This window comes from Plectropomus leopardus, chromosome 16, assembly GCF_026936395.1.
Source record: "Plectropomus leopardus strain MGB_pleo_1.0 chromosome 16, ASM2693639v1, whole genome shotgun sequence".
Taxonomy (NCBI): domain Eukaryota; kingdom Metazoa; phylum Chordata; class Actinopteri; order Perciformes; family Serranidae; genus Plectropomus; species Plectropomus leopardus.
In genome coordinates, this window is record NC_142191.1 from 13,950,001 (window position 1) to 14,197,570 (window position 247,570).

The 247,570-nt window shown below is 40.1% G+C and overlaps 6 protein-coding genes across 12 annotated transcripts in view; 2 read left to right on the top strand and 4 right to left on the bottom strand.

Moving 5' to 3' along the window:
- stxbp5a (syntaxin binding protein 5a (tomosyn)) overlaps nucleotides 1-73,339 on the bottom strand; it is a 129,192-nt gene extending 55,853 nt beyond the window's left edge. For 2 of the 4 annotated variants that reach the window (XM_088089126.1, XM_042503038.2), the window contains exons 1-5: nucleotides 69,198-69,650; nucleotides 66,125-66,222; nucleotides 20,332-20,413; nucleotides 18,509-18,609; nucleotides 4,714-4,848 (exon numbers count right to left, since the gene is read on the bottom strand). In XM_088089126.1, coding sequence (XP_087945252.1) covers nucleotides 4,714-4,848; nucleotides 18,509-18,609; nucleotides 20,332-20,413; nucleotides 66,125-66,222; nucleotides 69,198-69,335 — 554 coding nt within the window. In that variant the 5' untranslated portion in view covers nucleotides 69,336-69,650. Of the gene's footprint in view, nucleotides 1-4,713; nucleotides 4,849-18,508; nucleotides 18,610-20,331; nucleotides 20,414-66,124; nucleotides 66,223-69,197; nucleotides 69,651-73,230 lie in introns of those variants that run through there. The other 2 variants (XM_042503040.2, XM_042503039.2) reach the window with 2 other exon arrangements.
- A 23,845-nt stretch (nucleotides 73,340-97,184) lies between these two features.
- On the bottom strand, nucleotides 97,185-156,056 carry adgb (androglobin). The gene is made up of 35 exons (XM_088089125.1): nucleotides 155,861-156,056; nucleotides 155,258-155,417; nucleotides 154,986-155,078; nucleotides 153,402-153,473; nucleotides 152,975-153,151; nucleotides 149,505-149,644; nucleotides 146,257-146,343; nucleotides 144,232-144,404; nucleotides 142,033-142,109; nucleotides 139,323-139,497; nucleotides 138,796-138,889; nucleotides 137,465-137,618; nucleotides 133,035-133,080; nucleotides 131,693-131,804; nucleotides 131,536-131,599; nucleotides 131,292-131,393; nucleotides 129,321-129,429; nucleotides 128,893-129,031; nucleotides 124,313-124,427; nucleotides 123,940-124,107; nucleotides 121,888-122,011; nucleotides 121,635-121,769; nucleotides 119,295-119,388; nucleotides 117,349-117,480; nucleotides 116,920-117,073; nucleotides 116,547-116,731; nucleotides 115,735-115,901; nucleotides 110,714-110,871; nucleotides 108,528-108,639; nucleotides 105,458-105,615; nucleotides 104,073-104,228; nucleotides 103,817-103,919; nucleotides 103,553-103,655; nucleotides 97,942-98,125; nucleotides 97,185-97,764 (listed from the first exon to the last, which is right to left on the bottom strand). Exons 1-35 carry the CDS (start codon nucleotides 155,929-155,931, stop codon nucleotides 97,558-97,560), a joined length of 4,500 nt encoding a protein of 1,499 aa, XP_087945251.1. The 5' UTR covers nucleotides 155,932-156,056; the 3' UTR covers nucleotides 97,185-97,557.
- Nucleotides 156,057-158,716: 2,660 nt separating this feature from the next.
- rab32a (RAB32a, member RAS oncogene family) lies at nucleotides 158,717-183,248 on the bottom strand. Its single transcript, XM_042503703.2, has 3 exons — nucleotides 182,798-183,248; nucleotides 165,251-165,528; nucleotides 158,717-161,442 (listed from the first exon to the last, which is right to left on the bottom strand). The coding sequence occupies exons 1-3, from the start codon at nucleotides 183,009-183,011 to the stop codon at nucleotides 161,290-161,292; spliced, it is 645 nt and encodes a 214-aa protein (XP_042359637.1). The 5' UTR covers nucleotides 183,012-183,248; the 3' UTR covers nucleotides 158,717-161,289.
- A 720-nt stretch (nucleotides 183,249-183,968) lies between these two features.
- Nucleotides 183,969-229,610, bottom strand: grm1a (glutamate receptor, metabotropic 1a). Of its 2 annotated transcripts, none has more exons than XM_088089867.1 (9): nucleotides 229,536-229,610; nucleotides 227,828-228,671; nucleotides 221,409-221,658; nucleotides 200,377-200,612; nucleotides 197,801-198,047; nucleotides 197,064-197,232; nucleotides 192,797-192,923; nucleotides 188,663-189,596; nucleotides 183,969-186,312 (listed from the first exon to the last, which is right to left on the bottom strand). In XM_088089867.1, exons 2-9 carry the CDS (start codon nucleotides 228,555-228,557, stop codon nucleotides 185,517-185,519), a joined length of 3,489 nt encoding a protein of 1,162 aa, XP_087945993.1. In that variant the 5' UTR covers nucleotides 228,558-228,671; nucleotides 229,536-229,610; the 3' UTR covers nucleotides 183,969-185,516. The 2 variants fall into 2 exon arrangements, with proteins under 2 accessions (XP_087945993.1, XP_087945994.1); XM_088089868.1 differs by having other exon boundaries at nucleotides 186,038-186,277.
- A 7,667-nt stretch (nucleotides 229,611-237,277) lies between these two features.
- Nucleotides 237,278-243,111, top strand: fbxo30b (F-box protein 30b). 2 transcript variants are annotated; one of them, XM_042503701.2, is made up of 3 exons: nucleotides 237,278-237,462; nucleotides 239,754-241,853; nucleotides 242,301-243,111. In XM_042503701.2, exons 2-3 carry the CDS (start codon nucleotides 239,808-239,810, stop codon nucleotides 242,493-242,495), a joined length of 2,241 nt encoding a protein of 746 aa, XP_042359635.2. In that variant the 5' UTR covers nucleotides 237,278-237,462; nucleotides 239,754-239,807; the 3' UTR covers nucleotides 242,496-243,111. The 2 variants fall into 2 exon arrangements, with proteins under 2 accessions (XP_042359635.2, XP_042359636.2); XM_042503702.2 differs by lacking the exon at nucleotides 237,278-237,462 and adding an exon at nucleotides 237,703-238,018.
- Nucleotides 243,112-244,820: 1,709 nt separating this feature from the next.
- Nucleotides 244,821-247,570, top strand: part of LOC121955231 (hydroperoxide isomerase ALOXE3-like) — an 8,117-nt gene continuing 5,367 nt past the window's right edge. For both annotated transcript variants that reach the window (XM_088089871.1, XM_042503087.2), the window contains exons 1-4: nucleotides 244,821-245,064; nucleotides 246,936-247,140; nucleotides 247,287-247,368; nucleotides 247,457-247,570. The exon at nucleotides 247,457-247,570 is cut by the window's right edge and continues 9 nt beyond it. In XM_088089871.1, coding sequence (XP_087945997.1) covers nucleotides 244,915-245,064; nucleotides 246,936-247,140; nucleotides 247,287-247,368; nucleotides 247,457-247,570 — 551 coding nt within the window. In that variant the 5' untranslated portion in view covers nucleotides 244,821-244,914. The remainder of the gene's footprint in view (nucleotides 245,065-246,935; nucleotides 247,141-247,286; nucleotides 247,369-247,456) is intronic.

Consider the following 247,570-nt stretch of genomic DNA (forward strand, 5'->3'; position numbering starts at 1 on the left):
GAATCACCATGGCAACAGAGGCAGGATGGGCAGAGCGCAGACAAGCTCCCAAAAATCATCCACAAACACACAAACCCACCCACACACACACAAACAACGCCTGCCTCACTACTTCAGCACGCTCCTGTAAGCACACATTTCTGCCTGCGTACTGCTAATGACTCTGCATTTTGCATACAGAGTATACAAAAAAAAGGTCTTCGGGGACAAGAACATTTAGATATGTGTGTATATAGTAAGTGCATGTGTGTTTCTGATGCTTTAGTGAGCATGCATACTACTCTATTAATTCCTACATAGTTGTTTAGCTGTGAGCCTGCCTTAATTCTCTGCTGAAACTTCATTCACAGTTATGGGTATGACATTCTTGTCTTAAGCTAGTCAGGGTCTTTTATGTCACACTCTCTCTTTCTCTCTCTCTCTCTCTCACACACACACACACACACACACACACACCCCTTGGCAGCCTCAGCTCAAAAAAGTTGTCTGTTATCAACCTCAATTGCACCAAATTCTTCTTTGTATATCAAATATTCATCCCACCCAATGATGCCTTCAGTACATTAAAGAAAATGGACCATTACGTATGTGTTGCACACACACACACACACCATGTCTGTGGGTGTATAGATGACGCAGGAGGGATGTTTAAGCAACAGAAAGCCTCAGTGAATTTTAAACATCTCTTCAGCGCAGACACACCCACACGCTTAACACACACACACACACACACACACACACACACACACAAAAGTGATTTCTGATATTATGCATGTATGAGTAACAGCACAGGTATTCTAACAGCATGCTTATTTGAGGATTTTTTCTACACGCATGCACAGTGACTCACACATGCACACTGAAGTCCTGAACATCTGGTGTCACCATGGGTGACACTGTGAGGCAGCAGAGGCGCAGTCACCATGACAGTGTCTCCGCGGCAATGTGGTTTGAACAGCCTGTTTGCAGCACGCCCCATAACATATGTGGCCTCATGTCACTTTGGGAGACTGAGTGTGTGTTATTGCATAGTAGAGCTCGCAAATCAGTATTAATACTGAACAACTCATACAAATGTTTCTTGAGATGTTCACCTATATGAACACCACACTTAGCCTTTATATTTTTAGTGATTTACTATTTGTAAATCAGAACAGTTCAAACAAGCAACAGACTGAACCTATTGACAGTGACTACAAATCTTTGTACTGTGCTGAACAAAAAAAAAATTTGAATAATTAAAGTTATTTGTAATTTCCATCTCTAAGTGCATGGGGTGTTGGAAGACTGTGTCCTCCAGGAAAGGTCACTGTGCTGGACTACACCTGCAGCCTGGGGTCCTAGAACCACCATAAATGGCTTTTAGGATACTGGAGGCTGTGATGATTCCCGAGTGCACTGCTGCACCAGCTGAGGACCTCACATATGCAGGAACATGCGTAAAAGCATGAAAAATTCAAACAAGTAATTACGGTGGCTTCAGGGTCCGGAGTGGGAGAGTGTGGGAAAACGAAAGAGGACAGAAGAGGCCTCAGGCCAACATGTTCACGTGAACTATGTGTCACAGTAAGCTGTTAACATTTTACCACTTCTGTCCCACTTCTCCCTGGCTCTCTGCATTCAGTGGCCATCTAGCTGAATTAAATCAAACACACACAAACATGACCGCGGACTAATATATAAACATTCCTGCATATACAGTGCATACATAGAATCATGCACCATGCGATGAACATGGATTCACGCGTGGCCTCAGGGCAATATGCTTAATGCCAATAGCACTGACTGAACCATAGTGCCATGCGGTTGGTTATGTACTGTAAGATATGTGTTTGTCTAATAGTCTGTCCAGTACAGTAGCTTGGGAACAGAGGTGTGAGTCATACAAATACAGGGAGCACTGGGCCAGGCCAGGCCTGGGGCAACTGGCACAGCTACTGCAGCTTGTCTCCAAATAGAAGGGCCCGAGGGATGATGACCTGGGTACACACCACATCCCAGCCTCAATAGAGCAAACACAATAGAACATTGGCGGTGCAGGCAGAGGTTAACAGAAAATCTTTCATAATGCTTTTAGAAGTATTTTATGCATTAGGGCAGTCACATGACAGTGACAACCACACTAATTTAGCTGACTCCTACACAAGTGCTCGACTAATGATGCTAAAATAGGAACTAGCTTGAAATTTAGGTCTACAAGACCAACACATTCTCATTCCAGACTCGTCAAATACCAACCCTTGGTTCAGTGACATATGTCACAAGTGTGTAGTATGCCATATTCTTGCACATTTATGCTCTTAAAATAATTTGATTGACTTTTGGTTTCACACAAACAGTAGTCAGAGTGAAAGAAAAGTCAAGTCTGGAGTTTGTTTAAACCAACTACCTCCACTCCCGCCCACCCTATGCAGACTTTTTTCACTCAGAGCATCAAAAACTGCCACTACCTGGTTCGACGTATATAACACTACTAAAGGGTGCATTAGTATCTGATGCTGAGGGCCACTGAATGACCAGGCGTCTCATTTAGTCCATAAAATGTCTTCAAAATTGTTGACAATGCCCAACATAGGTTCCCAGACCCCAAGGTGGCATCTTTATTTTTTTTTGTCCAATGAGCATTTCAAAATCTAATGATAATTATGTCATTTTTGATTATATAAAACACAAATAAGCAGCAAATCCACTAATTTGGGAAAGTGCAACAAGCAGTGATTTGGCATTTTGGCTTGACAATAACTCAAACAATCAATTCTAATTGTTTTTTGTCAATACATTTTCTGTCTTTCGACTGCTCCTTACAGCACTAATTCCAGTTAATTTAGATAAAATACTAATCTAATCTAAATTCTTCAGATGACAGCGTCAGAAAAGAACAGTGGGGGAGGTACAGAGGCTTTTGTATCTGGACTGCAACCCTCCTAACCCCACAGCTGGCAGAGAGGCACAAGGAGAGAGAACAAGAGAATCACCTCACACCCCTCTGATCGGCATCAAAGCAAACCGCAGACATACACTCACACGCTCAAACAAATATGCAAACTGAGAGCATCTGTAACAAATCCGAGAATCGATTCCTGGCGCTGCCGCCATCTTCAAGAAACAGTATCCCACAGAATGGCTGTGTGAGTAATTGAGGTCTGAACAAAAAGATATGGAAAGCTCATTTCCTCCAACTAATTGCGCAGAGCTACAGTTTGAATTGAAAACAACAAAATGATAAGGAAAGTGTTGTGGCTTAACAAAGCTGTTGCAGACAAGAATGTTAAGTTGGATGATGTATGATGAGTGCGATTAATCTTTGGGTGGGTTGAGGAAATGGAAGAGATGCAGAGATGTATACAGCGGATAGAGGAGAGTACATATTCAAGTCCTGTAGGTCAATAGGTTCAAGAATATTTCAATCTATAGTATACTGTATGTCACCTGTAATTTATATCTACATGTATGTGTATTATTGCAGATATAGATAGATATTTACATTTTTCTAACCTGCAAAATTGTATTAACTTTTACTTTTCACAGAAATAAGTTTTTCATGACCGCAGGGACAACTTTGGAATAGAGGTGATGTGTTGAAATAATGTGAGGATGACCAGGGAAAAAAGCTTTGACATCTCGGTGAAACCGGGTGAAGAGGAGTGAAAGGTACTGTAAAGGTGAAGGGAAAAATGAGACTAGAGTTAAGCGAAGAAAAGTGGAAGTTATTACTTGTCCTTTAGTCAAGAACTCCTGTATCTACCTCTCTATCTTATCATCCACATCTGCCCTCTATCTCATCATTATCACCCCTTACCTTCCTCTCCTACTCTTTTTTCTTTAATTGGAAACCTTTTCCTTCCACCTTCCTATCCTCACTTATCTGCTCGACTCGTCTTGTGCTCTGCCCTCTGTTACCTGCATTTATCCCTCTGTCACCACTCTGCTCCTCTCCTCCATCAGGCTCCCTCTTCTGCATGTCCTTTTCCCCAGGCGAAAGCCCTGTCTCATCCTTTCCACTCCCGTCTTCTCTCTGTCATACACTCACCCTCCTCCTCCTCCTCCTCTTCTCTCTCCCACCACTCACTCTCGCCTTTTCTTCCCTGCAGCCCTGTCGACGAGACGAGACGTCTGTGTGTACCATACACTGATCTCGGCAGACACCTGTTCCATCCCCCTCTCTCCTTCCTCCTCTTTCCCCTCTCTCCATACACGCACACACACAGAAGGGGATGAGGGGGAAAGCGTGAAGCAAAACGCTTCAGTGAATAATTTAAGTCTCTACAGCAGGGAACCAAAATGGAGCCTGTCAAACTGACAGATCCATTGAAACAGCAAAGAGACAGGTCGCTCGCTACCTGAAGTCCGATACTGTGCCTGGATATGATAGACTGACTAATGATTCTCTCTTATCTCATTACAGTTAAGCTATAATAACCTTTTGAAAGGTAAAATGCTGATTGCACAGCATCCTATATGTTACTTAGATACTGCAAGGTGAGTCAATACACCCTGGGATCAATGCAGCAGTGCTGGCAATATGAGTTTGATTCCTACAGAGTTCAAATATTGATCAGTGGTTCACTGTGGATGCCTCCATGTTGCACAAAAACCTATACGGCAGCATTCTGGATTGTGCAGCATATGAGGGAGGGAACAAAACAAGGAACTCTCGGGGCATTAAGAGTGGGAGGCGGCATCAGACAGTGACACGTGGGCAGCAACACTCACAGTTCAATGGCTTTGTTCCACATGATGACGTAGCCTGAGAGCATAAAGGACTCCACGTTGACGATGTGGATGTTCCCTCGTTCTGTGCCGATGTACAACCATTTACTCTGGAAGGGCAGGTGGCAGAAAGTTATTCTGTGAAGAGATGGACAAGGACATACATGTTAAAAGAGTGGCAAAGAATGACAGGACAGGGAGAGAAAGGGTAGAGATGGGGAGAAAGACACAGATAGCCAAGAGACAGGAGCTTCTCGAAAATCGCTCATGTTGAATTACAAATTATGAAAAACTTTGAGGGGATTATGTACCACTCCATTAGGTCAAAGCAGATAAGAGTGGCAAACCAAAGAGATTTTTGAGTCATCCAATCAGCTGTCTTTTCTCCAAGACCTACAGGATACATGAGGGTTAAGAGATACCAATAATTCTCCTGTTTTCATCATCACTCCCCATCTCCTCTTTTTCATCCATCCATCAGACTTAAGTTTAATGAGAGGTTAGAAACCCTTTCCTCCTTAACTGCTATCCATTCATCTTCTCATCCCTTTTTCATCATTTTGCTCTTTCATCCATCCTTCAACTCAACCTCAGATCTGTCTGAGGAATAATAATGTACAACCTTGGAAATCTAGCCTGCTAATATCTCAAGGTCATCTGGCTCCAGCGATTCATTTTTGATTCTGCACAATGGTTTGAGCTACACCTGTGGTCTTCAGCTGCCTGCAGCTATAGGACAATGCCTCTGGCTTATTAGCAAGGACACACCACCAAAGAAGAAGAAAAACAAAGTTGTTTCCATTTCCTTTGACAGCATTATTCCTCTTGTCCATTATTTCCTACCACAAGAACACACAGGAGTATTTTCCCATACATTAATGACAGATTAGCTCATATTTAGCAATGGCAACAAGTGAAATATCTGAATGCAATATCTGCTGTCAAAAAAGCTGTAAGTAGATACAGCATGTCAAGAAAATATCTAACTGAGATATAATAGTATTTTCTTCTTATAATCTGATTAAATAATTTCTTGTCAGAAATGAATTCAGAAAACTGGCATTAAACTCAAGACCAGGCCCTATACAGTGTTCCAGGAATCCTAAAAATAAACCCTTCCTCATGCTTCAATGACTCTTTCCAAACTACATAATTTTCTTGAAAAGTCTGAGTGTTGCGGATTTAGACAATCTGCAGCTGCCTGGATGGAAAGCTATCTGGTTAATAGATCTCAGTGTCCTCTTCTATGACAGTTACTCTGACAGCGTGTGTGGAGTTCCACAAGGCAGCTGCCTAGGCTTACTTTTTTTTCTATTTTCCATGTATCATTTACTAATGATTGACTTAAAGTACTAAAAAAAAAGCTAAAGATGTATGCAGATGACACTATAGTATATGATTCAGCACCACCTGTGGATCAGACTACCATCTTGAACAGAGAGGTAGATAATACTGGAAACCTTGAAAACAAATTAGTACTTAACACATCCATGACAAAAAGTATGGAAGCACCGACTGTGTAATTCTGGGGTAATAACAATATGAGGTTTAAAACAACAAAATGGTCAATAGCTGATACAGATTTTTTTTGTTGTTGTTTTTGTTTTTCCTGGCCCCCTAGTCCTGCTTTTTAGTCTGCACAAAATTGATTTGACACAACAAAAAAACAGTGGTGAATGTCATCTTATTGGCTGATAGGCCAAAAAATCAAGGCGAATATGGGCTGATACCTCTGAGCGGCTGATAAATCATGCTTCCCTAATAAACAGCATAGTATTTAGTGGGAGCCACAGATTAATCTCATTTTAAATAACACACCCATCCAGAATGTAAAGAAAACAAAGCTACTGTGCATTACCCTTCAAAATAACTTGTCCTTATCAAAATACATACACACTATTGTCTATTGAATGAGCAATGCTACAGCTGTGGTCAGGTGATACAGAAAAATATTTGCATCAGATTTAACTGAACTTGTACTTTATACTCCTAGTCTTTTACAAATGCATGATTAAGTAGCATAAAATTAACATGCAGGACGCAGGACTCAAATTCTGGTCTCCATGTCTCTAGTATGAAAACCATGTGATTTACGCTTGTGAAATAGAAGTATAAGAACGTGTCACCTCCTGTGCGGCAATCATGTTTCCTCCTTATCGAGCACCATGTTCACGATATAAAAAAATATTTTATAAGGAAATGGGTTGAACAGAAACATTGTATTACAATGTAGAGATAAACATACATCTCACAACATAGCAAAACATGGATTGTGTAAACATGTCCTTGTAGTGACTTTGAGCGTCTTTCCTGTGTGTTTTAATGCTCAGAAAGCCTCTCTCTCTCCCTCTCTCTGTGAAACACACTGTTCCTCGGGGCTGTATTGAGAGTAGCAGCTCTGAAAACACACACAGACACACACACACACACCTTCCCTCTCTGCCCCACTGCTCTGCTCCAAAACATGAATATATTCATTTTTTGGAGGAGAGGCATCAGGCTACTTGACATAAATCGCATCCACACAGCACAAAATCTGCACAGAGACTCACAAAACAACACTTAAACACACTAACCTACATTTACATATAGCAGGAATATGACATGGCTTAATCAAATATGACAGTAGTAACGGTTGCACATGCTCATTGAAATCTGATCTGACTAGGCATGTTGACTCAGAGCAACATTACTTTCTTGCAATCCGTTCTTCGACAAATTGTCTTTATATACATAACCAATGCGTTTTGCAAAATACATTTTGGAGGAAACATGGGCGCTGTCTAGATTAAATGTGACATCTTTAAACAACACAGAAGTCAAAGGGACAGGTGGGTGAACAAAGCACAGGACTCTGAAACAGGCGACTGGGATTCATGTTCTGCCACCAACCCTCTGCTGTAAGTGTTAGGCCTTTAAAACACTTGGTTTAGGTTTGCAAAAGATCCCGGTTTTGGTTAAATATTAAAAAGTCAATGCATCCTGCATCCTGCATCCTTGCGCTTCGAGTAAATGGTGATGTTTTCATTATTAAACCAAGAACACAATCTTTCCTAAACTCTAAAGGTCCAATATTGTAAAAGGTCAGATTTTCATGTATTTTTAATTATAAAGCAGGTATAGGTGCTTTATAAATACTGTGAAAGTTCTAAAACTTTCAATCCACAGAGAAAAGTACACAGTCTATATTCAGAAACTACAAGCTGTCAGGACTTCCATGAAGTTGTGATGGTACAGCTGTACTATTAATGAGAGGAATAATCTTTTTTTATTTAACTTAAAATCAAGTAAACATATTCTACTTGATACTTGAGCCAAAATACAAATGAGCATAACATGGAACTTTTACAGAGAGCTTAGCTGCATTAACCCAGCTGGCACTGGACTCTTATATCTGTCAGACATTAAATTTGAGTTGGAATAAAAATTGGGTTGACATTATTTTAAATGTCCAGCAGCATAAAAATGTCATGTTGTGTGAAAAAGAACTTTATGACATTTTGCAGATATTGAGTTTCATTATCTGTACTTTATGTCTAATTGTCATTATCAAGGTAAAGATTACGTTGGAAAATGTTGGATTTTGGTCAATAACAACAAAACCAACAAAATATCAACATGATCTGTCATCAGTATTCTATGTGAAAATGACATTGGATTTTTTCTGACATTACAACCTTAAATTTGACGAAATATCAACGTCTAACAATAGTGGTCTGCTGGTAGGATTACCATTAAATATTATTTGTGTTTTAGTTTCTGAAAATCAAATCCATAAACGTATACTGGATATAAATATTTGACGTTTGCATACACTTACCAAGGCAGCATTGTTTTTCAAACATGCTGATGAACCTGATATTTAGGGTCGGAGGAACATGAGATGACTTTAATGTGGACAGCTGATCACTGAGATGCACACACTCGTACAGATGACTAAGAGCTACATGACTTTTCATGACAACTTGTGGCGTCCTCATACCCAGTAGGCAGACTGTCTACTGGATTCAATGTCCTTTTCCATCTGCACAAACAGATGCACCCCATCTATGAATATGAGTGGTGGAGTGTGTGTATGAGTTGGTTTCCAGGGTTATGATTTTGTAAACCACAAACACTTCATAAATGAGCATCTTTTTGTCTCTGTATTAATGCACTTGTACATGTTTGTGTACATCCTTCTTAGCAACTGATAGGAATTAATGTAATCAAATATGTAGTGTATGCTAATGTATGCTGTATATAAATATGTTGGAACTGTGTATGTGCATCCATAAAAGCCAACTGATTAAGTGCTCTGAGAGCCAGTATGAGAGGGCCAACTGAGAGGCAGTGTCAGGAAGTATAATTATACAAATTTGCTGGCAGTTTACATGTGTGTGCATGTGCATATGGGCGTGTGTGTGTGTCCTCTTGGGTTTGTGCACACCCGATTGTTTGTGCATGTGTACTAGCGTGCGTGTCATTGTGTTCACACTTGTTGTGCGTGCACGTGTCTCCTGGTGAAATCTCCAGCTTCAAGTGGTCACGATGCACAAAGGCAGCTGCCAGCTTGCAGGCTCAGGGCCAAACACATTGCCTCAGAAATGACAGACGCCTGCCACACACAACTCTGAGGCGAACTGCACTGTGGGCTAGACGTATGACAGCACGGTTCACTGCAAATGAATCGAAGAGAGGGCATACTTTAGGAAATCATCATTTGTAATGCACGGCTTTATGTGATGTTCCTATCAAAGAGGATCGTTGCTACAAATGGAGTAATCTGTGCCTGCCAGTCATTAGAAAGTCAACAGCGCGGATACTTTGATCTAAACTGCCTTGATGTAGTGATACTTCCCTTTTTCTTAACAACTTTTATTAAACTGCCCTTGAGCAAAACACTGACCACCAACTGCTGAATGGCTGACTTGACAATTCTGTGGTGTGAAAAGGATATGATTAACTACCAGTAATGAGAATATCATGCTGCAGCAAAGCAGTTAACAGGAGTTTTAATGTTATGCAAAAATATTATGCATCTGAACATATTTATTAAAATCTAAAGCAAAAATAACAATGTCTTTTAAGTCTGTCAAACCACATATGAATGTATCACTAACCACTCAGCCATTTTTTAAAATTTAAATTAGGATTCAAAATCATGGAATAGTAAGCAGTATCCCCCAAGTACGATATTATCGCGATACTAAGGTCAAGATAAAATATTATTGCAAATTTAATGTATTGCAGTAACATATATTCAGATTTAGAGTGACTCAAGCTTTTTACAGCTGCAAATCAAGGACAAACTTTGTCAACATCTCATCAGATAAAGTTTTATTTATTTTGCAGCAGCATGTATCCAGTGGATTGAAAAAGAAAAGTTAATATTAACTATGTTAGCACAAATCACACTCTTGAAGGCTACTTTGCTTGTGATTATATGATTGTGGATTCAAAACAAGTTTTTATTCAGTTTTTTATTCTTCATTAGACTGAAAGACCTAAGAGAGCTTGCTGAACGTCAACAACTCGCATCTCACACACTTGATGAACGAGACGACACTGATGCTACGCAAATTTGTTAAGCATTGTTTTATATAGTTGGGGGAAGAGTTATTTTAAGGTTAACTCCATTTAAAAAAATTCTGTATACTAAAATGGTAAAAAACAACAACAACTGTTAATAGGTCTGACTCTACATAGCAGTGCTACACAGTTCCCAGTCTTTTCACATGTTTTCAGCAAGTATTTTCTGAAATATAATATATTCCTTCTCTATAATGTAAGGAATCTCAAATTTTACTTCACCCAGACTTAAAGAATTGTGCTGGTGGCACAATAATGGCAGGGGACAGTGCTAACAGACAGAGACTGTTGGTCATGCTTCAAAAAAACACCTGTCATTTATTGTATAGTAATCAAATCTGTATCTGTAAATCCGCTGTTATCTTATCTGGCCAGCATTCTTGTCAGAGCACAAATGAGTTTTAGAGTAACTGAGAATTCAGATATTCCTTTCAGCGTTATTTGGAAATGGTGATTTGGACAATGAAAATATAGATAACAACTTAACAAAAAAAGATGAGGTGTTGAATAGCCTTTGGATGTCGGCGGAATATCACTGCTTAAATAAGAACAAAAACAAACTAAATAGAAGTCAGAGGCATACAGTATCCATTTGGCAAAGCTCCAGACCGGATGGAGGAGTCTGTTCTAATCTGAGAGGCCAGAGACCCCAATCTACCCACAGGGTCTCAATTAAGAAGAGTCTAATCTGATAACAGACTGTGTACACACACACACACACACACACACACACACACCCCACACACATACAAACACACACAAACACACATCTCCAAAACACATTCACACTGTCCTTCTGTTATACACACCAAAGGACCTGTGAAAATCAATCCATGCTTGGGCCTCAATTAAAACAACACCGAATGAATTCCCCTTCACAGTTTTTAATATGCATTTGCACAGTTAGAAGGTTAAAGGAATGGTTTGGATTTTTTTTGGAGTCGGGGTACATAAGGTACATATCCATAGTTAATGTATTACATACAGTGGATGTCAGGTGGCCAACCCCCAATTTGAAGACACAGGCAGGAGTGGCAACAAGGAAGCTCAGCAATGTACACCTGTGGATAGGATTTAGTCCCCCTAAAAATAGTCCCACCCAACAACAACAAAAAAATCAATAATAGTTAAAGTGTAAGCTAGTGTGAGCATTTTCACCGCTTTACCTTTCCGTCAGACAGGCCGTTTCAAAGGGAGCTGCTAATGGCTTCAGTTTCTCATCTGTGCTCTCCCCAAAGCCACCAGACTCCACTGACCAAAACAATCATTTCTCGCTGCACATGGGAGCAGCTGCCTCAATTAGTTAGTTAGTTTGTGTTTTTGTGTGACTTTGATGAATCTGAAGGAACGCCTTTTTAACACCAAAGTCACACAATAATTTAAACAAACTCACTGTTTAAGGCAGCTGTTGACCAACAGCTGCTGTGTTCATCTATATTAAATTACAGTTTTTCTGAATGGAGTCTGGCTTTGAGGAGAGCAATTAAAACGGCTTCAGTTCTCCACTGAATATCGCTGTCTGTGTCAAGTTAAAGCACTGAAAATATTCTATATATTGTATCCATTTAGACTAATTTTAGTTTAGATTTTTTAGGTGGGATTTTTGATAGGTGGCTAAAGTACATTTAGCTGCTGACCTTGTCCACAGCAGTACATTGCTTTGCTTCCATGGCAGTATCTCTACCTGCTTCTCCAAACTAGGGGCTTGCCAACTGATATCCATAGTAAGTGATACACTGACTATGGATAAGTACCACATTCAGCCTCACTTTAGAAGGTGCAAACTATCTCTTTAAGTTAAAGAAAATGGGAAAAGGGAAGGAAACCCCCAGCAGGACAGCCAATCAGTTAAATATGTGTATTGGCTAAATAATTTAATTTTTAAGGATTAAAAGATGCACTACCAGTGCCGACAAGTAGATATTTTTTTTCAGGTTTTAGTGTCTTATTCAAAATACTTAAGACGGGCTGTGACTCCTGCTGGGATCAAACCTCTGATCAGCTTCAGACAGAGATTCAAGCAGCTGCAGTCAAATATATAAAGAATAATATTGGTTTTTCCTGTGCTAGAAACAAAATCATCTACAACCTTTCAAATAAGCAAGTAAAAATAGAGATCAGCTCATTTGGGTTGTGTGTGTGTGTGTGTGTGTGTGTGTGTGTGTGTGTGTGTGTGTGTGTGTGTGTGTGTGTGTGTGTGGTGACCCCGGCTCCCCCTTCTTATTATCTCCCATCATATCACCCTGCATTGACGATAGCTTCCACATCTGCAGTGCATCCCTGTGAGGCCAGGAGGTGACGAGAGCATCCTACGCCAGAATGACTCGGCAGGATTTCTTCTGCGCTCCCTCCATCCCCACACTCCTACCCACAGACTGACTCACTGCTCTCTGGCTGAGGCCCAGTCTGTCTCAACTCCTCCTCTCCTCCCTTCTCTCCTCACTCCTAGTGCCTGTGATCCGATGTGAATGGATGCTGACGCTGGAGGGCTTTCTGCAACACTGCTTTCACCCATCAACTCAAATTCTGATCAGAGGAAGGAATGAGAGAGGGAAAGAAGGAGGGAAGGTGGGAGAGGAGGATCTGTTGGGTGTATTGGAATGAGGCCTTAGAAGGTAGGAAGCCAGGAGGTTTTAAAAGGTGAATCAGGACTATCAGTTACTGATCATTACTAAGCATGTGCAACTCTCAACAGAGCTGAGAAAGAAGTGAGATGGCTCACTCATCTGCCACTTCATTATTAGTTTTGGAAATAAACGATGTGTTTCATTCACAGTGTTTTTATTAGGAAAACAAGTTTAACATCTCCTGGCTGCAGTCTGATGAGGACTGGAAATAGCGAGGGAAAAATGTGAGCCCTGTTACATATTTGTTTGCATTTTTGGAAGAATAAGTTAATCAAATTAACTATTAACAGATTCCATTTTGTTGTGTACTATTGGCTTTACTGAAAACTATCACTGAATAACTTTAATACTGTAGAAATATTAAAAACCAGATCAATCTTAGGCATGTTCTGAAGCGTTCCCAGTATTGTCCCAGTACGGACTTGGCCAGAGAAAGTTTCGAGTGTGTCTTCTGCTCTATGAGCCCGAATATACGGAAGCAGAGTGGAAGATCCAAGTAATTATACACATGGAAGAAACTTTCTTTGCTTAATGTGCCACTGAGCAACTCATTGGAATGAACATATTTTTTAGCACTTGAGAGTGTCAGGCTAGCTGTTCCTCTCTGTCTTTATGCTATGCTAAGCTTATCAACTCACGGCTCTAGCTCCATAAGACATAAAAAATATATCATTCTTTTGATCTAACTCACAGCAAGAAGAGTATTAGATAAATTTCTTAAAATTTGAACTCTTCCTCAAAATACAGGCAAATTTTAACACAAAAAACCTTTTTTCTTAAAAAAAAAACTGCTGTATTTAAAGTATTTGTGAGTGTTTCCTTTGGCAGGTGACAGGCTGTTGTTAGTTTTATCCTGTTGCACCCTGTTAGGAGGCTGTCGTGGCAGGTCTGTTTGGGTGACTGTCCTTTTGCTGACAAAGAAATGGCTCTCTTGTCCTCTACACCCTGACAAGCTAAAGTTAAGCTTGGAAGAAACACAGAGGGTAAAAACAAAGGAGCAAAGGTAAAAAGTGGGAGATGGGATAGAGTGGCTGCGGGTGACTTAGACTTTTACAGGTTTTACAGATCTGTCTGATGCAATCCTGCAACCTGTCTGTCTTCAAAAACCATTTCCACTTTCTTTCTTTTCCTACATCAAGATGACACTTCAAACTGTGAAGTGTGTGAAACTCTTCCGATAACCATTTGGTACATGACGCGATTTCTTTTGTCAACTACATTCAAAAGCCTTGATCTAAGCAACAACGTTGTGCACACCTATTATAAGAAAAAACAATGCAGAGAGTTATTTGTAGCCTTCAAAACCCTAAAGCTTCTCAGACTGTGAGACACTTGGCCATACTGTGTGATAGTAAAAATGAATAAGATGGGCTCAACAAAACCCTGATGGTCCCATTAACTTAGGAGGCTGCTCCTTTGGGGCAGCTATTACAATAATAGCTATAGAGGACTGCAGAGTTGTGTATCAGTTCACAGAAAGGGGAAACAGAGAGCTGATCTACAAACACTTGGACACAATTCAATACCAACGTAAGATGCAATTACCCTTCATATGTAGTACTTGAATAGAGGTAAAGACTGAAAGATCTACATTGAGTCAGCAAAGCCACAGCATTTCTTATTGCGCATTTATAAGACATAACTGCATCGAAAGCACAACATAAGGCAAGCTCCGAACCAACAAGCAGTGCAGTGCCCAGGGGGGCCCTGATACAACTGCGGCCCCCCTCCCACAGGCCTCCCCTGACATCAATAAATGGAGGCTGATATAACTGATTTTAAGAGGCTGCGGCTAGTGAAGGGAGTGGCATTCTGTGACACTAGACACTCAAGACATCTATTGCTACTAACCATGTTGGCATAGCTTGTTGGGACGGGGGGAAAATCAAGCTAAAAAGTTATGCTAATTATTTGCAAGGGAACAACAGGCGTGGCCATTTTCAAAGAGATCCCTTGAACTCACCTAAAGATATCTCAATAAAAATGGGCTCTATGGATGGATGGTCTCCCCTAAACTTGAGAGGGTTTGTTCCCAGTAAATGTTTTGTTCCATACAATCAATGTACTCCCTCAAATTAAAGCTTTGTATTTGTCTTGTTAGAGCAACCAGCCTATTTGAATAATGAACTGCCAAACATGTACAGATATATAACACTTAAAAAATATATATTTTTTTTAGAACTCAAAATGTTACCTGTGTTTTTATATGCACATGAGATCATTAGTAATGTTAACTGTAAAATAAGAACCATATCAGTATGTAATTACTTAACTCTCCACATTGATTTAGTTTTCAATTAGCCCATATACAGTAACTCAACAGCAACAAATGAAGTCCTGATATTCAATTATGAGTTTTGGTTTGAGTGTACCACCTCAAGATTTTCAGTAATTCCACCTGGCCACCCCAGTATTTTTTTTTAATCATCTAAGGGCATCACTGCTTATAAGGAGCTGCTTTTATCCTGTTCAGGGTCCCAAGAAGCCCCGCTAGCCAGCATGCAGTGTCCAAAGACAGGAAGACACTTGATATGTTGCAAGTATGTCACAGGGCTAAAGGGCAACATACACTACAATGTATGACAGGCATCAGCGCACACACAGTCATCACTGTTTTTTATGTAAGACCACAAAGCGGCTGGGTCTTGGTACATGCAAGCTGATTTCCATCAACATGTCAAGATCATTTTTTTGAGTCTTCGAATTCTCAGCATCCTGGATCAGCAGATTTGCGACACAGCTTGTGTGTGTTGCACTTAACACACATAGTAGACAAACATATTCTCACTCAAAGGCAATTCAATTTTTAGTTCAGTTGTATGTCTTTGGCATGTAGGAGAAAACCAGAAAACTGATACAAAAGATGCACAACATGTTTTTAAGTTGAGTGATTCCACGCCTCGCCACAACTGAAGATCTAATGCTCAGACCAACTAGTAAGAGTGTCTCACTTGTGAGGCTCAAGCACTGAATTTGCATTTTCTCTTCCAAATGTCCACAACTTACACATTATGTATGGATGAGGACTGAAAGCCAGCATTCGTCCTCTTGAAATTTTAATGGGATGAGAAAAGGCAATGAGAAGTGGGATGTGTAGTCCCTCTCGAGACCTCCTCTTGCTCCTGTTACTTGTTCCTCCCTCTTTACTTCTGTCATTCAGTTCTGTTACTCAGATTCTTTACCTATTCTTCCTCACATGCCTAATCTTCCACTTCGTCTCGCTGCTGTCACTGACCTCTTCCTCCAAATGTCTCATGTGACTTTGCAGCCTCTCCTTCCTGTCTTGATGTCTCTTGAGATGCAGTAAGTCTGCTCCTTTCTTGCTGATGTGTCTCGAGGTCGTGGCGTTGGACGGCAGTGCTTACTAAATGTCAGAGGCGGTCAAGCGCCTCCGCAAGAACACAACCCGCCCTAAAAGCCGCTGCCGGCCACCTGTCCATCACATCAGCGCTGTCTCAGATCATTGGCTCTGACGTTTAACCCATTCACCACTTTACACTGTGACAGATCACTGGCCAATGATATGATTGGCTCTGATGGGTAAATGCTGCATCTGGGATTGGAGGAGACAGTGGACAGCAACTTCCTTGAGGTGAGGTGATTCTGCACTTCACTCCGTCTTCTATCTCAGAACTTGGACATTTGCAAATGAAAAAAGAAATGCTTGTCAGCCAAATATCAGTTCTTGGATGTTGAATTGTCCTTGATGCAGCACCAAGGAGAGGTTTGAAAATGGGCCTTGGTGCCAAGTGTATAAACACGTGTAATAACGCCTTTTTTGATGGCGGGTAGTCAAGAGGCGATGGGAAATTAATTGGGTAGAGAGGAGCTGAAATTAAGAATGCTGCCTTTATATGCTGATAAGGTCTTTGCCTAATGAAGGTGAATTGTTTTTCTCATAATGATGATCAAATTGCTCTGAATCTCATATTTTTTTATCTCATCCAAAACCAACAATGTGTGTGTGTGTGTGTGTGTGTGTGTGTTGTGTGTGTATGTTTATATGTTTGTGTGCCACTGTGCATATTAAAGGAATAGTATGCAGGATTTTCCTGAAAAACAATGTATGGATTCATAAAAAAGTTGCAAATTATAACCCACTGGGAGTGTTTTCTGGTGTATTTATCTGTGGAATGTTCCAGAGTCCTGTGCGGTTCTGACTTTCAAGACCCACTCCCAAACCACACCTGTCACATGAACATATGAACAAATCCTACACCAGACACTGTTCAAATATTTGGTTAGGCAGCACTTTTAAAGTGATGATTTTAGGCATGTATTTTACAACAAAGGTAAATCAAAAAAATGAATATTTTTGCTTATTCTCATAATACTTAGCAGCACATCACCACAGTAAACATGCCTAATTGAAGCAGCTCTCATATTCCAGATGGTGCAGAAGACAGAGCCAACGTGCAAAGTTAGCATCACAAAATTAAAACGTTATTGCATTGAAAAAGATCAGGAATCCCACACATTTTTCTGTGTCGAGGTAGTAGCAGCACTGCAGTGGATCGATGAAATTTTACTTTTACTCCATTACTTTTCTTAAATAAAATGTATGCTTTTACGCCACTAAATTTTCCATATGCATCTAGTTAGTTACTACAAAATAGGGAAGGAAGAAAGGAATGGGAGGAAAGTAAAAGCAAAAACAAGAACCTAAGAACATGTACCATACTTTTTTAATTCTAGAAATTATAAATATAGTTTTTTGGACATACATTTTTTTGATAATATCTCATAATACCCCCCAGCTAATTTTTCAGGTGATTACCTTGTCACATTTTACTGATTTTTTTTTGCGATTTGCATGACGTTTCTTGCCTAGTTGCTCATCGTGTTTTTTCTCATGTTTTTTTGTTTTTTTTCCTGGAAGGTTTCTGTACTTTTACCCAAATGTGGCTTTGAGGAACATCCTGTCTTCTGTTGGACAGGTAGGTTCTGGTGGTTAGCTTAGTGTGCTTGCAGGAGTATCAGCTTTTCCATTACAACATATGTAATGTTCCTACAATAGTAGCTTCCAGTTTATATACCAGCAGTGTAGAGAGAAGGGGCCAAGTTTGAATGTTGTGTAACAATTCCTGCATAGTCTACCTTTAATTGCTTGTGTGTGTTTATATTTATGCTGTGTGTGTGTGTGTGTGTGTGTGTGTGTGTGTGTGTGTGTGTGTGTGTGTGTGTGTATAACAACTCACTGGTGTAAACCCTCAGGTGTTTGTGAGAGTTCACACCTGTGCCCCAGTGATGGGAAAGCCTCAAAGGCAGAGTAAGTGACCCAAATAATGAGCGTTCAGTCAGAGACCAACAGAGAGAGGAGCAGACACAGAGCGTCTCCGTCACCTCCTTTGCCCTGTGCACAGTTTTGCAGGCGCGCAGACACATTTGCCAAATGAAATGCCGTCTGTTTGCATGACAGTCAGCGAAAACTAACAGTTCACACAGGCAGCAAACTGTGAGACTGGCCCCTGCTCAGAAATACACAGTTCATGTTGCACCACAGCGAGTGTGAGGGCCTAATTGAGCGCGGTGGCGAGACGAACACATCGACTTCGCAGAAGGTCATTCTCGTCTTTTGCAGTTTTGCACGCCCCTCTTACCTCTCTCTGTTGAACTTGAGGGAGTGGAGAATGGCTGGTCTCTTCTGCCTCAGGTTCCACAGGTGAACGCTGTCATCAGCCAGAGCACTCACCAGCGCTCCCTGTCATAACAGAAGAGATGTTTTATTTTACATTCACAGTCATTGAAATTCCTCACAGACATATCTATAGACTACACATGGTGTCTGTCAGCATGACGACTCAGGCTGGATTCTCTGGAAACTGATTTTAAATCAGGCAGCTTTCTCCCAGGTAACGATGACTCATAAGATGTATAGAAATATAGTGCCTGTGTAGGAGGCACTAAAAACTGTCTCCGTCTCTCTGAGGGTTTGTTTAAATTGCTGAGTCACAGTCTCACACACACACACACACACACACACACACACACACACACACACACACACACACACACACACACACAATAAAGCATGAAATATTGCATTTCTCATAAAAATGAAGTAAATAAAACTTGTGTTTTTTGTCCAAATAAATCAGAAAGTGCTGAAGCTATTCAACACTCAAAGCATGTTTCATCAGTCGACACTTGACAAAATGCTAAAGATTTTTTTCCCTGTGGCCTAGGGGTTTACTGCTTAACATGACATAAAGATATAACGTCTGTTTAAGCTGAGCGGGGTTGATTTTCTGCAATTTAAAAAAAATAGGAGCGATGCTAACCACCGGACTTATACAACATAGTTGTCATGCAGTGTCCTTCTGCTTAAAAATCTCTGGTGGGAATCAACCAATAATTTTTCAGTACTGCTGGAAAGTGTTATTGACAAGTGCACTCCCATGCACTGTGTAAAAGAAAAAATCAAAAGCAGTTTATATGATCACCAGATAAACATACTCTGTACCCTATTTTATCAAACTTCTTCATTTAAGGTATAATGGTATCGTATTAACTTGCTGTGAGCTGTTAATTCACCACTTCTCCATCTTACAGAGCGGTCTTGGTGCTGCTGCTTTCATGTCTGCAGCTGCAAAGAGTAGCTTGAAAGTCAAGAGCACTCACTCTGTAGCAAAATCTGGGGACCAAAACGCCCTCAGAAGTACACTGAACAGAAAAACACTACTACTTGATTTAAAGCAATCTCAGTTGACTGAGGGGTCTCCGACTGGTGATTCGAGTCTCCAACTTTCAAGGGGCAGCCCTCATAAAAGCTGCTATGCATATTATCTAAAATGACAAACATTCCTCATTTCCATTTTAGGTCAGAAGAAAAGCAAGCAAGACCAAAAAATGTGAAAAGGATATTCGGTGCCAACTTTTCACACTTGAAAGGTCAGAATACTCAATGCTATGAACACTGAAGGGCAGCACGATGAGAAAAATATGCATTAAGCAATAATGTTGCTAAATATTGCAATAACAGTATTGGTTGCGATAAACAAATAGATTTTTAAGTGTACTCAGTTCTGCCTATGTGCTGCTTTCAGTATACTGTTTGAATGCAAATACAAAAAACTGCAAAAATCTGAAAATATTGATCATTGATCTGAAGACAAAATACACCAATAAAAAAATCAACATATATCCTTTACATTACAACAAAGAAAACCTTACCCTGTACAAAACATGGAAAAACAGGAGTGGGATAAGCAGAAAAAACGAGAGATTCTTTCGCACTACCTTTCTTACAAAAGGACACAGTAGGAACTACTTTTTTGGGTGAAATGTGATCAGCAGGGATAAGCATTTATGAATCTGTCCCTAAATCACAGAGTCACCTGTCTTTGACTATGTAAAACAGTGCTGGTCTTATTGGTGAGTACAGTCAGGAACAGGTCGCTGATTAATGTTTTTTGTGACCTACCTCATTGATGAGAAACTGTAGCTGGATGACGGCCGCTCCACTCTCATGTTGACAGTAACACTCCACGCCTGGGCGACCGAACCTGAAAGATTTTCTGTCAAGGAACATACAGTACACCAAGGGAACCTCTTGTTTTTGTTTGTGGAGGCACTGCAGCCCAGTATGCACAGAATATGCATGAGGTATTCTTTTTTAAAATGTGTGGCAACCCAGGACAAATGCCTCTATGTTTGAAGGTCATTTGCTCCTCGCTACACCTGATACAAAGGTCATGACACTTGTTATCTGGTTACCTGCGGGGAAGAAAAATGGAATATCCACAGTGACATTTTTATGGTCTACCAACAGAGCTTGGACATATTCATCACCTAAACTGCAGACAGCGCAGGACTTCACTGTTTCTGACTCCAGACAGGCCATTCCTTTCTTGAAAATACTGTAATTATTCAACACCTTACAATTATACACCATAGGCATTAGTTTTACCAGGGAGCTTATTATTTTAAGATAATATGTTCTTAGAATAAAGACACACACAAAAAGTTACCTAACCTGAACACTTTATGTAATTAAAGAGGCCCTATTATGCTCATTTTCTGGATCATATTCTAGGATCTACTGGAATAGGTTTAAACGTCTGTCTGAAACAGTCTGTTTGAGCTTATGTCCCGTCTCCTGAGATGCCCAGTCTGCTATGATTGGTTAGCTGGCTCCCTATGCAAATTCAATTCTACTTGTACACTGTGATATCACCAAGTCCCATAAGTAAATACTGAAAGTCAAACGAGCTGTTTCAAGCAGCTTAGAAGCAGTGTCCTCTGAGGGAGAGAGAGAGAGACCTCCATTTGACTTGGACTTTGGGCTTTATTACTTAGGAGACCTTTAACAAGGACAAAAATGCTATACAAAACAATAAAGAAAAAGGAAAAACCCAAAAAGCATAATAGGTCTCCTTTAAGACATTCAATCATCACCAGAATTTCCGTTGGCATTGTAAATTACTGCAAATCATGGATATGTAAAATATTTCATGTGTAGTAGCTACGTTGACACTTCATGTTTCTTTACATTTCAGTAAGGCTGTGGTTGATGAGTGGCTATAACTAAGCACAAAAACCACTTGGTCAGGGTTAGGAAAAGATCTTGTTTTGGCCTAAAATATGTGGTCATCTTGACTGGAAATGCTGCGTTGTCTCCCTAAAACCAACCAGTTTGGTGTCACAATCGCAACTGAAATGCCTTAATGTCTCCCTGAAAAACTCAAGGTTTTGGTACAATAATCATGAGCAGGAATGATGAAATGTTTCCCAAAAAACAACCGGTTTTGTTTGTTGGTTTCACACAACGGTCTGCAGTTGTCTGCTGCTTGGGAAGCATCTTAAATGTAATCAGAAGTACTTAATTATAGAAACGTTACTATGCCATATTAATATACAAATGTTACTTATTCGTGAATTACAGAAGTGTACAATGCCAACGTTTTCAACGTTGTGATTGTTATACACAAATACTAGTATGTCAGACAGAAGAGAGTGTCTGCGAGGAATACAAATATAGCAAAACACGGGAACACTAGCAGTGCTGCAGGGAGGGAAGCAAACTGTAACATGACTGAGGGGAGAGAAAATGGAAGGAGGGGGAGAATTAAGATATTCAAATACATAGAAAATGAATCAGCAAGAGAAGAGGTGGATATTATGTGAACAGATGAGAGATTAATAGTGGGGAGGGAGGGAGAGAGGGGATACAGTTAAACAGAGATTGGCAACTCTGATAAAAGATGCAGAGGTGAGAGAAAACATGCGAAAAGGGGCGGAAGGACAGAAAAAAAGAGAGAGATGAGGGAAGGGAGAAGGGACTGACAGAAAATAACAGGCTTCTCCTCCTGAGGAGAGTGAATGGGTGAGCTTACTGATTATACCCATTCATTCTTCCCATGACTCGCAGGACTGAGGTGGGGGGCGGTGATTTTTCATACAGGGGGCACATAGAGGTGTAACACCCTGGAGACGACGCTATTGCTCATCATTAGTTAGTGTGTGTGTGTAAGGGTGGGGGGTGTTAGGCTGTTCTGCACATGACCAGCTACGATGAAATGCCTGCAGAGGAATCCATCTACAACACAGTGTGTACCGCAGAGTGACTTATGAATAAATATATATACACACACACACACACACACACACACACATATATATATCTATATATAGTACTCTGCTGTACAAACTAATCTATAGATTGAAGACAATGTTTTTTTGTATCTGGCAAGTGTTTAAATGTGCAGTTTTTGATTTTATTTTGTTGAAATATTTATATTTTATGCAGAATCTAAATCTGAATCTGAGTTACTGTTGTTGTTTACAAACTAAAGAACTGATTTTTTACTAAATACTTGAAGGTGAACTACATTTATGTTGACATATACTACTGTAACACTTGTTTTCTTGCAATTGTCGTGAAATCAATAATAAAATATTCTCACTACCTTTGTCATATCATCAAGAATATGGTGATCACAAAAATAACCTGAAATATCATGATATTACTTATAATCATATTGCCCAACCCTTGTTTCTTTTATGCATCCATGTAGAAAACATTCAGGGAGACTGAGGGAAAGAGAAATTCCTTTAATTAACCATTAGGCAGAAAACAACTGCTGCACATGTTGGTAATGGCAAAGGTAGCAACAGCAACAAGCAGAGCCCTAAAAATCTAACTGAAATACCAATAATCAAGTCCTCCTCTCCCACAATGCAATCTGCTCCCTCAGCCCCCAGACGGGCTCCAGTGTAATTTATTAAGCTCTAATGCATGTAATCATTCCTGAGGTGTGCTGTGACCATCTCAATGATGAAGCCAGCACCACACAGCTTGTTCCCCCTTGGCCAAAAGCCCCAACCTCTCTTTCCTTTTGACTGAATACACAATGTGGAGTTTATAAGTAAACACACTCACACTTTATGTTTTTTAATCCCTCTTTCCTTACACTTTGCATCATTTGACAAATTTATCAATTTGTGTTCAATGGCTACCATTTCATATATACTGTAGTTATATATGACTATAAAGGTATCGGCTTGATTCAGCAGACTTTGTGCTGCCTGTAAAGCCCCCCCTCAGCTCTTCAGGTGGATTAAGCTTTGACCTCCCCCCACTGGACAGGCAATTAAAGGACTACAGCTCTGAGCCAGCGATGCTCAGACCAGGAGAAATCTACAAGCTCCACTGGACTCCAGCCAGTAATCCCACAAGGAGGCTGGGCAGACCTAAACCGTGACACCTGGAGGGAGCCATCCCATCAATGAAGATTGGATCTTCTCCTCTATGCCACCTAGCTTAGTCTCCAAAGAATGAAACATCTATTATATATTCAACTGCCACCCCTCTGTAAACCCTCAGACCTTTGGTTCTGTTTTAGTCCACTTTAGACCCCATGAATGTAACGGAGGTGTAACCTTCTCAAAAACAAGCACTGCATGGTAGGTATAGGAGGAGGAATTGTCCTGAAAGTTGGAAATTGTAAAAAGTACTGACTGGTCTCAAAATTTATATGGAAAAATTACATAATCCTGTACAAAACGTTCATCTAATCAGCGTGATAAAGCTTCAACCAGACTCTTACTGCCAAATCTAAAATTCTCTTATTGGGCTTTTTTTCTGAAGCCACTTTATAAATGCTTTAGCCCAAATGACAATTTATACTTGCAGGCTATTGTCATGCACTGTTCATACATATACCTACAAAATGTAATGCACCACAATTGGAATATAACACCTGAAATCATGATCCAGTGATTCGTATCTAACCTATATAATTGGAAAGGTTGCAATCACTTCACCAAGCCCTGATGGGAGTAAGAAGTAGTATGAAGACCAAAAATCCTCTTAGGATGTAGGCTATGGGTGGAAGATGGATCAAACTAACACATGACTTTCCCGTGGTGGACCTGTGTGCGTGTCCTGTGTGAAACCAAGTGAACTTTGAGATATGTCAAGGTATTTGGTCACCATATTTCTTTTCTTAAATCTAAACTACAGTATGTAACTTTACTTGCCTGAACCTAACCTATGTAACTTTACATCGCACAACCAAGCTTCTCTTCCTAAACCAAACCACATTCACTTAATGTTAAGTACGTAACTTGATACGCGGGCTGCTAATTGGTTAACCTTCTGTGATGGTACATTGATTCTGGACACCAGTAAAGAGGAATTTAGATTCTCCTGTAATCTACATCTATCAGCATCTTCCATCTGTGATGTGTGCTTGAGGAGATAAACTGCAACCAGAAATTTCAACAGATTGAACAGTGAGAGGATGTGCATTGTTCAGCTAACCTGCAACTTCAGGTTTTGGTTCCATACAGCAATAATAATACAGGAAAATACAAAAGCACACATGTATCTGCACAATGAATACTAGGTACTGCACAAAAGAACATGTGATGGATGGAAAAACAGTCAGCATACTATATAATGCTCTCATTAACATATATCTAATCACCACCAAGTGACATTTCCTGTACAAAGCTCTTCTTCACATTAGGGTCGAAAACATTACTTGGTGGCTTATGAATGTATGTTCATGGGGACCCTATGTAGTATGTAGACACCATTTTTCCATCCATACAGCAAAAGCACATTAACAATTAACGAATGTGTACCTTTGTGTTACCACAGGGAACAAGGCAGATGGGTCAGTGATGCCTGGGCACATAAACCTGAGCCTATCACTTGAAAATAACAATGTTGATTAATGTGGGATAGAAGCAACAGGGATTTGAAAAAGCAGGAGAGAAAGAGGAAGAAACTTATTCAAGTCCTAAAAAGCTAATTCAGTATCACTTTGTACCTGCCTTGAAGAGAGATGGGGAGAGAGAACACAAAAAGGTAGAGCAACATATTTGTGTTTTTTGCCAATACACAAATTTGTCCCACCGCAAACAGAACACCAGTTTTTCACAAAATAGTCCCAGCATGAAGTTGAATTTCTATAAATGTAATACACCAAAATTCATACATATCTTACACAATCAAGAGCAATCAATCTGTCTATTACCCACACATTTGGGAAGGCTGCAATCATGTGACAAATGCACTAAGGGGAGTAAAGAAAGAAGTAGCTCATAAAAAGAAACAATTTAGGATACTGGATGGCTGAGTTGGTGGATGGGTTACAAAACACAGGACATTCCAGTAGACAGGTGTTTAATCCATGCAAAATTTTAGTGAACTTTGAGTTATTTCAAGGTACACGGTCACCATGTTTCTCTCCCTAAACCCAACCTACGTAACTCTATGTAAAGTATGAAACGTTATGTGGTTTTTGGGGTGCTAATTTGTTAAACATCACGCAAACCTTTATACATGGATATGTGCACATTTCTGTGCTCATCCAAACTAAGACAAGGGGCATTCAAAACATGTGCAACCTCTGAAACTTGTCAAACAGAGACAACATAGAAGAAGTTCAAAAAACAAGTGTGGCGAAGTTGTTTCAACAGTGGTGCTTTAACCAAAGTGAAATATGTAGTGTGACAGAAGTTCACTGATGAACTGAAAGGTCAAAGTTTAGAGCTTCATATACTGCAAGAAATTAAAAACTGAAAGACTGCAAGAGGGACGGGAAAAAAGCTCATCAGCGCGCACAGAATCACTGTCACAGCCAGTGGATGAGGACAGAGGACCCCGATGCTCACTCCACTTGACCTATATGGCTGCGATCCTCGAGGATGCTGCTGGCTAAACTGTCGCAGACTTGGAGAGGGACACTGACATCCATGTAGGTCAAAATGTGCAAGTAAAGGAGTGCAAGCTAGCCTCGATTAGCTCACTTAATAAGGATTGTGATGTTTGGTATGCCTGAAGGCTTTAATTATGTTTGCAAGCTGAGAAGAGAAACAGTGACGAGAGAGAAAGTGGTGCCTGTTTGCCAAATCATAAGACATAGTCTACCTCCTTGAAGCGTCAAAGTTACTGACCCTTCAGGAGAGTAATCACTTGAGCTGGTTATTTGTCATCACAAAGCATGGAGAAATTGATCTGCAGTAAATTCTCAAATGTTCCCTAAATTTAGCAAAGAGTAAACTAAACTTAAAACTTGACAAAGCAGCAATGTAACTTTTGAGGTACCATGCAGTTAAGATAATGAGAAACTTGGCAAGAAATGTCTTGCAAATTACAAGAAATTAGTCCATTTTAAAAATGATTTTTTTATAAAAGCTAGGAAAAAAGTCCAGAAAAGTATATTCATTTTAATTATATATTCAAAATATTTTTACAGAATTATTATAATTTTAAAGGAGTCTTTTTGAGGTTATTTCTTTATTTTTTGTGGCAAATATAAGGGGATTTTCTTGTACTTTTTACTAATTTCTTGCCAATTCTTGGGTCATTTCTTCTCAAATTGGTCAGTCCAATAAATCTGTGGTTGTCTGTGGCAGTACATCCTCTGTAAACAGTTTGTTTCATCCCTGCACAGAAAAGCTGTCTAGTCTCTTTTTAATGTGTAACCTTGCGACAGTGCCTGAGCGCTGTTAGTCGGGATGATTTGGGCCCAGCAGCAGCACGGTCCATCTCACTCAAAATTACTTAATTGAAAACTCTTTCCTAATGTTGCCTGGCAACCAAATCTTCCAGGGCCTCAGAAAGAGAGAGGGGAGGATTTAAGGTTGTGCTTTTCAAACTGCTCACATTGACTTCTCTCTGAAGACAGGCAGCACATTATCATGAAGCGCACATACCCGCTGACACAGACATGATCATAAAAACCTCCTCAAAATAAATTCAAACCCTTAAAGAAGGAAAAACTGGATTTTGTTCATGTTTCAAGTAAATGCTGGCACTATAATTATCATAAAAATGCAGCAAGGCGACGACAAGACATTGAATCCAATGGGAGAAGACTTAGCTTCAGTGCATGAAGAGGTGGTTCTCAGGTTCTGCGTTCTTCTTTTTTACATTCACACGCATCAAATTAAGAGACACTAGTACTTGCAAAATAACTTATACTTGACATAAGTAGATTGTTAAGCTCTTTCTTTTCAAGTTTTGTAACTACTTCAGAGACAGAGACACACAGAGAGAAATAAAATTCTGCATCTGTTTTTTGAAGCTTGTCTGAGGTTGAAAAGTTGTATCAATAAAAAGACAAACCTAGAAAGAGCAATGAAAACTGAGTTAGTAAATAAATCATGGGACACACAGAGCTTGTGACTTAAACATCACAAGACAAAATTCATGAATTCATCTTGTTGCATCCTCACCTAGTTAACATTATGCACAGTTAATAAGGTGTTAAGGCACAAACATCACATGGTGGTTATGTTTCGGCCAATAACACCCAAGTCTGGTGGAGCAAGAGCTGCTGCAAAAGCAGATACAGGTTGGAGAAATCACCCAGGGTTAGTGTCACAAATGCTGCCAGGAAACAGCTTCATGTGTTGATGAAAATCTCCCAGGTTCAGTTTTTAAAATAGGAATTGGAAACACCACAGTGTGTTGTTAAAATCACCCTGGTTCTGTGGCTTAAACCCCAGTAGAAACACAGAAAGAGTTGCCAAAAAACAATTGGTGTTATTGGTTTGGAACAGTGGTCTGCAGCTTTGTAAGCATCTCCAGGTGACACACCATCCCAATGATCAAAGTCAGCTTGTACATTATGTTACTTGACAAACGTTTATATTATATGTATGAAATGCACAAATGTAAAATGGTTTGCAGAAATGTATAATACTGACATTTTCTCCTGGCAACTGCGCTGCATTAATGATAGTTGATGGAAATTTGCATTAATTCACATTTTCCTTGTCAATTTCATTGATATTTGGATCTAAAATCTTACAAATGATTCATCAAACTTTCAATGCATACATTTTTGCAGCCTCTATGTTAAACCTTTCAGGACAATAATAGTCTTTCTTGGACAACCAAAATGTTTCTTGCAGATGACAATAGCAGCTAGTAGGAAGGTTCAATTATATTGAGGTTTAATTTTTAAATTAATACATAGGCTAGAAAATACAACAATTGAAATACAATGACTATAGTCATTTGCTGATAATTTATTTCATTCACATAACAAATTACAAATGGTTTTTGAGGTGACATTTCTAAAGGTTTTTGATTTGCAATAGCATTACGATAAAAGGGTTAATTATTTATTAACCATTTTTCAAATGATTAGCTTATTATTGACTACTGGCTCAAAAATGACAAAACAGTATTATCCTGTGGAACCAGAAAAAGGGTCGCTCCATCTTAAAAGTGCTACTCTGCCTGTGTTATTTATTTGAATGCCCTCTCTGCTGCTCTCAATATGTGATGGTAATTCAATCTTTACTCAGTGCATGAAAGCTTTTACATTTGTTTGTGTAAACCTCCATCACTGGGTTGCTATTTACCACTGTTGTTTCAAAAAGCGTTCCCTATAAAATACATGTTTCCTCTGGCGGTGTGTCTTTGCTTCGATTTCACGCCAGGGTGGGAAATAACATCATTTCAATTTCTGTGGGTTGTTTTCACATCATTGGCTTTTGACATGCTATAATAACATTTACAAAATCTTTCACGGGATTAAAGGAAGAAAGACGGTGGAGAGTGCCTATAATGAACATGATCATACTTCTTTTATGATCCTTGAACCAAATGGAAGGTGTATTAGTCTGTATGTTATTAATTGAAATGTACCCACAATACTTCCTCAGGGGAAAACATGTTTATACACCTGGATAAATCCTCATGTGAGGAAGAAGTGATTCAATTTGTTTTGTTATATTGCTATGCAGAGGCAACATTTGTTTGGAACAAAAATAGGAGGACTGGAATGAGAATACAAAGATGTAGTCCCACTGTGATTGCCAACTGATATTGAACTGCAGAACAAACATGTCTCATCCAAATCCTCTGAGCACCACAAAAGCCAGCTAAATAAAATAAAACTTTCAAAAAGAATCTGTCCATGACCTTTCCTAAATCTCACCACATATTGCTTTACAGAAAAAAAAGTTCCTAGACATCTCAGTTGCTGTAGTCAAATTCCTTCCTGTATTTTTAACAAGCATGACCCAAAGTGCATCGACTCCATCCACACGGGACAGGCTCAGTAGGAGATGTGTCACAATTGCTGACAAGAGCATTCCTCATTCCATTTTAAACCGAGCGAGGTCTCTATCTCGCTCCGCGTCCCTCTCACCACACTGCACCAACGCTAAAAGTGGACAGACTGACCGGAGGCAGCGATGGGAGCGAGACAAGAAGACGGGGGAAAGAGAGGAAGACAGAGAGCGAAGGCAGAAAGTGGGTCACGTCTTGTCAAACCCGATGAAAATTTTTTCCCAAGCTATTCTGGAAGTCAAAGTTGACTTATAATTCACTTTTATATTGCCCCCCTCTTATATTTATTTTTGTCAAAGCCACAGGCAACTTTCCTGGCAAATAAAGGTGAGTCACTCTGCATCTGGCAGAGCAAAGTTGTCATAGAGAGAATTGGCTGGGTACAGTGGGAGACAGACTGCGGGTTTTATTAAACCACGTTATCCAGGAATAGAGTTGATCCTGATAAGTGTAATTGAATAGGGATGAGCCTGTATTTCATATGAGAGAGGGGCTGGCTTGCTGCTTACCTCAAACATGCCTCTGTATATTTGTATTGCTGGGAGAGGAATAAACAGAAAAATGAAGGAGAGTATGCAGCTTTAGACGAGGACAGAAAGCTCCAGAAGGATGGGAACGAGAAGGAGGGTGGACGAAAAAGAGAGGCACATTTCAACACAAGCCAGGATGATAAAAATGATAGATATAGATAGAGAAAGCCATGTGGATAAGGGGACACAGAGAGAGGAGACACTGAAAGTAGAAAAAGAGGAAGAAAGAGGTGATTAATGGAGGATAGAAAGGAGAAGGAATAAGGGAGAGGCTCTGAGAGAAAGCACCAGAAAGAGCAAGCCTGGGAGCACTGAGTTGCTATGACGTTGGCCCTGGAGTGACGTCAAAGCAAGCCACTCATACATCACCCTGCCAGGGAGGGAGGCGGGGCCACAGGGCACAGGCTGCTACGCACTGGACCCAGAGACAGCACTGAGGCGATGGAAGCTGGGCGGCAGAAAGCAAAAAGGGAGAGGCAATGCAAAAATTGTAGAAAAAGGAAGACAGAAAGAGAGAAGAAATAAAAGAGAAGGGTAGGAGCAAGACAGGGGGGGGGGAGAATGCATCCACAACAAAAAAGCGAGAAAACAATCCAGTAATAAGCCTCAAGACAAAACAATTGTGCAAAGACCCACACCGCAATCACAAAGGAGTTGGCTCAGCCGCATGTCCACACATTACTCAGCTCCCTTTTGGACGTGATATCCTACAAATCATCCATAATTCTGCAACCCACCTTGACCTCAACCTGTCTGTGCGCTCCCATGTCACCCATCTCTCGCCCTCCCTCCAGCTGCCTGCGGCTGTTTACATCAAATTTAAAGGCTGCTGAGGGAGCTGCATCTCCGTTCCTTCAGGCCATGATCCATCCCTGCACCGTGGCCAGCACTCCGCTGTTACCAGGCACTTTGCACCACCTGGAGTCAGCCTTTCTTTTGCACCACCCTGACATGGCACATTTGATGATATGTTTCTTCTTTTATATATATATACACACACACACACACACATATATATATATATATATATATATATATATATATATATATATATATATACACATATATATATACACATACATACATACATACATATATATATATATATATATATACACAAAGTCCTCCTCCACTTAAAAATGTGTTTCTTTGTTTGCCCTTGACTATACTGGCTTGTATCTGTGTTATCACTCTAGAGGTGTTTTTACATTTCTTTACTAAAGAGGGGCGATGTCTGTGCACTTCCCTAAATCTGGGATTATGCAATGCAAAATAGATTAGGTTATAACTAATACTAAAGCCATTCACTGCCTAATATGGAAAACCCTTGTCGACGGTGGTGCACCTCGATGGCAAAGCAGGCTTTCAGGTCAAAGAGCAGAATAAGCATAAGCATACAGTCAAGGTTTTGACAGCAAACACTGTAGAGTTTGCAGTTTTTGCATAAAACCTACCCTGGAGTTCCCTTCCACTATCTATCAAATTTGTGTTTGTTTCACAAACACTGTGCCAGCCATTGCCCGTTAGCCCACAAGCTAAAATGCTTAATAACAAAAGAGAATAGGCAACATTGTCATGCAAAATGCATTTTAGGCATACTTTAAGACTCACTTCTCCAAGGGAGACAGAAAACAGCAATGGACCTGTCCAAGAAAGTGCAACAAACTCACCAAGAGAAGCGAAAAGGAAAGCAAAAAATTTAAGAAAATTAAATGAATTAAACAGCCTCGACTATAAGGAGTGGTCTGGAGACTTTAATGAGCTGATGAATGTAACTTTTCTGGATGTGTTTTTATACTTTGTTGGTGAATTGAGCGCCCCCACACTTTCAAGCCGTTCAGAAATTATAAATCTCTCGAGGCTCACCTTCAATTTACGAATGGATGGGTGCAGGGCCTGCAGATTTTCAAGTAAACGACTACAGAATTGTTCATGTAAAATTAAGTAACCTTATCACCACTCACCACACACACACTCACCACTTTAAACTCAAGATAATAACATCTAGTTTCCGTTGACATCTTGAGGCACGCTTCTCTTTCAATGCTCAACCTTGTGTGAGCAGCACTGCAGAAAGCAAGAATGAAACCGTGGTGGGCAGGGCGGAGGCCAGAAGAAGAATTTGTCAGCAAGAGAGAAAGAGTAGATCTCCATCCAATGCTTATCTAATTGTTTTTGTTTGTTTGCTTTTGTTTTTACTGTCAAGGTACAGTCACACATAGGCATATACAGGCAAGTAACTATTGCCTGCCGAGGTGATATCGTGCTGAATGTGGGTAGTGCCTGATGTGCCAGAGAAAGCTACTTTTCCAGCCCATATTAGCAAGCTTGATAATAAATACAACATTATGTTACTGGTACATGCTCTATTTTCTTACATTTCATTCCTGTCTCACAACTCACCGGCAGATGGCCGGCTCTCATGCAGTTTGTATTTTTCATGCCCAATTTCATACAAGATCAGCCAGTTAAACATGCAACTTTGCCGGTCCAAGTTCAGTTGAGTTGAACTCCACACGATAATAAGATGCAAATTTGCTTTGCCATCAGAAATTGTTTATTTACTGCTTTGTTTGTGTTGAAAAGGGAACGGAAGGCAAATATTCACCAGTGTTGATTGTGCTTATGTGTGACCATACCTTTATGATGTTTTTATATTTTATTACTCTGTAAAGCACTTTGAATTGCCCTGCGTATGAAATGTGCTATAGAAATAAAGCTGCCTTGCCTTGCCTTATGTAGGAAAACCATAATAAACAAAATTAGTTACTCACTATAATTACTAAATATTTTTACATCCCTTTAAAGCTTGTCTGGAGGGGGACTTTAGAGGGATAATTCTGTTTGACATGCTTTTCAGAGGGATCCATTAATTAAAAGATTATGCGTTTGACACATCCCAGCCTCCATACACCCTTATAGTTTTTGCCCAAATTCATATTTTTGGAAATGTAATGCACCAGAACAACAATGCTCTATACTTTTTCTCTTTTAACAGCACTGGAGAAATAAAAGCATATCCTGTGTCCACTGGGGACCTCTCGATACAATGCTGACATGGTTTTCTTGATTAAAAAAAAGAGAACATGCTCTGGACGGAGGGGGCAGGGCATTTTTTTTCACTGAGCAGCACACCGGTCAGTGAAATTTGAACATGTTTCAACTTGAGCAAAAGTGTCCTTTAAACAGATTTTCAGCTGTCGCTTAGCAACAGCAGGAACAATGACTAGCATCCTACCAAGTTGCCGGAGCGCACTGCAGGCTTAAAAAGCTCTCTGGATGCAGGTCTTCACCCTCTGACTTCCAGAGATTTACACACTGAAGCTCTAAAGGGCCCCTAAGACTTATTTGTGTTAATTTGCTTTCCTTTCCCCTCTCTCTGGCAGAGCATTCAGCCAGCACCGAATCCATCAATGACAGAGAGGAGTGCAAGGAAGCCGTGAGATTCACACAAGCTCACATGGAGAAAAAAAGCCACGCGGGTATTGTCATGCAATTACACTGAAACGCAAGCAAACAGCTCACGATCTGCAGGCACCGCCACACGGCTCCACACACCAAGGAAAAAGCCTAGAGTTTAGCAAACTGGTGATTCATTTGTTTAACACAGACCTTGTATAAATAATCTCCCTTGACACATTTGATTTATTATGCAGGCAAACAATTAAACTGCGATGGGGCCGCTGAGTATTTGTCGCTGCCTCAGCTTCCACACACTCGCCTTGGGAAGCATTGCGACACACATACACACACACATCTATTAACCCCCGTCCCCTGCCCCTGTCCCGTCCTAAGATTCATCTAGATGGCATTTCTGACAACGGCCATTTGCTGAGCTGCACAGTTCAATGTTGCAGTAATCCAAAATCACGTGAAAAATGATGTTAGAGTTTGCAGGTAGAAGGCTGATTAGGGGCAGTAAGATGCTGCATAAATGAGGATTGCACTTGAGGGCTCCATGTGTCTACAAATACCAACAGAGGCATGTGTGATCTTAATGACACTGCTCAAACACAAAGCACAAACTAACCACATCCTCTTGAGCTATTTTAGGGACTGTTCACTTTTTTATGAGAGGGGAGGGTTTGGTGCGACAAGGGGGAGGCAGGTAAAATATTTTCTAAGCACAGGGGAGGGACTTTCCTTTTTAAATTTTGCCTAAAAACCAGGGCTTTTTTTAAACTCCAGGATTTTGTCTTCAACTTTTTTGAACTTTTAAACATCAAAGGGTGTGTTCGAAAAATGAATAACGTATCGATGGTGGAGGGAGGATCATGCATTTTTTACCAGTCACTCAGGAAGACTCGAGGAAAAATATTTGTAGCTTTTGGAACGGTCATAATAATAATAATAACAATAATAATAATAATAATATAGCTTTTTAAAAATCATACCCCAGCCAACCCTTTCCTCTGACAAATAAAGAACACTCCCTTAGTCTCCTTTACGGCCCTTTGAGGATTACAGTTATATACAACGCTGAAACACTGTTGTACTGTGCTGTTGTACTTGAATTACGGCTCTATTGAGAAATATTGTCTATGAATTTGTTTGGGCCGGAGCTAGCACAGGTGAGGCGAGCACGGTGGCGCTATGCAGTAGGAATTGCAACCTGTCCATGTTGTAGGGATAATGTTGATTGCTGGTGTCTGGAGCATGTTCAGTTCAGCCCAGTAGTAGGGTGTTAACAAACCAGTACATCATCTATTTTTAGCAGCACCGACTACTGTGCGACCACTGCGAAGAGAATATCTGAAGAGAGATGAGACAGAGGGAGGGAAAGAGAACAGAATAAAAGCAAAGGAAGAGAATTTGGAAATTCACTGGCTGTAGAGATTGAAGGCGGGAAAGAGGAAGGGAGGGCGGGAGCGGAGAAGGAGGGAGGATGAGATAGAAGGGAAGCGAAGGGGGGGTAAAAGGGGTAAAAACTATGAGGGAACAAATGTTGAGTCAGCAGAACAGCTTGTGGCCTCCTGCAAAAGCATGCACAGAATAAGAGAGAAAATGAGGAAAAAAAAGGGAGGGAGGAACTGAGCGGGACAGGGGGATGGAAGAGAGTGCGACAGAAGAAAAATAAGAGATACAATATGTAAATGTAAAGGAGAAATATAAGAATATTCCGTTTGTAAGACAAACGTGGACGTTTCTCGTCCCTATTTGTCTTGGATGGGGAGACATGATTTTTCGCTATGCTTCTGCAGCTGTCAAACTGTTTAATAGTCTCATTTACAGCATGTGACAGACAGCGGCTTAACAGAAATCATAAGTTCTGCTGTTGTGATAGCAATGCAAAGCCAGTTAACGGATTATGTTCCAACAGGCGATGGAGCTAAACAATGACTCTGCAAGTGACAAGTGGCTGCAATTACTGCTTAAAAGATGGCTTTTAGTGTTAGTTGTGTTGTGTTCTGAACTGATTCTGAAGACAAGAATTACAATTTTATGCATCTAGAAGTAGCAATGTCTGTGTTTTTCACAGAAAACAAGTCTAGTGGAAACAATGAGAGACCAAATTGAGGTAAATTACCTGTTTTGATTCAAGTCGGCATAATTCACACCCGTTTTGTCTGTTTTATTATGTGTATAGCTCACATAGTGAACTTAATTAAGCTAGGATCAAGGTGACTATGTATTAAACATGAGCTCTGGCCTGTGGATGAGTGCAAGGACACCGACTCCATCTGCTGCTAACACGCCAGCGCTCTGAGCCCCACTTGGCCAATTACAGCATGACCTGTGGTAAAAGCAGTGCCTCTCAACTCTGCAGTCTACATCAAATCTGCCCTCTGTGATTTCCAACTTTACTGTAGTTTTAAGCATCAGTTCGATTGCCCAATGATTCCTACAGCTATGAACCATAACTTATTTAAAAACGTTCCATTTCATTTTTTTAAAAACAGATCTGCCAGTCCTGACTGTTACGTAGCCAGGAACTATACTGTTTTTGTTAGATTTTCCTTCAATTTCATGACATTTTCTGACATTGTCTTTCCATTTGCAAGTTTGTTACAATATATATCAACTCTTATTCCATTTCACTGTCATTGTCAGTTTGATTTTATTTTTTTGGCTGAACTTCTTTTTCTGCTATCAGTCACGTGAGTCAGTCACAGCATAGACAACAACAGGCTGAAATGAGTTGGTCATTGATGTATTAATAAAGGATTTTTACTCACAATCAGAGTACCTCAGATGCTTTTCACACTGCCAACCTAACGGAATTCTACATTAAGTAAAGGCTTATTTCTATATGTGTCTGTGTGTAAGTAACGCTCAGACAGCAGAGCAAAGAATTTCACAAGCTGGCATCACGGCCAAAAACACTGCTGGAAACCATAACAGATTACCATCTATCATGTCGCAAAGGAGAGTCAGTTGGTCCAATCTGTCACCTCTGAAGCTCCATGTTCACCTGCTGGCCTCAGATTAAATCCCACCTGAACTACTTCCCCCATGTGCTGTCTTTCTTTCCTTTCCAGTGTCCATCATCAGATAAAGAAAACAGTGTTTCATGACTAAGAGTTACACTGTTCAGTCTTCACTGATGTTGAAACTTAACTTGGATATGAAACAAAGCTCTGTAATTCCTTTAGTGTAAGCTACCAGGTACCTTCTTGGTTTAGCTGCTTAATGCTTAACCTGAATTGAGTAATTTTTTGGCAATTTGGAAGCAATTTGGAATTTTTAAATCTTTTTTAATCATTCCCATATTTAAGAGGCTGAACTGGGCTGATTTTTAAAGCTACAGTGACAATACTGGTATCATATGAAACTAGGAAGGGGGGTTAATCCAAAGGCAGGATCAAATTTGTCAAGGAAAAACGGCATGGCCATTTCATAGGGGTCCACTGAGCTCTGACCTCAAGATATCTGAATGAAACTGTCTCCCCTTTACAGACACACCCATGTTATGCTCATCCCATTCAGTTAAATTTTTTTTTGCAAGCGGTACAAATGTGTTATTTTTGCCTGTTGTATTAGAATATTTCTGTATATTGGGGTCCCTAAACAGTCTTGAAATTGCTGCTGAGCACACAGGTGCAGCTAATCAGACTGAGGTCAACAGGCAACTGCATCGCAAAAGACGGCAAAGCACTATTTTGAAGTGTGTGTGAATCTCCTCATACTTGTAGATGAAACATAATCCATGCAGTTAACTACAGCTCTGCTAAATGGGTGGAAACTGACTGCAGACCAGTTAACATCAGTCGACAAATTCTTTCATTTGATTTCCAATCGAGACAATCTAGTAAGAACTGCTTTACCTTGTTAATATGGACTGCAAAACTGTCTTGAAATGTAAAATCATGGAACTGTAAAAATGCAATAAAAATTTGATTAATTCCAATTAACTATCGAAATGCGGCGATTTATCACGATTCAAAAAATTGATAATTCAATATAATCCAATTTAGAATTAAATTACTGCACGACTACTGAGCTATGCTTTTAAACACCTCTATACTTGCAAGAATAACTCCATGCACCTCATTAATAAAACAATTATGAGAATCTTAACACTTAATGAAAAGCTTTCAAGTTTGGCGATAGGCAAGTTGTTTCATGTGTGTATTGAGTTCTAATTTCTTATGCAACAAACAAGATCTTTGATATTAATGAAACGTGGTGGCGTCTCCAAATACCTGTATTTCCCTCACACACACAGCTCATTCCCTATTCTCAGCTCATACGTTCAGTCCACAGTTCTCATTTTGCATTGAACATATTAAACATGCTCACTATAAAAACAGAGCATTTCAATGCATAAACAGACTATCAGATTTTCCAAACACAATTGAGGATGTAATGCGAGTGGGGCCAGGGAGAGGAGCGGGTACAAAACCCAACCTGGCACCTAATCAATTTTACCATGTGAGCATCATGTTTGATGATGATACTTGTTATTGGATATCGTGGATGGGGAAAAGGAAGAGCTAATTAAAAGGACAGATACAGACGAAATGCTTGTGCTATATTTATAAAACACAAACGTCATCCTCCACCTAATTACAGGTATGATCAATGTCTTCCTTAAACGATCAAGAAATTGAGAAAAAGACACCAAAAGGCTGATGGTAGAAAAAAGAGAAAAAAAAAAAGTATAACACTTTCAAAGACAAAACCCAAGTGGACATTTAAAATGACAACAATGAGAATAATTTACGTAGAAACATGGTTTGGCTTTATACAGAGAGAGAAAGGGGAGAAAAAACAGAGAAAGCGAGATGGGGGGAAGACACAAGAAACTGCAGGACTAAAAGTCTGTGACTGGGTTTCCTCCTGTCTATGAATAATGGATGTGGTGAATGGGAGCCAGCATATGCATTTAGATGGCTTTATGTATTACTCTCTCAAAGAGGTAGGTAGGGAGGAAAATGTTTTATTAGAATGTAGCTTAATGCCAAATTAACCTTTAACACATTCACACTGCGAGATCATGAGACTTTGTTTTAATACAAGCTCCAAAAGGCAATTAAATGCATCTGGACTGAGGAGCTTTCTCATCAAACACTAATCTGATCTTAATTACAAGCGTGCCAGGTGCTGTGCTCTACTTTACTGCAGTGTATTGTAAGGTACTGCAGTGTATTTGACTGTACACTGGCAGTATGTTACATAATTTAAAAAAATAATTAAAATGAACGTTACATGATTTACAAAAATGTTTTACAAATCAACACAGCCATTAAGTCAGTTCCTGGAGCTACCCTCACCATATTCTCAACACTATCTCAAAGCAATCAAAGTGTACTGTAGTGTGTGTGTGCGCACTCTCTTGTTCCCTCCTCTCTCCCCTCTCCTGACACGCAAGTGCACCCTCTGGCACTGATATCAAACAAATCTTTTCAAAAGTAGGACCACGGGAGATTAGCCACCATTGGCCTCTAATGTGTTTCAATGTGCCAACCAATGCAGAGCCAGGCCCCACGCTCAAGGACAGGTACCTGTAAGCTGCCAGCGCAGCAAGAGTCAGTATATTGCCAGCTGTGCAGTAACACTCGACTGGCTGTATACTCACACCCCAGAAACAAGAACGTGTGTGTGTAAGAGGTGAACTGTCAAACTAAAATTCACCCAAAGAAATGTTGTACGAGCGAGAGAAAAGAAAAGATCCTATATATATAACATTTGTTTAGTTAAAGGAGGTCAAATGAAAGGTAACCTTGAGACTGACTCACCCAGAAGCGGAAGACATACACTACAGTCAGTCAGTGCCCCCCAGATATTTTTCATAGGCGTGGCCAAACTGGGCAAATGAAAATCTTGTAGTGGAACACCTACACCAAAACTTATAGCTCAATTTCAGGAATTCACTCATCCTGTTGTGGTATATAGTAGAACTATACCCAACTCAGTATTATGTCAGTTAAGTCACATTTGGCTGTGCAATCAGCAACAATTTTTGCTATCACTAGATGTCAAACAAAAGCAGGAGACTGTGTTGTGATAAGTTGCTGTGAGCTGTAAATTCACCACTTCTTGACAGAAGAGAGAAGAAAATGTTATCTCAGAGCTTTACAGTGCAGAGTGTGCCTTCCTCTGTGCCGCTGCTGCCTCTACCAAAGAGTAGCATGATAGTCAAGAACACTCACTCCACAGCAAAGTCTGGGGACCAAAACGTACCCAGAAGTACACTGCACAGCTGCACACACCGACTGCTCAACTAAAAGCAATCTCAGTCGACTTGAGGATCTCTGACAGATAATTCATATCTCCAACTCTTAAGGGCAGCCTGGTATATAGGCTTATGTCAATATGGGGAGTTAAGGAATCGCATACTGATATAGTGTTTCCCACAGAATTAGAATAAACAATGAAAGCGTCACTTTCACTGTGTCTGACTATCTGCTGCTCTGTGTGTGACCAGAGTACACCCTGTGCTACGAGAGAGTGGAGAAACAAATAAGTGAGCAGGATATATATTCCAAAAGCGCTGCTTATGAACGGTCTATCTCCAAAAAATATAACATTAGAATGTGGCGGCTGATGTTTTAATTGATGCCAACGCTCTGGCTGTTTTTGTTTATTTAAACCAATCACAGTTGTGGTTGGGGTACTTAGCCTAATGTTCTTGCAAAATAGTGTTGGGGGTGACTTGTTTTGGGGGGAACATTTGAACATGGGGAGACGAGCACTATCATATTACCACAAAAAAAAACAACTGTGCAATTCAGCTTTTACTGATAAAGAAGACAAACATAATTTAATAACTGGCAACCCTGACGTGACGCATGACTATACCTTAACACTGGGCGGACTTAGTGGACCTGCTAAAACCCTTGACAATTTGCTGGCTGCAGTCGGCTCTAGTAGAATTTTATTACGACGATAACACAGAAGCTTGCGTGAAGGGGATCAGATTGGTACATTTATGAAGTCACTGTAACTGCTGCATACTGCTGCCAGTGTTAAAAGATGTGGCAAAATCAACTCAGACTGGCTGTGTTAGAAAATGGATCAACATTAGGCTTGAGAGTCCTGTGAGACGGAGTCTGGGCTGATCTTTACAATTTGATGAAAGGAGAAAGCACACATGTCCTATTGCACTACCCAAATCATCGTCAAAACTCACCATTCCAGCGTGTAAGTTGGAAGCTTGGAGTTTGTTGTTGTTGTTTCCTGTAGCTAGGGGAGGAATACTGGCCGAAATCAGCTAGATTCATGTCGGCCTCCAATTATTTTAGCCAGGCGGAGGACCAAAAAGTGTATTGGGGGGGCGTCCTCAACCCCTGAATATGCTAGGGTCCCCACTTCAGTGAAAAAAAACAAACAATAATACCAGACAGCTTATTCTCTAAACATCTTCTTAATTAAGTTTTTTTTTTTTTTAAAGACAGCATCACATCAAAGAACTTAAACACCATTATCTATAGATTAACTCAGACTGATGGATTGAGTTATCTATACAGCACTCCCTGCTGACATGAATTCTGTTGTGTCTGCTTTAGGACTAATTAGACACATCGTTGGTACACTGTATGGTTGTCACTTTGCCAATAGCATGCTGGAGAAAGGCATCTTGCCAAAAGTGTCATGCAGCATATAAAATATTAATCGGAGTGATGTCCTTTGCTCTTTGATTAAAGCGAGACAGAAGGCCAAGTATACCCAGAACTGAAACTCGAGGCTGACACACACACACACACACACACACACACACACACGCACACAGAGAGAGGCACTGCTGTGTTGCAGTTTGCGAAGCATCTGCATTTTGTGTCTACCCTGATCTCTGACACACACATTCACATGAAGGACAGCAGGGTGGCATAATCAGTAGGGAAGATGTCCTTCAGCTGGAGGACAGAGGTTGAAGCCCCTGTGTTTGTGACCATCTGCCCTGCTGAAGTGTCCTTGAGCAAGACTAAATTTCTGACTGATCTGCTGTGCAACTCTGCAAACAGGAAGCAAGAAAACAAGTGTGACAGCATCGCTCCGTCTTTCGAGCACTCCTATATGCGGCCACAACAGATTTAAAGGTGCAAAAAAGTGGCATATGTACGGGCCTTTAGATGCAGCATGTACAAGTCTTTAAATTATAAAATATCAGGTCATAATGATGGAAGTTATTTCACTAAAGGCTACACACAAAGGAACACAACAGAGGAACTGACAAGAACCGGATAGCACAGAGTCAGAGTGGCTGTGGATTAACGCAGGTGATGAATTGTATTGGATTAAGTAATTCAGGACTGCAGAGAGGAAGCCATTCTGTCTGAATGACGGGATTAATAAAAAGAACACACAATCAAACAGGCAAACACGCCGTGCACTCAATTAAACAACGATGCTCCGATGACTCACTAGTCCATCTGTGCAATATAAAAATGTGACAATCGCACAAACACAACAGTGCATGTTTGTGTGTTGCTTTATTTCTGTGGTGCCAGGGATTATAACGGACAGGTTGAGAAAGAGAAGAGATGATGGGGAAGAGACAGACGCACACATAATCTCATCACACACCACATACAGGCCTTCAGTGGGAGGGGACTGGAGAGAGTGCATAGTGCAACAAAGGCAGTTACATAAGTCAAGAGGATTGTCCCTTGTGAGTGTGAGTGTGTGTGTGTGTGTGTGTGTGTGTGTGTGTTTATAGACATGTGTCGTGCAGTGTGGAGGGCACACAGGACGGAATGTGTTCTGTTTCATCGCTGTGTGTCAAGCAAAGTGCCTATAGTATGCAGACGAGAGAAGAAAGAGCGAAGGAGGGAGAGCAAGAGAAAGAAAGAGCGTCTTCCTCGCTCTGCTACTAATCCCCTCTGTCGCCCCGCCGCCTCTCTCGCTCCTATAATCTCTGTCATTTTTATCTCTATCGCCTCTCTGTCTGATCTCTTTCTCTTCTTATTTTCTCCTCCATCCTCTTCCATCCCTCTGCCAGGACGCCTGCTAGGTAGCCCGACCATGACGGCTGATATTCACCACATACAAACACATATTGTGACTATACCCCAGTCTGTGCAGACACATGACAGAAAATAACATGATGTGTTGGCACCTCACTGGTACTGTTCTTTGAAACCAGGACAACAGATGATGGCTATGAGAGTCTGTGTGTACACTTATTTGCAGCATCTATCAGTCTCTCCTTTCCAGACATTATCAATCTTTGCGTCCTCCAATGGGAGGCATAGTAAACATTTCCATGGTAGCATTTTTATTTCTGCATCTCTGTTTGAAGAGTGAGGAAGGATGGATCTAGTCAAATGTATTTATAGGGCAACTTTCAAAATAGAAAGAACAGATCAAAGTGCTGATATAAATGCTTAAAAGTCTTATAATAATAAGACGCTTTTTCAGTGATGATTTAAGCTGCATTCACATGGATTCAGGCAGACCGCAGACGGACACCTTCTGGATGACATGGCAAAAACAAACAGTTGGACAGAATGGCAGATTGGTAAAACAGAACACGCACGATGACATGTTACTATAGTGATATCATATTGTTTATAAAGAATGGAATAAAACATATTAAATACATTAATATTGTGTCTATTATTTCATATAATTATTTTAGTAATGCGTGTCACTAAAAAATGCAACTTTGCGCTGTCCAGATTGCCAGATGTTTTCTCCCTGTGCGACAAAGTTATAAAAAGCTCCAGTTCACGCTCCACTGCGGGGGAGTGAAAAAGTTAAAATATCTTAACTTTGGATGGCAATGCTGTCTACTGTTACCATTGCCAACTGTTGTCTCTAATCTCGTCTCTGCCATGTGAAAATCACTCACTGACTCACGTCACCCATTGGTGGATTATATAAAAATTCGCCCCCACACAGTTGTCATAAATGTTGAAATTAGCAATAGAACCGAAACTGTTTTAGTACCAGGTTGTAAATATGTTTATTTCCACTGTAAAGTTGAGCATTTTCACATGGTCTATGGAGATTTACTGGCTGCTGGTGCCAGCCTCAAGTGGCCATTCAAAGAACTGTTTGCTTAATTTTCAGCCCCAGAAGTTGAAGAGATTTGATTGGCTGAGCAGCATCATGTGAGTCGATTTACACCACATGCAAACTGTGAGTTTACTGGGAAGTAAAACCAGTGACATAAAGGCTAGAATTATCCAGATCCACCCCTCGCTCCTCCACAGCCCCACCCTCTTGCCCAAAAAAACAAGATGGCAACAGCAGACATGTCAAACTCCAGGCCTCCAAACAGGAGTCCACACAGTGGCTATGTCCCACATTTTTACAGTCTATTATTATAATGCTACACTACACCAAAGCACAGACTCAAAATGTACCTTAAGACTGTGCCAGCACAAAAACAACTTCACTTAACTGATTTAGGATTGTAATAAAATTGTCGGATTGATGATGGACAGTTTTTTAAAAAAAAGCAAATTTCATGCAGCTTAACCAGGGATATTGTCTTTTTTATTCCATTTATTCCTCTTCCTTGTCAATGCCTGGCACCTACATTACCCACAATGCAACTCTACCAGAGATTCTGGTGTGTTATGCTAGTTGCAGCTAAGGTAGCCTAGAGCTGCTAGCCTTAAGAAGAGATAAAGAGTGTGCTACAGAAGGCTGGTAAGCTAATTTCTTTCTAGCCCTACACCCCGGCATGTATTTCTTTTTTAAACTTGCAGTCAAACTTCAAGTGACATCATTTGAAGCAATTTATTGGATTTCACAAAGCTTCCATGCAGCCAAAAAAGGCCTTCTTTAAAAAGATGCAGCAGCGTCCCTTCAACAGAAAAAATGGCTTTGAAATTCCCTTTAAGTCCAGACGTCTATTATCTATTTCATAAACGATAGCTTAAAATGACTTACTTCAAATTCACTTTGGCAATTGAAATATGCACAGTGTTGAGGCAATGGGACACAGAAGTGACTGCAAAGAGTTCACTGATGCATGTCATTTATGTACAATTTTTTTTCAATGTTTCATCATCTCTCATTCTTTGCAGAGTTGCATTGCGCTTTTATATAAGACATCCTGCTCTTGGTCATTAATTTTTAACCCTTAAAGTAAAACATGAAATGTGTTTAAGACAAGGTGCCGTGCCATTGAATCATATGTGGATAAAAAGCCAATAATACGACAGTTGATCCTGGTTTCAGTTCACTTATCATACTGTATTCCATAATGAGAGCGTGTAGTTCTGTATAATTACTGCTTTCAAGTTTAACTAATCTGTTTGCCCCTTGCATTCAAAGAACTAAAACAGATGAGGATTAAGAGATCATACTATGACCTGACTAACACTGTATTAGTCTGGATTAATTAAAGCTGCAATACATTTTTTCTGCATGTTCTTTACAGTGGTAGAGTGGAGTAAAATGTGTCTTGAATTCTTTCAGCTTACTGTTGTAGCTATGCTATTTAAAATATATGTATAACAGGGCAATGCTGAAGATATTTTTCACAACAAAAAAAAAATATGAACTGACATTGAGTCTATAGTCTTGGAAAATGTTTTTGTTTGCCGTTCTATTTTGGACAACCTTTTTAATGCATCAAATTAATTTTGCAGAGATGCACAGGAGCCATGGAAGCATTAATAGAGAGACCTCTGGGAAGCTGAGCCCCACAGGTCTTATTCAAAATGATTCAGGGGGTGTGTCTGCGGCCCAGAGCTGTCGCATCACATTAGTGTCCGAATCACTGTTAGCAAACAAAACGATGTACAAACACAAATGGAAACAGACGCTCACATACAAATGTACGCATATGCTGACAGGGACTTACACAGACACACACACACACACACACACACAAACAACTGCTCCTTACCTGGCTCTTGACCACATACTGGAGCTCAGGCTACCTCATACATACAGGACACACATGCAGTAAATGCACACACACACACAGAACACAGCCTGCTACAATGGCCTTAGCCATTAAAAATGCATGGCAATGCAGCAACAGTTTCTAAAAATGAGCACCGAGGCCAGCTGCTGATTCGTACGCCTAGAACTACCTAGCGAGCATGAAGGTGAAATATTTCCCACAATGTCATGTTAGCATTAGACAATAAAAAAAAACACTCTTCTTTTGAAGAACACAGCCAATTACATTAAAGCCAGCCCCTGTGATTTAACTGTCAGTGAAAGGGTTAACAGCATGTGTTATCTCTCAAGATGTTAATATTGTCAGGGTTGCAGCAGTGCCAGCGAGGGTTAATGCGCTCGACGTTGTCCTCCCTCATCGTGTTATCAGCAATCATCGACACCCGCGTCTAATGCGAAAGCAAAACTGTTGCCAAGCACCAGACAGGAAGAGAAATCACGCCAATAGACCCCAATCGAGGCTTAATGGGGGCCTAGTGGCGCGGCTAGCTGAGACCTCTCGCACTGCCTGTTCATCATTCAGTCCCGCTGGTGTCTGGGAGATGGCGAGGGCTCCTGGCTTATCAAACAAATTAGCTGCTTCATCACTGAAATGAAAGCGGTGATGCACAAGCTGTAAGGTTGTCCTTTCCTGCACGGGCTGTCCTTGTTATGAATCAAAGAAGTAAAATGCATAAAGGAGAGGAGCCTGAGTATGTGTGGAGACAGAGAGGGGGGGATCTGCAGTGCTCCGTGTGCTGGGTAAAAAATAGTGGGCGTCTCCCACCTCCTAAGGGTCTGACACTTTGTCCTGCTCATGCAGCGGGCAAACGACCAACGTGTGGTGGCTTCTGCTTGGACAACGGTCTGATTACAAGTGGGTCAGGAGCCAATTGTTGCCCTTCCAATCTCTGCAAATCCTACCCACACAACACAAGGGCTCTGAATCACAGAGCTGAATGGCTGCAACCACGTTGGCTCCGCTCCACATGCAGACACTCCCACAGTGCACTCTACCTCCGTCTAATTTCTCTTCCTCCTCTTCACTTTTCTAAACTTAGATGCGACTTCGTCAGTCTGCAGTGATTTCATCCCTCCGCTCTTCCTGTTGCTTTTCCTTTCTGTCTCCTTATAGCTGCAGGCATTCAGGCCTGGTTGTGCTGCACTGAATGACAAACCAAGGACACATCTGCAGCATGTGAACCATGTTGATGCTCTTCTACAAGTCTCCTGCATAGTAAAACATGAAATTACAGCGATGCACCCATTTATAGGCTGAGCATCCGTATTGGCCGATATATGCTTACTCAACTGTCATCGGCTTATCCACAAATAAGATGACATTTAATGATGGCAGTGGCCAGTAGTTTCTGTTGGGTCACATCAATTTTGCACAGACTGAAAAGCAAGGCTCAAGACTAACGACCACAAATTTAAATGAATGAGCAACTACAAGGAGAATACAATGATTGTTTGGTCTATGGGCTCTGTTATCTGACTGCTGTGTGACGAGATGGCTCATAGCAACCGGCATCTGGTCCACAAATTTGTAAATCCTAGGATAGTGAAGGAACCACCCACATTACTCTGCTTTACTCTGCCTCTGATTGGCTTACCCTGGCATGCTTACCCCAACCCTAACCAATCCCACTTCTCTTGCCTAAAGCTAACAATAGATAACATATTTGAGACAGAGATCATCCCCTGGATGCCTTTCCGACAAAAGGACACAATAAACTCACTATTGTCGCGTCAGAGGACGCACCCTATTGTTCCCCTGATAATCTTACATTGTGAACAACAAATCTGTGTTAAAATCAGCAGGAGAAGAGCTAGTTAACTGTTAGCAGCCTGAGGCAGCATTGAGTTACACTAAGATGCATTTAAGTTCTATTAAGTAAAAATTAGAACTGGTTGAAGGCAAACTATAACATTCTCATGATGTTTTCAATGTAATCTTATAAAATGTAGTTTTTGGCAGAGACTTGAATAAATACAGGTATTTAAAGTACGCGGCAACCTCCAGGGCTGAAAAATGAAGCCAATACAAAAGTGCCAAAAACTGCTGTTCATCAAATAGCCACTTGAGACTGGCTCTAAAACAGAGTAAACCCCATAAGCCCCATGTTATAATGCTCAACTTTACAACAGAAGTAAACATGATTATCACCTGGTACAAAAAATACAGTTCTGATCTCTACAGCTAATCTCAACATTCATTCATGGGGTAAATTTGTTTTTATAACTCAGTCATTTATATTTTATTACGACTCAAAGTCATGCATATTTAAGGGCAAGTCGCTTGACAGGCAGTCATAGCAGGCGACCCTGCAGCTGACCTACAGGCACTGGAGGAGATGTGACAGGCAGCGATGCCATAGTAGGTTAACACCTACCTGCGCCATCAATGCTGCATTGAAGATGTACCGAAACATGACACCACTGTGCCGTATCAAACCGATACTGTGAATCTTTTGCACAAGCACACCCCTACCAAGGATACATCTGCAACACTGTTGGGTGTTTGTATCTTTGCAGATCTGAACCATGTTTATGCTTTTCTAGAAATCTCCATCTTTTTAAAAAAAAAAAAAAAAAAAAAAAATTACAGCGAACATCACTCCTGCTGAGTCTGCCAGCTCCCACTCTGGATGATGCTAAAGCAAACAGACACAATGTATCACAGAGCTTTGTCTCTGGACAAGCATAAGTGTAACTCCCCTCTTATTCTCCCCTCATCCTCCCTCCTCCCTTCACGTCCCCTCAAGTCCTGAGATGTCTGTCTCAACCCTTTTGCTCCACCCCTGCCGTTCCCACATCACAACATAATCCACATTCTGCTTCAATCAGACGGAAAAGCAGCCTCTCAGCCAGTCCACATTCCACACACATACACACTGGACATAAACATTCAAATCTACAGTAGGCCTATATCACACACCAACAGGCTGAGAGCTGAGGATGGGGGAAGGGCTGAACGCATGACAGCCATGTGGCAAGGCATTAAAGCCTGAGTCATCACGTCATGCGACACATGTGTGCCTTCCCTGCAGGCGCTCGCCATGTCGGTATATGAAAGGGCAGCCTACAGAGGAGCAACAGGAGGATAAATATCATCGCAGCTACCAGCAGGGCGGAGGACAGCAAACGTCAAGATTTGCATATAGCTCTTATCGACGAGCAAATACGCTGCCAAGTCCTGGGCAGAATCACAGCATCAGCTGGCTAAAGTTAGTCCAGGACACTGGCTTTACTCGAGCAAAGTCCAATACAAAATGTCATCTGTTTAAGACTCGCAGCAGTGAGGCTTAAGTCACTGAGCGGATATTTGGAGCCCTCTCTCTTGAGCTGTGGCTTTTTTTTTCTTCAAACATTTGTTTGTGATACCACTGTCAGCAAGGGAAGGGAAGCACAGGAACACTGTACGCCCACAATGGGCTGTCAGTCAAGAGAGACAGAATAAATGGCAGATCCCAGAGTGAAGCTGTGATCAAACTGACTTCAGCTGTATTTACACTCAAAGAGAGAACTTGTTGGTTCAGCTCAGCACACATACACTTTGTCCTCAACAAGAGCTGTAGTCGAAGCATCATCAAGTGTTGTGGTTCACCAGTTTGTTTACTAATACACCAAAGATTTCTCAAAAAAATCAAATTACATGCAAACTTTGTATGATGAATCACTGTTTCCACTACAGCAATTTTAAATTTACATGGTTTAAACCTGAAATGACAATGTGCAGACAGCAAAAACAAGCTGCAAAAACAACGCTGACACTTTTTAAACTGATATGGAGAACTCCAACCAACCAACTACTGAGGGAAACTATTTATCCACTAGTCACCAACTGCGTCTGCTGTTTAGTGCTGGCAAGTTGGTTTTAAGAGCATCTTGTTGCTGACACCAACTGCCTGTTAAGCTGAAAATGTTGTCATGAGTGAGGTGAGCGTGAACCAAATCAATATGATTGTGGGCTAGAAAAGCAAAAGGAGTAAAAAAGATGCTATAAAGCTCCACAGGGCAGAGATGGGTTATAATCCTCTGTGGTTCATCACTACAAACAACTCCTTTCACATACACGTAGCAATGTGATCAACTGTTAATATTACAAACTATTGATTGATCCAAAAAAGGTGTTTTTAGCTATTTTTATATAAACCATAACTGGACATTTTGACCCAAACTATAATGTATCAGCAATGTGGAAGAAAATTATGGAATGTTATTTTTTTCAGCTATTGTTTAAATTCTGTCTCAGTCCTTTATAAAATTCCAGTTCTTATCACATTTATCCAAGCTTTTTTACTAAACTTTCATTTGCCTAAGGTCTGAGCATTCTAGTCAAAGAACATTTTAGCCTAGATTTAGTCAATGGAAACGGTAGACATTTTAGTATTCTATGGTTATCAAATTATGTTGAACATTTTAGTCAACCTACTCTGGCCATATGAAATAATTTTGTCTTTAGTCATACTACATAAGATGTTATCATATCATTATCGCATTATAAGACTGCAGCATTGCATAAAGCATCAGGTCTAATGGTCTGATGGCATCAATTTAAAGGGATAAGTGAGACCTTTTGCATTGGGGTTGTATGAGTAATTTATCCATAGCCAGTGTATTTCGCACAGTAAAGCTAAGCAAGGGGGCAGCAGCAAAACATATTTTAGCTAACTATAAAAACCAATATGAATTGAAGTGTATGTAAATTTCAAATATTTTTATTGTATTACCGTGCCGCAGGCAGCCTTTTCCAACAGGGAAGCTGTTATCACCTTAAGTTCCCCATCTATGCTCTTGTCAAAGCCACCAGACTGCTTTGACAAAAACAGTAATTTAAGCTGGCTGAACACATGAGCTGCTGGTCTGCTGCTACTTCTATCAGTTAGTTTGTCTGTGTTAGTGTGCAACTTTGTTGAATCTGAACCAACCCATTAAACACCAAAGTCACAAAATAGCATAAACAAACTAACTGATCGAGGAACCGGTAGACCAGCAGCTCCCATGTTCAGCAATGTTAAATTACTGTTTTTTTCAATGGAGTCTGGCTTTAAAGAGAGAGCAATATAACGGCTTCAGTTTTATGTTGCAAATCCCTGTTTGCCGGCAAGGTAAAGGGTTGAGAAAGACTTAAAAAAATGACGTGACACACTTAAAAAATTGCGTTGAGTAAAGATTTGAAAGCCTGACTGAACTGGCCTTACACAGAACCAAAACCCCTCATACCCACCCAACTGGGTCAGACTGAAGGGCGGTGTTTGACTAATCTTAAAATGCTCATTTCAGAGGTCTGTCTGCCTTGGTGAAAAATATTTCTGTTGGGAGAACATAGCCTTGTCTGTGCCAAATATTATCTTAAGGTAAATATCATTTGTTAGACTGGCGTACAAATGTCAACACTAGCTAACATTTATTGTGCAGCAAGGAGTATGTGCTGCGAGGAGGGCAGTCCCCATCTCTGCTCGAGGGGAATCAGTACAGTTAAAACAGTGGCAAGTGAAATATCTAGTTATTGTATGTATTTCATAATATGCCTATAAGCAACATTACCCACATGGCCACACTGGCAGTGTAGGCTTGTTAGCTACAGTTGACAGAGACACTAATACTCTCCAGCTGGAGTTGGTTTAGTTGAGTATGTAGAAATTAGCCTTTAGCAAAGAAGGTAAAAAAGCATGAAATCGAACAGTAAGACTCAAATTGTGTAATACTAGGTCTGGGACTTTGGGGGAATAAAACTATGGAAAAAAATGTGTGTGTGTGTGTGCCATAACAGATGGTTCACCTGGACGCACGTTTTGGTGGATATTGAGGCCTTTCTGACACTAACTACTCATAAATATAGAGCCACAGGCAAGGGCAGACGCCTACAGTATGAATGCAGCAGAAATCGCATACAGCTCTGTCTCTGTCTGCAGGAGCCTTGGCGCACACATACACCCACATCTCAGCACACATAAGCACGATGACAGGCAATTCCTCAAGGTCCAGTACCTTGGGAACCTCTGTCTTTGCTCGTCCGTGTGCGTGACTGTGTGTCCAGAGCCATGTGTGCAAGTGTGTGTGTCTGTGTGTGTGTGTGTGTGTGTGTGTGTGTGTGTGTGTGTGTGTGTGTGTAGAGGAGCCTGCAGACAGAGACAGAGTGTTTAGATTTTAGTAAGGTCATAACCAACCATTTACACAGCCTATGGCCATTAGGTGCTCATGGTTCGTCGCCTGTATGCCTTCAAACCAGTACCGTCTCCGACTCTTAACATGTGTTATATCACAAACAGAAAGCATGCTGCAGTGGTACAATGTTTTCATGACATTGTACTCACTGACATAATGTCACGAATAAATGAATCAAAGTCAATCAAAATCTCTGTTTTCTATTATTGCACATTGAATATATTAAGGGTTTGGAAAAAAATAAGCAAATAGAATATGCAATTATGAAGATAAACTTCACTTCAAGCCCTGATTATAATGTCCTCTTTAACCTTGAATACTGACATCCATTTTAATATTATGCCTCCAACATGACCATCAAAATAAACACTTTGGACACTTAAGATTTTTGCTGTAATTGTCTCTTAATTGTTCAAATCATGGGTACTATTAAAGGGACAGGTTTCCCCAAAGTCAGATATTTCTCTGTATTTCTGTATTTCTGTAGTGCTGCTTAGCAATCTAGATTGTTTTGATGTAACTCACAACAAAACAATTTACACTGATAAACAGCACTACAGTTCAGAGGAAAAATATGTGTTTTTGATATGGGGGCTAGGTCAGGAATACATAAAAAGGTAGCAACCAGGTAGTACCAGCACGCATTCAAGAAGAAGTTATGAAAATCACAGTCACAGCTACGAAAAACGCAGATGAATTGAGGCAAAAAGCAAAAGCTTGTTCCAAAATGAGAGTGACTCTGTAGTTGGCCTTCACTGTCTCTAATGAGCACTAAAGTAGAGGATGATGAGTGACAGAAATTTGGCCTGTTTTGTATTGGACAGAAAGATGTCAGCGGTTAGATTTTTTCGCTTGCTAAAGCATTGTCTTTTTCTTCTTTTAAAAGACGCACTTCACTGTTCCCCGGGGGGAAAGTAACAAAAAAAAATAAAGAACCTACTCTGCTCTTTCAATTACAGGAAATGTAATGTTCCTGCAATAATACTTTGCAATGTACAAGCAGTGTAGGGAGGAGGGGCCAAGTTTGTATTTTGTGTTTACTAACAGGAAGCCAGAATTCTTCAAGTGTACTTCCTTAACTAGTATGTATGTGTACATACAGCCATTGCTCAATTCATTATGCTTATTTTATCTATGGAGAGCATCATGATAGCACATCCTCAAAGCTACACTATGACTGCCTCTACATGTAAAGCATAGATTATCTGATTAGACATTGGAACAGCTCACTGCATAAATGTGCACATTAAGAACAAAGAAGCTGTAATGCTTCATCAAACGAAGATGAGGATCATATTAAAACCACCTACTGTATGTGTTACGTAAAAGGTTACATTTGTCATTAATTATACTGAATTTCTCATGGTGGGGCATGAAGTGCATTAAAAAAAATCACCTCTTGCAACACAAGCATGTGTACGTTTGGATAAGGCACTTGGGATAGGAGAAGGTTAAAACAATGATAAGAAAATGTCTGAAACATTAAAATGGGGAGGGAGCAGTGCCCCCTGAGACAGAGTGGAAGATTACCTACAGCAGCCTGACACAAAATAATGAGCTGCAGAGAATCAGCAGGGGGACCAGGAGCACAGAGAACAAGTAAATCCCATTAGAAAAATCCTACAGTCCTAAAACAACTAAACAATTATATCCCTGGGAATATGAATTGAAAAGGGATTTTATTTTAAAAAAAACAGCATGTGGTACAACAGGAGATGAAGTAACAAAAAGAAGTGAGGAATACTTGAGTCATTTCAGTGATTTGGCCCTGCGGAGACCTGAAGGTCACATGAAGGGCAGAGAGAAAACCAAGATGACAAAATGTTTGTGCTTCGCTGCATTCTGTAAGCCAGTCCCCTTTCAAGCACCACAGGGGCCGTGCCAACCTGACAGCAACAGTTAGACCCAAGCCTGCCATACCTCCACACCTAAAGCAAAACCACCAAGTATCACACACTAATTTTATATTAAAACAAGCACCTGAGAAGACATTCATTTCTTTTTAGCTCTTCAAATGCAGTGTTTTGATTCAGTCAAGGACAACTCTCTGAGTCAGACAGGTCACCTTGAGAATACACAGACAATCATTTACGTTTTCCTACATAAAACTGAGCCTTGCTCTGTATTTAAATTCATTCTCTAGACAGCAGCAAACACACAAAGCTAAAGTCCTGCCTGACGAACTTGCTAACAGGCCAGATTCAGAACGTAACTGAAAGAATTATTCTCATGTGCAGAGCTTTCCATATGTGCTGGCTGCCATCCACTCATTTACATACAGCTTGCTATCTTACTAGCTATTTTTGATTCTAATAAAACAGCTTTGGCTATGCATGTACATTTTATGACCACCAGACTTCACCCTGTGTGTTGTTTCAGACTTAATTTTGGCATAGCTTTATTTAAAAAATAAGGATTCGTTTGTTTTCCATCCAAAATTTTAAAGTTTGAATGAGCTACGGGACGTTCAGTGTGACAGCGGCAGTCATGGGTCGTAATTGTGCAACAACATTTTTGCCAACACTAGATATCAATCAAAAGCCAGAGACTGTTGCATATCAAATTGTTGTCAGCTGAAAATTCACCACCTCTAAGCAACTAGGTCTCTCCTCTCTCCTCCTCTGTGCCGCTGGCACCGTGACTGCAGCTTCGTGTATCAATGAGCAGCATGAAAGTCAAGAGCACTCACTCCACAGCAAAATCTGTTGACCAAAACATCCGCATTAGTATACTGCAAAGAAAAAATGACAGCTCAACTTGAAGCAATCTCAGTTGACTGGGGGTCTCCGACTGAAGATTAAATCTCCGACTTTCAAGAGGCAGTCCTAAAAATGACCTTTTGTATTTTAATTGAATAAGAGTGCATTTATGTTTCTGGTAATACAATTCATTAACCATTAGCATGGCATGTCTTGATAAACCTTACAGTTAATGTGTCAAATTAAAATAAAATTATGAATAAGATCTAACAATTCCTAATTACAAAGTCTCTGATTACACTGGTATAGGGGTGGTTATAAATATTAATGGCTCTTTGCAGACTGTGGACTAAAATGTACAAGAAGCCTAATTCTCCTTCACAATGATTCACTACATGTTTGCATTCAGAGAAACAATTGCATTAAAATATGACAGAATTAAGATCATTGCATATTTTGGAGCAGTGGCATGAGAATGTGCCAGAAAATTTGGGCTTCTACAGCCAAAACAGCCTTCCCCACAGATCTTCCTCAGCTGGCTGCTTTTTCCCCACTGGCTGGCTACTCCATGTCCTCGTGGAAAACCCTGATGCGGTTAGTTTTCTGTAGCTGTCATGTATGATTTGAAACATGACAGCGACATTCGACTGAAATGCTAGATTTACAGCATGTAAGATAAAGTGATACTTAAATCACTGGACAGGAAAGAGCTATCAGTACATGCCATAATCTGCTCTGGGCAAGTTACAAACAACAACTGCACTGCCTTATTGATAGACAAAAGGCAACCTGGATCATTTGTTTGGGTTTTGACAGTCATAAAAAAAATAGCCGTTACTAGCATTTATTCCTTGGAGATTTCCCCAAGCCTCAGACTTACAAATGAACCACAATTTGAAATCAATACGAAGTATAGTGTTACCACGTGCTAATGTACACATACCATAACTCCTGAGTCAGAAGCTGCGTTCAGTGACACCAAACAAATTCAACAGAGTGCACAGGCTCATTTACTTTGGAACATGACTCTTAATGACGAGGGACCTCTGTGGCATGCAGACTAGACAGTAGTCAAACCGTTAGGTCATAAGAGTGCTGTTACAGCCCAGAAACATATTGACCACGACTAATATCAGTGCAAATCAATACAATATGTACATGGTCCTCACATGTAACCCCAGTGGTGCTGAGAAACAGTTGTGTGAAGAAAATCCTGTCATAAATCACAACAGGCTGACAACTGTCAAGTCCCTCTCCAAGAACAATTCACAAAAGGTTACATGGGGCTGAATTTTCAAATTATTACAAAATCATCACCATCATTACTTCCAGACAGCTAAAGTATACTTTTGGTTCATTACATCTTAGATTTTTGGCTGTTGTTTTCTTCCGCGTTTGCTGTAACATTATACTCACTGAAGATATTGCTAAGCTTTGGTATAAGGGCAACATTTTAACATTGAAGTGAGATGGAGCAATAAATGAGCCTTCAGATGAATGGACAGGTGATAAACAAGGCAATAGTTTTTTACTGTTTGTCTAAACTCCTGTTTTTGTGGCATCTAAAATGCTGTTAAAGGGAAACATTTAGCAGATTTTCAACCAGTTCTGTGTTATCACAGTCTGTGCAGATGAAAAGTGATCAATTTCCCCTCATGCTGCAGGAGCCCAGAGCTCCTTGATGCGAAACGCCAACAACTGAGCAAGGAATTTCAGGCACTGGATGCACAGAGGGAAGACAAACACTGTCTGCACACACTGCACACACTGTGTTGACAGAACTGGTTGAAAACCATCAAAGTTCTACTTTAATAATAATCTCCCATTACACATGTAAAGTCATGCAAGTTCAGTGCTAGCCATCTCTAAATTGCTACCAACACCTCTGATTTGCCCAATGACTCATGCAGGTCTAGGGTCCACTTTTGCTAAATGACAGAGGCCAGGGGCCAATTAATAAACAAACATTAATATTAAACATGTAAATAATGAGCTTGGATCTCTGTCTGGGCCATCCGGGGGATCCTCCCATGGTACTTTTCTAATATAAGGAAGCTGTATTGTGATGCTGTTTTATAGACTCTCTCACCTTATTTACATCCCAAAAATAATGGCACAGGGCCACAAGTTAATCACTGGTGTTTCCAGTTTTTATTTAGTGGAGAAATCAGCCAATCAGAGCTTCAAAGGCAGGATTGAAATTGCTGATGTCATATCCTATATACCAGTTGCTCACTAGCTATAGTTAAATACCTACATTCATGAAAAGAGTGATGGATCAATGTCCACAATGTTCCTGAAATGAGAACTGATCCTACCAGTCACTATCACAGCTTCTGTGTCGCCTTGAAATAACATCAGTGAGCCACTTACTCCTCATGGTCATATGGTAGGTCAATGGTGAACCAGGAAGTTTGGGTATAAACTCATTGGACAACTAATAATTTGACAATTTTGCCACTGTTTTCTCTATTCTTTATCTATTGTTCCTTGACCTATCAGACACCTTTTTTACAAATCCCGTCAAATAATAACTAACATTATTATTTCAAGCTTACATACTTTTTGAAAATAAAGGAACAAAAAACTGATCAAATGCATCACTCTTCAGCAATTTCCCATGGTACCGTGTGACCATAGAAACTCAGTGAAATTTGTCTGCCACTGACAGCTGAAGTTTTTTGTGTTCACCATCAGCTGTAACAAGCAGTCTGAAATGCTTCCTCATTTTCAGCGCCAAGTTAAATACTGCTTTTCAAAGTCTAACAGTTCTCAACAATTTATATCTGAAAGGCTTTGCTTTGTAAAATGATTTCTACAGAACTGCATCATCCATCATCGGGTTTGATGTCAACTTTGAAAGTAACTTTAGTAAGTTTGTGTTTACTTTAAATTAATGCTACCTAATTAGCGCCTCAAAACATTATGACAAGCAATCCCAGAGCAGCGAACACTATGTAATTTGCATGGTCAAAACATTGTATCTTCACTCGTTCACATCAGCCAGTATAGAGCTGACCATTAACCAGTGCAGTAGTTACGCCCTCTGAGTGGAAGTGCACAAATCTGAACTCATTTACACTCTGCAGTCCACATGAAACTGTGTATCTATGATGAGCCGCTCAAGCATCGCCTGTTGTCTGCTGGGAATAATTAGTGCGCAGGTTGGTGACCTCTGAGGTACACGCACATGTCCACACACACATGCACTATCTACAGCTTTCTTTTCTTTTTGCATACAGATTTATGAGGATTAAAATGGAGCCTTTTGAGCATTAATTCTTGCCTCCTTTATCACAGTTTGATAAACATTAAATGTACCTTTGGTAAAACAATGATACTAATTTTCAAAAAATGCTGACGACAGGTACAAAATCACATACTGTTCCAGACGAAACATCGTTAGTATTCATCCCCAACAGCAGCCCTCGCTTTTAACCTTACTCCAGGTCATCAAGATTTCTTGTCCTTTAATAACATTGCTTTCTAGGGAAAAATGTCCCATTATTTCCTGAGTTGTGATGACTCACTGGAAAGGGGCTTTAATGCACTGGCAAGAAGGACTGCACCTGAATCAGAATTATGCCAGTCGAATCAGATTTAGCAGCTCTATATGATTATTTGACAACAGTTTTTTTGTTTTTTGATCATTTAAAGCTTCAAACTTTGAATGTGGCTCAGCGGGACGTTCACATGGATGTATTAAGAAAACCGGTCCAGTGTGACATTGGCATTCACGTAATACAGTAAACAAGCTAAAGGCGCTAATGACAGACTGCAAATGTGCAACGTTTTTTTTGCCAACACTAAATTTTAAACAAAAGACATAGGCTGTATTTACCACTTCTAAGTAGAAGAGAGAAGACTGTTATCACAGAGCCTCGCTGTGTCTCTTCCTCTGTGCAGCTGCAGTGTGTCCGCAGAGCTGTGTATCAAAGACTACTGTGAAAGGCACAGGCATTCTTTCCGCAGCAAAATCTGGGGACCAAAACAGAAATACATTGCACTGCACAACGACTAGCATAGAAAAAATCCAAAAAAGACTGCTCGACTTGAGGCAAGCTCAGTCGACAGAGGGGTCCCTGACTGATGATTCCAATCTCCAATTTTAAAGGGGCAGCCCTCCTTGTTAAACATGACTAACTTTCAAACCTTTTCACTTGAGCATGCAGACATGCACACCCAGGGCTATAATTTCTGTCAAGACAGGAGCTGGCAGAGATAAGGGGACAGGGAGCCAGAGGAGTAAAAGCTGGAGTTAAATGTACGCTAAATTATTGAAGAGTAGCAACATGGCAGCACAACTTTAATCATCCTAAACCCGGATCACCATTTGGGGCTTGTCAAGGCTAAAAGACTTAAGCAGGACACACTGTCAGGATATTGGAGAGAGAGGCAGCAACTACATTGTTGTGGTACTGATGCAGCAAATTTCGTTTTCCATTTCTAAGAACCGATAGAACAGAGGAAGCTGAGTGCTTTTTGGAGAGCATGAAAGATGAAACCCGGTACACAAGGGGTCTTTGATTAAGAGTACTTCACTACAGTGAAAAGGTAACGCGTGCACAAACATTCACGTGCACGCACCCACACATTCATTGTTCCAGTAATGGTGTAAAGTTGATGTGCACTGAACTGACATGAAAGCCGCATCTCGGCAGCTCTCTGGTGACCTCAGCACCGACTCTACTTTTAACTTTTTTTTTTAAATGCCATCTGGCAGACACAAGCTAACTCAACCCAACCAGCAGCTCGACACACACAACATTAAACTCTCTCATCAGACGCGATAAGATGACTTCATTTCAAGTGATTCTCTCTGCTTTCTCCTCCCCGATCTTTGTCCCGCTTGTGTGAGAAGTAAAATGAGGTCAACTGGGATGAGATACTAATCCCTCTTGATTTTGTGTGATACCTCTCCTCTTTCCCAGTCTTTCATACCCCATATGCTACAGCTAGCTGGCCCGCTAACCTCAACATAGTGATGAGTTTTCCTAGACATCATGACAGGGGCACAGATGAAACATTACCAGTTGTATACGCTAAATAAAACATGTATTGATCACACATGTGCATGCTAAAGTCACTCCCACATACTGTACAGCATGCTGTGTATAACCACTGGCGGCAGCAGCATCTTAACCCCTTTGATGAGACTGCTACTGTCTCAGTCAGCTCGTCTTTGGCGTGCCAGGCTCCAGCACATTGCATAACTGAGCACAGACACAAACACACAACCCCAGGCCTGGTCTGCTCTATGGAGAGCCATCTATAAGAGTTCACTCGCATCTAACAACCCAGATGAGGAGGAGAGCGAAAATGAGAGGGAGAATAAAGATGCAACAAAACAGATAGAAGAATAAATGAATAAACAAATGATCTGTGACATGAAAAGAAGCTCCCGCTCTTCAATAATAAACTGTAAACAGTGCAATACACACACTCTTTTTCCACCATTTACCATCCTCTTCCATCGTCTCTGAAGATGCTGAAGATATGCAAAAAGAGGAAGCTAGAGATTTTCTTAAATCGCTGATTACAATCAAAAATCCATTACCACAATCACAGACATATAAATTATATACAGTCAGTGCTCTGTTAGAGGCATCTGTTAACTGCTCTGTGAAACAAGAGCTTTTATCACATTAGGCTCCTTCGGGAATTTCTGACATACATTAAAATTAATTCCCATTAAGGTTTCTTCACATAAAGAAATATGAAAGTGTACACACTAGTCCAGGGACCCATCTCAATCCCTATCGTGCTTCTTTATAAATAAATGATGTTTTTATGTCACCGTATTATACTGCGCTGTGTGTTGTTTTATCACGCTTGCTGTATAAGTAGGCTGATTGATCACGTTTAGTTTCATTTTCAGGATAAATGTATGATGCTTGTCATGTTTATCTTTAATAAATAAGTGTATAAGATGCCGCTGTGTATTTGTCTAAATGTTAAGCAGATGATCATCAGCATATGAAAGCATGAGTTTATTAGGATGAGTTGATGGGCAACCTCCAGGGCTGACAAAGAAAGCCAACACAGAAGTACCAAACTTTGCATTTCTTTCAATGACCACTCCGGGCTGGCTTCAGAAGAAAGTCAATCCCCACACACCCCCATACTAAAATGCCAAACTTATGGACTTTATGATTAAAACTGACTTGACTTGACAATTTACATTTATTAAGACTTAAAGTTAAGCATAATTAAGGGCGAGACGCGAGTTGTTTGCAAAGTCAGAATATATTTGGCAAAGGTATTTCCATATTCTATTTAGCACATAACTCAGTGCTCAAAGCACTCTCAAGCGAGCGTAAAAAACCTTTTTGTGATATTGAGGAAGTTTAAACAAATTTTGCAGTTTCTATACAGCTCTTCTGATAAACTACAATACTTCAAAATGAATGCACATGAAAATGTGTTTATGGAAATTTTGCTATTGTGACGCTCTGTGGAGATTATAGGCTACAATTGCACACTTTCATTTGTACGTACTATACCAATAAAATTCCAACATCCTCGGCTGAGACAGAATTTCTATCGCAACACTTCAAAATGAATCGCTTTCAGTAGCCCAGTCGGAGCTCGTGACGTTCCCCTGAGACTGTAGACAAAGCTCGGAGAGGAGCACAGTTACCGAGTGAATCAGAAGGAAGATTAATGATGGAGATATGTCAGAGTCAATCTGTGCTGCGACCAAAAGCTGCACAGGGCCCCTACCAGTCACATCAGTTACTGCAAAGCCTGTGTGTGTTTGCGTGTGCGTGTATGTGTGTGTCTCTGCAAACATGTGTGCACCACTGTCTGCTCGCATGTGCAAACGTTTCCCCTCCTGTGTATGTAAGTACACATACAGTATTTGTGTGCGCATATCCACTAACATTTACATAAGTCATTGGCTATCGTGTGTGTGTGTGTGTGTGTGTGTGTGTGTGTGTGTGTGTGTGTGTGTGTGTTCACTGTACCACCTCTGAATGTCTGTCCTGAAATAACAACTGTGTGTACGCGTGTGTGCCCCGACTTGTATTTGTGAGTCCTATGATGTCCTGCGCCTGCCGATGAGATAATCTGGCAGAGCATGGAGTGACAATTTGATCAATTGCTGGCTTACAGGGAGTCTCTGAGTTATAGTGCTGCCATCTCTCCTGGCCACCACCAGTAAAGAGCCGTCTCTCGGCAGAGATGAGCCGCCACATTGTTACACACACACAGACCACCCAGCAAAGACACACACACAAATACATACACATACAAATGACTCCTGCTTGACTGCCAAAATCATCCAATAAGACCCCTGCAGTATTTTTTCTGTCAGGTAGTGACAGAATCTCCCATTACATAGAGCTCTGGAAGAATTGGTAATTTCCATCCACATTATGCTCGCCTTTAACACACAAACTGAACCCAGCGGAGTATAAATTTCAATTATCAAGGATGGTGAATTTTTTCCATTAGAAAAAACTCAACATGCTAAATGAATTCTGTCCAAATACCTGGAAAGCTGGTTACTAAAAGTACAGGATACGAGTTCTTGGTATTGTTTGAAATCGTTCCATATCTTTGCCATAAAATCTTTATGTATTTTGAGGGAAAATTTTATTTGCAGTGATGCCCAACAACTCAATGCACTAGTATTTATTGTTGTTTAACACAAGCAGCCATGAGTGCTTTCACAAAAAAAATACAGTCTCAAATTAGCAAAGTTATCTTTTGAATGGTAAATATCTAACAAAAGAACTAGTCACCAAGAGATTTTCAGTTTTTGATTCTCTGTTTTCACTTTGGTTTTCACTCAAAAACAATTAAAATTCCATTCCTCACCCTACTGTATGTGACTTTTTAATGAATTTTGCGTTATTTTTACGATTATATTGCGGCACGATACCCTAAATTAGTCTTGTCAGATTTTTTCTGTAAACCCACTCTGATTGGTCCTATCTTGCCCCCACTGTTTTCACTTAAGATTATTTTCAGGTGCGAAATTCCTGATTAATCCAGAAAAATAACATCCCTGCTTAACTTGAATATAATGCACAGTGATATGATGGGCAGTATAGTTTGCAGGTGCTGTTTTGGTAGAAAGAAAATAGCTGCTACATGAAACTGCTCACAGTAAGGTCTCTCGATTATCTTGAGTAACTGGGTCATGAGTTCTGAAAAGAGACACCACTGTTGAATTATTTTTTGTTTTTGGCACTTTGAGCACCACAAGTCAAGTTCCATCTACTTCCATTATACTGAAGAGGAGGCAGACATCTCTACAGCTGATATCTACAACACTCTGCAACTCACACCAAAACAATCTACACTGATGAATAGCTCTATAGGTGAGAGGAAAAATATGTCGTTTTAATTTGGGGGTTAGGTGTCCCTTTAATTTACCGAAAAAGGGTTCTTGTGATGTGTTTAATTAATACAGTGATAAGTGACAACACGGTTCAGTCTGGTTGAGAAATACAGGACATACAGAGCAAGGAAATGAGCAAGGTTCCTTCCTCTTTTTGCAGCCATGCCTTTTATCACAAACACATTGTCTCAACACTTTAAACCAAAGGAGCTTTCGTAATTCAGCATTTTTCAAACACAGCATTCCTGCTTATTTTCCAAATTACACTGCTAATCCGATGGATAGCTAATATGCATCGACTGCTTGCACAGCGAAACCTATTTTCCAAATGCTCACGACTTCTTTCTGCTGCTGAGAAATTGCACCAAAAACAATTGACAGCAGTGTGTGCACTTGGGCATATCTGTCTCAGTGCATTACCACACACAGATCAATAAGGATTCTATTCTTGGCCATTAGATCTTGAAGTAGGGGATAGCCTGCCTCCCTCACTCTTTCCTATCTATTCCCTCTCTCTGCTCTATTGGCCTTTCCTCTCCCGCCAACCTCTTTCTCTAGACAACACCAAAAGGGACATTGTCATCTTCCCAGCTGGACAGTAGACGCGGCAGCAGAGTCCGCGGCGGGCATCAAACATGGGACAGTTTTAGGGGGGATCACAGAAGTGATTGGCTTTATGGCTACAGGGATCAGCCGTCTCCTCTGAGGATTCACGCATACACACAGACATGTACGCACATATTTGCTCGCACGCGTGTACACATCCACACACACCTCCTACTCCTGCTGTAATTCTCAGTCCTCTGCTACGCTGCCAGGCTGAGGCCCTTGATCTGCCACTTCCTGTAATCCTCCAAGGGAGAAGGGGTGCAGCCAAATGTCCTGGCAGGCCAGTGAAGCAAACAAACACACATACACACAAAGATGCGTAGACACCAGCATCCGCCAGCCGCCACTAACTGTAGAAATAAAGACCTCCAGGGCAAAGATGTGTATCAGTGCAGGAGTCCCGGGATGCCTCTCACAAAACATGCACCCTGATAAAACTTTAGCATAAGTAAATATTCAAAATTTGTTGAGTGATTGAAAGTGGGGTTATAATTTAAGGGGAAAATTTCACTTCAAAACTTACAGTTCTTGTACCACGTAAAAACACGATTTTCACAAGGTACACAGATGAAGAGGGGGTTTGACAATCATGTTTACAGCTTGCTTAATGTTTGTTTTTTTCCTAGTTTATGTTCCTCTTTTTCTTTGTAGAGAATTGTAGATATCTGATTTTGGGTATATGGGTGTATGAATATATGTTTAATTAATTTGAGTATAGGTTTAAATTAATACGGAAGCTTGTTAATTAAAATTCAGTGATTTGTGGAGAAGGGGTGGGATTAAATAAGTTTGTACTTCTTTTCATAACTTTTCAAACATAAAAGCAAGTCATCATGTGTTTGACTATTTTTTATGCCGTACGTTTTTCATTGTTTGTAAATATTCCTTTTTTTCTGTCTGCTCACTTGTTTGTATAATCATTTCTCTATTGTCCTTTACACATTTGAAATAAATTTCAAAAATCAAAATTAAATCAAGTACAGTGCAGGAAAAAACCCACAAGCTGCAGCACTGCAATGCAAAAAAAAAAAAGAAAAGAAAAAAAGAATCGTGAAATCTCCATTATGATCCCTTCATCTACGGCAGGCTGGTATCGTTGTCATCAGATAAAAAGACAGGGCTGACTAAACAGCAAATGACAAGGGAAGAGAACCAGAACCAAAGAATAGATGGATGACTCCAAATTCACCTTCCCCTGACTCTGATAAGATTCTATCTGATCCACATCACTCAAACACAAGAGATTCCTCTGTTCATTCAATTTCAAAGTGACCAGTTTCAGCCAGAAGGAACCATCTGACAAGATCATTTCACCCAAACTCGAGAGAATCGGAGGCACGTTCTGATCTCTAAGCTGATTGGTTACAGAATTCTTTTACCCCCCATGCACAGCTTTTTTTTCTTACATAGTTTACCCAGTCTGAAGCTCACGGGAGTAATGTACCAAACAGCAAGACATAAGCTCCATTAAGCTTATTCACCAGTTCTGCATCAGCCCTGAAACAGGACCAGAGGAGGAATTTCATCTTCTAATACATGTGTACCACTGACAGAAACTACAAGGTTCTTCATTCAAAGTAGAGCAGCTGATCAATCTGTAAATCTTTGGGAACATTCAGAATTCTCCTGAAAAAGAGGGGTGCATGACTATCTCTTCTGGCTCCCCTGCACTCCTTTTAAAGGAATACTTCACCCATCAAAATTACATTTTGTATATCAATTACTCTTCCTGTGTTATGTTGAATTTGTGAAGACAGTGGTTTTCTCACATACCTCCATGGTATTTGGAGAATCCAAAAACAGAGAAAATGATTGATAAATTGAAAACAGCTGCTTACAAAACACAACTTGCGCAGTACAATCCTCATTTATTCAGTTGCATGCCCGGTACTTCTCGAACGCATGCATTCTCACGAAAACTTAATTTAAAACTCAATTTTAAGTGAAACTTTATCTACGCGCTCTGCGAAACCAGTTAGTTTAGTTAGTTAGTTTTTATGTCTTATTGTGTGACTTAAGTTAATTTGAACAAACCCTAAAAAACACCAAAGTAAAACAGTAATGCAAAGCAATGAAGTGATCTAGGCAGCAGTAGACCAGCAGCTCCTGTGTTCTGCGAGGTAAAATTATTGTTTTTGTCAATGGACATGCAACTGAATGAATGAGACTTGAATTATACTGCACGAGTTGTGTGAGAATTGGGTAACGGTTGATTTGATATAGTTGTGCCTGTTGTTAAAGACAGACCCCAGTTCGTCAAGACATTTTTCCATTTTTGGATTCTTCATTCACCGGAGGCATGCCAGAAGAATAAAGAAGAATAAATTCAACTTAACACAGGGTGAGAAATTGACATACAAATGGTCATCTGGAAATAAAGTGTTCCTTTAATAGCAGAAAACATACTAAAGGTATTTTGACTGAACTGACAAACAAGTCTGGTAGACATGGCTGTGGAATCTCTGCTCACTCTGTCTGCAAGGTGCTCTGTTTTTATCCTCACCTCTCCCAGTGCAGGTGAATGAGACTGAGTCACAGCCTTTACTGCCAGCAGGTGGGAACGAGGGACAGCCAGGCGGACAGCTCTTCATCACGCCATAATGAGCTGGCAAAGGTTGTCGGACAGGCATGAGAACACATGGAGGACCTGTAAAAAGCAGCCTGATACAGGCGAGCTCGCGGGCGTTCTCTGCAGCTATACGACTCCCTGCGGTGCCGTTTCATCACAAGCTGTTGTCCCTGTTTGTGTTAACGTCCTCACATTGCAGGGGATGCTGAGTTAAGCTAGCTTTTCGCCTATGGTTTAAGCACCATCTTACCAGGAGACAACATCTGGAGTTTGGACTAAAAACTCTTCAGCATGCTCTAAAAATACACTGAAACCCCAACAATGTATATCAGCTTCTTACTATTGCAGCTCAGACATCTGTTCACTCACCTGCTGCCTCCTTCCAGGGACGCAGGGACCCAGAGGAGCTGCCACAGGCCACAGTCACCTATAACAGCGGCAATGACAACTGAAAGGATACAATCTGAGAGCTCCACTCTGGGTACCGATGGCCAGTATCTTCTGCACGGGGTCGAAAGCCATGGACGACGGCTGGTAGGGAAAGCCATGACGGACAGTCTGAGAGATGTGCAGAAGAGAAAGAAAAAAAGAGAATGTGTTATCAATTTGAATTTCACAGCAGGGGTGTTGTTTTGTGAAAGGATATCACACACATGATTGTGGTAAACAAATGGCCCAGATGGATGCGGCGAGTGTTATGAAACAGATATGTAAAGCCTGAAATTGCACAGACAAGAGAAAACGAAAGAGAGGAACAAATGCTCTTTCTATGCACGGTTACTCTGTTCTTAGTGATAGCTGATATTTGGCTTCGCTATTTAGCATCCTTTTATAATCATGGGCCTATTTTGAGATTTCTCCTCTCCCATTTCACTCTTTTTTATCTCGTTTTCCTTCTCTCGCTGCCTCCCACATGGAGTCGTGATTACACTGAAGTCTGGGAATTAAAAAACACGGAAAACACACCAATAAGAATCATTTTGTTATGATTTGTTGCAGGGTCTTCTATCAGAGTGCACTAACTTGTGGGTGTTTCAGCTTTTTTGTCCACCCTCTGTATATATGTGTGTGTGTGACTGTTGCTTTATGGCATCAGTCAGCTGGCGGTGGGCTGTTGGATTTGTTTGCTTTAGCGGCAGAAGGCTAAAGCACGTTACATAAGAAGCACTCAGTGCAGCAGAGACACCTGCCTTCTCCGCAGAGAAACATATTACAGAGAGTTTCTGTCCAGACAGACAGCGGAGGTGCAGGCAGGAGGATGGAGTCTTGTTCAAAGATACTTCCATCAGATGCCTGGCTGCTGATAGACATATTTAGGCTGCAGCGTCAATCAAAAACCTGCAACCTCTGAGCTAGTCTTTCCAAACACAATATCCCCTGAGCCCTCTGGTGTGTTGACTTGGCTCTCAATGATGTTTTCTAGTCACTTCCGCAGGCACTCTAACTTATTACTTCTGGCAACTTTTAAAATGATTGCAGCTCTAAAAAGTTTGCTTGCCCTAGCCTTGGACTCCTGAACCTTATGTTGGAGTTTGGTTGGTTGTTGGCATCTCTAAAAAAAGACGATGTTGTCTTTCTGAGCCTCTCATCCCGAAGGCTGAAGGCTGTGTTTTTAACATCAAGTACCATTATTTAAAAAAAAACAAAAACTGTACAAGCCTAAGTTTTAGAAGGTTATTTAAATGTATCTTTCCTCGCTCACACTTGAGAAAAACAATACGAATCAGCTAATATAAGATGAGTGATATACAAATGCTCATTTCGGGGGTGAAGTGTTCCTTTGAGGGCAGAGTTTTTTTAACAATAAGTCTGGTTTTGACAAGAGTATGGATGAGTTTTACTTGCACTTCTATTTTAAATACCAAGATTTCAGTGAAAAGTGTTTGGGAAGTACAGATCATAGGACTGGATAAATTAGACTTAGATTATATCACAAGAGTTATGTGTGAGTTTGTCAATTGATATTTTTTAAACAATTTTGCTACTGTTAAACGCAGATCTCTTTAACTCCAATCTATCAAGTATTTTCTCAGTTTTTATGTTCTTTGTTTACCAGAGGCATGCAAAGATGAGAAAAGCTAAGTTTTCTTTACAAATTCAACGGAACATGGAGAGTAATTGATATACAAATGGTCTTTGGAGGGAAAAGTTACGAGAAGAAAACATTTTTGCAAAGACACAATTGGCCCATTGAGAGCCCACGTTCGGTTTGTCCATTCTGAGCTACTGTAGAGCAACGTAGCAGACTATATAGATGAGGACCTGCTCTGTATGTACATATAAATGCTCATTCTAAAGTAAAGAACACACCATCATTCATGCCTTTAAGTTCCTATATAAATTAATAATAGAATAATTATGAGTATTATGTGCCATTTCTGCCAATAGATGTACCTAAATCCTAGACACTGGACCTTTAAAAATGTAAAAAAGAATCCTCGAACAATCCACTTCAGATAGTGCTGGTTGGGGAATATATGAGGAGATCAAACAAACAGTGATGTCTATAAAGAGGCCACACCAAACCATTTGGGGCACGCATGGGGAAAGCCTGCAACATTATATGCAGTATATATAGTATGTGAACGCATGAGTGCTTATTAAGCCCATTTATTTTAATGGCCAAGTCAGACAGAGGAGGGCAAGACATTTTTTTTTTCAAACAAGCCCCTACTACAGGCGCCATCAGTCCCCAATGGATCAATGATCTGGGGATAAAGGTGTGTGTGTGAGAAAAGAGAGAGAGGGATAGAGAGGGAGGGAGAGAGAGAGAGAGAGAGAGAGAGAGAGAGAGAGGGAGACGGGTGGGGGAATAAGGGGATGGAGAGACACTGCAAGGAATAGACAAGGCGAAAAGGGATGACACACACCCTCACACACACTAACCAGAAAGCACCGTTTTGCTAATCCAAACCCAGCAGCAGATTATGCAAGAGAGGATCAGTTTGGCCCAACCCCTCGATATGACAGTTCATGCCAAGCACACACACACACACACACATACATACATACACACACACACACACACACACAGAGACAGAGAGAGAGAGCAAATGATGGCATGTTCACAGAGAATAAAAACACTATATCACCACAATGAAACATCTAGATGGTCTGAGAAATTACAACAAAATTACATATACAATACAATACAAATGCAACCACACAGGAACTAACTCATGTTTATTGTTCTGTCGCCGGAGCGCAGTCCCGTACACTATGCGCATTGTTTTTTTTTAGGTATGTTACACGCTGCCCACCACGGTTTAGTAATCCGCTTTCTAAACTGGATTCTTCCAAAAAATGTTAATAAACCCTCCAACCGGCAGGTGCTTGCTGTAGTTAAGGAGAAAACCGCAGGGCAAAATGCGTTAATTAATCTCTGGTGTGGAGCTCATTTGCACCTGCTGTATCCTGGGATGGGATACGCGCACTAGGCTACAAACGGTCAATTAAAAAAGAGAATACATGCGGAAGGATGAAAACAGCTGTGTGATAAAATAAAATTAAAAAAAATCATCAGGCTCGCCCACCTTGCAGAGCTGGAAATGCTCGGACTGGAGGGTCTCCTGGATCAGGTGGTTCTCCTGTGGCCCCACTTGGACAGACGGGGTGGAGGAGGACACCTCTTTCAAGCCGTCCAGCACCTTCCTGATGTTGAACTTCTTCATTTTCAGACTGCAGAATTGAGATCACCCGCGAAAGATAAAGAGAGATTTCTCTCTCTCATACATACACGCACACACGCGCTCTCTCCTCTGATTTCCTCTTGTAAATCTCACATTTTCAGTGCTTGGTTTTCAGCGCGGTCTCCATGCTTGGAAGGCTGTGGCGCGTCACCGCACAGGTTCGCTTTCTTGTCGTGTTAATTTGAGGAGGTTGGTGTAATTTGCTCGCAGTCCGTACTGTGTGCTCCCCGCTGCGTCTCGGTGGCTCCGCTCCTCTCCTCAGCTTCCCTCCCCTCCCCTCTCTGCTGTGTGCGCCGCTCAGCCAAGGCGGAAACGCAGCGCCGCGGTGCTGCTGCTGACGCTCTTGCGCATGTCTGACAGAGCACAGGCTTCAACACAAATCCCGCCACCTTGCCAGCCCTCTCTCTCTCTTTCCTTCTTTCATCTGCCCCCAGCGACAATGCCCCCCTTTCCTCCCTCCCCTCTTTCTCTCGCACGCACACACATAGTAGGTTTTGCTCCACTGCACCTGGTGATGTTGGGATGCTGCGGCGTTGTGAGTGTTTGTGGAGACAGACGAGCAGACAGGCGGGGACTCAGTCCCATTCTTTCCACAACACCCTCGGCCTATCCGCCTCTGATCGTGGAAGGTTCGCCATATTAAAGGCCATCTAAAACCATAGTGGACTATAAAAACCTTGCTGTGCTGAACTGGGGAAAAAAATGGTGACTATGACATAAAACAGGAAAATAAAAGCGCCACCTTGCCCCTAAATAAAGTTTACTAATACAGTATTGTGCAAAAGTCTCAGACCAACATAGATTTGTTATTTTAGCAAATTTGTAATAAGAAGATAAATATATTTATTTCTCAGTCTCTTTTTTAATAAAAAAAAAAAAAAACAAAGAATGCAGAGAACATGTAGGGTAAACACTGCTTAAGTGAGACAAAGGGTAAAGAGGGACAGTTAAGCTTAATCATTTTTATCTTTACATGTGTAAACTAACATTACTAAAAATCAACACAACCATTGTTCAACAACTTTGAAGTAAGTGGACAGTAATGGTAAGTAAAATCTGAGGTGAATAATGTTCAGGTTACAAAATACATTTTTTTTTAACTGATGAATAATTTGTAATGATTATACATTTTGTTATGCGATGTGATTGTGAATCAGAATTTTTTTAAAAAGTCACATTCACATTAATCCTCTTTTGTTTTCTTTAATGAGATTGTGACACTGTCACAGTTTGCCAGTAGCGCCTGGATAAATGTGGTTTTGGGTCACTGTGTGTTTGAGGATCAGTCATCCATCCTTTGTTTGAAATTTCATTCTTTTTTCTTAACTATAATAAAGTAGAGCTCCTAAGCTATTTAGAATAGTATATGAAGGGCTAAGACATTTTGATAATGATTAAAAATGAAGCAGAAGGTGCATTTTCAGAAAGTGTCCCACTTTACTAGTAATCACCTAACAATGCATTAAAACACCAAAAAGGACTGAAGTCAATATTTAGAGGAAAATATGCAATCCTACAACCATAACAAAAGGTAGCTCAAATAAACAATATCACGCTTTGGACATGTCTTGAATGTAACCTGGTGAAAATGCACAGGAGGATTGGTATAGTAAATCTCATATTGTCTGTTCAAGAGAGTGGAAGTGGAACGGGAGGTCACACTAAATACTTGCAACTTTAGCCTGTTGAAACTGTTTTATTTTACTTGTATTTTCATTAAGAGACTAGCGAGAAATAAATAGATATGATCATTATAACCTTGCTAAAATAACAACATTTTACATGGCCTAAGACTTTGCACAATAGCTACTTCATGTCTATGCCAATTTTTTTTAAAAAAAGAATACATCATGCAGGCCTAATAAAGCATGCTGATTTGCTTTTATTATTTAGTGGTGCTCTGCATCTGCAGGGAAACAGTGCATAAAGCAACCCAACAGCTGAGCAAGCAATGCATCTATCAGTATCCATGGTGATGGCTGTTTCCTGCCGATGGCGGAGTCCCACAGTTCACCTGTTATTTATACCCTCCCTCTTAATATGGAGAACCCCTTCACGGCTGCAAGTGTGACTTCAAGCGGGAGTAACACTTTACAGTGAAGAGCTGCTGAGGAAGGGAGGGTTTGGGAAAGGCCCCTGTCAGCCAGGTGACATTGCATGTTCACCGTTTGCAGGCCATCATCTCCTTATTTTAAAACCCTGCATGGGTGCTGCTCTACAACAAGCCCAAGACAATGTTTCCTTAGATTTTAATCATCCAACGAGATACGAAATTGCAAAAAAAGAAACTTATGACCTCAAACAGACAAAAGAAGAGACGCAAAACAAACAAACAAAAAAAAAATAGCCAAAATCACCACAAAGTCTATGTGTCATCCTCCTCTGAGAGGTGGTGGGGCCTTTTGCATGCCTGTGGCCAGGGGCCCATTGTGTCATAATCTGTCCATGAGCACTGAACTATGAACCATTTGAATTAAAAACTGTTGTCATCAAAACAGCATTTAATTAGGATTTACTTATGTTGCAGACATGCTTCAGCTGAATAGAGACATTCATTTCTCTTCTCTAAAAGTGCTTTGCTGTCATTAAACACACAGTAGGTGGATGGCATGGTGGTGGAGTTAGTTAGCACTGTTGCCTTGCAGCATGAAAGCCCTGGATACAAACCCAGAACTGTGTGGAGTCTGCATGCTCTCCTTGTGCCTGCGTGATTCCAGTTTCCTCCCACAATCCAAAAGATATGCAGATTTGTTGGTGTGATTGTGAGTGTGAATGGTTGTCAATTTATATGAGGGTCAGCCATGCTATAGACTGCTGACTTGTCCACGGTGGACACCTATGGGTGAATTGATGACCAGACTCACTGGACACAGGCCCCAGGGGCCAATGTGAAAGTTTAGTTAGTGACAGCTGTGTTTCAAGCAGCTTTTTGGCACAAAATGAGGTGATAGTGGTACAAAAAAGCACCTGCTTTTGCTGAGACATTGCTGCTTTGCCAGCCAAGATAGTGTCCCCAAATTGGAGTGTTTTAACCCTTTGAAACCTCAGCAAATTGGCTTGATTTCTTTCAAAAATATGGGAAGGAGGCAATGAGTAACTTAAGAAGAGATGACCCACAAATTGGTAAGAAATACCTCTGGAAAAAAAAAACTCTGAAAATTAGCAAACAAAAAATAAAAAAGTGCAATAAAGTAAAACAAACAAGGAAATTACCTGAAAAAGTGCTTCAAAATTATACAAATCTAATTTAGAATATGTATTTATGGTAATTAGAAATAAAGCTATAGTTATAATCATCTTCCTTTCCCTAGACATTTTTCCTGGTTACATATATATATATATATATATATATATATATATATATATATATATATATATATATATATATATATATTACTAATTTATAGCACTTTCTGTGAAATTTCTCACAAAGTTACTCTTTGCCTTCCCCCCATGTTTTCAAAAGAAATCAAACCAACCTGCGAAGGCAAAACCTTTGAAAGGTGTCTGAAAGCAGCACAAAAAAGTGACGCTGATCCAGGTTTCAAAGGGTTAAGCCAAAACATGATCTTTTCCACCACCAAGTGGTTTTTGTGCCGAAAACTAATCACACGTTAATCACAGCGTTGTTTCAACATATCAGCCACATAATAAAGTAAAAATGTCATGCATCCATGTTTTGCAGAAACATTTGTTTCTGCCAGCTGGGTTAAGATGATGGACAGGTGGATAAATGGCTGGATAAACTGGAGCCATCACAAAATGAGAACTGAAGCAATTAACACTGAGATCAGGTCATGAGCTCACAGCTGAGCACCCAGAGAGCCAAAGAGTATGAAAAAAAAAAACATACTATGTGGAGCGGCCTCTAGCTCACCTGCTAGAGTGTGCGCCCCATATGCCGAGGCCCTTGCAGCAGCCCAGGTTCCATTCCAGCCTGTGGCCCTTTGCTGTGTGTCCCCTCTCTCTCCCACACTTCCTGTCATTCTGCAGCTGTCCTGTCAATAAAGGGGAAAATCCCATAAAATAATCTTGAAAAAAAACAAATAAAAAAAAACATACTATACAATAATCATTGTGACCTTTTAAAGGAAAAGACAGGACTGGAGCTCACTTATTCATTTGCATCCTTTAATTGTGCCAACAGACTAACTTGCGACCCTGAGGCTGTGAGCTACCTGATTCAGCTGCTATAAACTGCTACCTCTCACACAACTTTCATCCCTGGTTATGTTTCCCCTCAGAGCTCAAGCGAGTTGAGTTCAGAGCCACGGTGCAGCTGTGTATGTTTGTAAGGTCACAGATGAAAGTACGAGCCCTGACAAGCTCAGCTGAGGCTGCTCATGCTTGAGCGACACTGACGTTGCCACCTGTTTGGGCTGTTTGCTAACACACTCGTCTTCGACAGGTTGCCGCCTGCAGCAGGGACAGGGGTGCAGCGGCGGAAGTAATAGCTGTGTTTGCGCTCTCGCTAACAACACCTGATGCCAACTCCGTCCCAGCCTGGAGAAAGTCCAATTCAGTCCAAAACAGGGCATGTCTGTGTCCACCATATCTGCACATTGTCGTAATCAATGCTGATTACATGAGCTTGTCTGTGTGCATTTCCACGTAAGCAGCCCTTTGTTGAGACGCAGTTGATGTAAAGGATGCATCAAGGAAAGGAAGATGCTATTGAATGAAAGGGCACAAAGAAGATATGAAGAGGAGCAGGGAGCAAATTATTAATTCAGTCACCGTACCAGGGTGGCTTGAGAACAATTGTTGCAATGCTGATTTGCATAATGAACTGAAATTGACCATACGCACCTTCCAACCCCAACTGATATCACCCGATCCAGAATACATTACACCGGCAAACAAAGAGGTCCTTATTAGTCAATCCTTGCATGTGTGCGAGTGAGTGAGTGATGTTGAAGGGGAGGGCTTTTGGCGACTCTGACATCAGTGATTTAATTTAGCACTATTGTGTGCGGCCGGGCCATTCATCTGGCTGAACTGTGTGTATGTGTGTGTATTGTGTTTAGAGTCTGACTGCTGTGTTTGTGCTCTTTGATAAGGCTTTCCACTGAAGCAGCGCTGTAGTAGTGTTTTCTTTCTTTTTTTTGTGAAGGGCCAAAGTGTAAAGACAGAGAGGAGAGAGGGGGATGGTCAAGCAGAGGTGTAAATCCCACGTAACGTTAAGGTGATGTGGTTGTCTTTGTTCATGAAATAGTATTTGGCCTGACATGCAGCATGATCATAATTTCACTTCACAAGCTTTGTCATATCTCTTTAGCTTGAAAATGTTGGCAATAATTGTTAACAAGAACATAACACTGGAATAAAGCTTAAGTGCAAGCATTGTTATGACACACTGATGTAGCTTATACTTTATGGTATATACTTGTTAGGGGTGGTGGGGAAATCAAACATAGTATCGTGTTGTTATTGTCGCAAGTATCAGTTTTTTAAAGATATAAATTATTAATATGAAAAATACAAAATCAATGTTTGGTAGCCTATTAGAATAACAAAATCAAATGCTTTTTCAGTCCTGAAAACGTCCAAAATTTTAATGCTAATAACATACTGTTTTAGGTTTACAATATCGTCTTAACGTCCTGCAGGTTAAAGTTTATCCTAATGCCTTTTAAACGGTGACTGTATGTGAACCAATTACACCGGTACAGAACACCGTGCCTCTGCAGCCCCTCCATTATCTATGCATTATCATTCAACACAGCAGCCCTCGGACATATGCAAATTGAGCACATTCAGATCTATTAGCTGTTATGAGCGCAGCATTAATCCAGTTCTAATCCCGGGTCAGAGGTGAGGGTGGAGCTTCTATAACATGATACCTGTGTGACTGTATCAAGCCACTACTGCACAACTATTATGACTAGAGTACAGTATACATCAGCGGTGACACAAGACTGTTTTAAACAAAACACACTCCAGCTATATTAATGCATATTGTACACATTTTTCTCCCCTTTACTTTTGCAGACACAGTTGCACAGCAGAGAGATAAGTGTATTGTTGGCCGGTAAATTGCAGAATGAAGTGACAACGGCTACACCTACACATGCAAATCTGCATATATTACACAGATGTTTACATAAAGCATATGAATATGCATCTACGTACTTCATATACAAACATCTACATGCATCTCAGCTCTCTGAATCTTCAGTACAGGGTTCTCAATTATATAACATCAGTGGGGGAAGAAGTATTCAGAGCCTTTAAGTAAAAGAACTAATACCACCCTGTGAAAATACTCTGTAACAAGTGAAAGTCCTGAATTAAAATGGTACTTAGGTAAAAGTAACTAAATATAATCAGGAAAATTGCTACTTAAAGTTTGAAGTAAAAGTACCCAATGCATAGAAACCTTTTTTAAAAAAGAAAAAAGAACACACCTAAAAAAAATTAAAATTAAAAAAAGAAAAACACCTAGAACAATTACAATTTTTTTTTTAGAAGAAACACTCCTAAACTCAAAAATATATATAAAAAAACATAAAACATCTCAAATACCCCAAACTGTAAACAGAATTGAAAATAACACCCCCAAAACTCAAAATGATAAAAATATTTTAAAAAATAAAGAAAAACTTAAATATTTATCTAAATAGTTGGCAATTAATGTTCTGTGATCGACTGATTGATAAATCAAATAATTATTGTAGCTATACTTGAATAAATGACTTGGTAATCAATTTTTTCACAAAATATATTTTATACACCTTGTGTTTTTTATGCAAATATCTTAATTTGTAATGTAACTAAAGCTGTCAGATAAATATACTGAGGTAAAAAGTACAGTATTTAAATGTAGTGGTAGCATGAAAATGAAAGACACAAGTAAAGTATAAGAACTTCGAATTCATACTTAAGTACAATGCTTAGCTACATTACACCACTGATAACAATGTACTTGAATTGTATTATAGTCCAGTTTTTTACATAATTTGGTATTTGCAGATATTTTTTTCCAGCTGTCCTTAAATGAACAAAACTAGACAAAACGAAACACGATCTGCATACACAGGCAATGCTGAGTGTCTATTCACCTCTTGTGGATTTCAGCCACTTAAAATCTTACAGGTGACCTAACAGAGATAGAACATTTCGCACTCTCAGACACTCAAGACAGATCCATCTGAAGCACCACACTGTGCAGCCCCGAAGCTCGGCATCACAGTCAGCCCTGTTTGACCCTGATAGCAGCGAGTCCCTGTGCTGTCTGCAGAAAGTGAAAAACCCGCGGGACATGGGGGGACAACAGCAGGTCGAAGAGAGTCGGGGCGTCTGCCTGTCATGCAGAAGGACTGGAGGGACAAGGACCTTCCACCCTCAATGACAGCTGCAGTTAATCAAGCGAATCACAGCACACCTGAGTTTAAGGCTCATGACCCGAACCTTCCCGCGGCATTCAACCACTGTGTCCTTACACAGCAAGTATGTGCAGTAAAGCTAAAAAGTGAGAGGACATACAGTATCATCACATGTATAATGCATGCACACATGTGCTGGGGGCTTCTGATTTAAAAGGAACAAGCAGAAGACGCTCATGCAAGATCATAGAAATGTACACAGTCGCAAAACAGCTCAAGAGGGAACATGCCAACCTAACAAACATACAGAGCGGCACATACACACACAGACATCCCAGAGGGATTGCAAGTTAATGAGTCAATGCCCTTGAGGGAACGCTTAATTGTCTCTGCCTGGTTAAATGGGAGGATGTTTTCAATGTCAAACACCCCCCCCCACCGGAAACACAAATGTAGATGTGTTGCACGCAGACGGTAACAAAGCTTAGAGGTACTGTGCATCTGTAAACGTCCCTCCGCAGAGCCCCACCCACCCACCTACCAGTGCTTATGGCTACAGAGGGGCTTATAAATATTGATGGGAGGATAAAAGAGATGAGGAGATAGGGGTGAAGAAATTGACAATACCATAAAGCTTTCATCACATCCATAGCGCTCCTAATCAAAGAGCTGACGTCTAATACAAGCATCAGTTTATGATCCAGGCATCACACCTAATTTTTGACAAATGTGGGAGTGAAGAGAAGACTGTAAAAATCTACAATGAAAACATTTAGACCTGTTGTGAGATAAAGCTTTCAAGGTTATAAGGTCACAGAGGTGTAGATATAAGAGAGGACGCAGAGGACATTTAGCCCCTCAACAGTACATAGGCATATGTCTTCCCCAGTAAAAACATGACAGTAGCAAAGGACTTATTACACCACAAACTGATGCATACAAATTCACCTCTTGTTAAGACACACTGATGTATAAGGCATATTGTGTTTCATGCTCAAAACAGACCCCCAAATTCCCCTTTCATACGTGCCCCCACAATGTCTCAATGAAATGTACGACCCTATAAGGTCATACATCCCAAACATGCCAGGAATGACTGAAATTGCATCCCTTTTCTGGCGTGTGTGCTTATGCATTTATGTTTGTGCAAACAGCTCAAGGGACGGATGCGACACAGCTTGTCTGTACTCGAGGCAGCACAGCTGGTATCAATTCCAATAATCAGCCTAGGCGATGAGCTGACCATCAACAAACACACACACACACACACACACACACACACACAGTTGAGCAGATGGATGCCACTATTAAAGGAAAGGTTATTGCCAATGTTTCCATCGCAGCGACACAGGACCTCCAGGAGGACAGATTCTTAGAAAGAAGCTGCAGTCGGTCTGAAGCCAAAATTAAGTTTACTTAAACCGACTATTCTGAGATTGAAGAAAGGGACACGGGAGGTGGATTTTGTCCTCAGTTCAATGTCAGTAACTCAATGAATGGTAACCATTGCTACTGTCAGTCCTAGTCATTTACAGGGGCAAAGGGGGAATCCAATACAGTCAGGAAAGGGTACCATGATTTTACTGGTTTTCGTCTGAACAGGGACCTCAACATATCCCTATCCTCTTCCTGACACCCACACACGGTAATAAATAAAAGGGAAATTAGGCTCAAAGGGATGTGCGCCTGCGTGTGTGTGTGTGTGTGTGTGTGTGGGGGACAGCAGTCTCTTGTCCTATTATCTAAGATAGCAATAATCAATGCCGAACACAGGACAGGTTATCGATGACCCCCTTGTACAACCATCCCCTGTTGGTTTCAGCTCTAATCAATTCACACTTTTGTCAAAATCAGCACTTCACCATGACCATGCCTGTGTCACTAAACTGTAGTACTTTTGTTTCTCTTCTGGCTTGTTCGGTGTCACTAAGGCATTATTTTGTGTATTTTTGGTTGATTTTTTTAGTGTCTTTGATGCAATTTTGTGGGTTTTGGGTCATTTTATGTCTCTTATGGTAATTTTGTGTCTGCTTGTGGTTGTTTTTTGTGTTTCCTTGTAGTCTTTGTGTGTCTCTTTAAGGTAATTTGTGTCTCCTTTGGTTGTTATGTGTCTCTTTGGGGCAATTTGGGGTTTCCTTGTGGTTGTTTTGTGACTCTTTGCATTCTTTTTGTGTCTCTTAGTAGTTATTTTTTGTATTTGTGGCCATTTTGTGGCTTAATTCAGTTGTTTTGAGTGTCGTAAAGGTAATTTTGTATCTCGTTATCGTTGTTTAATGTCCCTTTGGTCTTTTTTAGTCACATTATGTCTCCATAGTTTTTTTGTCTCCTTGTGGTTGTTTTGCATCTCTTTGGGGCTATTTTGTGTCTCTTTGGGGCAATTTTAGATTTCCTTAAGGGTTTTTATGTTTCTCTTAGTTGTCGTATTGTTTCTCTTTGAAGCTATTTTTATATTTATGGATGTTTGTGTGTCTCTTTGTGGTTGCATGTCTTCCTTGTTCTTTTATGTTTCTTAGTGGTCATTTTAAGTGTCCTCCTGGTCGTTACATGTTAATTTCAGTGACATTTGGTAGTTGAAGACCAGGGAGTGCCATCACACTTTGAGCCCCTGGAAATTTGCCTGTTAAGCCTGTTCATCAATGGGTGGAAGTCTGTCAGGAAATAATCGTGACCTGATGAATTTAAAATTAAAAGGAAATCTGAAGCCAAAAGAAACAGAAACCGCTCCAGGACTACAGCAGTGCAATGGTGAGCCGCCTTACTCAGAACACCTCTCGTGTAGCCTCTGATGGTGAGTTAAGCTGCGCAATTATCCCCGGTGATTGGCAAAGGCTACTGCACAATCCAATAAAGTGGGATGAAACTTAGACTCCTGTTTTATTGGCAACCTGACACCTCCCGGCTCTGCTGTGTAAACTGAGTCTGCACCTCTAAATTAATGCAATCGTCTCCAACACGAGGCAATTAGGTTGGGATTCAAGTAGTCACTGTGATGCTATTTAAGGAAATTGTGTGTATCCTCCCATCCAGCCATCTATCTATTAGCTTGCCATTCATCCAACATATCAGCTGAGGCAGAGCTTTGAAGCTGTGACAACAACTGATGCATTTTTGGTGCTGCTCTGAACAGATGTGTTTATAACATCATGCACATGTGGAATAAATCACCTCATCTGTGCATACAAGTACAAACAAACTACTAATGTCGTCTGCCAGGGGGCATCTCGGGGATGACATATTGATATTAAACTTGCGTTTTTCATGCATGCCCTGACTGACATGAAGTGTTATTATTGGTATGGTGATACAAGTTTCCCATCAACAACTGATGGGATAATTAATGGCTCCTAACTTTCCGAAAAGCTTGCAAATGGAATATGCTCAGAATGTCTGGGCTGTTCATTAGCTAGTGTACAGAATGTATGCTAACTAGCCCTTGCTCTGATGGGCACTTAGCATAACATTAGCATAACTTTCACAATAAAGCCTATGTGACACACACTGATTAAATCATGTAATTATCACAATCTTTTGTTTGCAACAATCCAAAATCCAATGAAATAATCCAGTTGGCTTTTTGGAAAGGGAATCTGGGTGAGACCAACTTAAGCATCAACCTATAAAAAAAAACAAAAGTCATCCCCACACCATTCCATAATAATAATGGCAATTTGTTAAGTTTATTTATGATTCTGATTACATTTTCTAATGATTATTTCAGATGGTGGTATGCAGCTGCCTGTCAAAGCACAGCATTTTTTGGGTATTTTCAGCATAATAGAATATTATGGGGAATATGTCCCCTGCAATGTGTCTTATAATTACTGCCTTGAAACAAACAAAGAACCACATCAGGGGAAGTCTAAAGTGAAGCTCTTTTGAAAGAAACACCTTGGACAGACTGTGGCACAACACGATGTTACATCAGCTGCATCCTGACAACCACAACAACTTCTCTATAATAACAAGACATGTGCAACTTTAAAACACTCAACACTGGCCACCAAAACAAGTTACCTCCTATCAGAAGAAGTTAGTATAACTGTCATTTGGGACCAACATATCTCAGAGGACAGCTGGGACCCAAAAACAAACTTGGATCAATATGCATGGCAGTGATACTCAACTTAAGGCCTGGGGCATAAACTGGCTCCAGATAGGGTGCTGGGTGGACCCCAGACCATTTTCTAATTCACAATGAAAATAAAGTGATTCACAATGGGAATTGTTTTTGTACTTCAAGGTATATACACAAGGTGCCAAAGTACATAAAACAGCATCATCAAAAAAGAGCCGAGGATCCCCCGTAACCACTGACAAGGGTCCTAGATAGTTTCCTCTAATACTAGAAATGTCCTAAAATCCTTGAAATTCCCTAAGATCTTAAAACATCCTGAAGTCTTAGAAACATGTGTAAGGCTGCTGTGACTGGCCCCCGGTGTCCTGTAATTTCAACAGTGGCCCCCATTCAAAGCAAGTTGAGTGTTCCTGATGTACGGACTCACATGCAGCAGTGCGCCCACACGTACACACCATCCCCTGATCCCTCCACTGTAAAAGTCATGTAGTGATGCTGGCTGAGGGACAGCTGTCAATGCAGGCCTGTGCTGTGAATAGCCACTCGCCTATCTCTGCTGTCAAAGCATACATATAGACCCAGACCACAGACATGCGGTTCCTCAGCCCTGCTTCAATATTGACTCAGTTTGACCTTCAAATAGGAATAGACTAATCTGTACAAAGTATTAGCTGGTAGTCCTGGGAGGATCTTGTAGACGTTGATAAGTGATGGCCATAGGGAAATAGGGAAGAATTAGAAAGCTAATCTGTATAAGTTACAAAAGAACACAGTCTAACACAGGATTTCTCATGCTATACATTGGGTCTCTTGTCACCTAAATCTGATGACAGGAGGTGTTTTTCTATAGCGATGATAACCTTGCTGCTCAGTGTGCTCAGTGCTTTATTCGCTCAGTACCTCTAAAACTGAAGTGTTGCAGTTTTTTTGTGAACTTCGCCAGACTCATTGTGTGATTTTCACATCCGTCCCAGAGCTACACTGTGTTGGCTAAAGAGAGAGAGAGGCATTGCTGGAGGGTGGTATAGTGAGAGTGAAGCCGAAGCAAGGTGAGGCAGGGGAGCAAAATAGTTGAGTTACAAGAGTGAGACTGCAACCAGGTCAGCATTTCTGTGTCTGCAAGTCAGGGGTTCCGAGTGTGTGTGTGCGTGTGTAACCTGCCTCAGCTCTAACTGCTAATGGTAAAAGACTGGGAGATACAGATATTTATTTCATCAGTGCATTAATCACCTTGTGGACCAGTAGTCAGAAGTTTAGGTCGCTACAGGAGAAAGGGTGTATTAGCAAAATGCAATGAGTGACCGAGTAAGGAACCTCACACACATCAAAGGCACGTTTTTAAGTGTGTTGTATTGTATTAAATAAGAAATGCAGTTGTAGAAAAAAAATAAATGACATAAAAACAATTTTAGCTTTCAGCTCTTCAGACATGAAGTATCAACCACAGTCCTCAATAAATCAGTCTTTTTTTCCTTAAATAAATCACAGTCCCTGTGTAAATTCCAGTTCTCTGTTTTTTTTGGGATGGCTCGCCACAACTACTGAGGTCCCGTTCTACCTTTACAGACACAGGAAGAATCCCCAGTAGAAGAAGATGTCTTGCAGATCAACACAGGAATCCATACAAGGGAACGGAAAGAAAAAGACCCGGCCTATAAAGGCCAAAAACAGGGTTACTGTGTTGTTCCCATAAACAAAATATACTTTTAAATTTAAATAAATACATATAAACACACAATTTTTATGCATATTCTTTGTAACACAGCTTCTTAATAATTACTTTAACCACTTTTTACTGTAAACTCAATGAACTGAATACATTTCTCCAGTATTAACATAGAAGCAAACCAGCTGAACATCTCTTTCCCTCTTTTTATCTTTTTTTTCCTACTGCCACTCACTTAAAAAACACAGAATGAGGGCAAAATGTAAACAAAACACTGTAATATAAAACATTTTTTAACCACCACATTCATGGAAATAATGCCTCATTGATCCATATTAACATTAGCAGAAGCAACACATTTCACTTTCGATTTATCAGACTAACTTCAGTAAAGTTACTCACCAGAGGCTCACAGTTCATGTACACACACACACTCAGGCACAGGGCACAATACACGGCTCTCATCAGTCCAGGATCCAGCTTTTTAAGAGACAGGGACATGGGAGTTCAGTAACGTGTAACCTCTACAATTTTAGCAATGGGCGTGGCTAACGACTGGAGTTAGCGCGAATGCTAATCAACACAACTCACGTTCTCCTCCGCTTCTGTTGTGCCAGAAACACACGGTCCGCTCATCTACCCACGGCAACAAGGAAGGCTCACTCTCTGCTCTGACAATAAAGTAACTTAAAACTTAAAATATCTGGCCCTCTCAGACAAAAATAAACAATCCGCAACAGGAAGTTAGCACACGCTACCTCGGGAGCGATCCGACAGAGAGAGAGAAAACCTGAAAGCAGCCCAGCACGTGCGCCCTGGTGGCGTCTGATTGGTTACACTATCACCTTGAACTCCTCATGTCACCCGAATCTTTTTACACTTCCAGAAAGGCACATTCACCACTTAAAATGAAATAAAATACTCTTTTAAAAACAGGTACATGAACTTGTGTGTATTGATCTTTTTAATCTATTTATTAACATATTTATGATTTTTTAACCATAAATCCTATTTATTCATTTATGCAAGACTGTAACTTATCTGTCACAGGAAAAAAATATGAATTTATTAATTTATTGGTTTAATTAATCAACTGGTGAGCTGGACTGTTAATAAGGCCTGGTAACCTGGGTTACACCTCCCCTCCTAAAAGGTGTGTATGTCCCATTACACCCATATGACTCTGAAGCGGCCTTGGGGATCTTTGAGGAGTATCTGCATAGCCATGGTTCTGGAGGGCATCGGCAAAGGCAGGTTGAGGCCTTGGAAGAGTGACTGGACTATAGACAGCAAGGGATTTCCCAATTGACCATACTGCAGTCGTTCAGGCTGTTCTCTGTGCCTCTGGGAACGTCTGGGAACACTGTCACTCTCACTCTCTCCATAATGACTGGAGAGGTTCTTCTCCCAGGCATCCCAACTACTGTTCCTTCATTGGTTCTGTCCACTGAAACGCCCCTCACAAGGTTTGTGGACAAAGCATCCTTCATCCTTGCTGCTGTCACTGAATGACAGGTCTGAGAGAAAACAGGAAGACTTTCATCCATGATGTTTGGTTCTGGGGCAGACTCGACATGCTCAGCTGGACAGGTAAAGGTTTCATCCTCTTCCCTTGAAACATCAGGGGGGTGTCCTGGATTTCCCAAACAGAGCTCTCCTCACTTTGGGGTCATCAATTTCTCTGCGCTCTGAGATGACCTCAGCTTTGGGATCCACAACTGCTGAGCTTCCCTTTCCATCCAGAACCGTTTGATCTGTTAGAGCTTGGCTCATTTGCATCCCCGGGAGCCGGAGGTTCCTCTGATTTAGATGAAATGACCTCCACGGGTATCCACTGTACGGTTCCTCCTTCAGGTGCACATCCCTTCCCTCTGTCCTGTTTCTCCATGCTCAGTGTCTCTCTTTTTCCTACCAGGTCGACAGGAGCAGGAAGTCTACCAACTGAAGTCTGGATTGGATGTTTTGTCTCTCAAGGTGTCTCTCCTTGCAGGTGTCGTCTCTGGCCGGGTCAAAGTCGTGTCTCGATGAAGTCAGTGTCCAGTGTCTCTCCAGGTAAGTAGTAATGGTAGTCAATGTCTTCTGACTCTGAATTATCATCTCCACCTCAGACTCCTGTGACTTCCATTCTTGACTGTCTCCTTGTTCTAGGTCTGCTGATGGCCCTGCCCGGAGGTTGCTCAGGCTCAGCAACAGGTAAGAATCCACACGGCAGCAGAAGGTCACGGTGTAAGGTGCGAAGCGGTCCTTCCTTTCCCCTCTGGCTTGACAGTATACACAGGTAGGTGCCAAGCACGCTTGACCACCACGTGCACGTCTGGTTCCCATTTGTCGCCAACTTGTGTTTCCCTCTTATCCGAACGCTCCTGACAAGGACACGATCTCCTGTCTCCAGAGTGGACTCAACGACTCTCCTGTCAAACCGTTGCTTGTTGCGCTCAGCTGTCTTTGAGGCGTTCTCCATGGCAACTCGGTAGCTTTCCCCTAGGCGGCCCTTTAAATCATGCACATACTGGGAATGTGACTTGGGTTCACAGCTGGAGGGTAGACCGAATGCCAAATCAACTGGAAGCCGTGGTTGTCTGCCAAACATTAGTTACTCGAGGGCTGAATCCGGTCACGTCATTCCGGCGTGCAGTTATCTGCGTGCACCAGAGGCTTGACAAATTCTTTCCAATGGGATTTGTCCTTGTTTTCGAGAGTGCCCAACATCTGGAGGAGGGTCCTATTGAATCGCTCCACTGGATTCCCTCTGGGGTGATAAGGGGTAGTCCTGACCTTCTGGATGCCAGCGATGGAGCACAGTTCTTTTATGGTACGAGATTCGAAATCTGGACCCTGGTCACTCAGAAGCTTTTCTGGAAACCCATAATGCACCAGGAAGTTTTCCCACAAGCACTTAGCCACTGTCGGGCTTTTGGTTCCGTGTTGGTATCGCTACTGCATGATTTAGTGAAATGGTCCGTCAGCACCAATATATCCTTTGTGTTGCTCCGGTCAGGCTCCACCGACAGGAAGTCCATGCAGACCAGCTCCAAGGGCCTGCTGGCCTTGATATTACACAGAGGGGCTGCCCTTTCGCTGGAGTCTTCCGGCATGCCTTAGCGTTCACACACCTTGATCTTCTGCTCTACACAGGCGGACATTCTAGGCCAATAGAAGCGTGACCTCACGAGGTCGAGGGTCCGCTCTATGCCTAGATGACCTAGATCATCATGTAGGCCTTTCAGTGCTGTGGCTCTGAGTTCAGTTGGTAGAACCAGCTGGTGCGTGACTAAATCCATGTTCTTGCCGTGCTCTGTATAACACTCCACCTTTCAGCTCTAGACGCTTCCATTCTCTGAGCCACAAAACAAGATCTGGAAATTCGTGTCTCAGGGCAGGTGAGGGCATGTCTCCAGACTCCTTGTGCTCAATGACCACTCTGAGATCAGGATCGGCGCGCTGCTTTGCTCCCATCTCCTCTTCAGTCCAATGACCAATGACAGGGAGTCCATGGTTATCCTCCTGCTGGAAACCACTGGGCAGAGCATCGGAATGGACGGCGAGGGACTCAACAAGTGTGACTGGTGGACATGTGGAGTTTTTGTGAGACCACTCCAACATCATGCTTCTCACATGTAAAGCTTTCACCGCATCTGGAAGAACAACATTTGGAGTCTCCTGCTCCTCCAGGTAATGTAGAGTGAACTGTTTAATCCTCTCACGCTCTTTCCTCGACACAGCATCATCCTGGAGCTCTCCATGTGGTCGGCCAGAAAGTCCGTCTGCATCCTGATTCTGATTCCCTGCTCTATACTGGAGCTTGAAGTTGTATGTCGATAGAGCTGACAACCACCTGTAGCTCGTGGCGTCCAACTTCGCGGAAGTCAGGATGTAAGTTAAGGGTTACTGTCAGTAACAACAGTGAAGTCGGTACCATACAAGTAATCACTAAACTTAGCTGTGACCGCCCACTTTAGTGCAAGGAACTCAATTTATGAGCAGGGTATTTAGCCTCACTTTTACGTCAGCCCTCTCTGCTTTCATGGCTAGCCCTCATCTGTCCGTCTTGTTCTTGGTATAAGGCCGCACCAACCTGTCGTGCTTCGTCAGTGTGAGTCTGGGGAGGCTGGGGTTCGAAATCCCAAGACAGGTGCAGTGGTGAGCTTGTCAATGATCTCTTGAGCTCTCTGACATTCTGAGTCCACCTCTTCCCAAAGGACTCTTTTGGATGGAAGTACAGGTGAGTTTTCCTTTCCTTGACTGTGTTTCCTGAGAGGTGGGTACCGGCTGTGAGGTCATTTAGGGGTTTGATGATCTTTGAGTAGTTCCTCACAAACCGCCGGTAGTACCCGAGAAACCAGGAAGGAGCGCCAGCTGTTTGAGGTTCTCTGGTACTGGCCAGGTCTTTTAACGCCTCAATCTTCTGTGGGTCTGTCTCGACTCCATGCTCGGACACAATATGGCCAAGGTACTTAACCGAGGTTTGGAAAAACTTACATTTTCAGATGACAACTTCAAACCGTACTCTTTTAAGTCGGTTGAGGACCTGCAGTAATCTTGACTCATGTTGCTCCAGGGTATCAGAGAAGACTATGACATCGTCGATGAAACCAGCGCTTCCTTGCGGTTGAGATCGCCCACATCTCTCCATCAATCGCTGAAAAGTACTTGGCGTTGGTAACCCCCCTGGGGCATTCTATTGAATTCCCAAAAGCCCAGTGGGCACCATGAGCATGATCTTCTGTTTATCAGCCTCTTCCATTTCGACTTGGTAATGCCCGATTTTAAATCAAGGACTGAGAACCATTTGAGCCAGTCAAAAGAGAGAACACTTCCTCCAAGTTTGGCAGAGCGTATGCATCTCTTATGGTCTGGGAGTTGAGTTTCCGGAAGTCGATGCACAACCTCACAGAACCATCTTTCTTCCTTGCGACAACAATGGGAGATGCAAAGGGGACTCAGACTGGCGTATGACACCAGAATCTAGCAGCTCTTGAAGATGTTTCTTGACTGCATCAACATCATGTGGATGGATAGGTCTGGAATTGATGTTTGAAAGGGGTGTTGTCACTCAAGTTGATGTGATGCTTTACCTTGCTGGTATGACCAAAGTCCATGTCGTGCTGAGAGAAGACTTCAGGCATGCTATTGAGCAGCCTGGTGATTCGCTCTTTCCACTCTGGTGGTAAGGGGACTCCCAAAATCGAACTCCATCCTCTTGGTTTCCAGGAGTGGTTGCATCAGCTGGGGGCTGCTTCCCCATCACCTGTCGAACAGCATGAATCTCAGCCAACCACGGTCCTTGGAGGGATGGTGATGTCGTGTTGGGTCTCATTCCTCAGCAGGATTGACATTGAGCAAGGCGCTTGACAGGTAAGGTGCACAGGAGCTAGCCACCAGCAGTCCGCCAGGAAGAGACGACACAGACTGCCTCCACAACAACCCACTTATCCTTGTGAGCACCACTCATGTGAACCTGCCCTTCCACAGTGACGGCAATTGCTGCCCGCTGGCACCACTTGGCGGGTGTTGTTTCCTGCTTTGATCAGCCCCAGAGCTCCAGTACTTGCCTGCTTTTCCGTACTTCAAGGATTTTCAAAACCACTCTGTAGCCAGGAAAAGATGACTGAGGGGCAACAATCGTGCTCTTCAACATAGCTGGAGTAAAGGACATCTAATGAGTTGGTGCCAATGAGGATTTGAGGCACACTGCTCACATCAGGAACAACCAACACCAATGTAGGGACTTCAGTCTCCTTGCCCAAAAACTCCTCTGGAAACATCAGGTTGAGTTCTACGTTACCCAAGGTAAGGCACAGCCCCTCCATTGGCTCCCTCTACTTGCAGCTCTACATCCAAAGATCATCCAAGGATTTCAAGGAATGTTGGGAGAGGTGGGTCTGGAAAAATGACAGCGGGATGGTGGTCACCTGAGACCCCGTATCTAGCAGGCAGTTAGCTTCATGGCCTTCAATGATGACTTGAGCAGTGCACTTTGTTCCAACCAGCCTGGGCGGTAGTATGGTGGAGGAGGTGTTAGCATTACCACACTTGCTACTTTCCGCTTTGTCTTTCTAGGCGCTTGGTTGATCTTTCAGTCCCTGTTTGCCCTGCAACAGGGGCTTCTAATGGATTTAACTGCTGGATGCCAGCACTGCCATTTTGCTGATCCATTGTCTTTGTCTCTCTTTCAGCAGCTGTCTCTTTTCTCGACCAGAAAGTTGGGCTCACTCTACTTGATTGACCGCCAGGTGGCGTCTTCACCCAGCGGAAACAATACCATGGGACGGGGCCTACTGTTTGCTGTCGACCCTGAACTGGACTGTGTGCTCAATCTCTTGTTAGTGACTGGTGTCGAGCTGTGATGGAGGAGTCTCTTGAGAATGCAGGCGATAGTATCTGTTGGCTCTGGACTTGGGCTGGAGTTACCTGTGCTTGGAGAAGAGCAAGCTGATGTTTCAATGCTTTAATCTCTGTTGCTTCTTGGTGCTCACTTTTAGTTCCATGAGCGACTTTTCTTCATATCAGCTACTTGTGTGAGCGTCAGCAACCTGTCTTTTCAATGTGCTGATTTCAGTCGTGTCAGGACATTTAACTTTGGCTTTACGTGGAGTTGTAGTCTGCATGGCAGCGACCTGTGCTTGTATCTCGTTAAGCTGTTTCTTTAAGACTTCAGCATCAGTTGCGTCTCTCTCAGGTGTGGCACAACTGCATGCTGCTAACTGCTGTGCTGCAGCTCTGAACTTTGGGACAGCAGGACTTGGTTTGTGTAGCCCAAGGTGTCTTTTCATGCGATCATATTTACCTGCCTGTTTGTCTTCTTCTGTCCTGACGAGGAGCACTAGTTAGGGAAGGAGGGCGGTGCAATTGTTTTCCGCTCCAGCTGGAGATCAGCGATCAATCCATCATTCCAGCAGCCTCGACAGAACTGCTTCAGGAGGTAGCGGTTTGATTAAACTCTCTGCGATGCCACCACGTCTGACTGCAGCACTCAGAGCAACCTGCGGTTCAGATAGTCAGATGGCTTCTCATCATTGTTCTGCAGTGTCCCCATAAACTTGGCCAACAGCTCATCTCCGTCCTCCACAGAGCCATAGGCTGAATCAAGCAGCTGAAGGTACATTGATGGTAAGGCTTGAGGGCTGACATGCTTGATGACGTCAGTAGCTGGAGGCAATAGGCTGTCTAAGATCTTGCGGGTTCTGTGCAGGTCAGACATGGAAGGATCTGTTAAGAACAAGTCAACATTGGCTCTCCAGGTATACGTAATCAAGTTCACTGTTTGGGCGGGAGACTTGCCAGAGAAGGGTCTGAGGCGGAATGAAGAGTGCATGGGAGACATAGCTTCATTAGCTTCGCATGACATGTTCAACCACCGACCCGTTGTACAGCAGGAGGATTAACATCATTCATGGTAAGTAGTGAGCGTGTGACTGTAGCACTGTCATCATTACTACTGGCTTTGATAGACAGAGGCGCTGGGACGTTGGCGTTCATGTTAGCAGTCATGCTTGGTGATGGAGCGGCTGTCAACACAACAGGCTGCGACTGACCATTCACACTGGTAGGTAAGGGCCGTTACCTGTGGGCTCTGAGCAGCGGCCTCGAGCCTTTGCAAAGCTGGTGTTGATGCTGCTTGGACATCACTCTCAAACCACACTGACCACGCCTGGGTGAAGGAGGCGGTGGGAACACAGTTGGCAGGCTCCTGACTACCTCAGGTGAGACAAACCAAGAAGGAGAGAGGGCTGCTGCATGACCTGTGATGACACTGTAATATCTTGCCCAGTTGCATCAGAGGTGTTTATTTGAGAGTCTTGACTGGTGCAGTGTCAGCAGGAGATTCACGCCCTTTCCTGCACTTATCTTCATCAGTTCTGCTTGGAGTACACTTTCAAATGACTTTCCACACTTATTTGCAATGGCTTGCAGTTCCTCAAGATACCCCTTTTGGTGGCGCTGCTGCTAGCAGTGCTAGTGTAAACACTATCTAAGGGCGCTTTAAAGGTGACATTTGCATCTGCTGAGCTGAGATAGTTTTTTGGCAGTAGGGGTCTAAATGTTTGCATTGCAGAGCTATTTGCAAATTCCACAATGGAGCAGAGATGATATTCTGATTCTGGATCATCAATAACTAGCACTCTGTTAATAGGGCCGTGCGTTTAAGTGGCTCTCAAGCTCCTCATCAACTACAGTTTGAGTTAACCCATAAACAATAACTGAGTTCTGAACATTTATCTTTTTCATCTTCCACTATATCCATTTTACTGTATTTCTTTACTTTTAATCGTGTCACTCAATAATACTCCACTTTCTCTGGCTGGCCATGAAGTTTCTGTAACCTGCCTCAGCTCTAACTGCTAATGGTAAAGACTGGGAGATACAGATATTTATTTCATCAGTGCATTAATCACCTTGTGGACCAGTAGTCAGAAGTTTAGGTCGCTGGGAGAAAGGGTGTATTAAGCAAATGCAATGAGTGACAGTAAGAACCTCACACACATCAAAGGCACGTTTTTAAGTGTGTTGTATTGTATTAAATAAGAATGCAGTTGTAGAAAAAATAAATGACATAAAAACAATTTTAGCTTTCAGCTCTTCAGACATGAAGTATCAACCACAGTCCTCAATAAATCAGTCTTTTTTCCTTAAATAAATCACAGTCCCTGTGTAAATTCCAGTTCTCTGTTTTTTTTTGGGATGGCTCATACAACTACTGAGGTCCCGTTCTACCTTTACAGACACAGGAAGAATCCCCAGTAGAAGAAGATGTCTTTGCAGATCAACACAGGAATCCATACAAGGGGCGGAAAGAAAAAGACCCGGCCTATAAAGGCCAAAACAGGGTTACTGTGTTGTTCCATAAACAAAATATACTTTTAAATTTAAATAAATACATATAAACACACAATTTTGTGCATATACTTTGTAACACAGCTTCTTAATAATTACTTTAACCACTTTTTACTGTAAACTCAATGAACTGAATACATTTCTCAGTATTAACATGAAGCAAACCAGCTGAACATCTCTTTCCCTCTTTTATCTTTTTTTTCCTACTGCCACTCACTTAAAAAAACACAGAATGAGGGCAAATGTAAACAAAACACTGTAATATAAAACATTTTTTAACCACCACATTCATGGAAATAATGCCTCATTGATCCATATTAACATTAGCAGAAGCAACACATTTCACTCGATTTATCAGACTAACTTCAGTAAAGTTACTCACCAGAGGCTCACAGTTCATGTACACACACACTCCAGGCACAGGGCACAATACACGGCTCTCATCAGTCCAGGATCCCGCTTTTAAGAGACAGGGACATGGGGTTCAGTAACATGTAACCTCTACAATTTTAGCAATGGACGTGGCTAACGACTGGAGTTAGCGCCGAATGCTAATCAACACAACTCACGTTCTCCTCCGCTTCTGTTGTGAAACACACGGTCCGCTCATCTACCCACGGCAACAAGGGAAGGCTCCACTCTCTGCTCTGACAATAAAAGTAACTTAAACTTAAAATATCTGGCCCTCTCAGACAAAAATCGGCATAGTCCGCAACAGGAAGTTAGCACACACCGCTACCTCGGAGACGATCCGACAGAGAGAGAGAAAAAACCGGAAACGCCCAGGCACGTACGCCCTGGTGGCGTCTGATTGGTTACACTATCACGCGAACTCCTCATGTCACCCGAATCTTTTACACTTCCAGAAAGGCACATTCACCACACTTAAAATGAAATAAAATACTCTTTTAAAAACAGGTACATGAACTTGTGTGTATTGATCTTTTTAATCTATTTATTAACATATTTATGATTTTTAACCATAAATCCTATTTATTCATTTTATGCAAGACTGTAACTTATCTGTCACAGGAAAAAAAATATGAATTTATTAATTTATTGGTTTAATTAATCAACTGGTGAACTGGACTGTTAATAAGGCCTGGTAACCTGGGTTACACGTGCATTAGAGACATGGGTTTTGGATTACTGCAGTAAAGCCAGGACGTCAATCTGGGAGCCCTCACCTTTTCCCCTTGAGTGCTATCGTTCTGTGAACATACAGTAATGGCTTGGCCTTTTGCTCCCTGTTGTCTGAGCTGAGTCTTACAGCACGCCGGCTTCTCTCCTTCAAACTCTTCTGTCTTTTATCAGTACAGCAGGCTCTGAGGACAGACCTCTAGAGACGCTTAGTCCCAGAGGGAGAGCGTAACAACAATGTGACAATGCTGCAGCATGTTGAGCCAATAAGCCAAAGGACCCTGTTTCCACCCCGTTCCAGCTGGGAGTGCATGTCTGCATCGAGGTGTGTGTATGCGTGTGCTTACTGATGTGTGTGTAAGGCAGAGAAAGGTGAAAAAAAAGGCATAAGGAGCTAACTGAGCATAAGGTTCCTGAGCATTTGAAGGGCGCTGCATATTCTTTGCAGACATTTCAGATTTGTAGATTAAATTAAAAATAAAAAAAAAAAATCACTGGATGTACATTTAAAGGAACAATTCAACATTTTAGAAAACAAGCTTACTCGCTTTCAAACTGAAAGTTTCGGATGAGTGCATAAGTACCAGTCTCATATCTGTACGACAGCTACATCCAGGGTAGAGTTTTCAATCTGGATGGATTACGGCTCTCAGCACTTTTCTCATTCCGAAGTTGTCAAATACCGCCGCTTTCGCAGTGATTTCGGCATGAGATCCCATTGCCAAAAGCCACCTTTTTGCATCTGCATGATATGCCGCTGGACTTCGTCAGCTGAGAACATGGCCGAATAGAACCATTGGCAATGTTACTATACACTGGCGGTGTGTTGTGGATGTTAGAAGCCAAGTAGTGCTGTTTGAGGGGGGCGGGCTTGATCGGGCTCAGGCTCAGTATTTTATGTGATGGTTTCAACTCACTATAGTCAGCTCGGTTCAGTTTGGAATTTTTTCATCCCGTTGAGAATTTAAAGCCAGGACACCATTAGCTTGGCTTTGTATAAATACTGACAGCAGGGGGAAATAGCTAGCCTGGCTCAGTCCATGTGTAAAAAACATAAAAAATCAACCTACCAACACATCTACAGCTCATTTTTGCATGCATCCTTATGCTCACAACAAGGTCTGTGAGAAGGCAGACATTTCTCCAGCTGATATCTTCAACAGTCTGCAACTCACACCAAAACAATCCAGATCAATAGAAAACACCACAGGAAAGGGGGAATTTGGGATGATTTTGGGGTGAACTGACCCTTTAACCCTTAAAAACGGACATCCCGTGAATGGCATCAGATGTTTGCATAATCCTGTGCATATATTGATCTAAAATAAAAAGCGTAAAAGCTAGAGGATTATTTCTTTTTGCAGCAGAAAACTTAAGCTTCTGTCTTCTCCATCATCAACTTATATGCGTGTAATGATGTCATCATGCTGTTATCTGTGGTAAAAAAACATGTGAAAACTCATGGTGGTACAAGAAGAATGAATAATTAATCTGTTAACGCCTTTGCACTCTACTCATAAAAAAATGAACATATCTCAAAAACTAAATGATATATAAAATTCAAATAACTTATCGAGTGTTGAGAAATATTAACTTTATATTTCTAAATTTAAAAATCGTTTGGATTAATATGTTTTGTGTTTTTATTCTGTAAAATCTTGTGAAAAACATGTCTGATTTTTGTCTTATACTTTTTTAATGATACAATTTCAATATTTATTTTATCAATAATTATGGTTCATTGACTTACATAATCTTTTAGCTCAAGGTTTACAGATTTTAGAAATATTAGGTATTTGCCAATACTCCAAGAAATTACATCATAATAAGCAAAAATACCAATGTAGGTACTGGAGGACCATCTCAGTTGCAGAGTTTAAAGGGTTAAGGATTGCTGCACAACAATGAGCAGTTTAACAACAAACTGATATACAGGTCAGTTTATGTATGAGACATGAACTTGATGAACCCTGACACTGTGACATGAGGTCTGAGGGAAGTGGGAAAGAACAACATGATGGCTCGCTGAAAGACAAGAGCAGGTATACATTGCATATTTGATAGAGATGTTGCCATAGAAACGGAGAGAGAAACCATGACTACACAGTCAGTTTCCTGCAAGTTCAAATGCCCTTTTTTGACATTCACTAAAGTAAGAGCAAAGAAATTGATTAAGGCATTCGTGAATTATTACCTCTAAAATGGAAAGTGAATTAAAGAGCCACCACAGTCTCCACACCGCTCAGGGAATGTGTATCTACTTTCACTTAATTTCATCATCCCTCTATGTGGGTCCATTTAAGAATCAAATATTTTCTTATTACTTGTGGGAAGTCAAACGCACACACGCAGTCAAACACACACACACACACACACACACACACACACACACACACACACACACACACACAAACACCATGGCTGACTCTCCCCTTGTTTTCAAGGTTACACCAGAGTTCTTCTGTCGCTCACAACACATTTGCATCAAACCACCAGCCAACAGCTGCCAATTAACAAACAGCCTCTCCGTTAATACACACACGTCACTGCCAATTAGAGCGTCGGGTGATCTCTCTCTCTCTAACAACAGAATGGTGTGACACACATACACTCACACCCAACCACTATACCTCATGCACAGAGGAGGAGGAGGAGGCGGAGGAGGGTGGGTTTTGAGGTACGGAAAACAACAAATAACAACCAATGTTTTAGAAAGGCAGGAATGATTTGGGCGGGAGGGAACAGTACGGAGTAAAGAGGGAATTTTCTATGCCAGGAACAAGGATTTCAGGATTAGCTTGTGCCGTTACAGGGGTAGAAAAAGTGGTTCGCTAGATGAGGCCTGACAGACTGAACAGGCATTCAGATGGCAATGCGAAACACACATCACACAGCAGCACACTTTTATGAGCAGGAAAAACACTGAGAAATGCACATATTGTGTTCCAGCTAAGAGTTTAGGGTAGAGCAGCACTAAAGGTTGATGCACTTATATCCAACATTGTGTACAGGTAATCACACACATAAATAAAGTGCCCCAGGGATGTTTTTCTGTAGGCCAACCAGAAGGCTAAGGTTGCCCTTGTGCCCTCGTCAATAAGCCTGTGGGTCTTTTTTCATTGGATCGGGATCAATGCAAACAGTGCTAAACAAACATTTATGACACTTACACGTTTTGTTTAGCAAGAGCAGCATCTGCATAACTGAACATCTCTTTCAGGATATTTGAAGTCTAAATGCAACTGACAGTCGTGTCCTGTCCTGGCTGTAAAGTCATGTTCGGGTGGTGCAATGTGATGACTTTCTGTAGTCTCATTTAGCCACTTACTAGTAACCGCCTTTTTTAAGACACAGACAAGCAAGCATTTTATCTTGTGGAACAACATGTGAAAGTCTCTTCAGCTAACCACAGACCTCATTAAAAGCTTTTAACCAAAAACCCATTCAAAAAAAAAACCTTAACTTTAAGACGAGGAAAATGGGTGCCAAAATGCTAACTCATTTCCGGGGTTTTAGGACTCATTCCTCGGGCTCTCTATAGATGTTAAAGGTCCTATTTTGTAAAAAGTTAGATTCATATTTTTATAAAAGGGTGCTACATAAATACTGTGAAAGTATCAAAATGCACAACACAGTCTCATCCTGACTCATCAAATATTGCAGCTTGGTCAGTGCCTTTCATATCTGCATATTACATGCTAGGCATCCTCCTGTGTTTGCTGTTGACATTTAGGGATGACATGTCAACAGATGCAATGCATTGGGTCTTTTCAAAATACACTTTTTCACAGGAAATACAGACTTCAGAATGAGAGTGGGCTGAAACATTTAATCCACAGAGAAATGCACACAGTAGGTATTCAGAAAATGTGCCTTTAAATAAGCCATTAGGACTCCCGTGAAGCTGTGATGTCACCAACATAAAGCAATATTAAGGTGGGGCATGTCCTCTGCATCCTCCCTTAAATCTACACCTGTTAAGGAAACGTCAATAGCAGCAGGATACAAAAGCTCTACAGCAGGAGCAGATTACTGCAGGATGACTTTGCACATGCACACACATACAAGCAGCCACAAATAGTTCTTCTCCCCCTGCTATATTGTACACACACATGCACCCACACACACACACACACACATCCACAACACAGCATGATAATAATTTCCTTCACGTAGAAGCACAAAATTGGACTAATTGTCAAGCATGAAAACAATATTGTGCAGGCACAGCAATGAAAATCTATTAATGTCCACAGCCACTAGATGGCACCCTCTGCCCTTTCATTTCCAATTTAGCTTCCCATTCCTCAGCTGGTCAGTGGACTCTCTGTGGGATGGAAACCAACTAGATGCATTTCAGATACTAAGATAAAGGGAATTTATTTTACTCTATTACATTCATACAACAAAGAGACACCAGATTGATCAACAACTACGCCTATAAGAAAAGTAATATTTTAAAACAAATTCACTTTAATCTTCAGGTAACTGATAGTTGCCATGTTGCTGAAAAGGTCTCCTATCTGTGTTACATTTTTCATAAGCAACACTGTGTCTTGTAGGAATGGACTCTGGTGGGCTTCTATCATCAATTAAGCCATCAATCAGTACCACTCAGCTTGTGGGAGGTTGGCTGTATCCAGCATGCCCTGAGTCATGCAATCAATACAGTGACCTTCAAGAAAACAAAAGAATTGTGGAATATAATCAGGCATCAAAAAGTCAACAGCATGCATCGCAAGTGAGAACGCTTGACATTCTCAGTGCGATGAAAAATGAACACAGCCACAAACAGCGATTTATTTATTTATATAAACTGCAAAGATCGCTTTTGTAGGCGAACAATGGCTCTGTTAATACAGGTTATACATGAAATAGGAAGGATATAGATGAGTGCAAGAAGTATATCTTTTAAAATATGATGTGGAATACAGTCTAAATTTTGTGAAAGGATGAACATATTTAGTGAAAACACTAAAAAAAAACCCATTATATTAAAAGAGTCAAAATACAAAATGCACTTCTTAACTATCTGCAACTATCTTTTGGTCAGGTGTTATTATGTCATCATGTGCAAGCTACCATGTCGTGATTAAATGAAGATTCATCAGTGTTCAGCCATGTCTGCTGAGATCTGAGACTGGAACTTGGTGCCAATGACCATCATTTCTTCTTGCCAGCACTCTTGGCTCGTTTGTTGGTCTGCTGGGTGGCAGCAGAGGTGGGGGTTGTTTTTTCTAGAACTGCATGCTGGGCCTCCTCCAGAGCCTGTTTCTCTTCTTCTTGTTCCTTTTTCACGGCCGCCATCTGACGGCTGCTAAATGCCTCGCAAGCGTTGAGGAATTTCTCACAGCGCTGCCGCATGGCTGCCTGGAGATGAGACGGAGAGGCAAAGAGGAAGTTACAGAATGATGTCTAACCAGAGAGAGAGGAGGCTGACAACAGATCTGCCTCACTCTCTTTTACTTTGATTATCAAAACTGATCATTATTGCTGTTTGCAGCTTCACTTTTAGACATCACACTGTAACTACCTGTCTTCACTGACCTGCATGTTCTCATACATCTCCAGCTGGTGTCTCATTAGCTCCTTCCTGTTGAGCTCCTGCTGTTTCTGATGCTCCAGCACGTTGTCTCGGACCAAGCGGTAAGTCTGGATCTTTTCTAAGCGCTCCCTCTGCTGGATCTCCTCCATCTGGGAGTCCATCAATGCTGGAAAATCCTTTCGCCGTCTATGTACGCAAACAAGGACTTGATGCAATGTGTACATGCGCATTAATTCTCTGTTACACAAACTGATGCTTTTACCACATTGACAATATTATGTATTGACCATAATGCTGAAGCTGTCGTTAATAACTTTCATAAACTTTGTGTCATATTTGCAGAGACAGATTATCTGTAAAAAGAAATCAGGTTTTTCCTCTTCCCCCTGTGAGTACTCCTAATGGCATTTTGCTAGAATCTACTGTAACTAAGGAAAAACAACTAATCAGAGCCAAGGAGTCAGCACTGTGCAGAAGTCTTTGGGCTCCCTTAACTATGTTAATTTAGCAAGGTCATAATGATCATACATATTTATTTTTGAGTAGTCTCTTTACTAAAATACAACCAGAACATATATGAAATATGCATACAGCATTAAAACACAATTATTTCAGAATAAAACAACTTCAACAGGCTAAAGTTACAAGTTTTTAGTGTGGCCTCCATGTCCACTCAGCATGTCTTGAACTCTCAAGCAGTCAATATGAGATTTACAATACTAATTTTCTGTTGTATTTACACCAGGCTGCATTCAAGACATTTGGTATTTTAATTCAATGTACATGTTCTAGGTAGTCTTTGTTTGTATCTTCATAAAGAGACTAAAAAACAATTCTATGGTGGCCTTCTCACAGTATTGTATTTTTCACCACCTGTTTTCAGAAACATATTTTAGTGTACTTTACCGAACTGTAAAATGAGAATGTTTGCTCTAGCCAGTGGGTGGTGCTAACTCTTCGTCTTGACTGTTTCCAGTGGGTCACAAAGGTGAGAAGGCCATAGTTGATAACTTTTATAAAAATAAATTAGCTTTAAGCGTCACTACATCCACACAGTATAACATGAGAAACTTTGTGACCCACCCGCCCCGTTGAAAACAGTGGAGCAAAAAAACAAGCACCACCCACCAGCTGAAACAAACTCGCTCACTGTATAGCCAAACAGTACACTGAAATATGTTTCTGAAAGTAGTAGTAGAGAAATAGGCAATGCGGTGACAGAATCTCGATTCATATATGATCAGTGCTGCAAAATTTGATAGTTTGAATGCAGTTAATGAGCAGTGATCAACAGGATTGACACTGCGTCACAGACACTTCAGCTCTGACTGACTGTTTTCCTTCAGCTGCGGTAGATTCTAGTAAATGCCATTAGGAGCACTGCAAGGAGAAGAAGAAATGTGATTTTTGTTCACTAAGCACAGACTGTATATAAAGGTAAAGGACATTATAGCTCCCCAAAAGTGAAGCAAAAACACCTGGTGGCTGTCTGCAGTTAGAGTAATGTTAGCTGATGTGACACACTCAAAAAGCAAAGTACACATCAAAAACATTTTTCCCAAAGATGGTTTCTGTCCTTTCAGATAGTTTTTATCACACTGATGTTGGTTAAAGGGTTTTTCTGATAACTTTGGTTTTAATCAGTTATTTGATGACATAAAAAAAGGAGGTTTGACTTCATGACTGACAGCTGTGTGTGCAAATCGCCACGCTTGCAATCAGTGGTGCTGCTCGTGATTGAATGGACGGTTGTGTGGGTGGGATTTTGATAGAGCAGAGATCGCTACTGTGCAGGCTCTGGCTCCAAACGACAACACCAGCCTAAGATGAAAGCAGCCGCATCCAGGATATTTTGGCTTTAGTTTTACACAATGGGAGGAAGTGGAAATGTTTCGTTCATCTTCATTTTCAGCCTATGGTCTTACTTTGTGGAGACAGTTTCAGCAAATATAACAAAAAGTCATCTCGTAGAGCTTCAATGCTGGATGGTTTATTTATTCTCAGTGAATGCTCGTGATTGTCCCTAAGAAATATAGCGTTGTGCAGAAGCATTTGTTCAATCAAATTCTAGAGGGAATATTTTGAGCATCAGATATTAAACATATATCAGCTCAAGCTATAGAAACTGTTATCAAATCCAACAAATTTTACAGCCTATTTTGTGAGATGGGACAACTGACACTGTCGACACAGGCAGGGCGAATAAAAATGGAAATGTGGCTGATAAATGCAGAGATGGCAGAGGAAATGATAAGCACAGAGTCCCGTGCCTTATCTCATATCCCAAGTTGTATATACAGATTAATATCTGAGAAAGTCTATTTGGTTCTGGATGTAACCTCCGTATTATGGTATTCCAATGTTAAGAATTGGGTTTATAACTCAGATGACATTTGTGTGTGTATGCGTACGTGTGTGCATGTGTGTGGATAGAGAATAGAGAATAGAATTATGTGGAATGAGTGAGTGAAGCAGTGACTCAGTCAACATATGTTTGAGAAAGAAAAGCCTGGGAGTTTTCCTCTGAGGCACACACACAGAGGGAGAAACTCAAAGAGAAATTATAAGTGCTAAATGTGGCTGCCTATTTCCTATAGGCTGACCTTAATGAAGAGAAGAGGCCAGCAGAGGTGATGATGAAGTTCATTTGCTTTAATGAACATTGCTCTGTTCAACCTCTTTCCCACCCTCGAGCCACGTGTGTGCAAATGTTTTAAAGATGACATGCATGAGTGTGTGTGCATGTGCATGAGTGTGAATCTACAACGTGCCCTGTGGTGGCGCCCTTGTGAGAAAGAGGAGTTCTGCAGACTAATCAGACTCCCCTAATAGACTCCTCCTCAGGATCTCTCTCTGGGCTCGCATTGCAAGCCACACTGTCAGCAGCCATTAAGCAGCTGGACATGGACACAGGTGTGGGCGCACACACACATACACACATGCATACATCCACAGCAGGACAGGATGGAGAGGTGATGGTAGAGGGGCACATCTCATTGGAGCGACAAGCTCATTGGGGTCCTAAAATAGCTCTCTAATTAACAGACCCAAATATCATCTCATTTATCATGGAGCAGGACGGACAGAGGGAGAGATGGAGGAGAGACGGAAGGAGAAGGAGAGGTGGTGTGAGGGAGAGCAGTGGAAGTGTGTGAGGGGACCTGTGGAGGAAGACCCTTCCCTTCAGACCACTGACAAAAGTCTAAAGTTTACACTTTAATCTGACAAGCATTAAACTCATACAGTAGGTCTTCATGACTCTGTGTATTGATATTTGAACAAATCAGGATTTTTTTTATTGACAATTTGTGTGTCTCCACAAATAGCTCTTGTATCTACTTTTACTTAGTATTTGCCTGTATTTTATTGTATATATTGTATTGTATTGTATTATTCTAAGCTCTGTATTCCTACACTTCCTGTTTTAATTCTAAAAGCTTAACCAAAGGGGTTGTATATTAGCCTTTGCTATGAACCTGTATTCATGGCATCTTGTATTTCATACATGAAACAATTTTTCATGCATGTGTCCTTGTAAAATAAATAAGTAAATTAATAAAAAATAAGTTGATTATAGCTCTCCAACACTCTACAAACTACAGTTACAGCCTTGGTGTTGTAGGCCTCTGCCAACAAGTCAAACTGCAGTTTGCATCTGTGTCTGTCCAGACACATAAGTAGCCATGACAGTAAACAATGTTTCAAATAGATGCTGCTGCAAAGAAGCAACAAATTATAAAACACGGATGCTTCACACACATCTACAACCAGGCAGCACCGAAGATCTACACAGTCACCACAATTTCAAGGTTAGCAATAGATTCCCAATTCAGTATCTAGCCAAATGCCTCCCCTTCAGAGGTGGGCAAAACTAAATCAGATTATCTACTTTCTTTAGTTTGCAAACAACAGAAAATAAATGAGCCACATATTACACACTGTAACATTTGCCAAAAACAAAAAAAGTACCCTTGAATAAAAATATAGCATATAGCAAGTGTCACTCAGCGCTGACAATCAGATGCAGTCGCACATACCTGCACACACACACACAAACACACACACAGACTTGCATTGATTTTGACAGGCTGTTACGTTGGGAGGACTATAACACATACACATATAGTTTTAAAAGCCGCCAGCCTCAAATAGATTAACATTATGACAGGACACCTAGACTTAATACTGCCACTGGTTCTACTTTACTGAAGTCACTCTCCTTTTTGGAACTTAACTTCACTGTTGTGGAGCCAGTAGAAAGTTCATTTTCAGCCATGCCTGTTTTTGCTGTGCATCATTGAGTCAACAAGCCGAAGTGTTGCCATCATTACAATATGATTTTTTTCAGTCATATTAAAAATTATACCCATATAACTGTCAATGATATGATGACCAGAAAAGTCAAGATAACCTTTCAGCTTTTGGATATAAAATGCTGTCACTTCATCATTTGTTTGACGTTTGCCATAATAAACTTATTGATTGTTGAATTATGGCAAAAATATGTCTTGTGAGGTCATAGTGACCTCACCTTAGGGTGTAAAGTGAGAGGGCTAATCGCCCCTTCCCTACTTACTACCCAACTACTTACAGGGCCCTTGCATGGACCAAACCCATCTTTGAACCTTGCCAACATTTTGATCCCAACTGCATGCCTATAACGTTTCGTGGCTGCACATTTCACAGGTGTGACGCTATGACATTACGCTGTAATATGCGCTGACGCAGCTGGTAATCAAAGTCTTCTGTCAGTGCTTAAATGTTTTTAAATTCAATTGTAATTATATTTTTTAGTGTGACTTTGTGGTGTGATACATAACATAAAGCCTAATAAAGACTGGTGTTGATTTTTGACATTGGTTCTTTAGGTTGTTTAAGCTGAACATTTGATCTGAAAAGCAGATTTATTCCTTTCTAATCTTTTTTTAAGCCTCCCTTGTCTCCCCATGTCTGTATATTACACAGTATACATCACTGTCCTCTGGAGACATGCCTTGCCCTTTCAGGCCAGCCAAAGCATAGAGTCTTGTAACACTGCTGTTCACAGCACCAATGGGAACAAAGGTCATAAACACAAGAAATCACTAGCAATGTCCTGCAGACACTGCATCAACCAATCTGCTGACATTACAGATACTGGTGTGTTCACCAACATAGCAACATGCATAATGAAAACACAAAGAAGCACACACACCAACAATCCCTGAGTGCAAGCAGGCCTCGCAGCGAAGGTTTCATTCTCACAAAGCTGGAGAAGCAGACAACTACATAAGACAACTGGACTGCATGCAGACAGGACTTCAGCAGACAAAAAAAGAAACATCCTGTTCGAAATACAGTGCGATGTCGAGTGTGTCTCGGAAATTAATATATTTTTGCCCTCTAAGCACAGATAAGAATGTTTCTGCTGGAACAGGCCGAGCCGACGTATGTTACTGAGAGGTACACAACCAGCCACACTGATTATTCAGCAAAGTATAGTTAGGTTACTTCATAACAGTGTAAGCACATTATGGTCTGATGGCTACGATCTGCTCTAATCATCATTCTGTCTTTAGACTCCTGCTGACTAATAAGTCAAAACTGATTGAAAAATAATGAGTGGTGGAGCACCTGATGAAAGGAGTGTAGTCCATGGGAGGAAAGGAGAGGGAGGTATCCGTCAGCTTTTCATTAGATGGACTGAGAGAGGTGTCAGCACCAGACCTGGAAGCAGCTGCAGCAGTCAAAGAACCAATCACAAAAAGGTCTCATCAGAGGACTGTACATGATAATGTGAGAATTTGAATACTTCTTCCACCACTGATAAGTATTGGGAACACAAAGTGCCCAAATACATATGTATGTATATATGTGTGTAAATCTAGAGTATTGTACCTGTATTTTCTTCATCATTTGTAGTTGTTTCATCACTGGTAGTAGTTTGATCACCTGCTTGTTGTTGGAGTTGGTTTAGAAACTTAAGGCGGGACTGCAAAGCCTAAAATGAAAGCAAAACATTCTGTCTGCAGTGTATGTTTGACATAAAAGAGTATTTAAGCATTTCTACAGGAGATAATATTGGAAACACTTCATTAAAAATGCTTCAGCTGATAAGTAGTTACATTAAATCACATCACAAGGTCTGCTTTACCTTGGCACAGCGGCCAGGATCAGCCATTTCCCAGGCTTTTTTAATGGCTTTAATCTGGTCTGCTCTCTCTGTGTCCTTTGTCACCTTAATGCTCTCTGCTTTGCTCTTGTCACTGACCACACGCAGCGTCCAGTTCGCCTTACTTAGGTCAAGGCTCTGTACAAAGGCACACAGACCACAAAAAGCACACACAGATGAGATCACAACACACATACTGAAGCACAAAAAGATCCCAGACGAAGGTCACCGCACCATAATACATTATGTCTCTTTCATCGAGCCACTCAGACAGTCTGGTACACAGCCAGCCTGGATTATATGTCCTGCTCAGCCATCTTGCCTTCACTGTAAATAACAGATCATTTTTAGTTCATTTATTCAGAGATCATCATGTTCTCTTCACCGATGCTGTGCTGCCAATGCTGAGAAAATTGTTCAAAATGGAAATTTATTGATGGGAAAATCTGCCTTTCCAATTTCAGTCTTAGGGTTTGATGTATAGCACAGTAGAGAATAAAAGCCACTCATTACATGGATCAGAGACTTCTCAAGCAGCTGCATGTCTGACTCTTAAACCAAGACCATAATACTGAGAATTATACACCACGAGATGACAGTGTGTGATAAGTGTCTCTTCCTCAGTGTGAATACACGCAGGTCATCCTGGCAGTTGGGGGATCTGGTTTGAAGCCAGTCTCTCTTTGTTTTCACTTCAGAGTTGGCTGTCAATGAAATATGTAAAAAAAAAAAAAAGTGACCTGCCTGATAAAAACAAACTAAAAAAATATTATAAAAGAAATGTCAAAATTGAGTTCAACAGCAATCTTATTATACGTGGATGGGAAATGTGAAGAGGAGTTAAGTGTGTACTCAACTAAAGTGGCACCATAGCCTGCTCTCAAAAAGGTTAATATTACTACTTTTGCTAATTTTTACTACATTTCACATGACAAATAACACCATCTCTTGTCTTAACACTGAATACTGTAAAAAAAAAAATACTATTTGGGGAAAAAAAGAAAAGCTATAAGATTACAAAAGCAATGCATGGCCTTTTTTATGAGTGAATATTGTCTTAATGAATGGTTTTCATATGTTGCACTGTAATATATTGCCGCTTGCAATCAAATGAGAATATCCAATCCAATAAAAGCAAATGAAAAGCAACAGTTATTTGAAAATGCAATTTGGCAGATGTGATGAAAAGCTTTTCAGACATATCCTCAGCTGCCCAGTGACTGCTGGTAGTCAGTGAAAACATTATCCATCAACAACTTACCTCCGAGTTCATATGAAATTACACACAAAATGAAAGTATAATAACCAATATGTAGTTGATAGTATTATGGTGTTTTGTCCTTATTTGTGCTGTAGAGAAGTCTTACCGTTTCCTGCCTGGAGCTAGATTTTGAGTTGGTAGCTGGCTTCATCTTCTCTTTATCACCTTCTACTTTGCGGTTGGCTTTGGGTGTGTCAGATTTGTGCCCACGGTGGTGTGGCGTGTCAACAGTGGGTGAACGGTTCAGGTCCTCATGCTTGTAAACTAGATTTTACAAACAGAAATAGAGTCACTTTTTCTATGACCATCTACAATGTCACATGGTAGATACTGGCAACTTGATGATAATTATGCATCATATAGATCATTATGTGATGAAGCAGCATGGCTATTTTAGCTAAGTTACACATGAGTTCAGGGTGTGCAAAACATAGCTGCCAGACTTATAACCTAATAACATAAGCACAATAATACCCCCCTTAAACATTCACACTCACATTCACTCCTATGGGCAATTAATAGTCTCCAATTAGCCTCAACTGTATGTCTTTTGACTATGGGAGGAAGCCAGAGATCCCTAAGAAAACCCACAGTGACATTATCATCATTTAACTAAATATTCTACAGTAGAAAGGGATCTGAAAATTACATTTTTTAACATGCCTTAGTATTCTGAAGTTGATGTATCACTGATAGACACACAGAAAATGTATTTAACATTACAGGTAATAACCTCATAAATTAGAAACTATGGATTAGTCTTCTAAAAAGTCTTGATTTACCAGTACATATTAATTTCAATGAGATTTAAAAATGTTTTCAATGCTCATTTGCTGCAGTATCGATACACTGGCACCAGGTACATTTTCTCACTCCCTCTACAGTATGCAAAGTATGCAAAAACAATAGAGGCATTACTGTCATATTATAGCCTTGTTAAAATAAAAAAAAATATATATAATTGCAAGCTCTTAAAGTACATTTTTCCCCATGGTTTCAAATTTTTTTTAGGCAGTGTGCAAAAGTTAGAAAATTCATTATTGTCACAACCCTACTATGGTTACCTGAGAGCATTTATGGGTGTGCTAATACACATTTACACAAGTAACATTACGCAAGTAACATTTCTTTGCCTCACAATGAACCACAGCTGTCCAAACTCTACTAACACAATTAAAACTCATCATAAGTGAGAGTGTGACAAAGTGCACTGCACGTGTTGTGTGTTCACATGTGTGCTAGATGGCACTATTGCACTTCATAGCTAAAGCAATCACAACCCCCAGCTAAGACGAAACATTAACTATGAGTCTCACTCCTCTGATACAGACAGGCATAATAATTCATCATTTAGCTGACACCCTGCCATTCTGCTTGAACAGCTTTGTGCTCATTGAGTTACTCTTATCTTCAAGTCATACAGAAATTCAATCCTGAAATTGGATATAAATATCAATCTGTGTTGTAATTTTGGTCTGATACATGTATTGAAAATTGATTTGATTTTCTGCTGGCTAAACTTCATAAAAATGTATCAAAACATCGTTTGTTCAGTGAGAGCCTTGAGAAGCCACATTGTTTAGGTACTGAAAATGCAGCACAGTAAAGAAATTGTCAAGAGGTTTTCAGTGGAATGAATACCACTGCCACAACTGCATGTACAGCCACAGCTCACCGCTCTAACAGTGTATACTGGAGTTTAAAGCAGAGACGGGTAAATGTGCATTCATTAAACATGCGCAGTACAGTATTTTGACTGCAGCTTGTTAAACTGCTTGTTAAAGTGGTTTCAAAGCTTGGCGTGCCATGTAGTGCATGTGTATCCATGTAACATGTAGGGAGCATGATCAAGGGCACAGCCTCACCACTGAGACAGAGTTAAACTGGGTGAAATTAATTCACTTTCCTGCTGAGATATTTCCCAGGGCACCAGGGGGCAAGAGCCAACTTCATTTGACTTCCCATTGACCCACTTTCACAAGCTTATTGGAAAACCACAGGAGGGTTTGTGTGGACACTGGCCTACACATACACACATGGACAAACCCCAACATACGTCGGTGAAAAAAACCTCAACATGCACATGCAAATGAGTAGATGAACACACAGCATATCTGAGCAGTAACAAATCATTACAGTTGAGCTCACGCATGGCGATAGCCATAATAAATATGTAACCAGTGGTTTGTCTTCCTCTGTAGTCAAAACACATCTTGTATCTTGATATCTGGCTAGTTGTTTAGGAATGCCTCCCACACAAAGACACACATGTATGCTCACGTGTATGTATACACACACATACACACATACATACACACACACACACACACACACACACACACAATCCTTATATTTCATGGCATGCAAACTGAATGAGTAAATACGGGGACTATTGTCAGGAGCAAAGGAGAGAGGAGAATGAGAATTCAATGACAGCAGGCTGGCCTTTCTCTTCAGGCAATCATGCAAATTGTCACCCATGCAGCACCTCTTCCACATCAGCATCCACCCCTGTCGCAATTAATCCATCCCCTCAACATTTTTAAGAAGCGTTTGCAAATTTCAAAGCCCTGATTTTCCAATCGATTCAATTTGTGCAGTGTGATTAAAGGCAGAGAAGCGGAGTTGGTGGCAGAGGACAGGATTATTGCCTCAGCCAAACGACCATTGGGCACGAGAAATCACACTCTGTGATCTGTGAAAGCAGCTGTATTCATTTGGCTTTCATTAGGCTTGTGATTAACAGGCCCCTGGCTAGCGGAAGCAAAGAACAAACAGCGTCTGCCTTGGCCCCTGACACTGCCTACTGAGTATCTGCTACATTTCACGCTCAACACAAAAATAAGCTGTGCAAAAACAAACATGAAGGCCGTATTAGAAAGCCCATTCTGAACCCGGGGCACAAATCCTAAAAACTTTTAAATGCTAAAATAAATGCTTCATGACCCATTATATGGATATCTGGGAATACCTGAACCCTGAATAATGTGTACTTAGGCATTTATTTGGATGTTCAGATCAAGTTTCATGTTACTTTACTACAACAACTAATAATATATTTTCTGTTTTCAAGGGGAGTTAAATAAGAACTGTGACTTTCTTTCCTGTCTCTCCCTCGGGCGACTCGGTGGAGCTGACTGTTTGATGTTGGGTTTATGATTGTCCTAAGTATGTACCTCTCATTTCATTCTTCTCCAAGTCTCTGAGCATATGGACAAAAGCCAGCTGAGATTCATCCAAATCCCAGCTCTTATGAAGCACCTCTGCCTGCACCACATACTTATGACCCTGTGAAACAGACAAGCAGAGTCAGAGTACAACACCCACTTCACAGTTTGAACACAACGTGATAGACAGATACGTACGCACATTACAGAAAAAAAACACATACAGCATAACGCATGTGGCATACAACAATATAAAACAGCCACCATGAGATGGATATTGTATTTTGTGAGCATACAGTTGTAAACTGTACTAGTGATGATTCAGACAGAGGCACAGAGATGTTAAAGAACTGCATTATTTTGTTTTTGGTTTTTTCTCTGCCCTCTCTGACAGAAGCACATGTTTGGCACAAAGGGAGAGAGGAGGCAGAGGGCGTGTTAGCCAAGATTATATCAGGGGTGGCAGCTCCCACATCCATCTCACTGAGCAGAAAAGACAGAATTTCAACAAATCCCAAAGTGGAACTCAAACTAACAGAGTAAGACATTTTCCACAAAAACAAACACAATAGCCACAAATATACAGTAATATTTTGTCCAGTGTTATACTGATAGTTGTAATACAGCCTAACAAATACAAGTTGCAGCTAGTGATGTGTTGTTATGAATTTTTGTAACACCAGTGTACAACTCTACAAATAAAATTAAAGGGATACTACACACAGCCCCACCCTGTGTCATTTTTTTCTTGCATGCCTCCAGGAATGAAAAATCAATAAACAGAGAAACTTCTTGATAAACTGAAGTCATAGGTCCACATTTTACAACAACAAAACTGTATTGACACATTCATTTACAAACTCTCACATAATTTGTGCATAATAATCAATTCACTTCTCACTTTCAATTCCCCGTCAGAATAGACTGTCTGTTGGAGAAGTACTGAGCATTCGAGTGGATAAATGAGACTTGCTGCACAGGTTGTGTGAGAGTTTGTAAACAGATGTGTAGTTTTGCTGTTACTAAACGCAGACCCCTATGTGTACAATTATTTAATTTTCTCAGATTTTGGATTCTTTGTTCACAGTGGAGGCTGCCAGAAAAAAGTTTTATTTACGAATCATCATGACACAGGGTGAGTAATTGATACCAAATGGTCTTTTGCGGGGTGAAGTATTCCATTGAGTCCACAGCAACATCAGCATTTTTTTTGTGTTTACATGTGTATTTAACAAACAGCATTACATCACAGGAGCCTTTATGATCAATCTATCATTACTGAGCATCAGTTTGTCTGATGTGTGTCCCTGCAGTGCAAAATAGTGCTTTAATCACTGACCCTTCACGCCAAGTCTTGATCAATGGTCTTTGTCTGGATCAATAGCTGTTTATTCTGTGCTGCCACTGATCTGATATATGGGATCGGACATGATCTGAATCGTTGCTATTGATGTCACTGCATTGTTGGATTGCTTTGAAAAGTATTTGTAAGACATGCAGGCTGTGACCAAAATAAAACTTCTTGACAGGTCTATTGCAAAAAAGTACATTTTTGTTGTTAAAATGCTGAATGCACTGCTGTAAATGTCAAATTAATTGTGCTTATTTATGAGGTGTCGACAGTGACTGAGGGAACATTAAAATGATAAGCTGGCCACCAGATGTATCGCTGCTATCACTGACACAGCAAAACAAAAAGAAACTCAGTTAATTTCTTAGTTTTGTAGTCTTGTGCACACTGTAAAACGCGTGTGTAGTAGACTTCACAGATATGGTATGAACTAAATACTTTGGCAATCTTCAAACTAAGACAACAGGTCTTTTAGATAGGGGGTCTTCAGACAATCGAGTCAGTCATAAATCATGCACAAATCACTGCTCCCTGACAAGCACTGATAAGTCAGACAGTAACAACTAAACCACCCCTCCAGTTTTTTGCTGTTCTCCTCTTGCAAATTTTGTCTGTGTGAGAATGAGTGTGTGGGTGTGTGTAAGTTTGTGTGTGTGTATGTGTGCCTGCGAGTAAGGCGTTATGTGTATCTGGCAGTGAAAAATTGATATCAACACAGGCAGCAAGCAAGTGGGTGAGAAAGACATAGAGAGAAAGTGAGATGCACGCTTGTGTGCGTGTGCAAGTAAGATTAGTAAAGTGTTTGAGCAACAGCAGATACCACGCAGGCAGTTGTCAGTGATACCATAGTCTCTGTGGAAGGCTGGGACTGGTCAGAAGAGGAGTCTGATTTCCCAGCAATGCCGTCGTCCTCATCTCTTTGCTGGGGAATGTCAACCACTTTGACTCCCTTGCTCTGGGAGGGGGATCCCTTTTGGTACTTCTTGTCTGCACCACCGGGGGCTGTAACAGAAAGATATTTTAACTAAGCTGATATCTAAGAGGAGAAAAGAGTAGTCAGCAATCTGTGCTTTTGTAACTGATGGAAGCATCAACTGAAAAGTAGACTGAAGAGATTCAGAGGCAAGTTTTGAAAAGTGCTTGTGTGTTTTACTGACTGGGCTAGCATTGAAAAAGGCCCGCTCAATAATACTTAAATACTTAGTTCACCCAGGATAGTATGGGTTTTACGTGCCCTGGTTTTAAAGCAATACTCTATGACAGATTTATACAATTAAATGTGTACTTAATTACTTCAACAACAAAATGACTATTTGTAAATCAACTAGTCATGCCGTGTTACCTTGAATTAGTGGTTACATTTTTTTTTTTTTTGCTTGCATGCCTCCATGGAGAGCAGTGAACATACTGATTTACTGATTGATTGTGGGGCCACGTTTAATAACAGAAAAACTTCAAAACATACATTAATAAAATCTCACACAACTCCTGCGGTGTATTGTTTGCATTTTCACTAAAAAACCTTAGTATTGGAGTCTGGCTTAGAAGAGGCATAGATACTTTTCACTTTCAGTTCACTTTTCTATAGTAAGGTTTTAGAAAAATAAATGCGTGTGTTTGGAAAGTACTGAGTAAATGACTGGATAAATGACACTTGGCTTATACTGCATGAACTATGTAACACTTCAGACATTTTAATATATAGTTTTGCTGTTGTTAAAGGTGTTACCCACATTTCTTTGCAAATTCAAAGTAACACAGCACGATACATTGATAAACAATAATTAAAGAAATTAATAAATTATTTGAATATTTGTATATTCGTAGTGTTGTCAGCTGAGTGTTGAGTGTGACATTTGCAGAAAAAGTGCTGTATTAAGTTACTGCTAATACACAAACGTTTCCTGCTGCTGCAAGAAAATCACGGGTTCACTTTTATTATTAAGTACATACAATCAAAAGTGTGTCATTTTTCTGCATTATTTGACAGCGGCCCAGTTTAAAACATTGCATGGAGCAAGGAAACAAGAAGAGGAAGCCACAGAGAGCTGTTACAAAGCGCTAAATGGCAATGCACAAATTACAGTAGCTGACGGGATCCCACCTTGTTGGAGTTGTACCTTGTATGGCTTCGTGTGACAAATAAATGATTGATTGATTGAACTCTGCCCTGCTGTCCGCAGGCTCGTGCAATGTCCAACGTAAAATCGGTTGCTCACAGAATGATGGAAATGGGTCAATTATTGCCTGACTTCTTTACTAATATGACAACAGTTTCTTTTGCTGCCTCCAGAACTCTTTGACCTGACATATTAAACCCTGTTTCCTGTTACCACGATCAATCAAGACTGCCCCTTTAAGAAACCTATTTCTGTGATTTTTGCCTCCAACCTCAATATGATGGGATTTTTTTAAAGGCGCTCAGAAAATAACAGCAATTATATAACCACAATCTCTGATTTAATTCTGGCCAGGGACCTTTCTTGCATATCATACCCCTCACTCACCCAACATTTGCTGTCTATATACTATACCTACTGTCTATCAAATTAAGGCAAAATGCCAAAAAATAAATAAATAATAGATAGCAGAAAAATCTAGATATACGGTCACCCTGTTGTATGCCTCCACGTACTAGTCAAGTTGCACTTGCATTTTACATCTATGTCAATGAAAACATGAAAACACAAATGCTTCACACACACATCTTCTCCCTCGGAGCACAGAAGATCTATACAATCACAATTTCTTAAAGTTATGGCCCAAAACATGTTTTATGAGGTCACTGTGATATTAGTTCATTCTTGAGTCCAAGTGGATATTTGTGTCATTTTTGGATATTTGGGACATTTTGAGGAAACTTCCTTAAGGTCATCTCCAGATGATGTGATCTTGAAAATGAGATTGATGTTCACAGTGACCTTGACCTTTGAACACCAAATTCTAATCAGCTCATCTTTGAGTCCACTTGAATGTTTGTGCCAAGATTTTAAGAAATTCCCTCAAGGTGCTCTTGAGTTATCAAGTTCACAATAATGAGAAAAATGCAAGGTCACTGTGACCTTGACCTTTGACCACCAAAATCTAATCAGCTCATCCTGGAGTCTGCTCTAATGTCTGTGCCAAATTTGAAAAAAAACATCCTCTAGGTTTTTTTTGAGATATTGCATTCACATGAATGAGACAGACAAGGCAACAGGAACCTTGACCTTTGACCACCAAAATCTAATTAGTTCATTGTTCAGTCCATGTCAATGTTTGTGTCATATTTTCCTCGAGGCATTCTTGATATATTGCACTCACAAGGATGTGCCAGATGTACGTATGGATGGACGTTGATATGCACAGGCCTCAATAAAAAGCAATCTATCTTTCCATTAACAGGTTCCTGTCATTCTGGATAATTCACAGAAAATACTGGCATTTTTGGTACTATTTTTTCACTCAAGTAGAACCAAGCAATCAATCTTTCTGACTCTCATTTAATTTCATGAAAACAGACAGGTTGAACACAAACTTAGCACTCTGCCTTTTAGAGGACTTCTCAGGCTGAACACCCTACATATTTACAGTGAATTACCAGCAGGATAAGTACAGTGGTGTCATTTCATCTACCGTCATACCATTCCATTAAGAAGGGAGTAAATGAACTACTTAAACCCTCCAGCCAAGTGGTGGTAACATCAATTAATCCACAGCTTACAAACTGCCACTTGATTAAAAAATACTATCCTGAAAGTCCCTTTGCCCAAACATTAATCCCAGATCACTAGTGACAAGTTATACAACTCTTACACCCAACGGTGAGGTATCTGGTGTTTGGGAGGCTGCTAATAACAGAGTACATTAGTGTTGTTTGAATTAGCAGAAAAAAACAAGCGTGCATGGCAAATTGGATTCTTTGTCGAAAGTATTTCTACAAACTGAATTTAGGCACCTAAAGAGTTAATTTGATATAATGTGACCTATAACCCACCAAATCAATTCTTAAACAAGCACAAATTTGCAATAGCTGTGACCATTTATGCATACACACAAAGACGCTGACCATTTTTGGTAACTGGCATGAACAATCAATCACTTGTCATTTGGCTTATGACCAATATTTGCACAAAGTGTGGACAAGTCTGTGAATCCAAATGGAAGTTATGCGCCTTTGTTGTGCAACAGGCCACACCCAAAACTCATTCCATTTTTAGTCAACTGGCATGAACATACACACAAACACACACAGACACACACAGACAGACAGACAGACAGACAGACAGACAGACAGACAGACAGACAGACAGACAGACAGACAGACACACACACACACACACACACACACACACACACACACACACACCAGCCATTGAGAAAGGAAAACATATTTTAAGAACCTTTATCAACAGCACTTTTTAAGGGAACTGATGTCTTGTTTATGTGTGTAACAGGTATGAGTACTTTCATCAGGTAGGGTGTTGCCACTATTACTCTCTGTGGAAATGGCTAGCTGCCTAGCACTGTCCACCAGAGAACTGCTAAAACATGAGTAAGAAAGTGTGAACAAAACAACAGAAACAACAACACGTGAGGCAGTAAAGAGTAAAAGGAAGTAGGGTCATGATGACTTCAGCAGAGTAAAGCATAACAAAGCTACTTGCAATGTCACTGGCAGAATCCCACTTCTGATTTTACTGCAAACCCTCACCCATCTCTCTCCTAGAGTGTCTTAATCACCACTGTAAGGGAAATGGCTGCATATGAGAGCTCTGCTGTTTTGACAGTATATGATGTGTGTGTGTTTTGTAAATTAGGTTTGCACAAAATGAGAATAGAATAACTATAATAAAAAAAACTCAAAGTAAGCTCAGACTAAGAATTTGGAAATCTACTTCAGTGGTTTAAATATGGTACATCAGTGACACAGCAGCAACATGGCTTTAGCATGTTCCGGTTCAGTGTTCAGTGTAGTGTTAAATTATAAAGCTAAGATTATTACGGACGGAAACAAGGTACTGTACAGGCTTCCCACAATTTTTATAGCCAAAATTTCAAAACTTTTCCATGACTTTTAAAGGACCCATAATAAAATTTCCATGGCCATTAAAAACATAAAACACAAACAGAACTGTATAGTATCCTTTCCACCAAATGTCACTTATTGTATAAAAATTAAAGAGCATCCTTATCCAGTCTCTAATAGTTGGTTAAGTTCATATTCACTTTAACTACTTCAAACTATGGGCACAGTCAATATATCTAAAAAAACAGCACTTACATCAGTTTAGCATTTCAGCATGATGGAAAACCAAACCTGCTGTATTATCAGTGCATTTTAAAAGCATGTGATTATAAACTAATTTCTGAATGCAATTCCAAAAAACAACATACGTATGTAAGCATATGCTTCGAAGTCTTTCAGGACATTCCATCAATATATTTTTAATAAATATATCCAGTGAGCCTTTTAATATAATCTATCAAAAGCCTATTTTCAGTGCATGTATTTTACTGTCCAATGTGATGTCAAGAGCTGAAATGATGCTCTCAGCTAATACTGTAGAAGAAAATACATCAGTTGTTAAATTAAATGAAAGATAAACATGGAAGATTGCTGCAACAATGAACGATTGAATTCATGATACCCTACAATTTTCCATGATTTTGTCAGAACTTTAAATGCTTTTTGTACTAATTCCATTACTTTTCCAGGCCCTGGAAAATGACACTGTGAAATTCCACGACTTTTCCAGGTTTTCCATGACCCTGGGAACCCTGAATGTAACTTTTTAGAAGAGTTCAGATAAGAAGCAGTTTGGCAAAGCCTCTGCCATGATCCAGAGGGGTTTCATTACACTGACTTCAGTTACTATGACTCACCTTTGTTGGCCAGGAAGCAGAACACAGGAATGACCACATGGCCCCTACCGGTGTTGCCGGCCACCTCCTTCTCCTGGTCCAGAATGGACAGACGGATCAACACGTCTGGCTTGGAAGTCTGAAACTGAACCGTTCCCAGGACATCTGCAGTCACCTGCACAGAGTAACTGTGGAAAAGTTTTAAATTATCTAGGGTACCATTCATCTCTCAGAGTATGTTTCATGTCTTGTGTTGGAAAATCGTGTTTTTCAAAAGCTTCCTTGAGACATTACCTGTTGAGTAAAGTTTATGCTCTTTGTCATTTCAGATTCACATGCTTAGTGTAAGTGATAATCAGTGAGTGCTACTGGACTGCAATTATTTTCAAGTTCCACCTTAGGAACAATAAAACTCAACTGACCAGTAAAAATCTTTGTTTTCTCTTACTTAAAGGGTTATTTATCAGTCTAGATTGTTTTGGTGAGAGATGCCGAGTGTTGGAGATATCGGCTGTAGAAATGGGTGTTGGTAGGCGTATTTTGGCAGAAGAAAACTAGTTCCTCCGTGAAACTGCTCACAACAAGGTTTGTGGATTATGTTGAATAATCGAGTCACGATTTCTGTAAAGAGGTGGTGTCATCCAGTTCCATTATAATCAAGGGGAGGCAGACATCTCTACAGCCGATATTCCCAAGACTAGGAAACTCACACCAAAACAATCTAAATTGATAAATAGCGTAACAGGCAAGAGGAAGAATAAACATTTTTTAAATTTTGGGGTGAACTGTCCCTTTAACCTGTAAATTACATATCTAGCACATAATTATCTTACCGACATATGAGGTTTTTGTCATTTGGAATGTAATAATCCCAGAATTCCTTCAATGAGAACATATTGAGGGGAGTCTCACGGGACAGTTTCGGAAGTTCCCTTGAGCCAATCAAGCGCATCCTCCACTTGGCACCAACAGGGGGTGATTCAGGTGTGACAGCCTCTGCTACAAAGGTATAACCAAGCTGGAACAAGAGATACAGAGATTTAGTCAATAACAAGCCTTTAGCCAGTCTTTGATTGAGTCAGGCAGGAGTAAAGCGATTTATCATGGTACTTTGAAAACTGAGAATATGCTTATATTAAAAAATTACCTAAAAATATGTCTAATACATTAAGGTTTGCAGCCCAAGGATTTATGACATCCACAGACCTTGTTGGGTTGATAGACGTGTGGTGCTACTTTGTTGAAGACCATCTCCAGCTCTTCCCCCGTGTCATTATTTATGACGTGCAGCAAACAGTCAGGGATTGGGGAGTAGACCTTTGGGACCAACAGCATCTCCTTAGCAACCAGGAACACCTCTCTGCACAAATAACAAAGAAGATATCAGGTCTGACCAAACTGTCATTTTGAACAGTTTTTTGTTGAAAATATGAAATGTAATGTTACAAAAAAATTCTACATTTCCTGATATTAGCTTTACCAGCAGGAATGAGAGCTAAGTGTATTGCAGCAATATGGCATTTTGTGGGAAGGGGATATCAGTCATTTACACATGGATTTCCCCAGATTTTCCAAGCCATATTTTCTTTTACTGGTAAGCTTAACAACAAGCCATAAGATGCAATGTTGTCCAACCTAAAGACTAAGACCCAAGAGTTGGCTGTGTCTGGAAGAGAAACGGAGTAGTCGGCAAAGGTGATTCTGGTCCATTCATCCTGCTGACAGGAGTAGAGCTCTGCTTTCCTCTCTGAGTGGTCAATGGCATACCTATGCAGAAAACAAAGAGGGGGGGGCACCATGTTTACATTTACAAGCATGTTAATATTCCACTGTTACGGGCGGGTATAGGGATGCATGCCCAAAAGAAAAGCCCTTATTTGTTGTCAGAAGAAAAAACATACCTTCTTCAAAACATTACGAAAGACTTGACTATCAACAGGTTTTTGGATATGTACAAATATCCCAACATCAACCCTTTCAAGAAGGTGGTTGAAGGAATCAAAGAGAGAGGCTGTGTTTGCATGGTCGGACACAGCCTCCACTAGTAGCTGCAAAGCAGCAAAATAAATACAGTAAGTGGCCCCAGCCATTCCACTTTTCAAATTTTGATGTGATTAACGACATGTTAGGGCATGTTAATGAGAGAACAAATAGCTGCATGTAAACAAGAATATTTGCTAGCCATGTAAACAATTTAGCTGGAATATTGATTTTTTTTTCAGAATTAGGGCAATAACCAGAATATTTTGTGCATATAAATGTAGTCGGTGAGAAACTTCAATTTTACAGTAATCAAAACCACATATGTAACGAAATGAACAAAAATCATAGTAATGAAAACACAATTCATTCAAAAACAGAATATGCAAAAACTTCTTGCACAAAAAATAACTCAATATGACTATTTATGATTGAAATCCAGTGACTGCATATAAAGAGGGACAACATGACAGCTACCCAACAGTGAAGCCAAAACATCTTAATTAAACCCTGGTGGCTGTCTGCAGAACAGGTCATAAATCCTGCCCCCTCCATGTTAGCGGATGAGACAAGGGCCATACTGAAAAAAAAAAGTACACATCAAATAAATTTTCCCAAAGATGGTTTCTTTCATTTATATAGTTGATATCACACTGATATTTCTTCAAATGTTCATTTTTCTTATATGTTTGGTTTCAATTAGTTATTTAATGCTATAAAAGGGGGTCACTGACAGCTGTGTGTGTCAATTATGTGCTCACGACCAGTAGCGCTGCTTGCGATTGGGTTGGATAGGTGTATGGATAGACTAGATACTGCAGCCCCGCTTTCTGATTGCGACTGTGCAGACTCGGGCTCCAAATGACGTCACCAGCGCAAGATGGCGGCACCCATAACTCAGAGATTTTGGCTTCATTTTTGCATAGTGGGAAAAATGTGTTGCCCACGTTATATGCAATGACAAAATCCAGTTGAAAAAAAAAAAAGAAAAAACCCTACTTGCACTTCACATCTCAGCATGAACTTTGACTGAAGTGGTTGTCAGTTCAGAAAAACACATGCTCAAAGGCTTGTAACACCCCGCCAGCCCCCACCACACCCTTCACACACACACACACACACACACACACACACACACACACACACACACACACACACACACACACACACACACACACAGACAAAGCTCTCAATGCTCATGCACACACATACTTCCCCAGGCAGCAGGTCATTCGGCAGACGCTGCTAGCCGATTGGAACGAGGAGAGGATAAACAGCAGATGGTACCACTGGGAAAAGATGGAACACAATGTGGAAAATGCTCCCTGCCTGGCCGCCACAGGCCGCCGCAACCAGGAGAGGGAGCAGATTCTGGGCATGCGGTATGACAGAGAGGGCTAAATGCATGCCATATAATGTACATAGTGTTGGCACAGGACTGCAATTGGAGCCCCTGTATTCTCTCATATTATGACATTAGTGTGAATGAATACCTCCTGGGTGAATAAGGTGTGAGATGTCTATGCAATTAGTACATTGTGTGCTCATTATTTATTATCATTCAGAGTCATTGTGATTATGCATTTTTATCTTTCATTTACCGTAGCAAGAAGGCGGCGTATTTTGCTGCATCTGATTCAACCTTTGGCCACATGTCTAAAAGGATCTTAGATGCACTGAGGTTCTCCTTTGTGCCTGAATGACATAAGCACACAGAAAGAAAAGTAGCCAGCATTAAAGATGAAAGATAATCTGTGTCGCTGTCAAACACATGAAATCATCATTGTAGTTGACCTATTTCAGGGCAGTGAGCAGAAATTGCAAAATGCATTTTTGCCTCATTCAGTGGAGGTGATAGGAGAGGATTATTCACACCTTGACATCAGCGTTCACACTCATCTCACTAGACAGGTAACCACTCAGACAGAACAGGACACTGGATAAAAGATGCAGCACTATGTGTTCATGAGTACGTGTCTGTCAGTAAGTGTGTGTTTGTGCATATAAGTGAGAGGAAAACGCTCTGAAAAGACAGCTGCATGATAGAACTTTTTGCTACTGACTGTGACATAGGTGTCCTCACATCCTCCCTCAGCTCCTCCCTCCCTAGCACTCGGCTCTCGCTTTTCAAATGCCCACTTTTCCAAATTGATACAGCCATTATAGCGGGCCAAGGCTGGCTATTGAGAGATGAGGACCCCCTATCATCAACCAACCAAAAAGAGGCAACAGACAGAGAAAAAGATTCAGACAGGAAACAGTAGATGGAGAACATAAAGTGGGAAAGAGCAAAAAGGAAAAGAGAGCTGTATAGAAATATGTGGTATAAACAGATGTGCTGTGAAAGACACAAAAAAAGACAAGTTCTTACTTTTCTTAAAACGAATGGCTTTTCAAAGTGTAGTTAGACAGGCAGTGTTTTTTTTAAACATGATTGGTGTTTTGCCATTACTGTAAGTGCCACTCTGAAAGCTGCACTTTGTGCTTTGACAAGTAGATGAATAAAATTTGAGAGAAATTAACCATGACGGGCCTATTTCATAGAAGTCAAGCTGTTCAGTCCGTGTGTGTGCTCATGCTAATGCCACATAAGCAGCAGCAATATTTTAAGGGTTGCTGGCAGATGGGTTTTATAATGATGTAGATATTTTGGAAGTCTGCTATGCTTGAACCATATTTTCAAGCCTTTATGCAAATACTGCATTAATGAGGCTGTGCATTCTCCCATATGTGCATGTTATTCAGAGGTTGAAAGAGTCATGTGTTGGGTCTGGAGAAGGCACAGCTAGCCTTAGGTTCTGGCAATAAATAGTGAATGTCTGGGCGATGAAATGCTGCGAACAGCTATGCAACTTCACAGTAAGATGACTACCCCCACTTCTAGAGAAAATTTAATATTCAAAATAATTTAATTGAGAAACTAAGGAAACAGTTTAAATTGCCTGCAACCCGCACAAGAGCATAGCTGGCACTGAAACAGCACAGAAACAAAAAGAAAACATGATTCCAAAGCAACACTGATGGCTAAATTTACAAAGGAAGAGCTGCTCAGTTCTGTCTTTCTATTGAATCTCTTGTTCTTTTCTTCCTACTGTCCATCTTCTCTTCCCCATCTTTCATTTGCTGTCACTTGAGAGGTTTGGCTATTGATGCAAGAATGTTGTGAATGCATGTGTGTTCCCCTTCATGTGTGTGTATGGCCCTTCTGAGGCCACCTCATCTGTCAGGGTGTATTAAGTGAGAGTGGCAGTCTCATCAATACATATTTGTGCCTCTGCTCAGAGGCTCAATATATGACATCGGGCTAAATCAAACAGTGATTGTGAGGCGCCGAAGGTGTTTTTGTGTGTGCATATGTCCCTGGACACTTAATCATAATCTACAAATTAAACACGTATTCTGTTGTTTTAGTTTTAGTTTTTTTTTCACCTTACTCTTCTCCTTAAGCCTACCCAATGGCTGCATATGGGTTTGTCTTTTGAATATAAAGCGCTGAAGAAGAAAACAGATTTTTAAGTAATACTTTGCTTCCGGTGAAGGAAGAATCCAAAAACTGAATTGGGGTAACATGGGGTCATGTTTAACAAGAGCAAAACTATGTCACAACTCTCACACAACTCATGCAGTATAATCTGAGTCTCATTTATCCAGTCGTTATTAGTTATTTTAGTTATTTTATTTAGTTCTGCTGTTGTTAAACATAGACCCCTATGACTTCAGTTTATCAAGAATGTTCTCAGTCTTTGTTTTTCTCCTATGCCTCTGGTAAAGGAAGAATCCAAACTTAGATTAACTGACATATAAATGGTCATTTGAATTGTAAAGTATGACTTTAAGACCGTCCAATAAATAATAATAAGCTCATATTTACAACTATTCATAAAAAAAAGATTTTAACCTGACCATGAATACATTTTCTATGCGTGTATGCGTGTGCTCACCTGGTGTCGAGGCATTTAAGATCTCCCGCACCAAGTGCCCTTTGAATCCAGCCTGCAGAGTTGTGACTGCCTTGACCTCCCTGTCTGTTGGCTCCCTTTCTCTCCAGCTTTCTGGAGGCTTTGACTCTTTATCCACTGAAAAGAGTAACAGCAGAACATTGCACGTTAATATTGAATAGTATGAACACTAATTAAAATACATGTTTGAATGAAATTTCAATGAAACATCAGTTCACTGATGTGGCATATATTCCTTTAGGATCAGTCGCTAGGAGTGAAGGGTCAGTTGTGAGGGCCAGGATAGCAAACCGCTCCTCTGCTGTTAGCTTCCTGCCCAGGGCCTCACAGAACATGTGGTAAACTGCAGCATTGAACACCTATAGAGACACAGAGACAGACACACATTTCAACAATTTTTTTATGTCTACAAAAAATACTCACACGAGGACAAAAATATTAAAGTGGAAATGTAATGCATATGCAAATTCATGGATCAGTGGAACAGCAGGTTTTCACACTGAATTCTACATTACACATGGTGGACACATATATGGCTGTCACCATATAAGTCTCTGCCATATATGGCAACTGCCAGAGACAGCACAGTACTTTGCAAGCCATTTAGCCCTCTTTTTGGGCATCCCAAGTTGTTGTAGCCCTCTAATGACCAAGCCTTGAATATGTCCTAGGCTGCCAAATATTAAAACATATAGTCTGCACCTAAAACCTAGCTCTGAGATGGTATTTAGAAGTGGCTGGTATTTAATTAGCTTGGTTACAGGTCTCCTCCAAGTTAGAATCATCAGGTGCAGGCCACTTCTAAAACAGACACCTCTTTGCACTCTTCATTAACCACCACAATATCTGTTGTATTGGCAGATGTGAAAAGGTACCTCGTTTACTGCTACAGAGATTAAACATGGAGGGTTTGACACAGCGATGTTTATACATTCTCACTGAAGGTGAAAAAGGTGTGATGTGTCCTTTGTTATTAGGTCCACTATTCTGTCATGATGTGCTATGGACACACAGGCACAGACACAGACAGACAGACAGAGAGACAGACAGAGAGACAGACAGAGAGAGAGAGAGAGAGAGAGAGACACACACACACACACACACACACACACACACACACACACACACATATACACATATATACGTATATGAGAATGACAGTTTATGTAATAGATTATCTATGGCCTTTCAAGACAATCACTCTCCTGTTCCTCAAGTGGGCGGGTGGTTAGACTTCACATCACTCACCTTTTTGTCAATAATCGCATAGGTCTGTGTTGAATATCCTTCTTTTAACGGCATTCAAAATCTACAGACATTGACAAAAATGAACTTGCAAGTTTGACACAATTATGGCAGCCTATTTCAATTAAAACTTTGCCACGCTTAGAAAATGTTATTTTGCTATTCCAAAAAGTAGAGATAGCATTGTAAAAGCTGAAACAGGTAGCCTTGTAACCATGAGTATTAGCTTAGCACTTTGTCAGTTTACATCAGTATGCATCATGCTTATGTGGTTATCTAAAACTAGGGCAGACCCTGTGGGCAGAACTGATTATTGTCCATGGCTGCTGAAAACCAACTGTGACTTTAAAAAACAATTCTATAAGTACTGCACAGCAGTGGCATTGTTGATAAAATACTTATGCATCCTCTAAAAAGAACTCAAACATTGAATGGAAAAAGCTAAATATCAATGACTGTCATGGTCTAACACTTGTTGCACAGTTGCCAAAAAACATGGCTGGTCAGGAATTCATTAGCAGTACAAGTATGAATGGTTACTTTCTCATTCATTTTTAACTTATATGTTGTAAATGAATACATTATTGTATATCAGATATATTAAAAGAATTGTAAATATTTATATATATGTGTGTATAAATGTATGCCAGAACATATATGATATGATTAGGATTTCTATATGGGAGTTATTCAAAATAATTGATGTGTAAAGGGGAAGAGTTTTTTTTTATTTCTTCCTACTCCTTTTCGCACATGTAAATTGAGGCAACTGTGGTTGAAAATTGTCTTTTTTTTCTTTTGTTATTGATATGGTTTTAAATACTGTTTTTGCTATATTTTACATGTTCGAAATAAAGACATCAATCAATCAATCAAAGCTCAATTACATGCTATATGATCAAAGTGTACTACAAAATGTGATTAACCCAGACTGCATCTATATGTAGTAATGGTCAGTCAATCACCAAGATAAAGTATAAAACAAGTTGAGTCATTTGCTGTGTGTACCTCACAACCATAGGGCCATATGTAAACAAGCTACCTTGTGGTGATCCCCTGTGCCCAGGGGGGTGTTGACATTTTGGGGGCAGTGAGCCATTTCCAGGGTTCTTCTTGCTTCTGGCTGATCCTGCGCATCGCTAAAGGAAGATACCACTCTAGACAGAGCTGTAAAGATGGATGAGGCCTGCACTGTGAAACGAGCACTTTCCTGTTCAAAATGGGAAAGCAGTGCGGAAGTTTTTAAATTGTGTTTTCTCATGCAAATTAAACAAGAATGCAAGTTAAATAGAAGAGAAAAGAAGAACACCCACAAGGAAGGCAGGTGAAATAAAGGGATTCACTTCTGGAATCCACAAAGACTTCATGTGTTACGAGATTACAACTGTTGACTGATAATGAAGGGCCTCAGTTACCTTGGTAAGGTGTGACATGATGGTTTCTTCATCCCCAAAGATGAAAGGTGTCTTGCTGCACAGGTGAACGTGGTAGCCAAGGGCTGCCTTTGCATGGAGGGACAACACATGACGCCTGCAGAGGGAAGAAATGTAAGTTTTTAACGCTGACAGCACTTTCATGAAGGTGTTTGATTGCTGTTTTACTGAATCACTCCTAACATTTTCTTTTATCTGCTAGTATGGGGCACTTAACTTAAACCTTAACAGGTTTCTGGGCATTGTAAAGGTTTGCAGCAAGATGGCAGGTACAACTTTCAACGATATGACTGACTGACTTCTTAAATGATAGCACATTTCTTTTTTTTCTTTTGAACTACCTCGGTTTGATGTCTTTTTTGTATTTATTGTAGGGCTGTCAAATTATTATTTTTTTCAATCATGATTAATCACAGGATTTCAATAGTTAATTTTGCAATTAATGGCATGTACTAATCTGTTTTCATTTCCATTATTTTGCATTTCAAAACAGTTATGAAGTTCATAATGACAAGTTAAAGAAATGAAATGACTGGCATAAAGTGGGCATGTCTGTAAATTGGAGACTGTTGGTTACTCATAGAACCCATTTCCATTCATATATCTCAAAGTCAGATGTCAAGGGACCCCTGATAAATTGCCATGCCATTTTTTCCATCACCAAAATTTAGCCTAACTTTGGAATTACTCAGCTCCCTAACTGAGAAGCTAACATGAGTTGGTGGTCACCACTTGATTCCTCAGGTCTTCTACTGTCATCGCTATTATCACCCTAGCCTTAAAATTCAGCCTGATACAGCCACTTAAAGCCAGAAATGTTGACCCGCATTTAATGCAATGAAAAGAAATTTGAAAAAAAAAGCATTATGTACAGACCCTAACATCATGATTAACATGTTAACACTAAAAACCCTAATTTAATGTATATTTTTTATTTGTTTATGTGTGTATGATACTGCTGACTGCACAACAAATTGCCCCTTGGGAATAGCAAAGATAACCTGGAGAAGGGAAGCAGAGCACTTTAAAACAGGAACATATAATCCTGCTGTATTGCACACTATACATTACATCATCAAAACAGCGGCTCCAAATCCTTTTGACTTGTGACCCTTTATAAAGATGCAAAGTCTATTCATGACTTCTTTTAACTGACTGCATACATTGCCACAAGGTCAAACCAAGACTGATGTTGCTAACATACAGTGGGAGAAGAATCAAGGTGGTTTTGGTGCTCTACGAACGTCTAAGAGACTGTAAAACCTTCTCTATTATGTAAATAAAGATGAAATGGAAAAAGAGCTGAACATTGAAATTACAGGGGAAGAATGGGCTTATTATGTTCAAAACACACATACATATCACTACAAATTCAAGGACGTGGAAGGAGTTTGGGTGGAAAAATCTCAGAAAAATCACAGGAAAAATCCTGGGGTTGTACACACAAACTAAAACACAATAAACACAATTAAAAAGGAAAAAAAAGTGATGTTGCCTTTTTTGAGAATTTAAAAGATTAAGAGCAAGTAGAAATGAAAGAAAACAGAATTCCTCAAAACAAAAGGCAAAAAGTAGAGGACCACTAGACAGTAAATAGTACTTGTTGAGGAGCAGTATTTTTTTCTTGGTCTGACAAGTTCACCATAGGTAGAAAACTGTAGAAAAAAAACAAACAAAAAAAACTATTTTGATGCAAAGTGACAAATGGCTCCAGCTGTTGTACTTTTCCATAAATTGACCTGATTAACGAAATGTCAGGGCATGTTAATCAGAGAATGCACAACTACATGTAAACTGGAATGTTGGTGGAATATTAATTTTCATTATCCATGTAAAAGCTTAGTAGGAATATTGTCTTTTTTTGGAATAAGGGCAAAGCTGGACTCTTCTTTTTTTTCGGTAAATGTACTCAATGTCTAAATATAATGCTGCTTTGAGGTATCCCTCCACCAACCACACACATTTCTTGGTAATGGTAACTGCACATTCAGAAGGGACACGATTGAAATAATAGTGCAATCCACTGAATAAAATCCCTTTCTGGGCTTGACAGTGGATTGTGTGTTTCTGTCAAGTAATACTGAATGGGTCAAAGAGTCAGAAGTGCTGTAGCCCACTGTCCTGTCTGCCAAGTGCCAGACTGAGTTCACAGGGCCTGGTCAGGCATGAGCGAGTGGAACCCTACTTCTTAGGCCCCATTAGTTTTACATAATTCAGCCATCACAGCCTAACTAGATGGATGAGCAGTGAGGCGGAGCTGGACTAGTGCTGTAGCAGAAGAGGACAGCATACAAAAGGGAAATGGAAGGGAGGGAGAGAAAAGAAGGTGAAGAGTGTGGGGGAGATGAAAGGAAGATGAGACAAATGAAATGGAGAGGAAAAGAAAGGGGGGTGTACAAAGGAACTGAGACAAAAACCTCTTTAAAATTAATAGATTAGCATAGGACAGTATGTTCAAAAACTGTAGAAGGCGAAGAACACAGGGTCAGTGGAGAGACTAGAGAAAATAACACATTGCTGAAATAGTGTAAAACATACAGATGGGCTAACAGGGACATTCAAACAGAAAAGTGTTTTTAAATTGATTGCTGTCCAAAAGACATATCTGCTATTCTCTCCTGGAGAGAGTGTACTATGGGGCGTATGGGCAGGATAAGTTGAGTGCTGTGTGTGTGATTATGGCTCAGTGGTAATTGCACTGCTGCATACCTGCACCTGACCCCAGAAACTAGGCCCTCTGCTTCTAGGCCAAGTAGCACCCATTAATAGAGACTAGGACAGATGCTTTTTACTGCTTTTCAGAGCATCTGAGGTAGGCAGATATCCTCTGCTCGCTTCATGATAGCTTTAAGTAGATCTCTGATTAGCTGTAAAAATCACAACAAGAGTGAAGCGCTTCCTTTCACTGACATCCTGAGGGTGCTGTGCATAAAAATGCATACATATTGTTATATTATATGTTATGAGGTGAAATTGTTAAAGTGGGAAAAAATAAATGTGAAGAAAAATGTGTAGATGCCAATATGAAATATGTAAACTGATTAATGAGCTTAAATGGCATTGAAGAATAAAAGATGAGTACTAAGCAAGCAACCCAATGATTAAATTAGACTGGACACAATTACACCACACAGCCTAGTATAGTGTAGGATGCTTAATTAGAATTGCATGGTAATATCAAGATGTTCATATTTTTAATAAAAAATCAAATATTACCATATCAAATATTTTTAGTATGTATATGCATATATACTTAAGGCAAATCCACATTGCAACATCTTCATTTTAAAGTAAAAATCACTGTCATACACATGAGCATTTTAGCACCTTTGCAGAACAGTCTGTCCATACTAACAAGCCTAAAAACTTATATCAGATGATCATTCACATACACTGGGCATGTGCGTGCCAGGTGTAACCAGGGAGAAGATTGTCTACTCTGCGGTTGGTTGCTTGGTTACACAAAATACTATGGTGATGGCAAAAAGTAAGACCAGACCAGACTTTCCATAGGTTGAGCTGTTACTAAAAGTAACACATACGTTGAGGGTGGTCAAGGTGATAGAAAACAGAGAGTTGAAATTAACTCAATTGTCAGATGAAATCATGACAATAGAGTGCTCTACAGATGATGATTATGTGTAGGCCGACGCAGAAGTTAGCCTGTTGAGCATCTAACAGTGATTGTAGCCTAAATGTTGACCTTCGATTTACCTACAAACAAAACTTTTTTCAAAAATTTTTTCTATTGCATGTAAATCATCAACCCATGAATATAAAAACAACTAACTGCAATCGGTTGAGAAATATAAACATTATTGTGCTTTTTAACCAGAAAAACAGTAGCATTTAAATCAAATCAAAGTACACCTACTGTTGTGGAGGCAAAGCATGAAAACATTAAAGGTTCAAAATTCCCAGGTGGGCTACTTACTGATGTATTTTTATCACGTAGAAGAAGACGTGAAAGTCTATTAAGTTGTTTAAACTGCAGACCATATTTCAGGCATCTAATGGAAACCCATTCAAAGCACACATTGAATTTGAGGCAATGGAACTGGAGTGCTGAAATGCTGACTAATTTGCGGGTTTTAGGACTCATTCTTGGGGCCATATATAGGAGATAAGCACCCAGACAAGAAGGATGATCTCACACCCTGTATGTTAACCTAGCCAAAAGATTAAACTTGGCATGTCGTGACTGATAACACCCAATGGGTGTCTGCTTCATAATTTTAAAAAGTCACTGATTTCAAACGAAAAAGGGGTCAGCAGCTCTTACAAAGGTCTCCGTTTTAAAGGTTCCAAAATGCCAGAGTAGTTTGGACACTATGCATAACTGTAGAAACAGTTGTGCACATGTCAATAAAAACATATTAGTGTGGAGGTAGCCCAAAGGATATGCTACTGTAGTAGTAGCCACAATAGCATAATGAGTATCCTGATCGACATACACACTCATTACAGATATGTGACACCCTACTCTGCTCTTAAACATGATCTAAGCTTTAACTGTGATCAATACAGTACACAATTCACAGTATTTCCTACTGCTGTCCTACCCTGGGGGTAAGTTAAGCACAGCTGCCTTGGAGGAGGTGGTCTTGATCGTGAGAACTGGCAGCTGAGACTGGAGGCTTTTCCAGGAGTAGGCCTGGGCGATGAGAACTGCAGGCCTACATGCTGCAGACATCTCCGTCTCTATGAAATGTTGCAGAGTGGAGAGAAAATGCAATCACACACCACAGTGAAATATCACAGTAAGTAATGTTAATAAAATGTCCATATTTTTCTGAATTTCTATTTATGCTGTATATTCCAAATAAGTTAGAGTGTTGAGTTTGTGAATGCTTAGAGAGCTGTAATTGCTGGTAGAGGCTTGAGTCAGGCTCCTCACAGTTCTTGATTCAGAAAATCCTTTTGTGCATTAGTATCTCTAAGTGTGTGTGTGTGTGTGTGTGTGTGTGTGTGTGTATAGATAAATCCTTACTCTCCTCAGCAGTATCTCCCCAGAGAAGCAGAGCAGAGAAGCTGATGAGGATCTGGGGAGGTTGGAGGCTGTCCACACAGAGGTAGTGAGTTCCTCTCACCTCTGGACACTGGGGGGTTGTACACACACACACACAGGCACGCACGCACGCAAACACACACACACACACACACACACACACACACACACACACACACACACACACACACACACACACACACACACACACACACACTGGCCTTCGTTATCAGCATGGAGGCAGACAAGGAAATGAACAAGAGAAAGAGCAGAAAGCAGTAGGATGGATAAACTGATAGAAAGGTGACTTACAGCAAGAGAGGCCAGAGGAAAATACAGAGGTACAAGAATGAAAGGGGTGTAAGTGAAGGAAATAAGAGGTGATAGAAAAGAGCAGAGTGAGGTACAAAAGCATTTTAAGGTGGCACCCAAATAGGAGAGGCCAAAACAGTGAATTAGTCATGTAAGAAAAAAGCAGCAGGTGAGAAAGACAAAGCAGGAGACAAAGAGAGAGGCAGAAGAGACAGATAAAGAACAAGAGAAGAGGGAGAGAATGCATACGTGTCCGGGATGACAAGCAGACGCAGCAGTCTATACTTACACAGACATGCTCTCTCAGAAAACTTTCGGGGGGGTGTTTATGTGATGCATACTGTGTGAAACAGACTGTTTACTTCGAGAACTTTACAGATTCATTACTTTCTGAAGACAGACAGAGGGGCACTAACACCTTGCACAAGCCAAGGACTACTTTTACCAGACACCAAATCTGGCTTCATTTCTGTGGTTTTGGCCTCAGTGAAGCAGATAGTGGTTACATTTAGAGTGTTTTCGAAGATCCTCCTCATAATTTACAAAGCTTTGCACAGCTTGCAATCACCAGATAACCCCTTAGTAAGCTATTGAATCTTTTGGTCCTCATGTAAATGACCTGTTCCTACTGTTGTGACTTTAGACTGATACAGACTTCCGAAAATGTTATGGCAGCAAAACTTGTGTCAGTCTTTCATATGTCAGTCCTTGGAAAAAGTAGTTTGAGAAAAACACTCTTAACTCAAGGTCTGCTTAGCAGCTTTTTGCCGGAGATGATTTTGCTCATCCTTGAACAGAGACTGGGGTTATGATCTCCCTACTTACTGTATCATGTGACTAAAATTCCAAGCATTAAATCTTAGTTATTGCCATGACAACTGAGAAAATTTAATCTGCTGATTAAACCTGTGAGATGCGAGTGAAAGCTTTCAAAAACTCTGGTAAAAGGATCTTAAGATTGTTTTTGTCAAATAAAAATATTTGTTTGTCCATGTACATGTATTTAGTGATATCTCCTTTGTCTTTCTTTGCTCTTATGGTAGGTTCTATGAGAAGGTCCCTGGTCTCAAAGATCACAGCAACATATAGCATATACTTTGACAGCACTGCATAGCCTATAGATTGATCACTTAAATTTCACTCGTCTGATTAAATTCTTCACCAAAGATTAATCAATTGTTGACTAATTTTTATCATCCCTAGTTTGTAACTATTACACTGATCTACAGCCACTGGTAACACATTGAAAAAATGCAACAATTTGCCATCATAGGCACAATTTAAGACAGCTGTAAGACGAAATGTAACTTATGTTTGTTTACAAGAAATCTCCACAGGGCACTTTATGGGCCCAGTGTGTAGGATTTAGGGGAATATATTGGCAGAAATGGGAAATAAGTATGTTTTCATTAGTGTTTATTTACCCGGCACTAAGTCGGCCACTGCTGTTCTCATCAACACTTGGCACACAGGAGAAGTTTCACTTCTGCTACCTTATCGCTAAATGCCACTAAATCGTACACACTGGATCTTTAAGTTTCTTTAGTGGGTACTATATATGTACTAGGTTGAATCATACACTGCAAATTATGTGCTCATGTGCAACTCTTGGTGTGTTTTCGTGTGTTTGCATGCATGTACCTCAGGGCCTGCTACAGTCCATGTCACAGGGATGGTGGTAAGAGAGTGTGTAGATGATCCAGTGCAGTTAGTTCCTATTGCAGTTTTGGACAACAAGGTGCTCTGCAGACGACAACAGCTAAATTATTAACAATATATCAAAGAATAACAACATTAATGAGTTGAAACACATTAGCAAGTACTAGCACTGGAGACTACACACGCAGAAATAAGTCACTGGGTTTTGTAATGATCCAGACTGTACCTTAAAATGAGATTTGTGGATATGGTGCGGGTAGATCTGTGGTTTATGGAACACCAAGAGAGTCCTGAAAAAGAAGAAAAACACAAATAAATGGCACTTATTTTTCATCTTAATCAATAAAAGCAATTACAGTATAATTTGTGTGCGTGAGTCTCACTGAAAGCATTTTGCAAAGTCATCCAGGTCCACCCAAGTCTCCTGTAGGACAGGTTTGACAGGAACTGAGGATTCCTCAGTTACAGGCTCCTCCGGTGCAGTTTTAGGCCGATCTGGAAGGGACATTCAAATTCTACTCTTCGGTTTCACCTAAGTTTTGTTTTTATAAACATTTTTGTTGGGCTAGACATTTGCTTGTGAGATAGCAGGACTGCAGTATACCACTGCCTAGCTGAAAGACCGATTACAAAGCAAAGTCCTTTATCTATTATCATCCATTATTGCTAATGCAAATCTGTGTCATCTCAACCTAGGAAAAACATGTTCTTATCAAGCTGAGTAGCATCCGAGGTGACTGCTGCTTTTCATGCCACAAAATAGATATTGCCTGTTAAATCTCCCATTGCAAAATGCTGCGAGTAACAGAATGCCTTTCCTCTTGTGACTCATAGCAAGTTATCCGAGACTTAAATCATTATCTTAAACACAGTGAGCCGAATTGGCCAAACTCCCACATAATGGCATAGTGTAAGCGCACATGCACATTCCATACTCCCACTCACTGACTCCCACTATCTCAATGCATGCAGAGCAAAGTCATAGACGTGCACACAAACACACTCTCCATCCAAAACACACACACACACACACACACACACACACACACACACACACACACACACACACACACACATAGAGTTGCTCAGCCCCCAGGCTCTTCTCAAAGTGAGAAGTCTGATCAGAAAGCTGAGGTGGCGAGGGCCAGTGTCTCTGCTGCTGAGCAATGGTGGTCCGCTAACTCAAACTGCAGGTGTTACTAAGCAACTAAATGGGGGCAGAGAGAAGGCAGTGAATTGGCTAGTTGTCATAAGGCATAATTACAGTCCTATCTTCTTCAAAGTGTCTTGGCCAACTGACGGAAGCACAGAGAGAGAGAAAGATGAAGCAAGTGGAGGCGAGAGATGGAAATACTTCTAATCATATTAATTGGACTACGCTGCACAGACGCTGCTCGAGTCAACCAAAATGAAGACCTTCGACTACATTCGTCATTCTCAATAAAACTGAATTAATGATGACCTGCCCATTCTGGTAGCTTAATATCTGACTTCAGTTACAGGAGCAGTTATGCTCCCTATGAAGATATAAATGTCTCGTTCTAAGATAATGAAAAAACAACTATTGTTATTTTCAGGAGATTACAATGTATACTATATTCCATTTCTGCATATATATCCCTATAAATCTGACACACTGAACCTTTAAAATGATGTGTGCAGATAGAGTGCAGATTATTTTCAATATGAATGAGGGACTCAGTATTGTGAAGGAACAGCTTTTACCATTGGAGATGTCATCATCGTCCTTTCTCCTGTCCTCTGCAGTAACCTAAAGGGACAGAGAGAGAGAGTTAGAGAGGCATGAACAGTGAGTTGCTGATAGAGTAACACTGCCAGAGATACGCCTCCGCCCTCTAGTGATTCCATGCCAGCTGTGGTGTTGTGCCATTCTAGCCGAACACCACGGGACACGAGACGCGGTTAAATGTGACAAGGGCTGCTCCTCTCCCGCTAAAAACACCACCAGGGTATACCAGCTCTAATTTACTTCGACTTTCGGTGACAGATGAGGAGTTATTATGTTGTTTAGCATGTTACTTCTCTCAGAGGGGAATTACTCAACAGCTCTGATTTCATGCTCGTCTGTCCAACACAATAAAGAAATATAGCTAAAGAGTCACTAATGAATTCTTCAAATGACACATTCTTCTGTCTCAGCAAGGCAAAAGATGACGTGTCTGGAAAAGGGCATCACTGTCTGCTGCTTCAATAACGAAGCTGGACTCAAGTGCAAGAACACCTGTTTTAACTGAGTGAGCTTTCCTCCAGGCCCTTTCATTTGAAGTTCTTTTCTTAAATAATGCTCCCTTGAGGAAAAACCCTGGTGAATGTCCAACAGTATACTCTGAAAAAGAATTACGGCTTTGTGTCATGTAACTTCAAAGCAACCCCAGCCAAGACTCTCTGATGAGTCAGAGTGAGTGTGTGTGTCTGTATGTGTGTGAGTCACTGCTTATTTGAATAAGTACTCGGAGACCCAGACAGACGAAAAGAGGCATTGTGATAGGGAGGCACACTTGACCTCCTCTTCACCACTATAGCAACACTTTTGCTGCAGAAAAAAAAAAAAAAAAAACGTGTATGTGTTGCCACAAGAGGATGTAAAACTCTGAGCCAAGCTCGAAGGCATGGTATGTCCTGTCCACCCACAGCATGCTGTTTATTAGATCTCTTACCTGTGTACAGTAAGAGGACATTGAGAGTGATGGATCTTACACACATGCTCCTGGGAGTTTAAGCCACTACTGTCGGAGGGGAAAGCTATTTTTTTCTGTGATCAAATCAAAGTCATGGGTTGACGGGTGGAAGAGGGCGCATTTCTTTAATCCCACACTTCATGGGGCTTTATTTTACACAGCCAGAGCTAAGTCTTTGCTCCTCAAGAGACTGTCTCCATATATTTCACATTTTCCTCTGAAGTCTACCCGAAATCATACATGAAACATGTCGAATATAATCAAGATCTCTTTGTGGCTATTCACAGTTCACAGAAGGACACCCGTTGATCTCAGAGCCCAGAATGGACCACTGTCTGTAAAATGAAGATGGATAACATGACAGCTCTCCAAAAGTGAAGCCAAAACATCTGGATCGCCCCCTGGTGGCTGGCTGCAGAATAGATCTTAAACCCCACATTCAAATGGGTTAAAAGAGCAGAGTTAAACCAGGATCTAATTATTTTACCCACATTATGTTGAGTAATTTGGCCATTGAGGGTCTTAGGGAGATCATGTGACACAGGCGTCTTATACTGTAGGAGCTAGGCACAGAGGTTGGAACTGTCAGCCAGAGTTGACAGATACACAGGAAGGGGTCAAACCAGCAAAAAACTCCTTCTCACTTTTGTACGGTCCTCTCAGCACATGACCCACCACGTGCTTGCGAAGAGTGGGAACACACACTGAGTAAGAATGTGGCACACATATGACACATACACAAACCAATCCACACGAGTGCATGTGCGCACACACACCCATCAAACGACACATCAAATTAGCGTGTCCATACTGCCCTAGCCTAACCGCTCTATAACTGGTCACAGTTACACAAGAGGGCGATTAATATGAACTCTATTTTTTCTCTGTATGCTAGGAGTGAAGTGTAATAATGAACCCCCCAGGAGACACAGACACTGATGGCTCACCATCTAATTGCACTGCTTTTTTCATCAGCACAGTACACGACCTCTCCCTGTATGAAACCCACACGCCCCGTTCACCACCGCCACACACCAGAGATTCTCTCTTCCCGTCTCCTTGTTTCCTGCTCTGCTTTCATCTCTCCCCGTCCAGCTGTCAGTTTCTTTTCATTTTTACGTCCCCCTCTTTTCTTATTCTGTACAGTTGTCCCCCGTCTTTACTCCTCTCCATCTTTGTTTCTATCCTCTTCACTGTGTGTCTCTCTCTGTTGCTGCTCTACACCCTCCCCTCCTTTCCCACACTGGTTCTCTCTTTAGTGCAAATGTGCCCCTGGTCAGTGGTGGCCTGGCTGGGAGACAACAGAAGTGACTTTGAGACTGGGGGATGGCAGCCTTGTTGTCACTGACACACAGTTACGCTGATGAGCCTTCAACTGCATTCTTACAGGGTAGAGAGAGGAGTGGGAGAAGAAAAAAATGAAACAAGGAAATAACAAAGAGGCAACAAAATCTGGCAGACAGCTGCTACTATCTTAGCTGTTGGACAAACATTATTATGCTTACCCTGATACCTACTTAAACTCCCGCTTAGACATGATGTAAAGTGTTAAAAAATACTATGTCATTAAATTATATTTTGTTTAACATGGTTATCAACAAATCAGCCACCCAAATGGAACTGATAAATGAAGGAAATAAGAAAGGTTCAAAAAACTGTAGTTACTCTAATGACCACCTGAGGCTGGCTCAAGAAGCCAGTCAATCCTCATAGATGCCCATGGATGACATTTTCTTTAGTCCAAAGCTGAAGAAGGCAGCATTGCCTTAGGTCCCTTTTCAAAAAGCCTACAAGATTTTTCTGTTTTCTTTATTCATTTTGTTTAGATAATCTTCACAAATGAACACTTAGGATTTTTGAAGCCGAAATGCAATGGCCAGAAGTAAAAACCTCATGTAAGGCTATAAATGAACTACAATATGGTTGCATCGCTGCCACTACGAAACTGTAAAGCCGTGTTTGGCATGATTCGGTGCGTTAACGGTATGCAGTCTCATTTTGCTACTTGTCAGTAAATGCCTTTTTTCAGACACATTAAAGTTTTTACTGACATTTTTTATGTTGTGGAACAGAATGTGTAAGCCTCTGAAGCTTGTGTTTATCACAGACCCCTTTTCAGGCATCTAACCAAAATCCCATTCAAAAATCCAGTGACTGAGACAAGGAAACCGAAAGTACTACTACTATTGCAAATTCACTTTCAGGTTTTAGGACTCATTCCTGGGGCAAACTACAGACTTCCATGTTAAAATGCTCAACTGTACAGAAGAAATAAACATGTTTACAGCCTGAATCAAAAACCAGTTTTGGTCTCTGTGGCTAATTTCAAGATTCATTGGCAAACGTATGGAGGACAATTTTTTTTATAACCAGGTTACATTTTATTAAGGCCTACAGCGACACATAATTAAGGGCAGGGAAACTTGAGTGACAGGCTGTCTGCAAGGCCACAGTCTATGATTTAGATCCACACCTCTCTCCTCCACAGCTCCACCCTCTCTTTAAAATATGTATGTCAAACTCAAGGCTTTTACACAGCAGTCCTAAATCAATGAGTGAAGACACCATAGCTAAGTCCATTACTTTATCCAGACTCTGGTTTTGTCACATCAAAAGTCAAAAAAACAAAAAAAACTAAAAAGGGGCTGGAAACACATCTATTCTTCTCCCCCATTAAGAAATTCTGGATCTGCCCACCACCACTGCTTACAGTAGGTCTTCCTTTCAGTTTTTTCCAGTGCTGGCAAAGCACTAGTAAAGCTAGACCAGTGGAAGAACAGTGCACATCAAGATTGCCCAGTGTTAGCCTCAGAAGAGCATTTCAGCGAAACATGGTTAAGCCTCAGTAAGACCAAGCTTCAGATGATGAGTCTGTTGCGTGCCAAAATTGGCAACTAGCCGAATGGTATGTGAGTTAGCATATTTTATTCATTTATGTTGTTTGTTTGCTTGTTAACTTATAGACTAATTGTTGGCCACTGAGTATTAGTTTGAAACACACTTAACATGCATGGACAAATCTGCTTTGCGCTAGAGGATTTAAGATTCTTTGCCAGTGTTGTGTCAAAGTCTGTTCCCCTGTGGATATGTGTTTCTTGGCTTCGATATTAGTGAGGTATCTAATCTAGCTTGCCTGGCATACATTTGAATCTCAGATTTTAGGGAAAAGCACAGACATCGTGCCCTCCAGTTGAGGGATGTGAAATCACCTCTCTAGTGACTAACTTTGCAAGAACATAAGTCAGTATAATCAAGGTCAGACACTTTAGGGGACATAAACACAAGAAAACGCATTTTTTTTTTTAAGTTGAGGGTAATTTTAAATAAAAGGCTTGGAGTTACTACAATCAATTGCACTTATGTGTTCAACAACAAGATACTCTGTAAGATGTTCAAACCACACACACTGAATGTATAAATCAACTCTGTGCCCCAGAAGACAGTAATTTTATGTACCTCTATTTTGTCTGTTGTGCTGTTTGGTGAGTTAGTGGTGCATTCAGCTGCATCAGGCTCGAGGCCTTCTCGCCATTCAGTCTCCTCTCTCTCAGCAATGGACACCAGAGGGGATCCAAAGGAATGTTTCCTCTGAGCGCTCTGCTTGGCCTCTCTGACAAACATAGACACACATCCATGCTACATGTTATGTGGGCATATAGTACATTCATTATATAATAATCATGACATACATAAATCTCATCTCATGGCAACAAGTTTAGAAGCAATACAAATGCCTCATGCATGTCACATTATAGGCATCAAATGCAACTGCATTTCCTGCATAACACTGCTTGGATCCGTGACTTTTTTTTAAGCTTGTTGGCAAATGTTTCTTTAATTGAGTGTAGTAATAGTCAAATAAAAACTAACTTATCACTAGTGTCACCAATTCAGTATGTGACTAAATGTCTCCCCTTCTGTTCCTGAGTTAAGATGTTGAATAATGGTCAGATAAGTGTTTTTGCAGAACATTATGATGTCCCAGTGAAGTTTACCTTTAACTGTTTGGATATAAAATGCCATCACTTTATTATTATATTCTATAAGACATCTGTGTGAAATTTTGTCTTAATTGGCATATTCATTCTTGAGCTTTGGCCAAAAACATGTTTTGTGAGGTCATGATGAATTTTGACTTTTGACCACCAAATTTGAATACGTTCATTGTTGAGTCCAAGTGAATGTTTGTGCCAAATGTGAGGGAATTCTTTCAAGGTTTTTTAGAGATATCATTTTCACAAGTATGAGACAGATATGGTCACAGTGACCTTGACCTTTGTCCTACGACCATCAAACTCTAATCAGATCATCGTGGACTCCAAGAGGACGTTTGTGCTAAATTTGAGGTGATCCCCTCAAGGCGTTCTACAGACAATGCATTAACAAGAATAGGACAGACAGTCAGACAGCCCAAAAATATAATGCCTCTGACCATGGTTATCACTGCTGCAGAGGCATAAAAAATAAAAATGCCTGTACAGTTTGAATCTTTCGGTGGCTACTTGTGCATAATTGTCCTGTTGCATGGAGAACTGGGGGAAGAGATGGAGATACTTGAAGAAATTGGGAAAAGAGACTGGTGTGATCATGATAATTCAGTCTTCTGATTCCCAAAAGCTGTTTAGTTGCTTTCCTTCCTCTACAGTGAGGTCAGAGTGAAGGTTAGCCATAGAAAAGTGAAATACACCACAAGCAATATCATACAGTTAAAAGAGCAGAGGAGCAGGACGATGCAAAAGACTCATCTCGTTTCATTTCTCAGTTTTAGATGATTTAAGTGTACACACAGCTCCAGGATCAGGCCAACGCTGCTCTTGACACGGTGGGAGAGAAAAGGGCTGGCAACCTCAATGAACTGCTCTGGTTTTGACAAAGGAAGCTCTGCAAAAAGAGAAATATAAGAAAAAAAAAATCTCACACATCATTCCTGCATTGCTTTTTCACACTCTGACTCTTTTTTACTGCTTTTCTGTTTCACCCAGAGATCAGCTAATGTCAGATATGCCCGAGCCAGCAGCTATTTTCATTACAGAAATATTGTAGCTATCCTCCTCCTTTTTTTCATTTCAGCATGCGGTGCTGTGTGCCCTCTGTACTGCAGGTTCTAAATCTTCTGCATTAGCACTCGCTTCCCTTTCTAGTCATACTTATTTATGACATTCACCTACACTCTATCGCATAATTTGTGCTTTTCTATCTGTTTGATATCCTCCCCTGCATCCTCCTCCTGGTTTCCCCCTCATCAACTTTTTTTTTTCCAAAATTATTTTTAACATTTTTTATTTTACTGCCTCCTTCACTGTCTCTCACGCACTCCGTGGCTCATCAGTGACCAAAATCTCCCTCTGCTGGCGGATGAGTTTCCATCTGGGTACAGGTGGAGGTTTGGGCGGTGCCTCCAGCTGGCATGCCCGGGCTCTGGTCAACAGGACAATGTGGCTATACAGCAAGGAGAGACCGTAGTGACGAAGATACTCTGAGGAATTAGCCTGTGTGACCACATAAAGACAAATGCACAAAAATAAACAGACATGGAGTAGCTGTGAAAATATGCAGTTTAAAATATCTTCCCACTTATTATCCCTTATTCTTTTACAAAGCGGAGGAAACATTCAAAGCTGGACCGAAATTAACCAGTAGTTGTGTACGGAGAGAATCTGAAATGAATGTAAAACTGCTCATTCACCAGTGTACTTTAAAACTCCATTAATCACTTCAAAATACAGAAACACATTTGAGATGTGCTGGGGGGGCTGCGTGCTGGTGAGGGATGCCACACAAAAATTATGGGAATATCCCAAAATCCAGGAATACTGGAAAAAACATTCAAAGAGAAATCAAGTAGTTATTAGGTATGGACTTCATATTAAATCCAGCACTGTTCACAGTGGATATCACTCTGGATAATGTGAAAGATATAAAAATGATTAAGCTACTGAGGTAGGCTACTGCAGAGATCCGATGAGGAATGTATTTAATATGGAAAAAACTGCAGTAAGGTTACAGTTGAAGATGGACAGGTTTAATGAACAATGGTCCACATTAATACAAGCAATGTCAGAACTCTAGTTACCTCTTTTTCCCCTTTGTTTTTGTGGTTATAACTTTAGTTTATATTTTGTTGTTATTACTGTTTTGTTAGACTTGTACATTTCTTGTGCTCTTTTCATTAGACTATAAATGTTAGAGTTTTAAGTATATGCCAGATCAATAGGTGCATTACGGAAGGAAATATTGCCACTGAAGGTGTACTTAGTAGTGCTGAATATGGACATGAAAAGGTTGAAAGTATGACAAGTATGTGACTTTTTTGTGAACATCTCCTCTGTGTTGTGTGCTCTGTGTTGTCTTTGTGTTGAATAAATGAAAAGTTAAAAAAAAAAATCACTGTCAACTTTAACTAAGTCTGCAGGTAAAACAAGTCAAATTCTCCAAAAGGAGATTCTGACCAAAGATGAGACAAAGAGTAGAGGTGAAAGCACCTCCAACGAAAGAAAATCCTATCCCCCAATTAGCCCTGTGTAGCATGGATGTAAATAATAAAACAAGTGAAGCCTGTTGAGTGGAAGCTTCCAAATAGAACACATGCCCCCAGGTCACAAGCACTGTTGTGTTTCATCTCCACCACCCACTATAACTTTGGGGCTTCAGTACATTTTTTACATTACTGTGCTCTATAACAGAGGTGAATAAGACATGCATATTTTAAAAGGTATTGACAGACTTTTATGTTTTTACATTTAGAGTAAAATCATTAATAAGTATGAGTTAAAGCTACAATTGGTAACTTTTATGAAAATAACGTTTGTAATATTTGTTGAAACTGTCACTATATTCTGAAAGAAGTACATGAGACAGATAATCTGTGAAAAAAACATGTCTCTCCTTCTACTGATTCTAATGGCATTTGCTAGAACTTACCAGGGCACAGCAAACACTACCAATCAGAGCCAATGAGTCCCTAACACAGCTGTCAATCATGTCAATCGCTGCTCCAAATTGTCAAAAAATGCAGCGCTGATCAAATATGAATTCAAATTTTGTAACTGCGTTGCCTGTTTCTCACCTCATATGTTTTCATAAAGGTATTTTAGTGTACTGTTTAGCTGTAAAATAAGAAAGTTTGCTCAAGCTGGTGGAAAGTGTTTTGATTTGTTTTTTTTTTTAAATAATTATTAATTAAAGCTACTATTACAGCTTCAATAAAGCAAAATCTGGCCATTTCAAAAGTGAATAGCAAAAAGCTATTTCCATGAAAGTTGAACTTTAAAGGAGCTCTATGCAATTTTTCAATTCAGAGTGTATGAGTTCTCTGGACACTGTTTTTAACATGAGAGTCGCTGAGCCCGCAGCTAGTGGCTAACAGTGCTAATTCCATAAAGAGTGCTAACAACAGCAACAGTGCTGACAGAGCTAACAGTGTTAACCAGGAGGGTGAGCGATAAGCTTTTATGATGACAACATCCTAAAAATCAGCTGTAACGGCAGTATAAGCGCAGTGCAGAGCAGTGCCAATTAGCAAGCAAGTGGGATACACACATGCACTAACATCTACCCACATCCCAACTGTTTTACCACAACAAAAAACAGAAAAGCACTGATTGTTAACACAGAGCTAGCATGGTTTTCCCTGCTCAGGATGGCATTACTCCACTTTAATTTTACATTGCAAATAGTTGTTTGCTGCTATTTTAATGTTCTGAATATCTTGTAGAGCTCCTTTAAAATGTATTATTTGTTCTATGAAGGTCATTGATACAACTACTAACAACAGAGTTTGCTTTTCCCCTCCACATCTTTGATTCTGACCAGATTGCATCCACACTATGTAGTATTTGCATCAGAATGTGAATCTCCTTACTGTGGGTCTCCAAATCTGTATGAAGATCTGCTAAAGAAGGTGAAATCAAATTTTCATGGATGCAAATGTGTCTTGTAATGGTGTGACTGAAGTACAACACCTGCATAGAATGAGCAACTGTATGCATATAGCCAGCAAGACAGGAGCAAGAGAAAAGACATACCATTTGTCCAAACCCAAAGGAATTGTAATGTGGCTGTAATGGGTAGAAGCTGGCACAGACCACTACCTCAGGGATACCTGAGAAACACACACAAAGAGAACTGACATAAGTATATGTAAAGCCAAAATATGCAGACTCACACAGGCACGCACTATGGCACTACTACACACTGCACTATGGAAACATATCACTACACTCTACCTTTTGTTGAAAGACTAAAATGATTAATACATCTACCAAGGAAAAGTAAAGCTGATAAAGACAATAAATTGTAACATTTCAGATGTGAAAAGCACTATTGGCCTCCACAGGTATAAATAAGTCAACAAGCGAGTATCTAGGTTGTCTATAGATGGCCCTGCCCCCTATGGCGCATCTTAGAGTAAATCATATAAGGAGCACATGTGCCAGGAGACATGGAAAATCAATTTGAAGGACCATGGTGAAGAGAGATGGGAGCAGCGCGAGACTAATATAAAGGCTACACATTAAGAATTGAACAGAGAAGTGGTTCTCACACTGGATAGTGCTTTGTACATTTCAATTTCTGCATTTCAATGAAATACTACATTGGCCATCAATACAGTGAGAGAGAGATAATGTGTGGGATTTATTTTGTGTCTTTAAATGCATTTATGTGAACACCATGTGATATATATTCCGCAGTGATAAATATAATAATACTTTGGGCATGCATATGATTATGTTGGTCACACCGCACACCTTAACGATTGTCAACAAGTGGAATTGTAGGATAAGCCAAGGGCCAGATTACTATCAGAAAGGGTAATTGGGTAAGTGCAAGAGAGAGGAAATTTAATTCATATTGTGGTCCAGTCGCCACAAAGGATGCCATGATGTGGTCATAACTCGAATTAATTTTTTTTTCCTTCCACTAATTGGACAACCTTACTGAAGCCATTGGGGGGGTGTCTTTCTCTCTCTCTCTCACGCGCTCTCGCTCTCTCTCTCTCTCTCTCTACGTCAATGACCTGAAACAACTCCAAGCCAAACGCTCTTTTCTGAGGACATGTTTCAATCCTGCATGCATCACATAACCACATTTGACTTTGGACGCTCTTCTGCCCTGCGGGAACACCAAATAATTCACCCTGCCACTGCTCCCTCTGCTGGTTTATTTATAGTGCACCATACACACATTAACCCTCCCTGCGCTCCATAAAACATGAGCTCAGGAAAACAGGAAGTGATTCTTGAAACAACAGGAAAGAGGCAGCAGGGCTGAGAAATTGAGGAATCTTGCATTATGGAACGTAGTGACCTTAGGCCCAGAATTTCTCCCAGAAATGAAGTAAATCACCAAGCAACACCATGGATGCTGTAAAAGTATGAAGGTAATTACTTCTACAGGAGAATGAAATCATTGATAAGTGCGAGTTTCTGTCAGACAATGAAATATTCATCTTCATGCTCCATAGAAGCTGAATTATGGATGCAGGGGGAGGAAAACAGAGATTTACACACACAGTGTGCATTCACATATGTACAAATACAGTATAAAGTAAAGTACTGCCAGTGGTGGAAGAGGTACACAGGGCTTGTACTTGAGTAAAAATTGTAAAACCCGTGGGGAGAAATACTCTGTTACAAGTAAAAGCCGTGCATTCAAAATTTCAAAGTAACAAGCTATAAAAAGTATTCATTATGTACAATGTCCCATTTTAGTAAAATATATATTATTGGATTATGATCAGTGATGCATACATGTGTTAATTACTTTAATGTTGCAACTAGTAAAGGTAGGCAAGTGCAGTAACGTGCCCATAATTTATATTCGATCAGCACTGCCTAGGTTAGTCAGCCGAGAGCCGGCAAAACTCCTCCAAATGATATAAACTACTACGTCACTGTTTTGATACAAAGCTGGTTGAAAATCTGCAAAATATCCCTTAAAAGTACTGTATTTGAGTAAATGTACTCAATTTCTTTCCACCTTTGATTACTGCACGTATACACAGATACACAACACATAAAGTATACATCATTAATCAAAGCATTGATTGATTATTATGCTGTAGAAAAAGTATTATGTGCATACAAATCATTACAATCTAATGGATGATTGATTTAATTTACTCAATTAAATGTGCAAGCAGAGTGTGTAATTGAGATGCATGTATGCTTTTCCGTGTCTGTGTGTCCTTTTGTGGGTGTTTGTGACTGTGGTACAATTCAGACCTTTACTTTTATCTGTCTCTGGCAGATGATTGTTGCTGTCACTTAAGTTGGAATCTCTCCTTGCAGCTGGATCTGCAGTCTGAAGCTTCGTCTCTGGAAGACTCTCATCTGGGTGTGTAAATATGGGGATGGTGTCTTGTAAGAAATCCCAGGTTTTTGCCAGATATATAGATCTGAAAAAAGGGTGAATAAATTAGCATTGTTGCAGGCTATGGGGGATAACATTATTTTTCTTACGTTTCAAAATAATAGATATATTATTTAGATCCCCCTTTTTGTGATAAACCTAATTTTTTAGCAGTTTTTTTCCCTGGAGTTTTTGACTGTTTATTTGTTCAAGACAAAATTACAACTGATACATTACAGTTAATCCCTCATGTTATTTTTTGAGCTAACAACACTTACACAAACATGACTTCTCCGCGTCCAATTAAGTGTACTGTTTCTGCACTCCATCTTAGCCCTGAGTCTACTGCAGTTTCTGGTCCTGTTGTTGTGTATTTATTGTCCTTCTATTTGCAATACATGGGCTGCAGTTCTTACATCAGCATTTCCCTCTTGCTTGATCTTCTCTCTACCTCAACACATCTTTTAGTCAATGTTTTTTTTACTGAAGGAAAGCAAGGCAAGGTTTATTTGTAAAGCATATGTCACACACAGAAGCAATACAACATGCTTTACACAATGCATAAAAACTTTTTTTAAACAGCATAGAAACATTAAAATGTAAATTAAAAACAGAAACCTTTTTAAAGGAGACTGACCCTCCCAAACCCTGCCCTGATTATAGTTCCATTATGTTGATTGTAAGTGTCAATGAGAATAATGAACATCTCAAACTTTCTTATGCCAACCTGCAAAAAAAACCCCTACATAAACTGTGAATATGAACTAAATATTTTTAATTTTTCAGACCAAATATTGATAGAATTGCACTTTTTGTTTGATGAGGAACTCAAGCATTGCACAAACTTTTCTTGTTTCAAGAGGATGCACAAAACATTATTTTACAGCGGTGTAAGAAAGAGTTTGAAAACATTCATGTCTGTCTGACACAATACGACTTCCGTGTTGTACGCACAACTTGAATTACTTTTTATAAACTGTGTGCAGGTGCATACGCATACACACATCATATTTATTAAATATGAATATGCATGTATGTATATGTAAGTGTATGTATATGTGTAAGTGATGGAGTTCATAAATTAATTAATTAATTAACTGTCTGAGAAGGGGTAGGAAACAATAAGTTTATACTTCCTCCTACTCCTTTTTGAGCCTGTAACTTTCAATTTTTTGTTGCTTGTTTTAATCGATTCATTGAGTATTGGTTGCCATTTTAATTTTTCTGTTTGTGTTACATGTTCGAAATAAATAAATATCTATACCTAAAATCCTATCCGTGTGTGTGTGTGCGCACGCATATAGGACTGCAAATCCATGTGTCATGAATCAATCTAAAAACACAACCACGGTCATGCTCGGTGCTTGTACGTGTTGATAGACTCCCCAGGCGGCCCACTAACAGCAGCTAACCTGCTGAGCTAGAGAGAATAACACTCCCCAGCTCTACTCCGAAACACTGTTGCCCCATTAAAGTTCCATCACTGACAAGCTGAGATTCTCCACTCCACACTGCCTCTCCTCCCCCTTTATTATATACCTCTTTGTTTCCATTTTCTCCCTCAATCATCTTCTCTCAAAGAGTGACTCCCCATACGCTTGTACAGAGATACACTTCTCTCTCTTTGCTTCAGTATACTTTATAAAATAGTACGCTTGAGAAGAAAAAATGCACAGCTTGTCAGAATGTATGAGTGCATTTAGGGCCATAGCCTTTATTGTGCTAAACTACCAAGAATTAAACAGTCTGTTTGATTCTCACAGTCTTTTTTTCTTGTGAGGAAAAATAAAAGCAAAAGTAGTAAAAAGACACAATCAATGGGAACACTCATGAATATCATTTAAAACTACAGATGCAGAAGACAGAGGTAGAGTAGGGAAAACCAATGACGACCTTACTTTATAGGACTGATTTCTGGGATCCAGCCAGTGAGGGGATGGATAAATGTGAACTCGCCGATCTCTCCACAGACCTCGGTCACTACACTGAAAGAGAAACACATAAGACAAATGTTCAACAAACCAGAGACTCTTTTCAACCAGCCATGGAGGAATTGGCACTGTTCTCAAATGGTGCTTGTGTTTCAATATGTGAAATCGCTCACAATATGCCATGGCGTTCAAGTGGTTTAACTCTTGAATGCTGTTGCTAGGCAACTGACAACAAAAAAGGATGTCACTTTCTCTTTGTTTTCTATCCACATTTTAGCATTATGTTTAGGGAAGAGACCAGTGAAGACAACAAAAGATAACTGACATCCATGAGCTTTATATTTATAAAAATATTAGTGTTTGTGACAAAAATTGACTTAAGTATCGCATATACCGAAACAATGGGATGTTCAAGTTAACTGTTGTTGTGGTTTAGTAATTTGGTAATCACAATTACCATTTAAGGCATCATCATAAAAAGGTCAACAAGCCTGCAGAACTGATAACTGTTTCCTTAATCATTTTACACGACTACTGTAGTGTGACTGAATGTAAAGGTCACAGGTTCAGTTTACATTTGTCGTGTGTTTTGCAAACTGAAAGCGCAAGTTTGGTATTTTTTAACCTAGACCCTCTTTCCCATTTTGTGTGTATGTTACTACAACAATTTTAGAGATTGGTCCAGCATTAACTGAGAACGCTGCAGCAGGCAGTGGCAAAATTAGCTGAACTGTAAACACTCAGGACATGTTCGCACTGTCAATTTTGCATCCATTTAAAGCACTTGTCTTTGCCACCATCAGGCTCATTATTACCATAAGTATCTGACAACATCATGGAATGGACCTCTACAGACACAGACCTTTTTTTTGTTAAAGAGTACGATTTTTTTTGTATAACCATGAGCAGCCCTTTAATAATTATCACTGATCCAAGCAGACTGTAATTTAAAAAAAAACTGTCATTTTAGCACATATAGAGCCAACATGTTTTCACATCTTCATGAATTAAGGTTTTATTTCAACTAAACCAGAGCCAGTGATTATTGAAACAGTAGAGAGCAGAACAAAGACAGTTTCTGTGTGTGTTATTTTCTTTCTGTTGACTTTGAACGAAGTGGGTTTTTTATGATAAAATTAATATTTGTTCAAATGGGGTCTGGTGGGTTTAGTAATGGCAATTTATGCCTGTATGGGATCCTGTCCGTAAAATGCCAGACACACTTAAAGTGGATGTAAATTGACTGTGTGCACGTGTTTACATTGCAGCCTGTCTCACTCAATACTGGACCAACTTAAAAAACTGCTGTTCCCATTACAAAGACACGGGAAAATAGCGTCCACGTTGAAAAACACTGAACTTACCCTTTAAGTCTCTAGAACTGATTTTGCTGAATGAGTGTCTATGTATCCCTCGCACACAATTCTCAGTAGAAACAGATGGCTGCAGCAGCTCTAATTGGTCCTCTTGGGATCCTGTGGCCAACCTGTCCAGTCCACAGTCATGATACAAAAGTGAAATCAATACAACTTGATTGGTAATGCCACAGCCCATAACCACTACAAAAAAACTACTCAGCACTAAATTGACAAACCCCTCAAATTCTTTTTTTTTTTATTATTAAAAAAGACCTTTCTGAGAAGTCCCACAAGACACCTGGGCAAAGTTTGGTACAAGTTCAGTACGAAAAACTTTCACTATGGTTAATAAATGATTCACCAAGAGAGTGGCTCCTTTGTTTCCTGTCGTGGATGAAACATTTATGTCTCGACCTTCTGTGGACACTGGAACAGCCACCTTTACACACGCCATGCTGCCCCATCACAGACACGCACACTGCCTGTCTGTCACCAAAGTCAAGACAGCCCAAGGCACAGATTAGGTCAGGTCAGGGTTTGGCTAAGTCAGCAGAAGGCACTCTATGTGTGTGTGACCTTTAAAGAGTTTAGTTCACTTCGCTATGTTTAACGTACACATATGTGTCAGCCAGGAAATTAACTTCCTGAACCCTGATTTACCCCTCAAAATTCTATTTTATTAACTTTGAGGTGAATTTTAAAGCAATATTCAAAGCACTTTATTCTTGGATGCAATAGTGCATGAAATTGAACAATTCTAGGAGTATTTTTCATCATTTTACAAACACTCCCTCATAGCTCAGCATGAAACCTTTGGGATTTTCGGAAACACTGTGATCTTGATTAGATTTTAAAACAAAGGTCTTTGGACTAATCAATGGTGCGTTCCAATACTGGGAAGTCTAAATATCCGAGTTCCTAGTCGGAAATTTCAACTGGATCGCCTCGGAAGGTCGAACTTACCTCCTGGAAACTCGGAGAAACCTCACTAACCCCGTGATCAACATTCAACATGACTGCTCAGCATGTGAACAGTAATAAACACTCTGATAATACAACATTTTTTAGCTTCCCTGTACCACATTCAAACTTTAAAACTAGGCAGAGCTGATCAAGTATAAATCAAGATTATGTTACTGCATTGCATATTTCTCACCTCAATTTTTTTCTAAAACATATATTAGAGTAATGTTTAGCTATGAAATGAGAAGTTTGTGACCCGGCCAACATGTTAGAAACTTTTGACCGGAGTAAAAAGCACTCCCTGCCAATTGAATCTTGATTCATATTATATAAACACTGTCAAGTTTGACTGCAGTTCAAGGAGTGATTGACAAAACTTTTTCACATGCAGTAAGGCCATTAGAAGTGCTAAAAGGCAATACAGTAGGCAGGAGTTGTGTCATTATTTTCAAAGCTTATCTGTCATTTAGTGCTGTGTGGATGTAGTGACACTGAGCAAAAGTGAAAACAGTTTTGTTTTATAAAAGTTGCCAACTGCTGCTTAAATGTCCTTGATCTGGCAGTGTCAAAATGTTTTTTAAAGTCAGGAGATTCAATTGTCTGATTTTTTTGTTTATTGAAAATACTTGTGAATCACAGCATTGATTGCATTCAGTAGACAAAAGTACCACTCTGTATACTGCTTTGCTTAAACAGAGTTAGTGCAGAGTGGTAGTATAATAGTGTGCACAGCGTGTAGTGCATTATTTGTGTCAGGCGGCATTGTGGGTATATACTTGAAATAAGCTGGGTCTGTTCTTAAGCCCTCTTACTTAAAGAATATTACACCTGTTTAACAACTCCTTGAGGCAGTACAGAGATACTTTTCAGAGATTCTGTTGGAATGTGACTCACTGTGTGTTGGCCACTTTAATGAGAGCTTTAGCCAACAACATGGGCCACAGCTCTGACTGACAGGTGGAGGCAGGCAGAAGCAGGTTGTTTTCTTCATCAAATGGCATGGAATCATCTACTGTTATCTTCCTCCAACAGCCCTAATAGCAGAAAAAAGAAGGCACAGTGAGTGAAGATGTTGTGTAACAATCAGTGCAACTCAAATAGTAGTTCTAAGAAAATGTTGTTTTCTCATTGCTGCTTGGATTTGTTGAAAGTTTCTTAAAAGAGCAGAGCCTTTCCTGCCAAATGTAACCATAACATTGCAGAAAATAATGAATTACTTTACTCAAATGTTCCTGACTTAATAGTTTAATGTTAGAGGGAGCTTGTGAGAACTCTCAACTCCTTTACCAAAAAGTCAGTTAACTGTGGTAGGGGAGAAAACTGCGGTAAAAAAAAAAAAAAGGTAAGAAGAGGAGGCTATGTGATAGGCCACGACTGATACCAGCCCCTAAAACATCTACTGGTGGTGGAAAATGGTAGATTTATCCTACCATTTTTAAAGCGTTCCAAAGCTGTGACTCACATCATCGCATTAAGCACCATAAGTGGAACCATACACGGCTGTTCAAAAGTTTGGAATCATCTGCCATAAAAGCTTGATTCGGTACAGTCAAATAGCAGAGAGGACTACTCTATATTTTTGAATGTTTTTTTCATGCTTTTCGGTGGTAGAAAGTCCTCTTAACAAGTAGATGTTATTTTGTATGAAGGGTTTGGAAAAAAGTAATGTTTTGTACTTGGAGGAGAGAACACTGTTCGATGGATAAACCAGACTGACAACTAAAAGAAAGGAAACAGACCAAGATACCTCTGAGCAACAAAAGAAATTACCAGTCATTGGTAAAAGAAAATGAACGCTTAACAGCGCTGGGCAACATTTTGATGCTGTATCACTATTGTATATGTACGAGACCAGATAATGGAACCAATTTTGGATATCGTACTATAGAAGGTTTATTAAAAGCTGCAGTAAGGTGATGTAATTGTCTAATGTAGACTCACTGTATTCTGGACACTTGACCTTTTGGCATAAATTACTTAATGAAAAAGTCCCAAGTCAAAATCAAATATCCATCTTTGTCACCAATTTTGTCTCCTTTAAATCTTTTGACCATCCTAGAAGCATCAACTTCATTCCACTGTGCGCCCATGGCTGCACAAATCAGGCAGGGGGAAGGAATTTGTAACCGGATGCTATGGGGAGGTCTTAAATGAGCTTACAATGTTTAAGGTCTCACCTTCTGTAAACTTATTACACCTTACATTGTAAAATTTACAAGTTTAGAAGTAACATTACTTTGCCAGACATGACAGATTGCTCTCAAAAAAAGGAGAAAAAATATGTGTAAGTGTTTTACAATAAAAGTTTAACTGTATTCAATGACATTTGATTTAACTAAATACTGTGATTGTTCACTTTAGTCCTGACACCGTCTCTCTTGGGAGTTTTATCATGATTTCTCTCGAATAATTAGCAGAAAAGGAGATATCAAACTTGTTTTGACCTGTAAAAACCTCCCTCAGAGACAAGGCATGTTATCAAGCTTGTGTGTGCATGCATTAAGGCAGCAAAGCAAATTTACCGCCGCAAGTGTCCAGAATACAGCGTGTCAACATTAAACCAGACTATTCTAGCTGTTCAATTATTTGCTAAAAAAGGAAATCCCTAAAAAAGAAAATATAGGTATAACAAACCCCTAAACCTCTACCTCCACTGCTTCACATTCCAACACCTCTCCCAGCTTTAGCTACCTTATGCTTGCATCTTAGCATCCTGTTTGGTGTCAGAGCTTGTTACATGCTGTCTGTGGTGTGGTCTGTCTACTGGCCGTCTAGGGGAGTTTCACACTGCTTGTAAGGAAAAGCAGCACAAGCAGGTGATAATCTGACTGACTGTTCACAGCTGTGCCTCTCTTTATCTATCAGAGCAGTGTCATCAAGCTATGCAAGCCTATATAGAGTGTGGGGGCGAGCACACTTTTTCTTTCTTGTTCTTCTTCTTTCTTGTCAAACCATCGCCTCGAGGAGGAGCTCAATGTGTTCACAGATGGGGTAAAATACAGTGCAAAAGGGCAAGTTAAAGGAGAAGGGAAAAAAAGGAGAGACAGAGTTGTAGGAAGGTGGAAAACAGGGACAAAATATGAATGGAATTGATATTTACAGCAGCGTGAAGAAGATTGGTGTGAGACGGTAAAGAATCATAACAGAAGGAGAGAAATGGAGTAGCTTATGAGCACAAACAGGCAAGGAAGGGCGGTTGGGGGCTGGGTGCTTCATGCCATCTCAACAACCATCTGTTAGCGTGCTATGGTTGGCACGGGGACTGCTGCCTACAACCGTGTCATGCTTGTTTGTCAAGGCAAGAGTCACAGTGTTATAGAACACCATCATTTTTAGCTTTGTCTTTTTTCCCTCTCTCACTGACCCATATTGTTGTGCTGGAAGAAGATCTCTTTCTGAAATGACACAATGATGCAGTGTCCCCTTCTTAGAGATCTGTGGCAAGCAACAGATACTGAAACTCTGCAACTTCAAGCTGTATCCCAATGCAATGACAACCTTTATTTAAAGGCAAAACTCTTTCACACAAGCGATATGAATCACACACTGCAGTGTATTAAACCCTTCGAGGGTTATGCCTGCTCTCATGGTCTTACCAGGCACTGATACCCAACTTGAGCCTTGCTCTCTGAGAAGCAGTTGACTCCTGTTAAGCCGAATCTATTCATCAGAGAATGTATGAAGCCCCCCACTTTTGGCACAGTAGAGAGACTGATTGATTTGAGCTCTGAGTGGATAAGGCTTTCTCATCCCTTCCCCCCTTTCAACCCTCAGTCCATCCACAAACCCCTCTCATCTGCTGCATCCTATGGGGTCTGCCGAACAATACAATGCAATCTTTGGTCACCCACTGCCTCAAATGTGCCTCCAAAGATGTGCGATTAAAAACAAAGCATTGAGAAGCAGTGACAGTGGGTTTCCTAAAAACTGTATGCTCCACAAATTATGCATTTATTAATAAATTAATCTATGATTTAAATTAAATCTAATTTGCTAATTTTATTCATCTTAAAAAACATCACAAGGTAGCATGTTTCATGTGGAGAGCAAAAAAATAAAGGAAAAAAGAAGACGGAATTTTAAAAAATGTGTGTTAACTTTCATTTTTTGTTTTTTATTATTATTATTTGTCAGCTAAGATATTTATTTGTACTGATTCCTTGTTTGTGTTAAAAGCATAAATACAATATATAATAGCCAAATGTTCTAGGTCCTGCACTGTCATAGACTATTGTATTTCTGTTGTATAAATAAGGTTCTGACATGCTTGATGCATATGGAATTTATTTTTTTTCAATAAAGTTGATTAAAAAATAAATTAAAAATAACCTTTAGTAGACTATGGGTGTGTGTGTGCATCTCACCATCCAGTAGAGTCTGACCACGTATTTCCCATAGTTGTTGTAGAGCGGCAAGTGACCTTTCGCCACCTTACACAGGGAGTAAATGTGTTCCCAAGGTCTCCAACTATCTTGTTCTGTAGATGTGCCATTATGCAGCGTCCAAACAATATAGATCTCGCTGATGATCCACCTCATTAGCTTGATGGAAGATGGAAGAGAGAAAAAAGTAATCATGAGTTTAACTACCAAGTAATCTTTAAATCTATTGGCTGATTCCTCAATTATCTGCCATTCATTAAATCAATAAAGGCATTGCATTCCTCCAGTCTAATTCATTTCTGTCAGTCAAATGTCACACTGTGACATCTCATTTACACTACTTAAATGCTGATCAATAGTTGTTAACCAAAAGTCAGTGTGATCTTTCATAGAAAAGTAGATAACTAACCTCACTGCAAACCAGATGATCATTGGGAGAGATGAGGTCAAAGTTCATTTGATTTTCAACAACAGTGAGACCCTAAAATAAATCACAACATTGTTTTCATTGCATGCACAGAATCAGAATCATTCATTTCAAAAACACAGTGGTCAACCAGCTTGACAATATGGCTGTCATATGTCACCTGTTTTAAACGGACATAAATACCTAACCTACTTAATGTTTCTCTCTCATCCAAACTGGTCTAACCTCACCATGACACTCCCAGGACTGTGTCTGCAATGAGTAGTTCACTACCAAGTTAATAGACTCTGCCATGTCACTAATTAAATATGAATAAATGGGTCAGGTGATGATAAGAGAGAGATCAACTGTAGGTCAAGGTAGGTTGTGTTTTCTCCCATCATCACAGCAACTCCATGTGAGAACCAAACTTTAAATTATTTCCGCCAATAACACCAGCTTTGTATTTACAGACTGATGAAGAGAATTTCACAGTAGAGCCGTTGCCTGCATCCGCGCAGCTGATTGCTTTTGTGATTAGCCCATGTTCGTCTTGTAAGGAATTAATGAAATGCTTTTGACATCTTGAGTGAAAAGGCAGCTCGTGACCTGGCAAGGACTAATTCAAAAAGCAGGAAGCCGCCTGTAATTGCTCAATACTGCAGTGAGAGAGGGGTAACAGAAAACTGGAGTGATGCAATTAAAACTTCATTGGAGGTGACAAGAGAGCAGATTTCCTTAACTACATTTCACACTGTGTGGCTAAGAAATACACTTGTTAATACATCTAAAGGCTGCAACCAACAGTTAATTAGCCTGTCATTTTTTCATCTTTTGATTAGGAGATTTGTTCTTTTGTTCTGTGCAAAACAAACCATCCCAAAATCCATGCATCTTAAAATCACAGTGATACAAGAAAGAGGAAACATTTTCATCATCTATGTACCTGCATGGCACATACCACAGTTCCCACACATTTTCATGGACAATATTTCAAAAGTTTTCCATGACTTTTCAAGGACAAATAATAAAATGTATATTTTCTTATACTATCCCATTAGAAATTGTATCCTTAATATAGAAGGCAGTGGTGGTCAGTAACAAAGTACACTTATTTAAGTACTGTACTTAAGTATAGTTTTTGAAGTTCTGTACTTTATTTGAACATTATTTTTTTAAAACTTCTTATTTTAATTCCACTACATTTGAAAGACAAATATTGTACTTTTGACTCCACTAAATTTCTACGAAGGCTCTCTTTACTCATTACCTTTGCTTCAAAGTCAGTTGATCTTTTTTTCCCTTTTCTAAAATGCAAAAGACTGTGTGATAATGCATTCAGAGGGTTGTTTTGGAGTCATGATGTTCTGTAAATGTATTGTGACAATATACAACAATGCCTTAACATTGCTTTTTAAAAAGTGCTTTGAATTCTTAGATATTTTGAAAAGCAAATACTCAAGTACTTTGACTCAAGGACCAATTTGAATAAACAACTTTCACTTGTATCAGAGTAATAGTTGACCAGGATATCTTTTGACTCAAGTACTAGAGTTGTGTACTTTGTCCACCACTGATAGAGGTTACCTTGTTGACAATGAACTCTGTAGGACGCTTCCAGGAGTTCACTTTCAAAGATGAAGGAAGGGAAATTTTCCCCTCTGGGTCTTCAAAACATGGCTGCAAACAAAAGGAGAATGTATGAAAACACAAGGAAAAAAGAATAAACAGAATATCAAAATCAGTTGTAGAATGGATTGGAAGCAAATTACAATTTTTTCTATACATGGTACAGTACATATTGCCCATGGCAAATTTATGAATTATGAATATTAGTACAGTTTATGCTCCAGACTTACAGCATTGTGATTCTTGTTTGTCTTTCCATCTTCAGCTCCTTTACTTGAGTCCCATTTCTCCTTGTTGACCTCTGCATCGTTCCACTCAGGCCAAATGGGGAATCTGCATCTCCCTACACCTCCAAGGCTTTCAGAGGAAGTGGCTGCAAGGGATGCTGCTCTGAAATTACGACATAACAATTTTTTTCATTTGTTCTTGGCTTCCTTTTTGTCAATGACAAAACTAGCTCATTACCAGTGATTCAGTCTGGAGACAAAATGCTTTTTGCCCCTTTATTGTGGTAGTAAGATTAGCACATAGTGGCTGTTTTTGTCATGTTAATCTCAAAAGGCACTAAGAGAGGCCAAATGCGAGTTGACGACAAAGTATATGTTCTCAAGAGGCAAGGAGGCTTTTGACTCATATTTACAGTTAAATACGTGGAGTACAGCTTTGTATTACATGACAGTATGAAACCAGCCACAGTAAAAGTTTGCTAACGGTTAAAGAATGCTAACGTTAGCCATCTTCATTTATCCTAATGACATGTTGCTAACGCTAACGTTAATGCTAACTACAGGTGGCCTTAATTAACGCCAATTGACAACACTGACTAAACTCACTCAGTCTGTCGGTCGACTAAAGACACTTTACTGGAGGATGACTCCTTTTTCTTCGGTTGTGCCTTGGACATTTCACACGGTGTGATAAATCTGCGAGCTAATTGACCAAGAAGCAAACAGGTCAAGTAGCCTACCGGAGGTGCATTTGTTTGGTTGTGCCTCAGTTCTTGAAAGTTGAGCGGTTGCGCAGCAACAGAGCTTTAACGTGGGCGGGGTTTGGAGCTGTTGCATCACCTGTTACTATAGTGAAGGATGGGCAGATTTTCCTTCAGGGACTGTTCTCTACTTATCAGAGGAAACCGGATAATTTTCATAGACAAACACTGACAGCTTCGTTAGTAGCGTATAAACATAGCTCCCCCCCATAGGTACTTTATATGGAACAATAAAGGACACTGAATATAAAATTAGGACTATTTTCTATCACACATGGTTTGAAAATGGGATACTAACAGTTGGGCAGTTGGTTAATAAAAATGGTTATTCTTTTAATTAACAAAGAATTTCTGGACACATTTAAAATACCTGTAAAACCAAAGGAGTACACTAGTGTTTTTAAGCTATACCAGAAAGTGTCCTTATACTTGGACATAACACTTTTGAAAGATAGGTATTCTAACAAAAAAAGATTAAATACACAATAAGTTCTGTTACTGTCCCTTAATCTAGATATTTGGTCATTTTTTTACACCAGAATGTTTTGGGCTGATTTTATCAACTTTCTGAAAAAGAAGATAAATGTTGAAATATGTATTTGATGTTATGTTATACCATAGACAAGATAATATTAAAGAAAAATGTATATTATACAACTTTTTATTGTTTTTGGAAAATGTCATATTCAAATATGAAATATGAATGAATGTAGGCTAATTATATTTTGTTTTCTTCTTAGTTTTTGTCATTTATTCATTTATTGCTTTATTTATTGTTTTGTTCCTATGTGTATATCCATGCACTTTTTGTCATGACCTTTTTTATAAAAATAAATAAATAAATCATAGGATAAGGGTGGCTGAGATGTGACTTTGTTTTTTGCTTTTTGCACTTTGCCCCTCCCTGAAGCTACAAATTTTCCTTGAGCCCTCCTGAGTGACTTGGAGAAAATGCATGACCCCCTTCCCCTCCACCACATATTATTACATTTTAAAAACTTAACTTTGGTTTTGAAAGTTAAAAGTTGAAGATGAAATCCTTGCGTTAAAATAGTTGTTTCAGACTTGTTCTGCATGTCATCTAGAAGGTGCAAACATTTTTTTGCCACATTTTGAATGAGAGCTGTAAAATAAAGAAATTTTGATTAAATATCTTTTTTTTTTATTTTGATTTGGGTATGTTGTTTTTTTCTCACAAAAGCATTCGTCAACCATGATGTTGTGATGTTATCTTCTTGGGCTAAATAAAAACAAAATACAACCATTTAAACCCAGTTCTTTTTTCTTTCTTTCCATGCACCACCCCTTCATCCTCATCAGTAATTAACAGTCCCTTACATAAAGTTTTTGCTAAAAAAAACTAAATACCAAAATTAAACATCTTGTCTTATTTTGCTTTAAATTAACTTTAAAAAAAAATACAAGAAACAGCCTTAAAATGAGCTTGAATCGATCCATTTCAATCCATCTTACCATCCTGATAAAAGTGTAACAGCAAGAGATCACCAAGGTTGCTTTGTCTTGAAGGCCACAGTATTGGATTGCATTGTACTGCCTCAAGTCTGTCACCATGTGATGCACATACGGCTCACACAGAACCGCACAATTATGGCAGCGCTTACAGGGAAACATACTGTAGAAATACAAAAGCAATACATCCTGTCGAGGTTCCAACTTTGTCTGAAATGCATGTGAAATGTTTTAATGACGTGATGTGGATTACAGTCTTGGTACTGAATGCGCGTGGCTATAATGCTCGTAAACTAAACAACTGGCACGCTTCCATTGCAATCCTGCTCTGATAACAGTTAGGCAGTGGAAGTGAACACAAGCTGTAGTGGTGAGAGCAGTGTCTGATGACTATCACACACTATTTCTTGAGTGGAGTCACATGGGCCTGTCTCTCCTCTCTCTCTCTCTCTCTCACACACACACACACACACACACACACACACACAGTCTGAGTCGTAGTTTTCACACATACAACTTCATGTATTTGTGCCACAGGTTTTTTCAAGGTAAACTACACACTACACACTACATGTATCATGTTTACCAGTATTGGTACATAAACACATACAGTGCCAGATTATATAGACTGTTGAGATTGTGGAGGTGAAACTTTCAGAATTTTTCTGTGAGTCTTATTACAGCCATTGCCCTCATCATTTGCCATTAAGCTGTGCTTTTCATTAAACTGACTAATACTTGAGCCTATTTTCAAAGATAAATTGGGGTTTCTCCTTGATCATCAGTCAAGTGCAGTTTGAGTGATGTCTATTGTCACTCTGTAGTGTTGCAGCAGTAGTTCTGCTATGGAATGACGACACCGACTTACTGCTTTTTTAGATTTAAGTCCCAAGAACCTGTAGTACGCTGCATCTGACATTATTGCATGTGCAGTTTAGGAAACATGTTCACACAAATATAATCCCAGTCTTCAGAACATACCAGTAAAAAACAATTTTATAATCTCAGTCATTTGCTTGGGACAATGAACTATGGAATCCACACGAGAAACATGTTCATAGTGTATTTAAACCAAATACTGTGCTTTCAAAAAGTAAATCACTACTGCAATGATGGTCTTTTCATAAAAACTGGGCTGTATGGGCTGGGCAGAGGAGAGGTGCAAACACTTTTTGAAATTGGTGCTACATGACCAGAAAAAAACAACAAAAAAAACAGGGAAAAAAAGGGCTGTGGCATTCAATTTTACTCAAGAGGTAGAAATCCTAATACTACTAGTGTGCACAGTGCTGCATCAGACTAATTAACGCCCCCTCTGGCAGGTGACGTAATGTAAGCTTGTTTGTTTTGACACAGAAAACAATATGGCAGCTTGCCAGGAACAAATGATATCTTAATACAGTTAAACAGCAAGCTTAAATGTTTCTGAAAACATCTGAGACAAGAAATAAGAAACACAGTGACAGAATCTTGGTTCATATATGATCATGACTGCTCAGTTTTACTTTTGATCTCAGTTTTTTCAGCCTCTGCTTTGAAAATAAAGTACACAAACCTGTAAACAAAGTCACTCTTACAGCTAAGCAGTGCACTAAAATACATTTTTAAACATTTTAGGGAAGACAGACATCGCAGTGACAGAGTCTTGATTTATATTTGACTCAGACTGCCTAGTTTTACTGTTTGACCTGAGTTTGGTCTGTGTTGGGGGGGGGTATCTCATTCTTGATCTACTTCTATACTCTTTATGTCCTTGATGGCGGGTGTACAAAAATGGCTATGGTTGCATGCACACCAATGTTCCCCTATTATGCCAAATATGACAATATTCTGAATTTGATAAGGCCAGATTAACTTCACATTTCACTGTACTATTCTGAATCAGTTTTCAGAATAGTAAAGTTTTCCAAATTTAGTAATTTCCTATTCAGACGTGGGATATGCCGATATTATTTGGGTTTTATGGGAATGATCTGGACATATATAATTCAGAGTATATGTCTCAACTGGGGTCTTTAATGCAATTTACGACATGGCCTCTCATCTGACTATGGTCAGCTCTGTGTGTTATCATGGACACGTTGTACACGTTGTACACGTTGTACACAAACCACTCACAAGAGGGAGTCCAACGAGCCAACCACTGGTAGGAAATTGTGAAAAATTCCTGTTGTGATGCAAAGAAGCTGATCTACTTCGTCATATTTTGATCATGATGGATAACATGTTGGGGCATGTTAATTGGGGTATGCACGGCTTTGGACCAACACCACCACTGCGCCAGTGTTTTGTTGTTATTTATATAAATACAGTAGATGTACTCAGATAAATGAATTGGAAAAAACAGTCTAATTACTACTAGACAACACAAAACTGTTTGAATGTTTATTCTATTTTGGTCTTGTAGATTTAAGGTATTTTCACATGTAAACTTAATCTCAACTCCGTGTTTAAAAAAATCCTTCATATTTCATCAGAACTCTTTAATGTACAAGAGTGTAGTCCTCTGAATTTGTTCTCTCACCAGTTGCTTAATGCATGACCCAACATACATAAAACAAAGAAAACAACAACAAAAAAAGCACTCAGATCTACATGTTCATACCAGTGGAAAGATAATCAAATCTAATATAGTATTGCTATTAGAGTTTTTTTCTGAAATACTGTATCGTCCGTCTTTGTTGTGTCTGTACATGTCAGAGTCATTAACAAAGCATCCCCCTTTGATTAACATAACAAAAACTGTATTATGGCACATAACATTACTGAAAATATGGCATTAAGGCAACAATTCATGACAGCAGTATGAGATATATTACATTTGATGATGCTTAACTGTGATGTCTGTTTGCTTCGTTTTTATATAGTAGTCTAGAGAACAGCTGGAAAATCAAAGCGTGTGCTGTCATTACCATGCATCTATGTAAACTGAAGGAATACTTCAGCACTGGACATTTAAGTGTGTTGTTTTGCAGATAAATGTTGAATGATAATGGTACAAAGAGAGAATAGACCAAAATGACAGAAATTAAGAGGATACAGGTTATTTTTAAGCTTGTGTTTCTCAAATTTCAGCATAGTTTGCGCCCCTTCCCAGGCGTGGTAAATGCTGCGTTCTATTTACCTCGTAAGTTAAAGGTCTGAGTTGGGAATTACGTCACATCCGAGTTGACCAAACCAAACTAAGATCTGCAATACCAGTTCTTGTCAGGTTACCCTTTGTTAGCAATACCAGTTGATAACACATTACGCTGTATATTATGTGCCAGACAGCCATCTTGGAATTTAAGATTCAGACTGGTGAGTCATAAATCTGACTTCAGGGGAATTCGAACAGAACTGGGAACTTGGAAATTCTGACTTCCCAGTACAAATGGAACACAACATTGGCCCAAGGCCTCAAAGGCTGTCAGGGCAACAGGGTTCAAGTGTGGAGGACTGGGTGGGTTCATTGTTTAGATGGTGACAGAATACACAATCAGGGAAATACGCAGTGAGACAATCACAATAATAAAGATGCTTTGTCAGGTTAAAAGTGTGGGACAAAGATATAGGCAGTGCCAGTGACAACAATTGCGACAACATCAAGATAAAATTGGGCTTCTATTCTGTCCTAAAGAAAACTACGAAAAACTTGGATGTGCAGGTCAAACAGGCATCAGTGCAGAGAGGAGAAGATCCCGCAGCTTTGAAAACCCAACAATTTATAATCCTTCAGAGAGGCTGCAGTAGAGTGCTGAGGCCGGGTGCTGGGGTTGGACCCTGCCAAAGGGAGGCAGTTGGTTAATGTGAATAGATCGAGTGTCAGCAGCAACCCAACTTGCTCTCAGCAGGCTTCATAGTCTCCTCGGCCAGTTTGAACCCATCTCCATTGCTGTCCTCATATGGCAAACCTTTGTCATTAGCCAAGATATTTTCTACCAGGAAACGTGCTGCCTCGTCTACGTTGATATTCTCCTGGGAAAAGTAAGAAAACAGTATGTCAGGGTGGCAACAAGACACACTTACCTCTGATTAACAGTTTTCATTATTTCTTTAAGCGAGTACAAAATGAAATGCATCAAAAAATATACATATAAAACCCCACCATAAACCATCCAACTTGTCATTTCTACGTATGCAATTGTCCCTAGTTGTCAACATAAACACACTCCATCATAAGCAGTAGACACAGATATTTAAAACTAGAATTACCGCCTTGCAGTTGTATGCTTCTGTGAACCAGTCAAGTTGCAGTTACAATTTACAACCATGTCTGTCCAGACTCATATGACAGTCGACAATGCTTCAAATACTGCTACAAAGAAGCCACAGATTCTAAAACATAAATACTTCCAGCAGCCTATATGATCTACACAATCCCCAAGAGTTTCAAAGTGGACACCAAAGATTACTGTCACCAAGTCACGTCACAGAGGACTTGAGGACTCCTTAAGGACTTGAGATATTGCATTCACAAAAACAATACAGATCCAAGGTCATATCCATCTTGATCTGTGATTACCACAAACATATAGGTTCATTCTTAAAAGATACTTTTGAGGGAAATCAAGGGTGAGGAGAGTAATTTCCTGGCTGACAGCTACAATAGCTACATGTTGATGTACACTCAAGGTAAAAAGTGTTCCTTCAAGAAATGTGTTTTGTCAATTCAAAACTGAAAGGAAGTTTGATAATTATTGACAGACTTCCAATCACAGGTTGTTGCAGGTTAAGTTAATAACCAGTATGACAGGGAAAACAGCATTTCATTACACTACATATAAAAAAAAACGTCCAGAAAGGCATTGTACACTTCTCATACACACCCACACACTTCACATGACACAGCACGTGACACAGCTGCAGGGGCCTGAGGTTATTTGGAATGAGTTAACTAAGTTTACTCGGGCTGCCAAAACCCATCAAAGCATTCTTCTTCTTCAACATGAAAGTAAAAAAGATGGCAATGGTTTAAAATGCAGTAGTGTGTTTTAGCAAATGTCTTTTGGATTTTTAACATTTTGTTAGAAAAATGAGGCTGAGCTAGAAATTGACACAAATGTGACAGGAAAGCAGGTGAGAAAAACACAAGAGGGGGCTTTTTCATGGAGTCTCATAGTTATTCAAGCACCCGTCAGACACAACGGCATATTTCAAAAGAAGTAATTTATCACTGAACATGAAGTGGTACACGCAGAGTGCTGACAGCCTTTTGTGTGTGTCAGCGTCATGCTCTCACAGTTACCTGCTGATGAGTCTTGTATTACAGCATCAAGAGTTTGCACCTTATCAGAAAAAACAAGCCTCATAACACAGACAAACATATGTTGAAAGTAAGATTATAAAGTATTGAGTGTACGTGTACCCACATTTCATTTCATTTTAATTTGAAATGCATAAAAAGATGTGATCAGTGTCAAAAATATGATAAAAAATTTATAGATTAAGTTGTCTAACAGCATATTAAAGGTATACTTCACCTACCAAAATGTGAATTTGCATAACAATTACTTATCCTTTGTTATGCATAATTCATGAAGAGTTTTTCTCTGTGTGAACTAAGAATCCAAAACCAGCAAATATTGTTGATGAATTGAAGTAAAGGGGGACCCATGTTTAACAACAGAAAACTATATCAAAAAACATACATTTACAAACTCTCACACAACTCATAGAATGTAATCCAAGTCTCATTGATCCAGTCATATGCTCAGTGCTTGCAAAAAACTGAATTTTTGCTTAAACCTTATGATACAGGAATTTTACTTGTAGAATGCTATTACTCCTCTTACTTTAGTAAATGATGTGAATACATCTTCCATCACTGCAGACTTAGCAGTCAGATATTTCTTTTTGTTCCTAACATGTATAAACTTATCTCTGAACCTTTGTTCAAGTGAGAGATCTCATTTCAGCAAATTTGTACTCACAAAAGGACAGGATTACAAAGGCATGGTGTAAATACCAAAACACTATAACACCATCATTGTGTCACTATGATCAAACTTGAGAAGAGTCACATCCAAATATTATCTTTCAGAACCTTTTTCAGAGCCAAACCTCATAGCTCTGGGCTGCAACATCAATCAACGTCATGTGATACCATATTGTACCAGCTGTCCAACAAAACATTTCACCAGTTAGGGAGATAAATGTCCAAAGATGTTGTGCATGAATGGCAAAGACAGCAGGATAAAAAAATGGTTGTCACAAACTTACTGTCACAAAATACAAGCTGTATCATTTGTTAAATATAAAACTAACTTCCGTCATTTGTCAAAGTTTTACAGATCTTTAGACCAATTATCTACAAACTGCCCTACTTACCTCTGAATCAATTTCAAAAATGTTAAAGTGGTAACTGTTAAGTGAATATCCAAGTGTTTAACAAAAACAATTACTACAGGTTACCGTTTCACAATTGCCACAGCGTAACCAGTGTGATTGCACCATTCAGAGGAGGCTTGGAGGATTTCCTGTCACAAGAATTGAAGAAGCCATTCAGTGTCAAGACAAAATGTCTTAACAAAAAAAGTTCAGTGGCTTTTTTTTTCTTTTAACTCTGCTGTGTGGGGATCCTTAAAGCTCTTAGCACATCAGATTTGCTGCAAACACAAGTCATGTTCATGCGTAAAATAAGATTTGAAGCCATTACCAGTCATGTTTGGACCATGACTCAAGAAGCTTTAAAGGAAATATGAACCCAATTATGCAAGATATTCCAAGCAGCATTAATATGAGCCTTAACTTTGGCAATGTCATGCTACTGAAGTGTTGAGTCATGGATGTATCACTGAATAGGCGTACCAGGTACAGGCCCAGGGGGCCAATTCAGGCACCCCCTGGCTTTCACCTGTACAAAGTGACACTGAAATTAGCACAAGCCCGCCAGAGAGAAACTCTGAACGACCACAAAGAGACACAAAATCCAACAAAGGGATGAAAAGGAACTTCAGGAAGACATCGAAATTACCAAAAATGACAAAAAAAAACAACCAAAAAGAACTAAAACAGCCACAAAGAGACAAAACAAGACTCAGAGAGAGAAAAAACAATCTCAAAGAGACAAAAAACCCAGAAAGAGACACAAAATAACTGCAAAAAATCATAAAATGACCTCAAAGATACCCAAATGACTACAGAGAGGCGCAAAACAGCACGGTTTAACAAAATGACCATATAGAGACACAAAATAACCTCAAAAGAAACAAAACAACCAAAAAGAGGTACAATATGACTACAAAAAGACACAAAACATCCAAAAGACACAAAATTACTTCACAGAGAAAGAAAATGACCCCAACGAGACTCAAAATGACCAAAAAAGAGACAAAATTATTTAAAAAATAAAGAAAATGACCACAAAGACATTTAAAGGGATTACAAAAATTCATAACAAAACCACAATAATTAATAAAATGACCACAAAGAGACAGAAAACAGCTAAAACAATAAACAAAATGACCTTACGGGGACACAGAACAATAAAGAAGCACAAAATGACTACAAAGATACAACAACTACAAAGAGGTACAAAACGACAAGAAAAGAAAAGGTAAAACGGCAACAAAGTGTCTTGCTCCTCTGTGGGAGAGGTGGTGGGGCCCATTGTCTCATAATCCACCCATGAATAGAGTAACCACTAATAAAACATAAAGAAACATCAATGAGAAGAAGAGGCCTGTTTACCAGATATAAATAGGAATGTATCTAAACGCGCACACATCTGTTTTAAGCATGCTTGCGCCTAATGGCTTCTCCATCTAATACACTGATCTCTCACCTTAGCCGAGGTTTCAAACCAGCCCAGGAAGCCAGTCTCTTTGCAGAAATTGTCCATTAGGGCTGTGTTGTTGGAGCTCTCTTTCTTCTGGTCGCATTTATTGGCGAGCAGCACTGAGGGGATGGGGTTGCCATTAGCCAGCTTCACCTTGCTGTCCAGGTCATGCTTCCACTTAGACACAGCCTCAAACGTGGAGCCCCTTGTCACATCGAACACCACGAATGCTCCCACAGCCTCTTTGTAGTACACTCGCGTCATGTTCCCAAATCGTTCCTGACCTGGGGGAAAGGAAGAGAATTTAGTCAAATATTTTCATTTTTTCAAAGCAGATAAAGGCTAGATGAGTAATAGGTTTTTGGGTTTGAATCCTTCAAAAGCAGATGTGATTAGACATCCAAACCAAAGTAACAAAACACTATTTTAAGGATGTCTAGCCTGATCTTGGCAAGATATGAGTATTCAATTCTCATTTTTCTTTCCATTTTGTCAGAACGCCACAATTTCCCTCCTCCAAATGTGGCCAAAAAAATTATGGGGCTAGAGATGGTTCTTATTCGACCTACTTTTCCTAATTTGCCATGGGCCTAATCCGCAGAGAGAATGGCAGAAGTAATCTGCCATAATAATAAGCCCTTTCTCTGTAGTCATTCTCTGAGAAAATCTGAGATGATATTTCACAAAGGCAAAGCAAGGGGAATTACCGGCGGGATATTTGGTGTCACTATCAATCTGAGGGGGCCTTTTCTTAAACATAACTGGACCACTTTTAGGTTTTTGTTTTTTTACTTCTCCTTAATGTACTGACTGTATTCAAATAAACTTTGTAAAGAGGTATCAGAGGTATTTTTCAGTTTCATTTTGCATTTGAGTTGCATTTGAGTTTCTTATGTACCACCACGTCATGGAAAACAACTACAGATAGATCTAAGCTTTAATGGCTTTAACTCATTCAAATTCCTGCATTTAAAATGAAACCTTAACATACCTTCGACTCTGCTCACATCACTTCACCTTAACACGAGTGTGCACTGAGGCGTGCAGCACAGCACCTCACTGGAAGGAAGTGAATCTATGATCTGCAGCTCCAGTAGTCTCAAGTATCTCTGGCAACAGAAAGCTAACGTCACACTTTCAAGCGTACCTCTCCTATCAAAAGATGTTGAGTTCTGCCTCAGATTGCTTTATTCACGTCTGTTATCACAAGAAGCTGCAGTTTGTTTTCAATCAATTCTTTTAGGTGAGACTCATGTTTTGTTGCTAGGCGTGGTAAATAGCGACATTGACTGCCTCCAACTTTCACCACATTTTGGTGAAATTTGGCTTGTAGTTTTCCTCTGAGAAGAAAAACATATCCTGAATTTAAATAAGGCTGCCAATTTTCTGTATATATATATATATATTTATTATTAACAAATCCTGTGAAAAGACCAAATCCAATCATTTGTTCATCCATTTCTTAATACTTGCTTCTGTGTTTTATGGATATATCACTATTTTCAAAGGCAAGTAAATAGTTTCCTAAAACAGCTGGGCACTGTAGCTTTAAGCAAACATTATACAAATAAGAGTCTACAGTTAATTCGTTGTGGACTATTTTCAGCTGTAAATGTATACACATTTGGTGCGACAACAAATATTTACAGAACTGTTGTGCTAGTGCAATGGCTCTAAAACTGAGCTCCCTCTTGTGGCATGCAGAGTAATCTAATAGGAATTTTAAAGAATTAAACAATATTTATATTGCTATAAAAATACTATAACAATTTAAATGAAAATACTTAAACTATGAGATCCCTGAAATGCTTTAAGTTTGCCTTTCTCATAATATTTTGTCTCGATATCAGCCTTCGACGTAGTCGCATTTATGAACGTAGCTTGCACACACATCTATGAGTAGTTGCGAGCTAAACTATGGTGGCAGACAGAGGGCAGGGTGAAAAGAATGGTTTGAAAACACTGCCATCGTGGCTACAAACAGGAACTACAGAAGTGCGATTAAAAGGAGAATATTTTGAGCAGTCCTGTTGAAACTGAAGTGGACAACAATCAACAGAGTGCAAGTGCTAGTGGCTACTTAAGCAGAGGCAGCGAAGTCTCCATAGCACCTAAACGGGGGCTGGCACTTGTGAATTCTGAGAGTTGTGTGTAGTGCTCTAGTGCTTACCCTTTGTACAGCATGACTGTGGCTGACGACAGACAACAATAAATAATCTTCTGATTAGGAATAAACCTGCCGACTGTGTGAACTGTCTGCAGCTGAATAGGCCTATGCTACTGTGTTTTAAATGTCACAGTAGTGGTACTTGGAGATCCTAATGTTTTCTGAGACAGTAAACTACTTTGCCAGAGTATTTACAACAGCAGGACAGAGTTTGTGGGATTGACAAAAAACAAAGGTACAATGCTGAAGTTCTTTGTGACAAACAGAAATGTCAACTTGATGATTTTAAAAGGAGCAGCGCACAGGATTAAGTGGTATCTAGTGGTGAGGAGTACAGATTTTAACTTGGTGAATCTTTTCCAGTGTGCCCAGTATGAGCTCCCAGTTAGAATTCCTTCAATGTTCATTGTTTAGGTGGTTTTTATTGGGAGCCGCATTGTCAAAACATATTAACAACGCTGAATAATGCAGTTTCGTGTCACAAATCAGTGCTTCTCTGATGCTGTTCTGCTCATCAGAGAGGGGCCGCTAGCCCAGCACCTGCTAATGTGTGCTTACCTTTTTTCTCTGATTACTTATGACTGAAACATTTAGGAGGATTTTACTGAGAGCCAAATTATTCACAGAGGTCTCCTCCTCTCCAAAACAAAGAGACCGTGTGGTTTAAATCAGAAAAAACACTGAATAAAGCAGTCTCGGGTTTAAAAGAAAAAGTCTCCAGCTCTGAAACATAAATGGCCCTATGTGGAGCAAGTGTTTGGTTTTTTTAGATCATACACTAAAGTCTTTCAGTTACTATAACACTGGACATGTAATAGTAACTGAATGACTATGTTGGTATATGACACATAGGAATTAGCTAGTATTACAGGCTTTGGCTACACAGACAATACTTGGTTTTGGTCTTTTTTGACTTTTAACTATAAAAAAAAAATACTGAGCATCACCAGACTTATTCTGTAACCACAGATTAGCTTGTTCCTCAAAATGCAGCCATAAACAGCTGAATTGGTAACTGAAAAAGAGGCCTTGTGAGTGGGCTCTGATGCACGCTCGTTTTCTGGATGCCCAGACAGTTAGGTGTGTTGACGCTGCCTGCAGCAAGAGCAGCCGAGTGCAAGCATGAACAGGCTAGAGCTGTGATCATAATCTGTGACTTTGACAGTCTGGGTTGCAGATGCAAAATGAAAACATTCCGAGGCAGAAAGTTGTGAAGATTTCTCAAAAGATTTCATGGTTTTCACGAGTTGATGGTTAAAATAACATCTACGATACATTTCAGACAGTTCAGAGACAGAATTTTCTGTCCACAAACAACAAAAGCAGTGCAGGATTGTGGTTGTTTCTCGTTTGATGACAGCTTTGTTTATTCTACACAAAAAATGGTTTCTCTCTTTGACACACACACACACACAGACACAGACACACACACATGTGATCTTACATATGCTTCCGAATATACAGTAGTTCCTGTTTTTTAACTTTTGTGTGCCAACATCAGTTACACATGATCATTGACCATCTGATACATGCGCTTTCTGTGGTTAAAAGTCCCTTAAACTATTATGACTACTTTCTACTGGATCTCAGATTGTGCCTGTTCATTTAACACATTTTCAGATTCAATCCCTGCAATCATATCAGACTTCCAATGACTTGAGGATGCATTTGATGTTTTTTTGCTACACTGCTCCAATTTAAGAAAGCCTAAAGGGAAAGTGTAATCGTCCAGTAACAGTTAGCGTCCACTAAAAATGAATAACAAATGAAAACTAAACCAAGAACAGGATTGAGGAACTGTGAGCACAGCTTCACCCAGCACACTTTCATTTTGCTGTGGGAACTTACCCAACCACGCAAGGAACTGGAGTGGCGTGGCGCAGTGCGGGTGTGAGCGAGAGAGTGAATACACTGTGGGGCCCATAGGCCTGACGGTAATTGCTCATAATTGAGAGTCTAATTTTAGCTGATATAACCCCAGGTGAATTCACCAGAGACACGACACAGTGGGATAAAGAGCCGATAGACTGAAATCAGGCTTTCATTTCCAGGCCTTGCGGAGCTCATACATCCAGCAGAGTGGAGGCAGAGGCATAGTATAGAAATAATTGCTTAATCATTTTCAAGGCACTTGTCTTCTTTTTATTCTATCGCAAGGTCTCACTGAGCTCCACACAATGTTGAGCCAGAATTGAGAGACTGAACAATATTAAAGACTAGAATTAGGGTCTTTCTGAGTCATGACATTGAATTATGATGTTACAGTGACGCTGACTTTTGACCTATAGAATACAAAACATCATCACTTTTACCCTATTAGACACTTTTATGAAATATTATATTTATCATAGGAATCCTTGAGTTGTGGACAAACACATTTTGTGAGGTCACAATGACCTTTGACAACCAAATTCTTATTAGTTCATTGTTCAACCCACCTAGACGTTTGTGCTGAATTTAAAGAAATTCCCTCAAGGTGTTCATGAGATATCACATTCACAAGAATAACACGAACAATGTCACAGTGACCTTGACCTTTGACCACCAAAATCTAAAGACCAAGCTGACATTCGTGCCAAATTTTAAGAAATTCCCTTACAATGTTCTTGAGCTATCACGTTCACTAGAATGGGATGGACACATGGACAACCCAAAAACGTAATGCTTCCAGCAACAGCTATTGCTGGCAAGGAGGCATAAAAACAGTAAATCATGTTTTATTTTGCTAAATGAAATCTTTTCACCAATGAGCAGAGAAACAAGGACAGGTGAGCAGATCTATTACTATGTAAAGACCTTCATAGCTTTCATAAACTAATTTTGTGCTCAGCTGGAAACATGAAAGAGCAATGGTACAATGACTGAAAATGTCTTTTTTGCCAGTTCACCTTGGAATAGGCACTGGTTTGCAGTAAGTGCAGACTTGCAAGGTTAGTCAGCACACAAAAACACATGACAGTACATGCTCTATGCAACTCATACCTTATGACTCTTTTTTTTTTTTTACTTACAAAGAATTTAATTAATGATGTGTATAAGTATGATCAATCATTTATTCTCAGAACAGAGGACAAAATCTTTCAGAAACACCAGGGAGGCCATGACAGCATGTCATTTTCTACATCCAGCTTTCATTTGATTTTCTCACACGTCTGATCCTTATTGCTGAGTCGATGTGTGAGCACAGCCAGTCTGGGGGTGTTAACCTCACGCCTCTTGGGAGAGAACCGGCTGGATGGAAAAGACTCATATGAGGTGATTATATCAATCAATATCACACACACACCTGGCTGTCATAGGAGGTAATGAGTTATAAGGGGTATTGGTAAGGTGCTGAGGTTCTGCGCAGAATTCAGTTAATATTTAAAGACAGCAAATCCCATGACGCCTGACCTTTAAAGTGGCATAAGTTAGTCCAGACAATCATTCAGCTTTGTTTACTAAACCTAGCCCTGTTGCTGAAGAACAACACGTTTCCATCCTGCACTGCTCCTGATTGCTTTAAATAAAATCACTCTCTGCTGAATGACCTCAGTGTGCTTCCTGTCGTTAATGGTAAAAGGATAAGGTGGGGCGATATTTTTTTAACTGTCAAGAAATCCCACAAAACCGAAAGCAACACTGCTTCAGCCTCTCTTTTAATACTTAATGATTTCCTCAGCCGGGGTATGGCACTCAGTCCCAAGGTCAGAAATTCCTACAGAAGATATAAATCTGCGGTTTACAAACACATGCTTTAATTTTTTTAAAGGCAAAGTCATTAACTAAAACTATGGCTGTCACCTAAATATCCAGGAACCCCAAGGGGCCATGAGGAAATTCTAGGGGTCCCCCCAAAAAAAGTAGGAACGATTTATTGTAACTAGTTCATTCACTATAGAAGGTAGTTCAAGAGTCTAAAGAGTGACTATCCTGATCACAGTTTTCATTTTTTCCACTCTTATCTCCTCTTTTTGACAACTATAGAATTATGGTTTTGATCATCTCTAACAACCAGACTATTTTCAGATGGAGGTCCCTGAAGCAAAATCTTATCAAATGGGGGTCTGTGACCTAATTTGTTTCAATTTAGGGGTCCTTGACACAAAACTGCTGTCCTGAAACTGCTGAACACTGCAGTTTTTATAAAATGTTACACAGAAAAGGAGTAAATAATATATTTTTTGGGACTATTTTCAGCCGCAGATTTGGACCACTTGGGATTATTTACAACAGCAACATGATAATGATTGCTCAAAATAAACTAAGGTGTCCACGTTGAACAGCTCACCAGTGTTGGCCACTAACAAATTACATTCATTCATTTGTTCATTGTCTATAACCGCAATTCAAGTACAGTCATAAAACATGTGTTCAACCAAATGTAACCCTTGTATTTTCAATCCTTTAAGGGTCATTCTGGCTGTTAATAATAATAATTCTGTAATACCGTGATATATTGTGAAAGCATGATATTTTCTGAGATGGTTATGGCACCATAAAAAATCTCATACCCTTGCAACCCCACAACAAAGAGTTCACAATCCACCAAATATTGAGTTTACTATCATGTATGACAAAGAAAAGCATTACATCCTCACTTTTAAGGAACATGGACCGAGCAAAACACGAGAATTCACTGAATCAATCTATATTTTAATCAGCGTAAAAGGCAGGAATGGAATGAGCTGTGTGAACAATAGAGTATTTACTCAGTGAATGCCACAGAGGAGCATGAGACTGCAGGAGAGAACAAAGACGTGTGCTGCTGCCTCAGACGCTCAACATGCCTACAAACTAAAGAGAAGTGCGCATGAATCTGTCCGTAAAGAGAGACAGCCAACTATTATGGGATGCCAAAGGCTTTACACAAGGACATTTTAGTTCTGTCTACCACACTGATGAACACTGGTGCATGACCTCAAGTACGGTTAGGTATTCTGGGTATGAACAAGTGAAATCTACAGAACTACTTGATGAAAAAGAAACGCTTTAGTTGCAGCCACTGTATCATCTCTGTTTGTGTGGGAGAAAACGAAAGAAAAGTCTCATCATTATCCATAGCCCTAGCAACCCCAGTTTCCTCTATGGTCGTACATATTGCAATCCTGTGGGTGGGTTACCATAGAAACTGTCCAAGCCAGACATGGCAGCAGCAACAGCAGCAGTCTCCGTCTGTTGTTAGGAGGCAACTGGCTGTGAAACTTCCCCACAATGCCCTCCACAACAACTAAAAAAAACAAAGATAAGACAAGGTCCAACCGTTAAGGTAGTCTTCAGCACGAGCTTTAAAAGGAGAAACTGTGAGTAGCACATGACCGGCACGTTCAAATTCCACTGAGCAGCATGTGAGGAGTGACTTACTACAGCTTACTACAGCCTAAGTGCCGAACAGAGTCTGAATTGAGGGAAAATCCACGACCTTTAAGTGGTATGACCCTTGTTTTCCTTCACCTTCTTCAACTGAGGGGTCGGTGGGGGCTGATCGACATAAAGCTTTGGCACAAGGTCGCAGGAATTTAGCTCAAAATACTAATATTTGTTGTAGCATTATTACACGTGACCCATTTAATCTCCTAACAGTCTTTTAAGGAATTTGTGTAACAATCCAGAACAGGCAAGGAAAAGTTTCTTGGTCTTAGGCCCTGTCTACGTGCCTCCAGATATTTCTGTAAATGGCTATTTTCTTCTGCATTTTTTAGTTTTTACATTTTTATCTGGAGGCAGATTTGAAAAATTCTGGTTACTGTTTATCTGAGGGAACATGTAAAACAAAGTGTTAGGGAAATGATAATGTCATTTCTTAAATTCATGCTTTGTTTAATCAGCATACGCTAGGAACAACAACAATGGCAGACTACTGGCTTGTTTACACTTTGTCAGCACTGCTTGGTCTATTGACAAAATGACTTGACTTTTTTTTTAATCCTTTTTCGATATACCCATATACATGTAGACAGGGTCTTAATCAGTACTGGTGGGTTTTTGAATGTGGACTAGATAAATTAATGTAAAAATATTTGGGCGCCAGCAACATCTAACATTATACGGGTTAATAAATTGTCTTTTAATTTTATCTTTTAATTTATTTTTAAATTATCTTTCTATTCTGTCTTCATCTGGCTTATTATTATTATCATTAATAAGGTTCTATGTTTACTGCCTTTATTTTGTTATTGTATCTTTTTAATTTGTTTCCGCCTCTGATCTCCTGTTTAATTCTGCCTTAACTCTTGTTTGGCCTTTGTTCGGCATTTCGTTTGTCATTGTCTCTGAGGTTTCTTGCCTCTGCCATGCTTTGTTTGTCAAAGCACTTTATAGATAAAGTTATTATTATTTAACAAAATTTAAAAAAAAAGAGACAGCACAAACTGTTTCATCTATCAGTGAAAAAGTAAAAGTTTCTGCTGCTACTGAAAGCGAAGGCTCTTGCTATCTACTTTATGCATCTTTTCATTGGCCATGCATGCTGCCTAGCAGGAAATATTTGCTGTAAGTTAACCCTTTCTTTGCCATCTGTTTATGAAGATATTATTTCCACCAACATAGTTCCTACTTGTTGCATGTCTACAAGCTGTATAATAGCTCTGCCATTGTGAGGTGAATGGAAAAAAAGCAAAATGATCTTGTTCAATTAACCAATATTATGTGGTGGGACACACATACTTTACCTTTACCAACTAGCCTCAGGCCATCTAAATTTGGTCCGCGGGCCACAATTGCCTCACAGACATATAATTGTAGCCTGCAAAATGTGAGTAATAAAACTTATCGCTGAGCTTGACTACAAACAAGCCAGACAGAACAGACAACTGTGTAAATGAAGACTTACGACTGAGACCTTGTCAGTGTAAAATGACCAAGAAAATCTATTTGAATGAGTTTTACTCTAAAAGTGAGGAAGTTTAAGCTAAAAGTAAAATGAGTAGAACCACTCTTGAGCTTATTCGTGTATATTGTTGGTGTCAAATACAAGGCACCTGGTCCTTTTTGTATTCATTGCTCCTTCAAGGGTGCTGTTTGTCGCATTATGCTGAAAGGCCTCAGTGGCACATTCAGAAGTAAATACAGTTCTAGTTTCTTAAATTGCTTGGCAGTGATCAGATGTTGCTGAGGGTTTCCCAACCACTGATGAAACATTTAGTTTTTTAATATATCAGACAGAGGTGTGGACTCTATCGCATGACTTAGGTGGGTTTTTTAATTTTTTTTTTTTTTATTGTGACTCATCGATATTGTCCTTCTTTTCTTGGATTCTTGGAAACTGCACACTGTTTAATGAAAAAGAAATTGATGCATTGAAACACAGGGGTTGAAAATTACAGATGGAGACACAACAACTTCCAATTACGTTAAATACTTGAAGTTGCACAAAGAACAGTAAGTTGGGACGAATATTAATGTAGTTAGGTAGCTAATGCTAAGCTAACTTTAGTTTAACAGCTAAGGCAGTTTTTTAACAAATAAATACAAATTTTAAAAGCCTGCATGGTTTTTGTAAATTATTTGATTGCCTAACATTTGGTGAAGAGTATATTACAACTTGTTAAGAAGATCACGACCTTGTAGATATTTAGGCTGAAGTATTAGACACAGCTGTATGACGTTGAATGACACTTTTTAAAACCGAATCATTTTTCTGTTTCTTTAAGTTTTTAGTGTCTTTGTCGGTGTATGTGCTGTACCAAAAGCTTCTCTGATTCGATTTGTGTCAATCATCACACCAACATATCAGCTGTGGCTCATCGAGTTCATTATTATTCCTCCAAATTAAGATTGTATACAAGATTTTTCTACATCATTTGTGTTCTAAGAGAAATATCTTGATACAATAAGTGAAAGACATTGCAGAAGTGAATTTTATATATGGAAATTTTCCTTTGTTTTCTACAAGCAAACAACACATACAACTTTTATTTAGTAATATCCCTGAGGTAACGGTCTTGACTGATCTTGAAATAAAATCCTAATCTGCTTTGTCCAAAATTGAGGCAAAGCTGAGTAAAAATACAAGTCCAAGACGAGGCAGAACCTTCAAAAGGTGGTTATGGAACTAGTCCTGGGACCAAGACCAAACTGGAGTACTACAACACTGCCTACCACGTATTGATTTTCCATTTTTGGAGCTGCACACCCCAGTCATGCTTTTTCTCTCTCTCAAACACACTGACAACTGACCCATTACCAACAGAAAACGTCTGATCTACGACCATGCAAAAAGGAGAGGCCATCAGTGAAACCCTTTGCTCTCATGCTAATAAGTAAAGCAGGTTAGCACTTTGATGGAAACCACTTCACACGTCCTATTAATGTGCTCCTACAGGAATGTTTGATCCTTCAAGGTGCTGGCTTTTTTACACTATGCCATGCTGGTAATCATCCTGTCCACTGGCTGAGACAAATCCAGGACAGAGTAGCAATTCTGGGTGAAAAGGGGTGGGAGAGCTGCAAGCTTCAAACTGACTTCCATGATCCCCCCATCTCATGCAACCCTCTGATTACTATCATTCCTCCCAGACTGTAATCATTAGTAAGGTTGGTAAAAGACAACGCAACTCTGAAGCTGTTCTCAGCATTGCCCAGAAGATAATGCCTCCTCCTTTTCTGCACGATTAAATGGCTTAATGGCTGGTCTTAATGACTTGGCAAATATACCTCCAGCTTTTGCTCTTTCACACCCACGTTTCGTTACTTATTTTATCCTCGGAGTGTCCTCGGGCCAGGCCTTGGTGTAGGTGTGCATAATGAGGTTTAGTATCTGTGTCATTTAACCTTAACTTTCTTTTTGGTCACAGTGTGTGTGTGTCTGTTCTGTCTACCCAATATGTGCAACCCTTTGTCTCTATGGATGATATCAGTCTGTGTGTGTGTCTGTGTTTTATTTACCCTCGCAGATCCTCTGACTGAGTGCTGTCTGGCTGTGACAGGCAGACGGCCCTCCCTGGTACTCAGTCACAGATGCCCCTGCACACTGAGCTCGTTCTGCCAGGGCCCGAGTGACAGCGGGGGAACGTAGCCCACACTGCCAATCAGTCTGTGAGAGCCCCCCTCCTCACCCCACTCCATCTCACACACACACACACACACACCAGAACATCCACCCCCTTTCTGTCACTGCTGTAAATGATGGAATAAATAAAAAAACAGCAGTTTTCTGACCATCTGTCCTGATCTGTCTCAACATATGAGCTTTGTTTGATTGAGGGAGACGAAGGACCTGTACAACCATGGCGGCGCTCAGAAGTATGAATAGAACATATCTAGAGGCAGGGCTGATTTTTTTGTCTTTCTTCCAAAAGGATAAAAAGATAATTAAAGAAACAGGTTGACATTTTTCAAGTCTGTATAAACACAATATGCACATCTAAGACAGATTTAAAAATATATTAAGTAGAGATGTCAACCGTTAACGTTCAACCGCAAAAAAATATTTTTGACCTGTTACATATTACAGTCTAAGGGTTAAACCTTTGAAACCCAGATCAGCATTTTCGGCTGCACTCAGACGCCTTTCACAAGTATGGATTAAAAAAAAGGCAATGAGCAACTAGGCAAATTGCAACAAATTACAAGATTCAGAGATATATATAGATATATTTTTAAAGATAGGAAAATATATCCTGAGAACTATATTTATAGTTATTATAACTATATATATATATATATATATAAAATTATTATATTTTTTAGCTATTTTTCCAGGACATTTCCTTGTTTTTGATGTTCTGTGTTTTTACTTTCCCTTACTTTTTAAAAAAACTATTGGGTCTCTTTGTTTTTGTCTTTAATTTTAGGTAATGTTCTAACCTTTTTTTGCCAATTTTGGGGTAATTTCTTTCTGAATTTTTCATTGCCTTTATTACCATGTTCTTAAAAGAAATCAAACTTCTTTGCCCACGTTTCAAAGCGTTAATTTTGCTACTCATCAGTTTACTGCACCCCAACTGGACCTGGCAGCAGCTGGCGATTGACGAGGCTCATTCGGCAATTATTGTTGATAACACCATCCCAAGCCAAAAGCGTTGCCGTGAAAACTTTGTGCCCAACCTGCTGTCTCGGCCCCCAGCTCACCATGGTGAGTAAGCAGCTGAGCTGTAAAACCCTTTCAGCATAGTTGACTGTCAGAGTTCCTACAGTTTAACGCAAGCTGTATTTAAGACTTTTTAAGACTTTATTGATGTCACTTGGAATGAAATTTAAGACAAATTATCCAAAACCAAAATTGAAGAATATTTATCGTACTATAAAACATCATTAATGGAAGAAGCATTCTGTAAATTTTAACTATATAAAAAAAGACCAATTATTTTAAGATTTTACAATGCAAAGTCAGAAAAAAAAACCATCCCATGCATTTTTAAAGACATTTTAATAGCAATTAATTTTGCATAAGTGTAATTTTTAGATGAATGATTACAATGCCTTTATTATTATCTATTAATTTATCTTATTATTAGTATTTACTTTTTGCCTTCATAGGGATAGGACAGCTTAAGTGTGAAAGGGGGAGAGAGGGGATGACATTCAGCAAAGGGCTGCAAACGGCAAGAACACAGCCTCTGTGCATGGGGCGCCCACTCGACCAAGTGAACAAATGGGCATCCAATTTTAATGCAATTTAAGACTTTTTAAGGATCAGGAAGAACCCCAACTATGTTATCGCTGTTAGCTCTGTTACCACCTTTAGTGTCAGCACAGCTTGTGGCGCTAACATAGTTAGTAACGCTAAAGGGATTTTGCTGTCAAAATGAAGCTGCCAACTCAACAGGGCGACCTAGGGGAAAACCATAGGGTGGGTAATATGTTCCCACAGCAAGGTGTTCTGCCATCTGGGACAGTGTTGCCAGCGGATCGCCAAATGAACTGGATCACCAGCTAGTTAACTAACCTCCCACTCAACCAGGGTGGTGCACAGTGCAGACTGGGCAAGGAATTGATGGGACTGGAAGCTTGACTGTGAGCATGTGCCCACGTTAAAGCAGCTGGCCTGCTCTCTGGCAGAAAAGCCAACAGAAAATACATTAAATGTCAAGACATTTACATCAAAAAACATTAAAATTTCACCACCTCTAAATGTATAGCGCTTTGAAAATCAGCAATAAAGCTCACTAAACCAATGGAGCACCTGACTAAAAGCAATCGCTATTTTTGCGTTTCGCGTCTTGTTTTTTCTTAAAAGTTAACCAGTTAGTTACCAGTTGATGAGAGTCAGCCTTTCAAAAACAAAATTAACAGAAGCTTACATCCTTAATGTGAACATATCCTCTAATCAGAGCTTGCATGCTGTATATACACTATAGACACATATGACCCATAAAGCTGCCAATATTCAAGGTAAAATCTAAATCTCACAGAAAGCTCAGGCACTAAAACATTTTATAGCATGGCCAACTGAGACGCTACTATTACCACTTCAGGCTAAGCATGCACTTGGAAACAATTCCTATTCTCTGTGGTGCATGTGGTGCTAAATCACTTGCACATGGTGACTTTTGGCCATCTTGAATATTTTGGAAAAACTTTTATCCTCCTACATTGTTTACCCCAGTATCTCCAGCTACAGCATGTGCGTCATCTCATGAAACCCGTGACTTCAGAGTCATATATCCCTTACAGTCATATACAGTAAAATATTACTTGTAGTTTAAATGCTACTGGCCAATCAACACGAGGGTGTGATAGATAAACTATGAGGAAAAAAATGGATCATGACGTTTGAGCACAAAGTTCAGACTTAATGACAGCAGACAAAAACATAGATAGTCATTTATCATCCTGCCTCTGCAAAAAACAAAAAAAACTTTCAAAATGTTGACAAGGCTCCAGCAGGCAACAAAATAATTTGTTATCAATGTTAGCAAGTTAAATACGGCCTGCAATTTAAATTGAAAACCCATGACTTGTTTAAAACATTTTTAAAAAGATATACTATGTATGATATTCCTAAAAAACTATGTAGACTCATACAGAAGTAATCCTTATCAATCATTACTTTTGACCTACTAGAAGTGTGTGGTGGTGTATTTTTCTGCGTTCTGCCTGTATTTTCTTCCTATTTTCTGTTTATTTTCCATTTATGGGCATGTAGCTCCACAGCGCTCAGGTGAGGTGGAGGCTTTATTTAAAAAAGTTGCTAACAGGTGCCAGACTGTAAGCAGCAGGCATCCAAGAGACACAGCGCCAAAAGATGAAAATATAGTGAGGCGAACTGCCAAGCAAGAGAGAATCTGGGGTTGGCTTTTACTTTCATGTCTGCTGAGCATGTTTACAAACAGTAGAGGCGTGATCATACACTGATCTGGATCAATATGTCCATTTCATGATCAACAATACAATATCATCTATGCAAAGAGAAAACATCGATTTACATCGTCATCTTTAAGGTACACCTTTTTTTTTTTTAAATTCCTACGTCACACATATGTCACCATTTCCATTCAAGCACAGCTACTTTTTAAACATTCAAACAGAGCTAGCGGCCAAGAGCCAGACAGAAAATGCTGAGCAGAAAAGAAAAGAAATGAGGATATTTACTGATATTGTCTGATATCGATCACAGGGCTGTGAATTGAGTCGAAATCGTATTGTGGCAGACTTTGTGATATCAGCAAATATGGCATCATTATGGAGCCCCTAAAGGGACAGGGGGAGGAAAAAATAGATGGAAAAACATTTGATAGTGAGGTCAATTTTTACCATCAGTTATTTTCACCATCATTTTTTACGACCATCACATTTTATTTCCACCATCATTTTTTTTACCATCTATTTTCTTCTCCTCTTTGTTCCTTTAGTGGCTCCGTACTTCATTATCCAAAGATATATAACGTCATATCATGATGAAACTTGTGATTTCCACCCCTAACAAACAATAACTGACAATCCTTCATAGCATACCATTAAGTAAATCCCACAAATTTCATTTAAATTCATGTTCTAAAACAAACAATTTAAATTAAGTCAGCTTCAGTTTTGGGACATAGTGATGGCCATGTTACACTTTTTTCTGACATTTAATACACCAAACAATTGAAGACATAATCTGTAAATTAATTAATATTAAAAATATATATCTTTAAATTTTAACTTCTTGAACATTGTGAAAATAGTCTTTCTTTACACACAAAAAAATCCCTTAGCCACACTTCTCTGTTCTAATTCCAACTTCTCTATTAAAGCAGAGTAGTAAATGATTACTCTGACTGTCCCTCTTCACATAACAGACAACACAAATTGCATTTGTAAAAGTCCCAAATGTTCAAAACTGTCATCTAAATGAAGACACAAAAGCCTCAGACACACACAAGGACCCAGAAGCCATGTGATCTCATTACACCTAACATAAAAATAGCCGCTGTAAATTGGCCTTATGAGTTACAGTAGGCCTATATGTGACCAAGCAATTTCACAGGCCCTAATGTGAGATGTATTTTTGGCTAAGAATACACTCCAGATCCAACATGAAAAGACAGAAGCTAATGGGGCATCACTGGCACTCCTCGCCCACCCAACACCCCACATTACACCCCTGATTCCTGCTGATTGAACTGCAGAGAGCCTGCATCTGTCAGCTCGCTCGACATTTAAACGTTAGTTGTTGTGTGTGCTGGTTTGTCTGCCTCTCGCTTCCTCCTTCACCTGTCCTTTCAAGCATGACATTCTCAGACAGACTCCTCTGTTTGCAGTGTGATATTTCAGTGCCGGGGAGATGAACAAACAGTGAGAGTTTGAGTAAAGCCGCCTGCTGCATGATGTGTGTGAAACTTATTTACACTGCTCTGATTTCTCTCGGCTTGCTTACTCAAGCTGCTGGAATGCACAGGTTGGCATGTGTGCCAAGTTTAGACGCTCTGAGGAAGAATTAACTGAAGTTTACTGAAATCTTCTCATAAATGCAAGGATCACATGGGACAGGGGCATGGATGGATTAGTTAACAGGCCAACCACGCACAGGCACAGGGGCCCAAAGTGTCAGGGGTCCCCCTGGCCTTCATCTGCAAAATATCAATCGAAGAGACATATTCCACTCTGGTGGATCTTCAAAATAAACTATTAAGAGAAACAAAATAACTACATAGGGGTGCAAAACTGCTGCAAAAAGTATCACAAGGTGACTCACAAAAGCTGCAAAAAGGGGCCAAAAAACCACAAGGACACTCAGCCATCGAAACATCTGAACTACAACAAAGAGATTAAGATGACAACAAAAAGGCAATCAGTTTACCAAAAAGAGATGCAAAGTAACTACAAACAGACTCAAAATGACCCCAAGGAGACATAAAATAACTACAAGACACAAAATTGCTACAAAGAAACAGAAAATGATCACAAAAGACAAAATGAAACTACAGACACAAAAAGACCGGAAAGAGACATAAAACAACTACAAAGAGGCACAACACAGGAAGAGTCAAAATGACCTCAAAGTGGTGCAAAGGAACTACAAAGAGACTCAAAATAACTACAAAGAGACACAAACCAACTACCAAGAGGCACAAAATGACTGCACAGAGACGAATAAATACAAAGGGGACACAACATGAGAAACAAAATGACTGCAAAAATACATCAATACAAAGAGACACAAATGACCACAAAGAAACAAAATTACTATAAAGAGACATAAGGTTACTGTAAACAGACACATAATGACCAAAGTCACAAAGAAACTGTTAACAGACACAAAAACAAAGAGACACAAAATGACCACAAAGATACACAGAGCAACTCCAAAGAGACAAATAACAACTCCAAAGAGACAAACTACAAAATAGCACAAAACCACAGACAGATACATAACATATACAAAAAAACAACAACAAGCACAACTACTTGTCTTGCTCCTCTACCGGAAAGGTGGTGGGGCCTTCTGTATGTCTGTGCCCGTGGACCAACTGTCTCATAATTCGCCCATGGAAGGGTCATTTTTAAGCATATGAGAATTGACATAACAACATGAGCATTCAATAAAATGAAAGGCCAGCAAATTCACTAAGTAGACCTATAAACACATTTTATCCAAGAGAAAATATTACAAGCATATTATGGGTTGTTTCATGGAGAGGGGCGGCACTCAGTCGGTAATAACAACGTGACCTACATTCCTCTGACAATTATGAGCTGCCGTGATCATAAAGTGGAAAAGACAGCGAGCAGACACGATCAACCAGTCTTTACTGCTGGAAATCCCTATGATGTTTCCTTGAACGCGTGGGAATTTCCTCACGCAATGTTCCCAAACACTTGTGGGCATTTCTGGTGGCATATTAAACTGATAATAAGTGTAACTTATTCATGAAAAATCTCTTAAGAAAACAAGCTTTGAAAGCGAAAGTGTCACACAATTTGACATCCACTCACTATGAAACCATCTGATTCTGTTCTGTTACACCAAATGTGGCGCTTACCTGCGATGTCCCACAGCTGCAACCTGACCAGCGTTTTGCTGTCCCAGTTGATAACTTTTAGTGCAAAGTCGACCCCGATCGTTGCCCTGTAGTGCTGCGAGAAAAGCTGGTGCACGTAGCGTTTGATGATGCTGGTTTTGCCGACGCCTAACTCCCCGATGACCAGCACTTTGAACAAGTACTCCTTACACTCAGACACCGAGCCCCCGGCCATGCTGAGACTGACTCTCACAACTTTTCTCTGAACTCAGCGACTGACAGCTTCTGCTTTCTAGCTCATGTAGGCTTCTTCCTGCGAGGAGCTGCTGCAGGACTGGGCTGGTCTGACTTTGGGCTCAGGGCCACATGAAACTGAAATTACATATGTCTCTGCCCCATGCTAATTCTCCTTCTCTTCCTCCTCCTTCTCCTGCAGCCGATCAGCAACCGCCTGATAAGTCATAGGACCCGGAAATGCAAGAAGCTTGATATGTTTTCAAGCGTCCTCGTGCTGCTGCGGTTATAGCAACCGTCTCGTGTTTGCAGACGTTTTATTTATTGTTTTCCAATCAAAGTAAAGCTCCCGGACTTTGTCTTAGGCCTCGCATCTTTTTTTTTTTTTTATTTTATTTTATTTTTTCTTAAATAAATAAAACAAAATAAATCAATAAATAAACAAGTAGCCCAGCTTATCCATTATTTTTCGAATAAATTGGGTTTGCGGGGTATTTTTTAAAACACATCTCTTTAAAAAAATAAACAACTCGTTTGTTTTTTTAAAGAAAAAAAACAAAACAATAAAATGTCTAGTATGATTTAGTGAGGATGTATTGTCAAAAACTGAACACCTTGTAACAGGGATACTTAACATGCTTTGCTTGCTTTCCACTTTGGCAAAATGACAGGCTGCCTCATACACTTTTTTTTTGGATTTAAGGAAATTTCTAGGATTTTGGGGACATTTCTAGGATTTAAGGACGTTTGTAGACACGTTTCTCTGGAGAAGATTCTAACTTGGAAATGTTTCTGGTTGCAGTCAGCAATCCTCACCCTTAGATGCCACTAAATCTCCCTTAAATCTGACACACTGTTCCTGAAAACCAATATTGACTCTGGCAAGTTGTAGGAATTTTGCAATCAAACCTAATGTCAACCCAGTTTTTCAGGCTACTGTAGGCAGTAATCAGTCCTCTTAATATAAATAGTTTTTATTTTACAGCATTGTTCAGCTTGCCCAAAACATAAAGACCTATTTCACTCTAGATTTGACAGTGTTAAACAGGTGGCACCCTCGTATATTTTACATTGGTTAAAATCATTTAACAACTTACACTATAATAGACTAAAAACATTTGGAAATACAATACAATTGCACTATGCACTGTATAGTCTCGTACTTTGAAATAATTGGCATTCTTATAGATAAAGAACTAAGAAACTTAACCTCAAGTAAACTACTTAAGTTCATAATGCAAGATTGAAGCAAAATTGAAACATGTATAATCTCATTACAAGAAGCAACTAATCATTGGTTACTTTTACAACTGAATATTTTCAAGAGGATACAGTCGACTCAAGTTAGCTTAAAAGTTACCCAAAAACCAAACACACTGCTCCTTAACAAGAATCTGAGGACATTTTCAAAATGTATAAACTCCTTTTTTTTGGTTGACATTCTAAATATAGAAACATTTATTAGTATTACAAACATACCACCTGTGTGAAAAACAAGGGATGGCTTAACAGTATTACAAACTTTGAGAACTTGTACAAGTACTGTGTTTTCATTACAATGACACAGCAAACTCAGAAAACATGAGATATACCAACACGGCATGGAAAGCATTTATTACATCCCATGCTCGTAAAACGTTGTTCTCGGGGTTATGATCGAGTGTAAACTGAATAAACAACATCGCCATCATCTACAATCACGCTAACCTGTATCAGCTACATCATAAAAAAAACCCAAAAGCAGGGATGTTAACAACTTTGATTGGCACATTATATCCATATATCATACAGCGCAAGTCTTCAGCAGAATCTCAGTTTAATGATAATAGCTCTGTGCACATCTGGCAACACATAACAAGTAATAGTCAACCAACTTACTGCACATTTCTTGTTAATTAATCTCTTTGTGATATTTAAATTGCGATGAGGTCAAATGAGAGAAAGTGGAGGTGAAAGTAATTAATGAAAAAAAGCTTTTCGATGCAGCTGCTTCACAGACCTGTACATGTGCAGCGGAGAGGAGCAGAGCTAATCAAAACTGACGTGAAATACACTTCCTCTGAGCCAGTTTGGTTGTATCTTACAGTGCAAATATATACACACATAATTGTTTCCGGTAGACCACTTAATTGCACCGCCATTATGAGAACCACAGCTACATCCTTTATTATGATTCTCCGTAATTCATCAGAATTTGGCATGAGAGCTGACTAGTTTTGGCACTCCTCTCGGTTTTTACATTTTACAGGCAGGCTTTGTGCGATGACAGCCCTTCAGAAATTGAAGCACTCATGGATGATTCCTGCTGTTTTTCTACTTATAATTCAGATTAACCCCTTACTTATAAAAGCAGAATAATCAATACAAGTAAGCAAATGGCAGAGCAAAAGTAAATGCTAAAAATTATAATAAAACAATTTTTATCTGTATATGTTTTTGTGTGTGTGTGTGTGTGTGTGTGTGTGTGTGTAAATGCATGTGTATGTGTCAGCGCCTTATTTTGCTCTCACAGTGTCGAGGAGCTGTGTGCAAAGTCTTGGAGGATGTTTGAGGTGTAGACTGAGCTTGGAGGGCTGGAGTCGCTGACAGACTCCCCCGAATACACAGAGTCTCTGAAGGGGGAGGGAGGCGACAGAGTGAGGGAATCCTCCAGAGCTGGCTTGTTTGGAGTTAAATCCTCGCCTTCCCCGTCCTCCCCCTCCCCCTCCTCCTTGGCATCATAAATGTAGCTGTGCAAGAGGTCTAGCGCCTCGTCCTCAGACCCTTCCTCTTCAAACGCCCCTACTTGTGGGGTCAAAGGGAGCTGAGAGGGGGTCAAGCTCAAAGGCTCGTTGGCAGCGATTGCCTCCTTGGCGGTGTGGTCGTTCAGTGCGGGGACGTAGGAGCTGTGTGTGTCTACCACAGCCCCCTGCAAGCGCTCTGTCGTGGTGCAGCCCATCATGTGAGAGGGCATAAAAGAAGTCGGCTTATCTAAATTCGACTCCAACCCTTGCATCTGTCCGGAGCAAGTCGGAGTCCAGAGGGGGCGCTGCGAGTCGCCCTCGTCGTCCTCCTCGGCCAGGTTGTACAGAGGCTTAGCGCCACGTGGTTCTTGGGGGAGATGGGGATCTGTGCCAAGGTCGCAGGTGGAGGGCTCACAACTGTGGGGGTCGGGGGTGTTAGTTAGGGGCCTGATGACCGCCGTCTGATTCAAGCCGGCTTCCTGTTTCCTCACATGCACAGACAGTCTGTGCCACACATTCCCCCCCCTCGGAGGGTGTCTTGCACCTGATTCAGACCATGACACAGACTTGCCATTAGAACTATGAACGAGATAAAGACCCAAGTTACTATCACAGGGAAGTGGGAGGTGGGAGCAGAAAAACAACATCAACATAGCAGCAACATAACACAAACAGAGCAGCAGCATTTCAACATTTCTGATGCATGTTAAAATACTTCTTAACCACATGACTTTGACATTAACAGCTTTGCTGAGGGGTTCACTCATGAGCTCAGAGGAGCGTTACATTTATCGACTGTGGCACTTCACAAACATAGTGAGTCATAATGTGCTGCAGACAGCATTATGATCTTCAAATTGCTTCAGACATTGAGCTTACAGAATTAGGAGCCACCCAGCTCATTTCCTCCTGTCTTAACTATTTGCTAAAATGGGGCGCATGCATTCAGAATCAGTATTTCACTTAGTGCCTGAACTGGCCTGAAGACGACACAGAGTTTAGTGCAGAATGAGCTAGGACTGGCTCTAATGTGATTAGTTAGAGAGGTGGGGAGGGGAGGGGCGTTCATGCTGAGAAAAGTTAAATGTGAGGTTAATTCAGGATAAACCCAAAGCAGCAGGGTGGCAGATTTCTTTCATGGAGGGCTGCAGTGTCAAAAAACACTTTTGCCGTTGGCAGCTCAGGAGTGACAGGATCACGGGGGCAAGTGATTCCTTTCATTCATCACATACTTTAACCAACCAGGTAAGCTTTGTTGTTAAATACAAAACAACTCGATGAGCTCAAGCTGAGAGCCAACCAAATTATGAATGATTCCTCACTACACTCTTTTCTTATTCACTCATCAAAACAACCATAAGTCAGTGCAATAGTTAAAATAGAATTAACAGTTTCCACACAACCCTCTACACTGATGGCACCTCTATGTCGTGCAAAGGAATGTGGATAACGAGGGCAAACACTTTGCAACTGCCCAAAACATTATCTTTAGGAGAAACATGCTGCATCTTCAGAAATGATGCCAATTCAAAAACACACATGAAAATCCTCCAAAAAATTACAAAGGAAATGCACTGTAAATGGAAAACGTACTGCAGAAAACCAAAAACAAATACATTTACAGCAAACAAGCTGCAAATACAGAAACAACGCAAAGTCAAAAACAAATAAACCCTAAGAGCAAATGCAAAGAAGACTCAATCTTCATGGGATATGTAACAAATAAACGCTTAAGAATGACATATTTGTTTTGGCTTTCTGCAGCATGTTTTTTTTCATTTGCAACTTTTTTCCGTTATTGTATTTATCTTGGATTTTTGTGTGTGTTTTTGAGTTGACATCGTTTCTGCAGCTGAAGCACAAATCTCCTTATGAAAATATTTGGGCCATTGTAGCATGTTTGCACAAAAGTGTGTAGAAATGATTTCAGCTTTAAACTTTCAGAGAAACTGGTTTTCTTGATGATCATTTTACAACCATCTAGCTGGTGAGTGTCTAAATCTCTCCTCTGCTTATATATAATAATAAAATATTTCTCATTTGACAGTGCAGCTCTCCAGGAAAGGAGACCGTGACCACCATGCCAAAACATTTGCCAGCCTTGACACTTTGCAGACAGTTTGCTGCTACTTTAGAGGGTTAGACAATTAGAAAGGCTGCATAGCAAGGGTGAGAGACAACACGTAAACAAATTGGGATCACTCTCATACTGCCCCACTCCTTACTTTAGACACCTGTCCATGTGTCACTGCTGTGGATCTCAAAAAAGTTATATGCAAGTCTTATATGTAGTTTAGATGTCTGAAATCTACACTTTAAAAATCACTAACACATAAGCATTGGCTATTAGCTTTAAAACAATAACAGCAAAATGTTCCGCCCTGAGTTTTCTGTTCAGTTTGGCTAAATTTCCTTGATAATATTTCATGCCCCTCAGGGGGAGGGGGATGTGTCATATAAATCAGTGTTCACTGCTTTCTGTTTATAAATCACTGTATAGACTGGGTTACTGGAAATTACACTATGAACATCAAGCAAAAACACCATTATTAGAAAATAAGCCAGTAAAAATCACATTTTCACTCGAGGTATTCCACTTGCCAGAACACAGAGTTTACCTGCCCTGGGCAAAAATGTCGAGCCCCGTGACAGGAAAAAAATACTTTGGTGGAAAACACAACATTACCAGGCAGAGTGTGGCCATTTAGACAATTTATAGATAACTTGCAAATTTCTTTCTCCCATTGACCAACGGATTGGTTGAGGAGTAGGTAGAATTTCAGTCAACCAAGACTTTCTTTGGTTTATTGTAGCCCTAAAAAGATCATCTTTGGAAAACTCACTGTACCATTTGAGTGTTTAGGCATCTTAGAATTTTGTCTCTAACCAGATAAAATCTAGAGATGAACAACATCAAAAGGTCACTCACTTGGCATTGCCAGACCCAGGCTTCTTCCGGCGGAACATATTCAGGAAGCTGTTGCTCCCGCATTGAGCCGACTTCCCATCTCCAACGTGCATTCGCACCACATCAGATGTGGTGAAGGCGCTTCGGACGTTCCTTTCTGGTTTGGCAATGATAATGTACATCTTAGGTGTGAACATGCACCCCAGTGCCACTGTTACACTCAGGCTGACGGAGAAGGATGTGGTTATGATCTTGTAGTTTGAGCCAAAGTAGATGGGCACAAAGGCCAACCAGATGATGCAGGTAGTGTACATTGTGAAGGCAATGTATTTAGCCTCGTTAAAATTGGCCGGGACGTTCCTCGTCTTGAAGGCATAGTAGGTGCAGCTCAGGATTAACAGCCCGTTGTAGCCCAGCGGCGCCACCATACCTACATTGCTAGTATTACAGATGAGGTAGACCTCGCGTATGCTTGGGTAGGACTTGACGGGCTCAGGAGGCTCCAGAATGATGAGTGTGATCTCCAAAGTTAGCTGCACACTGATCAGCATAAAGGCAATGACCACTTGGGCCCAGGCGCTCATGAAACGGGGCTTCCTGGTGCAGATCTTCTTCTTGCTGCCCGCCAGGATGCGGGCGATGCGGTTAGTTTTCGTCACCAGGGCGGAGTAGCACATGGCCGATGAGAGTCCCACCAGGAGCCGCTGCAGGTAGCAGGAAGCTACTGTAGGACGGGCGATTAAGGTGAATGGACAAATGTAGCCCATAAATATACCTGCTAAGATTATATAACAGAGTTCCCTGCTGGAGGACTTAACCACAGGCGTGTCACGGTACTGGATGAACACAAAGGTGACAAAGGAGGTGATCAGTATGCCCACGCAGGAGAAAACCACTGCCACTATGGATTCTACATCCGCCCAGTCGAGATACTTCAGAGGCAGCGGCTGGCAGCCTGGAAAGAACAAAGGAAATGCCAGGGTTAAACTTTTGTTAGCACTACACATAAACTGTACAATAAAGATGGATGAGATGACAGCTCCCCAAAAGTGAAGCAAAAACATCTCGACCGGCCCCTGATGGCTGGCAGCAAAAAAGGTCATTAACCCTGCCCCTTTTATGTTACTGGATGGACAGCCTATTCTCACGCCGAACTCTTCAAATACAGCCACTTTGTCTGTGATGTCTATGACAACACCAATGCAGAGAGGCCCCTTTCTATGCAGTATGATACATGTCGGGTGTGTCACTTTTAGAGTGGGAGGGCAACACCCCATTTTGTCAATTACCGCCGTGTTGTCACTGGATGTCGGCATTAGATACAAATTCACCAAGGTTCCTTTTGAGGTGGTGTGATATAACTGGATATAACTGTAAATTGACATGCTGTCCCCGGAGCATCCAAAACTGATGCAGAAGGGTACCTAACGCAGCATATTTAGGCATGAAGGTCCAATTAAAAGCAGTATTATTTAAGAGTTGGGATGAGAATGTGTTTGGACGGAACATGGACCAAACTAAAAAATCCAAGTACACCCTGAATAAATTTTTCCCTAGGACAATTTATGTTGTTTAAGGTAGTTATTGTAAGTTTAAGTGATAAGTTTGGTTTCAGTCAGTTATTTGATGCTATGAAAAGGGGGGTCATGATTGACAGCTGTGCCTGCCAACTGGTGTGTTTTGGCAGTTAGTTGGTTGGGTGTATGGGCGGGAGCTTGATACCCTGCAGATCACAATTTCACAGACTATCTCCAAATGACGTCACCAGTGCGAGATGCGGGATGTTTTTTGGCTTCATTTTCGTGTTATATGTTTTCCATCTTTACAGTCTATGGCACCATAATAGTTTTTTTGTGAATTAAAGGTTCACTAAAGCAGGTGAAAAAAAAACAAACAAAAACAAATGAGCAGACAGTAGAGAGGAGAGCAACACAAATTTCAGTGAAGTCAGGTGTTTTTCAGGGATCAGAGTCCTCCATGATGGACTAAAATTGTTCAGTAATTTGCATGTGTCAAAGCTCAAGTTCTGTCAGATGGCCCTCTCATTTTCTTTTTATGCAGACACGTGGGTATGTGTGTCAACTCTGTCATGATGCACTAGTTGCCATCCAACATCCAAAGCAAGTTTATACAGCTTAATGGGAGAAAACTGACATCCCTAGACTTCCCCAGCTTAACACTCCATAAATTACATGCTGCTGCTAATAGCATTACAGTCACTGCCATCACAGGCAAGGCTACGCACAGAGAAGCCCACTTCTGGTCCGCATTGCTAACTCCCAATATGTCAAATCATGAGAAATCTAAAAATTTTAAAATAACTTGTTGCCTCAGGAGGCTTAGATAAAAATTTGAAAGGTAATAATGTGAATATGGTGGTGTAAAGCACCAGTATATTGAAGCACTTCTGCAAAAGCCCACTGTGGCACACTTGAGGGAAAAGTGTCTGAAGCACACTGCAGTGAACTGTTGCTGTTTTTCTTTTGACCACCCACGACCACCCGGCTTAGTTTGCCGAGGCATCAGCCAAAAACTGCATGCAAGCGGACAAGAGTGGCAAAGATGAAATGCTCTTATCTGTATCTGTTCTTACACAATCCTCAAAAATCCCTCTAAAACCTATGCTGTCATATCTAAGCTGGGAGGACCTTTGAATAATTCAGAAACAAAGCTCTCACTCTTGTGCTGTACAAGGTCTCTGGGCAAATCCACATCGACTTCAAAGAGAAGCAGGCAACAAAATTAAATTTTGTTAATAAATAAAGGTAGCCTTTAAAAAAAAATCCTGCCTTAAAAGAACAAATAAGTGAACATATGGACAGTACAGCCTCCCTCTATGAATAGGCTACCAACTCTATTAGTATTTTCCAGATAGGGACATGTAATGAGAGTGAATGGAGAATTTCTTCCTCGACAGACTGCTGAAATATATTCCCAAGCCTCTCATGGCAGTAATAGGATTTTACACCTGGGAACTGAGAGCTGCTCTCAACTCTATAAATCGCTGTCAAAACAACCACTGGGTCACAACAAGGCAAAAAGCAGTGAGGAGGGAAGGAGCAGCTTGGAGGTGGGGAGAGCTAAGAGAGAAGGGTCAGAGGACCTGGATGATGAAAAGCATCAGCGAAAGGAGGTGTCAGGGTGTGAAGTGTGAACAGCTTTATGGGGGAAGGAGGACTTTTGTGAGTGCAAAATGGTTTGCAAGAAAGGGTTTGTGCTGTTTCAGTGAGATTGGTGTTATAAGATATATATGACCTGACTGGGCCTGATAACCACTTATATTGTCCCAGAAATAATTGTGATACACAGTACTATTGTCATCTGGAGACTATTTTATGCCACTGATATAAAATATTAGATATGATTTATAATGGGGCGCTGGGTGGCTCAGTTGGTAGAGGAAGCACCCTATGTACTGAGGCTGTGTCCTCGCTGCAGCGGCCGTGGGTTCAAATCCAGCCTTGGCCCTTTGCTGCATGTTTTGTTATTGTTGTGGTATTGTACATGGTAAATATATAATTTGTTCATTCAACATTAGGTTGTGTTGTTAATGTGCTAACTGGCTAACTAGCATCTTGAAGCTGTCCTGCTAGTCTTTAGGCTTTCTTTTTTTGATTTCCTCTCACACAGGCGCAGAACATACATGCTACTTGGCTGTTGGTTGTAGTCTTTGTGGTGTGCTCAAGTGCAAGTTTTCTCCAAAAGTTCAGCTGCAGGCTACCGGTAAGCTACACTGTGTCATCGCTGAAGTGTTTACATTTCTTTAGACTTGTGCGAGTAGGCAGGGTGGGGAGACAAAAAAAAGGGGAAGAATCGCTGCGCCCAAGTCTTATAATGTTTCATAAAACCATGCTGTTTACTTTGGCATCACGTTGGCTAAAATGTTGGTCATCTTGTTATGTAAACAAACACAATGAGCAATATTGAGAAAATGATCGAGGTCATGCCCATAAATCCTACAGTAAGTCAGTTAAATAATCTACATGACAGGTCTTGACCTGAGCAGGCAAAAAGTAAGTTAGCTGGGAGCTAATATATGAAATGGGTGAAATAATGAGTAAGGGTTGGTTTAGGGATAGTAAATGAGCATTAATGAACATTGTTCTTAAAATCAAGAGTTAACTGGCTCAGTTTGTCCAGTTTTGTCTCTCCTACCTTCCAGGTCGTCATCAGGCCACCATCCCAGCTCACACGCCTTGCAGGTAAACTCATCCTGGACGTATTCATTGTCCTTGCATGTGGTGCAGATCCAACAGCAGCTCACCTCGCCCTTCCTAATCACCTGCACGCAGAGAGGCCGGACATCAACCATGAGGGGGTCACCGACATCTTAGTAAGCAGTCACAACACTGATCAAACTGTGACAAGAAGCACATCACACCACAAAGCAACCCAAATACATTATCAGCATCAAGGGGATATCAAAGAACAGGATATGTTTGTGCAGTTTTTTTTTTCTTCTTGAGCCCCAGACATACTGTTTATAAAACAAGGCCAGTTGCTTTTAAATTCTGCTCCCAGAGAAGCTGTAACCAGCACTGTGATATGTAAAGCAGGGTGATAAGTGGGGCAGGAAACAAAGCAGATAGAGGGGGAAGCGTGAGCAGCCAGGAGAGAGGATGCACCCTCCCTCAGGGCGACTTAGTGTATAGCTCGACTGAAAACAATCGGATCAAGATGAGGCAAATCAGGGCATTTCTACAAACTGTGCTCAATACCAGATTTTATTATTACCATTCAAAACTAGCTTTCTTCTCAGCTCAGGGTGGAAGGCCCATATATAATTTTTTTTACCAAAGGGAAACTTGCATTTTTCAACCTGGAGCTAATTCTCCCATGTTTTTGTGTCAAAGTGACTAATGGAGACAACAAATTTTGAAGTTGGTTCAGTATTGAGATAGCATCCTGCAATGTGATCTTTACACGCAATCATCAGGCCCCCAGGAATTGTGCCATTCTCAGATGCAACATTTACATAGAAGCCAACAGTGGAATTACACCATCCGGGTCCGTCACATGATGCCACGGATCCAGAAGACTTTTTCTCATTGACTTATATCTGGAAAGAGATGTCTGTAAATTTAAAAACCCCAGTAAACAACTCATTTCACTATCTAGATTTAAGCCATCCAGTTTGATAACATATGGAAAGTGTAAAAGAACAGCAAGATTACATTTTTTAAATCGCCATTCAAGCTAGCAAAGTGCTGAAGTGATGTCAGTGTCTCCACCAGCGGAAGTTACCCGCTCAGGCAAACTTGGCCACGCCCTACTGCCTTGTGTCTCTAATGTGCAAGCCTAATGGGCCCATAGATCAGGGTATTCTATACTCGGAAAAATAGCTTTTTTTTTTTTTTTTGCTTCATGCATCAATGAGCAGCTCTCATTGAAATGAATGGGGCCCTGCCTCCATGGCTGAATCCAGACTCTCTTAGTACATCTATGGTTATTATGCACTGCCAATTTACATCTGTTAAAAATGCTTCTTTTTGGCACTGTCAGGCTCAGATAGTTATAATAAGTGTCTTACAACATTCCAGAAAAAAAACTAGGGCTGTACCCGACGCAGAATTTTGCTATTAGAATTTGGCTGTTCAATACAAATATTTGTTGATCTGTTTTGTTGATCGGCAGGAAAATCAATGGTGGGCACATTAGTTGAAGAGAGTTGCACCAGGTGGTTTGTTATAGTCTGGAAAGTGTAGGTTTCAGAACAAGACTTTCCTTGAGGAAGACTTGAGGAAGCTTACACACTAACAGAAGGACCAGATTAGTGCAAGGTGAGAAAAAACGATTCAATCTCTGTAGGGTCTTTTCTGTAATGCTGTAAAGACACTTCATATTACAATCTCTAAGTGGCAAAAAAGCACTTTTAATGATCAAAAAATGATAGTGTACAATTGCCCTTAGGGATTACTGCCAATTGCAGCTGTAACAGTCTCTCTTTATATTAGATTAATTTAAAAAAATTATCATCTCCATTAGTCACTTAGACACAAAAATGTGAGAAATTAGATTCCAGTTTGAAAAATCACTGAAACTTGAAAAATAAAGTTTCCCTTTAACCTTGCACAAACATAAACTATGTGTGTGATATCATTTAGACCAAGGAGACTTGAAATAAGTTACTGTAAGAAGCACAATTAGTAATTAGGTAACTGTAAAAAGCAAGCACAACCTGATTGTTCAATTACAACCTTTTCCAGTCATATTTTATCAGAATAAGAAAACATGTGCTAGTAAATTCTTCCCTCCTTCATGAAGCCTCTTACATAATAACTAATTGATGAAGCGAGATGCCAAAATGTAGGACAGAGTAGCATCCCCAAAGTTTATGTGCCAGCTGAGGATGTACTGGATGGTTACCAAAGAGAACAAATAGGAAACATTGAGATTCATAGCAAAAATGGTGCATCACATCCAAGCAGTGACACAGTTACCAGTATAAAAAAAATGATTTGAGAGCACAGGGGAAATGCCATCTCTGTCTTAACTGATTGCACTCTGTGTGCTTATTTTTAGCCATGCTAGTAGTGTGGATCTAGGGATGGCAATGTTGGTTGGTCAGCAGCTCTCACACTTTAGTCCAAACAGAAAAAACATGACCATGAACAATTTTTGGACGGATTGCCATCAAATTTTTTCACAGATATTAATGTCCCCCTCAGGATTATTTGTATTAACTTTGGTCATTTCTTAACCCCTTGAAACCTGATCAAATTGGCTTGATTTCTTTCAAAAACATGGATAGAAGGTAATGTTCAACTGACCAAGTAATGAAACAAAAATGTTCAAGAAATAAGCTACAAGAAAATTACCTCAAGCAAAAAAAAAAAAAAATAGAATAGAATAAAATAAATAAAAACAAACAAGGAAATAAACTCAAAAAAACATTAGTTGTTCATGCCTTTTAAAAAAAAAAAAAAAAAAAAAAATTTTTTTAGTTTTTCTTTAAGAAATCAACTAATACTCATGTTTAAAAGATTTCAAAGCTTTTGAAAGGTGGCTGAGCACAGCATAAAAAAGCAATTAGGTTTATTAGGTCTATTTAGGTTTCAAAGGAATAAATGGCAAATTTAACATTTTGGGAAATACGCTTTCTCGTTTTAATGCCACGATTTAGTTGAGAAGATTGCTACAACTGAAACCATCACCAGCAGCAGGTTGCAATTCAGGAGATGCACCATGCTGCCTTTTTTAATTGAATCTTGCCTAAATCAGATAAACTGATCTGTACATTAAAATCTGAATAAAACTTGGAAATGAAAAAAGCCCTCAGGGACTGGTCACACAGAGGCAGAGATCTATGTGGGTACATTTGACCCTCAGAAAGAGGAGAAATCACAGGGAGTACCACCAACTAGTCTAAGAGCTTCATCTAGATGATGGTTGATTCAAGGCCTATTTTAGAATGAGTCTGGGACACTTTGAAAAACTTAGCTCAATGCTGTAACCTATCACTACTTGTTATTGCCACCACAGAAGGCCCGCCTCTAACTTGAAATTCTGCAATTAATCGTTTGACAGGCCTAATTTCTACAAAACAGTAGAGTTAATCCCACATTCATTCGGCTCTCTGCTGCTCCGTCCGAGTGCCTGATTACGCTCTGCTGCTCCCAGAGTATGGTGTTCATCAATACTCATCAGAATGAGTATTTTTTTAACCCACTCAAGATTCAACTTTCAGCAATGTGCACCACATGTCATATGACAAGGAACAACCAATCAGCCAGATGCCAGATAACTTTTCTTTCTACTGTAAAAATCATTCTATGATATATATGGAGGACAACTTGATTATTTTAGTGCAGGGCCATCCAGAGATTTATATCTCCTTCAGAGACTATATTTTGGGACTATTACATGCTTAAAAAAACAACACCTGGAAGAAAATCAACTCTACACTCAGGATTTCTGTAAGTAGGCTATGATACAGTGCTGGTTGTGGTCGCTAAGCAACCTCAGATGTAATGTGCCTCCTTGCCCTTGAGAGTTGGCACAGAGTTGGCACAAGAGTAGAGCCCAGCATACGACCTTGCGTTTGCCAGGCAGTTCAACATGCAGCATATATCCCGCTCAACAGAATCAAAGACACCTTGGAAAGAGCATTCTTCAAGTATCCCCACTTGCGTTGGAACTGATAAAGACCATGTACTGAAATCCATTGTGTGTCTGCCTGGATAAACTCATCTCGTTGCAAAATGAGCTATTTAGAGCTGAATCAATGTTAAATTAGCTCTGCTGGTATTTACTTTTAAATACTGGCAAAGTATTGAATTAGTACTTGTAGATAGTTTTGGACCTCCAGAGTCACACAGCAAACTCCCCACTGTTAACGACTATTGATTTTTCAGACATCAGGTTTTTCAGACTGAATGAACACTGGCTAGTTTATTTAACACTGGAGAATTTGAATCCCTACCTTTATCTGTCCTTTGGAGCAGGGCTCACTGCAGACTGAGCGGACCATGTCACTGCTGTTCATCCACAGCTTGTAGTCATCAATGCTCAGGATGCCCTCATGCCAGGAGCCCACGTTTATGTAGTCATAGCGGCCATCACCCACACCTTGCAGATTCATGATGTCATACCTGGATGGACAGAGGGAGGGGGACAGAGTAGAAGGGAGAAGAGTCCAAGATTAGAGAGTAAAAGTGAGGAGGGGGAGACATATAGGGAGGGGTAGAGGAGAGAGTGACAGGTAATTTAATGATAACAATTTGGCAGCTGAGCAAACCTTTTATCCAAAGTCACTTAAACAGCTTACAACCCTGTTAGTGTAACATCAAGAGCTCATGCCAGTGCACACTGTGGCCTCATCTTTATATCGAGCCGGGACGTGCTCCACCTGACCTCTAGTTGATGGAGGAATGACATGGCTGCGTTTTCCGACTGTCATAAGCTGTCTGTTGGACTGAGGAGAGATGAAAGTGGCTGCCACAGCGGACAATCCACTGAATCTGTTCCAGTCCAAACTAATTACATCCTTCTGTGCTCAAAATCGGTGCACACTTGTGTGCATGTACACGCGTGCTAATGAGTAGGAGAGTGTTAGACAGGAGAAATTCACAGATTACAGCTACGTTGATGGTATGAAATCTCTATTTTCATATTCCTGCCTTTTTTTATACTCTTACCACCTCCTCCACATCGTCTTACCTTCCTGGGGTGTCTCCGTTTTCATCAAAATAAATCTCCTCTCCTGAGACTCCTCTGAAGGACGTCTTCAGCAGGTAGTCCAGCAGCTTGCTGCCATCAATAGGATCCATAGCCTCACAGAGCCCTGGCTGCCCTGGGCACAACTCCTTGTGCATATCATGGAGGCCGTGAGCCATGGCATAGATGGCATTGATGACAAAGCCCATTTTACTATCCTGAACATAGTTTTCATGCAGACTCTCATTTCCTGTTAGAGGGGAAAAGAAGAATGCATCAAAAGGAAGAATATTTCACATTTTAACAACTGAAGTAAACTTTCTTTTTTGTTTGGTGCTGTATTCAAAATGAAGTTTATTGTAAGTTCAATCAGGGAAACTATCTTTAAACTACACATTCATTTCTTAGCTTCTCTAACCCCTTAAATTAAGGTCTAATTGCTAAAAGACCATACACATTTTATTGTGAATATCAATTAAATATTGGTTCACTTTTCATTAAGTCTCTCCTGATTGAACTGCAGTTACACTGGAACATTGTGTTTCCCACAATGCATGACTAAATTAGAGCCAGACATGGAGAATCTAATTCAAAACAGAACTTTTTTTTTTTTTTTTACCAGCAAAATATATTAGCATACAAGGAAATCACAACATGATGTCCAAAAGCTCAATAGAAAACAGATGAAGAGAACAATCATCGTCTGGGAAAATCCCAAGTTGTACTTCAACGCCAGTTCTCTAAAGGCACTGTCTCACAGTCAAACCCCAATGTTTAGGAGCATAAATAAACAAATAAAAGTACAGAATGTTACATTTTTTACGTCCTTGCATGAAAATAGTTACTAATTTAATGCTACCCTCAAAAGGGCTCATGTCAAAACAAGAGTCCGTACAAACATCCCACTCTTGTGGTATTCCAGGCTGCTCTCATGCACCGTTTGTGTGTTTTCTGACAGAAAGTAATGCACCAAAATTCATACATATCCAGCTTAATGATGAGCCAGTAATTTATGTAGAACCCACCAGAATTGGAAACTAACTTTTCTGTCTACCTGTAAAAGTGGCAGGTGGACAGAAAAAAAAATCTACTAACCACTCAATAGATTACCATTGTTTTTTTGGCTGGTGAGTGAAGCAAATCTAGCAGCTACTTGCATATTTTGCCAGCATTTGGCTGGTGGCTGGTGCTAATTTCCAACCCTGGAACCCACCCACCGAAATTGACTTGTTTAACTATTGGGATTCAATCCATTCGAGCCGATAAGAGCCATTAAATTAAATAACTTCATCCCCATTGAAGTTAGCGGAGCGCTAAAGCGAAAGTAGCCAGCTCGGTCAGCGGAAGCCTCCAGTACACTTGCTCTATGGGACCAGTGATGGGGAAGCAGCACAGATCCTCAAGGTAATTTCAGAACGCTGAAATAGAGCTGTTTTAGTTTCATGCACTACTGAGCAACTTTAGTAGGAATAAACAGAGTCCCAACCCCAACACTGTTTCCAGGTCTCTTAATACATCCATGAGGCCATAATGCCCATAATGTTGATGTTGCCTTATAGCGGTGTTCTCACAACGTTTGAGCAGCAAACATATCATGTGCACAACTTCCCGTGTCATAACCAGAGGCTCATGAGTTTGATTTTGAAGGCAGCATAAGACTTAATTTACATTTCTCTTTCCCCCCTTAGACAGTGCATTTAAAATATTGTTTACATCATATACATCAGCATGCACATACAGTAGAAGCCGTGGTCTTTTCAGGTGTTTCAGCCTTTTGGGGGAAAAGTGTGTGCAGGGTGAGCCATTCCTTTGTGCGGTTTTTCAGAGTGTAAGGCCATTTTCTTGTTATTCCCCATACAGTATAAACAAGCCCAGTGCTCCACAACAGAGTTTGACTAATGCAATCCTCACTCTGGCCAAGAGCCTGACGCTGCAAGCATAGAGACATCTCACAATTTTTCCTAAATTGAACTTTTAAGACATTACAGTGACTGTTGTGTAAGGAAAGCATCAGTCAAACTCTTCCTGTCTTGGACGAGTCAAATGCGAACAGAGTGCAGGTGCAATCCTGATCAAATTATCTCTGTAGTAGTGGCTGGAAAAATGCACTTACCACCTTGAAGGTCTTTGAAATAAAAGAGGCACATAAAAGTGTGATACAGAGAGAGCAGAGCTATTACTGTACTGCTCTTGGATAGTAACAGTCATCACACACACCACTAATTGATTTTATTTATTAGTTGATTAGAAGCATGCTGAGCAATTTAATTTAATGCCATTTTGAGTGGATTGTTCATTTGATTACTTTTTTTTCATGATTGGATTTGTTGTGAGTAATTTTGAATTGTGATTTAAATGTTAATAACAAGCCGAGAACACAATTTACCATGATCACCTTTTGGGAGCAGAGGGAGGAGAGAATATTCAGGGAGAAAAACAGAGAAGAAAATACACAGGTTTTGTTATTATTCATGAGTTTTTTTGCACTCTGGTCAAATTTAACCCTCTACTCTCACTGATAGCAGATGATGTTGCTCCTATTCAACAATAAAAATATCAGTGTTTCTGTTCTTACGCACCAGAGCAGACTTTCTTGTAATTCTTGTTCTCCTGTGGGTGGCCTGCGAGACGACACTGGAAACGGTACTGCCAGAACTCAGAGAACCAGGGATTCCTGGTGTTGGTATCCAGACGCAGCTTCAGGTAGTAGTCATCAAAGGTCTTGACCACCTCTGACTGCAGCTTCATGGTGATTCCTCCCTCTGCTTCCTGCTCATAACCCTCCACAACCTCGTATCGGTCTGCCCATCCATCACTGCAGGAGCAAGAGGGAAAGAAGAAGAGGCTATAATGTAATGATCACAGGGGGACCAGTAAAATATTATGAGATCTATGTAAGAATAAAACATTGTTGTGATACCTAATAGTGATGATAAGCTGCACTTATTACTGTCCTTATATTGGATTTTTGGAATTAGAATTTATACTAAACTGCTGTTTCAGAGTGAAATGTCCACTACTCACAAGAGCGGCATCACTGACATGCCACAAATTTCATTTCACAATGCAAACAAAACAAGTTCCACTAATGTAGCTTCACTTTGAAGGAAATATTATCTATTCCACCTACAGTTTTTTCATCACAATGAGCTGGACATTTCTGTTTGTGAATGGTGACATGCTCATTGATCAATGTACTGATTGGGGACCCCCTAATAGCTTCCCCGAGGATGGACATTGTTTTGCTCGACACACTAGTGCACGCTTTGGCAAGCTCTGAGACCCTATAAGCCAATCAGGGCAAGTTCATATTTTATAAAGTGCTCACATGCGTGCACTTTTGTAAGAATACATCAATTTTCTGTAACCCCTAATCCTCTGAAGGGTCACGGAGAGATTGGAGACAGTCCCAGTTGACACTGGGTGAGAGGTGGGGTACACCCAGGGCTGACAGATTTAGACAGAAAAACATTCACACTCACATTGACACCTAAGGCTGATTTAGAGTCACCGGTTAACCTAACCTGCATGTCTTTGGACTGTGGGAGGAAGCCAAAGAACCCGGAGAAAACCTACACCGACACAGAGAGAACATGCAAACTGCACATAAAAGTGCCCCAGTTGGCCAACGGCTGCTAACCACTGCTTTACCGCACACCTTAAAATTGTAAGAATGCAAAAAGTCTGAATTATTCTGGTTTGAGGAAAGGAGAAGTTTGACTTAAAGGCAAAGTATGGGTTAGTTTTATATCTTAAATATAGTCAAACTAGAGTGAATAATAAACACATACAAAATGAGATTATTTGACACATGTTAAGTATCAAGATATACAGAATAAGTATTCTTTTTTTTCTATTATTTGTATATTTGGTGTCACACCTATAAACATGGAAATTGACTGTCCTATATGGGCATCTATTGATGCAAGATACTACATTTATGTCAGAAAATAGACCCCCCCATTAAACATAGGCAGCAGTTACACAAAAGGCAATACTGCTTCTCTGTGAGCTAATCTCATGTGTGGTATGTCTAGGTTCAGATGGAGACTAAAGTTTCGATCAAACAACAGCAAATAATAACAGAACATCAGTGCATGAAGTCAAGCTCTCTACGTCAAGTGTTGCTTTCTTTTAAATAATAAACTTCCCCTACAAGTGGGTAGACTACAGCCTCTACTCTTGTATGGAGTTAAAATTAGTGTGGCAGCACTGGTTGGAGACTTATTTCAAGTCCACTACAACAATACTCAATGTAAGAGGATGGAAATCTCACCATTAGTGCCTCAACTGTAATTGTAGGCTTTACACAATCCCTTCAGCTTGCTTGTTTGTTTGCTTGTGTAACCCTCTGTTCAAGAATTTCTAGCCTACCAAGCCAATTTGGACACACAGCTGGCCAGTGGAAAGAGAAATGGAAAACACCAGTGAAGGGGAAACTGAGAAATACATTAACAAACAGCACCACTCTGAGCTCTGCTCCTTCTCTAAGTGTAAGTCGGTGTGGAGTTTCTGGCTGTATTTTATTCCGTGTCTCTGTCTCTAATGTGGGCTCCGGGCTACTGCCTTGAAATACCTGTGCTATTGACAGCTAGACACCAATTAGGTATGACTCACCATGGAACCAATTACCTTGCACACATGGGATGTTCTGGGTGATGGATAAGGACGTGTGTGTGTGTTCTTGTGTGTGTGCAGGTCAACGTCTGTGACCTTTATGTCTACAATTAGCGTCCGTCAGGAAAAGGAGAAAACTTTAAATTCAATGTGATTAAGCTGGTATATACCCTCTCAAGCAAAAAGACATATGGAATCCTACATATACTGGGCTGCAGAGAGACAACCAGTATGAAAATTATTCTGAAAATAGATCCCATGTCACCCAGAAGTTGTTGAAGCTGAAGCTGAAGCTGACACTGACATGCGTCTCTCTAATCCTACACATCGAAATTTAATGGCTGGTGCTGCTTCATATTTTGCGTACTGTCAGTATTTCTGTCTGGCTTTACTACCATAACTGTGACACCTAGCACTGAGGCCACTGGTTCCTACTGAAGACAAAGATCTTTAAACAGCTGGGCACAAGGTTTGGGCAGCACTTCATTCTACTAATGCAACCCATGCAAACTTTTCGTCTCTATTGTTCTTATGATAGCAATTTGGCTCTACATTGTGGGGTTTTTTGGGGCTTTTTTGCACAGTTCCAGAGCCAGCTGGATGGTTGTAGCATGTGGGATGCAGCTAAGAGAGTACATGCTTTGCATCTTTGCAGAAATGCATTTGTAACAGAGTAGATTTTAAATCAATATTCAGATTTGCAGTTCACGTTGATAAAGGTGTGCTTAGTCTAACTGATGAAAATGTGATGACTTCTTTTTTAATAAATGGTTTTCAGGAAGACAAGCTAGTATCTATTAAATTATACATGCATACTCAAGCAAAAATCAGAGATATGAGCAACTATTTTATAATGTATTTCAATTTAGTGTTGTAACGGTATGTATGTATGTAGCATTGATATCTGATACTGTATGTTGTAATTCTATGTTATCTTGATGTAAACATTTACCTTTTTGTCTTTTTTTTTACCTTATCGTATGTAGACTTGATATTTTCGCTTTTTTTCTTCTTTTTCTTTACTAAAAGCCGTACTTGGAACGAGAGTTGGAAACTAGCAATAGCTATAGTCTCTTTATGTGAAACATCAGTTACTACAGCCTGTTTGTTAAAGGGGGAAGTTGTACTATGCTGATTGGCATTGTCCCTTTCAAATTAACTATGTACACAAAAAATACTCCCACTGTGTACAACTACTACTTAAAGACAAAGACAATGTTGGGTAATGGTGAGAGGAAAAAGTCATTCAGTTAAGGTCCAGATCACAACAGAACCTATATGCTCTTTGAGTAAGGACATCTGCCTGTTGTGTCTCTTAAAATGTGTATATTTGAAAAGAAAAAACTTAACTGAGTCATCCTTTTCACTGAACTAATTGAGTTTAGAGTCAGAAACACGTGAATTTCATTCTTGCGAGTCACATTTTCTTAATTAGCTCAATGTGAATATTGTCTCTGTCCCCCCGCTCTCTTTCAGTACATGCAGCAGAGATAGCGACACACACACACAAACACCACTGTATAGGTTTGTGTGCATACAGCTTCCAAGTTTATCATACATGTACTTTACCTGACAGGGTAACTGCATTTCATATGGTCTATTCAATAAAACTCAGTGTTTAACATATTTGTTCTAACACAACTGATCGATTTTTAGATAAAGCGAGAGAGAGAAAAGCAGGGAGAAGTGCTGTTCACTACTCAACATGAATAATGCATGAGGCATTGAAGACATGCTTGGCTGTTTCTCACAGTGGAGTTTGTGATGAAGTAAAATGACATTCTCTCTTTTCACTCTCCTCTCACAGGACCGCGCTGTCTGGCACAACTCCAAACAGCTCATCAAAACTCTCGGGCCATCAGAGATATGCCTAATGGGACAAAATCTGATTTAATGTCACCTCAATGTTGCGCAGCTTCGCAGTGCATATTGGAAGGCCCATTATTATATAACCTGAGTCAGATTTACCAGAGGAACACCTGTTTAAGCAGATTAAAGGGTCAGTGCTCTCCAAGTATATTATTAGCTTTGCAGTTGTTGTAGTGAAGACAGTATAGGTCAAGCTGTTGAAGGAAGACAGAAATATAAAAGAGAACAGACCTCTAATAAAATCAAAATCAATAAATATTTCTTTATATTACTTTTAAATGGACAGTTCCCCCGCAAATCAAAAATACACAGTTGTCCTCTTACCTATGGTGCTATTAATAAATCTAGTTTGTTTTGTTGTGAGTTGCCAAGTCTTGGTGATATCAGCCATAGAGATGCCTGTCCTCTCTCCAATATAATGGAACTGGACAGCATTCGACTTGTGGTGCTTAAAGTACCAAAATGCATTTAAATAATTCAAAAGCAATGTTTCTATTCAGAAAACATTACCTGGCTACTCAAGATAATTCACAGACCTTGATATGAGCAGTTTCATCCAGGAATTATTTTCTTTTTATTGAACTACACCTAGCATATTTGAGCAGAAGGAAGTGTGCATCTACATGTTGACAAGGGGCTCGTCCTTGTGACAGTGGGAGACGAAAATGTAAATGTCATCCTTGGCTGAGCTTTTATGTTAGTTCAGTGGTGCTAGATGACCTAGCAGTAGATGCACACTTTCTTTTGTGCAGTGCTACAGTTGGTGGGTGTAGTTCGGTTATAAAAAAAAACAAAAAACAAACCCAGTTCCTACATGAGATTGCTCACCACATGTGCTGTGGATTATCTTGAGTAACCGGGTCATGATTTCTGGAAAGAGACATTGCTGTCAAACTGTTCCTGTAAAGTGAGAAGGCTGAGGTCTATGACACAAGGCAACACACTGTTACTTTTGGCAACAATAAGGAAAAGTTTCAAAATTCCAAACACTAAGTCTTTAAATATTTTTGGTTAATCCAACAACTATCATGCCTAAAACACAAATAGGTCATTTGTCACAGTCTTCCAGCATATAAATCAGTGCCCTCAGATGACCGTTGCAAAAGCTATTCACCTGCTCAATCTGATCTGACAACAAAAAACATGAAAAACTAAACAAAAAAAATGTTTTCATAGTTCAAAGACACCAACTTTGGCTGCCAGTAGGTACTGAAAAATTAATGGTGGCGTTGAGAGTCCAGGTTACTTTGCAAAATAATAATCAGTATAGACAGTATAAACTGAATGTAATTCCTCTTTTACCCTCAACTTTCCAGCTACAATAAATGAACCAATTAAGTCAGTATTTAACTCTGCAAGTAAAGTCAGCAGGATGCTCTTCCTCTGATGCCACATGCTTATAATGGGACGTGTGTATTTTGATGATTTACTGAGACTTGATGATGTGCAGCATTGTTTAGAGGAGCACAGCATGAACACAGCTGGATAATTTATAGAGTAGTATACAACAGTGAGTAGAGTGAGAGCTCCCCCGACTCTCCCGGATGATCTAGTTCCAGTTTGATAGCACATTTGTATATTTATGAAGCCATGAATTAATTGGCAGGGCAGAGATTTAATCACATGCGCTGTTTCCCCTGGAGGATGAATGGGAAGAGTTACTTTAAAAAGAGGAAAGGGAGGATAGGAGAGTCAAGAGTTTCCTAATTGCTGTGCGCGAGTGTTGAAATAAAAGTTCAGGTAGTTAATAGAAAAACTTTTAATCTGACTGTCAATCACAGAGCACTAAAACGACAAACCAGCTAATTACTAGAATTACATTGTTCTTAAAAATAAAATCAGGATTTAAATCCTTGTCTCTTTTTGTGGCGCACTGTCTGTAGATTTCATTTTCAGAGGTGGTTAATAATTGGTGCGTTGAGGTATCAGCACTCTTAACGTTTCAGGCTAAAAACTTATTTAACTCTTCTGATGTCTTTCATAAGCTTTGAATACAGATCCTTTTGAAAATAATGAGTTGTTACTCATTTTCACTGTTTCCCAGGATGATTTTTGTCACAAAATGGATTTGTGAAAATTCTGAGGTGTTAATAATGACAGCTAAGAAAAGTGGTCCAACTTAACAGTGAAATTTGAGATGTTTTTTAGTGTAACTGGCAGCAACTATTGGCTTACAACTAACTCAAAAGAATCTGAATAGATTAAAATTCAACATGAACTCCTCACAACCAAAATTTGATGCACATTTATTACTTGGACCACCATGACTACACAAGGAGGAGTTACAACCACACAAGGACCAGCGCTTATCCGCAAACCACAAATTCATTACATTTGTATGTTTCATACCCATCCTCAATGTTTCTTAAGTTACGTCACATTTTAATTTGTCTTTTTTTCGTTTTCTTTTTTCCTAGACGACACTGCTATTCCTGCCGGGATAGTGGCAGAAAAAGCATTTTTTTTGTTTACCGAGTATCGTTGCTTTTCGTGCCAGGACTAAGCCCCCCAAACTGGGTATTTTAACCCAAAACATGACCTTTGTGTGACCACAACTAAGTGTTTTTTGTGAATAAACCTAACCATAAATTGCCCAGTGTTTTTGAAACGTAGAGTTTGCAGACAGGTACAGCATTATTTTAGTGTGTTGTGTTGACTGACAAATGAGATGCACACTTTATAAGCAAGCCTCATTTAGACAGCAGGCGGAGGCCATTTTCACCATTACTATCAATGAATACTGTATTCAGTTTGGTTGTATGATCAACAATGTATCATATGTTAAAAGATGAAAAGAAGGAGGACAGCTGTCAAATGTTGTGAAGTAAACACACAATATTTCCCTCAGAAATGAAAGTGGAACAGGACAGAAATAAGAAGAGCATAAAATGAAAATACTCTATAAAGAAAAAGTGCCAGAATATTGTACTAAATTACAGCACTTAAGTTAATGTTTAGCTATTTTCCACCACTGCTTTCTTTAATTTCACACAACAGCAGCTCTAAGGTGTGATTTTTGTTTTCCGTTCTACATTCATTTATCTCTATGCAGATCCCACCACATTCTTAATTAATTTAAAACTGCTCTGGCAGTGGAAGAAATATTCATACAGGGATTTCTCTCCACAGCTGAGCACTGATGCTCCATCTCCAAAACTCTCTCTGCCGTTATCACTCTCCCTCCCCACTCTGCCATTCTCCTCCATTTCTCTTATTTCTGCAACTCCGCACAGTTAAAGCAGGAGTGATGGTGGCTTGTTAGCTAGATGGCGGCGGCAGCATGACTCTCTTGAGGTGACACAGAGGACCCTGGGTGAGCCAGGGAGCCTTTAAAAGCCCATCCAAGCTGCTTTTACTAATTCATCATGCCCTAGTTTGAGTTGGGAGATCAGTCTCCTCTACATTGACAGGGAACACTGCTGGGAGAAAATCCTTTTTGCTTTTTAGCACCAAGGGACATCAGTTCACTTCTAAACTCCATGACAAAGTCTCTGCATTAAGATCTTATTATCGGTTGGTCAGTTTAATAGAAAAATCATTGCATAAGGTTTGTGTGAACGCTGCTGCTCGGGGCCTCCTACATTTTTAAAATGCTTGGCATTTTGATTGCTCATTATTGCAATAATTACAACTACTGGTGATCCATTTTAAGTTTCACTAATATCCAAATTCTTACTGACAAATATGTCTTGTTTTTAGAGTAATAAAAAAATCATTTAGTCTGTAAAATATTAGAGAGTTATGAGAAATGAAAAGCTGTTGTAGTCTGCTCTCTGAATTGTGTAAGCTCCCAAAAACATAATATAAAATGAACAACATTTTGTCCTGCAAGGCCGGAACAAAGCAGATTAAACTAGAGACCATCTTGCCATGGGATCACTGCAGACGCAATACAGTGATCCATGACTTCAAACGAATGTGAGCCAGGAGCGTAGATTAGGTGGGCATTGGCCCCTTATCTACTTCCTACCTTCCCTCTCCTGACCCTCATGCTCTATTTACACACCTGTCTTTGACGTCAGCCTTCATTTTGATCTCAACAACACATCTGTAAAGTTTCGGGACTGCATTTTCCACATTCGCAAAGCTATCATGTCGACAAAATCTCTCTACAGACAGACAGACATATAAATATGTGTCAAAGCACACAACAACATTTTACCATGATAATACACACAAGCAAACTCACAACTTGAAAACAATACCAGCCATCAAAACATTTAACCCCCATATTCAAGTACATGCATGAAACTACTCAAGTACTCGCGAAAAAACACCCCAACATCTAATGTCAGAACAGGAATGTAACTCGGCTGACAATATATGACAACATAAATCAAGTGCATTTTAAAATTCGCATATTGAGCAACCAGGCCTCAGTTAGCCTAAACTGAAAGTTAACATGAGAAAATCTGCAAACGTTCTGTTTCTGCCATTAACGTTATGTTATAGGTTAAACACAGCACTGAAGGACTGTCTCCGAGCTGCTCTCGTCCAAGTCAGTTCACCATTTGCCGGTTAGCACGAGCTAACACAACAGCAGCTGCTAACATCCCACACCGAACTGTTTAATGGTCTCAAAACAACTCAAACTGACACTTAAACAGCTCAACTCTGTCTTTTAACCTGCTAATGACTGTTAGGTAACGTTAGTCATATGATGCTAACAGTTAGGACTGTTGCAAGGTGGCACTGAAAGAAGTAATACAACACGACAATAAAACAAGCTCTACAATAAAATAAGATTTTACCCATTTTAAATAGTAAAATGAAATTAAAAGTTATGTTCACATGCAATAGGGGTGTTGACAAGTACTCTATATGTTGAACAAATACTGGCATCCAGATGAGTACTTGATGCATCATCAAATTTTTGGAAGCTTGTAAAATTCAGGGTCCTTGCATGCTGCTCCAACTGTAGTTTGACGTGCACACTATCATTATTTTACATATTATATTAGCACCACAAGATAATGCTTGTTTTCTCTGGCCATCTGTCCAACACCTGTGGTTATTCAATTTAGAATAATGTAAAACTGAAAAAAGGAAGAAATCCTCTTTCAATCACTATTGTTTTAATTGCAGTGTTCTATTGTTTCAGATTATGACTGATTTGTTGTTTTCCGAGTGTTTGTGGTTCAAGTTTTGCACACCTTCATTCACGATTCTCTCTGTGTTTACATGGGATATTCACACACGCTGCTCCAATATTAGCTGTCTGAACAAGAAAGCATTTTAATTTTCTGCAAATCAGGATGTGACAACTATGTCCAGATGCAAAGCCAGTGTGCTATTTTTGATCACTCCAATGTCATTCACCCATCCCCTCACACAAGGGAACACAAGGCATCAATTGGAAAGAGAGAGATGTCCTTGACAATGTGTGGCTGCTTTCAATTAACATCAGAGGCGTGTTATAAATATTCAGATGCAGCTCATTGTGCTCCCTTGCTCACTGGAACACAAACAGATGCAATCACGAGCCCAGACTCAACTTGAATATAGTTTCCAGAGCCACATGTGTGTGCAAGTAATGCAAGCAGGGCTCCATTACTGAATGAATGTAGACAGTGGCTGCTTATCTTATAATTACAATCTTTGTTGCTGTTGTTGCTGGGAGGAATTTTTCAGATGTCAGCCATATTTCCCAAGAAGAGACTATTGTGTTTGGAGCCCTGCTGACAGACTGAATGACAGATCTGCAGTGAGACGATCACACCAACCCCGTCATAAGCCCAAACAAAATCTCCATGGTGACTGTACCACAAGCTGCACACAAGTCCTTTACTTCCAGCAGTACAGTAAATCCCTGTTAACAAAAATTATATTGAGCTTGATTCCTGCGTGACTTGCCCCAGTAAACTCTCACTAAACTTGCATGAAGATTTCTTTAGTGCAAAGGGTCAAAAGGACAGAATCATGTCTCACAGAGAGAAAAACGTAAAGATGGAGGCTCTGCACTCCTCCTCTGCTTTTTTGTCTCAGTCCCAGCGCATCCCCCTCCACCTCCTACCACACTTTCTCTCTTGCTCTCTGAGTCTTTACATTCATAACTAATGCATCTATCGCTATTGTGCTCTCGCTGGAAGCCTAAAGAAAGAGAGATGTTTCTGGAGAGTGAGCCGAGCCGGAGAGAGCAACACACTGACGGTCTTGGGGATCATGGCACACACAAGATAATCCTGAAAGGGAAAAGAGAGGAACTGTAGATGATCAGAAAAACCCACCTGTGATTTTAGGCTAAACACAGCACAAAAGCTATCAGCTGAGGGTGTAGGTTTGGTTTAAACATGGTGGGGAGAGGGCACGTATGAAACTGGGGGTTTGGGGGTTCTCTGCAACAAAATTTTGAGCATTGAAAACTAAATTTGTTGCGTTTTGGTGAATATTTATGCACCAATTTGTGCATACATATTTGGTGATAATGTCTTGTTGTCAATATAAAAGTCATTTCAAGGAGTGTTTTGAGGGGAGAAATGCACACATTCTAAATACTGAGAACCCCAAAATCTGCATCTATGCAATCCGGTACCCCGTGTAGAGAGGCTATGTTATCCCAGCAGCCACTGTGGGTTTGATTCTGGCCTCAGCCCTTTGTTGCATGTCATCCCCTCTCTCTTCCCCCTTTCATCCTAAAGCTGTCCTATCTCCTTTTAAGGCAAAAAAGACAAAAACAATAAATAAAAAAAATAGAAGAAGGCATAAAGAAGGGACATTTTACAGGCCTATAAAGCACTATCTCTGTGTATAGAGGGCTGGTGTTTTATCTTTAAATATCCACCAAATCACAAAATGGAAATCATTTTCTGCCATTTTAAATTTCCTAAATCTAGTTATCCAAACAGTTTTCATAAATCTGAATGTGTCTCTGAATCAGAAGGATTTATGAAGGATGGATTAAACCAAAGCCCAGCAACAAAAATTCAGCCTTAACCCCTTGTACATCTACAATTCTGGATGAGAAAGACACTCATTTATTTTGGCGTTGTTGCCACTGCTGTTGCCAAAGAGAAGGTCTCTATTTGCTCATGCCCCGCTTTTTGCCAAATTACTCGCAAGTCAATAGGCAGAACTCCACATCCTCCGCGCTCCCCTTCCTGAGATGGGTAGGAGATGAAAGTCTTAAGAGATGACAGGAAAAAGACAGCTAAATGTGTTGCGCCACAACTCCTCGCTCTCTCTGGCACCCTAACCGTTTCATTTATTCAAGCTCAGAGCAAAACCTGCGTCTCCATGTTGGGAATTGAACAGGACAGCCAAATGCAGAAATACGAGACAAGACACACAACACACACATAATATGGGATCACGGCTTTCTTTGCACCTCAGCGCAGTCTCAAAAGATGAAGTCATAACCTGCCAATGACTTGAGCCAAGCCATTACAGCGACAGAGCATTCACATTATTGTCTCATTGTCAATTTTTGCAAAATTGAAAAAAAGAAAAAAAAAAGAAGGTAGCATTCAAAATGGGACCCGGACCAAAACTGTGTGTGTAAGACAGGGGCAGAAATGAGCGTTACATGTGGAAAAGCAGCTTATGCAAATTATGTTTAGTAATAACAGCATTCAAGCTGCATTAGATGGAGAGAGAAAACGAATGCTGCTAATTGCAAGAGAGCGAGCAGGCGGGCAAATGGGTAGGTGGGTTCACTCCGTGCTGCCATTCAGAAACTAGGCTCAGTGCTGGGGAACAGGCGGAAAGCGAACGATAACAAAAGACACTGTACAGTAGATATATATCTAGCTGACAAAACTATTTCATGGCAATTTTTTTCTATATAACTGAGTGGGTAGAAATTCAGCCAGGATTCAGAGATTTACTGTGGAGAGTTTAATGGTGTCTGCCTCGGGGAAACCCGGTTAAAACACACACTGCCAAATATTTTCATGGGTACTATACATTCCTGTCAGCTCATAGACATATTCCATCACATTCACTATTTGAAGATCCAGTTCATGAATCATCCTAGTTTCACTGCTCTTTTATCAGCTGTAATTGTGTGTGGCGCTTTTGCAAAACACAGTGCATTCTTTTGAGTATTTCGTCTAAAGAGTTGTAAATGTCAGCTTTACATGCAGCTGGGTTACATGTACTTGACATCAGAAATGTCAGAGAAGCCACAGTGATTTTCAAAATAGGTATGGTACACATTGAATGGCTGGCAGGGAGAGAGCTTGTTCTTCTTAATGACTATACTCTAGACTTCCAATCGTGATTACAGTGCCCAGTGTGCTTCTGCTTGCTGTTGCTAGGTGCATTTCTCCTGACAAGTGCCTCTGCTATGTGAGTGGTTGAACAGTGCGTTGTGAAACACAAATACATTGCTTTTATAAGGAGGTTTCCTAAGTACCTAACAGATCTTAAAGGGGCATATATTGTGCCTGGATCGGGGCGCTTTCACTGGGTGGCCAGGTGGGGGGCCACAGCCACCCTGATACAATCACTTGCCCCTCCAATGGTCATCTCTCATGAGTTGCATATGTATAAAGTGGGAAGCCTTTGTGTGGTGTTTTAAAAATTGAGTCGGTTTGTTCCCGGTAAATCTTCAACATGTTCTCATTCCAGCGTATCACACGCTGCTTTTTTCAGTGGACTTCTGCTACTGTGATGTCAGCAAATGCAAATGGTGGCATGATGCTGCATGTGCTTATGTTTAGGTAACAAAAGCATTTGGCGACTGATGCAGAGACATCAGATATGCACATGCTGGCACTGATGGTTAAGATGAGGAAAAGAGGGAACATGGCTCATTCTGAGGTAACGAAAGCAGAACGAGCCCTTCTTTTAGGTAATTATACACTCAAGAAAACACATTTATTTTATTATATTCTATTTCTGCTAATTTATCCCCCTAAATCATACACACTGGACTAAGGTAAAGGAAAATAAACTTCTTTGAATATACACATATGTAACACATTAAAACAGAATTGCTGCAAATCTCAAAATATTAATTGTAGTGGCATTTGTCTGTGTAAATCAGCTGATGACCTATAACTGAGGCTTCAGCAAAAAGAGACGTGAGCACTGGTCACAGCTCACTAACAGCAACATGGTAGCGGCTGATCTGTAATAATATGGGCAGCCATCTCTTGGGAGTCATTGTGTGTATTGCTCTCTGTGGTCAAATAAAAGGCATGGAGTCTATGGCCATTGTACTGCATCAAGTGCACTCTATGTGGCACACACTGTTCTGCACTAATGTCATGATCTCCTCCATGAAGCTTAATAGGAAGTACCTCCCCTCTACAAGCCGTGAGGCTGCACTCAAAAGATGAACAAGGCTGCTCTGAAAGTAAAGTGGAACAATGATTATATTTTCATACATATATTCAGCTCATAATGTGTTTTACATACACCTGTAACAGTTGCTTGCTCTCTGAGGGACATTTAAATGGTTCCTCCCTACAGTGAGACTGATTTCTGAGTTTTGTCCTAAACCCATCTGGAGAAACATTAACTTCAAAAAGGCTTTGAGGGAAAAACACTGAGGTGTGATGTGGCAATTCATTTTGGCAAGGTCTATTTTTTATGAAGCTGTCATATGCAAAAGTTGGTTTGATAGTTTATGAGAGGTAAAGAAAAACTTTGTACATTTTCTTAAGAAAATGCTCTGTGAAAACACATCAACTCCGATTAAAAGCTCCATTAGATGACTTCTCTTTTCTGAGCCTGGTGACAATGCTTTTATGAGATTATCCATTTTATGCAAGTCTCCAAACTACATGAAAAAATATGTATTTTTTCATAGCCATCAAAAACAACTTGCTGTTGGGCAAAGCTGCTATTTTTCAGAAATGAGAAAAAACATTGTTTTTAAAAGGATCAAATGGAGATAGAAGATTTACACAAGCTTTTTGAAATACATTTCATCAGTTGAGAAATGGTAACATCTACTGATAGACATAGAGGGGGACCAATAGAATTAATTTATTAATTCATTTAAAAAAATGAAAATAGTAAAATGCGGAGATTCAACGTTAGTGTCCGACAATGATGATATGAGGGTTTTCTGATCGAAACACCTATTTACAGGATGACATCGACGGTGAAAAATATTTGTCAGTACCACTTTTGGTTGCGGTTTTAGAAGGTTTTAAGATACTTTCTATATGAACTTATGAAGTTAAAATGATGAACTTGTCAGCAAACTGTTGGCTATGCACACACCCAGCAGACACAGAACAACATTAGCATGCGTGTGAAGGATGAGTGGAAGTCCAACACTCTCTCTTTTTCTTTTATGGTCTCTTCCAACTCCAGAGGGAAATAGCTGGTTCTTTTGACACTCTGGCTTTTTTGTTAAAAGCAAACAGGGCTGGAAATGAAGTTAGTTTGTGTCAGGCATACAAATGACACCTCTTACATTACACACAGCAGTTTAGTTGCCAGAAGAAAATGTTGCTATTGTATATGTGTTCAAAAATGGGATACATTAATTTGCACGTTTCATACATATCATATCAGCCTTTCTATGAGCTTTATCTTCAGGAGGTGGAGGGGATGGTGGATGGCGTGATGCCTGGGTGTGACAGCTGCCAAGCTGCACCACTGTTCAAGAACAAGCAAACAACAACAACACAGGTTGCTTTTTTAGCAAACCATCACATTCAGCAGCAATTATGCCACTGAAATCAGGTATTGTAGGCAAAACATAATCTTTTTCTGACCACAACTAAGTGTTTTTTGTGCATAAACATAACTACATGTTAACCACAGCGCTGTTGAAACTATGAAATATAGATTGGACAATGATTTTTTTCCTGAAAACATAATGAATGAAAACATAATCACAAATACTGTATTTCTGCAAGTAGATGCCTCTAAATCCTACACACTGAGCATTGAAGTTTAAGAAAGTTAAGAAAATTAAAAAAATCAGATGTTTTGCTGACCCATCTATTCATCACAAAATTCTCCCCACGAGGTATTGTAGTGTTGATAACAACATCACACTACTGGCATAAAGCATTTAGTTGCCTCATCACAATACTCACACTACTTTGCCTTTGTTCCTGAAAGACGAGGGTCAAGGAGATCCTGTTTTATAAATCAGGACTCTAAGAAATGGAAAACATTTTTCATCTATTTAGATGAACAGCCTCCATCAAATTATCCGAAAAATTTAAAACTAAAACATTGTTGTTGTTTTTTTTTTTACCAGATCAGTGATAATAAACTCACGATCTACTCCCAACCGTGCTTAGCATTCTTATCTCTACCCCTCCGCTCTCTGTCTCAACCTTCATCTTTCTCTGTCTCTGTCTCGGTCTTTCATTACATCTGTCTGTATTACATCTTTCATGGTGAGGTCTTCGCTTTAATTTGTGGACAGAGCAGCAGGACTCCGCAGTCAAAGAAACCAAAGTCTACTCCTATCTTTCTTCAACCAGTCTTGCAGAACTGACTGACTCTTCTAATCTGCTCACCAACCGGCTTCCAGCTCAGCCACACAATCGTTTCTATTCTAAAAGATTAACTGAGGTTATATCAAAACACTCCCTGCGCTTCCTGCTTTTCTCCATCAGAGCCGAACGTGTTTCTCATTTAATAGACTCACTCTGAAATGTACTTGAACAAACCAAGAAGACAGACATCAATGTCTTTTTGATTGAAATGAAGTGGATAATCTATGTCGGGAACGAGCGTCTGTATCTGTGTGCCAGAGTGTATGCATGCAATAAATGTTGTCTGTTGCCTGTGCTGAGTAATGAAGGCAGCTGATTGGCAAAATCGTGATTGGCATCACAGAGAGAGAAAGACAAGAGTGCTGTTGACTGACAGCAGCAGAGCGGAGTGGATGGAAAGTGTTGAAGTGTTGCAGAGTAGAGTCTGCAGGTCAGGGACAAAGTGGGTTGAGCATGCTGCCACACCTGGCCCTCGTCTGAAGAGCACGTCAGCTGAGCAGCTAAAACAAAAGCTCTCAGATTCAAAACACTCTGCCTGTCTACTTTTAGTTTATGTAGCCTCTGCTGTATAGTGTTTTTATCTGCTTCAGCGGTATTCTGCAATTTTCTCTACATACACCACAACACTCCCACTGAGCAATGTTGAAAAGACGCTTAATAAATGTCTGTTATACAGTTATTTTTCTTTAGACGTTTAGATTTCAGTTATTCAAAGTTGAAAAGTGAAAGTTTAGTCGTCATCTAGTCTTAGCCTTCTACTTAGAGAAGAAACAGCAAACAGAATTTGTTTATATGACAAAAAATAAACATTCATAATGTAAACACAGGGGTGTGCTGTACTTTTGAGAATTATTTACAGGCTTTTGTATACTTTCAATATATCTAATGTTTTTCTTTTAAATATGGTCTAAAATCCAGCTCTATGTAGCCGATAAATCCTGGTCTGTAACAGGGCTAAAGGAGACACTGTATAAATCATGTCTGTCGCTCAGAGGGCTGCCTGCTCTTGGATTTTCCAAATCTTTATAATGCCTGGTACACCATCTCTTATCTGGATCTGTTTGTTGTGCCGAGTGCAATAAAATTGGGAGAAGAATGAGGTCAAGGACATGCCAATAACTGTCTCACCATCTCACTCATCTTGAAGGCACCTGCTGCCCTCAAGTTGTTATTCTTAAAGATTACACTCACTATTCTAAGTGCAATAATTTTAATTCCATCCTCAAATGAAATGTTGCAAACACAGCTGGTTAACTGTAATGAAGTGTGTCCCATTTTGGTGTGGTGCTTTGGCATTGAAACTATCTTGCTGATTGGCCTGATGGGGATGCTTTAATTGAAGGTTTAATTTTCTACATGAAAAAACATTTTTGTAAGCCCTGACTGCAAAAGTGCCTGCATGATTAAAAAGAAACTTGGACTCATAATGCGCCCTGTTCCTGGCACATTTTGCTTGTTCTGGCAAAGTTTGAGCCTTGTTCATTTTAAAGCTGTTTCTGACTTTCATCAGGTCAGAATATTAACTTTTAACTCCCATGAGTTCTGTCGTCAACTTGTATTGTATGTAACAACATATCAAGCATCTATTAAGACACTTCCTAAATACCTATTGTATTCAGATGTAATGCCAGACAGTACACTGGTGTGAAATTGTAGTGCTTTAAGTAACAGAAATGATGTTATTACCATTACATATGTATGTCTCTTGGTTTAATTGAATCTGCAAGCAGCAGGCAGCAGTTGATTGTTTAAACCTGTATTAACAGAGTTTTCAGCCACTCTACAGCAGTGGAAACAAGGTATAAACACAACATTGACATAAGTTGATATGGTAAATATGTTAAATATGCTACCCAACAATGCCAGCGAAGAGCAATGCCCCAACCAGCTAGCCACTAACTGTGTCTGCTGGCAAATTTCCACTGAATACTGTTGCAAGCTGTGTTTGCAAACAACACTGACAGACGAGAGCCGTGAGAGCAAACCAAAACAGTGAGCTGAAGGACATTAAAATGCTTTGTAGAGCTGAGAGAGACTGCAGAGTTTGGTGAGTTTTGGTGCTCTGTGGATTCATCACTATGAGTGAACCCTTTTTCATATAGTCATGTGATGCATTGTTTATAGAAAACTATTGATTATATCAACTTATAGGTTCTGTACATAAAATTTAGAGCATTAATATAGCAGCCAACCACTATTTTCTAGGTAAATATATAAGCCCTATTCACAAAGAGATCATGCCATAGGATCACTACGAAGTCCCCTCTTTATGCCTCCTTTGCATTTTTATACAGAACCAAATGTTAGCAGCATTAGACTCCTCCCATGTGTGATTTTAGATAGCATGCTGGCATCACAGAAGCAAAAGAGTTGTGGCGGCATGATGTCTCACACAAAAGCAACGGCCTTAGTTGTGACATATAACACATGTTTCGGCTGTCCTTTCTAAACAATAACAATGACATAACTTGTTAATACCAATCATTCCCTGTTATTTAGCGGCTGATCTTATTCTCTGCTCAGAGGGTAAGGAGCTCCTGAACCTCATTGTTTTCCTAACGTGCAGACATTTACAGCCACTGTTCTTCTTCTTGGAGTTAGCTGCTAATTGCTGCAAGCTTCATTTTAAATCCCTTGCAGTGGGATGCACATGTAACACGTTGTTAAATGTCATGCCTGTCCTGTTCGTAATCCTGTCCTGCTGGCTGTTCCTTTTGTACAGACCTTGATTCTGCATTGTTTCTAACTTCTATGCTGGCTTAAGGGGGAAACAACTCTGCCCCCTCATTCCGCAATCATACCTTATACACAAAACAGCAGGGCTGCATAACAGCACAATATTCCCACTTTGGACAGGCAGTGTAAAAGGGGCTATAGAAAGCTATGCTCTGAATGTCATACACAGCTCCTTTGAAAGTCAAAAAAGTGCATAAGACTTAATTTGCAATTTTTTTTTTTACTTCTGCCCACTGCACCATTTTTTTTGCTAAATCACAAGTTTTAATGCAATTAGATTTATGTCAGCAACAGAATCAGCAGAGTAAAAGACAAAACATTTGCAGTAATAAAAGAGAGCCCAAGAAGCCAGTCCCCATTAGATGTTCAATGTGAGACCGACAGATTAGTCTGTCTGTACTCTTCTCGCTGTCACTTTGTTTCATTCACTCTTTGTTTGTCTTTGTGTGTCTTACATCCTTCCAACTTGCTATAGCTCTCTGTGCACACAAACACACATTTCATGAAAGAGGCTTCTTTAAAGGTGAAAGCATGAATTAAGGAAAAAAAACTCCACTTTGATGAGATAATACCTGTCTGACAGCTTCATTCAGTTCTGCACTACATCCCGGGAAACACACACATGGCTTGGCATCTGTGCTGGCCCAGACTTCCTCTGTCATTTTTACACACTCTGTCTCTCTATCTCCTTCTCTCTCTCTGACCCAGAAGCATTTCTTCCGCCCATGGAGACTTCCACAAAAGCTAAAAAAAGACCCACTTTCCCATCTCCTATGGAGGAAAAAGAAAAGGAGAGATATGGGAAGAAATGTAACCCTAGAGTGTCATTATAATGGATAATTTAAAAGGCATGTTCAGCATCTGAAAAGAAAGAGTGCCTTCCCCTGCCAAAGACTTAAATATGCATGTATGCTTTGAATATAACACATAAACAGAGGCTGGTAAGAGCTGCACTCGTCTCCTTTTCATTTCTACCACTGGGAGATATTATAGGAAATAGGAAATGCTTCCTCAAGGATGATGGCAAGGACAAGAAACAAATCCCTCTGTGGCTGCCAATAGAGAAGTGTGTATTAGACTGGAGAGTCTTATGTATGTGGTAAGTACATACAAGGAAATTAACCAGTTGTAACAAGAAATTCTAATTTTATCTCTATTAGATACTGTAGCTATTCAATAAGATTCTTGTTTCTGCATTTTTTTTACTGTCAATAAATCCCACGTAAACACGAAAACCAAAAATGTGTTAATCAGCATCTCAGTGCTTTCTGACTTCACTTTACTCCCTGTGGCTCTCAGCTTGAAGCCTACTAGTTCATTATAAAGTTGAAAATCTTCAAAGACTTGTCACAAATATGTGGTTTCTGCTTTTTTGCAAGTGTAAGACAGAGCAGGTGAAATAGTGTAGTTATTGGGGACTATGTTCAGCTGTGGTTTAATGCTATAGCTTCATTCCCACTGCACAAAAAACCTGCTCCTCTGTAGTAGTCAGGGGTATTTATCACCTCCGGCTCAAATTGGCATTGATGGGAACACAACACCCAAGTGAATGCAATAATTTCAGCTCCTTAAGTTGCAATGTGTTGCATTGACGTGCTGCTGCTAATTGGCCGACTGTCCGTCTCCCCTAAGCAGTACTAAAACACTGATCCAAATTAGTCTGATGTTTTTTTGTGCACCTTACCATGTGCCTCTTTGCCATAAACCTAACCATGAGTGATTTTGTCGTCTACACCTAACTGTCCGTGCTGTTGTTGCATTTGCTGTTGTTGCCTCAACACAACCACATGCCACACATCCTACAATGTGCATTTGTCTGCATAATGGTGGTGACATCCCGGTAACAGCATCTCAGAACATAAACAACAGACACAGATGGATACCTAACTTGTAATATGTAGATGGGGAAAGTCCATTGACAAAACTATACCATGTGAAGAGTTGGGATGAGAACTTGTTGGAAATCCACTAAAGAGGAAAAGACATCAATCTTTTTACCAACCAGAACCCACACAGAGCAACACAACCACTTTGTCTTTGTAACTCTGTTGACAGACAGAATTTGTACAATTCAACATGAGTGAACACACAGTAAAGATGGAAGCTCCTGTTCTGTATTTTATCTCCCAGGTTCTTTCTGTGAGAGGATGATGGCTCAGAATTGCACTCATGCAGCATTTGACAAATCTCCCAACGAGTACCACTTAGCTTGGATACAAGCCTCGGTCATCCTTAGCTGTCTTATTAATGTCCTCCTACTGTAACATATGTCTGACAACTGCCCAGCCACAAGCCGCCGCCAAAACATCCTCCTTTGTTGAAATGATGGGTAAAAATATAGCATAAATGAACTGAAAAGAAGCATCAAGACTGCTGTGGCTTTTACTGACAAGTGTGAATGTTCCTTGAGGGTTATTTCATGGTGTAATGTGTCGCTGTATAAGTGTGTGAGACAACTTGCCCTTTTGTAATGACTAAGATTCTCTGTCACTCAACATTGACTAACAGAGAAAGAGAGGTGGAGGAAAACATGTGGAGAAAAAGATGGACGGAATATCCAGAGAGGAGGTATTATCACAAAAAGTAAAGATTTCTACAATTCAGGTTGATTCAATATAGATTCAAACAGATGTGTGCGTGCTTCTCTTTGATTGCTAAAAGCCAAATAACTGCCACTGCCTTGAAAAAACAAACATCCCAAACGGGAGAGAATGGACTACAGGCATTGTTTCCCCTCTCTTGTTTTGTGTCTGTGACAGAAATACCAATTATTCATTGCTGGAGAACATTTCTATTCAGCGCTATTGGTATGCGGTCTAATTCTTCTCGGTTGCCTTGGTGACATGCACATCAGGAAGACAACAAGGCATCTTGCAGCCTTCCAGCCTGTTAACCGATTTCTAACCATCCACAGAGATTCTCTCGATTTTTTAAAAAAACTTAAGCATTCATAATAAAAAACAATAACACATCCATACCTGCCAATGAGGAGGAACTCTCCGAACACCCCCAGTCTCCTCATGGCCATCAGGAGACCTCGGACAGTCATGCCCTCGCAGAAACACACTACCACACGAGCTTTAGGTAGACGTTCCCGTAGTTTCCTCAAAAGGCGATCAAAGTGCTTCTCCCCCGCATTACTGTAGATCTTGTCCGAGTGGGCAATGCATAAGCCTTCCTGAGAGGCCAGCTCCTTGAAGGCCTCCATGCCACTCTCCCCATAATTTCCTATAAGTGACAAAGAAAATAGACTGTTATTAAAATAGTATTTTACTGCCTTAAAGATGGCCTTTTATTTGGATGTCTATGTAGTAAAAAAACACAAATACTTTTGAAGAAAACAGAGAGAAAAAAAAGATATTGCTCAAGAGGTAGAAAACCTACAACTACCAGAGTGCACTGCGCCGTACTAGACCAAGAAACGGCAGAGCAAACTCATACGTGTGAAACCATGGCAGCTGGCAAGAAACAATCTCATATTACAGTTAAAAGATAAGCTAAGTTTCTGAAAACATTTGAGGTGAGAAATATACAGCTCAATAACAGAATGGCTTATATTTGATCAGTGCTGCTTAACTTTACTGTTTCATCAAACAGGGTGTGTAAATATGATACATTTGAGGGAAGAAATGTGCAGTGCAGTAGCATAACCTTGATTTATATTCGATCAGCACTGCAGTATAATAATCTTTGTTTACCACATAGCTTATTTTCCACAACAATTCCAAAATCCAATGGAAAAATCCCATAGGCTTTTTGATGAGGGAACCAAAGTGATGCTAACTTCCTAAATGTCATCCTTAGGGCACTAAGGAATTCAGAAGTACAGCCTGTAGGTCGAACAACAGCTCGAGAGCATTTTGCTTTGATACAAAGCTAGTTGAAAACTGGTGAAGTATCTCTTTAAATAGTGAAAATTTAGCCATAAAATATGGGTCCTTTTCACTGTCTGTTAATCCTATTTCTTAAATTAGCCTTTGTTGATATGGATATTACACTTGCTGTGGTATTATCACGAATTGTGAGCTCAAAATATGCAGCATTATTTCCTGATTGTAAGTGACACAATCAATGTTTCATAATAACAAAGCATTACATGCCTCGTTACTTGCAAAAACACATTATCAAATGCTTGCAACCATACATTTCTAATTATTTCACTGATGGATAATCAATGTTTAAGCGGCCCCCCTACAACCCTCCCCCAGCAGTTGTTCAGTGCGTCAAGTCCTGACTGAGCTGACGCTCTGATCCTCTCATAATGAGTGTCAGAGTGTTTCCTGGCTACTGATTGCAATCAAAGCCAAAAGAGGGTGAAGATAGCTATCCTTGTTTAACTGCGTCCCAATCAAGAGCCCTGCAAAGCTGTGTGAGTCTAAATCTTTTATTTCCATGTGGACTGCAGCACTCCCCGACTGTGTCATGATCTGGATTGTTGATAAAGCCCCTCAGCTCTTTAGCATGAGAGCTGGATTACACAGACAATCCAATCACTTGTGCATGCCTGAACATGTGTCTGTGCGTGTGTTTGTATACGTTGTCAAAAGGATATTAAAAGCCCCTATTCATTAAAAGGAAAACATACAATCGACTGATTAAAGGTAATTTTACTTTCAAATCCTTGTCTTTATTATATTGATCTCTACTGTATGATTATATGCATGCAGGTGATGGAGGGTAGGCCATTTGTCAGTAGCACATTCAATCTCCCTTTTTTTCACAGCCTCATGTTTGCAGGTATGGAAGAGTGTGAACTATCCTTTGTTTTTGTTGTGCTAACAATAGTGATGTCAGGTAGATTAAGTTAAATCAGGGCAGTGGAATAAATCATCCATATTTTCTCATTACATCTTCACCCTTCTTACCCGCAGGCATGCATAAAATTGATGTTATACATTTCTTTTTAAAATACAAAAATGTTAAGTTATCATTTATCGCATCAGTCACTGGCTATGAGAAGCTGGTAGTTATTGGTTATCGTGTTGGTTATTGGCCACAAGAAGCAGATAATCATTGGTTACTGTATCAGTTACCAGCCATGAGGACAATTAATTATTGGTTATTGTATCATTTATTGGCAATGAGAAGCAGGGAATGAATTATCTATTACTGTATTGATTATCGTTTTGGTTATCATATTGGTTATTGGCTATGAAAAGCAGGTAATTATGGGTTATTGTATTGGTTATGGGCCATAAGAAGCATTTAGTTATTGGTTATCATATCCGTTATAGGGCATGATATGCAGGCAATTATGATTATCACATCAGTTATCGCCCATGACAAGCAGGTAATAATTGGTTATAGTATCGGTTATTGGCCATGACAAGCAGGTAATTATTGGTTATAGTATCGGTTATCGCCAATGACAAGCAGGCAATTATTGGTTATAGTATGGGTTATCGCCCATGACAAGCAGGCAATTATTGGTTATAGTATTGGTTATCGGCCATGACAAGCAGGTAATTATTGGTTATAGTATTGCTTATTGGCCATGACAAGCAGGTAATTATTGGTTGTAGTATCGGTTATTGACCATGACAAGCAGATCCGTTATCATATGGGTTTTTTTAAAAAATCCATATAGTGCATCCCTTAAAAACATTTGTTGTGCAATCGATGAGGGGCCAGGCTCCTGAGGGCCTCTATCCTGCTCTCCCATTACACTATAAGGGTAATGAAAAACAAACACTCTCTGTGTGTGTGGCAAGGGAGACGGCAGCTGAAATAGGCATCACAGTAATGCATTTACCCTGGCACACAATGGGCCCATGTGTTGGTTTTCCAATAGTCCTTTGATGATATTTCCAGTTGCCTCATTTCATTCTCCCACTCGTAAATGGAAATAATGATATCCAATTATTTCACTCTTTCCATCTCAGCTGTGAGACAGGTGGGCGGTGGTGCATTAGTTGACAGCCCGTTTGACAATGACTACCAAAAAAAACTGCGTTGAGTATTCCTACCAGGCTGATGATAATCAGGACAGGTAATTTATGCAATTTCATAGCCCTAGCTGTTGCTACGGGAACAAGCTACATTTATAACTTGTCTAAGGTGGTGGGGAGAGAAAGCTCATGAGCTTAAGCCTGTCGTGACCACTATTGCAGAGATAACTGAAGATAGAGCAAAAGTGGATTTACATATGACTTCTCAAAGGTCAAATCTGCATCAAAGAAATCAGGATGCGAAGTCAGAAACATTAAGGGACTGTACTTTGTTTATCAAAGTAGGGGGGTGGCTGGGGTGTCATTTCATATTGTTATTTTTTTATATATAATGACCCTCCCCGGAGCAACAAATATTTTGGAAAATACATGGACCTCCCTTCACCCTAAATAACCATATTTTACGTATTAAATGATGAATGTGTAGTTTGAGAGATTTTTTTAAGAACACGTACCTGTCTAACCCGCTTGTTTTGGAGCTCTGAAGGTATTTTAAACAAATACAAAACACCAAGGGCATCGTAGTGGGGGAAAAAGTGGAACTGGATGCCCAGTGCCCCATTGGGAGGGGGCCCTTGAAAAGCCTGGCATGAAAAGTTACATTGAATTGCAATTTTTTTTCTAAATAATTATTGCCATAACTAATTAAAATTGGATAAATAAATTGGTATAAAAGCTAGACTTTTTATATTTATTTTAAAAAAAAAGGGAAGCTCTCTGAGGCCCCACACCCCTTAAAAGCGTAAAATGGTTTAGTCTACCCCGCTTTAGGATTCCTCTCTTAATGCCGCTACAGCCGAGTTAGTGACAGTTGCTGTTTGCTAGAGCACCAACGCACAGTTCTTTCCCCCAAAAAGGGAAATCCTGTTCCAAAAAAGAAAAGAGGAAAAAGAAAAGAAAAGAAAGTAAACTGACTTGCTAAAAAAATCTAAAAAAGGTGCATGAGAGAGACATGAATCAAGGAAGAAAGGGTGGGGGCCACCCCCCCATTAGTAAAGAAAAGTCTCTTACTTTGGATTCCCTGTTGATTCATCAGTGTAAAGAATTATATTTACTAAATGTCTGCATGTAAAAAAAAATCTAATTGAAGCTTACAAGTTTGAACATTTTTGTAAACTATCCAACTTTTATCTCTTGCTCTGTAGCCTGTTGAGCAAATGATGTTGCTTGCAATCAAATCCATCCTTCCCCTGACTGGTTTTTCATTACTCTTAAATTATGACTTCAGTCCCAGAGGCTCCTCCTGTATGTTGAAGGTCAGACAGCTGACGCCACCTAGTTATGTCTCCAGGTACTACAGCTCCCTAACTCCCTCTCTTCATCTATCTGATTGCAACCTGTGTCACAGCCCTCCCCAGCACCTGACTATAATAGGACTTTCCAAAGATGTTTTACACTCCCTGTGAGTCCGCAGCACCTCAGGGGGGGATTCTGGGTAATGTAGCCTGTCAGTCATAATTTGGGTGCACATCGCTGACTGTGTTTCACTAAGACTTTAATGAAAAGCTATGGACATAATTCACTTCACAGTAATTACTCTATCCACCCAACCCCTCTTTTCCTTTTACCTCCACCACAATACACTGTTGTGCTGTTCGGCTGAACGAATTTGCATAAGAGTTCTCAAAAAGAAAAAGTGAGCCAATCATGGTATGAAAAGCTGAATACTATTAATGCTAGGGCTTCTGTGAAGATAAGACATTTATTTTAAAGTATATGTATCCGGTGTAATTTGAAACATTATTGTCATTTTTTTTCTATCCCAGCCTCATCCGCCTTACTAAACCATTGAATCCATTTGACATTTCCAACTGAACGCTTAAATTGTTAACGCTAAAACAGTCCCTCACGTGTTTGGCTAGACACTGACTTTTAATAGTTGCTACGAGAACTCTAATAACACTGCCGTGCACCTCCAGTTTTGCTTCTACATGCTGAAGCATATTATAACAAAGTGCCAAGGAGGACAAGCGCATATGTTTCTCAAAGAAACAAAAGAAGAGACCAACAAATGTTTACTCAACAGTCACACTACCTACACTCCATACCCTAGTGCAGGTTATTTAATAAATACAAACACAGCTATGTGATGATGCACAGGATGTGTGCATGGATTAATTACTGAACGGGCCTGTCAGGCACAGACCAAGGGCCCCAAAGTATCAGGCCCCCCTGCAAATGGTCGCGCAAAATAACACGTACCAACTAAGAATAGACTCAAAATGACCATAAAGATAAGAGATTCAAGATTCACATATATACAATAAAAGGGGGCAAAACAATCACAAAGAGACAGAGAACAAACAAAAAATAAAAAATTATCCCAGAGAGACACAAATGACCATGAGATGCAAAATGACCACAGAGATGAAAAAGAGAAAAAAAGAGAAAAACAAACAAACAAAAAAAAAACCATAACGAAATGTCTTGCTCATATTTAGAAGAGGTGGTGGGGCTTTTTACATATCTGTGCTTGGGGCCCCATTGCCTCAAAATCCGTCCCTGGATCTGTGGAAAATGCTTGAAGCATGTACATAAAATTCTTAATGAAGATACGTACATATGTGTGGCTTCAGCTACCAGCTCTAAAAGCTGACACTGAAAGACTGAGACAGAGACAGGCACATCGAGAGGTAAAGGACTGATGACTTTCTTTGACATCCAGGTCCTCTTAAAGGACAAACATGAAACCTGCAAAGTTACACTCAAAGATGAATGACAAAAAACTGTTAAAGTGGGATTGTTTGAGTTTGGCTGCCGATAAAAATCTCCATGTAGCTTGTCTTCGCACATTTTGTTTTTCATTTTATAGAATAATTTTAGATGCCATTGATTTATATAAAATAAAAAGTGCAATTATCTTTCGAGGTCAGCCGGTTAATCTCAACTTTAAGTCACTCCCTTAAAATGATCAGAATCTCTATGAAGTATTTTGGGGAAAGAACTGGATAATAATTCTAACTATTTTAAAATGATAGCATAAAATGTTAAGAGTTATGCATCTTTATCAAACTATACTCAATTGGAACATTGTAGTGATGCATCGGTGATTAAAAATACCATAATGAACGATGAGGTCACTTGTTTATCCACTACCAAAGGCCTAGGCTTCATATGAGATTAGAGGGGGGCACATATAAAATGTTGGATTCGGGGGTCCTCCGCCAGAAAATTTTGAGCATAAAACACTTAATTCCTGCATTTTTATGCAAAAATGTGTGCCTTTTCTGCATCACTCCGTGGTGTAAATGTCTTAAATTTATTCAAAATACAAGGCCTCTGCTATTTTTTATGTTTTTATTAGGCAGGACAAATGCACATGTTCTAAATACTGAGGGGGACATGTCCCTTTGTGTCCCCCCCAGAATCTACGCACATGTCCACAACAGGCAAACAGACAACATGAATGATGGCACGTGATGGTGATTTTCCAGTGACAGGGGTCTCACCCTCAGTGTGCACCGCAGACACATAGGTCCAGTTGTACCGCTTGACAATGTCCAGCATGGCCCGGGCCTGGAGGGTGTCCGAGGGCACGACCCTCAGGAAGTACTTGAACAGAGTTTTGTCGCTCAGGTCGATGCTGGTGGCAGAATAGGCGATCTGCGGGATGTTGAAGAGCTGCAGGAGGTTCTGCACTTGAATGGCCACAGAGCTGGACCCCGGTCCGATCACTCCTGCGATGGGCTTTTTGGTGGGTGGAGGCTGGTGGGACGGGGTCCCGTCAATGCACCATTTGGACCCGTCTTTATCATCCCTAATGGAGATGAGGGAGTCCCGGATGAACTCGATGCTCTGCTCCAGGGCCACAGAGGAGTGCCAGCAGGAGTCTCGGATCTCGCAACCCAAGCTGATATTAGGGAGCAGGTTCGGGTCCGCGTTGATCCGGTCCAACGTGTGAAACATGGCCTCCACCCTCTGGATGCCGTACTGCTCGCGGACGTCCCCACACTTCCTCTCGGCCACTTTCTCCGCAGACGGCTGGTGGTGGACGGAGAAGAGCGCGCCGATGATCACGTCTCCATCCATGCGAGCCACGGAGCGCACCACAGCTCGAGGGACCACCGAGCGCTCATTGATGCTACTGCTGTGGGAGAGCACGAGGACGCGGAAGAAAAACGTGGGGAGACACAGGAGAGCGAAGAGACCCATCTTTACGCGTGCCATGTTGTGCCACATCGCGTGAGCCGTGCCGACTGTGTAGGCATACTATCTGCTGTCTGTCAATACATCCACGTTTATCTCAGCGACCACGAGCTGTGAGCACGACACCCGGGGCATATCTGCGCGCACCTGCAGAGGGATGAGACAAACTGCTGTGACATGGAAGCTAAGAGAAACGAGGCCAGATGTGCTACAGGGTTATGTGGGAACAATTGACTAAGCACGCATGCTCCTTTCCATCAACGCCCTGTTTTACATTCCTACAGCGGGCAACAGTCTCTTTTGCCATTGAGGTGCCTCTGAGCAAGGCACCCAGCTCACACCATCTGATCAGCGGGCAGTAGTTGGTTCAATTAGACTTCTGTCCACTAGGAACTGCCCAACTGAGCAGGTGGTCAGCCCCTACTTTTTAAAACAATCACATTTTATTACAAATTGCCAGCAAACACAGTGCGCCGGGAGAGGCTCAAAGTGCAGAGCTCGCTGTCCATTGAGAAAATCAGGCAGAAACCAGATTTCAGCACCGTGGACAGCGCGCTTTCCAAACACCTTGCAAGGACGTTTTTGGGACTGTTGCCTCATCTTCTTAAAGGCACGTTCCTCACGATTTGACTCAGCTAGTTTCTATTAAAGCTGAGAAACTACAGTCATTTCACAGTCGACTCATATTTGGATTCACATGAAGATGATCCTAGGCTGTTTTTGCTCGAAACGCAAAGCACATTCTTCTTATTTGGCGTGCAGCCTGGTATCGGTTGGTAATATTACTACTAGTGCGACTGCTACTACTTCTGATAATAATAATGGTGACAATAATATTACAAACAATAAAAATAATACACGGACTAAGCTAAAATCATTCAGCTTAAAGGCGCGTAACATGACTACCCCATTCTCAACAGCCTGTATCACGCTGTCTATCTACCCCATTACCCTTTATACATCCTAAACATTCAAAACGTTATTATCCGAGTCCTTTGCATCAAAACTTACCTGAATCCTCCAGACATGTCGCGTGCCTTCGTCCGTCTTCTGTAGCGCGTGGTCCCCGGCTGTATCACTTGAGTCTCTCTCTCTCTCTCTCTCTCTCTCTCTCTCTCTCTCTCTCTCTCTCTCTCTCTCTCTCTCTCTCTCTCTCTCTCTCTCTCTCTCTCTCTCTCTCTCTCTCTCTCTCTCTCTCTCTCTCTCTCTCTCTTTTACTCTTTTTTTTTTTACAGTTTTTACCCCTCATGCCTGCAAGTCTCTATTTACATATATACATTGTGAGAGTAAAAAAATGACTAGTGACAGCAAAGATTTTCACATTAACACATTTAAAAAAATCCCATCAGTTACATATATATATATATTACACTGTAAAATCTGAAGTTGATTTTGCTTTTTAAAAAATCAAGGAAAACGACTGCATTTGAAAATGCTAGAAAATATAATAATTAATCATCCATTTACTTTTTATCTTATTGGTGAACTGAAAATATAGTTACACTTTCTTATTTATTTTTAAATCGTTGCCACCTAGGAAGGACACGTTTAATTAAATAGATCTTCTAAGTTTGAACAACTTTAGTAAACTAAGTATACTGTGCTGTATATCTGTATCCTGTCAGCTGTATTTTAGCCAATCATATTTGTATTTTCTTAAACATCATCATCAGATTTTACAGTGTACATAGCAATTAGTATTATCTGGTATTTTCTCCACTTAAGCAGGTTTGGAAATATTTGGTGAATAAGTCGATTAGACAGCACCACTGCTGTCTGACCTGTAACACTTGTACATCAGCGCAAACCTGTGTTTATGTGTCTGATTGTGTCCATGATAAATAGTTGTAGCAATTTAATAATTCAGTGTGTCCATAATTTTGAGAGGAAGAGAGATTAGGTATTGGTGTCAGGCATTAACCAGCACTTGAATTATGTGACAGCTCACTATAACTGAAGGGAGTTTATGGGATTTTAAACTGACAGGTGCTGACAACAAGCAGACAGAGGCGTAAAGCACTGCTCCTCCATCTCATATGTTCACTCTTTGACTTTACTTGAGGCCCCTGGCTACTAATAAGTGACGATGGGTGTTTTCAGCACCACGGCAAGTAGTCAACAGTTTGCATTACGCCTTTTAGTGTTTGACTGAAGGTCACTGATGACATTTAAATGATTAGGTCAATCAAAAATTTCAATTTTGCTGCTCTTTAACCTGCTGACTATAGAGCTTCACAAAGGGACATTCAGCAGACTTTTCACAGCAGCAGCATGTCTTTTCTAAAAGACATCAAGACATTTAGCAGTAGTAATCTGTAAACAAAACCAGGTATTTTAAAAAAGACATCAGGACATTTAGAGGTAGTTTTCGGTAAATAACACCAGGTATTTTTTTACGAGACATCTGGACACTTAAGTGACAAACCCAAATATTTTCAACAAGACGTCGGGATGTTTAGCAGATGTTTTCTGTAAACACAACTAGGTATTTTTAAAGCAATGTCAGGACATTTAGCAGACTTTTTTGGTGACATAATTGAGTATATTTTATAAGACATAGTGACATTTAGCAGTAGCTATGCTGTCAACAAAATGGGCATTTTTAACGAGATGTCAGGACATTTAGCAGATTTTTTCTGGCAACAAAACAAGTTTTTTTCTTTTTTTTCTTTTTCTTGGAACAAAAATTGGTATTTGAACCCAAAACAAACAAACAAAAGTCTTAATTTTAAAAGTAACTAGTAACTAAAGCTGTCATTAAATGTAGTGGAGTAAAAGGTAGAAAGTGCCATGACATGGAAAATGCAGCAAACTACAAGAACCTCAAATTTGTACTTAAGTACAACACTTGAGTAAATATTCCTGATTACATCGTACCACTGGGGGAGACCGAGGTTAGCTGGCACACTTTACACTCTTTTACATATTTCTCTGGCATAGTTTACGTCACCACATTCTAACCAGCAGAACGTTCAGATCCCAGCTGTGAATAAATATGTGTTAACATACAAATGTTTTCCCTAAAATCAAGTGATTTTTAATTAAAGACATGTTGTGCATTTTTGCAAACAAGCCCCATCACAGGGTTGGTTGGCAAACTGTTAAAATGCTAAAATATTAAGCAGCCAATAGAAGCAATTTGAAGATTAAGTTCAAACAAGAAATGGAAATCAAGAACATTTAACCATGAAACCTGGAGAGAAGTGACTTTTCTTGTGCTGCTTTCAGAGGTCTTTTACAAGTATTTACACCTTTGAACAGTGATCAAAATGGTGGGATTTCTTTAAAAAATGCAGGGATAAAAAAGCAATGAGCAACTTGGTAAGAAATGTTTCACAAAGTGCAAGAAATTAGCAGATTTAAAACAATTATTTTTGAAAAGCTAGGAAAAGCTATGTTTAAAGCTATTTATCATTATTAGATTTTTAAAATTATGTGACAGAATTATTACATATCAAGCACAATTTCCAGATTTTCTCAAAATGTATTTATCTATTTATTTTTAAACATTTTCAGATAATTTTCTTGTACTAATCATAACATCAACATAATAATAATAACAACGATAAAAAAGTTGACAATAATATTTTTTACATTTTATTTAAAGAGCACTTTTCACTGTACTTTTACTAATTTCTTGCTATTTTTTGTGTAATATCTTCTTTTGTTGTTCATTGTCCTCTTACTGTGTTTTGGAAAGAATTAAAGCCAATTTGCTCAGGTTTCAAATAGTTAAAATTTTCATTTTTCAAATCATTTTTTAAAGCAAAGACTTTTAAACAATTTAGGAGTGGCTTTATTTTTGCTTTTGACCATTCAAAACAATTATGCTTACAATTTCAACATTGCTGTTCATCTTTTAAAATAATCCAAATCTCTAGAAATAAAATAATACTTATCCCTGTTAATTTTACAACCCCAAAATCAGTTTGCCAACCAACCCTGCTCATATTTAAACCAACTTTATGTTTAAATTCTGTTAGTCAGCTACCATTTCTCATAACAGTCTCCAAACTTCTATCAAAATGTAGCTACTTTATTTGCACATTTAAAATCTCTCTATCTAACAGAGTTTTGTAGTATGTTTAGTCCATGGATCATTTCACTTTTGATACCATAAAACTGAACCAAAACAGTATGTGACTTTTGCATGTTTTAACACAGTAGATGAGTGCAGGTCAAAAAGCAAACAAAAAATAAAATGAAATAAAATAAAGAAAAATAGTTGTGTGGCAGCCAACCCTATTCTCCTATAATATTTAAGCCATCGGGTCTGTATTATGGTATGCTAAGTAAAAGAACAGATCTGAGGCAAACACGTTTCCTTGGAGAAGGAATTTCATAAAAGTAGAGATTTTGGTCATATCAGTGATTGTTTGTCTTATGGCCAACTCCAGTTTACCCTCTACAATCACCGAACTGAGCTCCTGAAACAGCTTCGCCCCTCAGTGGTGGAGACAGTGAGTGAGTCTTAAAGGTTTAACTTCACCCTGCGCGTTATTATCCCACACAGATACACGGCCCACTCCCAGGGGGCATGCAGTTTACTTGGAAGGGTCCTGTCGTGACTCACGCCAGGCGGTATAAATCACAAATAAACTTATAAAGGAGTCGCTATGACACTGCCACTGCTGGTGCCCGGGGCTTCGGGGGCGAGCATCTGATATTGAACCTGAATAAAAGTGACATGTTTGAGGAGGAGAGACAACTTGGATGCTGCAGCTACACTTCAGGGCAAAGGGCGACGGTGGTACGAAGTTTATTCTAGGACTGCGGTCTGTGTGAGTCAACCGCAAGGCTTTCCAGCAATTATTTAGGCACTGTTATTATTTTTATGATGTACTGTTGGTTGAGAGACACCATTCAATTATGTGATTGGCAGTTTAAGGAATGATTTAAATGGGTATATTGTTATTCTTTATTATGTTTTTAGGCTTTGAAGCGTTTCCACCTCTCCCTCAGTATTATTGATGTCACAGCCGTTGCTTACAGTTGCGGAAAGAAAATGGATGATCCAAAAAATAAACACTGTTTTACTTCCTCAAAACATAAACCCCATCAATCAATCTTTGGCAAGCCTATTTTTCATGGTAAACATTGTGCAACTCAGGGAAATCAGAAAAGTTGGCAAAGCACTTATTAAACAACTTGTCCTTTTCATCAGCATTGGATTGATTGCTTTTTAAGATTGCGACATATTATAGACAACAGTGCAGACAATCTTGTTTTGCCACCCTTAAGGTCCCATATTTTAATAATTCCAGTTATATCCATAATGTTGTTATGGGTCTATTAAACACTTCTTCCATGGTATTAACAAAAAAAGTATGGATTTGATTTGTTGCTGCTTTTCTGGGGGCCTCTTTTTGTTGTCCTCCCACATATAGTCAGATTTTGCTCCAACGCAGAAGTAAAAACCACTTGGCCTACCGATTAATATTAATGAGCAAAAGGTTCAGGTCAGTTCTCATTTCAGTGGTCAAATACTGCTGCTTTTGCAGTGCTTTTGGGGTGAGATCCAGACAGCAAAAGCCACCTTTTGCGTCAGCATGATACACCGCTGGATGGCGTCAGCTGGGAATGCAGCTGGACAGGACCGTTCATGGTGTTACCATATGTCGCCAGATGGCCAGACCGCATTCTGCATTAGTTGCCATGTGCTTGGTTTGCCTAAACATAACCATGTGCAGTGTAATCCCAACATGTGCTTGTGTTGACATCCTGGTGGCAGCATCCCTGAATGTCAACAGCAGACATAACTGGATACCAAAAGTATAATATGCAGACATGGAAGTCCACTGCAAAGTGGCAATATGTGACGACTTTGGGTGATAACATGTTAAAAATGTTTGACTGGCTGATTACAGGCAGTCTGGGACCAGACCACTGAGGCTAAAAACGGAGGCTCTAAAGCGGGTCATTAAAACTGCCCAGAACATCACTGGTACCCATCTACAGAGCATCAGTGATATTGGTGAAGTGAGTTGTAGCCCAAAGGATACTGAAAGACAGCAGCCGCCCAAGCCACAGTCTGCTCACCCTGCTGCCATCTGGGAAAAGATACAGAAGTATCCGCTGCAGTACCACCAGACTACAGAGTAGCTTTATTCCCCAGACTAAACTCCTCCTCCAGCTCTAAAAGATGTAGCAGGATCAAGGACAAATTTTATTTTCATTTTTAAACTATGTGTAAAAAATGACTAATAAATCAACATTGTACCTTATACGTGCCAAAAAACTGCAGTTCATCAAACGGCCTCTTAAGGGTGACTCTAAAACAGAATAAATCCCCAAAGACCACCGTGATGAAATGCCCAACTTTACAGCAAAAATAAACATTTTCACAGCTTGGTACAATAAACAGTTTTAGTCTCTATAGCTAATTTCAACCCTCAAGAGAACTGTATGGGGGATGAATATTTTTTATAACTTCTACATTTTATTAAGGCCCAAAATTGAACATATTTAAGGGAGAGCCACCTGGGTGACAGGCTGTCTGCGAAGTATCACTACAGTCATGAGTCAGATCCACCCATCACTCCTCTACAGCCCCAGCCTCTCACCTAAATATGGTCACTTCTGGCTCCAAAAAGCCAGGATGGCAGTAGCCAAAATGCCAAATTTGAGACTTCGGAGCAGCAGTCTTTGAACCAGTGGTAGACATCACAGTAGTTCCATCCATTATTTATACAGTCTATTGTAAGACCTTACCAGTTTGAGCCGGAAGAATCAGACTCCGATAACTATGGTGCAGAGGATCAGGAACAAAATTTTAAAACAGGTTAGCAGGATGCTTCAGAAGGTTAAGTTGGTAATGGTAGCCTACTTGAGAACTTGCAAAGGAATGCATATTTTTCAGCATCAGACTACTTAGGAAGTTCACAGCACCATTAGTGGTCAAGTTAAAGCTTTATCCACCTAGCCTTTTATTCCTCCACCCATCAAAGATATTTAAACCATAAACTGATGCAGAAAAGGCATAAACTGGTGTATAAAATATCACCAAAATGCAGGAAATTAACCTTTTGATGCTCAGAGTTTTTTGGCAGCAGACCCCCCCGAACACCCATTTCATATGCACACACTTGGCAAAGCATCTGCACAGTGCATTGCCTGTCAGAAAGAGAGAAAGAGAGAGATGTAGAATCGTGCAACCACCTTTTCATGGTCCCTTATTCTCTCACTTTCAGTGTCACATTTTTTCATGGTTGCCTGGCACCTATAGACAAGTCAACCTCAAACGAAGCACATGAACCAGTGAATCATAAATGCTTGCATGACACTTGCATTGGATTTGTGGTAAATCCAATGTGCAGTATGCACAAATTTAAAAACAGTCTGACAGAGAAAATCCGAGCAGAAGCTATGATTGCATTTTGTTCTCATGCAAAATCCACTGACCATCAAATTCAGCATCTATCTTATAATAACTCAATCTCTATATGTAACATTGTAAGCCTATGTACGCACAGTATGTGGTATTGATCTGGAAATCTGAATTGAGTTAGAATTGTATATAATGGTTGAGATATTAATACAACTGTGTTCTTTATTTGCTTATAGCTAAAAGGTGGCTGCGCAGTTTTAAATAGGAAAGGTCACTGCAAATTCAGGCTCCTTTTCTTACATTTACATTTGATATCATGCAATGTCCCACTGACTGCACGGGTTTGTTTCAACACCTCATAACAAGTGTATTCAGTACTGCTAAGCACTGTCCTGCTGATGTGTCCATGAGTCAGCTCCTCCAGCTCCAGGGGTGCTGATGTGTAGGTGACCCCGACCTCGAAACGTGGCGTCTGCCTCAGTTAATGACATGAATTGAGACACAGTCTGACCATTATCAGCCAGGAGGCCGCCTGGCAAAAATAGTACAGCAGTGAACTCTTCTGTTTGTTACTGGTTACTGCATGTTAATTTTTTTTTTTTTTTTTTACTTTATGCAGACTATATGGGCAGTGTAGTTGGGTCTAACTATGACTATTTTGTGATTTTTATTATTATTATGTGAGTTTTATTACTGATTTATTTATTCTCATTCATTAATTGTTCGTGGACACATATACTTTTAAAATTAACTGCCACGTCATGAATGCATCATAACTTACAAACTAACAAACAATAAAAAACTACAAATTTGATAATCCAAAGCTTTTTTTTTAATTAATTTTTTTTCTCTTTATTCTATTAATTATTTTTGTTATCGAGTTATTCATTACAATTTGTGGAACATTTCTTGCAAAGTAGCTCATTACCTTAAAAAGAAAAAAACAACAACCATTTGCTCAGACTTTAAAGGTTAGACTACTTGTGGAGGCGTCTGAACGCAGCACAAGAAAGGGGATTTTTATCCAGGTTTCAAAGAATTGAATAAAGTTTTTTTGTTTGTTTTTTAATAATATGAAAGTAAAATTTCAAACCCTTAAAAAAATCTAATGTTTAATACATACAAGGACCCAAAGATTAATTTTAGTGTTAATTATTTGATTTAATGGGTAAATACTTTGTAACATATTTTATTTCATTGTCTTAAAATCAAAAAGTGTATTCTTTTATTTTTTCGAATTTTCTAAATCTATCAATCTATCTATCTATCTATTTATCTTTTTATCTGTCCTTTTAAAACTTATCATTCATTTTTCTCATCCAAAGGGGTTATTTGTCAACAACTTAATTATATTCAATTTTTCCGTTAGGTTACTGTGTTTTGTCGTTTTTATTCTTTTCATATTCACCTTCTAATGATTAAGGTAACATGGTTGTAGGCTATGTTTTGTTCAATAAAGTTTTGAACAGAAAAAAAGAGGCTGTATGACAAGGACTGTTAGCTATCGTTAGCAGTTTCTCAACAGAGGCAACTACAGTAACAGCGAGTTGTATTTATATATAACAACCACGCATATCATCACCATCACTCTCCAGCCGACACAACGTCCAGGTGAGATGCTACTCGCGTGCTAACCCAAAATTATGTCGCTAAATTAGCTTGTTGGGAACTTCCGAGCTGGCTAGCTGTTGTTAGCCAACATTAGCCGGTGTAAGCTAGCCTGCCATTGTTACAAAACAAGTTGATTTAATAGCGAAACAACTGTTGACAACAAACTGGGGGGCAGTATGAGGATGTATTCAACTTACTGTGCGCGGCTTTTAATGCCTCTGTTGTTGTCGCCGGTCCATGTTTGTTTTAAGTAAAGTCAAACTGTCAGAAACATTAACAGGCTCCGTTACTGTGTGCTGCTGCTGGGAAGCTACATCAGTTGTCATCAGCGTGTGCGCCTTATTATCAGTGAGCCAGCCTGATTAACTGATCCAGCTGATTTAAAGCAAAGCTGGCGTGAATGATATTCACCACAGTTAAGGTTTAGTTATGATAAAATGTGTGATTTATGGCTCAGTGACTAGTTCAGTGATGTAGCCTACACCCATAAATGTCCATGCAATCTGCATTTATCCGGCGTGAATACAGTTAAGACTAAAGCTATTCTGTTTAAAAGGTGAGTTTACGTATCTTTCTGTATTTTTCTGTATTTAGTGGTTATGGAGACACACAGGCACATACGGTTTACTTCAGCAGTAGCACTATAGATGCGCTCTTCAGGTACTTTCTCAGTACTCTGTCCACGCAGTAAATAATCAAAATACCATGGCAGGCGTTTATTGTAAACAACGTGTGTCTTATTTCTGTCGGTTTTAAGTCATTCAGCTACGCTTTATTTCAGTGGTTCAAGTGCTTTTATCAGTTTCTTTATAGTTTACAGTTTTTGTATCGAGTGTGTAAAAACACATGATACCTTGATATTTTATACTGACTATGGGAAGACTAGTCTAGGCTGCACAATCAGACATCCATCTGCAACACTGACATCATCTCACTGTAAATTTAACTCCGCAAAAAGAAAGCAGAGTGCCTTTTTCAAAGATTTCACAATTATACTGTTTTCTAGGATCCTTCTGAAGCTGCCTCACTACTTCCTAATGTAAGAAAGGGAAGGTTTTGACCTCCTTGATATCTCTCTGTGAAGCTTCCTAATAAGGTATTTGTATGAGACAGACTTCTAGGTGCATCACGTGACTGTAGATGACTTTCATAAACCAGTGGAGGGCGCTGTTACACAACCGCTGCTCAAACTATAGACATGACAAGAGACCAACATCAGAGCCTCAGACAGCTTAGGTTTGCTTAGTCACTCAGTTTGTTTGTAAGTCCTGTTTCATTTAGTATTTCTATGACAAGGCTGTTATTATGTTAGTGTTGAATTACTTTTACCACAAATGACAAACAGTTAACATCACATCATTCCCATCATGTTAATATTTAACTGTGAAATCCCTGTAATGTCATTTAGTCTTTTTTATTGCCATCTGAGATGCAATATATATATATATATATGTATATTTTAATAAATGAAGTGTATGCTCTGCAACAAAGATGTTTTTGGAATCTGTCTTGTGGTATTATGTGATAATATGACAGTTAATCCCATCTTGTTTTTTTCATTATTCCCTTTAAAGATAATCTGAACTACTCCTTTTCACACACATACAGAGGTAAACTCTTTCAATCATCACTTAAGACTCACTAGAAGTGTGAGCCAGTGTTTGGTTTTTTTTTGCATACACTATCCTCTACCTGTAATTTCTGTTTTTTTCTTATTTTTTTTCTGTGTACAGGGCATATGGGCGTAAATCAGGGCTTTTTAAAAGGTAGCAACCAGGTGCCAGATTGTAAGCAGAAGGCTTTCAAGACACACAGTGTCAAAAAAAGCAAATATAAGAAGCAGAAATGCCATATGAGAGTGGATATAGGGTTGGCCTTTACTCAAACTTTCGTTTGCAAGCATGTATCAAAACGGTAACTCACAATCCTACATAGTATCCCTCTAAGCTTCCCTTTTGCATTGTTATTTGGTCTGTTTTTGGTTAGACAAAGTCTTTGGAGCTTTCTTGCTGTAAACACTTTTTTAAAAAAAAAAAAAAAAAAGCTTTGGGAACCAAAGGTAGTTTGAAGTGAATTTGCATCAGCCATTTACAACTGTGCCAAAGCTCTGGTACAACACCACACTGATTTCACAGTTTAAATTCTGTGTTCCCAAAACAACACTAAGAAAAGTACTCATCAGTCATGTGAAGTGATCATGTGGCACAAGCTCCAACATATTGAAACACTACACCTCCCCTTCTCCATCTTCACTACACTGACATTATTTGCTGTTTGTGCTTATTTGGCAGGACGGTGGATTTTCTCACAGTCGCCATCAGAAGCGCTCTGATGCAGGTCTGAAGATGGCGGAGGACCATGCTCATTGTATGTCCTGTGTTAATCAGAGATGCATGGTCAGACCTGAGCCCGGCATTTCATGTGATCTTATCACCTGTCCTTTGGTGTGTGGGGCTGTATTTCACTCCTGCAAAATTGATGAGCACCACCTTTTGTGCCCACTGATGAGGGTCCCCTGCCTCAATAGTGGCTACGGCTGCCCCTTCAACCTGGTGCGCAACCAGATGTATGCACACCTTGAAGTGTGCCCAGCTGGAGTGGTGTGCTGCACTATGGAGTGGAACAGATGGCCTGTTAGCTGCCTAGACTACACCTCCTATGAGAGCCTGAGCCGTGGGATGGAGGAGGTGGAGCAGCTGGATATGGCACTTGCTCTTCAGGACCAGCGGACACTACTTGAGTCTCTCAAGGTGATTGCAATGGCACCTACTGCAGAAGGAGAGCCACTTGTCCCTGTCAGTAAGGAGAACAGGGTAACACACTCAGCTGTGCTTACATCTGCCCCCGAGGCCTCCACCGTTATTGAGTCACCTTTGCAGTCGTCATCCTCAGATCAGCCACAACCTCCCCCAACAGGCTCGGTAAATGAGAGAATCGTCTGTGGAATTAACGGCTTGAACGAGGAGCACTTCGGTAAACTTTACGAGGCTACAGTGGAGACTGCAAGAAGCTTAGCCGCTGCTTTAGACTTTGTTAGCAGCGCCGGCTCTGCAGACAGCAGCACAGAATGTGTGAACAGAGGAGCTAGACTGAGCAACAATGGAGACCTTAAGAATGGACCGGAAGATAAAAGACCGGCTGATAGTTTGAATAAAAGAGAGATGCAGGAGCACAGTGTTTGTTCTAGCTGTTTGAAAGGAAATGACGCACTGAAAGGAAGAGATCCCAAGATTTTAAACACAACAAATGGACCGCTGTCAGGAGAAATGGAGGCCTGTCCTATCAAAGTGCAAGATGAAATGACTGCAGGGGTTTCTCAGGAGCCAGTCACCCCTCCGTTGGCATCTCCAGTGCATGTCAGTCAGGGTGTGGCGCAGAGAGCTGGTCATGTGGTCCTGGAAGATCGGGGGCTAGTTCTTTTAGAAAACCTCGACCACAAGATCCACAACTACCAGTTTTTTCGAGGCCAGGGCCAATGTTCATTACCTAATGGACGAATAGGTTTCATCCCAGGACGGCCACTGTATCGATTGCGCCCCAAAATGGAGGACAAGGCAGTCGATACCTCGGACCTGGAGCAGGATGACGACCCCATGGGTCTGGGAGAAATCGATCTGATCACAGCAGCGCTGCTCTTCTGTTTAGAGGAGTCCAGAGAGTGTAGAAGAATCTCCGACACAGTCTACGTGGACGGCTACCATGTTGACTTTGGCACACAGACTTTCACGTTCCCTGCAGCGATCTTGGTAACCAACACTAGAGTGGGCGACATTGCCTCTGCGTCTGCCTGCGACCACGCTGCCCCCCAGCTCTCCTACCCCAGCCCCTTCCGCACCCTCCGCCTTGGTCTTGTCCTGGAAGCTCTGGAGGTTGAGGCAGTCCCACATAACCGCTACCTTCCTCCTAACCCCCGCTATCAGCACATGTTCCCCTTTGTTTGTGGTCAGTCGCTGCGCAGGGACCAGTTCTCTTCTCACTTTACAAACGTCCATGGCGACATTCACGCAGGTCTCAACGGTTGGATGGAGCACCGCTGCCCCCTGGCATATTACGGCTGCACATTTTCTCAGCGGAGGTTTTACCCATCCACCCAGGGGGCCAAAGTGGTTCATGACAGGCACCTCAGGTCCTTCGGGGTGCAGCCCTGTCCAAGGGCAAAACTTGCGAGTGACTTACAGATTGACCAATTTAGTGGGCTTCCTATTGAGATACTGTGGCACATAGCTGGTTTCCTGGACAGTTTCAGCCTGTGCCAGCTGTCACTGGTGTCACGGACTATGAGGGAACTGTGTGCCAGTCTGCTCCAGACCAGGGGCATCGTGGAGCTGCAGTGGGAGCGAAGACAATGTCCTGTTGCCCCTGGAACTGTGTCTTGGCAGATCAAAAATAAAGTGAGTAGAAAACCTGTTGTAGAGCTGTGAGCCACTCTGTCAGTTTTTTGCTAGATTTAAAAGAAAAATTCCTAACTCTGTGAAACTTCACAAAGATGCATGTGCTCATGCAAGAGGCAGCATTCATAGCTGATGTGCCACTGTAGCTCTACAGTAAATGCTGTAACATATGCACAACGAGAATTACTGCCTGGCAGTTACATTTCTAAATGCACCAGTCAACTTGCATTTACAGTTCACATCAATGTCTGTGAAAACATGGATGCTTCACACACATGCCACCAAAGCTTAAAATGTGTTCTGATTATATTGGAATGACATTTTGGGTTTTAGGGTTGCCCTTACCAAAAGCAGATAGTGTAGCTTCACACAAGGATTGTTTGAAAATTGCATCATCAGATCAACAGGTCCTCCTCATTCAGATGTCTTTTTTATTCTCTGCTGCAGGTGTGGAGATTCAGCACCGCCTTCAGCCCCGTGTTATCGTGGGGTTTCACTGATCTCCCCAGCATGTCGGACCATCTTAAGAAGTGCCACTTCAACATCGTGGAACACAAGACTGAGCCCGTACCTCTTCCTGCCATGTGTACTGCACGAGACGGACAGTCACTGCGTCGCGTCCTGCGTCACATTAACACCTGACCAAACAAGCCTGACTTCTCGTAGCTGGACAACTGTGGTGTCATGTGGGTGTTGCAATTACAGATTTTGTGTCTTGAAAACAAATAACTCTTCCTGCTTTACACTAGATCATAAAAAAAGCCTTAATGAAATAACACCTTATCTGCCACATTAAGGTCTGTTGTCGTGGGTGTCTCTATGTGGAGAAACATTTAGCTTTGCATGGATGTGTGCTGAAAGTGCGCCTTTATTCTGGTGAGATAAAATATATTTTCTTGAAGACAAATATGCACTATATGTTTATATTATTATATGTGATATACTGATAAATGTTTTCACTAGCTTGCCTTTCACTAGTAGCCATGGGGAAAGCAGATTGTTGGTTATATTGCATTATTTCTGTGTGACAGAAGTTTTGCCAGCACTTTACACAAGATTTGCTAATCCCTCCTCCAGTATGTCGATTTGTGACCCTAAATGATCAAGTCTTTCTGAACCTGAAGTGGGTGTCAACCCATGCAAATCTGGGTTTATATGATGTCAAGACACGAGTCAAAACAGATAGACGTTAATATAAGGACAGCCTGATGATGCATGTAATTTGCTACTGTTCAAATAAAGTCTTTACAGCCTTTTATGGATTTGTCTTTAAAGTTCTCCTTGTTTATTGTATTTAGATGTCATAGATGTCTGGATAAAAGGAAAATTGATCTTTAAAATGCAACTTTTTCCCTCTATTTTAGAAATGAAATATAGATTCAAATACAAACATAAAGATGGGGGGAAAATCAATACAGTTTAGTAAAACAATATTTTGTGTGGCAATATTGTATCAATGCACAGACATTAAGTATGTTTTCATTATATAAATTATTAACATTGCAAAAACAAATTCAAGGTTTGGTAGCCTGCTAAAATAATAAAGTGCTTTTTCAGTCATTTTACAATAGAATTAAGTGAGTGACCCTTCTATTGTGTTTGGGTCAAATTTAACCCCTTTCATGTTAAAATATATCATAAATATTAGCCTGTTTTTCTTTTTGGTTTGTTTGTTTGTTTTTTGTTTTCTTTTAATCTATTTTTGGACAGGTCTTTAAAACAGCTATATTAATGGAATAAAACATAAGAGATATTAATTGGTTCAACATAAGAGACCGTTTTACAGCCTGTAATTCAGACTGAGTTGTTTATAGCCGATGAACTTTAATCCATCTGAAGTTCACAGCATCCCAGATATAGTTACGCAAAACATTTTGCAGATAAGAATTCAAATATGTAGATTATAACATCTCAGGTGTCTGCTGAAACACAGGTTTGCTGTGAGCCCTGTCGCCATCACATTGGCCACGAGCGCCACAGTTTGTGTTTCCTTCCCGAAAGGAATAAAGAAAAAGATATGAAGTTGCACCTGGACCTTAAAGAACATCAGTTCTCAACATGTGGCTTGGAGGAGCTGGTCCTGCACACAATCATTACTCAACAAAATTGTAGAGTCAACACCGAAAATAATGCTACAAGCCTAAAGCCTTTCCTGACAATTTAAATGTTTTATATGTGAACAGCCAACACAGTCTCTGTGCAGCATCTGTATGTACAAAAAAATCTCTCTCCAGGAGTGTTTCAGGACACTGACAACATTTTGTTCATTGAGCAGATATGTTGAGTGATTTGTGCGTTTTTTCCAGCTCAGCCAAACTTCCTGTTAGTTTGAAGTGTTTTAGTAAACTCTGCGTTGTTTAGGTCCAAGATAGTGTTGCATACTTTTTTTCCTTGTCTCTTTCTGTGAGAAAACAAGAAACTGTGGCGCTTGCCTCCAATATGTTTTGTCTTTCGTTGTAAAGCTTTATCAAGCGCTGTAGCTTCACTGAAAGCTATCTGCGTCTGTCATGGTGACGACGCTCATAGCGAAACGTCTCTAAACAGACTTGGAGCAGTTAGAATTTACCTATCTGAATTTAAATCTGCAAACCGGATCTGAGCCACCATGAACTCCCATTAGGTCATAGCTCGAATACAGTCCATCCTTAACTTGGAAATACAAGGCTGTAACTTTGTGTAAAGCCTCTCTAAAGGGACTGTGTGTGTGTGTGTGTGTGTGTTGGTGTATGTATACTGAATATCCTGTTCAGATAATCTTTGCCTGCAGCTGCACGGTACTTTGCATGTGAATTTGCAGATGTATTTATGTTATTTCCAACAAAGAAAAAAGACTGAAATGAACCTTCTGTAATAGTTTAAAAGTCATAACTAAACGATCTGCTGCTGTTCACCAGAGGAGGGAGGAGCATGAGATGTGGAGATATAAGAAAAGGAGCAGGATAAAGCAGGAGTCAAAACATAAGCGATGCAGGTATTTTGCTTTAACAATAACACTGACATTCACCACTGACTTTAGGTATTCTTTCTTCTTTTTCTCTTTAAATCCACATTTTGCTACTGAATGACAATGGAGTACAAGTTAGAAGTGACAACAGGTAACATGACAAATGCAGGCACATGTGACAACATATTTGTCACCTTGATTGGAACTGAAGGGAAGAGTGAGCGAACTGAGTTGGACAGCGCAGGTGCAGATTTTAAAACTGGGATGGTAAGTTGAATCCAGTTTTTTTGATCACTGTCCAGTAAATGAGACTTAAATTAAGTCTGTCCCAATAACCTCAGTTTTTTGTGGATGCATGTGTTGGGCTGGCATTTGTGTACTTTAAGGTGGATAAACAAGACTGAATTTACTGCACTTATTTTACTTTACTGCTATTTTTACTTATCAGTCCATATGGAAATAAGATGCACATCTGAACTAACCAAGAAGGACTGATGGCCTAGGCAACATGATAACTTATTGGCAATAACTCAGCGGTCATGAGTCTGAGCCTTGAAATTTTGCAGAATTCATGCATGTGTACAGCCCTAATAATCCCAGAGTGGCCTTCACAAGATCAGAAAAAAATCAGCATGACCTTCTTTTAATATATACATTTAGTTGCAAATCCACATCCAAATATATATGTACATTTTTCAAAACATTTACTATTCTTTAAATATATGATTTGCTACAGAACAAATCCTCTGATTAAATATACTGTAGAAGACATATGTGCTCATTTATTAATGTGTCAATCAGTGTTTTTCATTTCATTGTTTTAAGCTCAAAACCAAATGCCAGAAAAAAGATGGCAGTGAATGTTTCTGCAGACCACAGATATTAGGGACATAACGGTTTATGAAATTCACGGTTGGTTCAATATGGTACAGTGGTGGCACAGTACGATATGTTTTTGATACAGCAAAAATTTAAAAATGCCAGACAAAATTTCCATGAACTTTCAAATGTTTTATATTATGTTTATTTTAATTCACTTATTTATTGAAACTACCTTAATAAAGTATAATCTTTTTTGACTTTGAAGAGTGATGGAGGTATATCTGAGTGAGCCATCCTCTGGGGTGTCTTTTTAGCAGCAAATAAACAAATATATAATGTTGTTGTTATAAACAAAAAGAAACAATTATATTTCTGAAATGCCAAATAAATTACTTATTTTAACATTTAACATTAGTTTAGTATTTCTAAGACACAAAAGTTAATATTTCAACAATGTTGTGCTTAACATGGTTAGATTTAGGCAAAAAACAAAACAAAAAAAACAACAACTTGGTAATTGTTAGAAAAAGATTATGATTTGGCCTAAAATACCAGATTTTGGGTGCACAAACCATGCAAAAAATGCAGAACCTACTACTTGCCTACTACTTGCCTACTACTGCAGGCAAAAAACACAGCAACAGGTCGTTAAACACCCACATTTGCTGACTAGAAAGCCACTGAAAACACAGCAATGACTTGCTAAAAACACTTTTTCTATGGTTTTCTGGTCTCAGACATTGATCTACAGCTTGACAGGCAACTTGCCAGGTAGGAAAGAACATGTTTTAGCTTAAAATATTTGATTTTGTGTGCACAACCCCTGCTGGAAAAGCTGCAAAGTCTCAGTCAGAACTTAGCCACTACTGCAGGCAGAAAACACAGCAACACATCACTAAACACCCATGTTTGTTGGCTAAAACTCTGCTGGAAACACAGCAATGACTCATTAAAATAACAACCAGTTTTGTTGTTTGCTGGTCTTGAAAAGTGGTCTGCAGCTTGGAGTCACACCCATCTATCGTCCCCTCCACTTCCATATGTCAAAGCAGCACATATACATAGTTAAAAAAAGTTGATATGATACGTATGTATCATATTTGCGGTTTGCAGAAAACATAAAATGCAAATATTTTCCTCTGGCAACTATTCCTTTATATGGTGTTTGGTGCTACCATCCAGAGATGTTTGAGGTGATGGCAACAGAGAGTGCAATTAGACTGAAAAAAATTGTATCAGAGCACTACGGAAGTCTGTAAAATCTTAGTTTTAATACATACTGATGAAAGGTTTTGGTATGATGTGATGTTTTCCAGACAGGGAACTACAGTGTGAAAACCAGTTTGTCTCTGGGGAAACTTCTGCTGGTTAAAGTGGAGAAAGATCCATTTTTGTTTCTCCCAGAAGATGAATGGTACTGCTCTAAAGTCGTGGTGACGACTCCAGAAGGAGAAGCCATTCTTTTCCCCTGTTACAGATGGATCTCCAGGGGAGAACTGGTGGAGCTGAGAGGAGGGAGAGGTCTGACTCAAATTCCCCAAATAATTGATATATAGAACACTGAAATTAAGATTTACGGATATCACTTCCCTCCACAATGGTTTTGGATTTTTTTATTATTTTTGTCATTTAAATTGTCTGGCTGCTGTGTTGTTTTCACGCCTCAGCCATGAAGGGTTTTGAGGAGGACCACCCCCTGTTGCTCGACCACCGTAAAAAAGAGCTGATAGAAAAAAAGAGCTTGTACCAGTAAGTTTCTGTGCGCACCCTTACAGCTTCATGTTGTCTCATAACCTTACCAGGACAAACCGTTGTGATTTAAATTTTTATTTTTTAGTTGGGAGGTTTGGGATCAAAAGCTACCACACAGGAGTAATTTCAAAGACGTATCTGAGCTCCCAGCAGAAGTCCGCTTCTCTTTGTCCAAGAAAATGGAAATCCTTTACACAAA

Coding starts and splice junctions, on each gene's coding strand:
- rab32a (XM_042503703.2), bottom strand. CDS start 183,011: ATGGCCGGGGGCTCGGTGTCTGAGTGTAAGGAGTACTTGTTCAAAGTG. Junction 165,529..182,797: donor GCAGCTGTGGGACATCGCAG/GTAAGCGCCACA, acceptor CCTTTCCCCCAG/GTCAGGAACGATTTGGGAAC. Junction 161,443..165,250: donor GGTTTGAAACCTCGGCTAAG/GTGAGAGATCAG, acceptor TACTTTTCCCAG/GAGAATATCAACGTAGACGA.
- grm1a (XM_088089867.1), bottom strand. CDS start 228,557: ATGTGGCACAACATGGCACGCGTAAAGATGGGTCTCTTCGCTCTCCTG. Junction 192,924..197,063: donor GCTCCAAAGGACAGATAAAG/GTAGGGATTCAA, acceptor CTCTGCGTGCAG/GTGATTAGGAAGGGCGAGGT. Junction 186,313..188,662: donor CCTGGGTCTGGCAATGCCAA/GTGAGTGACCTT, acceptor TCTCGTTCATAG/TTCTAATGGCAAGTCTGTGT.
- adgb (XM_088089125.1), bottom strand. CDS start 155,931: ATGTCCAAGGCACAACCGAAGAAAAAGGAGTCATCCTCCAGTAAAGTG. Junction 149,645..152,974: donor TGGTCAGACTCTACTGGATG/GTGAGATGCACA, acceptor TTCTGCTATTAG/GGCTGTTGGAGGAAGATAAC. Junction 131,600..131,692: donor GACTTTGCAAAATGCTTTCA/GTGAGACTCACG, acceptor CTTCTTTTTCAG/GACTCTCTTGGTGTTCCATA.
- fbxo30b (XM_042503701.2), top strand. CDS start 239,808: ATGGCGGAGGACCATGCTCATTGTATGTCCTGTGTTAATCAGAGATGC. Junction 241,854..242,300: donor CTTGGCAGATCAAAAATAAA/GTGAGTAGAAAA, acceptor TCTCTGCTGCAG/GTGTGGAGATTCAGCACCGC.